This window comes from Artemia franciscana, chromosome 20 (genome assembly GCF_032884065.1).
Source record: "Artemia franciscana chromosome 20, ASM3288406v1, whole genome shotgun sequence".
Classification (NCBI taxonomy): Eukaryota; Metazoa; Arthropoda; class Branchiopoda; order Anostraca; family Artemiidae; genus Artemia; species Artemia franciscana.
In genome coordinates this window covers 7839550-8124140 of record NC_088882.1, presented here as the reverse complement: position 1 = coordinate 8124140, position 284591 = coordinate 7839550, and the positions used below count along the sequence as shown (strand labels likewise).

General features: G+C 34.4%; 6 protein-coding genes and 1 long non-coding RNA gene across 9 annotated transcripts; 5 read left to right on the top strand and 2 right to left on the bottom strand.

Annotated features, from left to right (window-relative positions):
- Positions 1 to 43491: 43491 nt before the first annotated feature.
- LOC136040337 (probable serine/threonine-protein kinase DDB_G0271538) lies at positions 43492 to 44364 on the top strand. Its single transcript, XM_065724578.1, has one exon. It carries the CDS (start codon positions 43492 to 43494, stop codon positions 44362 to 44364), a length of 873 nt encoding a protein of 290 aa, XP_065580650.1.
- Positions 44365 to 50829: 6465 nt separating this feature from the next.
- On the top strand, positions 50830 to 98772 carry LOC136040399 (cuticle protein 7-like). Of its 3 annotated transcripts, none has more exons than XM_065724673.1 (3): positions 50830 to 50882; positions 96404 to 96523; positions 98366 to 98772. In XM_065724673.1, exons 1-3 carry the CDS (start codon positions 50877 to 50879, stop codon positions 98705 to 98707), a joined length of 468 nt encoding a protein of 155 aa, XP_065580745.1. In that variant the 5' UTR covers positions 50830 to 50876; the 3' UTR covers positions 98708 to 98772. The 3 variants fall into 3 exon arrangements, with proteins under 3 accessions (XP_065580745.1, XP_065580747.1, XP_065580746.1); XM_065724675.1 differs by lacking the exons at positions 96404 to 96523; positions 98366 to 98772 and adding exons at positions 54087 to 54194; positions 56951 to 57356 and having other exon boundaries at positions 50831 to 50882; XM_065724674.1 differs by lacking the exon at positions 50830 to 50882 and adding an exon at positions 94185 to 94228.
- Positions 98773 to 123725: 24953 nt separating this feature from the next.
- On the top strand, positions 123726 to 130005 carry LOC136040403 (uncharacterized). Its single transcript, XR_010620703.1, has 2 exons — positions 123726 to 123779; positions 129806 to 130005. It is a non-coding gene; the product is annotated as an uncharacterized LOC136040403 (long non-coding RNA).
- Positions 130006 to 141888: 11883 nt separating this feature from the next.
- LOC136040400 (adhesive plaque matrix protein-like) lies at positions 141889 to 147187 on the bottom strand. The gene is made up of 3 exons (XM_065724676.1): positions 147051 to 147187; positions 144339 to 144446; positions 141889 to 142304 (listed from the first exon to the last, which is right to left on the bottom strand). The coding sequence occupies exons 1-3, from the start codon at positions 147054 to 147056 to the stop codon at positions 141960 to 141962; spliced, it is 459 nt and encodes a 152-aa protein (XP_065580748.1). The 5' UTR covers positions 147057 to 147187; the 3' UTR covers positions 141889 to 141959.
- Positions 147188 to 167732: 20545 nt separating this feature from the next.
- On the top strand, positions 167733 to 171696 carry LOC136040397 (cuticle protein 7-like). Its single transcript, XM_065724671.1, has 3 exons — positions 167733 to 167872; positions 170334 to 170444; positions 171245 to 171696. The coding sequence occupies exons 1-3, from the start codon at positions 167867 to 167869 to the stop codon at positions 171605 to 171607; spliced, it is 480 nt and encodes a 159-aa protein (XP_065580743.1). The 5' UTR covers positions 167733 to 167866; the 3' UTR covers positions 171608 to 171696.
- Positions 171697 to 176078: 4382 nt separating this feature from the next.
- On the bottom strand, positions 176079 to 179835 carry LOC136040396 (cuticle protein 7-like). Its single transcript, XM_065724669.1, has 3 exons — positions 179719 to 179835; positions 177352 to 177462; positions 176079 to 176513 (listed from the first exon to the last, which is right to left on the bottom strand). The coding sequence occupies exons 1-3, from the start codon at positions 179722 to 179724 to the stop codon at positions 176151 to 176153; spliced, it is 480 nt and encodes a 159-aa protein (XP_065580741.1). The 5' UTR covers positions 179725 to 179835; the 3' UTR covers positions 176079 to 176150.
- Positions 179836 to 214294: 34459 nt separating this feature from the next.
- LOC136040398 (cuticle protein 7-like) lies at positions 214295 to 220692 on the top strand. Its single transcript, XM_065724672.1, has 3 exons — positions 214295 to 214448; positions 219003 to 219110; positions 220269 to 220692. Exons 1-3 carry the CDS (start codon positions 214443 to 214445, stop codon positions 220629 to 220631), a joined length of 477 nt encoding a protein of 158 aa, XP_065580744.1. The 5' UTR covers positions 214295 to 214442; the 3' UTR covers positions 220632 to 220692.
- Positions 220693 to 284591: the final 63899 nt, after the last annotated feature.

The following is a 284591-nucleotide window of genomic DNA, read 5'->3' as shown; positions in this document are numbered from 1 at the left end:
TGAGCTTTGTTGATGGTGATTGCTAATCGACCATTCCCTGAGTCGCCATCGTCATTTATATATCCCCCTGTGCACCCCGGCGTCCCTTTGTAGTTATGTCCCTGTGTCCCGGTCGTCATTTATATTCCCTGTGTCCCGGTCGTCATTTGTGTCCCGGTGTCCCAGTCTCTGATTTCTCTTTGAGTGTCCCGGGCGTCATTTATATTCCTTGTGTCCCGGTGTCCCGGTCGTCATTTATATCCCCCTGTGCCCCCCGGCGTCCCCGTTGTAGTTGTGTCATTTATATTCCCTGTGTCCCGGTCGTCATCCCGGTATACACTCGTTTTTGAATTGGTATATGATGAAATAAATTTTTAATTTTTTCCCTTTTTTTCCTTTAGTTTTTTTTATTGGTTTTGACCTTTTTTTAGGTTTTTTAGTTTTTTTCTTTTTTCTTTTTAGTTTTTTTTTGAAGTTTTTATCTTTTTATTTTTATTTATATTTTTTTATTTTTCTTTTTCTCCTTTATTTTTCAGTTTTTTTCCTTTTTTTAGTTTTTTTTTCTTTTTAGTTCTTTTAGTTTTTACCTTTTTTAGTTTTTTTTAGTTTTTTAGATGAAAATTTTTTTAGTTTTATTCTATATATATATATATATATATATATATATATATATATATATATATATATATATATATATATATATATATATATATATATATATATATCTATCTATATATATAAAAATAAGTTGTCTGTCTGTCTGTGGATGTGTGGATCAGGTGACGTCACCTGAAAAAACTGGATCAGGTGACGTCAAAACTGAAAAAACTAAAAAAAGGCAAAAACTACAAAAAAAAATAAAAACTAATAAAAAAAATAAAAAAGCTAAAAAACTAAAAAAAACTAAAAAAAAGGCAAAAACTACAAAAAAAACTAAAAACTAATAAAAAAGCTAAAAAACTAAAAAAACTAAAAAAAAGGCAAAAACTACAAAAAAAACTAAAAACTAATAAAAAAATAAAAAAGCTAAAAAACTAAAAAAACTAAAAAAACTAAAAAAAGGTAAAAAACTAAAAAAACTAAAAACTAAAAAAAAACTAAAAAAAAGGAAAAAACTGAAAAATAAGCTAAAATAAAGGTAAAAACCAATAAAAAACTAAAAAAAATGAAAAAACTAAAAAAAGGCAAAAACTACAAAAAAAAACTAAAAACTAATAAAAAAAGTAAAAAAGCTAAAAAACTAAAAAAACTAAAAAAAGGTAAAAAACTAAAAAAAATAAAAAATAAAAAAAAACTAAAAAAAAAGGAAAAAACTGAAAAATAAGCTAAAATAAAGGTAAAAACCAATAAAAAACTAAAAAGAAAAAAAGGAAAAAACTAAAAAAAATTTTCATCTAAAAAACTAAAAAAAACTAAAAAAGGTAAAAGCTAAAAGAACTAAAAAAGAAAAAAATAAATGACGACACTCAAAGAGAAAGCGACCAGGACAAAAGGAATGTTCGATTAGCAATCAACAAAGCAACGGGACACAGGGAGTATAAATGACGACCAGGACATAAGTAAAAAAAAAAACTATCTATATATATAAAAATAAGTTGTCTGTGGATCTGTGGATCGTGGATCAGGTGACGTCACCTGAAAAAACTGGATCAGGTGACGTCAAAACTGAAAAAACTAAAAAAAGGCAAAAACTACAAAAAAAAACTAAAAACTAATAAAAAAAATAAAAAAGCTAAAAAAACTAAAACAACTAAAAAAAGGCAAAAACTACAAAAAAAACTAAAAACTAATAAAAAAGCTAAAAAACTAAAAAAACTAAAAAAAGGCAAAAACTACAAAAAAAACTAAAAACTAATAAAAAAAATAAAAAAGCTAAAAAACTAAAAAAACTAAAAAAACTAAAAAAAGGTTAAAAAACTAAAAAAACTAAAAACTAAAAAAAACTAAAAAAAAGGAAAAAAACTGAAAAATAAGCTAAAATAAAGGTAAAAACCAATAAAAAACTAAAAAAAAAACTGAAAAAACTAAAAAAAGGCAAAAACTACAAAAAAACTAAAAACTAATAAAAAAAAGTAAAAAAGCTAAAAAACTAAAAAAAACTAAAAAAACTAAAAAAACTAAAAAAAGGTAAAAAACTAAAAAAAATAAAAAATAAAAAAAAAATAAAAAAAAGGAAAAAACTAAAAAAAAAGGAAAAAACTGAAAAATAAGCTAACATAAAGGTAAAAACCAATAAAAAACTAAAAAGAAAAAAAGGAGAAAACTAAAAAAAATTTTCATCTAAAAAACTAAAAAAAACTAAAAAAGGTAAAAACTAAAAGAACTAAAAAAGAAAAAAATAAATGACGACACTCAAAGAGAAAGCGACCAGGACAAAAGGAATGTTCGATTAGCAATCAACAAAGCACCGGGACACAGGGAGTATAAATGACGACCAGGACATAAGTAAAAAAAAAATTAACAAAACTAAAAAGAAGGTAAAAACTACAAAAAAACTAAAAAGAAAAAAAAACTAAAAACTAATAAAAAAACTAAAAAATCTAAAAATCTAAATAAACTAAAAAGAGCTAAAAAAGAAAAAAAAGGGAAAAAAATAAAGGAGAAAAACAAAACTAAAAAACGAATGTATATACAGACCGGGACACCGGGATACAAATGACGACCGGGACACAGGGAATATAAATGACGACCGGGACGCTCAAGGGCAATCATTAGAATCATGAGGTATAGATCTGAATACAGATTGTTTTCCCATGGACCATTATATGTTGCATGTTCAAGAGTCGGTAAACCTGACAATCTATTTATATGCAAAGACAATGGGACAGCAAAGAATGTTGTATATTCGCAAGTTTTACGTAGTTAAAACCATATATATATATATATATATATATATATATATATATACTAGCTGTTGGGGTGGCGCTTCGCGCCACCCCAACACCTAGTTGGTGGGGGCGCTTCGCGCCCCCCCCCAAGCCCCCCCGCGCGCGTAAGTCGTTACGCGCCATAATAGTTACGCGCCATTGTAGTTGTGTCCCTATGTCCCACCTGTGAATATAGATAGATATATATATATATGGTTTTAACTACGTAAAACTTGCGAATATACAACATTCTTTGCTGTCCCATTGTCTTTGCATATAAATAGATTGTCAGGTTTACCGACTCTTGAACATGCAACATATAATGGTCCATGGGAAAACAATCTGTATTCAGATCTATACCTCATGATTCTAATGATTGCCCTTGAGCTTTGTTGATGGTGATTGCTAATCGACCATTCCCTATCCCGGTGTCCCGGTCGTCATTTACATCCCCCTGTTTCCTCCGGTGTCCCCGTTGTAGTTGTGTCCCTGTGTCCCAGTCGTCATTTATATTCCCTGTGTCCCGGTCGTCATTTGTATCCCGGTGTCCCGGTCTGTATATACATTCGTTTTTTAGTTTTGTTTTTCTCCTTTATTTTTTTCCTTTTTTTTTCTTTTTTAGCTTATTTAGATTTTTAGATTTTTTAGTTTTTTTATTAGTTTTTAGTTTTTTTTCTTTTTAGTTTTTTTGTCCCGGTCGTCATTTATATCCCCCTGTTTCCCCCGGTGTCCCCGTTGTAGTTGTGCCCCTGTGTCCCGGTCGTCATTTATATTCCCTGTGTCCCGGTCGTCATTTGTATCCCGGTGTACCGGTCTGTATATACATTCGTTTTTTAGTTTTGTTTTTCTCCTTTATTTTTTTCCTTTTTTTTTTTTTTTTTAGTTTATTTAGATTTTTAGATTTTTTAGTTTTTTTATTAGTTTTTAGTTTTTTTTTCTTTTTAGTTTTTTTGTAGTTTTTACCTTCTTTTTAGTTTTGTTAATTTTTTTTTTACTTATGTCCTGGTCGTCATTTATACTCCCTATGTCCCGGTGCTTTGTTGATTGCTAATCGAACATTCCTTTTGTCCTGGTCGCTTTCTCTTTGAGTGTCGTCATTTATTTTTTTCTTTTTTAGTTCTTTTAGTTTTTACCTTTTTTAATTTTTTTTAGTTTTTTAGATGAAAATTTTTTTTAGTTTTTTCCTTTTTTTCTTTTTAGTTTTTATTGGTTTTTACCTTTATGTTAGCTTATTTTTCAGTTTTTTCCTTTTTTTTTAGTTTTTTTTTATTTTTTATTTTTTTTAGTTTTTTACCTTTTTTTAGTTTTTTAGTTTTTTTAGTTTTTTTAGTTTTTTAGCTTTTTTACTTTTTTTATTAGTTTTTAGTTTTTTTGTAGTTTTTGCCTTTTTTTAGTTTTTTCAGTTTTTTTTTTAGTTTTTTATTGGTTTTTACCTTTATTTTAGCTTATTTTTCAGTTTTTTCCTTTTTTTTAGTTTTTTTTAGTTTTTAGTTTTTTTAGTTTTTTACCTTTTTTTAGTTTTTTTAGTTTTTTTAGTTTTTTAGCTTTTTTATTTTTTTATTAGTTTTTAGTTTTTTTTGTAGTTTTTGCCTTTTTGTTAGTTTTTTTAGTTTTTTAGCTTTTTTATTAGTTTTTAGTTTTTTTGTAGTTTTTGCCTTTTTTTAGTTTGACAACTTATTTTTATATATATAGATAGTTTTTTTTTTTTACTTATGTCCTGGTCGTCATTTATACTCCCTGTGTCCCGGTGCTTTGTTGATTGCTAATCGAACATTCCTTTTGTCCTGGTCGCTTTCTCTTTGAGTGTCGTCATTTATTAGTTTTTTCCTTTTTTTCTTTTTAGTTTTTTATTGGTTTTTACCTTTATTTTAGCTTATTTTTCAGTTTTTTCCTTTTTTTTAGTTTTTTTTTATTTTTTATTTTTTTTTAGTTTTTTACCTTTTTTTAGTTTTTTTAGTTTTTTTAGTTTTTTAGCTTTTTTACTTTTTTTATTAGTTTTTAGTTTTTTTTTTGTAGTTTTTGCCTTTTTTTAGTTTTTTCAGTTTTTTTTTTAGTTTTTTATTGGTTTTTACCTTTATAGTTTTTTTTAGTTTTTTAGCTTTTTTATTTTTTTTATTAGTTTTTAGTTTTTTTTGTAGTTTTTGCCTTTTTTTAGTTTTTTCAGTTTTGACGTCACCTGATCCAGTTTTTTCAGGTGACGTCACCTGACACATCCATCCATCCATCCACAGACAACTTATTTTTATATATATAGATAGATAGATATACTAGCTGTTGGGGTGGCGCTTCGCGCCACCCCAACACCTAGTTGGTGGGGGCGCTTCGCGCCCCCCCCAAGCCCCCCCGCGCGCGTAAGTCGTTACGCGCCATAATAGTTACGCGCCATTGTAGTTGTGTCCCTATGTCCCACCTGTGAATATAGATAGATATATATATATGGTTTTAACTACGTAAAACTTGCGAATATACAACATTCTTTGCTGTCCCATTGTCTTTGCATATAAATAGATTGTCAGGTTTACCGACTCTTGAACATGCAACATATAATGGTCCATGGGAAAACAATCTGTATTCAGATCTATACCTCATGATTCTAATGATTGCCCTTGAGCTTTGTTGATGGTGATTGCTAATCGACCATTCCCTGTCCCGGTGTCCCGGTCGTCATTTACATCCCCCTGTTTCCCCCGGTGTCCCCGTTGTAGTTGTGTCCCTGTGTCCCGGTCGTCATTTATATTCCCTGTGTCCCGGTCGTCATTTGTATCCCGGTGTACCGGTCTGTATATACATTCGTTTTTTAGTTTTGTTTTTCTCCTTTATTTTTTTCCTTTTTTTTTCTTTTTTAGTTTATTTAGATTTTTAGATTTTTTAGTTTTTTTATTAGTTTTTAGTTTTTTTTCTTTTTAGTTTTTTTGTAGTTTTTACCTTCTTTTTAGTTTTGTTAATTTTTTTTTTTACTTGTGTCCTGGTCGTCATTTATACTCCCTGTGTCCCGGTGCTTTGTTGATTGCTAATCGAACATTCCTTTTGTCCTGGTCGCTTTCTCTTTGAGTGTCGTCATTTATTTTTTTCTTTTTTAGTTCTTTTAGTTTTTACCTTTTTTAGTTTTTTTTAGTTTTTAGTTTTTTTAGTTTTTTACCTTTTTTTAGTTTTTTTAGTTTTTTTAGTTTTTTAGCTTTTTTATTTTTTTTATTAGTTTTTAGTTTTTTTGTAGTTTTTGCCTTTTTTTTAGTTTTTTTTTAGTTTTTTAGCTTGTTTATTAGTTTTTAGTTTTTTTTGTAGTTTTTGCCTTTTTTTAGTTTTTTTAGTTTTTTAGCTTTTTTATTTTTTTTATTAGTTTTTAGTTTTTTTTGTAGTTTTTGCCTTTTTTTAGTTTTTTCAGTTTTGACGTCACCTGATCCAGTTTTTTCAGGTGACGTCACCTGATCCACGATCCACAGATCCACAGACAACTTATTTTTATATATATAGATAGTTTTTTTTTTTTACTTATGTCCTGGTCGTCATTTATACTCCCTGTGTCCCGGTGCTTTGTTGATTGCTAATCGAACATTCCTTTTGTCCTGGTCGCTTTCTCTTTGAGTGTCGTCATTTATTAGTTTTTTCCTTTTTTTTTTAGTTTTTTATTGGTTTTTACCTTTATTTTAGCTTATTTTTCAGTTTTTTCCTTTTTTTTAGTTTTTTTTTATTTTTTATTTTTTTTAGTTTTTTACCTTTTTTTAGTTTTTTTAGTTTTTTTAGTTTTTTAGCTTTTTTACTTTTTTTATTAGTTTTTAGTTTTTTTTTTGTAGTTTTGGCCTTTTTTTAGTTTTTTCAGTTTTTTTTTTAGTTTTTTATTGGTTTTTACCTTTATAGTTTTTTTAGTTTTTTAGCTTTTTTATTTTTTTTATTAGTTTTTAGTTTTTTTTGTAGTTTTTGCCTTTTTTTAGTTTTTTCAGTTTTGACGTCACCAGATCCAGTTTTTCAGGTGACGTCACCTGACACATCCATCCATCCATCCACAGACAACTTATTTTTATATATATAGATATATATATATATATATATATATATATATATATATATATATATATCTATATATATAAATATATATATATATATATATATATATATATATATATATATATATAAATATATATATATATATATATATATATATATATATATATATATATATATATATATATATATATATATATATATATATATATATATATATATATATATATATATATATATATATATATATATATATATATATATATATATATATATATATATATATATATATATATACCAGAGCAACGCGAAAGCAGACTTGCTGCTAAAAGAGAAAGTGAAAAAAGAAGGCGTGCCAAGGAATCAAAAGAACAGCAAGGAAACAGGCTTGAGGCTGATAGAGAAAGAAAGAACAGAAAGCGTGCCGAGGAATCAAAAGAACAGCAAGGAAACAGGCTTGAGGCTGATAGAGAAAGAAAGAACAGAAAGCGTGCCGAGGAACTACCAGAGCAACGCGGAAGCAGACTTGCTGCTAAAAGAGAAAGTGAAAAAAGAAGGCGTGCCGAGGAATTACAAGAACAGCAAGAAATCAGGGTTGCTGCTGATAGAGAAAGTAAGAAAAGAAAGCGTGCCGAGTAATCACAAGAACAGCAAGAAATCAGGCTTGCTGCTGATAGAGAAAGTAAGAAAAGAAAGCGTGCCGAGGAATCAGAGCAACCTGAAAGTTATCACCTGGCATTCAGGTACAACCCAGTCGATGATTATAGCTTGAGTGGATGTGTTCAAATCGGGACAATGTCTAAAATTTGTCCCTATTGCAAGGCCTTGAAATTCAATGGTGAAACAATGGGAATGTGTTGCGCCTCAGGAAAAGCTAAACTTCCTCTATTGGCTGCACCACCAGAGCCATTGAAGACTTTCCTTACTGGAACTACGTCAGAATCTAAGCGTTTTTTGTCAAAAATCAGAAAATACAACTCATGTTTCCAAATGACGTCGTTTGGAGCCCAAATCGAAAATCCAGATCAATTTATGTCTACTTTCAAAGTAAAAGGGCAAATTTATAATAGAGCAGGGTCCCTTCTACCATTCTCAGGCGAGAATCATAAATTTTTACAATTGTACTTCATCAGTGATAGAAATTCTGAATTGAATGCACGTTTCGAAATTTCTCCCAAGGTTGAAAGGACAATCGTTTCCCAATTGCAACATCTTTTCCACGAAAATAATAATTTAGTGCGTCTGTTCAAAACAGCCATCGATTTGATGCCTACTGATACGCAAAAAATTGTTATTTCCGCTGACAAAACGCCTCCTGGCCAACAAGTGCGTAGATACAATGCTCCAACTATCGACGAAGTGGCAATCGTTATGGTCGGTGATCAGTTTTTACCTCGAGATGTTATTCTTCATAAGCTAAACACTCAGTTGTTAAGAATTGCTGAAACTCATATCTGCTACGATGCCCTACAATATCCTATCATTTTTTGGGATGGATCCGACGGCTATCACTTTAATATTAAATTGATGAATCCAGCCACTAACAAAGAAATGAATAAGAAATGCAGTGCAATGCATTATTATTCCTATAGACTAATGATTCGGCAGGATGAAGAAAATTATATTTTAAAATGCCGTGAATTGTTTCACCAATTCGTCGTTGATATGTATGCTAAAATTGAATCAGAACGTTTGCTATATATCCGCCTGAATCAGACCAAGCTCCGCTCTGAACAATACATTCATTTGCGAGATGCAGTTATAAATGACGGTAATACCACAAACGTTGGAAGATTAACAATTTTACCTTCGTCATATGGTGGCAGTCCCCGTCATATGCATGAATATGCTCAAGATGCTATTGCGTATGTTCGTCTCTATGGTCGTCCAGATTTATTTATTACATTTACATGTAATCAATCTTGGGACGAGATACTGCAGCTTTTACTTCAAGGACAATCGGCGGTTCATAGGCATGACATTACGGCCCGTGTCTTCCGGCAAAAGTTGAAATCACTGATAAACTACATTGTAAAACTTGAAGTGTTTGGGTCAGTGCGATGCTGGATGTACTCAGTGGAATGGCAAAAACGAGGTTTGCCACACGCACATATACTGATCTGGCTACATAAAAAAATTACTTCGAACGAAATTGATGATGTGATTTCCGCTGAAATACCTGATAAAAATGTCGATAAGGGGTTAAATGATATTATTGTAAAAAATATGATACATGGACCTTGCGGTGCACTGAACGAAAATTCACCATGCATGGCCGAAGGAAGGTGCACAAAGCAATATCCTCGACTTTTAGTATCAAACACAATTACTGGCAATGATGGTTACCCACAATATAGAAGAAGATCTACTGAAGATGGCGGTAAAACAGCAATAATAAAGAAGCGTAACGGTACCACCATCGAAGTAGATAACCAGTGGGTTGTTCCATATTCCCCATTATTATCAAAAACATTTAATGCACACATAAACGTTGAATACTGTAACTCCGTAAAGGCAATCAAATACATATGTAAATACGTCAACAAAGGCAGTGACATGGCAGTTTTTGGCTTGCAGCCAGAAATCAAAGATTTCGATGAAATCGTACAATATCAGGCTGGAAGATACATAAGCAGTAATGAAGCTGTTTGGCGAATTCTTTCATTTCCGATACATGAACGTAGTCCAGCTGTTGTTCACTTAGCGGTTCATTTACAGAATGGTCAACGTGTTTATTTCACGGAAACCAACGTGCAACAAAGAGTCCTGAATCCACCGGATACAACATTAACAGCTTTTTTTCGCTTTGCAAAAATGATTCTTTTGCAAAAAAACTGCTGTATACTGAAGTGCCTTCGTATTACACGTGGAATACTAAAAATAAAGTATTTGAACGTCGAAAACAGGGTAAGTCAGTCGACGGCCAACCTACCATCTTCAAAGATACCACGATAGGAAGACTCTACACCGTTCACCCCAATCAACATGAATGCTTCTTTCTACGCCTGCTTTTGGTGAATGTACCCGGTCCGACATCCTTTGAGTATTTGAGGACTGTAAATGGTACTATACATGACACTTACCGTAGTGCATGCCAAGCTCTGAATTTATTGGAGAATGACCAACACTGGGATAACTGCATCAATGACGCGTGCGAAATGTCAACCCCAAGTCAAATTCGTGCATTGTTTGGCATCATTTTAACAACTTGCTCTCCATCAGCTCCTACAGAGTTATGAGAAAAATATAACTCAAAAATGTCCGAAGATATACTCCATCAAAACAGTTAGAGACGTCAGATATGACTTTTGATTTTACATAAGAAATTTATAACTACACTTTAGTTGTTATAGAAGATTTGTGCGTACGTGTGGCAAACAAACCTCTTCAGGATTTGGGAATGCCTTCACCTAACCGTATCGCTGCTGTTTCGACATGTGTAGAATTGGATCGTGAACAAAGTTACAGTACCAGTGATCTATTGTCGTATGTACAAAATAACATTTCCAAGTTAACGTCGGAACAAAAAGACATTTATGATACGATAATGCATTTTGTCGATAACAACGTTGGAGAAATTTTCTTTTTGGATGCGCCAGGAGGTACTGGTAAAACGTTTGTGATAAAACTGATTCTGGCATCAATTCGATCAAAAAATGATATAGCGTTGGCAATTGCGTCGTCCGGAATAGCCGCAACATTGCTGCCTGGTGGAAGAACTGCTCATTCCGCTTTGAAATTGCCTCTGAACTTGTATTCTACAGAAACTCCCACGTGCAATATTTCCAAATCATCTGGGATGGATAAAGTATTGCAGCAATGCAAACTTATTATTTGGGACGAGTGCAAAATGGCACACAAAAAATCGCTCGAGGCTCTGGATCAATGCTTGAAAGATTTGCGAGGGAAGTCGAAACCCTTTGGCAGCACATTAATATTGCTTGCGGGAGATTTCAGGCAAACATTACCTATAATACCTAGATCAACTCCTGCAGACGAAATGAATGCTTGCCTGAAAAATTCTAATTTATGGGCACACGTAAAAACATTAAAATTAACTACAAATATGCGTGTCCGATTGCAAAACGATGACTCTGGTCAAACATTTTCAGATCAATTGCTGGCAATTGGAAACGGAAAGCTCCTAGTAGACTCAATTTCAGGACGTATACAACTACCTGCTGATTTCTGTAATTTAGTGACGTCCAAAAATGAATTGATTGAAAAAGTATTTCCGAATATTCTAAAAAATTATAAAAATAATAAATTTCTAAGTGAAAGAGCGATTCTCGCACCCAAAAATATAGACGTCCACGAAATCAACAATATTGTTTTGACCAAGATTCGAGACCAGGCAGTCCTTTACAAGTCAGTCGACACAGTTTTGGAACCAAATGAAGCGGTTAATTATCCATCTGAATTTTTAAATTCCATAGATCTTTCGGGGTTTCCACCACACGTGCTACAACTAAAAATAGGCGTACCAATAATACTTTTAAGAAATATAAACCCACCAAAGCTTTGCAATAGCGCTCGACTTGCCGTAAAAAAAAAACAATGGAAAACCTAATAGAGGCCACAATCTTGACAGGGCCTTTTGAGGGTGAGGCTGTTCTTATTCCTCGCATTCCCATGATTCCAACGGATCTGCCTTTTCAATTTAAAAGATTGCAATTCCCAATTCGATTAGGATTTGCAATCACCATTAACAAAGCTCAAGGTCAATCATTAGAAAAATGTGGTATAGATCTTAATACTGATTGTTTTTCCCATGGACAATTGTACGTTGCATGTTCGAGGGTGGGTAAACCTGACAATCTATTTATATGCAGCGACAATTGGACAGCGAAGAATGTTGTATATTCGCAAGTATTACGCAGTTAATTTGTATTTTGGAACCAAATGAAGCGGTTAATTATCCATCTGAATTTTTAAATTCCATAGATCCTTCAGGGTTTCCACCACACGTGCTACAACTAAAAATAGGCGTACCAATAATACTTTTAAGAAATATCAACCCACCAAAGCTTTGCAATGGCACGCGACTTGCTGTAAAAAAAAACAAAGGAAAACCTAATAGAGGCCACAATCTTGACAGGGCCTTATGAGGGTGAGGCTGTTCTTCGTTGAAAGGACAAGCGTTTCCCAATCGTAACATCTTTTCCACGAAAATAATAATTTAGTGCGTCTGTTCAAAACAGCCATCGATTTGATGCCTACTGATACGCATAAAATTGTTATTTCCGCTGACAAAACGCCTCCTGGCCAACATCTGTGTAGATACAATGCTCCAACTATCGACGAAGTGGCAATCGTTATGGTCGGTTATCAGTTTTTACCTCGAGGTACTATTCTTCATAAGCGAAACGCTCAGTTTGTAAGAATTACTGAAACTCATCGATGCTACGATGCCCTACAATGTCATATCATTTTTTGGGATGGAGTTGAAGGCTATCACTTTAATATTAAATTGATGAATTCAGCCATTAACAAAGAAATGAATATGAAATACAGTGCAATGCATTATTATTCCTATAGACTAATGATTCGGCAGGATGAAGAAAATTATATTTTAAAATGCCGTCAATTGTTTCACCAATTCGTCGTTGATATGTATGCTAAAATTGAATCAGAACGTTTGCTATATATCCGCCTGAATCAGACCAAGCTCCGCTCTGAACAATACATTCATTTGCGAGATGCAGTTATAAATGACGGTAATACCACAAACGTTGGAAGATTAACAATTTTACCTTCGTCATATGCTGGCAGTCCCCGTCATATGCATGAATATGCTCAAGATGCTATTGTGTATGTTCGTCTCTATGGTCGTCCAGATTTATTTATTACATTTCCATGTAATCAATCTTGGGAAGAGATACTGCAGCTTTTACTTCAAGGACAATTGGCGGTTCATAGACATGACATTACGGCCCGTGTCTTCCGTCAAAAGTTGAAATCACTGATAAACTTCATAGTAAATTTTTAAGTGTTTGGGTCAGCTCGATGCTGGATGTACTCAGTGGAATGGCAAAAACGAGGTTTGCCACACGCAAATATACTAATCTGGCTACATAAAAAAATTACTTCGAACGAAATTGATGATGTGATTTCCGCTGAAATACCTGATGAAAATGTCGATAAGGGGTTACATGATATTATTGTAAAAAATATGATACATGGGCCTTGCGGTGCACTGAACGAAAATTGACCATGCATGGCCAAAGGAAGGTGCACAAAGTAATATCCTCGACTTTTAGTATCCAACACAATTACTGACAATGATGGTTACCCACAATATAGAAGAAGATCTACTGAAGATGGCGGAAAAACAGCAATAATAAAGAAGCGTAACGGTACCACCATCGAAGTAGATATCCAGTGGGTTGTTCCATATTCCCCATTATTATCAAAAACATTTAATGCACACATAAACGTTGAATACTGTAACTCCGTAAAGGCAATCAAATACATATGTAAATACGTCAACAAAGGCAGTGACATGGCAGTTTTTGGCTTGCAGCCCGAAATCAAAGAAATCGACGAAATCGTACAATATTAGGCTGGAAGATACATAAGCAGTAATGAAGCTGTTTGGCGAATTCTTTCATTTCCGATACATGAACGTAGTCCAGCTGTTGTTCATTTAGCGGTATATATACATATACATATACATATACATATATATATATATATATATATATATATATATATATATATATATATATATATATATATATATATATATATATATATATATATATATATATATAAATATATATATATGTATATTCACAGGTGGGACACAGGGACACAACTACAATGGCTCGTAACTAATATGGCGCGTAACGACTTACGCGCCCCCACCAACTAGGTGTTGGGGTGGCGCGAAGCACCACCCCAACAGCTAGTATATATATATTAAGTGTCTTTTAAACTGAGTATGTTATGTGTGCTGTTATATGTGCTAAATTATGAAATATATTTGTTAAATCGTAATTGTAGTGCGTTTCACCATGTGTTACAACGAAATTCAATACAGATAATATATTAACTTTTTTGCCTACAATGGAATGCAATTTAAACTGTTAAAATAACCCTTGTTTAAATCCCTTTTAGCTTGCATTCATATATCTCTTTAGCCAAATGTCTGTTTCCTTCCTATCTCATTAAGGTTCAATGAATAGTCGCATATCTTCAATAGAAGATTTTCGATTCCATTTCCTAGGTGGAAAATATTGAAGGTTTTCTTAAATTTCAAATTTACCTTCGTTTCCTAAAGCCATTAGTTTCTAGGAGACACATATTTTTTTTGTGACAAAGATACATTAAAATGAATAAGCAAGATTCCACAATTAATTGGCTTTTTAAGCAAAGGGGATGGAAAGGATAGAAATAGGAATTTGGAAGCTATTTGGCCCCCTTCCAAATAAGAATATAATTCTAGAAAAGTATGTAAAATCGTAAATTCCAGATGTATGAGTTAATTTACGCTTCGAATCCTCTATTCGACTCAAAATCTCTCTGGAACTCTTTAGGAGACATTCAGATACATTACTTTCCAATTCTTTCGACTTAATTAGTTTTAAAAGAAAGTTTTCCAAAAAAGAATCTTTTCAACGATATGTAAGGAGCTACCAAGGACAAAGATAAGTAAATTCTGTATTATAAATTCGATATGTATTATGCCAAGGACAATCATAATTAAAGTCAATAATAATTCAAGCATAAAACCACCATAAATCGCTATCAACTAAACTCAAAGTGAACAGATATCATACAGTTCGTGGTAATTAACTGTAGTAAGGAGCGACCCGGCTCAATAGTAACCATAACTCTAAAAACGGAATTTTGATACACATAGCTACATCAAAAGAATCGCATTTTAATGCTGATTTTAAATATATAAGTTTCATCAAGTTTAGTTCAACTCATGAAAAGTTACGAGCCTGAGAAAATTCGTTTATTTTTAAAAGTAGGGGTAAACACCCCCCTAAAAGTCATAGAATCTTAACGAAAATCACCCCACACATTCAGCGTATCAGAGAACCTACCGTAGACAAAAATATGGAATTTTGTATTTTTTGCCAGAAGGCAGATCACGGATGCGTTTGTTTGTTGTTGTTTTTTTCCAGGGGTGAGCATTTCGACCCAGGGTCCTCAATGTTGCGAGAGGGCTCATTCTAACGGAAATAAAACTTCTAGTGCTCTTTTAAAGTGACCAAAGAAATTGGAGGGCACCTAGGCCCCCTCCCACGCGGGATTTAGGGGGAGGCTAGTTGCCCTGTGATCACTTTTGACTGTTAACAAGAGCAGAAGAACTTCTGATTTCCAATAGAATGATCCCCCCCAAAGATAATACGATCCCCTTCCATAAGAAAGTGCAGTGGATTAGTGCATGAAATGGCCCCCTTTCTAGAAAAATTGCCTATTTACACTCTAACGTATAAATAAAAAGAAAAACAGCAGTTACAGCACCAATGAAAAGTGTAACTATTAGAACAGTTAATAGGGGCCAAAACATCCCTGGACAGTACTTACTTGGAGTCCATTTGTAAAAGCAATTTAACCCGCTTGATAGAGAATGATCTATTATCAGTGTTTCACTGTATGGCGAAAATTTAAAATTTTCTTTAACTACCGGTGACATTAAGGAGTTTACATTACTATCATGAAGGGCACCAAGTAAGTGGGCCATCTCATGCACTAATCCAATTACTACTAAGTTGCTCAATTGTAGTGTTTTATTTGTTTGTGTAATCACGAAAATAGTAGCATTGTTGTTTCTGTTGGAGGAGCAAATACCATTTACGTGAGCGAATCCTAGTAAACTACTACCTAGTACACAGGTAAAGATTGGCTGGGTATAGGTAGTTGGGAAACTGGCGAAAGCAGTGAAAGAAATAGAGGTTGCATAGTTTGTTTCGATTTGATTAGTCTTAGAATCGAAGTTAGCGGACGGGTGTAATACTCTAATAGCCTTAATTCTAAAGTTTAACCCTTTCAGTAATACTTGTCCTTTATTTGAGGTGAAAACGGTCCTTTTGTAGATTTCGTTGGCCATCGTAAATAAAACTGTTATGTGTGGTACAACATCTTCCCTTTTAAGAACACTTTGAAACAAAGATTTGTCTGCAACAAGCTCAACATCAGCCGAGTTTCCATTTACAAATCCCAATTCAACTAAATCAATTTTGGTTGTTTTCAAATGAGAGTCAAGTTCAAAAGAAGTGTCGGAGGAAAACAGAGCGAGGGTTGAATCATCAAGATGCACAGAGAAAGACGATATGTATTGGTACCATGGATGAATTGAAAAAAATTTGTCTTTTGTTGCAAATACTCCTGTAATACTTTTCCCTATGTAAAATACAGCAAATTGTAAGTCTTTGAGTTTTCCGTCAGAGCTCATATAAAAAAGAGAATCTTTGTTAAAACCAAAATTATCTTGCGTTTCAAGATCATAAGTAATCTTAAAGTCCTTGTGGAAAATATCAGATTTTTTAAGCACAAAATTAAACTCTCCCATATTTCCCGCATTTACAGTGAGGTAAATATTGTTTTCATTTAAGCTACTATATACAATATCATCTCTCAGTATGATCGTTTTTTCCAAATATGCTTTAGCTGGCAGTATTGAAATTAATAAGAGCATTAACATATATATATTTTTTAGACTTTTCATTTGTGTTAATATTTCCTTTTATTTAAGCCAAAAACTTTTGGCTCACAACAATTTTGGGTTGATTTAATTTAGCCAGACAATCATCAAGATGGACATAAAAAAATAATGTCCACTGAAAAATTAAACTGACTTGTAATCTCTGAAGAAAGAACAAGTCCCTAAGAGTTATTAGAGCGAGATATTTTTCCAATTTTCAGTTTTTGAATCTACTAAGTGTAAGAAACAATTCTTAAAGGTGTTCAATTTTCCATTTAGCATATGTAGCAGAAATTCACAAAATTAATATTACGATCAAGAGTATTTCAATGAACTTTGATGCCTAAGTGGCAAAGCAGTTTGCCGTTTAAGAAAAACCTGATTTACCGATTAACGCCACCTGCAAAATTGGCTCACGTCTAGTTTTTACAATTATCTTTGCTTGAAAGAGTATCATTACACTTATGTAATGGAGAACCTTCTTCAAACTGAAGCTGCTCGAAACTTAATTTTTTTAAAGGGGAAAAAATTTAACCCATTTTTAAATGTTTGGTTTTGTAAACATTTAAAAGCCAAATGTCTTGTTTGTTTTGATTTGTTTCAAGGGGAAATTTTCAACTAGTCTCTTGGCTTGAACACCAATTGACTTTGAAATGAAGAAAAGTCGGTGTGACTGCAAATTTCTGCATATACGACATATTTTGTATCTATTGTATGTTTGTATCTTTTTGTATTTGTTTGTATCTATTATACATACTATTATTGCATATTTTTGTATCTATTGTATGTTTGTATCTTTTTGTATTTGTTTGTATCTATTATACAAAACAATTAACAGAGAAACTAAAAAAAAAAAAAAAATAAGGATATAAAAATAAAAACTAAAATTACATAAAAATTGCACTAAATTAAATTACATTAAAAATACAATAATTAAATTACAATAAAATTGCAATAAAATAAAATTACTTTAAAATCGTAATTAAATATTTTGCAATATAAGGAAGCTTTCATTTCAGTAGTTTTCAAAAGCGAAAATTGAGGCAGTTATTAAATTATATTAAACTGTTTAAAGAGTAAAAAACTGTAATTGTAAGAATGTTTGATGCGTAGCGCTTAAGCAACGCAGGGCAGGGGTGTTACATCCTTTTGTAAACGCCCCCAAAAAAGCAAGTGCGAGGGCCAAAATAGCTTTATTAGATTCATTATATCAGCGAGCCCTACCGTAGAGGTTTTTGTAGATCCAATCTACACTACAATAATTAAATTACAATAAAATTGCAATAAAATAAAATTTCATTAAAATTGTAATAAAAAATTTTGCAATATAAGGAAGCTTTCCTTTCAGTACTTTGCTTCATTTCTTCTTTTTTAAAAAAAGAAAAAACTAAAAAAAAAAAAAAAAAAAATAAAAAAGAAAAAACTAAAAAGAAAAAAACTTAAAAAGGAGAAAAAACTAAAAAAGAAAACTAAAAAACTAAAAAAGAAAACTAAAAAACTAAAAATAAAAAAATAAAAATAAAAATCTAAATTTTCAACTGAAAGTCCGGAATATTTAATTCCGGAATATTTTAAATACAATAACGTTATTTAGAGCAAACCACAAAAATATTTATGGTGTCAGAGTAATAATTTTAGTTTTTTAATTCAAACAAGAAACATACTTAAAAATTTAAACATTACTTTTCTTAGTTTTATAAAAAGCATGTAGATTTATTTATGTAAAACTAAATCCCAATACCTAGTTGGTGGGGGCACTTCACGCCCCCCTTAGCCCCCCTCCCCACCCGCGTAAGTCATTACGCGCCATATTAGTTACGCGCCATTGTAGTTGTGTCCCTGTGTCCCACCTGTAAATATAGATAGATATCTATATATATAAAAATAAGTTGCCTGTGGGTTGTGTCTGTTACACTATGTCTGTTACGCCAGATTATATCTTCTATATATATAAAAATAAGTTGTATGTATTTTTGTGTTGAGGGTTTAAAAGTAGAAACTGGGTATTGCGTAAATATTTCGAAAAATTTTGACAATATAATAATGTAATTTAAAAACCTTAAAAAAGATACTTAAAATTTGAGGTTTATTATAAATTGTTGAGCTTTAGCAAGCTTGGCACGTGAAGATTTTTTTAACTGTCAATGTTAGAATGAAAATTGACAATATGAAAAACATTGAAAAAGATAGAATGTTACCAAATCCTACAATGGCAGAAGAAACAGCCGAGGAAGCTGCTCAAAGAGTTAATGCCAAAAGGCTTGCGGCTAAAGAACGCAAAACAACGCAGTTAGATGAAAATCAACCTAGACAGCGAGAGTCAAAACGTATCAAAACTGAAAATGATAGCGATGATGATTGGGTTTGGGATTTTGACTTGGATAAGGTCATCAATGCCTACCAGATTTTAGTTTAAAAAACAAAGGTTCGGCGTTATGTATTTACGTCTGAAAAATAAAGAAGAAAAAGAAAACTGAAACTAAAAATGTAAAAACTGGGAATTGCATAAATATTTCAAAATATTTTGACAATGATTAAAGTAATTCGAAAACCTTAAAACAGATACTTAAAATTTTGAATTTATTATAAATTGTTGAGCTTTAGCATGCTTGGCACGTGAAGACTTTTCCAACTGTCAATGTTAGGTTAAACATTGACAAATTGAAAAACATTGAAAAAAATAGAATATTACCAACTAAAAAAATAAAACTGAAAAAAGAAAAAAAGGTAAAAAACTAAAAAAAAACTAAAAAGAAAAAAAAAATAAAAAAAAGAAAAAAAAGAAAAAACCTAAAAAGAAAAAACCTAAAAAAAAACTAAAAAAGGTAAAAAACCAAAAAGAAAAAAACTATAAAAAAGCTAAAAAACTAAAAAAAGAAAAAAACTAAAAAAACACTTCCCAATAACCATTACTGTATGTAAGCACTGGTCAAACTTGTTGCCCCTCCCACGGGGACTGTGGGGGAGTAAGTCGTTCCCAAAGACATAGTTATAAGGTTTTTTGACTACGCTGAATAAAATGGCTATCTCAGAATTTTGATCCGTTGACTTTGGTAAAATAATTAGCGTGGGAGGGGGCCTAGGTGCCCTCCAATTTTTTTGGTCACTTAAAAAGTGCACTAGAACTTTTTATTTCCGTTAGAATGAGCCCTCTTGCAACATTCTAGGACAACTGGGTCGATACGATCACCCCTGGGAAAAAACAACAACAACAAAAAAAACAAAAAAAAAAACAAATAAACACGCCTCCGTGATCTGACTTCTGGCAAAAAATACAAAATTCCACATTTTGTAGATAGGAGCTTGAAACTTCTACAGTAGGGTTCTCTGATACGCTGAATTTGATGGTGTGATTTTCGTCAAGATTCTATGACTTCTAGGGGGCGTTTCCCCCTATTTTCTAAAATAACGCACATTTTCTCAGGCTCGTAACTTTTGATGGGTAAGACTAAACTTGATGAAACTTTTATATTTAAAATCAGCATTGAAATACTATTCTTTTGATGTAAGTATTGGTATCAAAATTCCATTTTTTAGAGTTTTGGTTACTATTGAGCCGGGTCGCTCCTTACTACAGTTCGTTACCACGAACTGTTTGATAGATTGTCAGGTTTACCGACCCTCAAACATGCAACGTACAATTGTCTATGGGAAAAACAATCAGTATTAAGATCTATACCACATTTTTCTAATGATTGACCTTGAGCTTTGTTAATGGTGATTGCAAATGCTAATCGAATTGGGAATTGCAATCTTTTAAATTGAAAAGGCAGATCCGTTGGAATCATGGGAATGCGAGGAATAAGAACAGCCTCACCCTCAATAGGCCCTGTCAAGATTGTGGCCTCTATTAGGTTTTCCATTGTTTTTTTTACGGCAAGTCGCGTGCCATTGCAAAGCTTTGGTGGGTTGATATTTCTTAAAAGTATTATTGGTACGCCTATTTTTAGTTGTAGCACGTGTGGTGGAAACCCTGAAAGATCTATGGAATTTAAAAATTCAGATGGATAATTAACCGCTTCATTTGGTTCCAAAACTGTGTCGACTGACTTGTAAAGGACTGCCTGGTCTCGAATCTTGGTCAAAACAATATTGTTGATTTCGTGGACGTCTATATTTTTGGGTGCGAGAATCGCTCTTTCACTTAGAAATTTATTATTTTTATAATTTTTTAGAATATTCGGAAATACTTTTTCAATCAATTTATTTTTGGACGTCACTAAATTACAGAAATCAGCAGGTAGTTGTATACGTCCTGAAATTGAGTCTACTAGGAGCTTTCCGTTTCCAATTGCCAGCAATTGATCTGAAAATGTTTGACCAGAGTCATTGTTTTGCAATCGGACACGCATATTTGTAGTTAATTTTAATATTTTTACGTGTGCCCATAAATTAGAATTTTTCAGGCAAGCATTCATTTCGTCTGCAGAAGTTGATCTAGGTATTATAGGTAATGTTTGCCTGAAATCTCCCGCAAGCAATATTAATGTGCTGCCAAAGGGTTTCGACTTGCCTCTCAAATCTTTCAAGCATTGATACAGAGCCTCTACTCGTACTGTAACTTTGTTCACGATCCAATTCTACACATGTCGAAACAGCAGTGATACGGTTAGGTGAAGGCATTCCCAAATCCTGAAGAGGTTTGTTTGCCATACGTACGCACAAATCTTCTATAATAACTAATGTGTAGTTATAAATTTCTGATGTAAAATCAAAATTCATATCTGACGTCTCTAACTGTTTTTGATGGAGTATATCTTCGGACATTTTTGACTTATATTTTTCCCATAACTCTGTAGGAGCTGATGGAGAGCAAGTTGTTAAAATGATACCAAACAATGCACGAATTTGACTTGGGGTTGACGTTTCGCACGCGTGATTGATGCAGTTATCCCAGTGTTGGTCATTCTCCAATAAATTCAGAGCTTGGCATGCACTACGGTAAGTGTCATGTATAGTACCGTTTACAGTTCTCAAATACTCAAAGGATGTCGGACCGGGTACATTCACCAAAAGCAGGCGTAGAAAGAAGCATTCATGTTGATTGGGGTGAACGGTGTAGAGTCTTCTTATCGTGGTATTTTTGAAGATGGTAGGTTGGCCGTCGACTGACTTACCCTGTTTTCGACGTTCAAATACTTTATTTTTATTATTCCACGTGTAATACGAAGCCACTTCAGTATACAACAGTTTTTTTTTGCAAAAGAATCATTTTTGCAAAGCGAAAAAAAAGCTGTTAATGTTGTATCCGGTGGATCCAGGGCTCTTTGTTGCACGTTGGTTTCCGTGAAATAAACACGTTGACCATTCTGTAAATGTAGCGCCAAGTGAACAACAGCTGGACTACGTTCATGTATCGGAAATGAAAGAATTCGCCAAACAGCTTCATTACTGCTTATGTATCTTCCAGCCTGATATTGTACGATTTCGTCGAAATCTTTGATTTCGGGCTGCAAGCCAAAAACTGCCATGTCACTGCCTTTGTTGACGTATTTACATATGTATTTGATTGCCTTTACGGAGTTACAGTATTCAACGTTTATGTGTGCATTAAATGTTTTTGATAATAATGGGGAATATGGAACAACCCACTGGTTATCTACTTCGATGGTGGTACCGTTACGCTTCTTTATTATTGCTGTTTTACCGACATCTTCAGTAGATCTTCTTTTATATTGTGGGTAACCATCATAGCCAGTAATTGTCTTTGATACTAAAAGTCGAGGATATCATGCATATGACGGGGACTGCCAGCATATGAAGAAGGTAAAATTGTTAATCTTCCAACGTTTGTGGTATTACCGTAATTTATAACTGCATCTCGCAAATGAATGTATTGTTCAGAGCGGAGCTTGGTCTGATTCAGGCGGATATATAGCAAACGTTCTGATTCAATTTTAGCATACATATCAACGACAAATTGGTGAAACAATTCACGGCATTTTAAAATATAATTTTCTTCATCCTGCCGAATCATTAGTCTATAGGCATAATAATGCATTGCACTGATTTCTTATTCATTTCTTTGTTAGTGGCTGGATTCATCAATTTAATATTAAAGTGATAGCCGTCGGCTCCATCCCAAAAAATGACAGGATATTGTAGGGCATCGTAGCATCGATGAGTTTCAGCAATTCTTATCAACTGAGCGTTTCGCTTATGAAGAATAATGTCTTGAGGTAAAAACTGATCACGGACCATAACGACTGCCACTTCCTCGATAGTTGGAACATTCTATCTACGCATATGTTGGCCAGGAGGCGTTTTGTCAGCGGAAATAACAATTTTATGCGTATCAGTAGGCATCAAATCGATGGCTGTTTTGAACAGACGCACTAAATTATTATTTTCGTGGAAAAGATGTTGCAATTGGGAAACGATTGTCCTTTCAACGTTGGGAGAAATTTCGCAACGTGCATTCAATTCAGAATTTCTATCACTGATGAAGTACAATTGTAAAAATTTATGATTCTCGCCTGAGAATGGTAGAAGGGACCCTGCTCTATTATAAATTTGCCCTTTTACTTTGAAAGTAGACATAAATTGATCTGGATTTTCGATTTGGGCTCCAAACGACGTCATTTGGAAACATGAGTTGTATTTTCTGATTTTTGACAAAAAACGCTTAGATTCTGACGTAGTTCCAGTAAGGAAAGTCTTCAATGGCTCTGGTGGTGCAGCCAATAGAGGAAGTTTAACTTTTCCTGAGGCGCAACACATTCCCATTGTTTCACCATTGAATTTCAAGGCCTTGCAATAGGGACAAATTTTAGACATTGTCCCGATTTGAACACATCTACTCAAGCTATAAGCATCGACTGGGCTGTACCTGAATGCCAGGCGATAACTTTCAGGTTGCTCTGATTCCTCAGCACGCTTTCTTTTCTTACTTTCTCTATCAGCAGCAAGCCTGATTTCTTCCTGTTCTTGTGATTTCACGGCACGCTTTCTTTTCTTACTTTCTCTATCAGCAGCAAGCCTGATTTCTTGCTGTTCTTGTGATTCCTCGGCACGCCTTCTTTTTCCACTTTCTCTTTTAGCAGCAAGTCTGCTTTCGCGTTGCTCTGGTAGTTCCTCCGCACGCTTTCTTTTCTGACTTTCTCTATCAGCAGCAAGTTTTTTGGCATATACTCTTTGAGCATCTTCATCGGTTTTTGCCATTGTAAGTTCATCAGTCATTGTAAACTTTAACATTAATAGATTTCTACGTGAACATATAAATATCTTTAATGACGTCACCGTCATAGCAAAAATGACGACAACTAACTTCATGACGTCAGTCGACACAGAAACATGACGTCACCGGATCTACAGACAGACAACTTATTTTTATATATATAGATACATTTGTTTTCTCTTCCTTTTTAATTTTTTATTTTTTAGTTTTTTCTTTTTTTTTGTTTTTTAGCTTTTTAGTTTTTTTAGCTTTTTTTTTAGTTTTTTACCTTTTTTATTTTTTTTTATTTTTTTTAGGTTTTTTCTTTTTTTAATTTATTTTTTATTTTTTAGTTTTCTTCTTTTTTTAGTTTTTTTTTAGTTTTTTTTAGTTTTTTACCTTTTTTTCCTTTTTCTCTTTTCTTTTTCTTCTTTATTTTTCAGACGTCATATGCAAACCCTCAACACAAAAATACATACAACTTATTCTTGTATATATAGAAGATAGTGTAACAGACAAACAACTTATTTATCAAACAGTTCGTGGTAACGAACTGTAGTAAGGAGCGACCCGGCTCAATAGTCAACAAAACTCTAAAAAAGGAATTTTGATACTAAAAGATACATCAAAAGAATCGGATTTTCATGCTGATTTTCAATATATAAGTTTCATCAAATTTAGTCTGCCCTATTTTGGAAAATAGGGGAAAACACCCCCTAAAATTCATAGAATCTTAACAAAAATCACACTATCACATTCAGGGTATCAAGGAACCCTAGAGTAAAAATTTCAAGCTCCTATCTACAAAAATATGGAATTTCTTATTTCAAACAGTTCGTGATAACGAACTGTAGTAAGGAGCGACCCGGCTCAATAGTAACCAAAACTCTAAAAAATGGAATTTTGATACCAATAGCTACATCAAAAGAATCGCATTTTAATGCTGGTTTTAAATATATAAGTTTCATCAAGTTTAGTCTTACCCATCAAAAGTTACGAGCCTGAGAAAATTTGCGTTATTTTAGAAAATAGGGGGAAACGCCCCCTAAAAGTCATAGAATCTTAACGAAAATCACACCATCAGATTCAGCTTATCAGAGAACCCTAGTGTAGAAGTTTCGAGCTCCTATCTACAAAAATGTGGAGTTTTGCATTTTTTGCCAGAAGGCAGATCACGGATGCGTGTTTATTTGTTTTTTTGTTTTTTTGTTTTTTTTTGTTTTTTTTTCCCAGGGGTGATCGTATCGACCCAGTTGTCCTAGAATGTTGCAAGAGGGCTCATTCTAACGGAAATGAAAAGTTCTAGTGCCCTTTTTAAGTGACCAAAAAAATTGGAGGGCACCTAGGCCCCCTCCCACGCTAATTATTTTCCCAAAGTCAACGGATCAAAATTCAGAGATAGCCATTTTATTCAGCGTAGTCCAAAAACCTTATAACTAGGTCTTTGGGGACGACTTACTCCCCCACAGTCCCCGTGGGAGGGGCAACAAGTTACAAACTTTGACCTGTGCTTACATATAGTAATGGTTATTGGGAAGTATACAGGCGTTTTCAGGAGGATTTTTTTGGTTTGGGGAGGGGTTGAGAAGAGGGGGATATGCTGGGGGAACTTTCCTTCGAGAATTTGTAATGGGAGAAGAAAATTTCCATGAAGGGAGAGCAGGATTTACTAGCATTATTTAAAAAAAAACAATTAAAAAATAAAAGTGAAAAAGCTTTTTCAGCTGGAAGTAAGGAACAGCAATAAAACTTAAAACAAACAGAAATTATTACCCATATGAGGGGCTCACCTCCTTCTAATACCTCGCTCTTTACGCTAAAGTATTTTCGGTAATTTCAACTACTTATTCTACGGCTTTTGTGATTCAGGGGGTCATTCTTAATGAATTGGGATAAAATTTAAGCTTTAGTGTAAAGAGCGAGGTACTGACGATGGGGCGAATCCCCTCATATATGTAATAAAAACATGAGAATACAAAAGTTCTTCACGTAAGCTAATTTATAAGTTACGTAAATCTTTTACCAATAAATAAAATTAAAAGTTCTAGTTGCCTTTTTAATTAACCAAAAAATCGGGGGGCAACTAGGCTTCGTCCCCCGCTCTTTTTTTTCTCAAAATCATTCGATCAAAATTATGAGAAAGCCATTGAGCCAAAAAAAAAATATGCAAATTTCGTTTTGATTATTCCTCTGCGGAGAGCCAAAATCAAAACATGCATTGATTCAAAAACGTTCAGAAATTAAATAAAAAAAACAAGTTTTTTCAACTGAAAGTAAGGAGTGACATCAAAACTTAAAACGCACAGAAATTACTTCGTATATGAAAGAGGCTGCTTCCTCATCAACGCCCCGCTCTTTACGCTAAAGTTTTTTACTGTTTTAAAAAGGAGAATTGAGAGAAAGAGTCAAACTTTAGCGTAAAGAGCGGGGCGTTGATGAGGAAGCAGCCTCTTTCATATACGAAGTAATTTCTGTGCGTTTTAAGTTTTGATGTCACTCCTTACTTTCAGTTGAAAAAACTTGTTTTTTTTATTTAATTTTTTACCAGAAGACAGATCACGGGTGCGTGTTTATATTTGTTGTTTTTTCCCCAGGGGCTATCGTATTGACCCAGTGGTCCTAGAATATCCTGAGAGGGTTTATTTTAACGAAAATTAAAAGTTTTAGTGCCCTTTCTAAGTGACCAACAAAATTGGAGGAAACCTAGGGCTCCTCCCACACACAGTGTATCCCCAAAGTCACCGGATCAAATTTTGAGATAGCCCTTCTGTTCAACTTAGTCGAAAACCTATTAACTATGTCTTTGGGGACGACTTAGTCCCAAACAATCCCCGGGGGAGGGGATGCAAGTTACAAACTTTGACCATTGGTTACCCATAGCAATGGTTCTTCTGCAGTCTACAGACGTTTTCAGGGGAATTCTTTCGCGTTGGGTTGGGGGCGGGTCGGGGGGAGGGGGTTACTTGGGAATATATTTCCATGGAGGAATTAATGATGACGGAAGAAAATTTCCATGAAGGGGTGCAGGATTTTCTAGTATTATTTAAAAAAAAACAGTGAGAAAGTAAATAAAAAACTTTTCTACCTGGAAGTAATGAGGAGCATTAAAATTTAAAACAAAAATAAGATATCACGTATGTAAGGGGGTTAGTCTCCTTTACAACACATTGCTCTTTACACTAAAGTATTTTTAGTAATTATTAGTAATTCTTTTTTATTTTATTTTATTTTTTTATTTTTTTTAGTTTTTTTTCTTTTTAGTTTTTTTTTTGTTTTTTACCTTTTTTTCCTTTTTCAGTTTTCTTTTTCTTCTTTATTTTTCAGACGTCATATGCACACCCTCAACACAAAAATACATACAACTTATTTTTATATATATAGAAGATAGTGAAACAGACAAACAACTTATTTATCAAACAGTTCGTGGTAACGAACTGTAGTAAGGAGCGACCCGGCTCAATAGTAAACGAAACTCTAAAAAATGTAATTTTGATGCTAAAAGATACATAAGAAGAATCGAATTTTCATGCTGATTCGAAATATGTAAGTTTCATTACATTTAGTCTTTGTCATCAAAAGTTACGAGCCTGAGAAAATTTGCCTTATTTTAGAAAATAGGGAGAAACATCCCCTAAAAGTCATATAATCTTAACAAAAATCACACCATCGCATTCGACGTATTAGAGAACCCTATAGCAAAAATTTCAAGCTCCTAGCTACAAAAATGATGAATTTCATATTTTTTGCCAGAAGACAAATCACGGGTGCGTGTTTATTTGTTTGTTTTTTTGTTTCTTTTGTTGTTTTTTTTCCCCAGGGGTCATCGTATCAACCAAGTGGTCCTAAAAAGTCAAAAAAGGGCTAATTCTAACGGAAATGAAAAGTTCTAGTGCCTTTTTAAGTGACAAAAAAATTGGAGGGCACCTAGGCCCCCTCCCACGCTATTTTCCCCCTTAAATCACACAATCAAAATTCTGAGATAGGCATTTTATTCACCATAGTCGAACAACCTAATAAATATGTCTTTGGGAACGACTTACTCCCCCGCAGTCCCCGTGGGAGGAGTTGCAAGTTACAAACTTTGACCTGTTTTACATATAGTAATGGTTACTGAGAAGTGTACGGACGTTTTCAGGGGTATTTTTTTGGTCTGGAAGGGAGAGTTGGGGGTGGGGGGGGGTTACGTGGGAGGATCTTTCCATTGAAAAACTTCTCATGGGGGAAGAGACTTTCAATGAAGGGGGCGCAGGATCTTTTAGCATTATTTAAAGAAAACAATGAAAAAATAAATATGGAGTTTTTTTCTACTCCCAGTGAGGAGCAACATTAAAACTTTAAACAAGCAGAAATTATTGCGCATATGAGTGGTTTACCTCCTCGTAATACATCGCTCTTTACGCTGAAGTATTTTTAGTAATTTCAACTATTTATTCTGCGGCCTTTGTGATTCAAGGGTCATTCTTAAGGAATTGGGACAGAATTTAATCTTTAGTGTAAAGAGCGAGATATCGACGTGGGGTGAACTCCCTCATATACGCAATAGAAACATACGAATACAGAAGTTCGTTACGTAAGATAATTCGTAAATTACGTATATTTTTTACTAATAAAATGTTCGTAAACAATTAAAAGTTCTAGTTGCCTTTTTAAGTAATCACAAAATAGAAGGCAACTAGCCTTCCTCCCTCTCTCCTTTTTTCTCAAAATCTTCCGATTAAAACTATGAGAAAGCCATTTAGCCAAAAAACATTAATATGCAAATTTCGTTTTAATTATTTGTGTGCGGAGAGCCACGATGAAAACATGCATTAATTAAAAAACGTTCAGAAATTAAATAAAAAAAACAAGTTTTTTTTAAATGAAAGTAAGGAGCGACATAAAAACTTAAAACGAACAGAAATTACTCCGTATATGAAAGGAGCTTTTCCTCCTCAACGCCCCGCTCTTTACACTAAAGTTTTTTTTACTGTTTTAAAATGTAGAGTTAAGAGAAAGGGTCAAACTTTAGCGTAAAGAGTGGGGCGTTGAGGAGGAAAAGCCCCTTTAATATACGGAGTAATTTCTGTTCGTTTTAAGTTTTAATGTCGCTCCTTACTTTCATTTAAAAAAACTAGTTTTTTTAATTTAATCAAACAGTTCGTGGTAACGAACTTGGAAGCGACCCGGCTCAATAGTAACCAAAACTCTAAAAAATGAAATTTGGATACCAATAGCTACACCAAAAGAATTGCATTTTAATGCTGATTTTAAATATATAAGTTTAATCAAGTTTAATCTTACCCATTAAAATTTACGAGCCTGAGAAATTTTGTGTTATCTTAGAAAATAGGGGAAAACACCCTCTAAAATGCATAGAATCTTAACAAAAATTACACCATCAGATTCAGCGTATCAGAAAACCCTACAGTAGAAGTTTCAGGGTCCTATCTACAAAAATGTGGAATTTTGTATTTTTTGCCAGAAGGCAAATCACGGATGCGGGTTTATTTGTTTGTTTCTTTTTTTTTGTTTTTTTTCCCCCAGGGGTGATCGTATCGACCCAGTTGTCCTAGAATGTTGCATGAGGGCTCAGTCTAACGGAAATGAAAACTTCTAGTGCCCTTTTTAAGTGACCAAAAAATTGGAGGGCACCTAGGCCCCCTCCCACGCTAATTATTTTCCCAAAGTCAACGGATCAAAATTCTGAGATAGCCATTTTATTCAGTGTAGTCGAAAAACCTTATAACTATGTCTCTGGGGACGACTTACTCCACCAAAATCCCCGAGGGAGGGGCTACAAGTTAAAAACTTTGACCAGTGCTTACATATAGTAATGGTTATTGGGAAGTGTACAGGCGTTTTCAAAAGAAATTCTTGGTTGGGGAGGGAGGGAGGTTCAGAAGAGGGGGATATGCTGGGGGAACTTTCCGTCTAGGAATTTTTCATGGGGGAAGAAAATTTTCATGAAGGGAGCGCAGGATTTATTAGCATTATTGAAAAAAAAAACAATGAAAAAGTAAATATGAAAAAGTTTTTTTCAGCTGGAAGTAAGGAGCAGCATTAAAACTTAAAACGAACAGAAACTATTACCCATATTAGGGGCTCACCATCTCCTAATACCTCGCTCTTTGCACTGAAGTATATTTAGTAATGTCAACTATTTATTCTACGGCTTTTGCGATTCAGGGGTCATTCTTAATAAATTGGGACTAAATTTAAGATGTAGTGTAAAGAGAGAGGTACTGAAGAGGGGGCGAACACTCTCATATCTATCTATATATATAAAAATAAGTTGTCTGTCTGTGGATCTGTGGATCAGGTGACGTCATGTTTCTGTGTCGGCTGACGTCATGAAATTAGTTGTCGTCATTTTTGTTATGACGATGCTTAGTATATTGTAAAACACATTAATTTGGTTAATAATATACCATTTAAAACACCAAAATCAACATGCTGGAGTAGTCACTCGGTGATAGAGGGTGTCAGAACGGAGAATGAAGGTCCCAGGTTCAAATCCTGGTTAGGCTAAAAAAGGTAAAAAACTAAAAACTAAAAAAAAAAACTGAAAAAACTAAAAAAAGGCAAAAACTACAAAAAAACTAAAAACTAATAAAAAAATAAAAAGGCTAAAAAACTAAAAAAACTAAAAAAACTAAAAAAAAGGTAAAAACTAAAAAAACTAAAAACTAAAAAAAAAACTAAAAAAAGGAAAAAACTGAAAAATAGAAGAGAAAAAGAAAACTAATAAAATTAAGAATAAAAATAAAAAAAAATAAAAAAGATAAAAACTAAAAAAAAGTAAAAAGAAAAAACGAAAAAAAACTAAAAAAGCTAAAAAAAAAGGTAAAAACCAATAAAAAACTAAAAAGAAAAAAAGGAAAAAAACTAAAAAAAATATTCATCTAAAGAACTAAAAAAACTAAAAAAGGTAAGAACTAAAAAATAAAAAAATAAATGACGACACTCAAAGAGAAAGCGACCGGGACAAAAGGAATGTTCGATTAGCAATCAACAAAGCACCGGGACACAGGGAGTATAAATGACGACCAGGACATAAGTAAAAAAAAAACTGAAAAAACTAAAAAAAAGGTAAAAACTACAAAAAAACTAAAAAGAAAAAAAAACAAAAAACTAATAAAAAAAACATAAAACTAAATAAACTAAAAAAGAAAAAAAAAGAAAAAAGGAAAAAAATAAAGGAGAAAAACAAAACTAAAAAACGAATGTATATACAGACCGAGACATCGGGATACAAATGACGACCGGGACACAGGGAATATAAATGACCATACATAAGCCATAATGACCAGGACATAAGTAAAAAATATAAATGACGACCGGGACACAGGGACACAACTACAACGGGGACGCCGGGGGGCACAGGGGGATATAAATGACGACCGGGACACCGGGACAGGGAATGGTCGATTAGCAATCACCATCAACAAAGCTCAAGGGCAATCATTAGAATCATGAGGTATAGATCTGAATACGGATTGTTTTCCCATGGACCATTATATGTTGCATGTTCAAGAGTCGGTAAACCTGACAATCTATTTATATGCACAGACAATGGGACAGCAAAGAATTTTGTATATTCGCAAGTTTTACGCAGTTAAAAACATATATATAATATATCTATCTATATTCACAGGTGGGACATAGGGACACAACTACAATGGCGCGTAACTAATATGGCGCGTAACGACTTACGCGCATGGGGGGGGGGGGGGCTTGGGGGGGGGGGGGGCGCGAAGCGCCCCCACCAACTAGGTGTTGGGGTGGCGCTTCGGTGACGTCATGTTTCTGTGTCGGCTGACGTCATGAAATTAGTTGTCGTCATTTTTGTTATGACGATGCTTAGTATATTGTAAAACACATTAATTTGGTTAATAATATACCATTTAAAACACCAAAATGAACATGCTGGAGTAGTTACTCGGTGAGAGAGGGTGTCAGAACGGAGAATGAAGGTCCCAGGTTCAAATCCTGGTTAGGCTAAAAAAGGTAAAAAACTAAAAACTAAAAAAAACTGAAAAAAACTAAAAAAAGGCAAAAACTACAAAAAAAACTAAAAACTAATAAAAAGAAATAAAAAGGCTAAAAAACTAAAAAAACTAAAAAAACTAAAAAAAAGGTAAAAAACTAAAAAAACTAAAAACTAAAAAAAAACTAAAAAAAAGGAAAAAACTGAAAAATAGAAGAGAAAAAGAAAACTAATAAAATTAAGAATAAAAATAAAAAAAATAAAAAAGATAAAAACTAAAAAAAAAGTAAAAAGAAAAAACGAAAAAAAATAAAAAAGCTAAAAAAAAGGTAAAAACCAATAAAAAACTAAAAAGAAAAAAAGGAAAAAAACTAAAAAAAATTTTCATCTAAAGAACTAAAAAAACTAAAAAAGGTAAGAACTAAAAAATAAAAAAATAAATGACGACACTCAAAGAGAAAGCGACCGGGACAAAAGGAATGTTCGATTAGCAATCAACAAAGCACCGGGACACAGGGAGTATAAATGACGACCAGGACATAAGTAAAAAAAAAAACTAAAAAAACTAAAAAGAAGGTAAAAACTACAAAAAAACTAAAAAGAAAAAAAAACTAAAAACTAATAAAAAAACTAAAAAATCTAAAAATCTAAATAAACTAAAAAAGAAAAAAAAATAAAAAAGGAAAAAAATAAAGGAGAAAAACAAAACTAAAAAACGAATGTATATACAGACCGGGACACCGGGATACAAATGACGACGGGGACACAGGGAATATAAATGACCATACATAAGCCATAATGACCAGGACATAAGTAAAAAATATAAATGACGACCGGGACACAGGGACACAACTACAACGGGGACGCCGGGGGGCACAGGGGGATATAAATGACGACCGGGACACCGGGACAGGGAATGGTCGATTAGCAATCACCATCAACAAAGCTCAAGGGCAATCATTAGAATCATGAGGTATAGATCTGAATACGGATGTTTTCCCATGGACCATTATATGTTGCATGTTCAAGAGTCGGTAAACCTGACAATCTATTTATATGCACAGACAATGGGACAGCAAAGAATGTTGTATATTCGCAAGTTTTACGTAGTTAAAAACATATATATAATATATCTATCTATATTCACAGGTGGGACATAGGGACACAACTACAATGGCGCGTTTTGGGCAACTAGGCTTCCTCCCCCGCTCTTTTTTTCTCAAAATTATTTAAAAACATTTAGCCAAAAAACAATAAATATGCAAATTTCGTTTTAATTATTCCTCTGCGGAGAGCCAAAATCAAAACATGCATTCATTCAAAAACGTTCAGAAATTAAATAAAAAAACAAGTTTTTTCAACTTAAAGTAAGGAGCGACATTAAAACTTAAAACGAACATAAATTACTTTGTATATGAAAGGGGCTGCTTCCTCATCAAAGTACCGCTTTTTACGCTAAAGTTTTCACTGTTTTAAAAAGAAGAGTTGAGAGAAAGAGTCAAACTTTAGCGTAAAGAGTGGGGCGTTGATGAGGAAGCAGCCCCTTTCATATACGAAGTAATTTCTTTTCGTTTTAAGTTTTAATGTCGCTCCTTACTTTCAGTTGAAAAAACTTTTTTTTTTTTATTTAATATATGTATGGATCTATCTATATTCACAGGTGGTACACAGGGACCCAACTACAATGCCGCGTAACTAATATGGCGCGTAACGACTTGCGTATGTGGGGATTCTTTGGGGGGGGGGATGCGAAGCGCCCCCACCAGCTAGGTGTTGGTTTGGCACGAAGCGCCACACCAACATCTATTGTTATTATAAAAAGTACAACACTATAGTAGCAAATATTAATATCATCATTTTGTATATGAAAATCAAAATAGTATTTTTAACAAAATTAAAAGCATTAAATGTTGTAATTCCTTGAGAGTCTTAACAAAAAACTGATTGGTGAATTGAAGCTAGAGTAATTCCTGAACTTTTGAACTTAAATAACTTTATTTCATGGATCGCTAAAGCTATTATGTAAACTGCAAAAATATTTTGTTGTCAGGCATAATAAAGAACAAACTCTTGCCTAGACTAATTCATAGAAGCACCTTAACTATAGTCTAGGCTTGTAAAGTTGTATTTAAATTTTATAAAGGATGAGTCTAGTTTTATAATAAACTTAAGACCCCTGACAGCGCGTTGCTGTGGCAATTTTATTTAAGTTTTAAAACTAGTTTCACTTATTACTTCATATAAGACGTAATAAATGATTGCAATAGTTTGAAACGGTTATCTTTCGACAAGATAATTTTATTTTATTTTAGTTCTCAGTTCAGGATCGCTAAAGTTATCATATAAACTGAAAAAAATATTTATGATGTCTGTGTTGATTTTAATTTTTATCTAAAACCAGAAAAATGACTAAAAATTTTAAAATGAGTTTCACTTATTACGTCATATAAGACGTAATAAGTGAATGAAATATTAATATACGCTTATCTTTGGACAAGATATTTTAATTTTATTTTAGTTTTTCAGTTTAGGATCGGTAAAGCTATTATAATATAGTAAAAATAAACTCTTGTCCATAGTAAATAAAATATTATTGTGATTACTGTGGTAGTGGCAACCCAGTAAAAGACGAGAACGTAAATAGGGACTATAAAACTCTCATCTAATTTGTCTGAAACCTAGTAGAGAACAAAACACGGCACATGATAACTAAACCTTAAGACAATACAAGAATATTTTGATAAGTTACTTCTCTGGGGTGTAGTACTGTATTGATCTTTGTCTCTCACTATTCCAGCTAAGAATAAGCCATAGTCTTTTTCCTGTTTGTAATCCGGGTTGCGTCCGGGTTGCATCGGTAGCTAGCAAACTAGTAAGAGACAATCACGTCCAACACTAAAAAACACAACAACCTCAAACTCCTAAAAAAAGAGTCATATTAAAACAAGACTACGTAGACAACTCCTACGTAGAAAATTTACTGTTCCTTGGATTGAACAACAAGGGAAATATATGGGTTTGAAAATCAGGAAAAGTGGCAACAATCAGGATATTCTGCATATCCGGCGTATGTTTTCCTTAGATAGCTTGGAACTGGAACATCGCAAAGAGTTGTTTAGTTGCTCATTTTAAAGAAAATTGATGCTGTTGAAAAAAACATTTTCTAATCAAAAATAATTAAAAAAATTTTTACAAAAAACTGCATTTTTCAATAGTACTGTAGTACCTTAAGTCATTAGTACATCAGGAATTTGTGATATACTTTCTGTTGTATTTAACAAAAAAATATTTAAAATAGTCCGGGTTGCAGCTATAACTTACAACGTAGTAAGAGACGATCACGGCTGCCCCGTACAAGAAACAAACTGTCCCTTTGCTTGATTAACAAGGAATATATATTGGTTTCAAAATCTTGAAGAGACTGCAACCATGATCTGCATCGAGTTATATTGAAAGACGAACATTTGAAGAACAAACCCCTGTGTCCATTGACCTTACTTAGGTGCCTGATTCTTTGAGGTTCGTTTTTTACTGCTCCGAAGAGGAAAAAGTCACAGGCTTTTCCCTGTTTGTAATCATGGTTTACATAATTTTTTTTCCCGCAGTAGTTAGCAACCTAGTAAGAGACGATCATTCCCCAAAGTAAAAACTAAATTAACCCATAATGCCTAGAAATATTTTACAATAAAGAATCATAACGAAGAGCGATCTCTTGCCTATACTAACTTAAAACTTAAAAAACTTAAAAAAGCATAAAAAACTTAAATATAGATAAGATTACAGTATTTATATCACGAAAATGCTGAAGATATGGGAAAAACTGCAAACCCTTGTAAACTGCGAAAACATTTAGGATATTTTAGAAATAATTTCGCTTTATGAAAATAAACTAGACACATTCCTAAAATTATTTAAATGAGATTTATTTCAACTTTTTGTTTAAACAACTTGATACAAGATTATAATTATTAAACACCAAAATTATTTGTAACTAGCTGTTGGGGTGGCATTTCGCGCCACCCCAACACCTATTTGCTGGGGTGCTTCAAGCCCCCGTGCGCGTTTGTCGTTACGCGCCATATTAGTTACGCGCCATTGTAGTTGTGTCCCTGTGTCCCACCTGTGAATAGAGATATATATAAATATATATTTTTAACTACGTAAAACATGCGAATATACAACATTCTTCGCTGTCCCATTGTCTGTGCATATAAATAGATTGTCAGGTTTACCGATTCTTGAACATGCAACATATAATTGTCCATGGGAAAACAATCCGTATTCAGATCTCTACCTCATTATTCTAATGATGTGTCCCTGTGTCTCGGTCGTCATTTATATTCCCTGTGTCTCGGTCGTCATTTGTGTCCCGGTGTCCCAGTTTGTAACTTCTCTTTGAGTGTCCCGGTCGTCATTTATATTCCCTGTGTCCCGGTCGTCATTTGTGTCCCGGTGTCCCGGTCTGTAATTTCTATTCGAACAATTTCTGTGTCCCGGTCATCATTTATATATCCCGCCTGTGCCCCCGGTGTCCCCGTTGTAGTTGTGTCCCTGTGTCCCGGTCGTCATTTATATTCCCTGTGTCCCGGTCGTGATTTGTGTCCGGGTGTCCCAGTCTGTAATTTCTCTTTGAGGTTCCCGGTCGTCATTTATATTCCCTCTGTCTCGGTCGTCATTTGTGTTCCGGTCTGTAATTTCTCTTTGAGTGTTTTTATTTAGTTTTTTTTTCAGTTTTTTACTTTTTTTCTTTTTTCAGTTTTCTTTTTCATTTTTCAGCGTCACTATGAAGTACATATCGCCGAACCTTTGTTTTTTTTAACTTAAATCAGGTAGGCATTGATGACCTTATCCAAGTAAAAATTCCAAACCCAATCATCATCGCTATCATTCTCAGTTTTGATATGTTTTGACTCTCGCTGTCCAGGTGGATTTTCATCTAACTGCGCGGTTTCGCGTTCTTTAGCCGCAAGCCTGTTTTCTTGCTGATCTTGTGATTCGTCTGCACGCTTTCTTTTCCTACTTTCTCTATCAGCTGCAAGCCTGTTTTCTTGCTGTTCTTGTGATTCTTCGGCACGCTTTCTTTTCTTACTTTCTCTATCAGCAGCCAGTTTTTTGGCATAGACTCTTTGAGCAGCTTCCTCGGCTGTTGCCATTGTAGGTTCTTCAGTCATTTTACAATTAAACATTTTTCCGTCAACGAATGTCTTAAATACCTTTAATGGCGTCATCGATATATTCCCTGTGTCCCGGTGTCCCGGTCGTCATTTGTGTCCCGGTGTCCCGGTCTGTAATTTCTATTCGAACAATCCCTGTGTCCCGGTCGTCATTTATATATCCCACCTGTGCCCCCGGCGTCCCCGTTGCTGTTGTGTCCCTGTGTCCCGGTCGTCATTTATATTCCCTGTGTCCCGGTCGTGATTTGGGTCTGCGTGTCCCAGTCTGTAGTTTCTCTTTGAGGTTCCCGGTCGTTATTTATATTCCCTCTGTCTCGGTTGTCATTTGTGTCCCGGTCTGTAATTTCTCTTTGAGTGTTTTTTTTTAGTTTTTTTTTTAATTTTTTACCTTTTTCTTTTTTTAGTTTTCTTTTTTTTCTTTTTTTTCAGCGTCACTATGAAGTACATATCGCCGAACCTTTGTTTTTTTTTAACTTAAATCTGGTAGGCATTGATGACCTTATCCAAGTCAAAATCCCAAACCCAATCATCATCGCCATCATTTTCAGTTTTGATATGTTTTGACTCTCGCTGTCCAGGTGAATTTTCATCTAACTGCGCGGTTTCGCGTTCTTTAGCCGCAAGCCTGTTTTCTTGCTGTTCTTGTGATTCTTCGGCACGCTTTCTTTTCTTACTTTTTCTATCAGCAGCAAGTTTTTTGGCATAGACTCTTTGAGCAGCTTCCTCGGCTGTTGCCATTGTAGGTTCTTCAGTCATTTTACAATTAAACATTTTTCCGTGAATGAATGTCTTAAATACCTTTAATGACGTCATCGTCATAACAAACACGACGACAACTAACTTCATGGCGTCAGTCGACACACAAACATGACGTCACTCGACACACACACACACACACGCACACAGACAACTTATTTTTATATATATACTAGCTGTTGGGGTGGCGCTTCGCGCCACCCCAACACCTAGTTGGTGGGGGCGCTTCGCCCCCCCCCCAAGCCCCCCCGCGCGCGTAAGTCGTTACGCGCCATATTAGTTACGCGTCATTGTTGTTGTGTCCCTATGTCCCACCTGTGAATATAGATATATATATATATATATATATATATATATATATATATATATATATATATATATATATATATATATATATATATATATATATATATATATATATATATATATATATATATATATATATATATATATATATATATATATATATATGTTTTTAACTACGTAAAACTTGCGAATATACAACATTCTTTGCTGTCCCATTATCTGTGCATACAAATAGATTGTCAGGTTTACCGACTCTTGAACATGCAACATATAATGGTCCATGGGAAAACAATCCGTATTCAGATCTATACCTCATGATTCTAATGATTGCCCTTGAGCTTTGTTGATGGTGATTGCTAATCGACCATTCCCTGAGTCGCCATCGTCATTTATATATCCCCCTGTGCACCCCGGCGTCCTCTTTGTAGTTATGTCCCTGTGTCCCGGTCGTCATTTATATTCCCTGTGTCCCGGTCGTCATTTGTGTCCCGGTGTCCCAGTCTGTGATTTCTCTTTGAGCGTCCCGGGCGTCATTTATATTCCTTGTGTCCCGGTCGTCATTTATATCCCCCTGTGCCCCCGGCGTCCCCGTTGTAGTTGTGTCATTTATATTCCCTGTGTCCCGGTCATCAACCCTGTACACATTCGTTTTTGAATTGGTATATGATGAAATAAATTTTTAATTTTTTCCCTTTTTTTCCTTTTAGTTTTTTTTTATTGGTTTTGACCTTTTTTTAGGTTTTTTAGTTTCTTTCTTTTTCTTTTTAGTTTTTTTTGAAGTTTTTATCTTTTTAGTTTTTTTACTTTTATTTATATTTTTTTAGTTTTCTTTTTCTTCTTTATTTTTCAGTTTTTTTCCTTTTTTTAGTTTTTTTTTCTTTTTTAGTTCTTTTAGTTTTTACCTTTTTAGTTTTTTTTAGTTTTTTAGATAAATTTTTTTTTTAGTTTTTCACCTTTTTTCTTTTTAGTAAGTTTTTTATTGGTTTTTACCTTTTTTTTAGCTTTTTTATTTTTTTTTCGTTTTTTCTTTTTACTTTATTTTTAGTTTTTATCTTTTTTATTTTTTTTTATGTTTATTTTTAATTTTATTAGTTTTCTTTTTCTCTTCTATTTTTCAGTTTTTTCCTTTTTTTTAGTTTTTTTTTAGTTTTTAGTTTTTTAAGTTTTTTCCTTTTTTTAGTTTCTTTAGTTTTTTTAGTTTTTCGGCTGTTTTATTTTTTTTATTAGTTTTTATTTTTTTTGTAGTTTTTGCCTTTTTTTAGTTTTTTCAGTTTTTTTTTTAGTTTTTAGTTTTTTACCTTTTTTAGCCTAACCAGGATTTGAACCTGGGACCTTCATTCTCCGTTCTGACACCCTCTCTCACCGAGTGACTACTCCAGCATGTTCATTTTGGTGTTTTAAATGGTATATTATTAACCAAATTAATGTGTTTTACAATATACTAAGCATCGTCATAACAAAAATGACGACAACTAATTTCATGACGTCAGCCGACACAGAAACATGACGTCACCTGATCCACGATCCACAGATCCACAGACAACTTATTTTTATATATATAGATAGATCATCAGTTTGATCGTTTCAGTTGATTTATATTAAAAGACAATCAATAGAAGAACTAACCGTTAAACATATTGGACATAGTTAGCTATTATAATAGAACACTTGAATAAAGAACGAACTCTTGCCTATACTAGCTTCTGTAGGAAAATTAACTATAGTAAAGGCTTGTACAATTATATTTACAGTCAATAAATTAAAAATTCCCACCAACCAGGAATCAAAACCTGGTGACCCGCTTGACATTTGGGCATGCTTACCATTGTGCCATTGAAGAATTATGAAAAATAAGTTAAATGTAAAACATGATAATTATATTAACAGAGGAGCATTAGAAGAGCAAACCATTGCATTCATTGGACTTAGTTAGCTGCCAGATTCTTTGATGTTCGGCTCTAAAGAAGAAAAAGCCGTAGGCTTTTTCTTCTTTGTAATCAGGGCTTAAAATATGGGTTGCAGTTGTAGCTAGCAACGTAGTAAGAGACAATCAAGTCTCATAGTTTTAACTAAAATAACCCATAGCCCGTAAAAATATTTTACAGTTAAGAACAAACTCTAGCCAATAGTAAACGAAATAACATTTCTATGAAGATTTCAAAGATCAAGTTCTGGCCCATAGTACTTTATTCTTTTTGATATTAAAGAGCAACTTCGGACATTGATAATTTGTCTTGCGAATTTTTCGCAAGAAAAATTCACTTATCGGACATATTGATTCTTTTTTCCTTTTCCACAAATGGCTTGGTACCGGAACATCATAGAGAGCTATTTAATGGCTCTTTAAAAAAAAACGAAACAAGAAATACACTATTAGAACCGCCTTGTCCAAAACCCCTACATAGGAATTTTGCCGTCTCCTGGCCTGAGCAAGAAGAAAATTACATATACTTGTAAATCATGGCTTTTACGGTTATAATTCAGACAATATATTAAAAATTCCCTCCAACGGGTAGTCGAAGTATTCAGGTTTCACCAATAGTTTGCAGCCTAGTACCAGACGATCACGTCCCATAGTAAAAACTAAAATATCCTATAACTCCTAAAACTACAGTCAGATCAAAAACAGGCAAACTGTCAGAAGTGCCTTGTTCAATTCCTTAATGAGAAAACTAAGTCTCTTAGCTTGAAAAACAAGGAAAATTTATTCGTTTGAAATTCATGAAAAGTGACTGCAACGTCAATATTCTGCACAAGGACATATTGGTTCTTTTTTCCTTTTCCACAAATGGCTTGGCACCGGAACATTATAGAGAGCTGTTTAATGGCTCTTTTTAAAAAAATTGCCAAATCTAGTGCATGTTTTATAATTTAAAAGAACAATGTTTGACAAGTGGGTATGCTTAACATTGTAACTTCCAAGACTTAATGAACACTAATTTCCATATAATCATAGTAAAGACCAAACAAAAGCCCAATGGTATTGAACCTTGTATTTTTGTTTAATTTAGATTTAATTATAGAAAATATTGACCTTTAGCCTATTAACTGAAATAATTTATTGACAAGGTAACCTTAAACAAATTTTTTTAAAAGTTGCTTCTCTAAGATAACTTATATGAAGGATCACTCTAAGTAGTCATAAATGTGCATTTTGTAAGTTCATCAGTATCATGGCTATAGAAATTACTGACCTAGTAAAGACCAAACCATGGTATAAATTAAACTCAGTTAGCAAAACGATTCTCTATAGTTTGTCTTTTTGTACTTCAAATAAGAAAAAGACATAGGCTTTTTTCTGTGTGATTTTTATAGCAATTACATCGAAAAACAAACTATAGCCCTGACTGTAGCCCGTAACTGAAGTATTAAAATCTTTACAATAAAAAACCAACTCTAGACTATAGTATGGAGTGGTTATGGTATGAAGGTTGCTGCTGTAGATGTAATCCATGTTGCAGTAGTAGCTAGCAGCCTAGTAAGAGACGATCACGCCCCAAAGGAAAAATTAAATAGCTCATAACTCCTAAAAATAGAGTCAGATAAAAAAAAGTACACTATTAGAACCGCCTTGTCCGAAAACACTATGTCGAAAACTTACGATCCCTTGGCTTGAACAACAAGAAAATTGTATTGACTGAAAATCAAGAAAAGTGGCAGCAATCACGATATTCTACATATACCAAATCTTTTTTTCTTTCCGTTTTTTGTCCTCAGCTAGCTGGAAAGTGGAAAACTAAAGAGAGCTGCATAAAGGCTCATTTTAAAGGAAACTGCTTTGTATAATGCCTTTAGTAATTAACAATAAACAGTTTCTTAAATAGAATCACTGCAATCACGAAAACTGCATTTTCTTGTACAAACCTGATAGATGGCATTATAATTGTATAGTTTAAAAATATGTGACGTAATAAGCGAGTGCAAGATTTATAAAAGCTTATATTTTGAGAAGACAATATTATAAGAAACACATAATTACAAGAATCAATTTCCAAAGAAAAACTGCCTTTTTATATAATGCTGTAGTAGTAAGTGTTTTCTTAATATCATAAAAGTCATGTTAATTAAGGATCATTATGATTCATCTTAAATGGTGTCAGTCAAGAAAGTTTCCTGATGTTGTTATTAACTGAAGTGTTACTTAGGCTTTAAATTAACAAATTTGTAAAAATTGCCCATGGCAGGAATTGAACCTACTACCATCGAAGTATAATTCTGATACATTATCCACTGAGCCACGCAAGCTTTGAAGGGCAATTTTAAAATATTTGAAGTTGCCGGGTAGCAGCGGTAGCTAACAACCTAGTAAGAAATGGTCACGTTGCTGAATAAAAACTATTACGAATAGGATCAACATGTTATTAACGAGTGGCTCTTAGGAATAATATCCGAGTTGTAGTGGTAGTTGATCCGAGTTGTAGTGGTAGTTGACAACCTAGCAAGAGACGCTACCGTCCCATAGCAAAAACAAAATAGCCCGTAACTCCTAAAACTAGAGTCAGATCAAATAGATGTAAACTATTAGGACAGCCTTCTCCAATACCCCTATATAGTGAACTAACTGTCCCTTGGCTTGAACAACAAGGAAAATATATTGATTTGAAAATCTAGAAAAGTGGCTACAACTGTAATATTCTGCATCGATTACATTTTTCCCCTTTTTTTTCGCTTCAGCTGGTTCGACACCGGAAAATGACAGAGAGCTATTTTATGGCTCATTTGAAAAGAAATTGATGTAATTAAAAACCTTTTATAATTATCAAAAATAATTTCAAAAACAAAATCACTTGTTACGAAATACTGCATTTTTCTATAGATCTAGCTGAAAATGTTACTACCATCTGTTTGCCTCCTGGAACCCAACTTCTTTTGGCTCGACTCCTAAAGTACTTATCTCTATAACCTTGTGCTTTATTTCCGTAGAAAAGAAAAATTATTTTGTTCTTTTAGTTTTCAGTTCAGATACCCTAAAGTTATCCTGTAGATTAAAAAAAATATTTACGGTGCCTAAGCAATAATTTTATTAAAAACAAAAACAAAAATCAAAACTACAAAAATACCTGAAACTTTTAAAATTAATTTCACTTATTACGATATATAAGACATAATAAATTAATGCAATATTTATACACATTCATGTTTCCACAAGATTATTTTATTCTATTCTAGTTCGCATTTTAATATAATAAAAGCAGCTATTTAAAAGTTTTTACAAGGGATCTGTTTAATTCAATGTTTTTAGGGTCTTAACAACAAAATCTGATTTTTGAATAGAAACTAGAATAATTGGTGGCAATTTTTGAAAAAAATAATTTTATTTCATCTCTTAGTTTTAAGTTACTATATCTTAGCAAATATAATTCGACTGTTAGGAATAAACTTAAAAGTATCTAAAAGTCAAATTTTAAAACTAACGTTATTTAAATGTTATTTAGTTTTGTTATTAAAACGCTAAAGCTACTATGTAAACTGCAAAAATATTTATGGTGTCTGATAAATAATTTTAATTTTTTAATTTAAACTAGAAGAATACCTGAAAATTTCAAAATTAGTTTTGTTTTCTGTTAGGTTTAAACTACTTGATGCGTGATCTTATGGCTCATAAATATATATACACATATACAAATATAATGAGTTCCAATCATAGTAACGTACTTCATGAAAGTGATTTTTCCAATGTTGTGAGAATCAGTCCAGGTGTCTATGTTAGCGTATACAAGGCTTCTTATAAGGGAAAAGACGTTGCTATTAAAGCCTTCCGTGGTCATGATAGGGAAGCTTTTGAAAAGGAAGTTGAGTTGCTGCGAAGGGTTAAGGATAAATATGTAAAAAACATTGTGAAGTATTTAGGATCAACATCCTTGAGCGTAATAGGACACGATGAGCAGCATGTTTTTGAGTATTGCCCTGGAACGTTGAAAGAAAGGCTTGAAAGTAATGAGCAATTGTCCCTTTCACAACGTGTAGCGATTGCAAGAGATATAGCTTCAGGAATGTCCTGCTTACATGAAGCGAATATCATTCTCAGGAATCTTAGCAGTGCTAATGTTCTTCTAAAGGCTAATGAAGTTGCAGTGGTGTCTAATTTAAGATTAGCTTGTGTTATTCCCAATAGAGAAAAGAAAGCAAAATTTGGAGTGGTGAAAAACTTTCCTAGGACAGCACCAGAAACTATTGCTGGTGAGGAGTATGATCAGTCTAGTGATGTTTATTCCTTTGGAGCTATTCTTATTGAGTTAGTTCGTCATAACCCGTTGGAAAACCTGAAGATATACTATACCCCCAAAAAATGTATCGATACTGAAAAATTTGAGAGTAGCATCCCAGATGATGTAAATTTGAAAAATCTGTATAATGTAGCAACAAACTGTTTAAGTGTTGACCCCAAGAAAAGACCCACATTCAAGTCATTGATCGGTGATTTAGGTTTAATTTTTGACTTTGTTGGAGAAAAAGATAAAGTTACAAACATTAAATCTATGTTTGAGGCTAAGGGAAAGTAAGGCTATATTTACGAAAATTTTTCCAATATTGTCAGTTTAAATAGCATCAGTCATCTTCTGAAATATACTGAAATCATGTTGCGTCTAGCAAGGACTAACCTGGTTCAGGTCATCTTCAATAGATAAAACAAAGGAATACATAAGGATTCACCACAGTTCATGATAAATAGGGATCTGGATTGTAGCGGTAGCTAGTAACCTATTAAGAGATGATTACGTCCCAGTAAAATTATATTGAAAGACTATTATTAGAAGAACAAGCCATTGCATAAATTAGACTTATTTTTCTTAGACGTTCATCTCTTACTATTCCAAAGGAGAAAAAGCCGTTGGCTTTTTCATGTTTATAATCCCGGTTGTACCGGTTGACAGCAACCTATCACGTCTCATACTTAGACAAATAATGGGCAATAGCCCCGAAAAATAAAGTCAGATCGAAAGACAACGTATTTTACAGATATTAATTACTTAAGAGGAGACTTTCTACTGGAAACATTTCCCATTGGGAAGGAAATTTCCTGGGATGAACCTTCCAGGGGATAGCTTATACGAGGGGAATTCACTAGAACTCATATACGAAGTTCGGTTCATTGTTCCTGCTTTTCCTTTGCAACCCTTTTTTAAATATGGAGAGGCTCTGGGGGATTTTCTGGGTAAAATTTTTAGTGGAGTTAGAATTTTCTTGGAAATTAAGTGGGAAAGATATCCCACGGTAGATATTCTCAAAGGGAGAATTATTATCTGGTGACTCTCCAGGGGAAAATTTTCTGCAGCAGAATTTAAGTAAGAAGCAAGTCTTTCTTCAAACGAAAGTATGGTAATGAGTATTTTTCAGTTGGAACCGTAAGTGAAACATTTGGGAGGAATTTGCAGTAGGGGAGTTGGGCAGGAGTAATTTTCATTGGAAAATTTTACCTGGGAGGGTCTTTCTATTGAGGACTTTTTTGCATGAGGGGAGTTTTCAAGGAGGGTACTGATTTACAGGGAATCTTTGAAAGATGATCAGACATTAAATCATTTTTTTTTTAACTGAAAATAGAAAGCAAAATTAAATGTTAAAACAAACCGAAAGTTTTCCCTATATAGGGGCTCCCCTCTCCTTTATATTTCTCTTATTACGCTAAAGTTTTAATTTTTGTCCCAATTCCTTAAGAACGATTCCTGAAACGTAAGGGCTGTAATTTAATCACAACCTTTCACAGAAGTACTAAAAAACATTTAGCGTGAAGAGAGTAGGTGATATCTAAAATTAAATTTGTTGCATTTTGAAATTAGATCTGTCTTTTCTAAGAGGAGATGAGGAGCTGGTATTTTATTAAAAAAAAAGATAAAAAGAGATAGTTAATGGGGAGGGGGCAGCCCCGCGTCATATATACAATAAATTCTATTCATTTTCAGTTTTAATATTGCTCTTTAATTTCAGTAGAAAAAATCTTATTTAAAAAAATCCGATTGCTCTAAAAGCCCTAGGGGTATGAGTAATTTTTTTAAATTAGATAATCTACGTAAACAAATCCACTACAAAAATTACAAAAATCTATTTCTATGCTCCACTCCTAATCTAAGAAATCGTCCTTAGCTTGTCCTAGCCTAAGAAATGGTCCTAAGCTTTTAACACTTACGAAACACATCTAATACATTTTAATACATCCGTACATCTCAACACACTTCCTTTCGCAACGCACTTAATTCCTCATTTTTATACATCATATAACCCATCCTTAATCTATCTCCTATATATATAAAAATAAGTTGCCTATGTGTGTGTGGGTCTGTCGGGTGACAGACCCACAGCAACACATCTAATACATTTTAATACATCCGTACATCTCAACACACTTCCTTTCGCAACGCACTTAATTCCTCATTTTTATACATCATATAACCCATCCTTAATCTATCTCCTATATATATAAAAATAAGTTGCCTATGTGTGTGTGGGTCTGTCGGGTGACGTCATGTTTGTGTGTTGACTGACGTCATTTTTGTCGACTGACGTCATTATAAGGATTGAGCTGTATGCGTCATGAAGTTGTTTGTCAACTGACGTCATGTTTGTCAACTGATGAAATTACATACCGGGACACTGGGACACAAATGACGACCGGGAACCTCAAAGAGAAATTACAGACTGGGACACCCGGACACAAATCACGACCGGGACACAGGGAATATAAATGACGACCGGGACACAGGGACACAACTACAACGGGGACGCCGGGGGCAGAGGCGGGATATATAAATGACGACCGGGACACAGGGATTGTTCGAATAGAAATTACAGACCAGGACACAAATGACGATCGGGAAACCGGGACACAGGGAATATAAATGACGACCGTGACACTCAAAGAGAAATTACAAACTGGGACACCGGTACACAAATGACGACTGGGACACAGGGAATATAAATGACGACCGGGAAACAGGGACGCATCATTAGAATAATGAGGTATAGATCTGAATACGGATTGTTTTTCCCATGGACAATTATATGTTGCATGTGCAAGAGTCAGTAAACCTGACAATCTATTTATATGCACAGACAATAGGACAGCGAGGAATGTTGTATATTCGCATGTTTTACGTAGTTAAAAACATATATAGATATATCTTATATGTTGCATGTTCAAGAGTCAGTAAACCTGCCAATCTATTTATATGCACAGACAATGGGACAGCGAAGAATGTTGTATATTCGATTGTTTTAATCTATTTATATGCACAGACAATGGGACAGCGAAGAATGTTGTATATTCGCGTGTTTTACGTAGTTAAAAACAAATATCCACTCTATCCACATCTATCTCTATCCACAGGTGGGACACAGGGACACAACTACAATGGCGCGTAACTAATATGGAGCGTAACGACTTACGCGCGCGGGGGGGCTTGGGGGGGCACGAAGCGCCGCACTAACTAGGTGTTGGGGTGGCGCGAAGCGCCACCCCAACAGCTAGTATTATATACAATCTATAAATATACAAATAAGTTGTCTGTGTGTCGAGTGTCGTCATGTTTGTGTGTCGACTGACGTCATGTTTGTTGATTGAAGAAATTACACACCGGGACATCGGGACACAAATGACCACCAGGATACCGGGACATAGGAAATATAAATGACGACTGGGACGCTCAAAGAGAAAGTGACCGGGACACAAAAAATGTTCGATTAGCAATCACCATCAACAAAGCACCGGGACACAAATGACGACCGGGACACAGGGAATATAAATGACGACCAGGACACTCAAAGAGAAATTACAGACCGGGACACCGGAACACAAATGACGGCCGGGACAAAAATGACGACCGGGGCGCGAAGCGCCCCCACCAACTAGGTGTTGGGGTGGCGCGAAGCACCACCCCAACAGCTAGTATAATATACAATTATTATACAATGTATTTATTATACAATATTTATACAATATTATACTATAATATTTATACAACGAATCATATAATATATGGCACAATATACTACTGTTATATTATACCCTTGTACTATATGCAAGGCAGGGGCGGATCCAGGATTGTCTTTAGGGGGGGGGCATCATAGGTTAAACTTGCGAACCAAGACCGATAATCGATGAACTTGCGAACAAAAAAATACCCGCAATTAAAAGAGAACCTTGACCATTATGTGTCGTAGTGAAAATGGTTGTAAATTTAATCTAAAATTTGGTGAGGGTTTAAGTTCTAATAAATCTGTTGAAACTAAAAAGATATAAAAAATACTGATACAAAACATTGTAAATTATAAAAACCACCCGCTATAAAAAAAATAATATAAAGCTGTTCACCATCTATAAAAAGAGTATGATATTTAATATTTTCTGAATAATTTTTCGTTTTTCTACTTGTAACTAACTATGGCGAGTGAGTTAAGCTTTTTATTGAAGAAAAAACGGTCTTGAACCATCTTTTGGGGTCATGCACTCTTTGTGACAATTTGTTTAGATCAAACCATTCAGTATGTCGCCTTACTTTGTGGCATTGCTTAGTAACTATGATAGTAATGAAGAGTGGGAAATGAGGATAAAAAAACAACTTGTATATTTGTAAAAGATATATTAAACATTAAATACTAGTTCTTTTAGGGGTGTAACAAGAAAGACAGAACGAAGAGATAGACATGCACAGAAGAAATTTAAAACGAGGGTTTTAAGTACAGGCACTAAATCATTAACTAATCTTTGTTTCTTTTTAAAAGTAGTATTTTAACAAAGAGTGTCAACTTCGACGAAACTTCAAAAATTTAGTAATCAAAATTTTACTTTTCGTAACAACAAAAGTTGCATATATTTCGATTAAATTAAAGAATTTACATAGATAACTCCGAAGACCACACTGCCTTTTCATGACGAAAGTAAAACAGTTCAAAATAGGGATAACACCTTTTCATTGACAGTGAACAGATATAAAATTTAACTGGATATTTCGAACACGTATACAGTGTTCATTATCAGCAGTAAAACTCGAGTTTTACTGCTGATGATGAACACTGTATATGTGTTCGAAATATCCAGTTAAATTTTATTGTCACTGTCAATAAAAAGGTTTTATCCCCATTTTGAACTTTTTTACTTTCGTCAAAGAATTTACAATTTTATAAGAAAAAGTCTATTTCTTTATTTCCACTCCCGCCATATGTATTTAATACACGGTCGATGTCTACCTCAATATTTCGGTGAACGTTTATAAATGGCTGGTGCTGTCAGTCTAGAGTCCTGTCAGTTTAGAGTTCTCATTAGTATTTCCTCTTCCATGAATCCTAAAATATTCGAGTGAAGACCAAAATCGTCAGATAAATAGGAACTCTAATAAAGATGCATGTAGGTATTTACTTCAAACTAAGTAAATGAGTCAAAATACTCCTTAAATAACAAATAATTATGTGTTTGTTATCTTTGTATTTTGATAGGTATAGGTTGGTGATTCAATTTTCAGATATTCAGTTAAAACGCTTAAATTTCGATATGTCTGTTGAGCACAAAAATAAAAAATTTGAAATTTGAATCAGATTTAGCATCAAGTAGGAAAACTGTCCTGTAAAATTTTTGATCTATAAACAATTAATTGTGGAAATATGATTGGATGGTATATATAAAAATTATTATGAAATCCTCAGCGGTATATATTGCAGTTTAGACAACTTTACGGACAAATATATGCAACTCTTATATAAAATCATAACTATATTTTGTGACTGGTTGGTATTGAGAAGGTGAGAAATTCTGAAATAATATTGTACTTGCAATCCATTTCCGTGGTTAACTCAAGTTTTGTGAAATTACCCTTTTTATCGTTTTTTATTTTTAAATGTTTGAGAAAAATCAATGCCATTCCACTGATTCAAACTGAGAATTCAGAGACCCATCTATACTAGCTGGATATAAGAAAAAGAAAAAAAAATATTTACCTTCTCTTATAAACGATATTTCGAAAACCTATTTGTCTTTAATGATTAATCCAATCTTTCAAGGAGTATTTTGCCTCATATACTTAGTTTTAAGTATTTACTTATACGAACCTTAACTAAAGTTTAAAGAGTATAGCCTTTATTTTAATGTTTTAGGATGAACAGGCAGTAAAGTGATTTTTTTTTTACATAATACAGAGTTTTAATTAGATGAAAATGCGCAGTAAAGTGGCCACCATTTCCTCACCAAAATTCAAAACTTAAATTACTAATTTTTGCATATCTCATATATTTACTTTCTATTATACAAATCCCCTAAAAAACAACAATGTTGTAAAAACCACCCTGCTTCGCAAAAAAGAAAACCCTAAAAATCATAACAGACAGCCAAAAACAGTAATGATATCAATTTCTTTGCCTCAGTGCCCTAGCATGACTCAAAAACAAATTTTTAACAGTAAAAAGAATTAAATATTTTGCTTTTCAGCCCTGTTGTGACAGCACAATCCTGAAATACCATTTTGACATCCAAAAGAAGTTAGGATTTTAAATTTCCCCTACTTGGGGATCTCTTACGAAATAGATATTTTCGCCATCCAGTTGGGTTTTGTGGTAAAACAGACAGATTCTCTTGATAAAATTAAAACTAATTAAATATTTTTTGGCATTATGTGTCATCAGTAAAATCTGACACAGACCACACAAATTAACAAAAACCTTGTTCCAAGCTTGTTTTCAAAAAGAAACAGTATTAATAATTAAAACTAAACAACTAAAAACCAATTACAAAAAAAATTTACTTTTGTCCCATACCAGAGCAAGCGGAACCAACCACAAACCCACCACTACGTCAGGGGGGAGCGTGCCCCCACTGATGCAAGGTTTTGTGTTTTTTTTTTAATATTCTGAAGCAAAATTAGCTCTCATAAACTTGCCTAATACTTTTTGAAGTTTACAAAGAGCTGATGAATGGGTGTTGGCCTTTCGCACTTAAAACATATAAAGGTCACTGCCGCGCTTATTTAATATCAGTATTTTTTTGTGTTCACATAACTGTATTCACCATACTACAAAAAAAGAAGCAGGAAATATGAAGGTAGGATTAAATTATATATCAGTTTAGACTACCAAAAAAAAAAAATTAATTTACACAAATTTTTTGCATTGCAAATTCACATTACATTAAAGTTTAAAATGGCTGAATCTAAGGTAGAAATTAAGAACTAATATTACAACCAATTGTGATTTTTAAACGTAAAATTTTTCTTCCAATCTATAATTTTAAGAAGTGTCATGAAATATCAAAACTCATTCAAGTGCGTTTTACAAGCAATCTATTGCAAGATTAAATAAAAAAATAAATAACTTCGAAGACCACACTGCCTTTCCATGACGAAAGTAAAACAGTTCAAAATAGGGATGATACCTTTTTATTGACAGTGAAATATCAAATTATTTAACTGGATATTTCGAACACATATACAGTGTTCATCATCAGCAGTAAAACTTCAGCAGTTTTACTGCTGATGATGAACACTGTATATGTGTTCGTAATATCCAGTTAAATAATTTTATATTTCACTGTCAATAAAAAGGTATCATCCCTATTTTGAACTGTTTTACTTTCATAAAAAAATAAGTTTTTTCAAATAAAAATAAAGAGTGCCATTAAAAGTTATTATCATGTACATGAAGCGGCTGCACTTCCTCAATCTTTACGTTAAGTTCAAGTTCATTTATTTATTAATCGCACATACATGTATATATAAATGACATAGGCCCATGGGGAGACAAGCTCGAAAAACTAGGCTAAAGTTTCATAGCGCTTAAAAAAATCGTTTTTTTTTCAAAATAAATAGCTATTGTTTTAATCCATCGTTCTTAAAGAATTTTGACAACCAATTTGAAGAATTTACTGCAAAACCTTCAAACAAATGTCCCGATGGCGCAAATGTATCGCGTCTGGTAGTACTGGTTCAAATTTTTCCATAGGAAAAACAAACAAAAGAAAATAATTTTAAGAACATAAATTAATTTGACTATTAACTACGATCTTTGATATTCTTTTTTTGAAGTTTAGCAATATCAAGATCACAAGCCGACTGTTTGAAATTTCAATTTTTACATGTTTTCCAAACTCTTTTAGAAATCAGTCGTAAATAGATTTAGCTGCCCCTTCCCCCATTTCCTAGTACTAATGAAATCCGTAAACATACTTTTTTTTTATTTATTTCTAAGAATTTGTAAGTCCTATAAAATCTAAACCAATGTTCGAATAAATAAGAAATTCAATATCAGATTGTAAAAATGGAATAAAACCAAATGCTTTCAGGAAACCTACAAAGGAAAATAGAAAATAGATAAAAGGTTGTACTATATTGTATTCTTGTCAGTATTAAAGCTAAAGTGAACACATAATATTTTGGTATTATATTCCAAATTTTGGTATCACATTTTGGTATCAAAGAATTGGTGAACCATGTTCCAGGTTTTGTTAGAAGTTGAGCATATAGGATTCTTTTTCTTACAGAAAAGGTTATTCTGATAGGTTTTACTGGCACTCAAGGTTACCTTGGATGCACATCACCATCAATTACAAGAAAAAAAAAATCTCTGAAAAAATCTTCAATCAAGGAGGCTTAAATAAAGTCAAGAAACCAAAACCAAAGTGGTCTGGTACAGAACAGCCAAATAATTCATATACTAGTTTAATTAAAAAAAAAAAAATTCAGCGGATGTAAACTGACTCACTAAATTTTGAAAATAAATTATATTTGTTAATTTTCCTAAAATGAGCACAAACCAATGTAGTCACAAAGTATTTTTATTTTTGAAAGGATAAGTTCAATAACAGTCTTTTTAGCCATTATATAGTAAATAAAGAAGTAGAATAAACAAGCCTTTATTTTTATATGCTCATTTTATTTTCGAAGGGGCCTAAAACCAGAAATATATATTGATTTACCATTATATTTTAATTTACCCTATAGGATTTATTTCAATATTTCATTTTTTTATCCTTCTTTTCATGTTGTTGGGGGGCTAAAGGTTGAGTGATCAATGCAAGCATTGCCATATCATAGCAAGCAGTGGTCATAGCAAACGTTGCTTATTTGGTATAAGGATTTCTCTCTATTTTAAATTTGTATGGTTTTGGCTTAAAGTTTGACTTTATGTTAATAAATTAAGTTAAAACATAACTGTTAAATTAAAATACTTTGTTTGATAAAAAATTAAAATATTTACCATATGTAAAAATGTTACGGAAACTATGACTTACAGACAAGACTACATCAAGAGAAAGGGGGTAAGGGGTTTAAACTCCCCCCGAAATGTTTGTCCGACTCGTAAAAAAAAAAAAAAAAATGAATATAAATAAACTTTGGATGGGTTTTTTAAAGCTTTTTTAGGAATTTTGTTTTTAAAGTTATTAAAGTTTTTTTTTCTTTAGGGTAAATTATAGTGATTTATGAACATACGAGCATTTGAAGAGAATTCCCACCATTTTTATAGAATACGATATTATTTCCCTGATCTTTGTAAATAGTCGTTTAGTAAAAAACAAATTAGAAACAAAATAAAAAGAAAATTATAATTTCTAATTTAGCAATTAACAGGATTGCGAGGGGGGATTAGTCTATTTATTAGAGATATACAAAAGATGTATAGGGTATACTTTTTAGTTTACAAATGTGGGGGGTCAAAACCTCACCATTTGGTGCAGGTTTTTCTTGCTTTTGTTTGCTTAAGCGGCATTTTTTCTACGGTTTTCTTTCTTTTAAGAGCTTAAGGTAGAATACGCCATCCTGAACTGATGTACTAACTCACTCACGGATACGGTTTCGACTTAATACATTTCAAATGAGGCTATTTCTCAAATACCCATCCTGTAGAAAAGGGATAGAAGAAATAAAAATAAAATTATAATTACTAATTTAGCAATAAATAGGATCGCAAGGGGGGGGGGGAAGGGCGGAAGGAGACATTAGTCTGTTTGTATCCCCCTTAACTTTCATCCCTTCCCTACAGGATGGGTATTTGAGAAAAAGCCTCTTCTGAAAGGCATTAAGTCGAAACCATATCCCTAAGTGAGTTAGTACATCTCTTTATGCAGCAAATTGTGTCAATAGCATTAGATAAAAGGTACAGAAGAAAGTTAATCATTTGAATAAAAAATAAATGTCATTAAAAACGCTAAAATGAAACAAGCTTAATTAAAAACAAAAACGTAATCCATAGTTCCATGGATTGGTGCCAGTGATATGCGTAGGTTATTTTAAGTTTATTGTATTATTTTCAGGGAATTTTTGTAGCTGCCCTTGTTGCTGTTGCTTATGCTGCTCCCCAGTACTCTAAGCCGTCCTATTCTGGCTACAAACCTGATTACAAGCCATCATACAAAAATGATGTAAGTTCTATATTTATTAGTAATGTCTCGTTGCTCAGGACAAAATTAACGTAATTGCTTTTTTTAACGTAACAGTTTTTTTTTAATTGCAGCTTTAAAGCATAGCGACAGATGAATTTAACATAAAAATTAATATAAGAGCATTTTGTCCCTGAGCCTATCTCTAATCATACCAGAAAAAAGAAATGGTTTTCGATTGTTCTTATTACGATTTATGGAATTCTAAGGGCCGTATCATATTTTCGTCTTTATTATATTTTCGTTATATTGTATTATAAAGTTCCACAGACACTTTGGGTAAAAGTGTTGTCTCAAAGGCAACCACATCTATAAAGAAAAGATAAACTTTCTTAAGCTGTTCGGTGTCCTACGTTTCCAGCTTATTTTCTGCGGACTTTTCACCCTTGTTTTTTGTTTTGAAATTGGCACCTGCCACCCCTAAACCAACATAATTATAGAGGTCATTTTCATCAGAAATTTAATTCCTGTTCTTCCTTTTTAAGCATGTATCTGGTGGTGTAAGTTTCTATTTAACGAATTAAAGAAAAAAAAAAATCAAGAATATATAAAACCATGACAATTCCTGCTTTTCCTAAAATAAGGTGATACTTCCAAAATAGATGTTTAAAAAGTATTTGTTTTTATTTGACTGACTAAAATAACGTGTTTATATTACTTAGTCATATTAGTCCAGTGACAGGTAGAACAATTAACCACTATATACTATGAGACTTTGGTTTCTTACGCTTAAATTTGCTGCTGTTATTGCTTTATGTTCATCTATCCATTATCTAGACATTATTACTGGGGAGTTTATTTTTCTTGTATCTTTTTGGGAATTTAAACTAAATAACAGTTTAAAAAAAAATTGATATACATAAAAGAATGCTCGCTTATATATGTCAGTTGGATATTTGCTATTAGACATTCGTAAAACAATTCTGCTGCCGAGGATAACAGAGTGCTTTTAAATTAGATGTAATTAATTAATAATATTAATTAATTAATAATAATGTAATAAATTAGATGTAATTTAGACATTATTTGAATATTTTCATTAGAATATTATATGCGTTTCAAATTCTCAGTGCAACAGAAAATTTACATTAGTAATAGTTGTAAAAATACAAATATCTTAATATGAAAACTAGCCTGCTGACGTCAATAGGGCATGACGTCAATGACGTCAATGGATCCTTAAAAAAATGGTAGCGGTTGTATTCCCCTCTCAAAACGAGAATAACATAAGTAACAATCTCAACAGCCTAGTATAGTACCCTTGTTGCAGTAGTTTTAACACAGTACTGACCACCAATCTGAGAGCATCCGTAAAGGGTTATCCCTGTTATGGAAGACCATAGAACGAATATAACCCAGAGGGTAATACATTAGCAAAGTCAACCTTTGGCCTTATGAAAGCATCAGGGGTGGAGAAAAGACAGGAAAAGAGGAAACACCAGTCCTACCCATGCAAAAAAAGTGATATTCCTTGCCATTCAAGGAAGGGAAGCTATAAGTTTCCTGAATAGGGTTTTCAACAATGACATTTCCAGTTGTATACTTTCATTTCAGTCCGACGCCTTATTAGAGGGTTTTTCTAAATAAATATTTTTGATTGCTTGCTACGGGTTGTGGTTCGTTCTTTACTAAGTTGCAGTCATCACTGCAACCTTGATAAGAAGACTTTATTCATCATATAAGCGAATGCAAAAAAATACCACCATATAGGGTAAAATATTGCTGGTAACATGGTATCGAATCGGTATCGATTCGATACCATGGTATCGGTAACATGGTAACATGTATCGAACTACATGGTAATGCAAGCAAAGAGTCTTCAAACATCCTGTAGGCTGCCATAGAATGAAAAAACTCCCTGTAGCAATTTATGGGATGAATTTGACCCATAAGTTAAAATAATAGGTAAACTGACCCATGAAAACCTGTATGGTAACTTTTGAAGGAAATCTATAGGGAAATATATCAGTTGATAGTAACAAGAGGCAGCCTATGCAGTGGCTTCTGCGAGTGAAGCCTCTGAGAGGGTGGTAGACTTTTTCCAAAAAATAAACTATATTTCATTTACTTACATTGTGTTTGTGATGGTGGGGGTGAAAACCAGCGTTGTCCCAAATCGCTGTAAGCCTTGGGTATGCATCTGTAACGTGTGTAAAGGGTATTTATCCACTTTATTGGCATAAAAGAACACAAAATTGATATTACGCTGAGGGAAATAGCAAGAAACCGATTTAGACTGGAAATTTCTTCAAACTACATGGTGTCTGAACTGTTTTTCTCTGGCCAGTAACACATTTAATAGTCTATTGATCATATTTTATAACAAATAGCTTTCAAAACTACGCAAAATGCTCTTCAAATGAATGGGATTGATTGATTGAATGATTGATTCTTACGAAACGTTTCAAAACAAATGATTGCTTAAATTTAATTGTTTGTTTTTCTTTTTATAATTATCTGTTAAATGAGGAACGTCATTATATCTGTTCAGAGTCTTCTTATTGTGGTTTTAATTTCATCTATAGCTCAGTATTTTTTAAGTCTTTTAGAAATGGCATCAACCTCAAAAAACTATATAATTCATTATTTACATTAGACAAGTACTTCATATTCATTATTTTTTTTTCATTTATATGTTTATGATGAAGGTTATTCAATTTTATAAGCATATTATTACTTTAGCTTCAAATATATTGCCCTTAGCTCAGTTTTTTTCTAAGTCTTATTATTTGTTGTAGCATCCACCGATGCCTTACGACTTTGCCTGGGCAGTGAAAGACGACTACACCTACAACGACTACAACCACCAAGAAACCTCAGATGGCAATGGATACGTCAAAGGCAGTTACCAGACCCTTCTTCCAGACGGTCGTGTACAGACCGTGACCTACACTGCTGATGATTACACCGGGTATGTTGCTGATGTTCAATACTCTGGTGAAGCTAACTATGACTACAAGCCAGCATACAAGCCGTCTTATTCAGCCCCAGCATACAAAGCCCCAGCATACCCTGAACCAGTATACAAGTCACCAGCATACCCTAGTCCAGCTTATAAGTCGTATTCTCCCAAATATTAGTATCTCAGCTGTTAATATTCAGTTTATTTTTGTATATGAACTTTAAATAGAAATTTTTGTATATTACCTTTTATAGCTTACCTTTAATTTTATATTATTACCTTTTATTACCTTTTTTTATTACCTTTTATTACTTTTTTATTACCTTTTATGGCTTACCTTTTTATGGCTTACCTTTTTATGGCTGTACTGTAAATGATTTGTTTAGAATTAGAGATAAAATGCTGTGGAAGCATTACGTATAGTTATGTACCTAAGAATAAGGCCGCATCCAGGATTTTTATTCGGGGGTTGGGAGGTCACAAAAAACTTCGAAAAAACGTGACAAAGATTTGTTTATATGCATTTTTGTTACGTTTCTACGAACTGGACAAAATTTTGGGAGTTATAATCCCCCTACCCACCCTCCTGTGTACGACCTTGCCAAGAAATATAAAAAAACATTGCAATGCACGAACAGGTAAAAAGAGACCTAACATCTGAAAGACCAGTACTTACGTATTATCCCGACCACACTCAAGAAGTTTGATCAGACTGGTCTGTTAAAAACCGATATTTTTGTTTTCACTCTCAAAAATTATCAGCCAGGCCTGAGTGAGATAAACTACAAGGTTAATAGTTTTGGTTAGGTTAGGATAGGTATTAAATATACTGCGTTACCTGCTTTCCTTAATTCTCTGTTGTAGTTTCTATAATTTTGTTACTAAAGTATTATATTTTCATCATATTTAGGTATGTTTCATTATGATTAACCTAACTTCACTTCTTGAGTGTGGTCAGGACGATATGCAAGTACCGAAAAAAATGTATAATGGTAATACAGAAACAGAACTAAATCACCAGCTTTGCCTGATTGAAACATCTTAAGCAACTTTTGCAGGAGGCATAAAATCTTAAGCAACTTTTAACATCTTAAGCAACTTTTGCAGGAGGCATGGAAGACAACCCGTACGCATGTCACGAAAACACACGGCCGAATAACCAAACCAGCGCATTAAGATTTTTCGTTATTTTTTCAATCCCTTCAATTTGAACATCTCTCTGATCTTCCAATCTTTCCTCCCCCTAAATAGAAAATAAGGGATAGAACGTCTTGAAAAATACTGTTCATGAAGGTTTAATTTACTGAGAGTTTCAACTCTATCACTCAGTCGTAAAAAAAAACAAGGGATTCTCACCAAACTACGTCTAAAATTCATTATATTTTAGTGGAACCTACTGGCTGTACGTTATCTTTATAATAAGAAACATTCACCTGCTAGACTTCAGACGTGAAAAAAGAAATAAAACGTAAACTCTCTTAAGAGCAAATACCTATTGACTATGATTTTAATTATATCATCTAAATTGATTTGCAAATCTGTAAAGTGATTTAACTACTATTGTCCATTTTTCTTTTTAATTCTTTATATAAATTTTTGTGTGTACTATATCCTTGCTATTTTGATAATATAACAGATAATATATGAAACGCAATGTAAATGAGAAGACTTTGGTGGATAATCAAATTTTAAATTCTTGACTTGACAGTGTCCTAAGGTGTTTTTTGAATCTTTTAGACACTAGCATATCTGTTTTACAGAACTTTACGAAAGCACTAAGTTTAATGACATAAACAATCTTATAAAGCAAATACTTTTACATTGTGATACCCAAAATACAAATCTTCATGATGAGCAAGTCGGGATCAGACAACAAGCAGCATGTTCTCAAAAGATACAGGAGGAAAAGATAGATAGGAAAAGATTGTAGGAAAAGATACACTTAGGTTATATCTCAGAAAACCGGTTTAATAGCAACAAAGACAAGCGACGGGTAATAAAATACATCGGACTTGTATAATTTGAGCTACGTATTTCCGCAAAGGGGGTGATGGTGTTTAGTTTAGGTTATGTCAGATTAGTCTAGGGGCACTATTTTAATAATTTACCTCCCCCCTTAGTGTCCAAATTTTATCATTATATAAACTAAAAGTTGTATGAAGGTTATACTTCATTAGGATTAACCTATTAATTGATTGGGAATAGGCTAAAAGCTTTTCTGTCTCCTAAAGCTCAAGACTTATAGCTGAACTCTTTGAGCTAAAAAGAGCTTAATGCATAAGAAAACATTTTGGGGTATATTTTTCCCAAAAAAAGCTAAGAAAGAGCCCAAAAATTATTTTCCCAATTACTTTGAATTTGTATGCTTGATTTTTGGATCTAAAGGAATCGTAATGGAAACAGAAAAATACACAACAAGAAATTGAGAAAACCCCACCCCTCCAAAAAAGAGAAAAACAACAAAAAACACAAATGGGATCAAGCAAAGGGCAAAAAAAGGGTTCATTTCCCAGACTGCATGGAAGGGTTTTTGTAATATTTGAAAGAGGGTTGTTTGATTTGAAATAAAAAGGTGTAGTGCGGCTTAAGGAATGAAAATCATTTAAGGGCTGCAAGTCTCCCTTCCATACCTTTTCTCATTGCCATTTCCCTAACCTTAAGATTCAATCACGATCTTGAGATGGCCATATTTTGTTTAAAAATGTTAATAGGTCAATTAAGTGTTTTTTCAGGGTCAACATAACCGAGATAGCCTGTGAGTAAGAGCCAGAAGCTGTGTAAACTACTTGTTGTTTATCGATGGACCATATTAGAAAAAGGCTCTTTGTTTCGTTTTTTAATTAGCTAGGAGCTCTTAAATATCGTTTAGTAGTCCACAATCCCCGAAGTTTCCCAAAGGCGTTATAAAGGTGACAGAAGGTATCCTTTGTTTTGCAACAGATTTTGCCTGTCTACAATTTCGGTTTTCATTATATATGCGGACATGTTTTCTTAAATTAGACTGGGCGAAACTATTCATAGAGTCTTTTAATATTAAATTGTTATAAATTGGTCTTAAGGAAATATCTCCCGTTTCTCTATTTATAGCCAAATTTATATTTATATGTTTTTTTTTATCTCAATTACCTCTTTAAAAGATTGCGGTAGTATTTAAAAAAAAAATTCCATAGATCTTGTTGAGAAGCTGAAAAATCATGGTATAACAGAAAAAACTATCTTATCTAGTTTTGATGCAGTTTCCATGTACACTTCATGCGATGTCCATAAATGTGAACAGGCCTTACAAAGAAAATTAGAGGAAAATTCTGCTTGGTCAGACTATAAAACCTTGAAAATTGACACAATCATGAGGCTTGTACGTCTTTGCAACAAGTTCTCCTTATATTTTATGTTTCGAGAAAAAGTTTTCCTTTAGGTCAAGGGCCTACCCATGGGCACTGTTTTGTCTCCTTTTTTGGAAAATTTCGACATGGATTTCATAGAACAGTCTGCTTTGAACAGTTTCCCCTTAAAACACTCTCTCTGGTTTCGTTTCGTTGATGATGTTCTTGCTGTTTGGGAACATGGTCAGGACTCTCTAAAAGATTTTTTGGCACATTTGAATTCTTTTGATTTGAATTTTCAATTTACAATAGAACTGGAAGATTCAGGAAAGCTCCCTTTCTTGGATGTTTTAATTATAAAAATATTCCTAGCCTTGAATTTTCTATATATAGAAAGCCAATCCATAATGATCGGCATCTACATTTCTCGTCAAATCACTCTCCTTGTGTAAAAAGAGGGGTAGTAATTTCTTTAGTTGACAGGGTTCTAAAAATATGTTCACATAATCATGTAAAATCCGAGTTAGATTATGTTAAAGAGATTCTATTCTGCAATGGCTACCCAATCAATCTCATTGAAAATATAATAGATAGACGATTAAAAAAGGTCAAACAGGAAAACAGGGAGCCCGCCCCCCTTGATTCAGTTGCACTGGCAATTGAGAAAAAAAACTTTCACTACATTACCATACGTCCCGAAACTCAGCGACAAACTTGAAAAAACAAACAAAAACATAATCTCTCCGTTTCTTTCAAAACTGAACAAAAAGTTGAACATTTTTTCAACTCGGAAAGGATAAAACGGGCCCTATACTAGGTAGTGGTGTCTACAGAGTCCCGTGTTCATGTTAAAAATTTTACATTGGCGGGACCCATCAACAACTAGGGGAACGATTGTATGAACACAAAATTTCAATAAATAAGTCCCTGAGATTGGAAAATAAAATGACAACTTTGATTCAGCTCTGGCCCAGCATATATACAAAAGTCCTGACCATTTAGTTCTTTTTGAAGAGGCAACTTTAATATCTACAGTAAATGGCCTACCGCAATCTTTTAAAGAGACAATTTAGATAAAAAAATATATAAACAGGAATTTGGCTATAAATAGAGACACGGGAGATATTTCCTTAAGCCCAGTTTATAACAATTTAATATTAAAAGACTCTATGAATAGCTTGGCCCAGTCTAATTTAAGAAACCTGTCCGCATATATAATGAAAACCGAAATTGTAGACAGGCGAAATTTGTTGCAGAATATAAGTTGAAAATATCAGGGTAAGTTGAAGAGATGTTAAAGAGAAATTCTAGGGCAATTAGCCCCTCCCCCTAGTTGCTTTTTAGGTTCCTCCTCTACTGATCACTGATCACAATTTTGGAATTGTAATTTCCTTTCAAACTAGTCAAAAGGTCTAATGGCTATGCTTCCAGGAATGCCATACCCCTATAGCCCCTGGGTAAGGATTGTAAATTATGTAATTCACTAATTGCTTACAAAAGTATTTATCACTAGGAAAAGGAAAAAATATTTGACTGTGGATTAATCTGAAAAAAGACTAAGGTGAAACCTTGCAGGATGTTGATGCGTTTGTTATAGTAAATCAAAAGCCATTATATGCACCCACCTTATCAAAAAGGATATCTGCTATATTTTAAGAATGGCTGAGGGTATAGGTTTAAGAATGGCTGAGGGTAATGGCGAGAGAAACTTTCACAGTGTGTTCATGCTGATTGTCCTAAAAAATGGCTGCGGGTATTAAGTTGAAAATTTCAGGAGACGTTGAAGAGAAATCGCAGGGCATCCAACCCCCCTTGCCCATAAGATGTTCCCTTCTCTCATCTATGATCACAAATTTAAAAAGCCGATTCTATTCAGAACTGTCAAAAGGTCTAGTAATTATTCCTCCAGGGATGTAATGCCTTCTATAGCCCCCAGGGTAAGGATAATAAATTATACAGTTTGCTCTTTTCTACAATTGGATTCGTTATTTAAAAAAAGAGGAATTATCTATATTAAGTGTGCTCGAAAAGGCTATGGGTTTTGAAGTGAAACTTCGGAGAATGTTAAGGGGTATGTTACAATACATTTAAAGATGCTATGTGAATCCAAATTCCCTGCAATATCACAACAACAGCTGAGGGTATTAAGATTAAACTTTTAGAGTATGTTGAGAATTATATTAAACAAGAGCTAAGCGCACATATGGCACTGGTGACGAGGCGAGAAGAGCTAAGAGCCAAGAGTTCATATGGTATGAGCTCTAATAAAATTCTAAGAATCAATAGATTTATTTAAAAGGAAAATCAGAGGCTTAATGCCGGTCAGGATTTAAAATAAGAGCTCTGAGTCACGATGCCCTTCTAAATATCAATATTCGTTAAGATCCGATCACCCACTCGTAAGTTATAAATACCTAGTTTTTTCTAATTTTTCACCTCCCTTTAGCCTCCCAGATGGTCGAATCTAGGAAAACGACTTTATCAAGTCAATTTGTGCAGCTCCCGGACACGCCTACAAGTTTTCATCGTCCTAGCACGTCCAGAAGCACCAAACTCGCCAAATCACTGAACCCCACCCCCTAACTCCCCCAAAGAGCGCGGACCTAGTACGATTACGTCAATCACGTATCAAGGACATTTGCTTATTCTATCCACCAAGCTTCATCCCGATTCCTCGACTCCAAGTGTTTTCCAAGGTTTCCCCCTCCAATTCCCCCAATGTCAAAAGATCTGGTCGGGATTTGAAATAAGAGCTTTGAGACACGAATTCCTTCTAAATATCAAATTTCATTCAGATCCGATCACCTATTCGTAAGATATAAATACCCAAATTTTCACGTTTTCCAAGAATTCCAGTTCCCCCTTCCAACTCCCCCCAATCCCACAGGATCTGGTCAGAATTAAAAATTGGAGCCTTAAAGCACAAGATCCTTCTAAATATCAAATTTCACCCTTTCGTAAGTTACAAATACCTCAATTTTCAAAAACTCCACCAAAGAGAGCAGATCCGTTCCTGTTATGTCAATCACGTATCTTAGACTGGTTTTTATTATTCCCATCCAGTATCATCCTGATCTCTCCGCTTTAAGTATTTTCTAAGATTTCCGGTCCCCCCAACTGCCCCCCCCCCCAATGACGCTGGATCCAGTTGAGATTTAAAATAAGAGATCTGAGTCACGAGGTCCTTCTAAATATGAATTTCATGAAGATCTGATCACTCCTTCGTAAGTTAAAAATACGTAATTTTTTCTTACCCCCCCCCCAATAGAGCGGATCCGTTCCAAGTATGTAAGTCACGTATCTAAGACTTCTACCTATTTTTACCACCAAGTTTCTTCCTGATCCCTCCAATCTAAGCGTTTTCCATGATTTTAGTCTCCCCCACCCCAAACTCCCCCCAATGTCACCAGATCTTGTCGGGGTTTAAAATAAGAGCTTTGAGACACGATAACCTTCTAAATATCAAACTTCACTGAGATCCGATCACCCGTTCGTAAGTTAAAAATACCTCATTTTTATAATTTTTCAGAATTAATCCCTACCCCCCAAAAACCCCAAAGAGAGCGGAACAGATCCGGTTATGTCAATCATGTATCTAGGACTTGTGCTTATTTTTCCCACCAAGTTTCATCCCGATCCCTCCACTCTAAGTATTTTCCAAGATTATAGGTTTCCCCCTCCCAACTCCCCCCCCCAAATTTCACCGGATCGTTATTTACTGAGATCCAGTCGGGATTTAAAATAACAGCTCTGAGACAAGATATCCTTCCAAACATCAAATTTCATTAAAATCTGATCAACCGTTCGTAAGTTAAAAATACTTCCATTTTTCTATTTTTTTCGAATTAACGGGCCCCACTCCCCTTTCAGATGGTCAAATCGGGGAAAAGACTATTTCTAATTTAATCTGGTCTGGTCCCTGATACGCCTGCCAAATTTCACCGTCCTAGCTCACCTGGAAGTGCCTAAAGTAGCAAAACCGGGACTGACAGAATTTGCGATTGCTATTTATCATTTGGTTAATACCAAGTGCCATAAAAATGGTTGGAGTACATCCATCCCCCTCCCATTCATTTTTTAGCTATCTTCTCCAAAGATGCTTGATTAAAATTTTGAAATAGCCATTAAATGCAGAATTTAACATTTGGAAAGGACGAATGTTTGATTCTGGATGTGTCCAAAAAGGCTAAGGGTATTTAGCCAAAATTCTGGGAAATTTTGAGGGATGTGTGTTGAGCTAAATAAAAAATATTTATCCAAGATGTCAAAAAGGCCTATCTACAATTTCTTAGGAACAGGTATGGCTGTTAAGTTGAAACATTTAAGGCCACACCTACTACTGCTACTGTTGCGCCTGTAAATGAGAATGGTTGTGAACTGTGAATACTTCCAACTGCCAAAAGTTGCAACTGTGAATTTGATTGCATGCAATTGCTACCATATCTATTTGCAATTACTTTCAGGGTATGTCGAGGGGGATCTTGAACTTCGAAACTTAGTGTTGAAAAAAAAACACCACTGATGTTTTGATACTTTGATGTTGAAAATTTGATACTAAAAAATTAAATGTGATTTCGAAACGGGGAATGTTAAAAAAACTTCCAAATTTTGGAAATTAAAACGAACAAATGTAATAAAAAAACTTTCCGTAAAAGTTTTTCACAGAAAAGTAAACACTATTTTCAACTGAGGGTCATTAAAAATTAATTCCTATAGCAATTCAAACTCAAAATGACATAATTTACTTTTAAAAATAAGAGAAACTCAAAATGAACAGAAATTAAGTAAACATTCGTAGTAGTCAGAGTCCCAGATTCTGTATCTCGCTTATTTATCAATTAGTTTTTTTTTATCAATTAGTAAAGTAAAAAAATGTTAAGGGTGGATCCAAGGTTAATCGACCATGCTGAAAACGGATATCGTAGGGCAGATGTTCGTCGTATGGGTGTTTCTGAGATATAGGCCCAAAACACCAAATTTGGCCTATAATGGGGTTCAACGATTCTAAACTTTTTTTTAAAAATAAGATTGATTAAATCCATCTTTCTCTTACATCAATCAAAAGAAGAGACTTTTGAGGAGAAGATGATTTTTGCTTGTAAAAATAATAGAAAAAAGTACACTTTTTACTGCAGTTTTAAAAAAATTCATTTTGTCAACAAATTTCTAACAGAAAGGCTAAAAACACAAAATTTTTTCAAGATAAAGTAATTTCTTATATTCAAAAAGAAAGCTTGTTTAATTCCAAACACATTGAGCAAAGAAAAAAAGTTTAAATTATTGTCTCTTTGGGGTCTTCAAATTTTTTAGCGCTTGTACCCGATAAGATGAATTTTGTAGCCTGCTACCTAGCGGGAAGTTTTTTTTCATCACGTGACAGCAGGTAGAATTAATCTTTCCTGAACAGATAAAAAATCATTGACCCTGAAGTGATGATGTAATGCTGCTAAAGCATAGCCCTCTTCTGGTCTTGCTAGCCCTCTACTGGGAGTCTTTGGAAGAGTAGTACTCCGAAGCACAAGATAACTTATCCCGTTTGGACCAGCTGGGTATTGCCATTGAGTTATTCAGGACTTCATTGGCAAAGGGTGTTGACGGGTGAACTATACTTCAGGAGGCAAACAATTCCTTGATCGCTTTGGCTCCAATAACAAATGCCTTCGACACCCTGCGAAACGTGGTACCCACGTTTGCTTTTTGGCGGCAGTTCTTGGAAATACTTGAAATGGTGATGCAATTTATTCATGCTGAACGAGACTGTGACTGGGAGTCTCACTTGACAGCAAATGCTCAGATGTTGCCATACTTGGCGGTGGCTGACCATCCTCAGTATACAATATGTCTCATACAGTACCTATCAGGCATTTGAAGTTTACAACAAACCTTTCCTGATGTACACAGGAAGTTCATGAAAGGATACTTCACAGTGAAGACAACGCACACCGGGTTCATGGCCACCTGGTCTAATTACATACTGAAATATACGGTGAATAAGGATGCAAAGACGACGGTCTGAATAATAGGAGAACAAGTGGATGAGAGACAGACTGAATCTTGGACCAAATTCTACTGCTATCAGCAATGGTTTCCTGTTAGTTGTCAACATATCCACAGAGACATTGAACCATCACGAAGACAATCAGTTGACGACAACGTGATTGCAACTTTCGCGAGACAGAGTTCAAGACATATTCACTACATGTGGCAATCTGTTCGGCTGAGTGGACTTTGACCTAGTGAATATTGTGATGCCAGAAGTTTTGGACAATGACAAGATTGTTTCTGATATACTTGCGTAGCCACAAAAGGAAAAGAGGTGGTTGATGACTTTCTGTGCAACAGGAAAGAAGGTGTGCAGAAGGTTGTACTCCAGACTTTCCCTTCAGAAAGAAAAACTCACAGAAAGTGAAGGGTGTCCCTAGAATCGATCTCTTGAGTTCTGAAGTAACAGTCTTGAAGAGAATTATTACTGTTCATTTGAGCTACGGTGAAGAAAAGGAGAAAGCAGTTGCAAAGATCCTCGCAAAAGAGATTCTTCCTTTCCTTCGATCTATTTTTGAACATCTTCCACAACAATCAACCAAGACATTCTCTGGCTGGAAAACAAGGACGGGGAACAAAGCTGTTGTGTTGAACTGGCAAAGAAAAAAAAAGGAAGACATGCAGCTTGAACAGTGACTTTGAAATTCGACTTTGAAAAGAAACAGCATCAGCTACAGTGCACATCAACGACCTAATGTCCAAGATAATGTCATATCGGCCTGCCAGGCTTGAAACAGTCAAATCCTTTGCGGAAAGATTGCTTTTATCGTTGCTGAGTGTTCTTCCAGTGGGTATTCCTGAAGTCTAAAATGTCGTGGATCGGTACGAAGGGGTGTTTGGAAGGCTCATAGATACCGGAGAGTCGATCTCGTTGAAATCAGCATGCAGACTCCGATGAGGAAAAGGTAAAAACCAGTGCTTCCATTGTACCCGAATTTTCGGGGATTTCTCCGAAAATTGAGAAAAATCCCCGAAAAAAAACATCGTTCCCCGAATCCCCTAAAACTCCCCGAAAATCTTTCTTTTCCCATGATCTGTCCGAAATAGAGTTAATGGAAGGCTCACTGTTCGTTCTACAATTTTAATATTGTTGTGCAACTTTATACTATGGTACGCTGGCGAACGTATGATATTGAAAATATAAAACGGAATTGAGCCTATAGTTCGGAAATTCAAATCTTCTAAGCATTAGAAAGTTCAAAATTAACCGGTTGGATATAATATCATCTGCTTCAAGTTATAATTATCTCGTGAGTATTGGTGATTCTTCGTATTTCCTTGATTATTTTACCATACTTACACTTTAGACAATTGTGATTGCAGCTGAATGCTTCAGTTACCTAACCAGGGTCTACCTGGTCCCACCCAAAATTTCCATCCCCCCTACTCTCGACCTCTATTTGGAATCCTCCCTAAAGGACAAACTGCAACAATATACACGCAAGCACCAAATGTTTGGTGCTTTGGAAGAAAAAGGGAGGTATATTGTATATCAGTACTATTGCAGAATCCTTCAGTGTTATAAGTCCCAAGAATATGAGCACACTAAAAAAGAATGCAGAGCTAAAGAGTCAGTCAGTCTGTTTGAGGTGCTCAGAGAAACACCAATCAGACCAGTGCCCATTGAAAACAATAGAAAACCAAGTGCCTCTGCGAAATTGGACTGGTTTCTGTGCCGACACAACAAACTCAATGATGGGATGTCATAATTCGGTAGCAAAGCTGATCAGTGACAATTATCCGTGGGTGGTAGTTGTCAGGTGTGGCTGCCACTCCATTCATCTGTGTGCTTCGTATGCCTGTAAGAAGCTTACCAAAACTCTGGAAGATTTTGTAGCCACGTATATAGTCATTTCTCAATGAGCGCTAAGCGAGTTGCAGTACGTAAAGAATTTCAAGATTTCTCGGCTACACCAGATCACAAAATTCTAGCCCCTGGACAAACCCGGTGACTGTCCCTCCATGCATGTGTGCGAAGAATCATTGAACAGTGGAGCGCATTGTCCCTCTATTTCACTAGTGCCAATTTTGATGACCCCCTCATTGCAATAAACTTGCCCTTAGTGCTCTGAAAAATCATTTTATGAAGGTTCTAATGATGTTTGTTGACTACGCTCTAGGCCTTTTGAACGACTTTAATGTATTGTTTCAATCGAAGTCACCAATTTTCTATAAGCTGAAGACGGAAATACTTAAGCTTATTGCAACCTTGGCTATAAACTATATGGATGGAACCTACGTCAGAAACTGTACTGACCTTTTGGCTCTTGACGTAACAGACGAGACCCATTATGTTGACGTTCAGAAGGTCTATCTTGGGTATACTGCGTAAGAGGAGTTGGCATCCTTGGTCTCGTCTAGTCCGGATATATCACAGTTGGAGGTGAGGAAGGTCTACATAACAGCAAGAGACTTTTACAAGGAGGCCATTATCCAGATACAGAGACGCTTTACGTTTGAATGTGACGTTTATGAGTTCACAAGTCTACTTGATCCTGTAAATTCTCGAAACTTGAACCCACCTAGCTTAGCAAATTTTCTAAGAAGTCATGGGTTGCCTTCGTGGAACAAGGCTCTAATTGAAACTGCAGTTCCGGTCCGCAAAATTCGCCACGACGCGGAAGTGCGTAACTGGCGGAATAATTCTAATCTCCTGGCCGCATGTGATTCAGCAAAATTCTGGCTACATTTATGGGCAGACTGTGGGAAGCCGTGCTCTGGAGTAGTCAACGCTGTTCGTATTTACACGAAACGTAAATTTTCCAAAGCCATCGAAGAGCATAAGGCTAATGAAATTGCCCGTACCAGCAAGATTGTCGATAATTTGCCTCTTGCTTTATGGCATCTTCGATCTAAGAACAAATCTTCCAATGGCCAGCCCTGCATGCCAGAAATAGACTGGTGCGACTACTTCAGAGACCAATTTTCAGCCCCTAATTCCTACCTAGATAACACCTTTTGCCAAGCCCTCGATAAGGAGCTTCAGTTTGCAGTTAAGGATATTTGTGTCCTGGTCACTCCGTCCTTGATGCGTTCCAAAATTGATAAGGTAAAAAAACAGAAATCTTTGGCATCGATGGTATATCTGGTACCTATTTAAGCTTTGCCAGCAATCTTCTCCTAGAGCACCTTTCTCTGCTATTTCATATGATTTTCGTTACTGCCATCGTTCCAGACAGCTTTGGTGTTGGATTGGTTCATCCTATTCTCAAAAAAGGTAAACCAGCTGACCAGTGCGCTTCATGTCGTCCGATCACTGTTTCAACTACTTTTTGTAAGCTATTTGAATCCCTTATTTTTGATGAAATTGCACTCCGATGCACTACTCCGGACGACCACTTCGGTTTCAAAAAGCACTCAGGACGGGAACACGTTCACAGCGTTCTTGCAAATCTTCTTATTGATGCAGATAAAATGGTGATCTTTTCGTCTTTGGAGCACTTGATGTTAGAAGAGCCTTCGATTCTGGCATCCATGGCCATATCCTGCTCAAAGCCCTTCTGCGAGGTGTTTCCTCTTGCATCCTTTCCCCTGTTTACAGTATGTACAATAAGCTCTCGGCTGTTATCCTGATCCCCTCTCCGTCCGGCAGTTTTCATTCTAAATAAATGCTGAGTGTCAACAAAGGCGTACGTCGAGGTGGCAAAACTTCTCCATCACTGTTTAATAACGCTATAATCGAAGCACAGCAAGTAATAAGGCCGTCGTGCTTTTTCCGTGGGATTAATCTTTCGCTGCTGAGCTTTGCTGATGACATTCTTCATGTTTCTCGTTCGCTATGTTTATTTAAACAAAATTACGACTAACTTGCAGCGGCATACATGTAGATCGGACTTTCCTTCAACGAATCTAAAACAGAACTTCTGTTCTTCAATGGTTCAAAAAATGAACTTTCAATTAACCTCTCCGTTAAAATTGGTGAGACTCTGATTAAGCCTTGTGAGTCCCTTACGTATCTTGGCTTTCCTATTTCTTCTACATTGAAGGACACACGCTCAGCACTGACAAACCATCTCTGTTTTCGTCTACGAACGTCTTACGGATTACTTGTTGCCAATAAGTATCGTTTCAACCGTCCTCTCCTTACCCGGATATACAAAGCTTCTACTACCCCCCATCTGCTTGCTCTAGTTCCCTTCTGGAAAGTATTTAAAGCTACCGAAAAGAAAGCCATTTGCAGCGCATTTTACAGATATGATAAGTTTCTCCTGCGTCTCCCTTTGTGGCAAAGCAATTGCGACATCTCCAGGAAATATATGGTCACCAACCCTTCCATGGCCATAGAGAGAAGAATCTCCAAATTCAGTACCAATGTTTTAAGAGCCAAACACCCCTGGACTAGTGTTATTTTATAATATTTGTAGTGGAATTGTATTTAAATTTTTGTGCTTTTCTTTCTTTTTCTTTTATATACTCCGTCTTTTCCGTTTTTGACGGGTAATAAATTAATAATAATAATAATTACATGTGTGCACTGCCGCTTTCTAACGTTACAGTAGAACGCTTGTTCAGTGCCCTCAAAGATTTGAAAACAGATAAACGAAACTGTTTGGCGACAATATCGGCTGCTTGTAGTCTTCAGACCAAAGTGGGAATGAAGAGACTCAATCTCAGTTCCTCTTCTCTTGTTCTTGACTGTCAAATGACAAAGCTTCTGTCAAACAGTAAGGCTTTTGCAACTGCTAAAAAAGCAGCTATGCATATTTCCTGTTTTGTGGCTTCCTAGGTCCTAGGTAGTCTGCTTAGTAGAGCTGATATTGAGCCTCTTCGTGGCAATTTTCAATGACATATTTTTTTTTGTATAATTGAATATAATTGAAACTTGAAGGCTTTATTTTTTCCGGCACAGTATAGTACGAACAAGGTTTGTTGCAAATACATATTTGATCATTCAAAAAATTCTTTTGGCTCCCCCATCCCAAAATACTCCCCTTTTGGTGCAGAATAAATTGAAAAAGCTGATTTCCACTCTAGAATTTAAGCAGGCCTAAGTGTTTGAAGCTAGGTAGAACCACCGGATCGAAAAGGCTTTTGAAACACCAGTCAAGAAAATAAAACCTGTATATATTTCAACCAATCAGAGAAAAAACGGATTGGCCAGGTATCCTAAACAAAAATTCTTTTTATTTATTTTGAGTTTATCTTTTTAAACCGAATCTTACGCGTGGGGAACTTTATGGTATTTGTCCCGGATAAATTTTTAACGGTATTGAATTGTCTAGACAATTTTTCCTGGGAGAGGAATAATTTTTCTGTGGAGATGGAGCTGGATTTCCTGGTATTTTTAAAAAACAGTTTGAAATAAAATAACAGATTTTTTCCGTCTGAAAGTACGCCCAAGGAGCAACATTAAGATTAACAAAAAAATATTATATATATGAAGGGGATAGCCCCCTTTTTCTTTACGCTTAAGTTCAGATTTAGTCCCGATTCTGTAAGAACAACTTCCAAAACAATTGAAAAATGAGAAGCTTAAGTACTAAAAAACTTCAGCATGAATAGTTGGGTGTTTAGAAGGGGACAGTCCTCTCACTATGTTATTGTTTCTATTCGTTTTAATTTTTAATTATGTTCCTTGCTTTCAGGTGATTTTTTAAAATTAAATTTCTGGTGTAAGTTCATGTTTGCTTGCCGAAGAATATTCATTAATTTCGAGAAATCATTGCACATGTTATTGCTTTTATGAGATTATTGCTTTTCTATAGGCTACTTTATTTTCGTCGTCTTTCTGAAAATAAATGACATAAAAATCTCGTTTTTGGGCAATGGGAATAAAGCAGCAAAGATAATATAGAACCTAAAGCAACAAAATTGCAGTGTCATTTAGCCTATTTTTTTTTAATTTATTTAAAAACAGTTCTGAGGTTTTGTCTGCAATACCAGCAAAAATCGTTTTTGGCAATGGGTTCCAATCCTGTACCCTAGCTCTAGAACCTATTATGTTAAAAACTATTATATTAAAAGATTTAGTACGCGGATCCAAGCCCTACTTGAGGCTGAAAACGAAGCTATAACCAATTTTGGCTCCCAAATTTTGTAACAAAATTCCATTTTGAACTTGCCCCCGAAAATTCCCCGAATCTTGAAGACTTGTCCCCGAAAACTCCCCGAATTTCTTAAAATTGTCCCCGAATTTTGAGATTCGAGAGTGGAAGCCCTGGTAAAAACTTCCAGATTTCCGGTTTTAGCACAATTGAAGAACTTTCATTCAGGGTCTAAAATCAGCTTCCGAGCGCACCTTTTTTTTCTCATGTGGGTTCAAAGAGAGATTCAGAGTGTCTCTCGTCAAGCGTGGCTGCAGTTCAACTCTACCACAACACTGTGACTACGAGAAATGCTTGTCCTCCAGACACGAAGAGGCTGACCAACACCTTATGTCATATGCCAAGAATGCTAGGCGTTACACTTGTAGCATCGTTGTGCATGCCAACGAAACAGACGTAGCAGTAGCCTGAGCTCTTTTTTTGAAGAGCTTCAAGCCGAGGAACTGAGTGAACTTTTCTTGAAGTTCTTGACATTCTACAAGTACACGAGCTGGAGGATGGATTCCACTTGTCCTAAAAGGAGCAAATTATGTTACTGCTCGTGCACTGTCTTTAAGGGTGTGACACAACGAACTTTTTCTTCGGTGTCGGGAAAGCTTCTTTCTTAAACATCGCGGCGTCTCCAACTTTTGCCTCAAAATTGGTATCTGTGACTGAGTGGATCAATGATGCATAAGGGAAGCTTTCAGTCGACGTGTTTAAAGAAGTTTACGATCTATCAAAATCCCTGGTCATTGAAGTGTGCGGTAAGCAGGCCGGATTCAATTCATTAGCCAGTGTAAGGACTTATATTTGGTGCCAGAAACAAGATGTGAGAAGACTGCCACCTTCTGACGACACTTTCGAGCCATGCATACAAAGAGCTATATTCACTACATGGATAATCTTGTCGTCAGTACAGACTCGTCTGAGCATTCCAGATCCACTCCTCTATGGATGGAAGATGGATTAAGGGGGAGTAGATACGGTCGTCTCAAGCTGTAAAGAAGCATCAAGCCTGGAAGCTTACTGCAGATGCAAAAGTGGAAGATGCAGGAGAGACTGTAGCTGCTCAAAAATGAAAGGATGCTGCAGCTTGTGCTACTGCCACATAACGAGGAGGGCATGCAGGGAGTCTGACCTTGCGCCATCTGAATTTTCGGAAGAAGAAAATAAAGAATATTTTTGAAAGTTTTATTCGATACCTTTTACTTTTAATTGCAACGGGTCCCTAATCAGTTACTATTATCATAGATAAATGGTTATCCATTTATCTATGGATAACCATTATGGAGGGGATATAAATGGGTTATCCCCTCCGCAATCCCTCGCTCTTTACGCTAAAGTTGGACTCTTTGCCACAATTCTACTTTTTAAAACAATTAAAAGCTTTAGCGTAAAGAGCGAGGGAATGCGGAGGGGACAACCCATTTCATATACGGAGTAATTTCTTTTCGTTTTAAGTTTTAACGTCGCTCCTTACTTTCAGTTAGAAAAACTAGTTTTTTTATGTAATTTCTGAAAGTATTTGAATTAATGCATGTTTGATTTTGGCTCTCCACACATAAATTATTAAAATGAAATTTACATTTCAATTCCTTTTTTGGCTAAATGGCTTTCTCTTAGTTCTGATCAGACGATTTTGAGAAATAAGGAATGGGGAAGGAAGCCTAGTTGCCATGCAATTTTTCGGTTACTCAAAAAGGCAACTATAATTCTTTTATTAGTAAAAAATATGCGTAACTTAAGAATTAACTTACGTAACAAACTTTTATATTCTTAAATTTTTATTATGTATATGGGGGGGTTTGTACCCTCGTTAATACCTCGCTCTTTACACTAAATCGTAAGTTTTGTGCCGATTCTTTAAGAATGACCCCTGAATCAGAAAGGCCGTAGAATGAATAGTTGAAATTACTAAAAATACTATAGCATAAAGAGCGAGGTATTTATCTCCTCCTGAATACCTCGCTCTTTATGCTAAAGTATTTTTAGAACCCCTTATATGCGTAATAATCTCTGTTCGTTTTAAGTTTCAATGCTACTCCTTGCTTTCAAAGGAAAAAACTTTTCCGTGTTTATTTTTTCATTGTTTTTTTATAGTAATTTTAGAAAATATTGCGCCCTTTTCATTGAATTTCTGTTCCCCCATGACATATTTCTCCAGGGAAAGATCCTCCCACATAGCCCCCTCTCCTCAACCCCACCCCCAAAAGCAAAAAAAATCCCCTAAAAACGACTGTACACTTCCCAATAACCATTATCAAACAGTTCGTGGTAACGAACTGTAGTAAGGAGCGACCCGGCTCAATAGTAACCAAAACTCTAAAAAATTGAATTTTGATATCAATAGCTACATCAAAAGAATTGCATTTTAATGCTGATTTCAAATATATAAGTTTCATCAAGTTTAGTCTTACCCATCAAAAGTTACGAGCCTGATAAAATTTGCCTTATTTAGGAAAATAGGGGAACCCCCCCTAAAAGTCGTAGGATCTTAACGAAAATGACACCATCAGATTCAGCGTATCAGAGAACCCTACTGTAGAAGTTTCAAGCTCCTATCTACAAAAATATGGAATTTTGTTTTTTTTGCCAGAAGACAAATCACGGGTGCGTGTTTATTTGTTTGTTGTTTTTTTTTTCCCAGGGGTTATCGTATCGACCAAGTGGTCCTAAAATGTCGCAAGAGGGCTCATTCTAACAGAAATGAAAAGTTCTAGTGCCCTTTTTAAGTGACCAAATAAATTGGAGGGCATCTAGGCCCCCTACCACGCTCATTTTTTTCCCAAAGTCAACAGATCAAAATTTTGAGATAGCCATTTTGTTCAACATAGTCAAAAGCTATAATAATTATGTCTTTGGGGATGACTTGCTCCCCCACAATCCCTGAGGGAGGGGCTGCAAGTTACAAACTTTCACCAGTGTTTACATATAGTAATGGTTATTGGGAAGTGTACAGACGTTTTCAGGGGTATTTTATTTTGTTTGGGGGTGGGGCTGAGGAGAGGGGGCTATGTTGGAGGATCTTTCCTTGGAGGAATCTGTCATGGGGGAAGAAAAATTCAATGAAAAGGGCGCAGGATTCTCTAGCATTACTATAAGAAAACAATGAAAAATAAACATGAAAACGTTTTTTCAAATGAAAGGAAGAAGTAGTATTGAAACTTAAAACGAACAGAGATTATTACGCATATGAGGGGTTCTAAAAATACTTTAGCATAAAGAGCGAGGTATTTAGGAGGAGATAAATACCTTGCTCTTTATGTTAAAGTATTTTTAGTAATTTCAACTATTTATTCTATGGCCTTTCTGATTCAGGGGTCATTCTTAAAGAATTGGGACAAAACTTACGACTTAGTGTAAAGAGCGAGGTATTACCGAGGGTACAAACCCCCTCGTATACATAATAAAAATATAAGGTTATGAAAGATTGTTACGTAAGTTAATTCTTAAGTTACGCATATTTTTTACTAATAAAAACGTTCGTTAAAATTAAAAGTTCTAGTTGCCTTTTTAAGTAACCGAAAAATTACAGGGCAACTAGGCCTCCTTCCTCACCCCTTATTTATCAAAATCGTCTGATCAAAACTAAGAGAAAGCCATTTAGCCAAAAAAGGAATTAATATGCAAATTTCATTTTAATAATTTATGTGCGGAGAGCCAAAACCAAACATGCATTAATTCAAAAATGTTCAGAAATTAAATAAAAAAAACTAATTTTTTTAGCTGAAAGTAAGGAGCGACATTAAAACTTAAAACGAATAGAAATTACTCCGTATATGAAATGAGTTGTCCCCTCCGCAATCCCTCGCTCTTTACGCTAAAGTTTGACTTTTTGCCACAATTCTACTTTTTAAAACAATTAAAAGCTTTAGCGTAAAGAGCGAGGGATTGCAGAGGGGACAACCCATTTCATATACGGAGTAATTTCTGTTCGTTTTAAGTTTTAATGTTTTAGAAAGTTTTTAAATGCTTTAGAAAGCATTTGTAAAGTGATCAAGATTACAAAGGAATGAAGGAATGCGTTATTTTAGTGTAGCTAAAAAAAATTAAGTAAAATTGATGCTATTATTGCCAATCGCCAGACCGAAAAACATCAATCTAATAAAAGCTATGTTTCTGTGATGGATGAACAAGAAGGAGGAAGTGAATTCTCGCCAGAATTTTTTAATTCAACTGAAATTACCGATTTACCTACCGTCAAGGGTAGGTAAATCAGTACTTTCAATTACATTAAGAAATCATAATAATAACACGACAATTGTGCTTGTGCGAAATTCCAGAATCACATATATACAAGCCTGCTGCGTGCTGAGTGCCAAAGACTGAGCAAAGGCTTGGTCTTCTGGTACTATTTATGAAAAAAGCATGTCTTCAGATCCTTAATTCAGTCATTTACAAACATAATTATTCAAAAATGTTCACCAAATGGAGAACGTTGCAGAAAAACGTTTTGCTTTCCGCGTAGCCAGCCATTTTCAAACACTTCCTGGTAACGAACTGCAGTAAGAAGCGACCTGGCTCAATAGTAACCGAAACTCTGAAAAAGGTAATTTTGATACCAAAAGTTAAATCATAAGAATCGCATGCTGGTTTTAAATATATAAGTTTTATCAAGTTTAATCTCACCCATCAAAAATTATGAGTCTGAGAAAAATTGATTTATTCTAGAAACTAGAGGGAAACAGCCCCTAAAAGTCATAGAATCTTAAAGAAAATCACACCATCACATCTAACGTATCAGAGAACCATACTGTAGAAGTTTCAAGCTCCTATCTACAAAAATGTGGGAGTTTTAAGTTTTTTTCCGAATATATCATGGATGTGTGTTTATTTATTTGCTGTGTTTATTTTATTTATTCCAGGGCTCATTGTATTGCCTCAGTGGTCCTAGGTTGTCTCAAGAGGGCTCATTCTAACGTAAATTAAAACTTCTAGTGTAGTTTCTAAGTGACCTAAATATTAGGAGGGGTTATCTCCTCCTCGACACCTCACTATTTACGATAAAGTTTTTTATTGTTTTAAAAAGTAGAGTTGTGAGAAAGAGTCAAACTTTAGCATAAAGAGCGAGGCGTCGAGGAGGGGACAACCCCTTTAATATAAGAAATAATTTCTGTACGTTTTAAGTTTTAATGGCGATTTTTAATTTCAGTTGAAAAACTTGTTTTTTTTTTAATTTCTAAGACAAACCCATGCACTGAACAGTACAAGCTTTTGGAAAATGCAAGGTTTTCCACATGGAATGACTGCTCTATTAGCAATAAGTGCGGGTTTTAAAGTGAAAATTCTATTCTTTCTGGATTTTGTCCGGACCTTGAACTTAAGTTGAATATAGGTAAACTACAATCAACTTCAAGCCTTTACCTTCCGTATTTACAGCCTTTTGGACTATTTTACTCTCGGACTTAAGTTGTATTTTTCTGAACAATATCATTAATTACAAATATTTTTACATTACACTGTTAAATATCATAATATAATAATACGATGTAAATCAATAATATAATAATATAAATGAATGAATGAATGACTGGATTTAAAGCCATTTTTCAGGCCGTAAACATACATATATAACAACAAACAAACTAAATTATGTGACAATCGACTTTTGAATAACAAAACCCTTCCGGAAAAAATTTGCCACTGCTACTATATTTATTTTCGACGTCGACTTCAAAGTTCCAAGAAGGGGTTCACGACCACTCACCCCAAGAAAGCTCCCTCTTAGCTCATTTAACCCCTGACACCTGAAAAGAAAATGGTCTAGCCCATCAAGATCACCGCAAATTGGGCAAGTATACCGCATTTCCGGGTGACACCTCTTTTTCCAAATAATGTGAAAAGGGATACAGTTTGCTCGCACCTGCATCCAAGACCTCAGGGATTCGTTTGGAATCCCTAATTTAAAATATAGCTCTTCACCGTAATTTTCTTTCACCTTATAGTAAGAACTTAAGCTTTCCGACTGGCTAAGGTCATTCCACCATTTCTGAATTTCTTGGTCTTCCAGCCTTGTTTGGATCTCTGACAGAAAGGCTTTTTGATCTGAGATTGGGCCCTCTCCTCCATTCCATGCATACAATAGACCTGTGCTGTCCAGTAGTTTTTTGACATGGAAGGGCCATGACGATTTTTGTCCCAGGGTAAGTAATTCATCATACGCTGATCTGATGAGTCTTGAAGAGGGACATTGCAGTATTTTCAGCCAAAACTTAATAAATTGGATCTGTCTATGTTTTCTCATGGAGAAAAGTCCCAAATCTTCCTTGATGAAAAGTGTGTGAGTTGTAGCGCTCAGACCTAGCATTCGCTTATAATATTATAGCTGCAGAGTTTCTAATGAATTTGCCACTTCTAGGCCCCATACTTCCCCTCTATAGGGGAGGATTGGCCTTATTTATAAGTTATATCATTTAGTATTATACAATATGTAATAAAAACATATTAATATAGCAAAATTATATTGCATTATTGTAATCAATCATTAACGTATTAGCCTGTTAGCTGCCGCCTTATGAGTTATACTTAATCGCTATATAAACTATAATACAGTACTTTGACCATTAAATGAGATAGTAAAGTTTACGCCGTTTTACATATGGGTTGATAATTCGATTTTCAGACATTCAACCACCCTGAAGCAAAGAAGAATAAATAAGTAAAATTTTGTCGCTCAGAGCCATATAGATGGCTCTATATCCCTATATAGCTCTAAAACCCTATGGTTATATGGTTTATAGAACTATGGTTGACTTCCACTTGTGTTAACAGGTTTGCCAAATTTTACCAGATAGCCCAAATGATGGTAATCATTAGCCCAATACAGCCCAGTAGGATAATTCTGTTCAATCAAATTTGGGTAAGGGAACAAAGCGGGTAGATTTTCAGTTGAGTCAACTATCGTAGTTAAGAATTTGAACGCAATTCCAGTATTTTGACCATTAGTGTTAATTAAAAGAGTATTTAGATCTTCTTATTATAGAAACTTATAGTAACTAAATACTAGCTACGATTGTTAGCACCTTCTTATTTTACTACGGAATAACTGTGAGTCACAAGGTTCAAACGATGATAGTAAATATTTTTAGTAACTGTTACTTGCTCTGGAAGATGAGCAAAAAGAGCAATTACTTTGATATCACTTCTTTCATAAAATTAAGCTGAAGGACATTCTGTCATTGCAGCAATTCGGAGCTTGTTCCGCATACTTTAGTATCAATAGAGTTTTAGCTTTGCAAAAATTCTGCCATTGCAGCCATTCTGACTTTGTTCCGCATACTTTAGTATTAATTGAGTTTTAGCTTTGCAAAAATTCTGCCATTGCAACCATTCGGACTTTGTTCCGCATACTTTAGTATCAATTGAGTTTTAGCTTTGCGAAAATTCCGCCATTGCAGCCATTCGAACCTTGTTCCGCATACTTTAGAATCAATTGAGTTTTAGCTTTGCAACTTCTGAGTACCAAAAGTTTTGTCTTTGCTGACAGATGTTGGCACCAGATTCTAGAAGCCAAACCAATCAAGACTTAATTTTCTGAAATATTTTTCAAAATATAACTGGTCTTTATCGGTCAAGTCTCCGAAATTTGTAAGTGAAAATAAGACTAAAAGTAAATTGTAGTAAGAAGGCATGAACATGCTCTTATGGTGGTCACATATTTTTGACTAATTTCACAGGTTTTTCGAATCGTTTTTCACAGGTTGTGAAAATCCACGGTGATAACGCTGGAAAGCCATAATAAATAACAATCAATAATTACTTAATCGTTGAACAAAACAAAAAAATTATTGCAAACTTTGAAAAGCTGATATGCTCGGGAAGACGGTAGCTCATACTTCAAATCTCAGCTTATAGAAATTATCATGCAGGAATTATAGACAAAGGTGCCATTTAGGGGGGGCAAATGCCCACCCCAGATTTTTCAGGGGGCCTAAGCTTCCACCACAAAGGGCCCTTTGCTGGCCATAATAATTACGCTATTTTCTATTAACCATTGTAAACTTTGGAAGTAGGTTAGATGCATAATTAAATTCTCAAGTTCCGTCAAATGCCCCTTTCCTAGATGATTATATTAATATTATAAATTCTGAATATTTGCAGTAATCCCTCTAGGTTGACAGATAAAAATGGGTCAGTTCCTGGCAAATGTTTCAATGTTTATTTCCTTGTTTTAGTGAATATAAGCCACCGTTTTAGATTACTTGAGTCAGTTCTTATTCTGTTTCTGTCCTCGTCTTATGTACATTTACTGTATCATATGTGTAAATAAACATTTTTATGCTCGACACATAAACCTTATGAAAGTTAGAGACGCTTGACATCCTCTACCGGTCGAACCCCAGATTGAAGGCCAACGCTACCATAAGACTCTAAAGAACATCACAGAGAAAGTCACACTTTACAGAGAGAAGTAGAAGACTTTACACTATTAAGCCTATTAACCTAAGGTATTAAGAAGCATTAGTATAGAATCATCCTAATGATTGGGATTGGAGTAACAGAATTGTTTGTGATCTTGTTGATTCAATATCTTATTTGTTTGTTATCATGAGTTTGTCAGGAGCTCAAAAGTGGAAATTGGTAGTCTTGAAGAAGGAGAAAGAGGCAGCAAATCAGTCTTCTCTGAGTAGATGGATTAAGAAACAGAAACTGTCACCATGTGAACCGGTTTAGCGAGTAAGTGCAAGTTTGTGTTTCTGTTCTTTTGGGTTTCAATTTTCTGTACCACTCACAGTTTTGCGGACTAAAAGAACTGAATTTGGGTAGAAAAGGAGTTTTCGTATTTTTATGGCACTTGGTATCTACCAAGTGACATATAGCGATCTCAAATTCTGTCGGTCTGTCTGTCTGTCCCGGTTTTGCTACTTTAGGCACTTCCAGGTCAGCTAGGACGATGAAATTTGGCAGGCGTATTAGGAACCAGACCAAATTCAATTAGAAATTGTCGTTTCCCCCAATTCGACCATCTGGGGGGGGGGGTGGTGGGATAGTTAAATCGGAAAAATTAGAAAAAATGAGGTATTTTTAACTTACGAACAGGTGATCGGATCTAATGAAATTTGATGTTTGGAAGGATATCATGTCTCAGAGCTTACATCTTGAATTTCGAACGGATTTGGTGATATTGCAGGGAGTTGGGGGGGGGGGGGTTCTTGGAAAACGCTTAGATTGGAGGGATCGGGATGAAACTTGGTGTGAAAAATAATCACAAGTCCTAGATACGTGATTGACATAACCGGAACGGATCCGATCTCTTTGGGGGGGGGGGGAATTCTGAAAAATTAGAAAAAATTAGGTACTTTTAACTTACGAAGGAGTGATCGGATTTTAATGAAATTTGATGTTTGGAAGGAAAGCGTGTCTTAGAGCTTCATTTGAATCCCAACGGGATCTGGTGACATTGGGGGAAATCTTAGAAAACGCTTAGAGTGGAGGGATTGTAATGTCTCAGCAGCTCCAGGCTGTCGACTTGGTTATTTCCTGATCGCGCACCTCGATTCAGGCCACAAGAAGCGAACTCACCGAACTGCGTTCAGATGCTTTTCGTATCGCTTTTCGAGAAGGCTAAAGAGTTTGCAACAGAACTCGAAATGGAAGTTCCTGCTTTGAATGAACCCGCGACTAGACCCTCCTCTGTTGGTCAGAAAGGACGACCTCGAAGAACTCAAAAGATCACCAAGCATGTGAAACAATCTGTGACAACTTTGACGCTAGGAAAGAATTTCATCGAATCTGGAAATCGGACTACTGCTTTGGCGGATGAAAAGAAGCAAGAATACTTCGAAACTGTTGACCGTCTACTAGCCAAATTTGACAGAAGGTTCACAGATGACTTGCCAGTGCTGAGTACACTCGAAGCCTTGGACCCAAGCTCAACCAAGTTTATGGGCACAGAGCTGCTCAAGTGTTTCTCTGCTCTTTACAGCGAGCTGGATATCGACGAAATTCTTCTCAAATCTCAAGCTGGTATTGCCAAGAGTTTCTTGCTCGATGAGGAGAAAAAGCTGGAAAACTTCCTAAACATTGTCGATCATCTTCAGGCATTACCAGTGGCTTACTCAGAAGTAATTAAAGTAGTTCGTATTGCTGCCACACTTCCTGTGACAGCAGCAAGCAATGAGCGTTTGTTTTCTAGCCTAGAAATAGTTAAAAACTACCTGCGTTCTACAACAGGATATGATTGTCGCAGTCACCTCCTTTTGATATTTTACAGAGAAGGATTTAGTAAAAAATTTGGACTACGACCAGATTGTTGACGATTTTGCAAAGATGAAACCTCGGCGGTTCCCCTTGTTACCTTGAGTGTTGTAGTATTTTTTTTTTATCTTGTTATGTTTATCTTTTTTGTAAATATATTTGATATGGAAGATTTCTGCTGAAGAAAAACCGAGATTGTGGTTATAACCCTTAGCATAGCAATGAATATTAGTTTCACCGACGTATTGTTTACTTAAATAAGAAAGTTTTTCACTGAGGAATGCCGGCCTGTAGTCTGGTTGCATTTTCCACTTTCAGTTTAATCACTTAAACTCGTTGATTGTATTCTTCGTTGTTATAATTAATCTTAGAGGTCAGTGTGGCTGAGTTCCACATTCGGTTACAGTACATTTTCAAGCAACACACGGGTGCTGATAATGTGTTTTTACTTAGAATATTCGATCGATGTGCTGCCGAAACCTGTATTTTTCTTACGCGACACGAAGTGAATCGGGGGAGGGGGGCAGATGGAGCTCATACCCACCCCAAGATTTGGCCCAAATGGCGCCTCTGATTATATAAGTTCTATGGAATTAGGTCACTAGTCAATCTTAATATTAGTAAGTGATTAATACAGTGTTGCCACCATCAATTTCTAGAACCTGTAAAAAAGTGCCCAAAAACATGTGGTATTCATCAAAAACCTGCGACCAATTTTAGAATCTGTTCCTACCTTTTTACTTCAGTTTACTTTAAGTCCAATCTACTTTGAAAAATTGATGAATCTTGACTATTTTTTGACAAGTCCGTCTGCATATTACCGGTCTTCATTAATCTGGAATCTGGCACTAAAATCAGTCAGTGAAGGCCTAACTCTTGGTACCCTGAAGTGCCAATGTTAGGACGTTATTATTTACGTTATTATTTACTGAAGCAGGTACTACAAGGTCTGAACAGCAGTAGTGATGAAATGTTAATTTTGTTTTATTGTCTAAAAAAGATGATAAATGTGAAACTGAAGTAACAATCCTTTCTACTTATCTACCGTACAAAGAAAAAAGTCAGTTATACGTACATGCTATCATTGTTTGAACTTCGTGACTTAAAGTTAATCCTTATTATAATTAAATAAAAAAACAAGTTTTTTAACTGAAAGTTAGGAGCGACATTAAAACTGAAAACGAACAGAAATTACTCCGTATAGGAGAGGGACTTTTCCCCCCTCAATACCCCGCTCTTTACGCTAAAGTTTGGCTCTTTCTCTCAACTTTACTTTTTAAAATATTAAAAAACTTTAGCGTACAGAGCGGGGCGTTGAGGAGGGAGCATCCCCTTTCATATACGGAGTAATTTCTGTTCGTTTTAAGTTTTAATGTCGCTCCTTACTTCCAGTTAAAAAAACTTGTTTTTTTAGCTATTGTTCTTTTACTATTGAGCTGTGTCGCTCCTTACTACAGTTCGTTACCACGAACTGTTTGAAATCAACAAGGTACGAACGATCGTAATAACTAAGTAGTTACTATCACTTACTACAATAAGAAGTTATTTCTAATAACAAAACTTATATGTAACATCTCTATCTAAAAGTTTTTTTGTTGTTTTAAAAAGTAGAGTTATGACAGAGTCAAACTTTAACGTAAAGAGCGAGGAGCTGCGGAGGGGACAACCTATTTCAGATACAGAGTAATTTCTGTTTGTTTTAAGTTTTAATGTCGCTCCTTACTTGCAGTTAAAAAAAAAACTTTTTTTATTTAATAAACCCAAAGAATGAAACTACATGTAAAGATGTAGTCGTAATATTTCAAGATAATAATAATTATCTGAAAAGCAAATTACTATTTGACATAAGGGGGAGCAGATGAGACACAGCCCTTTAGAATTTTAAAACATACTCTTTGGTGTGAGATTCGTAAAAAAAAAATTATAATTGAATGAACACAAAAAAATTAGAACAAAAATGAATATATAAAAATTAAAAGAGACACAAAAAAATTGTGGGGGGGGGACAAAACAATCAAATACATACAATCTAAACCTTCTTGTAAATAGATCACATGGTGACATATTTTTTCGTTTTTTTACAACTTTTTGTTTAAAACACTTCTACAAAAAAAGTGAATAAATAAAAAAATGAGAACAAAATATGAATAAATATAAATTAAAAGATACACTAAAAAAGAGTGGGAGGTGGAATAATAATCAAATATATGCAAGTCTAGACAGCAAATATTATATATGACGAGTTAATATAAAAAGCAAATTAACAGTAACCTAACAATTAAAAAGTTACAAGAAATATGAATATATCCCTTGACTTATAACTTTAGCCAAAATGTATGAATGAGAAAGACCAAAAAATTAAAAAGTTAAAAAAATGTGTTTTAAACAGAAAGCTGTAAAAATACAAAACGAAAAAAAAGTCCCCTTGTGATGTTTTTACAAGAAAATCTAATTTCATCTTTGAAATATAGAATAGGGATGTAATCCTTCTCTTTGTGTATAGAGGGAGCTCAATTAAACAGGGTGAGGATGTTTAACTGTAATCACTGTTTCCCCCTTTAGGGGATATCCAGCAAAGAATGAACCATAGCCCATTGTAACAAAAATTAGAAACTTATTTAAATAAAAATAACCCCAGAGAAAAAATCTGATTTCTGAATGGTAACTATTATTTCGATTGATCATAATGATAAAAGTTCTCTGCAAAAAACCAATTTGTAGAATTTCCAAAAAATAGCCTTACAAAATGATGTTGGATTGAAATGAAAACTACACCATTGGAATCAACAAAGCTGAAACACCATTAAGCAGAATTAAATCCCCCCCCCCTCATGAGCAAACCAGAAAATAAATTTTTCACATGGAAAGCTGTGACATGTCTTTTTTTATTCTTTTCTTATTTCAACATCCCCAACATGATTCCTGAAATTAAATGTAATTTAAGGAACTCGTGGTCGCAAGTATATGCAGTCAAATTCACAAGTAGTCGTCGTCACAAGCAGTCGTAGTTGAAGTTGCAAGTAACCATAACTGCAAGCAGTCACCAACACCAGTAATTCCAGTCACAGGGGCAAGCAATTGCAGTCATAAGTAGTCGCAGCTGCGATCACAGTAGTATTAGCTGTAGTAGTGGCCCCTGAAAGTTTCAAGTTAATACACTTACTCGTTCCAAAGATATTGCAGTTACAATTTTTTCATAACCTGGATGCAAATTGTGGCTCTTGATTTAGTACAAAATACCCTTTAATGTTCTCCAAAATTTCATCTCAATACACACTCTCAAACATTCCCCCTTCTCCTAATGACAAACCCTGTATATAAAAAAAGCATGAAATATATATATTTTACAATCCTTACCATGGGGACTGTGGCGAGAGTGACATCCACAGAGTCATAATTATTAGATCTTTTAAATCACTTTTTGGTCATTTAAAAAAAAGCAAGAAAGGAACTGGCTGCCCTTCGATTAACCTTCAACATGCTCCTCAACTAACCTTGAAAATTTCAACTTAATACCCTCTGCCTTTCCTTAGAAATTGTTAATATACCCTTTTTACAACCAGCATGCATACAATGTGTTTTGATACGTCCCACAACGCTTCATGGAATTTTTACCTTAATATCCAAGCCTTTCCAGAGACTCAGGCTCAAATAAATCCCCTTTTCCCAATTAGAAACATATAAGCAATCAATAGACAAATTGCGTACCTTACATGACCGGACATCGTAGGTGGTTTTGACGTTGTAAGTTGACCTTATAACTTTTTTAAGCAAAATTACTGTCTCAAATTTTGATCGGATGTCTCTTGCGGTGGAATGGGTCTGGGAGGGGGGCTAGTTGCCTTCAAATCCAGTTTGAATCTTAAAAAGGTCCCTAGAATTTTGATTTCCAATCATACAAGCCCTACCGAAATTTACCTGACCACCTTTCATTTTAAGCGGCCTTGTAAAATACAAATTTAATAATAATAAATAATAAGTATGCGTTTTAGGGGACAGTGGGCTCTACTAAAGGCATCGCTAGAGTGCCCCGAAAACGCTGTATAATTGCCTTAAAAGCTTTATTTGTTTTTCGAATTAAAGAAAAATTATTCTATTGTTTTAAAATATATATATATATATATATATATATATATATATATATATATATATATGTATATATTATTTTGTCAAAGAATTAGGGGAAAACATTGATGACAGTCAACACAAGTTGTGGATGGTACGCAGTTCTTTATCTATCACCCAATTATTCGGCAATATCTCCAAATTTCCCCAAAAGAAAATTTGTCTCCCTGAAATCTCTTTGAATATTAACGTTAACAGGAATTAACGATTTGTATTTTATGTTGATATTCGTTTTTAGACAAATGATAATGTCTGCAGAGATTTCGAAAAACCCGTTTTCTTTAGGACAATTTTCGGAAAACCCTGTGGACTGGGAACAGTGCAAGCCCTTATAGTACGTGTACTTTTACATTACATTCTCTACGGCAGGATGCTAGACGGCTCTTTGTTCTAGATCTGAAACTGAAGTTCTATTTTAAGAATCTTAGTAACTATAATTTCTCTTCCTATTTTCATAAGGAAGCAAAACAACCGTATTTTTATGGTAAATTAATAACATAACCCCATTTATTTTGCTGTAAAAGTTGAAGTTATTTAGCTGGTTAAAATGGATTTCAAGTTTCACGCTTTTTTCTCCTTCTGTAAGTAATTTACAATGTTTCTTGACTAAATGGGTCCTGAGAGGAACAATATTAGATGTCGGGTATTAAACCCCAAGCGCCGTATAGGACAAAGATTGTGGGTTAGTTGCCTGGATCGCTTGGATTTGGATCAACCCAGTCTGTAATTTCTCTTTGAGTGTCCCGGCCGTCATTTATATTCCCTGTGTCCCGGTCTGTATATACATTCGTTTTTGAATTGGTATATGATGAAATAATTTTTTTGTATTTTTCCTTCTTTTCGTTTTAGTTTTTTTTTTGGTTTTTACCTTTTTTTTAGCTTTTTGTTTTTTTTTTCTTTTTCAGTTTTTAGTTTTTTTATTAGTGTTTTTTTTCTTTTTAGTTTTTTTGCTGTTTTTACCCTTTTTTAGTTTTTTTTTTAGTTTTTTTTTTTTTTGTTTTCTAGTTTATTACCTTTTTTTTAGTTTTTTTTAGTTTTTTAGTTTTTTTAGTAGTTTTTACCTGTTTTTAGTTTTTTTTTCTTTTTTAGTTTTTTTTCTTGTTTTGTATTAATGCTAAAGCCAAGGTTCGAACCTGGAACCTCTTGGACCTAGAACCTGGAACATAACGCTTTACCAACTCAGCTACTTCGGCTTGAATACATTTTTTCTTCTTTTGTATTAATGCTAAAGCCAAGGTTCGAACCTGGAAGCTCTCGGACCTAGAACCTGGAACATAACGTTTTACCAGCTCAGCTACTTCGGCTTGAATACATTTACCTTTTTTAGTTTTGTTTTTTTTTATCTTTTTTAGTTTTCTTTTTCTCCTTTACTTATCAGTTTTTTTCCTTTCTTTAGTTTTTTTTTTCTTTTTCAGGTTTTAGTTTTTTTTAGTTTTTATGGCACTTGGTATTAATCAAGTGACATATAGCAATCGCCAATTCTGTCGGTCTGTCTGTCGGTCCCGGTTTTGCTACTTTAGGCACTTCCAGGTAAGCTAGGACGATGAAATTTGGCAGGCGCATCAGGGATGGGACCAGCTTAAATTAGAAATAGTCATTTTCCCAACTTGACCATCTGGGGGGGGGGGAAGTGTGGGGCCGGTTAATTCGGAAAAAATAGAAAAAATGAAGTATTTTTAACTTATGTATGGGTGATGGGATCTTGATGAAATTTGATGTTTGGGATGATATTGTGTCTCAATTATCTTATTTTAAATTCTGACAGGATCTGATGACATTGGGGCGAGTTGGAGGGGGGGGGAAACCTAAAATCTTGGAAAATACTTGGAGTGGAGGGATCGGGATGAAAATTGATGGGAAAAATAAGCACAAGTCCCAGATACATGACTGACATAATCGGAACGGATCCGTTCTCTTTGGGGTAGTTGTGGGGGGGGGGGGGTAATTCTGAAAAATTAGAAAAAATGAGGTATTTTTAACTTACGAACGGGTGATCAGATCTCAGTGAAATTTGTTGTTTAGAAGGATATCGTGTCTTAGAGCTCTTATTTTAAATCCCGACCGGATCTGGCGACATTGTGGGGGGGAGTTGGGATGGAGTAACCTAAAACCTGGAAAACACTTAGAGTGGAGGGATCGGGATGAAACTTGGTGGGAAAAATAAACACAAGTTCTAGATACATGATTGACATAAACAGAACGGATCCGCTCTTTTTGGGATAATTGGGGGGGGGGGGGGTTATTTCTGAAAATTAGAAAAAATGAGGTATTTTTAACTTACGAACGGGTGATCGGATGTCAATGAAATTTGATATTTAGAAGGATGTCGTGGCTTAGACCTCTTATTTTAAACCCGACCAGATCTGGTGACATTGGGGGGGGGGGGGAGTTGGGAGGGGGTAACCTAAAACTTGAAAAACACTTAGAGTGGAGGGATCGGGATGAAACTTGGTGGAAAATATAATCACGAGTCCTAGATACATGATTGACATAACCGGAACGGATCCGCTCTCTTTGGGGTAGTTGGGGGAGGGGTTAATTCTGAAAAATTAGAAAAAATGAGGTATTTTTAACTTACGAACGGGTTATCGGATCTCAATGAAATATGATATTTAGAAGGATATCGTGTCTCAAAGCTCTTATTTTACATCCTGACTGGATCTGGTGACGTTGGGGGAAGTTTGGGGTAGGGGAACCTAAAATCATGGAAAACGCTTAGATTGGAGGGATCGGGATGAAACTTGTTGGGAAAAAAAAAGCAGAAGTCTTACATACGTGATTTACATAATTGGAACGGATCCGATCTATTGGAGGGGGGGGGGGTTAATTCTGAAAATAAGAAAAAATGATGTATTTTTAACTTACGAAGGAGTGATCGGATCTTCATGAAACTTCATATTTAGAAGGACCTCGTAACTCAGATCTCTTATTTTAAATCTCAACCGGATCAAGGGTAATTGGGGGGGGAGGGCAGTTGGGGGGGGGGCTGAAATCTTAGAAAATACTTAAAGCGGTGAGATCAGGATGAAACTGGATGGGAAGAATAAAAACCTGTCTACGTGACTGACATCTCTTTTCCGGATCTGCTCTCTTTGGTTGAATTGGAGGGGGGGGGGGGGGTAATTTTGAAAATTGAGGTATTTGTAACTTACGAACGGGTGACCAGATCATAATGAAATTTGATATTTAGAAGGATCTTGTGCTTTAAAGTTCTTATTTTAAATTCCGACCAGATCCTGTGACGTTGGGGGGAGTTGGAGGGGGAAACCGGAATTCTTGGAAAACGTGAAAATTGGGGTATTGTTATCTTACGAATAGATGATCGGATTTTAATGAAATTTGATTTTTAGAAAAAATTCATGTTTCAGAGCTCTTATTTCAAATCCGACCAGATCGTTTGACATTGGGGGGGGAGTTGGAGGGGGAATCTTGGAAAAACACTTGGAGTGTAGGAATCGGGATGAAGCTTTGTGGATAGAATAAACAAATGTCCTTGATACGTGATTGACTGAATCGTACTGGATTCACTCTCTTTGGGGGACTTGGGGGGAGGGGTTCAGTGATTTGGCGAGTTTGGTGCTTCTGGACGTGCTAGGACGATGAAAATTGACAGGCGTGTCAGGAAGCTGCACAATTTGACTTGATAAAGTCGTTTTCCCAGATTCGACCATCTGGGGGGCTAAAGGGAGAGAAAAAATTGGGAATTTATAATTTACGAGTGGGTGATCGGATCTTAATGAATTTTGCTATTTAGAAGGACATCGTGACTCAGAGCTCTTATTTTAAATCCTGACCGGCATTAAGCCTCTTATTTTCCTTTTTAAATCAATCTATTGATCCATAGAATTTTCTTAGAGCTCATACCATATGATCTCTTGGCTCTTAGCTCTTCTCGCCTCGTCACAAGTGCCGTATGAGCTCTTAGCTCTTGTTTTTATGGCACTCGGTATTAACCAAGTGACATATAGCAATCGCAAATTTTGGCGGTCCCGGTTTTGCTACTTTAGGCACTTCCAGGTAAGCTAGGAAGATGAAATGTGGCCGGCATATCAGGGACCGGACCAGATTAAATTAGAAATAGTCGTTTTCCCGATTTGACCATATCGGGGTGAGGGGGGGGTTGAGGGGCCCTTTAATCCGGAAAAATAGAAAAACGAAGTATTTTTAACTTACGAATGGTTGATCAGATCTTAATAAAATTTGATGTTTGGAAGGATATCGTGTCTCAGAGCTGTTATTTTAAAACTTGACCAGCTCTGGTGACACTGGGGGGGGAGTTGGGAGGGGGAAACCTAAAATCTTGGAAAACACTTAATGAAATTTGATATTCAGAAGGATATCGTGTCTCAAAGCTCTTATTTTAAATCTCGACCGGATCTGGTGACATTAGGGGGGGGGGCTAAAATCATGGAAAACGCTTAGATTGGAGGGATTGGGATGAAGCTTGGTGGGAAAAATAAGCAGAAGCCTTAGATACGTGATTTACATAACTTGATCGGATCCACTCTATTGGGGGGGGGGGATGAATTCTGAAAATTAGAAAAAATGACGTATTTTTAACTTACGAAGGAGTGATCAGATCTACATGAAACTTCATGTATAGAAGGATCTCGTAACTCATTTTAAATCTCAACAGGATTCATTGTCATTGGGGGGGGGACAGGAAATATTAGAAAATACTTAATGCGGAGGGATCAGGATGAAACTGGATGTGAAAAATAAAAACCTGTCTAAGATACGTAACTGACATAACCGGACATGATCTGCTCTCTTTTTTGGAGTTGGGGGGGGGGAATTTGGAATAATGAGGTATTTGTAACTTATGAAAGGGTGACCAGATTTTAATGAAATTTGATATTTAGAAGGAGCTTCTGCTTTAAAGCTCTAATTTTAAATTCTGACCAGATCCTCTGACATTGGGGGGGAGTTGGAGGGGGAAACCGGAATTCTTGGAAAACGCGAAAATTGGGAGGCTTATATCTTACGAATAGGTGATCGGATCTTAATGAAATTTGATATTTAGAAGGAATTCATGTCTCAAAGCTCTTATTACAAATCCCGACCAGATCTTTTGACATTAGGGAGGGGGGTTGGAGGGGGAAATCTTGGAAAACACTTGGAGTGGAGGAACCGGGATGAAGCTTGGTGGATAGAATAAGCAAATGTCCTTGATATGTGATTGACATAACCGTACTGGATTCGCTCTCTTTGGGGGGGGGGCTGGGGGGGAGGCGTTCAGTGATTTGGCGTGTTTGGTGCTTCTGGACGTGCTAGGACGATGAAAATTGGTAGGCGTGTCAGGGACCTGCACAAATTGACTTGATAAAGTCGTTTTCCCAGATTCGACCATCTGGGGGGCTAAAGGGAGCGGAAAAATTAGAAAAAATGAGGTATTCATAACTTACGAGTGGGTGATCGGGTCTTAATGAATTTTGATATTTAGAAGGACATCGTGACTCAGAGCTCTTATTTTAAATCCTGACCGGCATTAATCCTCTAATTTTCCTTTTAAATCAATCTATTGATCCTTAGAATTTTTTTAGAGCTCATGCCATATGAGCTCTTGGCTCTTAGCTCTTCTTGCCTCGTCACAAGTGCCATATGAGCTCTTGTTTTATTAGTTTTTAGTGTTTTTTTTCTTTTTAGTTTTTGACTACTAAGGTCCCTGCGTCGGCCCTGTAGTGCATTCCTGCAGCATGGTTCGATCTCTGGGTCCCGTATTACCACGCTAAGGTCAAACCCACTGCGCCAAACACAGGTAGTTATATAACTGAGCTACTTCGGCTTGATTACATTCGTTTTTGAATTGGTATGTGATGAAATAATTCAGACGTCATATGCGGACAGTGACGTCACTCGACAGACACACAGACAACTTATTTATATATATATAGATTTTATTTTTTTAGTTTTCTTTTTCTCCTTTATTTGTCAGTTTTTTTCCTTTTTTAGTTTTTTTTTCTTTTTCAGTTTTTAGTTTTTTTAGTTTTTTTATTAGTTTTAGTTTTTTTTCAGACGTCATATGCGGACAGTGACGTCACTCGACAGACACACGGACACACAGACAACTTATATATATATATATATATATATATATATATATATATATATATATATATATATATATATATATATATATATATATATATATGTATATATATATAGCCTACTCGTCCCAATAGTGATCGAAACTCTTAAATACGAAGTGTTGATAACAATAGATACATCAAAAGTGCTGGATTTTAATGCTGATCCAAAAATGTATAAGTTTTTAATTTTAATGTTACCCGTCAAAAGCTACGAGTCTGACAAAAATTGTCGGATTTTCAAAAAGTGAGAAGACACCCCTAAAAACTCGAACGACCTTAATGAAAACCACACCATCAGCTTCAACATAAAACCCTACTCAGGAAGTCTCCAGCTCCTATCTTCAAAAATTCAGAATTTTGATTTTTTTTTCTGAAGAATGATCCTGTATACGTGTTTATTTTTTTTTCTAGAGGCAATCATGTCGGAACAACTTTCCTAGAAGATCAGGGGAGAGCTCATTTGAACTAATATTTATCAGGTTAGAAATATTTCTCAAGAATTTATATGTCTTTTTCCCTAAGACGCCTGACCAAAATTTTGAGATATCTATTTGATTCAGCATAGTTGAAAGGTCCAATAAATATACTTATGGGGATAGCATGACACCCCACTGTCTCTGAGGAAAGGTCTGAATTTATGCATTTTACCAATTCTTCACATAAAGCATTAGTTATTGGGACATTAACTGGAGTATTTGCAACGAAATTTTCTGAAGGGGGGGGGGGTGTTTCCAAAGGAAGAATTTTCTTTAGGGAAGAATGCGTCTGAGAGGAATTTTTCTGGGAAAAGCTTAAACGAGGGTGGGGGAGGGGATTTCTGCCATGATTTAAAAATGGTCAGAAACTAAACTAAAAAAACAAGTTTTCTTAACAGCTCTTTCGTATTATCAGGGGGCTTTCCTCGCCTCAACCCCCATCCTTTACGCTAAAGTTTCACTTTAGTCACAATTCATCAAAAAATACTGCTAAAACACAACTTTTTTTATTTGAAGACTTTAGCGAAAATAACGAGGGTTAAAGGGGTGAGGGCAGCCCACTGATACAGGGAATACTTTCTTTTAGTTTTTAGTTTTAATGTTACTTCTTACTTTTAGTTGAAAAAACTGGTTTTTCTGATTTAATTTGGTATTTTAAAACTAAGTTAGTTGTACTAAACATGCGTAATACGTTTTAAAATTTACATAAGATAGATGGGCGTTGGCCTTTCGCGCTTAAAACATATAAAAGGTTACTGGCTACTATTTCAATATCAGTCTTATTTTGTGTTTTTAACAAAATACTTCTACAAAAAAAAGAAGGAAGAAACATGAAGGTAGGATTAAATTCCATATTTTTGTATCAGCGCAAGAACAAACTGAATCGACAAAAATTTTTGGCTCTTCAATATGTGAGTTGAACCAAAGTAAAAACGGGAGAAATTAAAAGCTATACATGAAATATTTCAAAAGAAAACAACCATCAATACAGAAAACTGAAAAGTGGCATATATTTCCAAGCAGTAATCATTGCCCGGATTCTTTGCTCAGTTGAAATTATAGAATCTTAGAAACTTGAAGAGTTAAAAAAAAGTGGGAATTATTATGCGTAAAATTAGTTACATACAATATTTATCCCAATAAATGATTTTAAGAGCTTCAATGAAATCCCAAAACGAAACTGGTTCTAATGATTTGTATCAAAAACCTGTCAAAATTAAAGACGAAAAATGGATTTTTCACGTGAAAATAAAGAGCAACATTAAAATTTTAGACAAAAAAAAAATGCTACCCCATTCTCAATCTTGCACGCTTTACGCTGAAGTTTTATAGAACTTAATTGATTTGTGACTAAAAAATATTTCTTAGTCACTATCATAAGCCCTTTTGTTTGAGCTGTCATTCTTAAAGAATTGGAGAAATCAACTTGAAGAACTGAATTCGAAATCCCCTGATAAATAAACTGATGGAATCAATTTGCTCCAAATGGTGAAACTGATTTCAACTACTTAAAGGAAGAACAAGTGAATGAAAACGCTGCCAACACTATAACCTAATTTGGCTTTTTATTAAGGGCATTGCAGTTCTTTTTGGATGTTTGTCAATATCAAGCGCACTAGATGACTGTTTGATATTGTGTTTCCACAGATTTCACGTTGTTTTAGAGATTGGTCATAAATGAAATAAACGACCCCCTCCCGCTCTATTGCTAGCGGAGTTAGCAATTTTAAATATTTTCATTCCCAAGAGTTACCAAAACCTCCTTTTAAGAGAGACCAAAATGAAGAAGGATTTATCAAAGGCGTCCAGAAATGAGACAATTTTATCATATTCTCTTGTTACCAAAAATCTGAAATGAATATTTAAGACATGAAATATTTTGGTATACTTTCTGGGAAAAATCCTATTCCAAATAATTTTTATTCATGAGTAAATCATATCCCCATTTTTGATAGAAGTTGTGCTTGAAGGTTGTTTGGACAGAAAAGCTTATTCTAAAAGTTTATACTGGCACTCAAGGACGCATCTCATCAACAATTACAAGAAAAATATATATGTGAATACAAAACGTCTATTTTGAACACAAATATATGTGTGAACACAAAACGTCTATATATGTATGAACACAACACAAAACGTCGAACACAAAAAAATATCGAGAATTCAAAACCTCTTTGTCAGCACTTTTTGAATGTAATTGATCAAAATTACCATTTTCTGCAATTTAATTCTGTTTCTCTTATCCCTACACAGACTGTCTAGTAAAGAACGTTAAAAACATAATAAATGATGTGAATTTATGACTGCAAATTTAGCTATTTACAGGATCAAGAGGGTAGGTAAAGAGCAATTATCCCTTTTATGAGAGATATATCAAACAGTTACGGGGTATATTTTTTAATTTCAAAGGGTTAAACACGTTTGGTCCAAAACTCCCATTTTTTGCAGTTTGATTCTGCTTCCCAGATCCCCACTATCATTGGTCTAGTTCAGAAAGTTAGGGATATCAAAAAAAGAAAAAAAATGTTTGAGGATTTAGCCATCGTAGACACATTTGTAGACAATTAGGGAGCAAAATGAATATGAATGTTATTCGTGTTACGAAGATGATAATTATATTGATCCATATAAAAGACAGCCAGGCACTTAGGGGACGATGGAGGTCACTATGAGGCTGAGAATAAGTATCATCCCCGTTAACTGCCTCTGTATCCCCGTTCATTTTCATCCCCTCCCTATAGGACGGGTATTTAAAAGATAGCTTCCTTTGAAAATGCCTATACAGTCGAAACTGTATCCTTAGAGGGCTATTGCATCTTTCAATGTAGCAAAGTGTGACCTTAGTATTAAATAAAGGACATAAAAAATAACAAATTGTACAAAAATATATGTTATCAAAAGCACTGCATTAAAATAAGGCTAATTAAAAAAAAACAATTCAAATAATATTTCCGAGGATTGGTGCCAGTGATCTACATACACAATTTTAAATTTGTTTATATAATTTTCAGGTATTCATTGTAGCTGCCCTTGTTGCTGTCGCTTGTGCTGCTCCCCAGTACCCTAAGCCGTCCTATTCTGGCTATAAGCCTGACTATAAGCCTGACTACAAGCCTTCATACAAAAATGATGTAAGTTATATGTTTTTTACGTAATCCGTCATTCCTACAGGGCAGCACTACAACTGCAAAAAAATCACTTTCTTGAAAAGCAACTTTAAAGTATAGCGACAGATACATATACCAAGACCATTAAAATGAAACATTTTTTTGCCCCTGGATTGATCTTTATTCATACCAGAAAACACAATTTTTCCATACTTTTATTTTGGTTGTTTAAATATTACGAAGTTTTTAGGGCAGAACCACATTTTCGCCAGTTTTGCCACGTTTAGTTTTTCCCCAGAACACACGTTCCTACACCTAAAAGGAAAGATAAACCTTTTTAAGCTGTTTGGGGCCGTTTGTCTCTATCTCATTTTCTGATGACTTTTAATCTTTGTTTCTTTTTTATCTTGACACCCAATACCCCCCCCCCCCCCCGATAACACAAAACTCCACATAAAGGATATTTTTCTTAAAATTTAGTTTCTATTTCCAAATATATACAGGGTTGTGAAGTTTCTGCTAAGTGACTAAAAAAAAAAATGTAAAGGAAAATTGACAATAATCTTCAATAATCAAAATATTCAATAATCAAATGAAAATTGCAATTACATTGAAATATGAAATAGCCTAATCACCTCAGTAAAATTTTTACCTTAATATGGAGCTTTGGCAAAATGATGTCAGCTGAATCCTTTTCCCAAAAGAAAGCTGAGAGGAGTTTTAAATATGCATCTGAAGAGTCTAGTATAACAGCTTAAATTGTAGTGTTTTTAACATAATATTTAAAAGCCAATCTGAAGACAACATCAAGTTCCTCTTAAAGATTGCCATTGGACCAATGAAACCCATATGGTAACATAGTAGCAATGACAACCTGTTTTAGTTCCATGAAAACATAATAATGAAACTTCTATTCATCGCATTAATAAAGTTAACATATACCAGTCAACGGGTACAATATTAGTTAAGGTAACAGATATCAACCTCCATGATGATATAAGTGAAGGTCTATCATCACTCCCCCTGTATGTTGCTCTATGGTGAATAAACTCATTTTGGCAATTACTAGGTGAATTTCACCACTGAGAAATTGAATTTCTTTGAAGGTACCATAATAAGCAAGTCGAACCATGACAACATATATAGTAAGTTAAGAATGAAACCTATAAGGTTAAATATTAGCGAAGATAAATATATAGTGTGGCACAGCTAACGGGACAAGGGCTGTCTCTGGGCTCAGAGATGTGGGGGGGGGGGCAGAAATAAGTTTGTGTTCACGCTTTGAATACCTTCGCTACGCCTCACAGTTTTCCATACTCTTTTTGCATAAAAGAACAAAACAATTGAGAGACCCATGTTGAGAGATTCAGCCAGAAACTCATTTAGAGTGGGGATTCCTTCGAACTCAATGGTATCTGAAACATTTTTTTTTTTTTTTTATCAGTAATGCATCCAATAGGCCATAGATAACCTTAAATAATAAACAACTACTCAAAATCAGGGAAAAACACTCTTGATAGAAATCTTCAAAGCACAAAATTACTTCACTTTGATTATTTGCTTTTTCTTTTTCCAATTAGCTGTCATGTGATGAACCTCATTCAGTTTAGTTTGCTTCGTCTTATTTTAGTTTCAAGTTCATCTACAGTTCAATATTTTTAAAGTATGATTAGTTTTTTTTCGCAATTGTGCATCAATCTCAGACAACTTTATTATTTATTATTCACGGTAGACAAGTAAATAATATATTTTTTTTCACCTACATGTTTATGATGAAGTTTATTCAATTTTATACGCATCTTATTGCAGTAGTTTCAAACCTTTTGCTCTTAACCCAGTTTTTTTAAGTCTTGTTATTTATTGTAGCATCCACCAATGCCTTACGACTTTGCCTGGGCAGTGAAAGACGACTACACCTACAACGACTACAACCACCAAGAAACCTCGGATGGCAATGGATACGTCAAAGGCAGCTACCAGACCCTTCTTCCAGACGGCCGTGTACAAACCGTGACCTACACTGCTGATGATTACACTGGGTATGTTGCTGATGTTCAGTACTCTGGTCAAGCTAACTATGACTACAAACCAGCATACAAGCCTTCTTACTCAGTCCCAGCATACAAAGCCCCAGCATACCCTGCACCGGCATACAAGGCACCAGCATACCCTAGTCCAGCTTATAAGTCGTATTCTCCCAAATATTAGTATCTCAGCTGTTAATATTCAGTTTATTTTTGTATATGAACTTTAAATAGAAATATTTGTATATACATATATACCTTTTTTAGGCTGAACTGTAAATGAGTCATTTACAATTAGAGATAAAACGCAGTGGAAGCATCATGTATATTTAAGTACCTGGAATTAAGGCCGTATCCGGGATTTTTATCCGGGGTTTGGAAGGTCACAAAAATTATTTATATTAAGCAGAATACAAAAATCGATAATGCCTACAGTACACTATCGAGTATTAGATCGTAAGTAGTAAGTTTTCTTTGCCCATTCTAGGAGTTGAAAGTGATTGAATTTTTGCCAAACCCTCTTCCGCACCCATTTTCGCTAACCACCCTCTCTGAAGATCCCAGGACATACTGTCAAAATACTCAGATAATCAATTTGTTCAAAATAGGCTAAACATCGAATAAATATGCTTCCGAATATGGTATGGCCTCCAGACCCCCCTGGACAAGTGTTGCAAGTAATGCAAATTGCTAGCCTCATGTTTTATAATGGAGGAAAATGTACTTGCTTGGCGTTGGGTATGTATTTTGCCCAGAATTTTAGTGGATTGATCTCCAAGTAAAAAAGAAAAGAATTTTGACATGAGAGAGGAAGGGAGAGGAGTTTCGAAAGGGGCTAGAAGGCCTTTTCCCATTAAATTTTGCCCTTCCACAAGCACTAATCACATTTAATCAAGCTTTTGAGTTGGTTATTTTGTTCGAAAGGTTTAAAAGGTCAATTAAGTGTGTCTCAGGGTAAACATCCTCCTATAGTCCAAGGCCAATGACCTGAAACTGTGTAAATTACCCGTTGTTTACAGGTAGGTTTTAGTAAAGAAGTCGGCACGCTTGGTTTCCCGCTCAGATATCAAACAGTTCGTGGCAACGAACTGTAGTAAAGAGCGACCCGGCTCAATAGTAACCAAAACTCTAAAAAATTGAATTTTGATATCAATAGCTACAGCAAAAGAATTGCATTTTAATGCTGATTTTAAATATATAAGATTCATCAAGTTTAGTCCTACCTACCAAAAGTTACGAGCCTGAGAAAATTTGCCTTATTTAGGAAAATAGGGGGAAACACCCCCTAAAAGGGGGTGTAGGATCTGAACGAAAATGACACCATCAGATTCAGTGTATCAGAGTACCGTACTGTAGAAGTTTCTAGCTCCTATCTACAAAAATGTGGAGTTTTGTATTTTTTGCTAGAAGACAAATCACGGGTGCGCGTTTGTTTTTTTTTGTTTTTTTTTCTTTTCCCCAGGGGTCATCGTATCGACCAAGCGGTCCTAGAATGTCACAAGAGGGCTCATTCTAACGGAAATGAAAAGTTCTAGTGCCCTTGTTAAGTGACCAAAAAAATTGGAGGGCATCTAGGCCCCCTCCCACGCTCATTTTTTTCCCGAAATCAACGGATCAAAATTTTGAGATAGCCATTTTGTTCAACATAGTCGAAAATCATAATAATTATGTCTTTGGAGATGATTTACTCCCCCAAAATCCCTGGGGGAGGGGCTGCAAGTTACAAACTTTGACCAGTGTTTACATATAGTAATGGTTATTGGGAAGTGTACAGACGTTTTCAGGTGGATTTTATTTTGTATGGGGGTGGGGCTGAGGAGAGGGGGCTATGTTGGAGGATCTTTCCTTGGAGAAATCTGTCATGGGGGAAGAAAAATTCAATGACAAGGGCGCAGGATTCTCTAGCATTACTATAAGTAAACAATGAAAAATAAACATGAAAAGTTTTTTCAAATGAAAGGAAGAAGTAGAATTGAAACTTAAAACGAACAGAGATTATTATGCATATGAGGGGTTCTAAAAATACTTTAGCATAAAGAGCGAGGTATTTAGGAGGAGATAAATACCTTGCTCTTTATGCTACGGTATTTTTAGTAATTTCAACTAATTATTCTATGGCCTTTCTGATTCAGGGGTCATTCTTAAAGAATTGGGACAAAACTTAGGTTATGAAAGTTTGTTACGAAGTTAATTCTTAAGTTAAGTATATTTTTTACTAATAAGAACGTTCGTTAAAAATTAAAAGTTCTAGTTGCCTTTTTAAGTAACCGAATAATTGGAGGGCAGCTAGGCCTCCTTCTCCACCCCTTATTTCTCAAAATCGTCTGATCAAAACTAAGAGAAAGCCATTTAGCCAAAAAAAAGAATTAATATACAAATCTCATTTTAATAATTTATGTGCGGAGAGCCAAAACCAAACATGCATTAATTCAAAAACGTTCTGAAATTAAATAAAAAAAACTAATTTTTTTAGCTGAAAGTAAGGAGCGACATTAAAACTTAAAACGAACAGAAATTACTCCGTAGATGAAATGGGTTGTCCCCTCCGCAATCCCTCGCTCTTTACGCTAAAGTTTGACTCTTTGCCACAATTCTACTTTTTAAAACAATTAAAAGCTTTAGCGTAAAGAGCGAGGGATTGCGGAGGGGACAACCATTTCATATACGGAGTAATTTCTGTTCGTTTTAAGTTTTAATGTCGCTCCTTACTTTCATCTAAAAAAATTAGTTTTTTATTTATTTAATTAGCTTTTAAGGATAATAGCTTATAATCCTTAGAGTTTCCCAAGAGTATAATCTGAAGGTAATATACCTGAGTAAATCAAAGGTTGCTATGTGAACTGAAGTTTTCAAATAATTAATCTTTAAAAATATTTTTGAGAATATTAATATTTTCTGAAGATCTTTTATTATAATCATTTAAAATAAAATTATTTTGTTAGACAGAATCTTCAATCTTGAATTGGTAAGAATTTCCAGGAATTGTTCTCTTTATGCATCCAACATTCCCTTTGTTTTCATTCGGTATTGTCATTAGGTTTTCATTATGTATGGCTGTAAGGGAGTGAGTAAATCGGGTTTTTTGAAGGGTTATATTGACCTAATACACGTTCAAAACTTTAGGTTTGTTGTTAATTTGTTTATTTAATTAGACCGTTTCAATTCTAAAAAATCTTTATTATTATTTATTTTCTTTTGTATTAATGTACAATTATCAGTTAAATACGGTAATTCCGGTAGCAATTTTTCTTAAAAATTTAGTTTCTATTTTTTGTTATTTATAAATATATATATATATTTATATAGCCTTGTGAAGTCTTCACTTAGTGACGAAAAAAAAAAAAAAAAAAAAAAAAAAAAAAAAAAAAAAAAAAAAAAAAAAAAAAAAAAAAAAATCTTATCAAAAGAAAATTACAGATGCATTGTAATATATGGACTAGCCTATTCACCTCAGTAAAAATTTTTACCTTGCTTTGGAGCTAATGGCAAAACGATGCCATTAGATTGAATTCTCTTCCCCAAAGGAAGCTGAAATGAGTTTTTAGCTACATACATCTCAAGAGTTTTGTATAGCAGCCTAAATTGCAGTGTCTTTAAAAAACAATATTTAAAAGCCAATCTGAAGACACCATCAAGTTCCTTTCAAAGATTCCCATTGGACCAATAAAACCCATATGGCAACATAATAGCAATGGGAACCTATTTTAGTTTCATTAAAACATAATAATGAAACTTTTATTCATCGCATTAATAAAGTCAACATATGCCAGTCAATGGGTACAATATTAATTAAGGTGACATGGATCAATCTACATGATTACATAAGTGAAGGTCCATCATCACACCGTCATTATACATCCAACATTATTGCATTAGTTATTGTCAGTAATTTTTATTACAATGGTGATTTTGTTTCCGGTAAAATTCTAGTTAATTGACTTCTTGCTATCAAACAGTTCGTGGTAACGAACTGTAGTAAGGAGCGACCCGGCTCAATAGTAACCAAAACTCTAAAAAATTGAATTTTGATATCAATAGCTACGTCAAAAGAATCGCATTTTAATGCTGATTTTAAATATATAAGTTTCATCAAGTTTAGTCTTAGCCATCAAAAGTTACGAGCCTGAGAAAATTTGCCTTATTTAAGAAAATAGGAGGAAACACCCGCTAAAAGTCGTAGGATCTTAACGAAAATGACACCATCAGATTCAGCGTATCAGAAAACCCTAATGTAGAAGTTTCAAGCTCCTATCTACAAAAATGTGTAATTTTGCATTTTTTGCCAGAAGACAAATCACGGGTGCGTCTTTTTTTTTTTTTTTTTTTTTTTTTTTTTTTTCCAGGGGTCATCGTATCGACCAAGTGGTCCTAGAATGTCACAAGAGGGCTCATTTTAACGGAAATGAAAAGTTCCAGTGCCCTTTTTAAGTGACCAAAAAAATTGGAGGGCATCTAGGCCCCCTCCCACGCTCATTTTTTCCCAAAGTCAACGGATCAAAATTTTGAGATAGCCATTTTGTTCATCATAGTCAAAAATCATAATAACTATGTATTTGGAGATGACTTACTCCCCCACAGTCCCTGGGGGAGGGGCTGCAAGTTACAAACTTCAACCAGTGTTTACATATAATAATGGTTATTGGGAAGTGTACAGACGTTTTCAGGGGGGTTTTTTGGTTTTGGGGGTAGGGTTGAGGGAGGGGGCTATGTGGGAGGATCTTTCCTTGGAGAAATATGCCATGGGGGAAAAAATTCAATGAAAAGGGCGCAGGACGAATCTGGTCACGTTAGAAAAAAACGTCAAATTAAGAGCTTAATATACAATGCTGGGTGTTCGGAGCCTCTCTATTATGGAGTATAATTTGAAAATAACACAACTATACGAGCGATAAAACATATATACCACAACCATAACTCAACTAACGAAAGAACTGCTAAGAGATAACACAACTATAAAGCGAAAACAGGTGAAAACTAACGGGAAAATAAACGAACAAAGAGGTGGAAGAAGCCCAGAGAAAAAATATAATCCTTTTTCAATTTTGAGCCTAACTTCTGCAAAGGAGTAATATTGTCAGAAGCCCCGAAATACCGAATTATTTTCTTTTCAAACAGTTCGTGGTAAAGAACTGTAGTAAGGGGCGACCCGGCTCAATAGTAAACGGAACTCTAAAAAACGGAATTTTGATGCTAAAAGATACATCAAAAAAATTGAATTTTTACGCTGATTCTAAATATATAAGTTTCAATTAATTTAGTCTTTGTCATCAAAAGTTACGAGCCTGAGAATATTTGCCCTATTTTGGAAAAAAGGGGGAAACATCCCCTAAAAGTCATAGAATCTTAACGAAAATCACACTATCGCATTCGGCATATCAGAGAACTCTATAGCAAAAATTTCAAGCTCCTATCTAAAAAAATGTGGAATTTCATATTTTTTGCCAGAAGACAAATCACGGGTGCGTGTTTATTTGTTTGTTTGTTGTTTTTTTTTCTTTTCCCCAGGGGTCATCGTATCGACCAGGTGGTCTTAGAGTGTCGCAAGAGGGCTCATTCTTACGGAAATGAAAAGTTCTAGTGCCCTTTTTAAGTGATAAAAAAAATTGGAGGGCAAATAGCCACCCTCCCACGCTAATTTTTTTCCAAAAGTCAACAGATTAAAATTTTAAGATAGCCATTTTGTTTCGCATAGTCGAAAACCATAATAACTATGTCTTTGGGGATGACTTACTCCCCCACAATCCCTGGGGGAGGGGCTGCAAGTTACAAACTTTGACCAATGTTTACATATAGTAATGGTTATTGGGAAGTGTACAGACGTTTTCATGGGGATTTTTTGGTTTGGGGGGTGGGGTTGATGGGAGAGGGCTTTGTGGGAGGATCTTTCCTTTGAGGAATATGTCATGGGGGAAAAAAATTCAATGAAAAGGGCGCAGGATTTTCTAGCATTACTATAAATCAAACAATGAAAAAATAAACATGAAAACGTTCTTTCAAATGAAAGTAAGGAATAGCATTGAAATTTAAAACGAACAGAGATTATTACGCATATGAGGGGTTCTAAAAATACTTTAGCATAAAGAGCGAGGTATTTAGGAGGAGATAAATACCTCGCTCTTTCTGCTAAAATATTTTTAGTAATTTCAACTATTTATTCTACGGCCTTTTTGATTCAGGGGTCATTCTTAAAGAATTGGGACAAAACTTACGATTTAGTGTAAAGAGCGAGGTATTAACGAGGGTACAAACCCCCTCGTATACATAATAAAAATATAAGAATATAAAAGTTTGTTACGTAAGTTAATTCTTAAGTTACGTATATTTTTTACTAATAAAAACGTTCGTTGAAAATTAAAAGTTCTAGTAGCCTTTTTAAGTAACCGAAAAATTGGAGGGCAGCTAGGCCTCCTTCCCCACCCCTTATTTCTCAAAATCGTCTGATCAAAACTAAGAGAAAGCCATTTAGCCAAAAAAAAAATTAATATACTAATTTCATTTCAATAATTTATGTGCGGAGAGCCAAAATCAAACATGCATTAATTCAAAAACGTTCAGAAATTAAATAAAAAAAAAACTGAAAAAAAACTTGAGCAAAGTTATGAAGCTGAAAACAATTTTATTGTACTTTAGATCCATTAGTCTGTAGATCCATCCCTGAAAGTTTCATTTTCCTAACCTGAACCCTTTCTGAGATTAAATAAAAAAAACTAATTTTTTTAACTGAAAGTAAGGAGCGACGTTAAAACTTAAAACGAACAGAAATTACTCCGTATATGAAATGGGTTGTCCCCTCCGCAGTCCCTCGCTCTTTACGCTAAAGTTTTTAATTATTTTAAAAAGTAGAATTGTAGCAAAGAGTCAAACTTTAGCCTATAAAATTGTACAATAAAATTGTTTTCAGCTTCATAACGTTGCTCAATTCTATTTTATAAGGTTTTAAAGATATACAAAAACATTTCCTAAATTTTGAATAAAAAAACATTGATGTGGCTCAAAATTGTACTCAAATAACAGGAATTGTATTTTCAGAACTAAAGGTTGAGAAAAGGCAACTAGCAACTGAAAATTAAGGTAAAATGTTGTTTTGTCAAAATTTCAATAGGTTTAATAGACCTGTCTTGTAGGCAAATTTCAGGGCTCTCTAGAGGAAGAAGGAGTGGAGGTGGGTACTTTAAAATACCTTCCCAGGACATACTTTAGCCTTAGACCCATCCCTGAAAGTTTCATTTTCCTAACCTAAACCCTTTCTGAGATAGCAAGAAGTCAATTAACTAGAATTGTACCTTATTTCTCGTCTACAGATTTAGCAAGACTCTTTAATTTTCTTTAAAAATTGAATTAGAAATTGAATTAAAAATTGAAAAATTGAATTAAAAATTTAAAGATTGAATTGTACAAAAATTGCACTAGACGGTATACAATTTCGATAATATAATCAAAACATGTTTCTCGTTTTTACGTGTATTCTGAACTACTCATTTTGATCCTAAATCCTCGATTAGATTACTACATTACTTCAATTACTTTTTTTTACAATAGATTACATTTTGATTATTATTATAGTAATTTTATTCTATCTTTTTCAAAAGGTTTGAAAATATGTGGGTTAGGTAGAGGGTAGTAGCCAAACTATATGTTAGTCCAACAGTGGATTTTTTATTATTTTTCAATGTTGTAATTAGAAAAAAATGTTTGTATTTGGTGTAAATAAAGCAAAAATGACACAATAGAATTCAAAATACTGATGAGTAGAGGGGATGGGGGGGGGGGATCAGTACCCATAATGTTTTTGTAGTCATTTATCGTTTTCAAATTGAAACGAGTATTAATTTGTATTACGACTTGTTTAGGATCTAACGATTCCTTATATTATTATCTGTTATTTTTAAGTTCAGTGTTATCATTTATTTAATTTATTTATGGATTAGGGTTTTATTTTGTTCTTTGATAGTAGTTTCTGGCTGTTTTCAGTGTAAAATACTATAGCACTACATTTTTGTTCGTCTTAATGTTTAGCATAGCTCTTTATTTTCCTGTAAAAATTCTTTTCCAGAAAGTGAATTAAAATTTATTAATAGTTTTACTTGTTTTAATATTTATTTTTGATAATATATTCGAATAAAGCCTCTAGGAAGAATAATCAACGGATTACTTTTGAATGAAAATGAAATAAAGGATTAATATCTGTAAGTGGCGTCTCTCAGCTCTCTTTATTTCTGACTATTTAAATTTTTATTTATGACTTTGACATGTTCGCTTACTTTGTGTAGATTGACAAAGATGTCATTCTTAAAACCTTGATGTATATGAAATCTTTTGATTGATGCCGACATCAGATGTGTATAAGCCATTTCGGCAGCCTGGATGCAGATAGCGTCATTGGATGTAGTTCCACGTTAACCTTAACATTCCCTGGAAGTTTCAACTGAATGTTCTTAGGCATTTCCTAGATATTTCGGATAAGGCATTTCGGCAGCCTGGGCGCAGATATTGTCATTATATATAGTTCAACAGTAACCTTAACATTCCCTGGAAGTTTCAACTGAATGCTTTTATGCGTTTCTTAGATATTGCAGATAATGCATTTTCTGGAAGTTTCAACTGAGTGCTCTTAAGTATTTCTTAGATATTGCAGATAAGGCGTTTTTATACCCTGGATGCAGATAGTGTCTTTGAATATAGTTCAACATTAACCTTAACATTCCCTGGAAGTTTCAACTGAGTGCTCTTAGGTGTTTCTTGGATATTGCAGATAAGGCGTTTTTATAGCCTGGATGCAGACAGTGTCTTTGAATGTAGTTCAATATTGACCTTAACTTTCCCTGGAAGTTTCAACTGAGTGTTCTTAGGCGTTTCTTAGATATTGCAGATAATGCGTTTTTATAGCCTCGATGCAGAGAGTGTAATTGAATGTAGTTCAACATTAGCCTCAACATTCCCTGGCAGTTTCAACTGAATGCTCTTAGGTGTTTCTTAGATATTGCAGATAAGACGTTTTTATAGCTTCGATGCAGATAGTGTCATTGAATGTAGTTCAACATTAATCTCAACTTTCCCTGGAAGGTTCAACTGAGTGCTCTTAGGCGTTTCTTAGATATTGCAGATAATGTGTTTTTATAGCCTCGACGCAGATAGTGTATTTGAATGTAGTTCAACATTAACCTCAACACTCCCTGGAAGTTTCAACTGAGTGCTCTTAGATATTTCTTAGATATTGCAGATATTGCGGTTTTATAGCCTCGATGCAGATAGTGTCATTGAATGTAGTTCAACATTAACCTCAACATTCCCTGGAAGTTTCAACTGATTGCTCTTAGGTGTTTCTTAGAAATTGCAGATAAGGCGTTTTTATAGACTCGATGCAGATAGTGTCATTGAAAGTAGTTCAACGTTAGCCTCAACATTCCCTGGCAGTTTTAACTGAATGCTCTTAGGTGTTTCTTAGATATTGCAGATAAGGCGTTTTTATAGCATCGATGCATGAGTGTCATTGAATGTAGTTCAACATTAATCTCAACATTCCCTGGAAGTTTCAACTGAGTGCTCTTAGGCGTTTCTTAGATATTGCAGATAATGCGTTTTTATAGCCTCGATGCAGATAGTGTCATTGTATGTAGTTCAACATTAACCGCAACATTCCCTGGAAGTTTCAACTGAGTGCTCTTAGGTGTTTCTTAGATATTGCAGATAAGACGTTTTTATAGCCTCGATGCAGATAGTGTCATTGAATGTAGTTCAACATTAACCTCAACATTCCCTGGAAGTTTCAACTGAGTGCTCTTAGGTGTTTCTTAGATATTGTAGATAAGGCGGTTTTATAGAATGGATGCAGATAGTGTCATTGAATGTAGTTCACTATTAACCTTAATATACCCTAGAAGTTCCAACTGAGAGCTCTTATGCGTTTCTTATATATTGCACATAAGGCGTTTTTATAGCATGGATGCAGATAGTGTCATTGGATGTAGTTCAACATTAACCTTAACAATTCATGGAAGTTTCAACTGAATGCTCTTTGGTGTTTCTTGGATATTACAGATAAGGCGTTTTTATAGCATGGATGCAGATAGTGTCATTGAATGAAGTTCAATATTAACCTTAACAATTCCTGGAAGTTTCAACTGAATGCTCTTTGGTGCATCTTGGATATTGCAGATAAGGCGTTTTATAGCATGGAGGCAGATAGTGCCATTGAATGAAGTTCAAGATTAACCTTGACACTCCCAGGAAGTTTCAACTGAGTGCTCTTATGCGTTTCTTGGACAGTGCAGATAAGGCGTTTTTATAGCCTTGACGCAGATAGTGTCATTGGATGTAGTTCAACAATCATCTTAACAATTCCTGGAAGTTTCAACTGAATGCTCTTTGGTGTTTCTCGGAGATTGCAGATAAGGCGTTTTATAGCCTGGATGCACATTATTTTTTTTTTATATCCCTCATCATTTCGATCAATATTCCTTAAAAGTTTTAACACAATACCCAAGCCTTACCTATGATATACCAGATACGCTCGTCTGACGCCCTGGGGCGAGATTGTACCACCTCACCGGCTTTACTTTTCAAGTAATGGTGCCTCTTCCCGGTGGGGCGACTGAACTGTGAAGCATAAATACACGTACAATCGTACGTAAGAAAAGTAAATTTATTATTAATTAAACAGTTCGTGGTAATGAACTTTAAATAAGGAGCGAGCTGGCTCAATAGTAACCGAAACCTAAAAGACGGATGTTTGACATCAATAGATATATCAAAACAATTGGTTTATTATGGTGATTTCAATTAAATTTAGTCTTACCTGTTAAAGGCTTCGAGCCTGAGAAAATTTGCCTTATTTTCGAATAAAGGTAGTAACACCCCCATAAAAGTATTGTAATCTTAATTAAAAACACCCCATCAGATTCAACTTATCAGAAAACACTACTCAAGTGGCTTCAAGTTCGTATCTGCAAAAATGTCGAATATTGTTTTTTATGCAATAAGAATGATCACGGATGCGTGTTTATTTATTTTTTTCTGCTATATTTTTTCCCTTATCAATAACCGAAGCACAAGAACCAAAATATGGATCAAATTTTCCCTCTTATGTTAAATATTAAGAAGCGCCTGAGTCATCAAACATCTCTTGTCCTCAGTTTTACTGGTTATGAGGAAGAGTTCGATTCAGCTGATAGAAGAGCTTTAGCGAAGGTCTTATCCTAGTTTGGTATACCCGACAAATACATTAAAATGATTTGTGCTATGGACGAAAATAATACTGCTGCGGTTAAGGTAGCTGGTTTTGTAATAAATCGGGAAAAAAGTACGGTTGTGTTCTATCCCCATTTATATGGATTTGATAAACTTTGTCTTAAGTAGCACAGAAAAAGCAATGGGAGAACACGGAATTAAATGGGGAAGATTTTTTTTTTTACAAAAAATGTAAGGAAGGATTGTCAGCTTTGTCTTTAAAATTGGCTATTGACTGAACGAGAGTCAACTGATACAAGTGGTTTATTATCGACAAGATAGTGCAAAATTTGTTTGGTTTCTCATATTATAGCAAATGATAATTAAAAAAAAAACAAGTTTTCTTAGCTCAAAGTAAGGTGCAACATTAAAACCGAAAATGGACAGAAATAATTACGTAAATGAGGGAGTTTCCCCCTCCCCGACGCCTTGCTCTTCCCGCTAAAGTTTTTCGGCACTTTTAAGTGAACCCCCTCATATACTAATAGTTTCTTTTCGTTTAAGTTTTAGTGTCGCTCCTTACTTTCAGCTGGAAAAACTTGTTTTTTTTTCATTTAATTTCTTATCGTTTATTAAATGACAGAAGAAAATCTGGCAGAAAAATCCCCATCCCCATCGAAATATCCTCTGGACAATCCAATTCTGGTGAAAAGTTACCCCGGAAATTACCCTTAACATGTCCATGCGTTAAACGGAGTCGGTAAATATAAAGTAAGACATATACAAATGTCTTTTATAAGAATTCCGGCAAATTCTTCCAGTACAAGATTTCCCCTGAAAATTCCCCTGAAGAATTCCCCCAGTATAAGATTTCCCCTGCAATGTTCGCCCCCTGAAAACTTTCGTTCTTTTTGTAAATTCTCTCCGTGCAAAATACCCCCAGCATAATATCCGTCCTCTTCCTTCCACCTGAAAAATGCATTCATACTTCCTAATAACAAATACTATTCGTATTTATATACTATACTATGCGTATAAGACATAGTTATTGGGCCTTCCAACTCTGCTGAACAAAAAAGTTGTCTCAAAATTTTGACCGGATGATTTTGGGAAAAAAGTGGAGCGGGAGGGGGCCTAGTTGCCCTCCAATTTTTTGAACACTTGAAAAGGGCGCTATAACTTCAAGTTTCCGTTGGAATTGACAATCTCCCAATGTTCTAGGCCCACTTGGTCAATATGATCGCCCATGGAAGAAAAACAAGAAGCAAATAAACACGCATCCTTGATCTTTCTTCTGGCGAAAAATACAAAATTCCACACTTTTGCAAACTGAAGCTTGAAACCTCTACAATAGGGTTGATACACTGATACAGTATATACTTTGATACGCCGAGTTTGATGGTTAATTTTCATGCAGATTCTATGACTTTTAGGGGGATGTTTACCCCTTTATTTCAATAATCAGGAGCATTCTCTCAGGCTCGGAACCTTTGATGGGTAAGACAAAATTTAATGAAGATTATATAATTAAATCCGAATAAAAAAAACAGTTCTATTGATATAATTATTGGTATGAAAATTCCGTTTTTTATAGTTTCTGTTACTACTGAGCCAGGTCGCTCCTTACTTACATTTCGTTACCACGAACTGTTTGATCTTACGAAAGAGAATATTATCCTAATTTACTATGCGAGTAGGTAAAATGGTTATTTTCTCATCCTAATTAAGCATGGGCACTGTTCTATTTTTTGAAAGAAACAGAAAAAAAATCTAACAGGGCTTTAGTGAAACAGAACAGAAATAGAGCAGGTCAATCAAAAACAGAAAACCAATTTCTGTTCCTGTTCTGTTTTTGGTAAAAACATAGATCTCTGTTTTTGTCCAAAAACAGCTGTTTAACAGTTGTTTTTTAAACACATAACCCCTGAAAAAAAGAGAAGTGTAGGTGATGAGTATTTGTTTATTATCACAAAGATAATAATAGCATCATTTGTTCAAGAGTTCAAATGTACCATCATTTAATCAATCTGGAAACGTTAGAATTAGTCATTAACTTCTCATCAGGGTTATCACTTTCCACAGGTAGTACTTTTCTCTAATAGTAATACTTTTGGGAGAGCATTGTACTTTTGCACTAATTTTTATACAAAAAAAAGAATCGTTTTCAAACAGTTCGTGGTAACAAACTGTAGTAAGGAGCGACCCGGCTCAATAGTAATCGAAACTCTAAAAAATGGTATTTGACACCAATAGTTATATCAAAAGAATCGAATTTTAATGCTGAAGTCAAAAATTTAAGTTTCATCAAAAGTTACGAGCCTGAGAAAATTTTCCTCATTTTAGAAAATAGGGGGAAACATCCCCTAAAAGTTATACAATCTTAACAAAATCACATCATCAGATTCAGTGTATCAGAGAACCCTATCGTACAAGTTTCAAGCTCCTATCTACAAAAATGTGCAATTTCGCATTTTTCACCAGAAGACAGATCACGGATGCGTGTTTATTTTTTTTTTTGTCCAGGGGTGATCGTATCAACTGAGTGGTCCTAGAATGTCTCGAGATGGCTCATTCTAACGGAATTTAAAAGTTCTAGTGCCCTTTTTAATTGACCAAAAAATTGGAGAGCACCTAGGCTCCCTCCCACGCTCATTTTTTCCCAAAGTCACCGGATCAAAATTCTAAGATAGCCATTTTATTCATCATAGTCGGAAAACCTAATAACTATGTCTTTAGGGATGACTTACTCCCCCACAGTCTCCGTGGGAGGGGCTGCAAGTTACAAACTTTGACCTGTGTTTACATATAGTAATGGTTACTAGGAAGTGTACATACATTTTCAGGGGGATTTTTTGGTTTAGGGGGGAGAGTTGAGGGGGGTTACGTTGGGGGATATTTCCATGGAGAAACTTCTCATGGGGGAAGAGAATTTCAATGAAGGGTGCGCAGGATTTTCTAGCATTATTTGAAAAAGCCATGAAAAAATAAATATGAAAAGTTTTTTCTACTGAAAGGAAGGAGCAGCATTAAAACTTAAAACGAACAAAAAATATTACGCATATGAGCTGTTTACCTCCTTGTTATACCTCACTCTTTACGCTAAAGTATTTTTAGTAATTTCAACTATTTATTCTACGGCCTTTGTGATTCAGAGTTCATTCTTAAAGAATTGGGACAACATTTAAGCTTAATGTAAAGAGTGAGGTATCGAGGAGGGTTTAACCCCCTCATATACGCAACAATAACATACGAATATAGAAGTTCGTTGCGTAAGTTAATTCGTAAGTTTCGTATATTTTTTTTTACCAATGAAAACATTCGTAAAAAATTAAAAGTTTTAGTTGCTTTTTTAAGTAATAAAAAAACTGAGGGCAACTAGGCCTTCTCCCTCGCTCCTTTTTTCTCAAAATCTTCCGATTAATTGCAAATAATTAATATGCAAATTTCGTTTTAATTATTTATGTGCGGAGAGCCAAGATCAAAACATGCATTAATTCAAAAACGTCCAGAAATTAAATAAAAAACACGTATTTTTAAATGAAAGTAAGGAGCAGTATTAAAACTTAAATCGAACAGAAATTACTCCGTATATGAAATTGGCTTTTCTTACTCAACGCCCCGCACTTTACGCTAAAGTTTCTTACTGTTTTAAAAATAGAGTTGAGAGACAGAGTCAAACTTTAGCGTAAAGAGCGGGGCGTTGAGGAGGAAAAGCCCCTTTCATATACGGAGTAATTTCTGTTCGTTTTAAATTTTAATGTTACTCCTTACTTTCATTTAAAAAACTTGTTTTTTTATTTAATTCCAATAAAGGGTCGAAAAGTTTCTTTGCACACAAACATGATGATCTTTTTTTCCCTTTTCCTGTCCCTTTTTCTAAAAATGCACTATTAAGTCAACAGCATCTTTTGGAATTTCTCGAAAATGCCATAAATTTGTGCAGTAAGCTCAAAATCATTCGAGTTTAAACGGAGCCTTAGTTGCTAAAGCAGAGGGCAATTAACAACAAAGAGAGATAAAACTCCACAAAAAAACTGAGGAAAAATTATGGAAATTGAAACTTAGTTAACTATTCTGTTGCGAAATAATCCTCTTGTAAACTAATATCGAAGCAACTCTTTTTGGTCTAGTGGGTAATCTTGTCCCCTGGTGATTGTGTAAAATTTTAATTCCCTTATTGACTATTGGTTCATTTTTCAAAAGACAAGCATAAATTGGGTCAATATTTAAATTCCCTATGTCTTTATTTATTGAAAAACTAGCAAATATATGTTTTTTAATTTCTATAGCATCCCAAGCCCACTGAGAAAAACCTCTATCATTAGAAATAGCTGCAGCCTCATCAAATTGCATAAAAGGTTCGGGATGAAAGAATGTATGTTCAGCCAGAGCCGAAACAAAAGTTTCAGGAGGTTTTCTTAATTGTGGGTTTTTTCTATTGAGTTGCGTTGCTCAGTAAATCTACCAATATAAAACTTTCCACAAGAACAAGGAATTTTATACACTCCACTAACTAAATCTCCCCGGGTTAAATCCTTCCCAGAATTAAGAAAACTACCCAATGGTCTCACTGATTGGAAACAAGTATCAATGTTATGTTTACCTAAAATTCGTTTAAGCATCTCCCTCAAAGTAGGTACATAGGGCAAAGAAATGAACCTTTTCGGTATGTTGAATTCTGTACACTGTGAAACCTCAATAACCCTACTGTTGTGTTTAATGCGTCTATTTTTTATTATTTTATCAATGGATTTAATCGGATAACTATTAAAAAATAAAATATCCCTCAAATATAACAATTCAGAATCTAAAAACCCCTGAGAACAAATTCTGAAAGCTCTATCCACTAGTGCAATCACAACCCCTCGTTTCACTGAAATAGGGTGGCACGAGTGAAAGTTCAAATACCTATCACTGTTTGTAGGCTTTCTATATACTTAAAAAAGTAAATGGAAATCTTTTTTAATCAATAGGATATCAGGAAAAGGTAGTTTGTCATTTTCTTCAAACTCCCCTGTAAGTTTTACTTTTTTGTCAAAACTATTTAAATGTTCATGGAAAAGGTCTAAGGACTCTAAACCGTGTTTCCAAATACAAACCACATCATCCATGAATCTACCCCAGAAACAAGGGGAGAGCCTAAAACTGTGCATAGCGGAGGTTTCAACTGTGTATAGCGGAGGTCGATGAAGAGATGTGCCAACAAAGGGGAGAGAGATGCCCCCATAGCCAAACCAAACACCTGTTTGTAAAATTCACCTCTAAACCCAAAAAAAGTTTGACGAAACTTTTGACAAAAAGTCAAATCTTAAACAAAACGTATAAAAGAAGAAAAATACTCGGGAATAAGACACCTCTTTCGGTTAATTCAAAAAAAATTTGTTGCCTCACGGCTTAATAGTGCCTTTTAAGATTAATTTTTCTCTAGCAAATGTGTGTGAGAGAAAATTCAAAAGAAAAGTAGCATTATTTGAGGGTATCTTCACATATTCTTCTTGTAGGTATCTTCTTGTCAGAAAATACTGTTTAGGCCATGTACTGAATTCATTTATTGTTTCAATTCATCCATTTGGCAAATCAGTATAGTTTCTCAGATTCTGAATTTCGAAGAAACATTGACCCTTTACTGCATAATATTTTTTCTTAGTATTCTCCTCTCCTGATTAGACTTTTTAAGGGATGCAATTATATAAGGACGATTGCATCTGACACTTCATTTCAAAAATGTCAATGGCTTTGCAACAAAAAATTCTTTGCCCAACCCACGCACTTGCTCCGTTATAAATAAATAAAAAGCAAAGTTTTTTCAACTGAAAGTAAGGAGCAATATTAAAACTCAAAACGAACAGAAATTATTCCATATATGAATGGTTTGTCCCCTCCTCAATACCTTGTTCTTCAAGCTAAACTTCTTAGCACTTATAAAAAAGCTTCCCATTCTAATTAAACAGCTTTAGTGTTTTAGAAGCTGTTCTTAAGAAATTGGGACAAACAGTCAAACTTTAGCGCAAACAGCAAGTTCTTGAGGAGGGGGGCAACCTCTAAATGAATTGAATTATTTTATGTTCGTTCGAGTTTTAATTTTGCTCCTTACTTTTAGTCAAAAAAACTGTTTTTTCAAATTCATTTAATTTCTGATCGTTTTTTTTTCAAATAATACCGGTAAATCTGACCCTTGCTTCAGAAGGATTTCCTCCCCTCCTTGGAAATTCCTCCGTGGAAAGACTCCCATATAATATAAGCCCATCCCTAAAATTACTTATGAATAATTCCATTCTCATTGAAATACCCCCCCCCTCCCCAAAAAAATCTTTCAGAAGATTCAGCGTGGAAAATCCACCTTAGCATACCTTATTTGAAAATGACTTAAAGTTTTAATCGTTTTTTAGATCAATCTGGAAATATCCCTTTCCGTAACAATTATTTATCGAAATCCAAGATAACTGAAAATCTCCCCCCCCACTAAGTCCCCCGTAGCGTATCCAAATGTAAAATTGATTAGGCAAAGAGAAAGTAAGAAATAAAAAGAATTTCGTATAGGAAGTCCGTCAAATCCTCCAAGTGTAAAATTTTCTCCGAAAGGTACACCCCTGGAAATTTCCCTCCACATAGAAAATTATTCCCATGGAAACTCAGTCCAAGCACAGAAGTCATCCTCCCTGAGAAATGTCTGTGTACTTAACAATATCAAATACTATATGTCAATGGGCAAATTTTATAACAAGTCTGGGGGAAAATGGGTGTAGAGTGATAGTTGCCCTCCAATTTTTTGTTCACTTCAGTCTTATTTATCACTAGAACACTTAATTTTCTTTCAAATAAGCCATCTTTCGCTGTTCCAGAACCATTGGTTCGATAAGATCACCCCTAAAAAAAAACGCATCTGTTAGCTTCCTTTTGACAAAAAATACAAAGTTAAACATTTTTGCAGAAAGGAGCTTGAAACCTCTACAATAGGGTTTCCTAATACTTTGAATCTGATGATGTGATTTTCATTAATATTATTTGAATTTTTCCAAAATCGGGTTATAATGCTTCTCCTTACTTTCTGTTGAATTTTTTTTTTAAATTTAATTTCTGATCGTTTTTAAGTAATGCCAGGAAATCTGGCCCTACCTCCACGGAGGTATCCCCCTCATTCCAGACAAATCTCTCCTAGACAATTAAATCCTGGTGAAAATTTATCCCGGACAATTACCCTTAACAACTCCACGCGTAAAATTGAGACGGAAAAGAGAAAGCAAGACACTTAAAAAGAATTGTGAATAAGGAATCTGACAAATTCAACCACTGCATAATTTCTCCTGACATGTTCACCCCCTGAAAACCTCCCTCCCTATAGAAAATTCACCCGTGGAAAAAATTCCTAGAGAAAAATCCCCCCACCCAAAAATGTATACATATTTCATAATAACGAATACAATACGTACAAAATGGACAAATTTTATGACTTCAAGACATTTCCTCTTGGACTGTGGAGGGAGGTGGTCATTTTATGTCCAAAGGCATAGTTCTTGTGCCTTTCAACTATGATGAGCAAAATGGCTATATAACAATTTTGGTTGGACAACTTCAGGAAAAAAGGAGCCGGGAAGAAGGCCAGGTTGTCCCCCAATATTTTTGGTCACTTAAAATGGGAACTAGAACTTTTAATATTCTTTCAAAATTGCCCTCTCATGGCGTTCTAGGACCGCTGGGTCGATACAGTTTTTTTTGTTATGCTCATTTTACAGCCCTCTTGTAAATATCGTGAATTGATCAAGTTTTACCTTAATACCCGTAATCAGGCTGTTTTTTTTTGCGCTCATCCGTCTACCACTTACACGATTTTTGCAGTAAGACAACTCGTAAGAAAGCACCTTGAATGTGGCAAAGACATCCTCTACCTATTTTTTTTTTTATTTCAAGTAGGCCTTCAATCTAGTATCGCGAGATGAATTGGGGCATATGCTGGCCCAATACGGTGCTCAAGAAAATATAGTGAAAATATTTCAAACATTTAAGACAACTACTGCAGCTGCGTTAAAATCCCAAAAGGCAAAAGAAAAAATATTGTAGCCACTTAGGGCATGCTGCAAGGTTGCATTCTTTCTACAAAGCTTTTAAATCTCCTGTTCTGCATCCTGCTCATGCTCCAGACCCATGTAGGAGTATTCATTAGCGGGGTCAATATCGATACACTAAATTATACCGACTACCTCGACAAGCTGACAGAAACCGATTCCAGTCTACAGATCCATGCATCTCAACTTGAATCTTCTTTAAATGGGTTCAGCATGCGAACAAACTGAAAAAAGCCAAATGGTTTGCGCATTGCAAATGAACCAAGTCCATCCCCCATTCATATCGCACTAAGTAGCGACAAATGTAAATCGGTAACCAAGTTCCTGTACCTAGGGAGCCTAACATTATCAGATACAGATACTGTCCCAATGACATACAAGGGAAAAAGTCCTGGAAAGTGCAAGCTTCAAGAGGCTGCTCTACGCTACAAAAATAGTCCTGGAAAGTGCAAGCTTTAAGAGGCTGTTCTACGCTACAAAAATAGTGCTGGAAAGTGAAAGCGTCAAGAGGCTGCTCTACGCTACAAAAATAGTCCTGGAAAGTGCAAGCTTCAAGAGGCTGTTCTACGCTACAAAAATAGTCCTGGAAAGTGCAAGCTTCAAGATTCTGCTCTACGCTACAAAAATAGTCCTGAAAAGTGCAAGCTTCAAGAGGCTGCTCTAGGCTACAAAAATAGTCCTGGAAAGTGCAAGCTTCAAGAGGCTGCTCTACGCTACAAAAATAGTCTTGGAAAGTGCAAGCTTAAAGAGGCTGCTCTACGCTACAAAAATAGTCCTGGAAAGTACAAGCTTCAAGAGGCTGCTCTACGCTACAAAAATAGTCCTGAAAAGTGCAAGCTTCAAGAGGCTGTTCTACGCTACAAAAATAGTCCTGGAAAGTGCAAGCTTCAAGAGGCTGTTCTACGCTACAAAAATAGTCCTGAAAAGTGCAAGCTTCAAGAGGCTGCTCTACGTTACAAAAATAATCCTGGAAAGTTCCAGCTTCAAGAGGCTGCTCTACGCTACAAAAATAGTCCTGGAAAGTGCAAGCTTCAAGAGGCTGCTCTACGCTACAAAAATAGTCCTGGAAAGTGCAAGCTTCAAGTGGCTGCTCTACGCTGCAAAAATAGTCCTGAAAAGTGCAAGCTTCAAGAGGCTGCTCTACGCTACAAAAATAGTCCTGGAAAGTGCAAGCTTCAAGAGGCTGCTCTACGCTACAAAAATAGTCCTGAAAAGTGCAAGCCTCAAGAGGCTGCTCTACGCTACAAAAATAGTCCTGGAAAGTGCAAGCTTCAAGCGGCTGCTCTACGCTACAAAAATAGTCCTGAAAAGTGCAAGCTTCAAAAGGCTGCTCTACGCTACAAAAATAGTCCAGGAAAGTGCAAGCTTCAAGAGGCTGCTCTACGCTACAAAAATAAACACCAGTCAATGAAATGGGAGCTCTGACTCCTCGACTTACTAAACAATCCTGTTACAATGGGTGCCCGTCAAAACGTGGACACTAGAAATTGAGGACCACCACAGAATATTGGCATTCGAGACAAAATTTCTCTGCTGTATCTAGACAAGTGTAACGTATCTAGGCAGAAGCTCCAACAAAGACCTTCAAAAGTACTTAAAGCGAGAAACTACAGTTTCCGAGTCGATGAGATTACAGCAACTCAGGTATCTTGATCAAATACACCGAGTGGAAAAATACCGCCTGCCAAAAGATGCTTTTATAAGAAGGCTCCACAGCAGCCGCAAACCTGGAAGACCGAGGAAGAGATGGCAAGACAAACTTTGAGATAACCTCCTATGCCTTCTTAAACAAGCCGACAACCAAAAATCATATATAGAACTGACCCATGAGCATGTGAAGGATATGGCCCCAATGTGACCCATAGACGACTCTTGGAACATGAGTTGAATAATGTCAAGTCACCTCTTTGCCTTTGTTGGAGACTCAGATCAAATATGCCACATTATCCCAGTATCTCACTTTAGGTGTAAGAAATGACAATTTAGACAGCTTACAACACTTAACTCAGCAGCTATAGGGGTTGTGTCCTCCCCAGCGTTTTCGCTATTTGATATTTCGACTATTTTGAACATGATGGATGTTCCGAAGTTATCATCTGGTATTTATTGGAGAGAAGGGCAGCTAAAATAAAATTTACTTTGGCATTCTCAGTTGTTCTGAAGACGTTGCAGATACACCTTTTTGATAAAGTGGATACACAATGTTTCCTTTAAATATAGTTTAGAATGCCCCGAAACATTCCCCAAATTTCACTTTATACCCTTGGATTTTTTGAACAAATCAGAATAAAAATTCACCCTTTTCCTCACGATAAATCTTTGATGCAAAAAAGGGTAAATTACGAGCGATCTCACCCAGGAGGCCGTTGGGGGGACATTGGGACCCCAGAGTATAGTTTCTATAATTTCCAATTACTTCAAACGAAATTGCTGTTTCAAACCTAGATCAGTTTTGAGTAGAGGGGGCATGAAAACCAAGGATGGGGCATGAAAACCAACATACCCTGTAAGTTTTAACTTAATGCCCTGAGCCACTCCTTAGATATTTCTGATACGCCACTTTGACAACCAGCATCCACACAGTGTGTTGTCACTGTATTTGACGGCCTTCTCAAAAGCTGTGGGGGGCATCCCCATAAACATAGTTTCTTAACCCTTAGACTATTTGGTTAAGGTGGCTATTTTAAAATTTGGATTGAATGTTTTTAGAGATAGGGCACCTCCCTCTAAAAGTGGATGCCCTACCCTTAGGGAAAATGAAAGGGAAAGCACAAGCCGTCTTTGTAATTAGACTCTTTAAAGCGATATAATTTTAAATAGTATCTGTACTATTGTGCCCCAAGGATTGGACTCTACTTTTATCAGTGTAATTTTAAGTTTATTTCAGTTGATACCATATGAATAATTATACTGTAGGTTCAACCCTTGGAGGGTATTTCAGAGGGTTGAAGGTTGGGACCCTAGATATTCATTCAAGGTCACTGTTTACCCATATAATAGAGGGTGGGCAGTCGCAGCAGTCATTACTACTTATTAGGACAATTATATTTAATATAAAAAATCAGCCTCAAAACGAAGTTTTAATTATTTGAAAGTATAGTTAAATCTGGTATCACTTATTTCTGAATTAATAATTTAATGAATTTTTTTAAGAGGAAACTTTGATTTCTGCTAATCTGGCTTTAAGAAGTACTAGAGAGTCACAAAAAAATATTTTGTTTGATCATTCCCCTGGATATAATATAATTCACTTTCTCGTGAAGTTTTTTTTTTGCAAGATCTGCAAACCTGCATATTTTAAATACGTTTCTTAATTTTATTGCAGATCTTGCATGAAAATACATTTCTCTTGCAGATAGACTTCTTTCCAATAAAAAGTGTCGCAAAAAAATCTTTCATATTTTTGCAGTATTAGCATGATTTCCAGTATTAATCAGTTCTGCCTTGTCTCTCTAATTATTGTTATTTTACAATTTGACTGACGTATTAGGCGGTAATAAATATAGTTTTGTTGCCTGTATCTTTCTATTATTTTTGAAACAAGACATGCGTATAGCTTACTCCGTTACAAACACCAAAAACAAGATGAACAAAAGGGAATTTTTTAAGACAGTGGGAAACAAATTAGAATGAATATTTCGGCCCTATGTCCAAGGGCCTTCCTCAGCAATACAAATAAGAAAAAAACAACTTACGAGAGGATAAAATCGATAAAATTAAAATGAACAGTTTTTCAAAACAGTCCTAGCATCCTTACGTCAGCGAAGTTTAACCAGGACTGAAAAATAAATGGTTATGAAACGAACCAATTCAATGAAATGAAAGAAAATGATTTAAAAACAGGTTTTTAATGCCAGCCTAGCTTTTTTCGCTGCTGATCTTATAGGTCTATTTGTGACAGGTTCTGTTTTGAACCTGAGTTTCTCTTTTGAACCTATGTTCGCTGAAGTAAGGATGCTAGGACTGTTTTGAAAAACTGTTCATTTTAGTTTTATTGATTTTATCCTCTCGTAAGTTATTTTTTCTTATGTGTATTGCTGAGGACGGCCCTTGGACATAGGGCCGAAATGAAAAGTTCTAGTGCCCTTTTTAAGTGACCAAATAATTGGAGGGCACCTAGGCCCCCTCCCACGCTAATTATTTTCCCAAAGTCAACGGATAAAAATTCTGAGATAACAATTTTATTCAGCGTAGTCGAAAAACCTTATAACTATGTCTTTGGGGACGAATTACTCCCCCACAGTCCCCGTGGGAGGGGCTACGAGTTACAAACTTTGACCAATGCTTACATACAGTAATGGTTATTGGGTTCAAGTGTACAGGCGTTTTCAGGAGGATTTTTTGGTTGGGGGAGGGTTTGAGAAGAGGGGGATATGCTGGGGGAACTTTCCATCGAGGAATTTGTCATGGGGGAAGAAAATCTCCATGAAGGGAGCGCAGGATTTACTAGTATTATTTAAAAAACACAATGAAAAAATAAATATGAAAAAGTTTTTTTCAGCTGGAAGGAAGGAGAAGCATTAAAACTTAAAACGAACCGAAATTATTACGCATATGAGGGACTCACCTCCTCCTAGTACCTCGCTCTTTACGCTAAAGTATTTTTAGTAATGTCAACTATTTATTCTACGGCTTTTGTGATTCAGGAGTCATTCTTAATGAATTGGGACAAAATTTAAGATTTAGTGTAAAGAGAGAGGTACTGACGAGGGGGCGAACCCTCTCAAATATGTAATAAAAACATGATATTAAAACGTTTTTTACGTAAGCTAATTTATAAGTTGTAAAATTTATAATTATAAATTATCTAATTTATAAAAAGATTCGTAAAAAATTAAAAGTTCTAGTTGCCTTTTTAATTAACCAAAAACTTGAAGGGCAACTAGGCTTCCTCCCCCACTCTTTTTTTTTCTCAAAATCATTCGATCAAAATTATGACAAAGCCGTTTAGCCAAAAAAAAAAAAATGCAAATTTCATTTTAATTATTCCTCTGCGGAGAGCCAAAATCAAAACATGCATTGATTCAAAAATGTTCATAAATTAAATAAAAAAAAACAAGTTTTGGCAGCTGAAAGTATGGAGCAACATTAAAACTTAAAACGCACAGAAATTATCTCATGAAAGGGGCTGCTTCCTCATCAACACCCTGCTCTTTACGCTAAAGTTTTTTACTGTTTTAAAAAGAAGAGTTAAGAGAAAGAGTCAAACTATAGCGTAAAGAGCGAGGCGTTGAGGAGGGAAAGCCCCTTTCATAACGAAGTAATTACTGTGCGTTTTAAGTTTCAATTTCGCTCCTTACTTTTAGTTGAAAAAAATTGTTTTTTTTTATTTAATATTAACACAGAACTTGTCACAAATAGACCTATAAGATCACAAGCGAAAAAAGCTAGGCTGGCATTAAAAACCTGTTTTTAAAACATTTTCTTTCTTTTCATTGAATTGGCTCGCTTCATAACAATCTATTTTTCAGTCCTGGTTGAACTTCGCTGAGGTAAGGATGCTGGGACTGTTTTGAAAAACGTTTCATTTTAGTTTTATTGATTTTATCCTCTCGTAAGTTGTTTTTTCTTATTTGTGTTGCTGAGGACGGCCCTTGGACATAGGGCCGATTTATTCATTCTAATTTGTTTCCCACTATTTAAAAAATTCCCTATTGTTCTTCTTGTTTTTGGTGTTTGTGATGGAAAGGGAGTTTGGTCTTCGTCGTTATTTGCTTACTCCGTTTTCTAAAAAAAGCGTTTCAAGTATTGACTAGAGAAATATGTATTGTTTTACTATGCTCTTTCCACCTTTTTGAGTAAGAAAAGAGGAAGCATTGCTTGAATGATCTGTCCAAGCTTACAAGATATCCAAATTTAAAAATCAAATTGTACTCTTTTTTGTCCTTATACCTCTAATTGTTGGGCGTTGGTCTCTGGTCGACAAAGCGTATAAAAAGCTCCTCTATCGCTGATGATTGTATTAGTTCTAAACTTCAAGTCTAATCAGTAACACTTTTAAAAGAAGAAAAATTAGGAAACATGAAGGTAAGATAGTCAAGTATCAGCTAATAGCTACAGTTATACTAAAATAGGATGAAGGTAGGCAAAACAGACTAAATTGGCTCTTAGTTACATTATCAAATTTTAAAACATGAATTTGGCCACTTATTTTGATTCTAGCCTTTGTTTTTTTTTGTGGAGTGCATAAACGCTTGTCTGAATTATGATTCATCTTCGTATTAGTGCAATGTCTTGAACAAAAACATTTTATAAAGAAAAGAAAATCAAAAGTAAGAAAATATCAAGGTGAAAGGTGATTTTGGGTGTCTTTTTTAAGGTGGTTGCACATTCATTTCATCAAGTTAGTTTCCTTTCCACAGGAATTTATTTTTTCGAAAATTATATCTTTCGAGTATTTTTGCTATAAAAAAGGTGCTTTTTGTACATTTGCACTTAAATGGTGACCGAACATCTGATATGACTGGTTTCATTTTAGAAAAATATTATTTAAATTGTGCTCAAAAAGGATAGAGGCAAAAGCTCCTAGTTATAATAATTTTTTGCCAGCCTATCAATAAATTATAATGATTTTTTTTTCACTCTAACAAACGCACTTGAATAATAATTAATTTAAAAAGTTTTATATAGTTTTTTTTACAGATTAACCTAGTTTGTTTTAAAATGAAAGCCTTTGTGGTAGTAGAAATACAGCTCATTTGTGTAGTTCTCCTATAAGCTAAGTTTGCCCTGCCCCTTTTTACTAAAACTTTTGAGCCTGTACTTTTTAAAGGCTAGTAAATTTTAGCTTATTTTTCTTTTGTAGTATAACTATAGAACTTTTTGCTTTTTAATATGAAAGCAATAGCCACCTCTGTAAATACTACCCGGATATCTTTAGTATTTTTGTAATTTTAAACTTAACCATAAATGGGGTGTGTGCAAATGGAGCCATCCCAGATGAATCCTAGTTACAATAGTTCTGTTCAAGCACTACTAATAAAGCCACAAAGGCATTTGTACGCGCCATATCTTAGAGTTGAATAGTAATTCATTGAAAAAGAAGGCTTTGTGGCCACAGATGTGTAACTAATTTGGGGAAAATCTCTCGCAAGTCCAATTTCGCTTATTTTTGCTTCGCACAACTTTTACCTTTGACAAGGGAATACTGATACCCTTTGTACGTACTTAGTTGTTGTCGTTTGTACTTTAATATCAATTGTGTTTTCAATATAGTAAAACTTCTTACCAAAGCTGTTAATTTTTTTTCGGTGATATACCCGTAGATTAAGAAAGGAACTACATCCTTAGCTGTTTAAGCCACATAGTACAAATGATGAGCTGTACAGCTGAGGCAAAGGCAACGGTCATGTATATAGCAGCCGCCCCTACCTTTCCCTAAAAATACTAAATGTTTTTAACGTTTAGTGGCTAATAGGAAATAAACATAATAGCTGACTTAAAAAGAGCTAAGCAACTTATAAATTGTAATTTGAAATTGCAGAAGAAACAGCTCCTTCCTATATTGATATTAAATAAAAAAAACACAAGTGTTTTCCCCTGAAAGAAAGGAGCAACATTAAAACTTCAAACCAACAGCAATTATTAAGTATATGAGGTTGGTCGCTCCATCGTCAATACCTCACTCTTGCGCTAGAATTTCAAACTTTTCCCCAATTTTTAAGAATAACTATTGAATCAAAAAGGATACTCAATTAGAATAAATAGCTATTTTAAAAAATACCAAAAAAACTTTAGCATAAAGAGCGAGGTATTGACGAGGGGACAATCCTCCTCACTCTCTGTCGTTTTCAGAGACTATCCTGCCACCCGGTGGGGTGATTGCCACTAAAAAATATTTGAGTCGATTCAAATCAAATGACTATCATAGACATTAGTGTGATAGTAACAATGTTTATAGAGTATTGTATAGTTTTTGAGTGTTTTAGTCCAAACACAAAACTTCCTACAGGTTCGTTTTAGGTTAACATATGGTTAAAAATGTAACATCTTTATTAATAGGAGTATGGTGGGACTAAGTGTCCAATGGTTATGTTGGGGGAGGCGGGGATGCTAGCTTCCCACTTATTTTGAGACGGTATATTAACCAGGTAAAAGTAGTTATAAAGCAGAAAACATTGTGATAAAAGACTTGAGTTCAAGCTTAAACAGCAGGTACTGGGGGCTAGAGATAGGACATCAGCTAAATAAGCCTATTTTCTTGTATATATAAAAATTATTAAATAATCCCTTTCACCTTTATAGCATTGTTGATGAGATATTAAATGCAAGTTTAGAGAACAGGGTCCTAAGAAATAAACCTGAATGTAATATTAAAAACCAAAGAAGATTTAATATTAATAAAGATTTTTTTTAGAAATTGAAGCGAAGAATAATATTATGCAAACAAGCAAGAAGTTTTCTGTATGAGAAGGAGGTTGTGAACCCCTAAACCATTCAGTCTGTAAGCTAAAGTTTGTCAATGTTTAATTAGTTTCAGTATTGAAGGCCAAATGTAAGAGTAATCTCATAAAAATAACTTAAATTTTTTTAATCACAATGCTGAAAGAATAAAAGGCCTTGTTTAGTTTATTATCTTAAACTTTAAAATTTTCAAATCAAATATTTACAATGAAAAAAAAATTAAAGAAAAAAAGGGAATAAAAACGGAGAGAAATTTAAAACACAACATGGAAAAATACACAATCAAGAACTGTAGAAGTGTTTCAGCCAGGGTGGTTCCATTTTGCCTGAAAATTAGAAATCAACCGGTTTACCGCGATACTGGGGGCCTAGCAGTTATATTTGCAGATGATACAATGGAATCTGTTGAAGTTAAAACCCCTCCATTATTGGTCGAGAATATGGCGTCTGAAATGAATTCAGTTATCCGGTGGTTTCTTGTAATCGTTTAGTCCCGAATTTTTCTAAGACAGAATTCATAGTTTTTTGGGATCTAAAAACTATTTAGCAAGATCTAAGCAAGGAGCTGCTAAAGTTAAAGCGAGGTGAATTACATCGCTTTAAACCTATTAATTTTTTTTTTTTAGTTCATCAGAACTAAGTAGGGCCAAAGACATATTTATATCCTCTGATTTTGGAAATTACTCTTCATATGAATGAGCTGAAGCTGAGCCAAAACCACGAGTAACATCAGAACCAATACTAGCAAAATGAACACTGAAATATTCTGCAATAGCTTCATGTCAAGACCAGTTTCATCTATTAATAATTCTGGGTGAAAATTATGAAAATTGCTTCCAATCTTCTGCTTAATTAAATAAAAACAAGTTTTTTTTAACTGCAAGTAAGGAGCGAAATTAAAACTTAAAACGAACAGAGATTATTCCGTATATGAAAGGGGTTTTCCCCTCCGAAATGTTCCACTCTTTACGCTAAAGTTTGACTCTTTGTCACAACTCTATTTTTCAAACAATAAAAAAACTTTAGCGTAAAGAGCAAGACGTGCCAGAGGGGAGAACCCCTTTCATGTACGGAATAATTTCTGTTCGTTTTAAGTTTTAATGTCGCTCCTTGCTTGCAGTTAAATTTTTTTTTTTATTTAATTTCTGAACGTTTTTGAATTAATGAATATTTTGATTTTGGCTCACCGAACATGAATAATTAAAACGAAATTTGTATTTTTTTTTGTTGCTAAATGGCTTTCTCATAGTTTTGATTGAACAATTTTGATAAAAAAGGGGTGTGGGGGGGGCCTAGTTGCACACCTGTTTTCGGTTGATTTAAAATGCAACTTGATTTTTTTTATTTTTTGTACGAACGTTTTTGTTAGCAATAAACATGCGTACATTCCGAATTAACTTACGTAACAAACTTCTATATTTGTGCATTTTTATTACGTATATGAGGGGTTTGCCCCCTCGTCAATACCTCGCTCTTTACAATAAAGCTAGAATTTTATCCCAAATCTTTAAGAATGGCCGCTGAATCACAAAGGCCGCTGAATAAATGGTTGAAATTACTAAAAATACTTTAGTGTAAAGAGCATGGTATTGTAAAGGAGACTAACCCGCTTATATACGTGATATCTTATTTTCGTTTTAAATTTTAATGCTACTCATTACTTCCAGGTGAAAAAGTTTTTTATTTATTTCCTCACTGTTTTTTTTTAATAATACTAGAAAATCCTGCACCCCTTCATGGAAATTTTCTTCCCTCATCATTAATTCCTCCATGGAAAGATACTCCCACGTAACCCTCTCCCCCCGACTCACCCCCAACCCAACGCGAAAGAATTCCCCTGAAAACGTCTGTACACTTCAGAAGAACCATTACTATAGGTAAACAATGGTCAAAGTTTGTAACTTGCATCCCCTCCCCCGGGGATTGTGTAGGACTAAGTCTTCCCCAAAGACATAGTTAATAGGTTTTCGACTAAGTTGAACAGAAGGGCTATCTCAAAATTTGATCCGGTGACTTTGGGGATAAATTGTGTGTGGGAGGGGCCCTAGGTGCCCTCCAATTTTTTTTGGTCACTTAAAAAGGGCACTAAAACTTTTAATTTCTGTTAGAATGAGCCCTCTCATGATATTTTAGGACCACTGGGTCGATACGATCGCCCCTGGGAAAAAAAAACAACAAACAAATGAACACGCACCCATGATCTGTCTTCTGGTAAAAAAAATACGAAATTCCATATTTTTGTAGATAGGAGCTTGAAATTATTACACTAGGGTTCTCTGATACGCTGAATGTGATGGTGTGATTTTTGTTAAGATTCTATGAATTTTAGGGGGTGTTTCTCTCTATTTTCCAAAATAAGGCAATTTTCTCAGGCTCGTAACTTCTGATGACAAAGACTAAATTTGATGAAAGTTATATATTTCAAATCAGCATAAAAATCTGATTCTTGTGATGTATCTTTTAGTATCAAAATTCCGTTTTTTATAGTTTCGTTTACTATTGAGCCGGGTCGCTCCTTGCTACAGTTCGTTATCACGAACTGTTTGATTATTATTTGAATAAGCTGGGTGAGTCCTGTTTTTTTCATTCGAAAAAAGTGTATTAAATCAAAAAGTGTAAAAAATGGTAACTTCTTTTATATATTTTCTAGTAACTAAATATTGTGTCAATGTGAGTCCTATTTTAGTTATGAATTGATGTGATGTCCAATCATGCCTTATAAGAAAAAAACAGTCGGAGAGTTTATGTCTATATTAGTCCACTTTGGTTTTCAAAAGCTGTCGCATGAAAACAGTCAATAGGAAAAAAGGTTGTAATTTCTCTTTTTTGTGTCTTTACTAAAAATATTATATGAAAAAGGAACATTATTAATTTTTCAGGTGCAAATATTTTGAGCCATATGCTGGTGCTCTGTATGTTTTAGCCTTGCCTGCTGGAGCGGGGTAAGATGGAGGTTTATATGATGGTCCTGTGTAAGTGGGTTTATATGCCGGCCTGTAATCATATTTTGGTTCTCCCAAATACCTTGCTTCCCGATTCCAAATTGATTCATTGTGGAAAATAATTTCGCCGGTTTACTATACCCAAGCGCGTAATAAGCCTTGTTTCATTCAATCCCAAATAAAGTATTTATTCATATAATTAATTCGTCAAAACACATATTTTAACTTTCTTTGTTAATTATGTCCAGACAGGTATATTAATATAAGATGCTGGATAGATTATGCTAATGAATTATCTCTTGTAGATAGATATTCATAGATAGATAGATTTTTGTTTCATACAAATATAAACAAGCAAAAACAATTAAATAAAGCCAACAGGAATCTAAGCTCGAAAGAAGGCTATTAGTTGTTACATTAGATTCAAATACACATAAAAAATATACATAAAAAAGATAAACAAAAACAACATATCGAAGAAGAAAAACAAAGGAAACTACCCCAACATGGCAAATTCCAAAAAATATTCCTAAAACATCAAATTATCAAGTTGAATCACCCTGTCATCAAAGGTTAATTTACTAGTATTCTCTACTAATTTAGTCTTTAAAAGTGATTGGTTATTAAGATTTTTTAAATTTAACATTTAATTTAAGCCTATTTACTAAAGAAGAGATTTAGTATTTATTGAAAATTTATCTGTTCCAGAGTTAACCGACGGGATTCTATACGCTCCAAAATGAGCCAACTAAGAAGCGAGTGAGCATAAGGGGGTAACAAGAATATGTGAATCATAAAAATAACTTGGCGGAGACTGAATATCATAATGCCAGAAAGATAATTGCAAATCCTTTTATTGACTAAGGTTTAGTGTTTGAAGAAACAAAAATAAAGTTTCTGTTTCAGAACGACTTTAAAGTCTTCTAGGACGATAAAAGAAAGTACCTAGGATTCTTACGGCCTGATTTTTCAATGTCTGGAGGGGTTTGAAGTGACTAGAAAATATACTTAGGTAGATAATGTGACAATGAATGAATGAACTTTATTACCCGTAAAAGTATGAAAAACACAAAGTACGGAGTATTATAAATAAACAAAAACAAAAACGATAAACAGTGAAGAAAAACAAGAGCTAAGAGCTCAAAAGGCACTTGTGACGAGGCAAGAAGAGCTAAGAGCCAAGAGATCATATGGTATGAGCTCTAACAAAATTCTATGAATCAGTAGATTGATTTAAAGAGGAAAATAAGAGGCTTAATGCCGGGCAGGATTTAAAATAAGAGCTCTGAGTCACGATGTCCTTCTAAATATCAAAATTCATTAAGATCCAATCACCCACTCGTAAGTTAAAAATACCTAATTTTTTCTGATTTTTCTTCTCCCTTTAGCCCCCCAGATGGCAGAATCTAAGAGAACGACTTTATCAGGTCAAATTGTGCAGCTCCCTGACACGCCTACCAATTTTCATCGTCCTAGCACGTCCAGAAGCACCAAACTCGCCAAATCACTGAACTCCTCCCCCCGGAGGAGGGGAGGGGAAAAGATCTGGTCGGGATTTGAAATAAGAGCTCCGAGACATGAATTCCTTCTAAAAATCGAATTTCATTAAGATCCGATCGTCTATTCGTAAGATAAAAATACCCCAATTTTCACGTTTTCCAAGAATTCCGGTTTCCCCCTCCAACTCCCCCCAATGTCACAGGATCTGGTCGGAACTTAAAATTAGAACTTTAAAGCACAAGATCCTTCTAAATATCAAATTTCATTAAGATCTGGTCACCCTTTCGTAAGTTACAAATACCTCAATTTCCAAAATTACCCCTCCCCCCAATTCCACCAAAGAGAACAGATCCAGTCCCGTTATGTCAGTCACGTATCTTAGATAGGTTTCTATTCTTCCCATCCAGTTTCATCCTGATCTCACCGCTTTAAGTGTTTTCTAAGATTTCCGGTCCCCCCAACTGCCCCCCCAATTACGCTTGATCCGGTTGAGATTTAAAATAAGAGATCTGAATTACGAGGTCTTCTAAATATGAAGTTTCATGAAGATCCGATCACTCTTTCATAAGTTAAAAATACGTCAATTTTTCTTATTTTTCAGGATTTATCCCCCCCCCCAATAGAGCGGATCCGTTCCAATTATGTAAATCACGTATGTAAGACTTCTGCTTATTTTTCCCACCAAGTTTCATCCCGATTCCTCCAATCTAAGCGTTTTCCATGATTTTAGGTCCCCCCACCCCAAACTTCCCCCAATGTCACCAGATCTGGTCAGGATTTAAAATAAGAGCCTTGAGACACGATATCCTTCTAAATATCAAATTTCATTCAGATCCGATCACCCTTCGAAAGTTAAAAATACCTCATTTTTTCTAATTTTTCAGAATTAACCCCTCCCCCAACTACCCCAAAGAGAGCGGATCCGTTCCAATTATGTAAATCACGTATGTAAGACTTCTGCTTATTTTTCCCACCAAGTTTCATCCCGATCCCTCCAATCTAAGCGTTTTCCATGATTTTAGGTCCCCCACTCCAAACTTCCCCCAATGTCACCAGATCCGGTCAGGATTTAAAATAAAAGCCTTGAGACACTATATCCTTCTAAATATCAAATTTCATTGAGATCCAATCACCCGTTCGTAAGTTAAAAATACCTCATTTTTTCTAATTTTTCAGAAATAACCCCCCCCCCCCCCAACTACCCCAAAGAGAGCGGATCCGTTCCGGTTATGTCAATCATGTATCTATGACTTGTGTTTATTTTTCCCGCCAATTTTCATCCCGATCCCTCCACTCTAAGTGTTTTCCAAGTTTTATGTTTCCCCCTCCTAACTCCACCCCCCCCCCAATGTCACCAGATCCGGTCGGGATTTAAAAAAAGAGCTCTAAGACACAATATCTTTCTAAACATCAAATTTCATTGAGATCTGATCACCCATTCGTAAGTTAAAAATACCTCATTTTTTCTAATTTTTCAGAATTACCCCCCCCCCCCAACTACCCCAAAGAGATCGGATCCGTCCCGATTATGTCAATCATGTATCTGGGACTTGTGCTTAGTTTTCCCATCAAGTTTCATCCCGATCCCTCCACTCAAAGTGTTTTCCAAGATTTTAGGTTTCCCCCCTCCAACTCCCCCAATGTAATCAAATCTGGTCGGGATTTAAAATAAGAGTTCTGAGACACAATACCATTCCAAAAATCAAATTTCATTAAGATCCCATCACCCGCTCATAAGTTAAAAATACTTCATTTTTTTCTATTTTTTCCGAATTAACCGGCCCCCCACACCTCCCCCTCTCCCAGATGGTCAAATCGGGAAAACTACTATTTCTAATTTAATCTTGTCCGGTCCCTGATACGCTTGCCAAATTTCATCGTCCTAGCTTACCTGGAAGTGCCTAAAGTAGCAAAACCAGGACCGACAGACAGACCGACAGACAGACCGAGAGAATTTGTGATTGCTATATGTTACTTGGTCAATACTAAGTGCCATAAAAATTCAAACTAACAAAAGACAACATGGACTAATTAACCAGTATCAATATGGAAAAAAAGGCTGCAGAGGGTCATAAACGTGAATAAATTTGATAGTCTTTTTACATAAATCATCACTGGAAGACCGAATCCGAGAAGGCACATCTATAAACCAAATCGAGCAATTATTTTTTTTCGGTGCCATCTAGGAAGCCGGAGGAGGAATTTGCAATATCTGAAATAAGCCGTACCTAGAGTATGTCGATCTTTCTTACGAAACAGATGAGCCAAGCCTGATAAAAAAAAAGCACAAGGGCACAATAAGCGATATAAATCATGCACAAACCGTTGCGGTTGTAACGGCTTTTGTTTGGGGATATTTTTCCGTAAGCGACGCGTAGGTTTTTCACGGCTTGATTCACTAGGGATGAACAGGTAGTGGAAAGTGTTGGGTCGAAACACAGACCAAGCCAACTAACTAAACAAGAACATGGTAAAACTGCAGTCCCAGCAACGAATGGAGCGACCGCATAAGGGCTATTAAAACAAATAAACTTGCATTTAGACGTATTAACTGACAGTCCAATTTTAGATAATTCATTGGTTAATATAGTAAAATTAGAAAGCAATCCACGGCGAGTCCGGGTAATAAGAAGAACGTCATCTGCATATGCAATAGAAAACAAACCAATATTACCGTAAAAAACAGAACTTCTAAGGGGACGCAGGCATGATGCAAGCACGCATTTAAATATACTAGGAGACAATATGGCACCTTGTCGAACTCCCTTATTAATTTTTACCGGGTCTGATATTTGGCCATTCTAGGTAACTTGAATTTTAGACTTTGAATACCAAGAAGACAATAAACTTAGTACGGAAGGATTAACACCTGAAGACGCAAGGGAAAATAGAGCCTGAGAGTGCACAATATTGTCGAAAGCTCCAGAAATATCAACAGTAAGATAGTTTTACAGTATATGACTCTATTAGAGAATGATAAAGGATTTTAAAAATTGAAAAAGGAAAAACATACCTTAATTATTGTAAAGATACTAAATTGTGGGCTAATTGTATACGGAGATGGTCAGAATGACTATGGAAACATAAAATCTCGTCAAGAATAATCCCCAAATATCTAAAGGTTTTATGTTTCCATAGTCATTCTGACCATCTCCGTATACAATTAGCCCACAATTTAGTATCTTTACAATAATTAAGGTATGTTTTTCCTTTTTCAATTTTTAAAATCCTTTATCATTCTCTAATAGAGTCATATACTGTAAAACTATCTTACTGTTGATATTTCTGGAGCTTTCGACAATATTGTGCACTCTCAGGCTCTATTTTCCCTTGCGTCTTCAGGTGTTAATCCTTCCGTACTAAGTTTATTGTCTTCTTGGTATTCAAAGTCTAAAATTCAAGTTACCTAGAATGGCCAAATATCAGACCCGGTAAAAATTAATAAGGGAGTTCGACAAGGTGCCATATTGTCTCCTAGTATATTTAAATGCGTGCTTGCATCATGCCTGCGTCCCCTTAGAAGTTCTGTTTTTTACGGTAATATTGGTTTGTTTTCTATTGCATATGCAGATGACGTTCTTCTTATTACCCGGACTCGCCGTGGATTGCTTTCTAATTTTACTATATTAACCAATGAATTATCTAAAATTGGACTGTCAGTTAATACGTCTAAATGCAAGTTTATTTGTTTTAATAGCCCTTATGCGGTCGCTCCATTCGTTGCTGGGACTGCAGTTTTACCATGTTCTTGTTTAGTTAGTTGGCTTGGTCTGTGTTTCGGCCCAACACTTTCCACTACCTGTTCATCCCTAGTGAATCAAGCCGTGAAAAACCTACGCGTCGCTTACGGAAAAATATCCCCAAACAAAAGCCGTTACAACCGCAACGGTTTGTGCATGATTTATATCGCTTATTGTGCCCTTGTGCTTTTTTTTTATCAGGCTTGGCTCATCTGTTTCGTAAGAAAGATCGACATACTCTAGGTACGGCTTATTTCAGATATTGCAAATTCCTCCTCCGGCTTCCTAGATGGCACCGAAAAAAAATAATTGCTCGATTTGGTTTATAGATGTGCCTTCTCGGATTCGGTCTTCCAGTGATGATTTATGTAAAAAGACTATCAAGTTTATTCACGTTTATGACCCTCTGCAGCCTTTTTTTCCATATTGATACTGGTTAATTAGTCCATGTTGTCTTTTGTTAGTTTGAATTTTTATGGCACTTAGTATTGACCAAGTAACATATAGCAATCACAAATTCTCTCGGTCTGTCTGTCGGTCTGTCTGTCGGTCCTGGTTTTGCTACTTTAGGCACTTCCAGGTAAGCTAGGACGATGAAATTTGGCAAGCGTATCAGGGACCGGACAAGATTAAATTAGAAATAGTAGTTTTCCCGATTTGACCATCTGGGAGAGGGGGAGGTGTGGGGGGCCGGTTAATTCGGAAAAAATAGAAAAAAATGAAGTATTTTTAACTTATGAGCGGGTGATGGGATCTTAATGAAATTTGATTTTTGGAATGGTATTGTGTCTCAGAACTCTTATTTTAAATCCCGACCAGATTTGATTACATTGGGGGAGTTGGAGGGGGGAAACCTAAAATCTTGGAAAACACTTTGAGTGGAGGGATCGGGATGAAACTTGATGGGAAAACTAAGCACAAGTCCCAGATACATGATTGACATAATCGGGACGGATCCGATCTCTTTGGGGTAGTTGGGGGGGGGGGGGTAATTCTGAAAAATTAGAAAAAATGAGGTATTTTTAACTTACGAATGGGTGATCAGATCTCAATGAAATTTGATGTTTAGAAAGATATTGTGTCTTAGAGCTCTTTTTTTAAATCCCGACCGGATCTGGTGACATTGGGGGGGGGGGTGGAGTTAGGAGGGGGAAACATAAAACTTGGAAAACACTTAGAGTGGAGGGATCGGGATGAAAATTGGCGGGAAAAATAAACACAAGTCATAGATACATGATTGACATAACCGGAACGGATCCGCTCTCTTTGGGGTAGTTGGGGGGGGGGGGGTTATTTCTGAAAAATTAGAAAAAATGAGGTATTTTTAACTTACGAACGGGTGATTGGATCTCAATGAAATTTGATATTTAGAAGGATATAGTGTCTCAAGGCTTTTATTTTAAATCCTGACCGGATCTGGTGACATTGGGGGAAGTTTGGAGTGGGGGACCTAAAATCATGGAAAACGCTTAGATTGGAGGGATCGGGATGAAACTTGGTGGGAAAAATAAGCAGAAGTCTTACATACGTGATTTACATAATTGGAACGGATCCGCTCTCTTTGGGGTAGTTGGGGGAGGGGTTAATTCTGAAAAATTAGAAAAAATGAGGTATTTTTAACTTTCGAAGGGTGATCGGATCTGAATGAAATTTGATATTTAGAAGGATATCGTGTCTCAAGGCTCTTATTTTAAATCCTGACCAGATCTGGTGACATTGGGGGAAGTTTGGGGTGGGGGGACCTAAAATCATGGAAAACGCTTAGATTGGAGGAATCGGGATGAAACTTGGTGGGAAAAATAAGCAGAAGTCTTACATACGTGATTTACATAATTGGAACGGATCCGCTCTATTGGGGGGGGGGGATAAATCCTGAAAAATAAGAAAAATTGACGTATTTTTAACTTATGAAAGAGTGATCGGATCTTCATGAAACTTCATATTTAGAAGACCTCGTAATTCAGATCTCTTATTTTAAATCTCAACCGGATCAAGCGTAATTGGGGGGGCAGTTGGGGGGACCGGAAATCTTAGAAAACACTTAAAGCGGTGAGATCAGGATGAAACTGGATGGGAAGAATAGAAACCTATCTAAGATACGTGACTGACATAACGGGACTGGATCTGTTCTCTTTGGTGGAATTGGGGGGAGGGGTAATTTTGGAAATTGAGGTATTTGTAACTTACGAAAGGGTGACCAGATCTTAATGAAATTTGATATTTAGAAGGATCTTGTGCTTTAAAGTTCTAATTTTAAGTTCCGACCAGATCCTGTGACATTGGGGGGAGTTGGAGGGGGAAACCGGAATTCTTGGAAAACGTGAAAATTGGGGTATTTTTATCTTACGAATAGACGATCGGATCTTAATGAAATTCGATTTTTAGAAGGAATTCATGTCTCGGAGCTCTTATTTCAAATCCCGACCAGATCTTTTCCCCTCCCCTCCTCCGGGGGGAGGAGTTCAGTGATTTGGCGAGTTTGGTGCTTCTGGACGTGCTAGGACGATGAAAATTGGTAGGCGTGTCAGGGAGCTGCACAATTTGACCTGATAAAGTCGTTCTCTTAGATTCTGCCATCTGGGGGGCTAAAGGGAGAAGAAAAATCAGAAAAAATTAGGTATTTTTAACTTACGAGTGGGTGATTGGATCTTAATGAATTTTGATATTTAGAAGGACATCGTGACTCAGAGCTCTTATTTTAAATCCTGCCCGGCATTAAGCCTCTTATTTTCCTCTTTAAATCAATCTACTGATTCATAGAATTTTGTTAGAGCTCATACCATATGATCTCTTGGCTCTTAGCTCTTCTTGCCTCGTCACAAGTGCCTTTTGAGCTCTTAGCTCTTGTTTTTCTTCACTGTTTATCGTTTTTGTTTTTGTTTATTTATAATACTCCGTACTTTGTGTTTTTCATACTTTTACGGGTAATAAAGTTCATTCATTCATTGTCACATTATCTACCTAAGTATATTTTCTAGTCACTTCAAACCCCTCCAGACATTGAAAAATCAGGCCGTAAGAATCCTAGGTACTTTCTTTTATCGTCCTAGAAGACTTTAAAGTCGTTCTGAAACAGAAACTTTATTTTTGTTTCTTCAAACACTAAACCTTAGTCAATAAAAGGATTTGCAATTATCTTTCTGGCATTATGATATTCAGTCTCCGCCAAGTTATTTTTATGATTCACATATTCTTGTTACCCCCTTATGCTCACTCGCTTCTTAGTTGGCTCATTTTGGAGCGTATAGAATCCCGTCGGTTAACTCTGGAACAGATAAATTTTCAATAAATACTAAATCTCTTCTTTAGTAAATAGGCTTAAATTAAATGTTAAATTTAAAAAATCTTAATAACCAATCACTTTTAAAGACTAAATTAGTAGAGAATACTAGTAAATTAACCTTTGATGACAGGGTGATTCAACTTGATAATTTGATGTTTTAGGAATATTTTTTGGAATTTGCCATGTTGGGGTAGTTTCCTTTGTTTTTCTTCTTCGATATGTTGTTTTTGTTTATCTTTTTTATGTATATTTTTTATGTGTATTTGAATCTAATGTAACAACTAATAGCCTTCTTTCGAGCTTAGATTCCTGTTGGCTTTATTTAATTGTTTTTGCTTGTTTATATTTGTATGAAACAAAAATCTATCTATCTATGAATATCTATCTACAAGAGATAATTCATTAGCATAATCTATCCAGCATCTTATATTAATATACCTGTCTGGACATAATTAACAAAGAAAGTTAAAATATGTGTTTTGACGAATTAATTATATGAATAAATACTTTATTTGGGATTGAATGAAACAAGGCTTATTACGCGCTTGGGTATAGTAAACCGGCGAAATTATTTTCCACAATGAATCAATTTGGAATCGGGAAGCAAGGTATTTGGGAGAACCAAAATATGATTACAGGCCGGCATATAAACCCACTTACACAGGACCATCATATAAACCTCCATCTTACCCCGCTCCAGCAGGCAAGGCTAAAACATACAGAGCACCAGCATATGGCTCAAAATATTTGCACCTGAAAAATTAATAATGTTCCTTTTTCATATAATATTTTTAGTAAAGACACAAAAAAGAGAAATTACAACCTTTTTTCCTATTGACTGTTTTCATGCGACAGCTTTTGAAAACCAAAGTGGACTAATATAGACATAAACTCTCCGACTGTTTTTTTCTTATAAGGCATGATTGGACATCACATCAATTCATAACTAAAATAGGACTCACATTGACACAATATTTAGTTACTAGAAAATATATAAAAGAAGTTACCATTTTTTACACTTTTTGATTTAATACACTTTTTTCGAATGAAAAAAACAGGACTCACCCAGCTTATTCAAATAATAATCAAACAGTTCGTGATAACGAACTGTAGCAAGGAGCGACCCGGCTCAATAGTAAACGAAACTATAAAAAACGGAATTTTGATACTAAAAGATACATCACAAGAATCAGATTTTTATGCTGATTTGAAATATATAACTTTCATCAAATTTAGTCTTTGTCATCAGAAGTTACGAGCCTGAGAAAATTGCCTTATTTTGGAAAATAGAGAGAAACACCCCCTAAAATTCATAGAATCTTAACAAAAATCACACCATCACATTCAGCGTATCAGAGAACCCTAGTGTAATAATTTCAAGCTCCTATCTACAAAAATATGGAATTTCGTATTTTTTTTACCAGAAGACAGATCATGGGTGCGTGTTCATTTGTTTGTTGTTTTTTTTTCCCAGGGGCGATCGTATCGACCCAGTGGTCCTAAAATATCATGAGAGGGCTCATTCTAACAGAAATTAAAAGTTTTAGTGCCCTTTTTAAGTGACCAAAAAAAATTGGAGGGCACCTAGGGCCCCTCCCACACACAATTTATCCCCAAAGTCACCGGATCAAATTTTGAGATAGCCCTTCTGTTCAACTTAGTCGAAAACCTATTAACTATGTCTTTGGGGAAGACTTAGTCCTACACAATCCCCGGGGGAGGGGATGCAAGTTACAAACTTTGACCATTGTTTACCTATAGTAATGGTTCTTCTGAAGTGTACAGACGTTTTCAGGGGAATTCTTTCGCGTTGGGTTGGGGGTGAGTCGGGGGGAGAGGGTTACGTGGGAGTATCTTTCCATGGAGGAATTAATGATGAGGGAAGAAAATTTCCATGAAGGGGTGCAGGATTTTCTAGTATTATTAAAAAAAAACAGTGAGGAAATAAATAAAAAACTTTTTCACCTGGAAGTAATGAGTAGCATTAAAATTTAAAACGAAAATAAGATATCACGTATATAAGCGGGTTAGTCTCCTTTACAATACCATGCTCTTTACACTAAAGTATTTTTAGTAATTTCAACCATTTATTCAGCGGCCTTTGTGATTCAGCGGCCATTCTTAAAGATTTGGGATAAAATTCTAGCTTTATTGTAAAGAGCGAGGTATTGACGAGGGGGCAAACCCCTCATATACGTAATAAAAATGCACAAATATAGAAGTTTGTTACGTAAGTTAATTCGGAATGTACGCATGTTTATTGCTAACAAAAACGTTCGTACAAAAAATAAAAAAAATCAAGTTGCATTTTAAATCAACCGAAAACAGGTGTGCAACTAGGCCCCCCCCACACCCCTTTTTTATCAAAATTGTTCAATCAAAACTATGAGAAAGCCATTTAGCAACAAAAAAAAATACAAATTTCGTTTTAATTATTCATGTTCGGTGAGCCAAAATCAAAATATTCATTAATTCAAAAACGTTCAGAAATTAAATAAAAAAAAAAATTTAACTGCAAGCAAGGAGCGACATTAAAACTTAAAACGAACAGAAATTATTCCGTACATGAAAGGGGTTCTCCCCTCTGGCACGTCTTGCTCTTTACGCTAAAGTTTTTTTATTGTTTGAAAAATAGAGTTGTGACAAAGAGTCAAACTTTAGCGTAAAGAGTGGAACATTTCGGAGGGGAAAACCCCTTTCATATACGGAATAATCTCTGTTCGTTTTAAGTTTTAATTTCGCTCCTTACTTGCAGTTAAAAAAAACTTGTTTTTATTTAATTAAGCAGAAGATTGGAAGCAATTTTCATAATTTTCACCCAGAATTATTAATAGATGAAACTGGTCTTGACATGAAGCTATTGCAGAATATTTCAGTGTTCATTTTGCTAGTATTGGTTCTGATGTTACTCGTGGTTTTGGCTCAGCTTCAGCTCATTCATATGAAGAGTAATTTCCAAAATCAGAGGATATAAATATGTCTTTGGCCCTACTTAGTTCTGATGAACTAAAAAAAAAAAATTAATAGGTTTAAAGCGATGTAATTCACCTCGCTTTAACTTTAGCAGCTCCTTGCTTAGATCTTGCTAAATAGTTTTTAGATCCCAAAAAACTATGAATTCTGTCTTAGAAAAATTCGGGACTAAACGATTACAAGAAACCACCGGATAACTGAATTCATTTCAGACGCCATATTCTCGACCAATAATGGAGGGGTTTTAACTTCAACAGATTCCATTGTATCATCTGCAAATATAACTGCTAGGCCCCCAGTATCGCGGTAAACCGGTTGATTTCTAATTTTCAGGCAAAATGGAACCACCCTGGCTGAAACACTTCTACAGTTCTTGATTGTGTATTTTTCCATGTTGTGTTTTAAATTTCTCTCCGTTTTTATTCCCTTTTTTTCTTTTATTTTTTTTTCATTGTACTCCGTTTTGTTCCATGTGAAAAATACGGGTAATAAATATTTTACTCACTCACTTACTTATAGGATAGACACTTAGGAAAACTATTTTTATATATCAAAAGTAGCAACGGTCCAGGGGAGAGCCCTCTTTTAGTTATTAATTTTTGTGATTCGGAGGTCTGGGATGTACCAAGTTCCTTTGGTAAGTTCTGAACGGTCAAGGTTTTCGATTAGGTACCAAACATCCTTCATTGCAAACAACTATAATCTGAATGACAAAATTCTGTTTGACCCTTCCCAAAAATCCTAGCTAAAATTAAAAAAAACAGTTATTAAAGATTGTTTGCTAATGTTTGATTATTCAACATTGACAATGGAAAATTAAATTATTTCTTTGTGTGTTTTGTAACACACAAATATAATAACTCTTCTTTGTGTGTTTCGTTTTTGTGTCCCTGTGTTCCGATGCCCTCCCAAGGCCCTCCTGCCCGATTTAGTTATTTACTAATCCTTGTTGCTTCTCTTTTCCGTTTTTTTCTATTTTGTTTTTTTTTGCCTTGTTAAATTTTGGAATTATTAGCATAATGAGATGTTGCTTTTTTTTATGTTTTTGCACTGTCACAGCCTTATGAGCTCTGCTCTCTATTGGAACAAAATATTGTCTTTGTACTTTTTAAGTTGAATAAAGAAAAAGTTTAAGTTTAAGTTGAAGAAGTTGATGTGCTATTATGCCTTATCAAACAAACCAATTCTAGAGTTTATGTTTATATTAGCATCCTATGTGTTTCAAAAGCTGTCGCATGAAAGCTCTCAATAGGAAAAGAGGTTATATTTCTTGTTGTCTAGACCTAAAAATGCTCTGACAGTTAGATTATTCTTTATTTACTAGAAATATCATATAAAAATAGGTTCATTGTTAATTTTTCAGGTACTAGTATTTTGGGCCATATGTTGGTGCTCGGTATGCTGGAGCGGGGTAAGATGGAGCTTTGTATGCTGGTGCTGGGTAAGATGGTTTGTATGCTGGTGCTGGGTAAGATGGTTTGTATGCTGGCTTGTAATCATATTTTGTTTCGCCAGAATACTGAACATCAGCAACATACCCCGTATAATCATCAGCAGTGTAGGTTACAGTCTGGACACGTCCATCTGGAAGAAGAGTCTGGTAACTACCCTTGACGTATCCATTACCATCAGAGGTTTCCTGGTGGTTGTAGTCATTGTAGGTGTAGTCGTCTTTTACTGCCCAAGCAAAATCGTAGGGCATTGGGGCGTGCTGAAAGAATATAATCGTTAGACAGGAAGCCTTTTTAGAAGAAAAAATACGAAAGAAGCCCCTCTTGTGGGGCTTTTTTAAGGAAAAAAGGAAAATTTCAGGACAATCAGCGAAAATGTTAAAAATAGAATGAAAAAGGGGGAAATATGAAAACTTTAATAAAACTTTGAAAACTGTAATATCACCATTAAATTAGAAAAGTGTTTTCTTTCTTGTTTTTCTTTTTATTATTATTAATTAAATCTTAGCTCATTGATACGCCTATGATTCTTTCTTAAATCTGATCTTTAAAAAGCTTCTAATCTGTATTGCGCACTTTATATTTCTGTCTAATATTTTGAATTACTTAGGAAGTTTTCAAAATTCCATAGAAAAAAGGCAATTTTACCAAATATAAAAGTTTGGGACATTTTTAAAATACTAAATACTTTGGGGAGGAAAAGCCAGACTCCATCCCTCCCCACTCCCTCTTTTATCCTATTGTGTGCTCGTTGTTACATTATTCTACCTGATACGATAAATATTTCAGATGTATATTGAATTCTTTCCTCATAAAAAGTAAGCTTGAGAGAAAAATTTCATAATAACAGTGTAATAATTAGCTCAATATAAGAATAAGGTGGGAAAAGCCTTAAAAAATGACATGATTTAAATTTTCAATCCAGGCACTTTGGGCGTTAAAAGCCAAGATCATCCCCCCTTTTTATGTCATACTTTTGCGTCCGTTCCTTTTATAATTCTTGGTTAAATAAAGAATTTTTGTGAGGGAGTGGGGGGTTTTGACCTTCCCCTTATCCAAGAATAAGTGCAAAAGGAAAACCCCCTAGAATAACACGTTATATATAATATTATAACAATAAGTTGAATACAATAATGAGCTCAAGAATAAATGTCGCAGAATAAACTCATTAAAGAATAAGCTATAACTTGAACTTTCTAATTTGGTCAGAGTGGTATCAGACAGCCAGGTTAAATACCCCTCCCCATCCTTTATTAAGAGTTATTTCTCAATATGACTCCGCCTGATTAGCGTTTCTTCTCATCAAAAAATAATCTCAAATAAACTGATTATTGTACTGGTATTGGTATATATTGTACTTTTATTACAAGAAATCTATCATACTTGAGCTTGAAATTGTATTTTCCAATATTTTTTTTTCCTTTTCAAAGCTTCTGAAACAAACGGAATGAGTCTGAGATAAATCTTTACGGTTGTAAACTAAAGTTCATGCTTCGGAATCCAGGTCCAGGTCTTTTGGGCGTGGTTTCGAGAGTTTTTCCAGTAGTTACCTGATTTTAATACCCAACAGATTAAAAGATATTCAAAACCAAGGATCCTGATTGCTAGCCTTGGTTCTCAGAAAAATCGATAAAATAATCTACATCACATCATAGTGCCTCCATTGTATAGAGAGCGCCATCACTTCATAAAGTCCGTTATGCTTGGGAAACAGAAGTCAATAATATATATAGAGTAAAAAAGATAAATGACAACAGGTTTAGTAAGCTATCAACCTGACTTTAGACACCTTTGGGTCTGAGAATTAGCAGACTCCCTAATTTTCGATCCAAGGGAGCACCGTACTGGGTATTGTTTGGTACAATGAATTTGAAATCTTATGTTTTTGAAGGCTGGGGTTCACGTCCTTGTGTAGCCGATCGTTAGGATTGGAACAGGGGTTAATAATGCTCTGTAGTCTCAGTTATAGTCAATCCAGCTTGAATTGGCTACTTGGAGAAAAATAGGGAGGGTAAATAGGAAGAAGTTGTAAAAAGACGGGTTGACTAGATCCCCAGCCCTTCATTTTAATTCCTTACTCAAGGGTTATTAAATGGAACTCAGCACTGTGGGTTTGAACTATGAAGTATCGTGCAGTTCCTTTACCTTTACCATCTAAATGCCCATCTAGACGGGCAATATACCATCTAGATGCTAAATGTCCGAATTTAGCGATAGTCGTGCCCATGCTCTTGATGAGAATGTTAACGATTGATCAAGAACCTTGATTGTAAAATCTAGAAAACAATACTTACATCACTTTTATATGATGGCTTATAGTCGGGTTTGTAGCCAGAATAGGATGGTTTGGGATACTGAGGGGCAGCACAAGCAGCAGAAATAAAAGCAACCAGAATAAATCTCTGAAATGAAATTACCCATATAAAAATTAATAATATAACAACCGTATAATAGAGAAAATTAACGAGAAGTTTTACCAAGAATAATAGCATTGGTTGGAATTATGTTGTAAAAGGAATATTTCAATAGGATCTTGTTGAAAAAGTTATTGTTATTATTACAATAAAAATATTGTTATTATTACAATAACAATATTGTTATTAAATAGTATTATAATAATGTTGCAATGGTATTTATGTATCTTATACTGATGTTACTCTCATCAACATAATGTTTATCAATTATATAGTTACTTACAAATGTATATATAGCATATAATTTCATTCAGCACATTTACCTGACCGATAGAAAGATCCAATTATACAATTAATAGTGTTTTACAATAAAAATAATAAAATATTTAAGTAGAAATGGAGAGAGATATTAAAGCCTGAAAATATACCCTGTTTGTGTAGGGGATACCACTCCCTTACCCCATTTATCAAAAAAGAATTTGGTTCTTGATATCCTCAAAAGCTTTCCAGAATGCAATAGAAATTGTCATTGGTTATTGCAAGTGTTTTGTTTGTCAATTGCGTTTCAAATGTTTACAAATTAAAAGTTTAAGATAATAAATTAAATAAGGCCTTTTAATCTTTCATCATTGTGGTTAAAAATAAACTTATTTCTTATGATATTACTCTTGCGTTTGGCCTTACATTCTAAAACTAACAAAGAAAATGACAAATTTTAGCTTACAGACTGAGCGGTTTACGGGTTTGCAATATCCTTCTCATACAGGGAAGCTTCTGCTGGCTTATTTGTGAAATGTTGTTCTTTACTTTAATTCGAAAAAAATTCTTACTAAAATTAAATTCCTTTGGATTTTAAATGTTACATTCAGGTTTATTGCACAGGCCCCTGTTCTTTAAACTTGCGTTTAATATCTCAGCAAAAATGCTATAAAGGTGAAAGGGATTATTTAATAACTTTTTTTTATTGATAATAATTTTAATAATTAATAATTTTCATATTTAATAATTTATATTCTATATGATTTTATATACAAGAAAATAGGTTTATCTAGCTTATGTCCTACCTCTAGCCCCCAGCACCTGCTCTTTAAGCTTGAACTCGAGTCTTTTATCACAATATTTTCTGCTTTTTAACCACTTTTATCTGGTGACAACCGTCTAAAAAAAAAATGCGAAGCTAGCATCCCAACCTACCCCAGCATACACATTTGACACCTAGTCTCACCATATTCTGTTTAATAAAGACGTTAAATTTTTAATTATATGTTAACCTAAAAACCCTCTGTAGAAAGTTTTGTGTTTGGACTAAAACACTTAAAACTTTTCCTTAGAGTTCAATCACCCTCCTTTCCCAAACAACAGGTTCAGCTAAAGAGAGTTTTAACTATGCAATGCTCTATAAGCATTGTTGTTATCACAAAAATGTCTAGGATAACCATTTGATTTGAATCAACTTCATATATTTTTAGTGACGATCGCCCCACCGGGTGGCAGGATAGTCTCTGAAAACGACAGAGAGTAAGGGGGATTGTCCCGTCGTCAATACCTCGCTCTTTACGCTAATTTTTTTTTGTATTTTTAAAAGAGCTATTTATTCTTATTAAATGTCCTTTGTGATTCAGTAGTCATTCTTAAAGAATTGAGGAAAAGTTTGAAATTTTAGCGTAAGAGTGAGGTATTGACGATGGAGCGACGAACATTATATACGTAATAATTTCTGTTGGTTTAAGTTTTAATGTTTTTCCTTACTTTCAGGTGAAAACACTTGTTTTTTATATTTGATATCAATAAAGGAAGGAGCTGTTTCTTCTGCAATTTCAAATTACAATTTATAAATTATTTAGCTCTTTTTAAGTCAGTTAATATGTTTATTTCCTATTAGCCACAAAAGTTAAACACATTTAATATTTTAAGAGAAAGGTAGGGGCGGCTGTTATAACGTCATTTTGACTTGGTTTTTTCTATAATTAGCCATGAATTGATGCCCACAACTATTCCATTTTAAATCAAAAATCAACGGATCATTATAATTTGTTAATAGGCTGGAGAAAAATTATTATAACTAGGACCTTTTGCCTTTATCTTTTTTTGGCGCAATTTAAGTAATATTTTTCCTAACTCAGCCAGCCTTAGTTTGGTAACCATTAAAGTGTAAATGTGCCAAAAGTTCCTTTTTCTTTTTAGCAAAAAAATATTCGAAAGATGTAATTTTTCTAAGAAAACAAATTCCCGTGAAAATAGAACTAACTTGGCGAAGTCAATGTGGAACCATCTAAAAAAGACACCCATGAAGTACAATTGTAATCACACACAAAGAGCTAACTCACCTTGATATTTTCTGACTTTAGATTTCCTTTTTCTTATAAAATGTTATGGTTCAAGACATAAGGTATGAACTTATACAAAAACGATTCATAGTGCTGACAAGCATTTATACCCTCTACAAAAAAAACAACCCCTAGACTCAAAATAAGTGGCCAAATTCATGTTTTAAATTTGATAATGTAACTAAGAGCCAATTTAGTCTGTTTTGCCTACCTTCAACTTATTTTGGCTTAAATCTAACTAATAGCTGATATTTGACTATCTTACCTTCATATTTCTTAATTTTTCTTCTTTTAAAAGTGTTACTGCTTAGAACTGAAGTTGAGAACTAATACAATCATCAGCGATAGAGGAGCCTTTTATACGCTTTGTCGACCAGAGACCAACGCCCAACAATTAGAGGTCTAATAAAGAGTAAAATATGAATTTTAAATTTGGATTTCTTGTAAGCTTGGAAAAATCATTCTGGCAATGCTTCCTCTTTTCTTGCTCAAAAAGTTGGAAAGAGCACAATAAAATATTTCTTTTCAAAATCAATATTTGAAATGTTTTTTCTTAGAAAACAGAGTAAGCTATACGCTTGTCTTGTTTCAAAAATAATAGAAAAATGCAGGCAACTAAGCCATATGTATTACCGTCCCATAGGTCTGTCAAATTACAAAATAACAATAAGTAGAGAGACAAGGCAAAATTAATTAATACTGAAAATCATGCTAAAACGAATGCGAAAGATTTTTTTCTCCGATAGGTTTTATTGGAAAGAAGTAGATCTGCACGAGAAATGTATTTCCATGCAAGATCTGCAACAGAAGCAACAACGATATGCAGATTTGCAGAATTTGCAAAAAACAACTTCAAGAAAAATCTTATTGCATTATATCCAGGGGAATGATTAAACAAAATATTTTATAAATGTTTTCTTGGCTGTCTGGTATTTCTTAGGGCCAGATAAGCAGATATCCAGATATCCTGTTAAAAAAAATGCATTGAATTATCAATTCAGAAATACGTGATTCTAGATTCAGCCGTACTTTCCAATGCTTAAAACTTATTGTTGAGACTGATTTTTATTATAAACATAATTGTCTTAATAAACAGTAATGACTGATGTGACTTCCACCCTCTTAGGGTTTCAACTTTTAACCCCCAAAAATACCCTCTGAAATCCAAATCCCCAAAGGGTTGGATCTACAGTATAACTATTCGTATGATATCAAATGAAATAAAATTAAAAATTACTCTAATAAAAGTAGAGTCCATCTCTTGGGGGATACGAAAATTACAGATAATTTTTAAAATTATATCAGTTTACTGAGTCTAATTGTAAAGATGGCCTGTGTTTTGCCTTTCATTGTCCCTAACGGAAGGGCACCCGCTTTAAGAGGGAGGTGCCCTATTTCCAAAATATTCAATCCAAATTTTGAAATAGCCATCTTAACCAAAATAATCTAAAGGTTAAAAAACTATGCTTACTTGGATGTCTCAGCCCCCACCCCACAGCTTTCGAGAAGGTAGCCGAATATAGTGAAAACACAATGTGCGGATGCTGGTTGTCAAAGTGGTGTATCACAAATATCTGTGGAGTGGTTCAGCGTATAAAGGTAAAACTTATGGTGTATGTTGAAAGGGATTCTGAAGGATGAACGTTTGCATCGAGACTCCGCCCTCTATCCCACCCTCATACCGTTTTTAATGCCTCTTCTCCTCAAAATTGATCGAACTTTGAAAAAAATTTCTTTCCAAATAATTCGTAGATATAGTAACTATACCTCTGGGGATGTAATGCCCCCCGATAGCCTCCAGGGTGAGATCGCATGCAAGTCGCCCATTTTTACATCAAGGATTTATCATAATGAAAAGGGTGAATGTTTGATTCAGGATTTGTTCAAGAAAGCCAAGGTAAATCTGGTAAAAATTATAAAACAAAATAAGATTTTCAAAGGAAGGTAAAGAGCAACACTAAGCGAAAACAAGCGAAAAACTACCTAAATAACCATCAATAAATAATTGAGACCCAGAGTGAGCAGAAATTACAATAAATAACTGACTCAAACCCAAAACAAAGACAAATTAAGATGAGTGGGGTTAGCATCCACCTTGAAGACCAGAACATAAATTGAACTATAATATTATCCATAGCCCATTTGATAACCTGTAAATCCATCGTGTGTTTTAGTTTGTTTGACCCCCCCCCCCAACACTCACTGAAATCTTAATCTTAACTCACTCAGCATTAGTAGTAGTTACAATAGAAGGAGTAGTGGGAGTACATGTGTTAGTAATGGTAGCAGTGGAAACAGTAATAACAGTGGAAGTAGCGTTAGTATTAATGTGCACATATTGCCTTTTGGTAAGTTGATATTTCCCTTTCACCCTTCCACTAAAGATAAAACTCAATTTTCTAACCATTTCTTATATACACCCATTTGACAATCTGCATGCATATAGTGTATTATGATTTAGGACAAATTTACTCTTTGTATTCTTTCAAATTTTTAACTTCATGCCCTTAGTCTCAACAGCATTAGCATCATAGTATTAGTGGTAGTAGTAGGTGCAGTAGTAGCAGTAGTAGCGTTGTATCAGTAGCAGTAGTGACAGTAGTAGAAACAATATTAATAGCAGTAGTAGTATAAACCTGTTGCTTTTTGGCCCACTGAGAATCTCTTTTATGGTACCCTGCAAACTTCAGCTTGATACAACGAGCCGTTCCAAATACTTATTGATGCGCCCTTTTGACAATTTGTTTGCAAATACTAAATTTCCTTAAATTTTCACTTCAAAATTTTCGCCTTGGAAATACTCCATACAAAAGCAGTGTTTTCAGTGGTAGTAGCAGTATTAGTTGTTGTTGTGGCACTATTAGTATTAGCAGTAGCAATAGTACCCTGCAAATTTCAGCTTGATACAGCGAGCCGTTCCAAATACTTATTGATGCGCCCTTTTGACAATTTGTTTGCAAATACTAAATTTCCTTAAATTCTCACTTCAAATTTTCGCCTTGGAAATACTCCATACAAAAGCAGTATTTTCAGTGGTAGTAGTAGTAGTTGTTGTTGTGGCACTATTAGTATTAGCAGTAGCAATAGTAGCGTGCAAATATTTCAATTCGTTAAATTGATCTTCTCCTTTAAGTATTCCTTGAAAGTTCCAACTTAATACCCTAAATCCTTCCTAAGATACACTTTTCACAACCTGCATGCACATAGCGTGTTTCGGTTTTGTTTACGCACACATTACGTACAACCTTCTCTTTAATACCTTCTTTCATGCCCTTAGCCTTGAATGTACTAGTATCATAGTAGTATTAGTCGTAGGGGTAGTAGCAGTAGAATTAGTAGTAGCAGTATTAGTGTCGTATTGGTAGTAATAGTAACAACAGTAGCAGCAGCGTTAATAACTCTAGTAGGAGATTCATGTTGCCTTTTGGTTAGTTGACAATCCCCCATGATGCCTTGGAAGCTTTTCCTCAACATATCTTTGAATTTTTACCTTAATACCTTCAGCCTTGGTAGAATTTGCTACAGACTATGTAGTTGTAGTAATAGTAGTGGTGATAGAAGTAGTACAAGTAGCAGTATTAGTAGCAGTAGCATGCGAAGTTTCTTCGCATGTCAAATTTTCCGCTTTAGTCAATCGCTCAACTCCCTAATCATTTCCTTTAAGTTTGAAATTAATATACTTAATATACAAATTAATATGCAAATTAATATGTTAATACTCTTAGTGATAGTAGTAGTTCTAATAAAAGTAGTAGTTGGAGTAGTTATAGCAGCAGTAGTCACAGCAGTACTAGCAGTATAGTATACACATTACCTTTTGGTCAATTAAACTTCCCCTTGAAACATTCTCAAAAATTTCTTACTCAATTTTTAAATCCATTCCTGAGATACACTCTTTCGACAATCTGGTTGCATATAGTGTGTTTTGATTTAGTTCAAATTTCCCCTCTGTGTTCTCTCAAATTTTCACCTGCCTATCTATAGTCTTAATAGTACTATTACCCTTTTAGTAGTGGTAGTGTCAGGAGCAATAGTAGCTGGGGACAATGGGCAAATTGCTAGACCGCTAGACTTTTTCATTTGCTCGAGTTGCCAAATGCGCTGAACAGAATCTCTATCTCAAAATTTTGATTGGATATGTTTGGGAAATCGATTGGCATGAAGAGGGGGCTGGCTGCCCTTCAATCTCCTTTGACTCTTAAAGGGGCACTAAAGCTTTCAATTTCCAATTGAATTAGCTGCTTAAGTTTCTACTAAAACTCCTACCGTGCGAAATCCTAAGATATGGGACCTTTCATAACCTAATGGATCACCTGGAAGAAATTTTGCGAAACACAAAAAAGTATGCTAAAGGTTACATGAAAATGTGAGAAGTGGAGGATTATATAAACCAACATGTTGCTTCACTAGGACAACAGCCTTGGTTAGAAGACAAGGTCCATTGAGGAATCAGTATATAAAAGCCTACCGCATACGCTTGCTTGGGACCGGTGTATTTTCAATTACACTTTAATCCTCCTAATCTATGTGGTCACATGACAGATGTTATCTTCACCAACGACATAAATATGTTGTGCCCTTCCGACAGAAGTGGCTCTTGTATCTTAAAAGCAAAAGTAAGAAAAAAAACAAAAAAAACTAATACAGCTAATGTTTCTATTTGGTTTTCTATGATCAAGTTTTAGGATTTTGATGAGTAATATGATCTGGTGTTGTTTTTTTGTTTTTTTTCATTTCTTAAAGACAAATGTTCTTCCTTCAGCAATTTTGCAGGTTTTTTTTTACCTGCATTAAAGAATAATAAATAGAAAAGAACAAGAAATAATATTACCAATAACAAAGCAATATATTTCATTCTCATTTCTTAATTAAGACTGGCGTACTAAACTTAAGAAGACAAATATATATATTGATACGAAGGACAGATAACCAGGATGTAAAATCAAAATGTATTCAGTAAGGAGAGGATTATCGCTTTCAACAATTTAATTTGATTGTTAATTCATATTTATAGTAATTAAACACGTGAATATTCCAAGCGATTTACAGATTCATCATAATAGGGAAGTCCACTTTATTTCACTAGGCTCGAAAGGGTAATGATATGGAAATTATTTTCAAATGTTGTTTCACTTGTTTTGGTAGATATGGAAATCAACAATTCAATTTAAGAAAGTTTGAACTTATTTCAGGAGAGAGGAAGTGCAACAAATTGTCAAAAGAGCGTATCAGCAAACATTTGTAACAGCTTGCTGTATCAAGCTGAAATTTTCAGGGCATCATGAAAGATATTATTACCTGGCCAAAACGATACATATTTAAATGGCTACTGCTATTAATATTGCTTCTACTACTGTCACTACTGATTTTGATACAACGCTACTACTGCAACTAGCATTACCACTACTCCTATGATGTTAATTCTGTTAAGACAAAGGGTATGGATGTAAAATTCGAAAGTATATAGAGGGTAATTTGCTTTAGATCATACTACACTATATGCAACATATACACTATATTACAACTTTAGTGGAAGGGTTAAAGGGAATATCAATTGACCAAAAGGCAATATGTGCACGTTGATACTAACACTGCTTCCACTTTTACTTTTGTTTCCACAGCTACCATAACTAGTACATTGACTACTACTGCTACTTCTAATGCAACTACTTCTAAGGCTAAGTGAATTGAGATTAAAATTTCAGAAAGTGTTGAGGGGGAGTTAAGCTAATCCAAACACTATGGTTTAAAGGTTATCAACGTGTTATCAGTTATATTATAGTTCAAATTATGTTCTGGTCTTCATGTGGGACGTTAACCCTACTCGTCTTAATTTCTGTCTGTTCTTGTTTTCAGTCGTATATTTATTGTAATTTCTGTCCAACGTGGGCTTCGTTTATTTATTTATCGTTATTTTGGTAATTTTTCACTTCCAAAATTATTTGAATTTATTTATGAAAACTTTTGGTTTAACTTTGCTCTTTACCTTTCTTTGAAAAACCTATTTAGTTTTATAATTTTTGAAAATTAATTATAGAAGGAAGGCCAAAGCGAAACATAGACTCTTAAAAAGGTTAAATCAATGCTGCTAATTGTAGGAGCAGAGATAGGGGAGTATTGAAAGAATACCGTCACAAAAAAAGGATACAAGGCCTCATTTGCCAAGGCCGAATCTTTGTTTATATATATATATATATATATATATATATATATATATATATATATATATATATATATATATATATATATATATATATATATATATATATATATATATATATATATAAATGTATATATATACATATATATATATATATATATATATATATATATATATATATATATATATATATATATATATATATATATATATATATATATATATATATATATATATATACATATATATATATATATATATATATATATATATATATATATATATATATAAATGTATATATATATATATATATATATATATATATATATATATATATATATATATATATATATATGTATATATATATATATATATATATATATATATATATATATATATATATATATATATATATATATATATATATATATATATATATATATATATATATATATATATATATATATATATATGTATATATATATATATATATATATATATATATATATATATATATACATATATATATATATATATATATATATATATATATATATATATATATATATATATATATATATATATATATATATATATATGATATACAATATATTTTGTCCACTTTGCTTTTTATTTAAGCAGCACCATAGCACTGCCTATGGTTTGCAATGTCAACTATATTTTTTCAGTTGTTACAAATTAGAAGAAAATCACGTTGATTGCAAAAGATTTATTTTCTCTCGACGTATAAGGGGCTACTAACTAGATAGTCCGCCTCATGTAAAACATTAATTTATAGATGAACTCTGTATGAATTCTGTTTGCTATTATAATAAAAAACATTCATATTTGTAAAGAATCATATATTGTATATCAAATATATATATATATATATATATATATATATATATATATATATATATATATATATATATATATATATATATATATATATATATATATGAATATATATTTATGAATATATATATATATATATATATATATATATATATATATATATATGAATATATATTTATGAATATATATATATATATATAATATATATATATATATATGTATATATGTATATATATATGTATATATATATATATATATATATATATATATATATATATATATATATATATATATATATATATATATATATATATATACATATATATATATATATATATATATATATATATATATATATATATATATATATATATATATATATATATATATATATATATATATATATATATATATAGTGTTAATTCCTTACCTTTTTAATAAGAATCTTGAAGATTAAGGTCCACTCCCAGTTACTTAGCACTCACAGTAATAGTCTCCTTCCTGTAGAATTTTAGAGCAGGTACAGGTCAAAAGACACTCGTTAATTCAAATAGCAACCCGTTGACCCTAACCTAAGGTGGGTGGGCTGATAAACTAGGTTAAGTATCCATAGATTTTGGGTTGAGGGTGCAATCTTTCAATTCAGTTCAGATGTTTGTATAAATTGGGCCTGGAACCAACTGTGAAAACCATAGGAGCAGAAAACAAGTACCAATTACAGGAGTGCCATTTGTGTTAATGTAGCTCTTGAGTTAATAACTGACGTACTAAGAATGAAAATAAGACCAAACACCTAAGAATGGGACAAAATATTTTCTTCAAGCTATCCCTTACCATCAGTTCTACAAAGACAAACTGAAGACAAAGTCTAATTTTTTTCATATCTCTCTCAATTTGTGGTAACTTTGGACCCCTCTGAACCTACTGAATCAGGATTACCCACTTAGTACTTGTTTGATTCTGTTTCCATCTTTTTGTGCACGCCAACACCTGTAGTCAGCTTGTAAAATGAAATAATTAGTGAATTAAAACCTGGAAGGTGTTTAGACGAGGAGAAACAGAAAATCAATACAATCACTGTTGAATGGATTAGTTGGCAATTTTTACTTATGTGCCAAAAATTTAATTCGTGATACCTCAACCGCATATGACTTGGCTTTGTTCTTTTGACCCAGAAAAAAAAATCCCTAAAAGACTACAGACAACAGTCATGTAAAAATCTAAGAATAACCACAAAGTAACATTTTGTTGATTAAGTTTTCTGTAGATTTTTGGTATCTCCTTTTTTTGTCGATAAATGTATCAGAAATTCGGGAGATCACCCCATAATTCGGTAGAAGTGGAAACTTCATCTAAATATTAATTAATATAGTCAAAGGGTGGGTGAATTCAACTTAAGCAGAGCTCCAATAGTAAAGAGGTCAGGCTAACCACCTCACCTCAATTTAGATTTCTTCAAAAATTATTAGGCTGAAACCTAAAACCTGAAAGGTGTTTAATTTTCTTCGATTCGCTTTAAGAAATTCTCATTGGTTATTTGTTTTTTTTGTAAATTTTTGAGCTAAAGAAAATAAGCCTAAATAAATCATCGTTTTTAATGAAAATCATTAAATTACCCTTATATATAATCTAGTTGAATCCTGAAATCTTTATTATAAGTCATAACATACTTAACAAATATTAATACTTTTTATTTTAATAGTAAACAGAATCTGTCAAAAGTTAAACTATAAATTAACATTTTTACAGGAGGCGAGCTACCTAGTTAGTAGCCCATGGTACGTCAAGAGGAAATAAATCTTTTGCAATGAATGTGATTTTCTTTCAATTTGAAACAACTGTTAAAATATGACTCACGTTGCAAGTTTGGTTTATGCTAATGAAATAAAACAAAATATAATGGAAATAAAATACTTCATCAATAAAATTATGAAAACTACAACACAGAATTATGGAAGAAGGCCGCCCAGACCGCATCATATTAGATACGTAACCTAAACTGACCTAAGAAAAATACCAACTAAGTATTTAATTCAAATATAGCTACAATATAGTTTGCAACCGAGCCGAAGCTAATATTGTCTAGTATAAAGACTATGAAAAACGGCTATTGTTTCATGTTTGCGATACAAAATCTTGAATATGATGGCTATATTACAAAAATACCATATAATATATATATATATATATATATATATATATATATATATATACATATATATGAATGAATGTTTTTAATACCTGTCAATGGAAAAACAGATGGAGCACAAAAAAAAGCCCAAGACACTAAATCATCTGACACAAACAAAACAAAACAATCAAAAACAGATGCTGACTACTGCTATAAAACATTAGCCCACAGATGGGTCTTTACTGATGAATTATATCGGTAATTTTTGAAAAAATTGCTCCTTCATGGTTGATACCACTGTATTGACGCGTAACATACCTATTGCTTGTCCACGGTGGTAAATGCAGCAAAAACTTTGCACACTTGTAGTATGTTCAGCGTAATTTCAGTTTATCTGTAGCCTTAAAAATGTGCCATAATGGGCTAAGGTACTAATAATGAGGCAAAATCATAGCATTGTAGACCTGGATCAACAGATGACGATCAAACTTCCACATATTTGCCACTATAAGGCTATATTTATACAATATCATCATATACAATATCATATTCAGTATCATATGTAGATATATAATTAACTAAAAATATTTTTGGTTGATAAATATAATGGGGAATAAATTTGAGAAAAAAAATAATTTTTGAACTGTTTTGAATTAATTTTGTTATATGTTAAATAGTATGATGAATAATAAGGGTAGGGCGACATCCCTAGATGCTAGGCTTGAGCACGTTTATTTATTTAATTTTAATTATTGTGATTTTGTGATGGTGGGAGATGGTGTGGACTTGGATTTGAATTTCGAGGACGAAGTGGTAAGTAAAAATAACACAAAATTATTTAATTGGATTTCTTGTTTTTTTAAGAAGAGACTCTTTATTTGGTATTTATTTTTGTTTTAACCCCTATGTAACGGGTCATGGAGCCTTGTAGGGGTAGAAAGTTATTGTTGTCCATTTATTTTGATGTCAATAAACTGAACTGAACTGAACTGAACAAGCTAACTAATAGAATCACCAAGTGTGACGCTCCGACCAGCATCTGACTTTGAGTTAAAAAGCAACACTTTAGACTTTTCAGCATTAAACTGTAGTCCAATATGGGCATACTGTTGTTGCAACTTATTAAAATTAGCTTCTAGGCCATGCAGAGACCAGCTCAGGTTCAGCATATCGTCTTTATAACCAATCAAAGACTAATCAATGCCACGCAGGACATAAGTCATAAGCGACTTTGATTGTGGCCTTGCAATACTGTATTAAATACTGTCGGTGACGAAATAGCACCTTGTCTTACCCCCTTCTTTACTGAGAGAAGGAGGTATCCACGTGGAGAAACAGCATAATCCTGTAAGAGACTAGTATATTCTTTAGATAGTTGTGGAAGCCTAAGTGCCACTTTCAGATTTTCATATAAGTCAACTGGCAGGACTAGGATGCAGGGATCAACACTGGCAAAACCCGAATCAAATATAATCTCCTCTGAAAATGCTAGTCCAATGTGCGTCAAACATCATGGGCAGCTAAAGTAATACTTTTATCGGGTTTTTCTGTATCAACTAAAGTAGATATCGAAGCAGAAAGATATACAATATCATCCACAAGCTGAACAATAGAATCACCAAGTGTGACGCTCCAACCAGCATCTAATTTTGAGTAAATTATAATTTTGACTAAAGTAGTACTTTAGACTTTTCGGCATTAAACTGGAGTCCGATATGGGCTTACTCTTGTTGCAATTTAATAAAATTAGCTTCTAACCCATGCAGAAAATAGCGCAGGGTCAGCATATAATCTGCATAACCAATCAAAGACGAATCAATGCTATGCAGAATATAAGTCATAAGTGACTTTGACTTTAGCCTTACAATACTGTAATTAAATACTGTTGGTTTCGAAATAGTATCTTGTCTTATCCTCTTCTTAACTGGGAGAATGGGGTTTCCACGCGGAGAAAAGCAGAATCCTATAAGAGACTTGTACACTCTTTAGATAGAAGAGGAAGCCTAAGCTCCACTTTCAGATTTCCATACAAGTCAGCCAGCAGGGCTAGGATGCAGGGTTCAACACCAGCCAAACCTAAATCAAATACAATATCCTCACGGAGAAGATAATCAAATAGGGTGAAAAGATGATTATTCAGAAGGAGGCTTATTCTTCTCAGGGATAGGAGTCAAAAATCCAATTGAAAAAGAATCAGGGACAAATGCCAGATTAAATACCATTTGATATAGGAGTGTCAAGTGTTCCATTAGCAGTTCACCACACAACGACAAATATAAGCTGTGAATATAAGCTTCCATAAGCTGCGCAGATATCCCATCAAATCCTCTAGACTTTTTTCTTCAGTTTACCAATTGTAGAAATGATCAGGCTCTTTTTAATAATCAGTCCTGGACTTGAAGCATGCTCAAGAGCTCGGAGCTTCAATTACTAAATATTTTGCAGACGTGGATCTGAAGCAAAAAATTCTTTTTTGTAATGCTCAACCCATAAGCAAAATGGTATACGAGACGATATTTGACCTGGAATATCTTTTACAAGACTGGACCACAACTTATTTGGCTGGGACCAAACTTCTTCCGAACAAGATGAAAGAACTGAACTCTGACGCAGAGAAAGCTGCTTTGCAAACTGGCATTTAATTGATTATATACAGTTCTCACAGCCACCCATTGCTTGGTTTAGCCGCTTCAATCCAAACTGAAAGCCAAAGCTTAGCTGAAAAGCAAGCATTTCGCAAATTATAATTAGTTTACCCGCCAGGCTCTTCAGTTCCAACTTTTACTTGCCTAATAGGCACTGTCGATTTTTCTCCGAGAGCTAGGACATGAGTAATTTCACCAATAAATGTTCAGCCAACTCGAGAAGCACACATATTCTTTCTTGACCTCTGCATCAACAAATCAAATGGTATAGAAATTTTCGCGAGGACATCGATGCACGCATTCTGGAAAAGATCTAGAGACGCTCAGTCCCAATCATTAGCATAAAATACAGATTGCTGTTTCAGAAGCCGGTTAGAAAAAGGGCCACAATCACCGATCAGAGTACTAAAAGACCTAGGAAAGCAATTTGACATAAAATTGAAATCACTAACAACAACTTCTACGATAGTTAAGGATGGCGTGTCACAAACATGGTCTAAGTTAGATGTACTACCCGAATTATGGACGCAATTAAAACTTTCATTCTTTGGGTGCAACTACATAATCATCATTGAACAGGCCGAAAACAATACTTGGGCGATTATAATCACCAGAAGAATTATGTGGGTCCGTAAGTCCACATTTAAAGTCACCAGTCGCGATACAGCATAAACCATGCTCTTTTATTTTTCGCAAGCATTTAGATAAACAAACGATACTAAAGGCAAAAAGTCTTTCAGATCGGTCATCTCGGTAGTTCGTGGGCAGACAAATGTTTGGCAAAACAAAATTTCTTGAACTCTGCATTGGCAAATCAAATGGTATACAAATCTTGAAAAAGGCTCATTTGACTGGAAATTGAAAGGGCTAGAGGTCGTTTTAGTAGTCGAAAGTAATTGGAGGGCACCTAACCCCCTCCCACGCCCGCCATTTCCTCAAACACGTCAGATGAAAATTTTGAGATAGCCATTTTGTTCAACATAATTGAAAGGTCCGTAAATTATGTCTTTGAGGATGACAATCCCCCAAATCCCTTAGGTAAGGGTTGTAAGTTATGCTCTGGGGCATATAAGGTATATTTAGAAAGGGTGATCGTACAAGCTTTGGAGGGCGCTCGTTGGATTGGTGATCAGAATTTATGTTGCCCTTTTTAAGATCGAGAGTAATAGGAGGGTCGATACCACACCTCACATTTTCCTGACATGCATCTGATAGAAATTTTGAGATAGGCATTTATTGTCGTATAAACTTCGAAAAGAGCTAATTCGATTGGAAATCAAAATGGCTGGCGTCATCACACCATTTAATGAGAATAAAATACATTTTAAATATTAATATTATTAAGATCAAATGTCAAATATTAAAATATATTTTTAAATGTTAAAATACATTTTAAATAATATATTTCAATTAAACTGACAATCCACGGTCATTCATTTTTTTTTTCTTTCAATAAAGTGCAAATTATGTTCTGACCTTGAGAAGGCATGGGGTTATTAGTCGTACTAATGCTAATTTTAGCTCGTTTTGAGTTTGACTCGGCTATTTATTGCAATTTCTGGTCGTTTTGAGTTTCATTTATTAATTGATAGCGATTTTTGGTAGTTCTACACTTGGAAGATTATTTGACTTTATTTCCGCTCAGTTTTGGCTAAATGGAGCTCTTTACTTTCTTTGAAAAACTTGTTTTGTGGCAAAAGTTTTTTAAATTAATCTCATTATAAAGGAATTATGTATTTCCTTATGGGACCAAATTATTATATTGTTTTAAATTATCGACCTAGTTGTCTTGCAAAAACTGAATTCTTGCTTCTTTTAATAAATTAAGTCATTGATACAAACTTAGATTTTTTTTTTACAAGAAAAAAAGAGATTGATTACTTCACATGATTTGACAACAGAATATAATCGAAATTAGTAAGAATGGATAATAACGGTATCTTGCAGTGGTTTGGGGTTTGCTTGGAAGCATAAAAGTGGATCAAAGTTGTGGTTTATTTTTAAGGTAATTTTATCTTTTGTTAAACATAATTTGTACTAAATTTTTATTTCATCCACCAAATTTAGTAAAAATATTTACAATCCAAAATAGTTTCAATTTTCTTATTAATATAGTTTAATTTTGTTTGTTGTTCATAAAGTCTAAAGCATATTCATTTTTTTTAATTTCTGGTAAAATATGTCATCAACATGCAATATCTAAAGGTGACACCATATTTCAGAAACTCATTTACCACACTATCAGCATCTAGAGCATTATTATTTTTAATCCTTTTAGTATTGTCATTAATTCTTCCTCACAAAAAAATCTTACTTCACATCCAAGGTATCACAAACATTTTAATTTTCATCTATTTCTTTTCCTGCAACTGTATCATAATATTTATGTTAGTTTTTAGAATGAAAGTATGAATAAATCCATTGTTTAAAAAGAATATTTGTTTTAATGAGTAGAGAGAGCGAATGCCTGAGTTCAGAGTTAAAGATTATAAATGTTAAAAATCCTAAATAAGGATTAACCCTGTGAGTGCATCAGATGTTCTTGTCCTTACCCCCCTTAAACATAAAAATAATCAATTTTTGCAGGCTATTATTATAAGTTACTTGTGACAAAAAACCCTTTTGCAAAAGCTAATTGTTTAATGGTCTTTACACAATCATGACATGGGTATACCGTAAGCGTTTTGTGGTTTTTACATTTAACTGAAATTAAGACTTTGGTTTTTTCCTTTCCAAACTTCTTATTTAAATACAGTCTTAGCTGAAAAAAAAAGAAAAATGATTTTAGATTATAACTCTTTCTATTGATTAAACAATTGAATAATTGATTAAATCATCAAAATCGTGGAACTGCATTGAAATTAAGAGCGATGCGGTGTAATAGTAAGCGAAAGTAAAAGAAAAAAAACAAATTTGATATCAATAGGCATATAAAAAAATGGGCTTATTATGCTAGTTCCAAATATTTAAGTTTCATTAAGTTTAGTTTTACCCATCAAAGGCTACGAGCCTGAAAAAATTTGGCTGATTTCCAAAAAGGGAGGAAACACTCGCTGAAAGTTAAAGGACACTAACAAAAATCGCACCTTCAGATTCAGTGTATCAGAAAACATTTCAAGCTCCGATCTACAAAAATTTAGAATTTTGTATATTTTGGTCAGAAGAGAGATCCCAGATGCGTGTTTATTTGTGTTGTGGTTGGCAACTAGTTAGCCCTCCTCCCGTGTCTGTTTTCCGCACAAGTCACCTGATTGAAGTCCACTGGAGTAAGGGCCACACATTATAAAATTTATCCGTTGTTTACACTTAGTATTTGGTATAAAAAAAAGTGTGCCAACATTTTTCAGGGGAGGGGAGATTTTCTGGGGATGGATTTTCTACGGGAGAAATTTCCCACTGGAATGGAAGTTTTTGGGGGTTAACTTTCCAAGAGGAATTTTAAACTGGGGGAGTTTTCCAGAATTTGTGTCTGAAATCCGTTTTGTTTGTCTTACTTTCTCGTTGGCAACCCCACTTTGCATGCAGATATGCTTTAGGAAAATTATCCAGGAGAATTTTTCCAGCAGAGTCAGAATTCTCTGGGGGATTTTTATGTGGGAGAGGGGATCTCTTACGGGACATATTCTCAATGGCTGATTTATCACCAAGAGAAATTCTACATGGGTAATTTTCTACGGGAGCAACATTCCATTGGAGGGAGGGGGAGGTTGATTTTCGGGAAATATTTAAAAGTTGGGCGTATTCCCCCATTAACTCAAGAAGGATCGGTAATTAAAGGAAGACAAGTCATTCTTCGAATGAAAGTATGCTAAGAAATATTTTTCCGGTGGAATTGTATTTTTTTTGGGGGGGGGGGATGCACAGCAAGAATGAAATTATCTATGGGTAATTTTGCAAGGGAAGAATTATACTTTGGAAGAACATGTTACGGCAGAATTTTTCGTGGGGAAATTTTTCTCGAAGAGGGGTGGATTTCCGGTGATTACTTGAAAAACGACCAGATATTAAATGGAAAAGAAAAAGTTTTGGTACTAAAAAGTAAGGATCAATATTAAAACCTAAAACGAGCAGAAACTACTCTGTGTATGAGAGGGATGCTGTCCCTCCTCAATACTCTACTCTTGACGCTAAACTATGATCTTTTGTCTCGATCTTTCTAAAAGAAGAATTCCTGAAACACAAGGGCAATGTAATTAGAGTCAGAACCTTTTTTGAAAGCTCTTAAAACACTTTGTGAAGAGAATGGGTTTCGAGACAAAAGCCCCCCTTATGTTACGGAATAATTTTCGTTCATTTCAAGTTTTAATATTGCTCTTTACTTTTGGTAGAATTGTTTTTTATTTAAATAGTTCATGTTAATGAACTGTAAGTAAGGAGTGACGCGGCAAACTACTGACAAAAACCCTAAAAAAGCTGAATTTTGATATCAGTAGATCAAACAGTCCGTGGTAATGAAATATAGTAAGGAGCGACCCGGCTCAATACCAACCAAAACTATAAAAAACGGAACTTTGATAACAATATTTACATCAAAGAAACGCATTTTAATGCTGATTTTAAATATATAAGTTTCATTAAGTCTTACCCATCAAAAGTTACGAGCCTGAGAAAAATTGTCTTATTTTAGAAAATAAGGGGAAACACCTCCTAAATGTCATACAATCTTAACGAAAATCACACCATCAAATTCAGTCTATCAGAAAACCCTACTGTAAAAGTTTCAAGCTCCTATCTACAAAAATGTGGAATTTTGTATTTTTTGCCAGAAGATAGAACACGGATGTGTGTTTATTTGTTTGTTTGTTTTTTTAAGAGGTGATTGTATCGACCCAGTGGTCCGAGAATGTCGTGAGAAGGCTCATTTTAACATAAACTAAAAGTTATAGTGCCCTTTTTAGTTGACCTAAAAATTTGCGGGCAACTAGTCCTCCTCCCACGCTCATTTTTTCCCAAAGTCACCGGATCAAAATTATGAGATAGCCATTTTGTTCAGCATAGTAAGAAAATCCAATAACTGTGTCTTTGAGGATGACTTAATCCCCACAGTCCCCCTGGGAGGGGATGCGAGTTTCAAACTTTGACCATTGTTTACATATAGTAAAAGTTATTGGGAAGCGTACAGATATTTTCAGGGGAACTTTTTTGTGTTGCGATACTAGTGGGTCGGGGGAGGAGGCTATGTGGGAGGATTTTTCCATAGAGGAATTTATCATGAGAGAAAAGAATTTCCATGAAGGGGGTGCAGGATTTTCGTGCATTATTTAAAAAAAAACAATGAAAAAATAATTAAAAAAGTTTTTTCAACTGGATGTAAGGAGGACCATTAAAATTTGTAACAAACATAAAATATTACGTATATAAGGGTGTTCGTCTTCTCCCCAATATATTGCTCTTTAAGCTAAAGTATTTTTAGTAATTTCAACTGTTTATTCTACGGCCTTTGTGATCCAGGGTCATTCTTAAAGAATTGGGACGAAATTCGAGCTTTAGTGTAAAAAGTGAGCTATTGACGAGGGGGCAAACCCCCTCATATACGTAGCAAAAATATACAAATATAGAATTTCTTTACGTAAGTTAATTCGTAAGTTAGGTATATTTATTACTAATAAAAACGTTCGTAAAAACTATAAACCGTTCTAGTTGCATTTTTAAGTAACCAAAATTGTGAGGGCGACTCAGCCTCCTCCCCCACCTTTTTTTTATCAAAATTGTCCGATCAAAACTATAAGAAAGCCATTTATCCAAAAAAATTAATATAAAGTTTTTTATTGTTGTAAAAAGTAGAACTTTGACAAAGAGTCAAACTTTATCGTAAAAAGGCGTGTGGGACAACGCCTTTTTTTATTATTTAATTTTTGAACGTTTTTTAATTAATGTGTGTTTTATTTTGGCTCACAGGCCATGAGCCTGAAAAAATCTGTCTGATTTTTATAAAAAAAGAGAAACACCCCTATAAATCAGAAAATCTTAATAAAAAAAAATCATACTATCAGATTCAGCCTATTAGAGAACCGTACTGTAGAGGTTTTAGGTTCCTATCTGCAAAATAATGTTTTTTTTTTTTTTTTTTTTTTTTTTTTTTTTTTTTTTTTTTTTTTTTTTTTTTTTTTTTTTTTACCAGAAGAAAGATCAAGCATGCGTGGTTATTTGTATGTATTTTTAGGTTGGTGTTACCCGTCAAAGACTATGAGACTGAAAAAAAAAATGCCTGATTTTCAAAAAAAAAAATGAGAAACACCCCTATAAGTATAAAAAGCTTAACAAAAATTATACTATCAGATTCAGCCTATTAGAGAACCCTACTGTAGAGGGTTTAGGCTCCTATCTGCAAAACTGTGGAATTTTATATTTATTTATTTTTATTTTTTTGCCAGAAGAAAGATCACGCATTCGTCTTTATTTGTGTGTGTATTTTGTTTAATTTTTTTCCAAGGGGTTATTGCATAGAACCAATGCTCTTTGAGAAAATTCTATTGTGAGAACGCTCATTCGAACAGAAATTAAAAGCTTTGGTGCTCATTTCAAAACTCCTGACCAAAAAATTGTAGGGTAATTAGCCCCCTCTAGCACCCTTATATCCCCAAAAGTCATCTGATATCCTTTTGGTTCAATATAGCTAAAAGGTACAATCATCTTGTCTTTGGAGTGACTCTCCCTCCCCACCCCAAAAAAAAACTGGAGAAAGGGCCAGAAGTTATGAAAATTGCCCATTGTTTGCATATAGTATTTGTTTTGGAGTAGCATACCAACAATTTTCAGGAGAGGTGGGAGATTTTATGGGGATGGTTTTTATACGGAAAAATTTCTGATTGGGATGGAATTTTTTGGCAGAGAGCTTTCCAGGAAAAATTTTACCCTGGGAGATTTTTACAAGGTTGGCTTTGCATGAAATTTTACACGGTCAAAAATTGTATAAGAAATTCATTTTACTTGTCTTACTTTGCTGTTGGCGACCCCACTTTGCATTTGGAGATGATTTGGGGGTATCATCCAAGGAAAAAATTCAGCAGAGCAGGACTTATCAAGGTATTTTCACGTCGGGAGGGGTTTCCCACGGGATAAATTCTCCATGGGGCAAATATAACCAGGAAATATTCTCCATGAGAAATTCGCTGTGGCAAAAATAGGGCGGTCCCTGGGTGGTATTTCCCCCATAGGGAAATTCCCCCTTGCCTTAAAAAGGATCAGAAGTTAAACAAGAACAAATCTTTCTTCAAATGAAAGTAAGTTAAAGAGTATTTTTCAGGCGGAATTGTATGCAGGGATTTTTCTGGGGCTAAATTGCAGCGAGGATGGAATTGTCCGAGGTAATTTCCCAGTGGAAGAATTTTTAGCTGGAGGAACATTCTTTGGAGGTTTTCCTTTTGTGAGGAGATTTTCACGGAGATGTTTGATCGCGGATGCGTGTTTATTTTTTTTTATCCCGGGGAAGATCATTTCTAACCAGTAGTCGTAAAATATCGGGAGAGGGCTCGTTTGATCGAATATCAAAAGTGGTAGTGCCCTTTTTAAGTAACGAAAAATATTTGAAGGCAGGTAGCCCACACACATTTTTTCTCATAAGTCACTGAATCAAAACCTTAAGATATCTTTTTCAGAAAAGTCAATAAATCTAATAACTATATCTTTGGGGATGACTTAACATCTCAAAGTCTCCGGGTGAAGCTTTTCAAGTAATGAACTTTGTCCACTGCTTACATATAGTATTGGTTAATAAAAAATATAGATTTTTAAGGGGGTATTTTCTGGTGGAAGGGAGGGGGTACCTGGGAAGATCTTATCACGGGGAAATTCTTCTAGGGGGAAGGAGGTTTGCATAGAGTGGGAGCTCAATTTCTCAGCATTATTTTTAAAACAATATCAGAAATTACGTAAGAAAAACACAAGCTTTTTCAACTGAAAGTAAGAAGTAACATTAAAACTTATAACAAACAGAAATTATTACGAATATGAGGATGGTTACATCGTCGATACATCGCTGTTTACATTGAAGTTCTTTTTAGTAGCCTTTGAAGAGCTTTTAATTATAATTGAACAGCCTTTGTGATTCAGGATTCATTTTTTAAAAAGTGGGACAACATTCGAAGTTTAGCGTAAAGGACGAGGTTTTGAAGTGGGGGAGACACTTCTCGTATACGTAGTAATTGCTGTTCGTTTTACGTTTTAATCCTTAATTACTGCTTACTTTTGGTTTAAAAAAATACTTGATTTTTCATTTCATTTTCAGTATAAGAAGCCAATTCTATGGCTGTATTGATTGTTATAAGGTTTTTTTTAACTTTCGGTTAGTATTCGCCCGAGTCACTCCTTACAAAATGTTCATTACCACAAACTGTTTGATTAATGTAAGAGAATAAATCGTAATAAAAAGCAGTTTAAATAATTGTTTAAAATTATTTCAAACTGCAATTTAAAGCACAATTTATTAAATTGAAACCTGTTTATTTTATATTTTCATTTATTATGCTTCAAACTGAATTTATTTGAAGTTTGGTCAGAACAAAATTAAAAGACCCGTTTTCTCTCAATTCATTTGAAGCTACGATTTTTATAATTATACATTTTTTCATCATTTTCATCATTTTTACATTTTTTCATCATTTTCAAAATTCTCCAAGTTTCTTACTATTATCACTCGTAACTACGAACCAGAATTCTGAAATATAATATATTTATTTTAGGCATTTAAAAGTATTGTTATCGACTTCCGTAGACGACCCTAGTTTTGTTTCGCATTAGCAAAAAAAATTGAGGTATTTAGTATGGCGAGCGGGGCGCAATTTCAACAGTTGGAGCTAATTTTCCAAATTCAAATAAAAATAAATATTCTGTGGATGCTTTAATTATGTAGGCCTATTTTAGTTTCGACAAGATTTTTGAAAACACTAAATTTCAGGAGGCAAACTGGGGTCTGAGGGGCAGTTCCCATCTCTGCCCAATAGCAAAATAGGCCCCTGGTGGTAAATTGCCTATAAACAGATCTACAATCCATCACACAGTCTGGTAGGTTCAAGTTCATTTGTTTTGTGCACAAATTGATTTTTGATTTTGGGTCTCGATATAACACGTTCCACCAGCAATGCCCTTTGATTTTTACGGTGGGTAATATAGTTCCTAATATTTTGGTCAAATGTTATGACAAAATGTACAGTGCTTGAATGTGCTTGAAAAGGGCGTTGGTCTTAAACATCCAAAATATATAAATATTCTAACACAGTGAATTCTTGTATCAGTTTTCAACTTGCAATTTGAAACACTAGTGGTCAAGATAAAACCTGAATATAAATATGAAGGTAAGAGAATGTGTACATACTAATATTCAGCAGTTTGGGCATCCATAAGGGGAAGGCAAGACCAGGCACTAATCCCCCTTCTCCTCTAAGTTGAGTAAAAATATAAAAAAGTAGAAATTTAAACATATTTCTACACATGTATTGCTTTTTATGTCAATGAAAAAAATTGTGAAAGATTTGTCAACAAATAACACAAAATAATTAATTTTCAAAAATATCTCTTAAAATGCTTAACTTCTGTGTTATAGATTAAAATAAATCTACATTATTTGTTTACTAATATAAATCTAGTTTAATATTAATCAATTAATTGAGTTGGCATAAAGAAAAACAAAAAGCAGAGTTATAAATACAGCATTGAAGCAATTTCGTTTCCAGATCTATCGGATTTTTCCACTTTTATTTTTATCGTTTACTGAGAATAACTTTTATTACTGTAAAATTTTAAGATTTATTGTGCTTCATTGTAAACCTGTCTTTTGTAGTCCATTGTTTCTGCAGAAGGAGTAGTAATGGTATTATATTACTAAGAGTGCTTGCTCAATGGACAAAACCAAGCTTGAAAATTATGGGGTATGCCATTCAAACCTCCTTGTCACGAGGCTATTCATGAGCTAAGGCACTGGAGGTAAATATACCCAAGTAGCAGAAACGGTTGCGTTGTGTTGGCCTTAGATGGCTTTGTGGTGCAACGAGGAATAGTAGCAGCAGTACCATTGATTTCTTGTAAGGAAGATAAAAAGACTTGTTACTAATTAAATATATTCGATTCATTTTTCAAACTTGTACCTGCTATAAAAGCAAATTTAATTTGTACTAACCCTAAATATATCCTTACAAAATTTTTGTGACATTTCTATGCTTCCTCCAGTGGCCTTCTTGAAAAATATTTTTTTTTTCCTCAGTGTTCATGAAAGTGATAAAACTTATCCTGGATTTTTTAGGGTTTCCTATCACCTTCAATTCCAACATCTTGTTGGATCTAGGTTAACAGAGGATTTAATGTTAGGTCATTTATTCTAAAGGCTATGAAAAGCTTAAAGCGTTAAAGGAAAGTTTAAGGGTTATTGATAGCCTTTCTAAGGAAACACCAGTTGGAGTCACGAATCTTTTTTTGCAATTTAGGATTATTTCAAAGATCTAAATTTGACTTTACAATGCTTAGTTTTCAGAAAACACACATTTTGCAATCACTAAGCGATTTTCGTACTGAACTACAAAAATGCTATAATCCACACTGAAGGCACTGTGAGGATCCTTTTTTTCATTTTTTTTTTGGATTTGGCTATTTGGCTATTTTTAGGTAATATTTTGGCTATTTGGCTATTTGGCTAATTGGCTATTTTTTACATTTTTTAGCTATTTTTCACCCGGATGGCTTGCATAATATATAATTCTTTTATATGTTATATTCTTGCTTCTTTTAATAACAAATTATATTCTATTATATTTATATTATATATTTAATAAGTATATAGTAAGTAACTATTATATTTATATTATAACAAATTATATATATTATAATTATATTTTTTCTTCTTTTATATTCTTGTTTCTTTTAATAACAAGCTTTGGTGATGCAGAATTGGAATTTTTTGGGAAGAAATGAGATTGAAAGCTTCGCAGGATATAACAGCAGAGCCTTACCACAATTAGTGAGAATCAGTTATAAGGTAGCTTGAGGGTGCTCGAGGGTAGCTTAAAAGGATAGAAGTATCTTGAATTTGGAATATATTTTTACAATTAAATTTATCTAACCACTTTTGAATTAACTTTATACTTTTCCCATCAAATCTACCAAAATATTTGTAATATTAATAAATTGACGTTGTAGAAATAATGTTAATTTTTTTCTATTATAATATTGTAATTATTATTTGGTTTTTACCGTATATTATGGTATTTTATCACAAGCTAAAATTCTAAGGGAAATCTATTTATCTTTGATTTCTGATTAGGCATGGTACGGCAAATTATGAAAAGAAATTCATATCCGAGACTTTGCATAGTTAAATTCAAATTTAAATTAAGTAATTTTCTATCTTAATGATAATAGTAAAATCATTTTATTTTCTGCAACAAAAAAGCAACAAAGTAAAAAAGCAAATAAAAAATCGACTATTTTAAGTTTTTGGCCTTTAAATTTTGAAATTTCTATTGGCTATTGTTTGCTTTCTTCTATATGTAAATTTGTTAGTTTTCACTTGTGACAAGTTGTGACTTTTGACAAGAGCTTTGTAAAACATTAAAAATACAGATTCCTGGAAGTATGAAAAAAATTAAATTGTTAAAATAAGTATTTAAAATGTTTAAATTCCACAAAGCACCCAAAAATATATTCCCACTTCAATACGTAACATCCTTTTCTTTTTGACTTTTGTCCTAAATAGGAATTGTTGTTGTTGTTTTTTATCTAGATTGAGGATGAATTTTGTCTTTTTAAAGCATTTTTAATTTTCAGGCTCTTATCATAGCTACTTTTGTTGCCTTGTCTGTTGCTGCCCCTCAGTACCCTAAACCAGCAGGCTACTCTGGTTATAAGCCCGATTACAAGCCATCATACAAAACTGATGTGAGTTTTCAATTATATTTGCTAATGATTTCCTTTTTTGTTTAAGTTTATAGCCTTCATGACAGTAAAAATAAAGACGAGAGGCAGGAAAGAAATTAAAATGTAAAGCAAAAAGTCGTAGAAAGTGGGCAACCACTCCGGATGGAATCCTCAACTGATAATAAAAGTGATTAAAGAACACCTGAAGAAGATTTAAAACCCAAAGATATGAAGAGATGAGATACAAAAATGGCGGTTTAACGTTCTTTATGTTTGCAGTTCCTTTTTTCTTCAAAGGAAACGGACAAAAACAAGCAAAGCTAAAATAGGAAAATAAAACAGAAAAACAAAACACAGTCATCATAAAACATTCAAGGCAACGGTACGAACTTCATCTGTTTTTGCTTTATTTTATGTTGTTGATTCTTAATAAAATCGTAGATTATGGATTTCTAGCAAAAGGAAACTATCATTTAATCATAATTCTCTAAAACTATCTGTTGGGTGTTGTTTAATGTTTCAGCTCTAAAGCAATCTTCATATTTGTCTTTAGCTTGAAAGTAAGAGTAAAATCTTATATCTACGAAGAACATTCGTTTGAAGGGGCAAAGAGGGGGAATGCCTAAGTATAGAACTTTAAGATTATAATGCTAAATATCCAAAACAGGGAGTGATATTGAAAGTGCCTAGAATATTTTTGGCCTTTGCCTTCCCCCTATGGAGACAATTTATAACTTAGGATTTCCCCTCCCCTGCGCCAAAAATTAATTGGAATAGTGGTTCCTCAGCTAATTAACTTATTAGATTTTCTTATATTTTAGTACGCCCCAGCCCCCTATGACTTCGCTTGGGCAGTGAAAGATGACTACACATACAATGACTACAGCCACCAAGAAAGCTCAGATGGTAATGGCTACGTAAAAGGCAGCTACCAGACTCTACTTCCAGATGGCCGTGTTCAGACTGTTACCTACACTGCTGATGATTATGCCGGATATGTTGCTGATGTTCAATATTCCGGTGAAGCTAAATATGACTACAAGCCAGCATACAAACCCTCTTACCCAGCACCAGCATACAAGACACCAGCATACCCAGCCCCTGCTTACAAAGTGCCAGCATACCATGCACCTGCATATCCCTCTCCCGCATACAAGGCCCCAGCCTACGGGCCAAAATATTAAGAGATCTCCCTTTTATAGATTGTGATGAATATATTTTTACACTATTATTGACAATAAAAATTATAAGAATAAATACGATGTCTTATTGACTATGTTGTTTTTTTTGTGGAGCAATGCTTCTTGTTTTCGGTTATTGTGGTTCAGATCAAACAAGTTCAGAAACACTAAGCTCTGGGAACTAAGATATTTTTTTTTGATATTGCAATAATAGCCTTTAAAATTTGATGTTGCTCCTTTAAAATCTGAGAAGTTTTAAAGTTTCGTTTCCAGAAAATATTGTTTTTTTTCTGGTCTACTATAGAGAACAAACAAGAATATTCGTTTTAACTGCCCTCTCTTGATCTTTTAGGACCACTGGTTTAATTTGATCACCAATGAGAAATAAAAGACACACAACAACAAATAAACACACACCTGTGAGCTTTCTTCTGACAGAAAAAAGGAAAAATTTCACATTATAGTCGATGGGAGCTAAATACTGCATTATTGCAGGGTTCTTTCATATGCTGAATCTGATAGTAAGATATAATGATATAATATATAGTAAAGATATAGTAAATATAATAATAAGAAAGCACAAATAAACACACATCCGTTCCGAGGAAAAACTGTACTATAAAATGTTTCTTTATATACTGGCTTCATCGGTCCACGGATACTTAGGCATATAAATTTTACGGCGTATTTTATCGGGAAGCCTCCTTTTTAAGTTTTTTACTTCCTTTCTCTATAATTATCCTTACCTTAGATCTTGGTTCCTCTTGTGCCACCAGAGGCACAACTGAGTTGTCCCCTCCGCAATCCCTCGCTCTTTACGCTAAAGTTTGAGTCTTTCCCACAATTCCACTTTTTAAAACAACTACAAACTTTAGCGTAAAGAGCGAAGTGTTGAGGAGGGGACAACCCATTTCAAATACGGAGTAATTTCTGTTCGTTTTTAGTTTTAATTTTGCCCCTTACTTTCAGGTAAAAAAAATAGTTTTTTTATTTAATTAATGCTAAAAGACTATTACAAACGTAAAAAGTTATTCGGCCCAAGAAGCTTTGCTTGTTATGGGCTGTACAACGTAGTAATAGAGCACTAAAAGAACCACAAACAATACCGAAAATTAAACAATACATATGAAATGAAGATATGGAAGAATAAACACCAGCATACAGTGAAAAAAACTGATAGTACTTATAATGATAGAAATAAGTAGAAACAAAGATAGTAGAGAAACATGAAAGACAAAGCTGAAATTACAACATAAAAAAAGACAAATAAACAAGGACATTAAAATCTAAGAAGATTCTTGAAAACAATTTTAAAAAGAATAAGAGAGATATATTTGATCAGTTTGTAACTTGCTACCCCTCCCCCGGGGACTGTGGAGGAGTAGGTCAGCCCCAAAAACATAGTTATTATGTTTTCGACTATGTTGAACAAAATGGCTATCTCAAAATTTTGGGAGGGGTCCCAGATGCCCTCCAATTTTTCGGGTTACTTAAAAAGGGCACTAGAATGTTTAATTTCCGATAGAATGAACCCTCCTGTGATATTCTAAGACCACTTGGTCGACACGATCATCCCTGAGGAAAAAAAAACAGAGAAACAATCAAACAAATAAACACGCACCCGTGATCGGTCTTCCGGCAAATAATATTAAGTTCCACATTATTGTAGATAGGAGCTTGAAACTTGGACAGTAGGTTTATCTGATACGCCGAATAAGATGGTGTGGTTTTTGTTAAGATCCTATAATTTTTAGGGGGTGTTTCTCTTTATTTGTAAAAACAAGGCAAATTTTCTCAGGCTCGTAACTTTTGATGAGTAAGTCTAAATTTAATGAAACTTATATATTTAAAATCAGCATAAAAATTTGATTTTTTGATGTACCTATTAGTATCAAAATTCTGTTTTTAGAGTTTTTTTTACTATTGAGCCGGGTCGCTTCTTATATACGTAGTTCGTTACCACGAACTGTTTGAAAATGTATTTGGTTTGAGTTTAAAGATAAACATCCTGTGTTTTTAGTACAAAAAGAAGTTTGTATAAATATAGAGAGAAATTATTCTCGATGTCATACGAGAGAAAGCAAGTCTTTTGGGACTGAAGATTAGTTCGGACAAGACAAAAGGCATGGCAACAAGCGACTCATCATTTGGCATAAAGTAAGGGGACAATTCAGTAGAGCAGGTAGTGGAACTCAGATACCTCGGAAGTACAGTCGAATGAACTGGATCAAGCGGATAGGAAGCACAGTCTACGATTGGACAAGCCAGTGGAGCTTTCAATCGACTAAAGCAAGTTTGGCGATCAAAAATAAACTCCCTGAAACTGGAATTGAGGCTGTTCAACAGTAACTTCCTCTCTGCCCTCCTCTATAGCTGTAAATGCTGGAAACGGAGTCAACAGCAAGAAAAGAGAATTCTCGCTTTCGAAAACAACTGTCTTCGCAGGATACTGAGTATTAACTGGAAGGACCACATAACCAGCCAGACAGTTCGCTCTATAAAGCATCAGCCCCTGGTAACAGATATCATACGCCAACGAAGATGGCGCTACTTGGGACACGTTATCCGTTTGGTGGAAGACAGACTGCCCAGAACGGTACTCAAGTGGCAAGGAGAGGGAACCCGAAGATGAAGAAAGCCAAAAACACTCTTTGTTGTACATACCAGCGGGACCTGAAGTTTATCAATTCGACAATTCAACCCTAATTGGAAGACATCTGGGTAGCAGCACATATGAGGGATGATTGGTGGCTCTTGCAGCACAGGAGGAACCAGGATCTAAGGTAAGGATAATTATAGAGACAGAATGAAAACGACTTAAAAAGGAGGCAGACCCGATAAATACGCTACAAATTTATCATGCCTAAGTATCCATAGGCCGACAACTGAAGCCAGTATATAAAGAAATATTTTATAATATAGTTTCCCTCGGAAAGGATGCGTGCTTATTTTTACGTGCTTATTTGTTTTTACCAGGAGTAATTGTATTGATATAGTTTTTCACTTTAATTTTTTTTATTTTCTTATAGTTATGATGTATAAAGCCGTCAAATATATCGGTTGTATGTATTCAAAATTAAATTAAATATATAAATTTTACTCAGTAACGCTCAACACTTACGCTATTGCTAGTACTATTAACAACTTGCCGCAGCACCAAACCTCCCGACGCCAACATAGCTATGGACGTTCAGCCTCCATTCCAATCTATTCAAAACCTCAATCTTTACACCTTACCAGGAAGTTCTGATTTCCCTTAAATCTTCCTTTATAACATCTTCCCACCACGACCGTGGATGACTTGCTTTCTGTTTAGCCCAAGACAGTTGGCTGAAAAGAACGGTCTTAAGCAATCTGTCAGGCTTCATCTGCAGAACATACCCTATCTATCTAAACCTTTCTGTCATTATAACCTAAGAGAGGAGGGTTGAACTACACAATTCTTTGATTTTCTGGGGGGTGTTTGCCCCTTTTTCTAGAACCAGGGGGCTTTTATCAGGTTTTCTGCTTTTTATGGTTAACACTAGACTAATGAATCCCATTTATTTGGAAAAAATATGTAAAATTTCTTTAATTTTAACGTTACCCATCAAAAGTTATAAGCCTTGGAAATTTGCATGACTTTCAAAAAAGAAGTGAAACACCCTCAAAATGGCAAGGAATCCTAATGAAATTCTTACCATAAGATTCAGCATATACAAGAGCCCTACAATAATGTAGTATTCAGCTCCCATCTACTAGAATGTAAAATTTTGTCTTTTTTCGGCAGAAGAAAGCTCACAGATGTGTGTTTATTTATTGGTGTGTGTCTTTTATCTATCATTGGTGATCCAATGAAACCGGTGATCCTAAAAGATCAAGAAAGGGCCGTTAAACCGGAGATTCTTGTTTGTTCTGTATAGTAGACCAGAAAAAACTCCAACATTTTCTGGAAAAAAAACCACAGAACTTCTCAGATTTTAAAGGAACAATATCAAATTTTAAAGGTTATAATTGCAATATCAAAATACTCAGTTCCCAGCTCGGAGCGAAAGAAGCGAAAAACCCTCAAAACGTTAAGGAATCTAACACTACCAGATTCAGCATATCAAACAATTTTGCAATTATGTATCATTCAGCTCCCATCTACTAGAATGTAAAATTTTGTCTTTTTTCGGCAGAAGAAAGCTCAAAGATGTGTGCTTATTTATTGGTGTGTGTCTTTTATTTCTCATTGGTGATCAAATTAAGCAAGCGGTCTTAAAAGATCAAGAGAAGTCCGTTAAAACGGAGACCAGAAAAAAACTCCAATATTTTCTGGAAAAGAAACTTCTCAGATTTTACAGGAGCAATATACAATTTTAAAGGTTGTAATTGCAAGAAAAAAAAACTCAGTTCCCAGCTCTTACTGTTTCTGAACTCCTTTCATCTGAACCAAAAAACCTAAAACAAAAAGTATTACTCCACAAAAAAAGAGGTCAATAAAACATTATACTTATTCTTATAAATTTTATTTTCAATATTAATGTAAAAATATATTCATCACATTCTATAAAAGGGAGATCTCTTAATATTTTGGCCTGTAGGCTGGGGCCTTGTATGCGGGAGAGGAATATGCAGGTGCAGGGTATGCTGGCACTTTGTAAGCAGGGGCTGGGTATGCTGGTGTCTTGTATGCTGGTGCTGGGTAAGAGGGTTTGTATGCTGGCTTGTAGTCATATTTAGCTTCACCAGAATACTGAACATCAGCAACGTATCCGGTATAATCATCAGCAGTGTAGGTAACAGTCTGAACACGGCCATCTGGAAGTAGAGTCTGGTAGCTGCCTTTTACGTAGCCATTACCATCTGAGCTTTCTTGGTGGTTGTAGTCATTGTATGTGTAGTCATCCTTCACTGCCCAAGCAAAGTCATAGGGGGCTGGTGCATACTAAAATAAAAAAAAAGGTCAGAAGAACTATGATCAAACAGGAAAATGAACAAGAATTTAATTAACTGAAGAACCGCTATTCCAAATAGTTGTTTGGCGTAGGGGAGGGGAAATCCTAAGTTATAAATTGTCTCAGTGGGGGGAAGGCAAAGGCCAAAAATATTCTAGGCACTTCCAAGATCACTCCTTATTTTGGATGTTTAGTATTATAATCTTAAATCTCTATGCTTAGGCATTCCCTCTCTTAACCCCTTCAAACGAACGCTCTTCGTAGATAATAGATTTTAATTCTACTTTCAAACTAAAGATAAATATGAATATTACCTATAGCGCTGAAACATTAAATAACACCCAATAGATAATTTTAAAGATTTAGGATTAAATGATGGATTTTGTTTTGTTAGAAATCCATAATCGACGATTTTATTAAGAATCAACAAAAGAAAACAAAGCAAAAACGGATGAAGATCGTACTCTTGCCTTGAATATTTTATGATGACTGTGTTTTGTTTTTCTGTTTTCTTTTCCTATTTTATTTTTACTCGTTTTTTTCCGTTTTCTTTGAAGAAAATAAGGAACTGCAAGCATAAAGAACATTAAAGCGCCATTCTTTTTTGTATCTCATCTCTTCCTATCCTTGGGTTTTAAATCTTCTTCAGGTGTTCTTTAATTTCCGCTTATCAATTGAGGGTTCCATTCGGAGTGGCTGCCCGCTTTCTACAACTTTTTGCTTTACATTTTAATTTCTTTCCTGCCTCTCCTCTTTATTATTACTGTCATGTAGGCTATAAACTTAAGCAAAAAACAAAATCATTGGTAAATATAATTGAAAACTCACATCAGTTTTGTATGATGGCTTGTAATCGGGCTTATAACCAGAGTAGCCTGCTGGTTTGGGGTACTGAGGGGCAGCAACAGACAAGGCAACAAAAGTAGCTATGATAAGAACCTGAAAATTAAAAATGCTTTAAAAAGATAAAATTCATCGTCAATTTAGCTAAAAAAAAAAAAAAAAACTCCTATTTAGGACCAAAGTCAGAAAGAAAAGGATGTTACGCATTGAAGCGGAAATATATTTTTGGGTGCTTTGTGGAATTTAAACATTTTAAGTACTTAGTTTAAAAATTAGAATTTTTCATATGGCCAGGAATCCATATTTTTAATGTTTGACCAAGCTCTTGTCTCAAGTCACAACTTGTCACAAGTAAAAAACCAACAAATTTACATATAGAAGAAAGCAAACAATAGCCAGTAGAAATTTCAAAATTGAAATACAAAAACTTAAAATAGTCTATTTTTATTTGTTTTTTCCTTCTGTTGTTTTTTTGTTACAGAAAATAAAATGATTTTATTATTATTTTTAAGCTAGAAAATTACTTGATTTATACATGAATTTAACTCTGAAAAGTCTCGGATATGAATTTTTTTTCGTAACTTGCTACCTGTAAGTATTGCACCTAATCATATCTAATCAGACCTAATACCATACCTAATCAGAAATCAAAGACAAATAGATTTCCCTAAGAATATTAGCTTGTGATAAAATACCTTAGTATAGGCCTATGGTAAAAGCCAAATAGAAATTACAATATTATAATAGAAGAAATTTAACATTATCTCTGCAACGTCAATTTATTAATACTACAAATATTTTGGTATATTTGATGGGAGAAATGTAAAGTTAATTCAAAAGTTGTTAAAAAAAAATTTAACTGTAAAAATATATTCCAAATTCAAGGTACTTCTATCCTTTTAAGCTACCCTCAAACACCCTTGAGCTACCTTATAACTGATTCTCACTAATTGCGGTTATGCTTTGTTGTCCAACCCTGCGAAGCTTTCAGTCTTATTTCTTCCCCAAAAACTCCAATTCTTCAGCACCAAAGCTCATTTTCAAAAGAAGCAAGAATGTGTGTTTTCCGAAAACTAAGCATTGTAAAGTCAAATTTAGATCTTTGAAATAATCCTAAATAGCAAAAAGGGATTCGTGACTCCAACTAGTGTTCCCTTAGGAATGGCTTTCAATAACCCTTAAGCTTTCCCTCAACCCTTTAAGCTTTTCATAACCCTATAACATCCAGGATAAGTTTTATCACTTTGGTGAACACTGAAGGAAAAAAACATGTTTCAAGAAGGTCACTGGAGGGAGCATAGAAATGTCACAAAAATTTTTATAAGAATATATTTAGGGTTAGTACAAATTAAGTCTGTTTTTATAGCAGATATAAGTTTGAGAATTGAATTGAATATATTTAATTAGTACCAAGTCTTTCTATCTTCCTTACAAGAAATCAATGGTACTGCTGCTACTATTCCTCGTTGTACCACAAAGCCATCTAAGGTCAACACAACGCAACCGTTTCTGCTACTTGGGTATATTTACCTCCAGTGCAATAGCTCATAAAGAGCCTTGTGACAGGGTGGTTTGAATGGCATACCCCATAATTTTCAAGCTTGGTTTCGTCCATTGAGCTAGAACTCTTACTGATATAATATTATTACTACTCCTACTCCAGAAACAATGGACTCCAAAAGACAGGTTTACAATGAAGAACAATAAATCGTAAAATCTTACAGAAAGTTAAATAAATTAAAACAAACTTATTCTCAGTAAACGATTAAAATAAAAATGGAAAATTCCGATAGATCTGGAAACAAAATTGCTTCAACCTTGCATTTATAGCTCTGCCATTTGTTTTTCTTTATGCCAACTCAGTTAATTGAATAATAATAACGTAGATTTATGTTAGTAAATAAATAATGTAGATTTAATTTAATCTATAACATAGACTGTTAAGCATTTTAAGAGATATTTTCGAAAATCAATTATTTTGTATTATTTAAAACTGCTGAGAAAATAGTCTTTGACTATTCTTGACATTGTCTTACTTTTTTCTATTGTTTGGTTATTTACCGTTTTCTTTATTTTTATTTTACTTTTGTTCTTTACTCAGTTATACTTAAGCTTTATAATTATTCCCAAAACTTTTCATAGATAATCGGCAAAAATAGTCTTAGGTTGACAAAACTTTCGGAATTTTTTTTTCATTGACATAAAAAATATTATGTGTCTAGAAATATTTTGAAATATCTACTATTTTATATTTTTGCTCAACTTAGAGGAGAAGGGGGACTAGTACCTGGTCTTGCCTTCTCCTTATGGATGCCCAAACTACTGAATACTAGTATGTACACATTCTCTTACCTTCATATTTATATTTAGGTGTTAGCTTGATCACTAGTTTTTCAACTTGCAAGTTATAAACTGATATAAAATTCAGTGTGTTAGGATATTTATATATTATGGATGTTTAAAGCCAACGCCCTTTCCAAGCACATTCAAGCTCTGTGCAATTTGTCATAACATTCGACCAAAATATTAGGAACTATATTACTATACCCACTGTACCCACTATATTACTATACCCACTGTAAAAAATCAAAGGGCATTGCTGGTGGAAAGTCTTATATCGAAACCCAAATCAAGAAGCACTTTGTGCACAAAACAAATGAACTTGAAACTACCAGACTGCGCGGAATAGATTGTAGATCTGTTTATAGGCAATTTGCCACCAGGGGCCTAATTTCCTATTTGGCAGAGATGGGCAACTGTCCCTCAGACCCTAGTATGCTTCCTGAAATTTAGCGTTTTCAAAAATCTTGTCGAAACTAAAATAGGCCTACATAATTCCAGCATCCTCAGAATGTTTTATTTTTATTTGAATTGGTAAAATTAGCCCCAACTGACGAAATTGCACCCCGTTGCCATACTAAATACCTCATTTTTGGCTTATGCGAAGCAAAACTAGGGTCGACCAAGGAAGTCGATAACAATACATTTTACTACCTAAAATAAACATATCATTATTCAGAATTCCGGTTTGTAGTTACGAGTGATAGTAGTAAGAAACTTGGAGAATTTTGAAAATGATGAAAACATGTAACCTTTATAATTATAAAAATTGTAGCTTAAAGTGAATTTAGAAAAAAACGGGTCTTTTAATTTAGTTCTAACCAAACCAAATGAAAACAGTTTTATTTGTTTGGTTAAATAATTTTAAAGAATTATTTAAACAGCTTTTTATTACAATTTGATTTTGATTGAACAGTTTGTAAGCATTGACTCGGGCAAATAGTAACCGAAAGTAAAAAAAAAAAATTTATAACAATTAATACAGCCATAGAATTGGCTTCTTGTACTGAAAATGAAAGGAAAAATCAGGTTTTTTCAACCGAAAGTAAGGAGCAACATTAAAACGTAAAACGAACAGCAATTGCTGCGTATACGAGAAGTGTCTCCCCCACCTCAATATCTCGTTCTTGACGCTAAAGTTCGAAAGTTGTCCCACTTATTTAAAAATGAATCCTGAATCACAAAGGCTTTTTAATTAGAATAAAAAGCTCTTTAAATGGTACTGAAAAGAACTTCAATGTAAACAGCGATGAATTGACGATGTAGCCACCCTCATATCGTAATAATTTCTGTTTGTTATAAGTTTTAATGTTATTCCTTACTTTCAGTTGAAAAATCTTTTGTTTTTTCACGTAATTTCTGATATTTTTTTAAAAATAATGCTGAGAAATTGGGCTACCCCTCTACGCAAAACTTCTGTCCCATGTGAAAAATTTTTCCATGAAAAGATCTTCCCACGTACAGCCTCCCCTCCACCATAAAATACCCCTTAAAAATCTCTATACTTTCAAATAACCAATACTATATGTAAGCAGTGGGCAAAGTTCATTATTTGCAAACCTTTCCCTGGAAACTGTGGGATGTTAAGTCATCCCCAAAGAAATAGTTATTAGATTTTTCGACTTATCTGAAAAAAGATATCTCAAGAATTTGATTGAGTGACTTATGAGAAAAGATGTATGTGGAAGGGGGCTACCTGCCTTCAAATATTGTTGGTCACTTACAAAGTGCACTAGCACTTTTGATTTTTGATCAAACGAGCCCTCTTCTGATATTTTACGACTATTGGTTCGAAATGATCTTTACTATAATAAAAAAAATGAACACGCATCTGCGATCTTTCTTGTGACAAAAAATGCCAAATTCCCCATTTATGTGCATAGGAGCTCTATATTACGATTCTCTGGTATGCTGAAACTGATTTTGTGATTTTCTTAAAGATCACTTGATATTTTTGGGGGGTGTTTCCCCCTATTTTCAAAAATTTAGCACATTTTCTCAGGTTTGGAACTTTTTATGGGTACCATTAAATTTAATGAAATTTATACATTTTGAATAAGCATCAAAATTCCATTCTCTATGTTTATCTGTTATTTTAAAGACTCTATTTCTTAGACTTTTGGTTACTATTGAGCTGTATTGCTCCTTACTTAGAGTTTTTTACCGCGAACAGTTCGATTAAATAAACAATTTTTTCTATTGAAAGTAAGGAGCAATACTAAAACTCATAACGAAAAGAAACTATCACGTAGTTCGTGGTAACGAACAGTAGTAAGGAGCGGCCCGGCTCAATAGTAACCAAAATTCTAAAAAATGGAATTTTGATACCAATAGCTACAGCAAAAGAATTGCATTTTAATGCTGATTTTAAATATATAAGTTTAATCAAGTTTAGTCTTACCCATCAAAAGTTACGAGCCTGAGAAAATTCGCTTTATTTTAGAAAATAGGTGGAATCATCCGCTAAAAGTCATAGAATCTTAACGAAAATTACACCATCAGATTCAGCGTATCAGAGAACCCTACTGTAGAAGTTTCAAGCTCCTATCTACAAAAATGTGGAATTTTGTATTTTTTGCCAGAAGGCAGATCACGGATGCGTGTTTATTTGTTTTTTTGTTTTTTTTCCCCATGGGTGATCGTATCGACCCAGTTGTCCTAGAATGTTGCGAGAGGGCTCATTCTAACGGAAAAGAAAAGTTCTAGTACCCTTTTTAAGTGACAAGATAGCCATTTTATTCAGCGTAGTCGAAAAACCTTATAACCATGTCTTTGGGGACGACTTACTCCCCCACAGTCCCCGTGGGAGGGGCTACAAGGTACAAACTTTGACCAGTGCTTACATATAGTAATGGTTATTGGGAAGTGTACAGGCGTTTTCAGGAGGATTTTTTGGTTGGGGGAGGGATTGTGAAGAGGGGGATATGCTGGGGGGAACTTTCCATCGAGGAATTTGTCATGGGAGAAGAAAAATTCCATGAAGGGAGCGCAGGATTTACTAGCATTATTTAAAAAAAAAAACAATGGAAAAATAAATATGAAGAAGTTTTTTTCAGCTGGAAGTAAGGAGCAGCATTAAAACTTAAAAAGAACAGAAATTATTACCCATATAAGGGGCTCACCTCCTCCTAATTCCTCGCTCTTTACGCTAGAGTATTATTAGTAATGTCAACTATTTATTCTACGGCTTTTCTGATTCAGGGGTCATTCTTAATGAATTGGGACAAAATTTTAGATTTAGTGTAAAGAGAGAGGTACTGACGAGGGGGCGAATCTCTCATATATGTAATGAAAACATGAGAATAAAAAGATCTTTACGTAAGCTAATTTCTAAGTTACGTATATCTTTTACTAATAAAAGATTAGTAAAAAATTAAAATTTCTAGTTGCCTTTTTAACTAACCAAAAAATTGGAGATCAACTAGGCTTCCTCCCCCACTCTTTTTTTCTCAAAATCATTCGATCAAAATTATGAGAAAGTCATTTAGCCAAAACAAAAAAAAATAAATATGTAAATTCCGTTTTAATTATTCCTCTGCGGAGAGCCAAAATCAAAACATGCATTGATTCAAAAACGTTCAGAAATTAAATAAAAAAAACAAGTTTTTTCAACTGAAAGTAAGGAGCGACATTAAAACTTAAAACGAACAGAAATTACTTCGTATATGAAAGGGGCTGCTTCCTCATCAACGCCCCGCTCTTTACGCTAAAGGTTTTTACTGTTTAAAAAAAAAGATTTGAGAGAAAGAGTCAAAGTTTAGCGTAAAGAGCGGGGCGTTGATGAGGAAGCAGCCCCTTTCATATACGAAGTAATTTCTGTTCGTTTTAAGTTTTAATGTCGCTCCTTACTTTCAGTTAAAAAAAACTTGTTTTTTTATTTAATTTCGTATAAAAGAAGGACTGCCTTCTCCTAGATATTCTTGTCTTCACGATAAAGTTTTTAAGAACTTTTAATAAAAAGTTCCTGATTCTGATTACACGACCGTTGTGTCCCAGAAACTGTTGTTAGAGAATTGAGACAAAAGGTTGAACTCTAGCTTGAAGAATGAGATATTGGGGAGGGGGCTCTCCCACTAATATACAGAATAATTTCTGTTTATTTTAATTTCTAATGATTGAACAGTTTTGTATACTTCCAGTATAAAAACTCGTTTCCTAATTTAATTGTGGAATTCTCCTCACAGAAAAAAACCTCCAAAGAATGTTCCTCTAGCTAAAAATTCTTCCACTGAGAAATTACCCCCGGACATGTCCGTCCTCACTGCAAATTGGCCCCAGAAAAATCCCTGCCTACAATTCCGCCTGAAAAATACTCCTTAACCTACTTTCATTTGAAGAAAGATTTTTCTTATTATCTTCCTGATCCTTTTTAAGGCAAGGGGGAATCCCCCTATGTGGTAAATACCACCCAGGGACCGCCCTATTTTTGCCACAAGCGGGGGCTCCACATGGCAGTGTCTTGGGATCTCCTCATGGAGAATATTTCCTGGTTAGATTTGCCCCATGGAAAATTTCTCCCCTGGGAAACCACTCCCGACGTGAAAATCCCTTGAGAATTCCTGCTCCGCTGAATATTTTTCTTGGATAGTGATTCCCCCAAAGCATCTCCAAATGTAAAATGGGGTCGCCAACAACAAATTAAGACAAAAAAAAACGAATTTCTTATACAATTTTTAACCGAGTAAAATTTCGTGTGAAGGCAAGCTTGTAAAAATCTCCAAGAGTATAATTTTCTCTGGAAAGATCTCTCCCAAAAACTTCATCCCAATCAAAAATTCTTCCGTATAGAAACCATCCCCGTAAAATATCCCACCCTCTCTTGAAAATTGTTGGTATACTTCTCCAAAATAAATGCTATATGCAAACAATGGGTAATTTTCATAACTTCTGGCCCTTTCTCCAGTTTTTTTTTTGGGTTGGGAGTCACTCCAAAGACATGATAATTGTACATTTCAACTATACCGAACGAAAAGGCTATCAAAAAAAATTGATCAGATGACTTTTGGGGATATAAGGGCGGTAGAAGGGGCTAATTACCCTAAAGTTGTTTTGGTTCAGAGCTTTTAAATGAGCACCGAAACTTATAATTTCTGTCCGAATGAGCCTTCTCACAATATTGAATGAGCATTGGTTCTATGCAATAGCTCCTGGGAAAAAAATAAAACAAAATACACACACAAATAAACAACCATACCAAATCTTTCTTCTGGCAAAAAATAAAAATAAATAAATACAAAATTCCACAATATTGCAGATAGGAGCATGAAACCTATACAGTAGGGTTCTCCAATAGGCTAAATCTGATAGTGTCATTTCTTATTAAAATTCTATGATTTATCAGGGGGTTCCTCATTTTTTTTGCCAAAAAACAAATAACACAATAACAAATAAGGCAAATAATCAAACCCACAAAAACAATAAACAAATAAACACAAATAAACACGCATGCGTGGTCTTTTTTCTGGCAAAAAATAAATAAGAAAACAATACAAAAATTCCATAATTATGCAGATAGGAGCCTGAAACTTCTGCAGTTGGTTCTCTAATAGGCTAAATTTGATAGTATCATTTCTTGTTAAGATTATCTGATCTATAGGTGTGTTTTTCATTTTTTTTTTTTTTTTTTTTTTAATAAGACGGATTTTTTCAGGCTCATAACCTTTGACGGGTAACACCAACCTAATGAATCTTCTACATTTTGTATCAGCATAATAAGCCGATTCTTAGATATGTTAAGTAAAAAAACAAGTTTTTTAACTTCAAGTAAGGAGCGACATTAAAACTTAAAACGAATAGGAATTATTCCTTATATGAAAGGCGCTGTCCCCTCCTAAACGCCTCGCTCTTTACGATAAAGTTTGACTCTTTGTCACAGTTCTACTTTTTAAAACAATAAAAAACTTTAGCGTAAAGAGTGAGGTGTTGAGGTGGGGAAAACCCCTTTCATGTACGAAATGATTTCTGTTCGTTTTAAGTTCTGATGTCGCTCCTTACTTGCAGTTAAAAAAAACGTGTTCTTTTTTATTTAATTTCTGAACGTTTTTTAATTAATGCGTGTTTTTATTTTGGCTCACCGCAAATGAATATTTAAACAAAATTTGCATATTATTTTTTTTTTTGGCTAAATGGTTTCTCATAGTTTTGATCGCTCAATTTTGATAAAAAAAAAGGCGGGGGAGGAAGCTGAGTCGCCCTCCCATTTTCGGTTACTTAAAAATGCAATTCGAACGATTTATATTTTTTACTGACGTTCTTATTAGTAATGAATATATCTAACTTACGAAATAACTTAAGTAAAGAAATTCTATATTCGCATATTTTTACTACGCATATGAGGGGGTTTGCCCCCTCGTCAATAGCTCGCTCTTTACACTAAATCTTGAATTTCGGCCAAATTCTTTAAGAATGACTCTGAATCACAAAGGCCGTAAAATAAACAGTTGAAATTACTAAAAATATTTTACCGTAAGGAGCAAGGTATTGAGGAGACGAACCCCCTTATATACAGAATATTTTATGTTTTGTTTTAAGTTTTAATGGTCCTCCTTGCTTGAAGTTATGAACTTTTTTTATTTATTTTTCATTGTTTTTTTCTTAAATAATGCTAGAAAATCCTACACCCTCTTCATGGAAATTTTTTTCCCTCATGATAAATTCCTCGATGAAAAGATCCTCCCACGGAACCCTCTCCCCAACCCACTCCCATCCCAACACGAAAAAGCCCCCTGAAAATGTATGTACACTTCCCAATAACCATTACTATATGTAAACAGAGGTCAAAGTTTGAAACTTGCAGCCCCTCCCTCGGGGACTGTGGGGATTAAGTCGTTCCCAAAGACACAGTTATTGGATTTTTTTACTATGCTAAACAAAATGGCTATCTCATTATTTTAATCCAGTGACTTTGGGAAAAGATGAGCGCGGGAGGGGGCAGAGGCGCCATTTGGGCCAAATCTTGGGATGGGGCTGAACTCCATCTTGCCCCCCCCCGACTCACCTCGTGTCGCGTAAGAGAAAATGTGGGTTTTGGCAGCACATCGATCGAATATTCTAAGTAAAAACGCATTTTCAGCACCCGTGTGTTGCTTGGAAATGTACTGTAACCGAATGTGGAACTCAGCCACAATGACCTCTAAGAATAGTTATAACATCAAAGATCACAATAAACGAGGTTAAGTGATTAAATTGAAAGTGAAAAATTCAACCAGACTACAGGCTGGCCTTACTCAGCGAGAAACTTTCTTATTTAAGTAAACAATACGTCGGTGAAAGTAATCTTCATTAACATGCTAAGGGTTGTAACCAAAATCTCGGTTTTCCTTCAGCAGAAATCTTTCAGATCAAATATATTTACAAAATGGAAAAACATAACAAGGGAAAAAAATATTACAACACTCAAGGTAACAAGGGGAACCGCCGCGGTTTCATCTTTGCAAAATCATCAACAAGCTGGTCGTAGTACAATGTTTTACTAAACCCTCCTCTGCAAACATCAAATGAGACGATCGTCTCCTATTGTAGACCGCAGGTAGTTTTTCACTATTTCTAGGCTAGAAAACAAACGCTCATTGCTCGCTGTTGTCGCAGGAGGTGTGGCAGCAATACTAAGTACTTTAATTACTTCTGAGTAAGCCACTGGTAATGCCTGAAGATGGTCGACAATGTCTAGGAAGTTTTCCAGATTTTTCTCCTCATCTAGCAAGAAACGCTTGACAATACCAGCTTGAGATTCGAGAAGAATGTCGTCGATATCCAGCTCCCCGTAAAGAGCAGAGAAACGCTTGCAATCCTCTGTGTCCATAAACTTGGTCGAGCTTGGATCCAAGGCTTTGAGTGTGCACGGCAGTGGCAAGTTATCTGTGAACCTTCTGTCAAATTCGGCTAGTAGACGGTCGAAAGTCTCGAAGTACTCTCGCTTCATTTCATCCGCCAAAGTAGTAGTCCAATTTCCAGATTGAATAAAGTTTTTTCCTAGCGTCGAAGCTGTCACAAATTGTTTCAGATGCTTGGTGATCTTTTGATTTCTAGTGCTAATGGCTATTAATACGTTTATATTTACCTAACTAAAAAGTTAAAAGGCTTAATGATGTAAAGTCTTCTACTTCTCTCTGTGCTCTCGTCTTTAGAGTCTTATGGTAGCGTTGGCCTACAATCTGGGATTCGACCGGTAGAGGATGTCAAGCGTCTCTAACTTTCATAAGGTTTATGTGTCGAGCATAAAAATGTTTATTTACACATATGATACTGTAAATGTACATAAGACGAGGACAGAAACAGAATAAAAACTGACTCGAGTAATCTAAAACGGTGGCTTATATTCACTAAAACAAGGAAATAAACATTGAAACATTTAACAGGAACTGACCTATTTTAATCTGTCAACTTAGAGTAATTACTGCAAATATTCATAATTTTACTACTAATATAATCATCTAGGATATGGGCATTTGACAGAACTTGAGACTTTTATTATGTATCTAACATACTTTCAAAGTTTACAATGGTTAATAGCAAATAGCGTAATTACCCCAAGGGTCGTCAGGTAATTACGCTCTTTGGTTAATAGGCGTGCAGTAATTTCAAATCAATTAAACAGAATGGATTATGTTGCATATAATGGATTATTATGGCCGGCAAAGGGCCCTTTGCGGTGGAAGCTTGGGCCCCCTGGCAAATCTGAGGTGGGTATTTTCCCACCCCTGACCCCCCAAATGGCACCTCTGGGAAGGGGGCTAGTTGCACTCCAGTTTTTAGGTCAACTAAAAAGCACACTATAACTTTTAATTTACGTTAAAATGAGCCTTCTCCCGACATTCTCGGACCACTGGGTCGATACAATCACCTCTAAAAAACATAAAAAAACAAATAAACACACATCCGTGATCTATCTTCTGGCAAAAAATACAAAATTCCACATTTTTTTAGATAGGAACTTGAAACTACTACAATAGGGTTTTCTGATACATTGAATTTGATGGTGTGATTTTCGTTAAGATTGTATGACATTTAGGGGGTGTTTCCCCTTTTTCTAAAATAAGAAAAATTTTCTCAGGCTTGTAACTTTTGATGAATAAGACTTGATGAAACTTATATATTTAAAATCAGCGTTAAAATGCGTTTCTTTTGATGTAACTATTGGTATCAAAATTCCGTTTTTTTATAGTTTTGGTTGGTATTGAGCCGGGTCGCTCCTTACTACATTTTGCCATCACTAACTGTTTGATCAACTCATATCAAAATTCTGCTTTTTAAGGGTTTTGGTCAGTATTTTGCCGCGTCATTCCTTACTTGCAGTTCATTAACACGAACCATTTAAATAAAAAAATCTACAGAAAGTAAGGAGTAATATTAAAACTTGAGATGAACGAAAATTATTCCGTTATATAAGGGGGGCTTTTGTCTCGAAACCCATTCTCTTCACTAAGTGTTTAAGAACTTTCAAAGAAGTTTCTGACTCTAATTATATGGCCCTTGTGTTTCAGGAATTCTTCTTACAGAAAGATCGAGACAAAAGATTTTAGCTTAGCGTCAAGAGTGGAGCATTGAGGAGGAACAGCCCCCTCTCATATGCGAAGTAATTTCTACTCGTTTTGGGTTTTAACTTTGATCCTTACTTTTTAGTACTAAAACTTGTTCTTTTCTATATAATATCTGGTCTTTTTTCAAGTAATCACCGGAAATCCACCTCTCTTCGTGGGAAAAAAAATTTTCTGTCATAATAAGTTCTTCCCAAGTATAATTCTTCCCTGGCAAAATTACCCACGTATAATTCCATCCTTGCTGTGCACTTCCCCCTCCTCCCCGAAAGAAAATATTATAATTCTGCCTGAAAAATATTTCTTAGCATACTTTCATTCGAAGAAAGACTTGTTTTCCTTTAATTACCGATCCTTTTTTACTTAATGGGGGAATACGCCCAACTTTTAAAATACTTCCCGAAAATCAACCTCCCCCTTCCTCCAATGGAATGTTGCTCCCGCAGAAAATTTCTCCATGGAGAATAATTTAAATAGGAAGTTTGGAAAGGAACAAAACAAAGTCTTAATTTCAGTTAAATGTAAAAACCACAAAACATTTACGGTATACCCATGTCATGATTGTGTTGTGTTTTTAAAGACCATTAAAACAATTATCTTTTGCACGAGGGTTTTTTGTCACAAGCAATTATACTTTAGCAGAAAAAAACATGCAAAAATCGATTATTTTTATGTGTTTGTTTGAAGATAATTACCTGTGACACTGATGTCTAAACCCATTGACAACGTCAGCCTGTCTGAAATACAAAAAAGATAAACTATTTTAAAAATTGTCAAATTTTCAATGGAAAAAAGAAACAACAACAACAAAAATGATCAAGAACATACATGAAAGAAATACGTCGAAAGAAAGAAGGGGAGACTCCTCCTATTTTGCCAGAAAGCACTTAAGTAAAAATAGCCAAAAAGAAAAAGCTACGGAAGTTATAGAGAATAAAAAAAAATGTAAAGTGGTATTATTTGTAAGCCCAGAGGACCCGTTCTGCAAGGGTTTATTACGTGTCAACGCTCCTTAGATATGTAGGAGTGGGCTTTCATTTTTTGAAAGCCAGTGGAAAGTGGACTTTCCTTAATCCATTAATGAGGAAAACTCTCCTCCGTATTTATTTTAAAAATAAATACGGGTTGACTCCTCCGGGTCAACCCGACATATTACAACCGGTCTATATTTATTTATGCTGAATTAGTACGCAAATATAATTTTATCCAAGTCTGACTATAATATCTATGTTTTATGTATTATATATGTATTATATATTTTATTTTCATCTAAATTTTTAGTTTTAATATACACCTTTTTATTGTTTTTATATATGATTACATTATATTATTTTATGATATTACTTCTTAACATAGACATTTCTGTATTTTAACTTTTATTTGTATTTTAAATTTTGCATTATGTATGTATCCTCTCCTTACTATATCCATTCCTAAATTTATTTAGTCTTTTCTTTTTTTCATTGCCATATTATTTTTAATACACATAAAGTTTCATTGACAATATATGAAGACATTTTTGTCATCTTCATCCAACTTAGGCCTATTTATACTTAAACACTTTTATTTTCTACGCCTATCTTTTGTTTTGTTTCAAGTATTCCCGTCAGAGTTGCTAAATTAAACCCCAAGAATAAATGAGCAAAACTAATTGCTTAATTTTGATTAATTTTGATAAAATTAATTGCTTAATTTTCATTAGTGAGGATTTAAGTATTAACAACATTCTGATTCCTAGTCATAATTTTACTTTAAAAGGAAAAAATACTATCATTATTCTAAGCTGTTAAGTCCCGTGTATTTTCGCTTCCTGTTGATTTTTCATCCATGTTTTTTTTTTTTTTTTTTTTTTTTTTTTACTAAATTTGGCAACCCCACATAAAAGAAAAACTGCATAAATGCTTTTGTGTTTTTTTTTTTTTTTTGTTTCATAAGAAAATGTATTAACGGTTTTTCCTATTTTTTGTGATATATATGATCGTAAAAATTTCAAGTTAACAATCACATTAACAATTAAGTTATTGAAAAAGTATTTTTAGTAATTTTTATTATATATATATTAAATTCACTTGAATTTTATTATATTAAATTAAATATTTATTACTATTTTAATTGTTATTTTAGTAGTATTATACAATTTGGTACAAATTATTTTATTTTATATCTTATTTTTCTTTAAAAAGAAAATTAAAAAAGTTCTAGTCCCTCTTTTTATTTTCTTGATTTGGCAACCCAGCTAGTAAAGAAAACTTAAACGTAAGGATTTTTTTATTTGCAATATTTATTGCAGTTGCTACTACTACTTTTTCATAATTCAATATATCTTATTTTGCAAATAGAATTTTATTAATATGCCGTATTTCATTTAATTTTTCTTTTTCGGATTTAGTTTCTTTATTTATTTATTTTCAGAAACAGAATTATTCTTAAACCAACATTTCCTGAAAACCCCATATTAGAATATGCCTCTGTTTTTGGATGTTTGAACTTCAGCGACTTGATTTTTTTTATTTTTTTTTTAACTCATGGGAAACAAAACATAAATAAGAGTAATTGCCTATAACTATATTTTTCTTCAGGTTCAGGTTCATTAATTACAAACAATACATAATAATTAATAAATAGGTACACAAATTTAGCTAAGAGGCAAACTCGTTGTACGCACGTAGTCTTTTTTTGAATAAAATGTACGTAAATAACAAAATATGCCTTCAGACCTGTCTGCTGATATTACAATCCCAAGCTAAAAAATGATAATAATTCATTACCATTAAAAGCCACAACAAGACAAAGAAGATTTGAATAGTAAAAAACATAATAATACACAACAGTCTAATAAATTTAATTAGTAAAAATAAACGTCATGAGTGTTTCCCAAGAAATATAAGAACGTACTTTTTGCAACAGTTTTGTAAGAACTATGAAACAAAGCAAAATGATAAGAACTGAATCCTGAGACGAATAGAAAATAAAACGCATACTCCAGTCAAACTTACAAAAAAAAACAACAAAATGACTACACAAGGGAATTTGTTACTGTCCCCTCTCCTAACCGTAAACCTTCTAACGGTTATTGTATTATTAGCATTTATTGGAAAGTATATCTATTCCGCATATCTTACGACGTATATCTTACGGATAAAGTATATATATATATATATATATATATATATATATATATATATATATATATATATATATATATATATAGTATATCTTACGACGACACTACGACCGAGAGCTGAGTAATGCGGAGATGTCTCTTCAACCACAGTGGGAGGACGTCACGGCTGCAGCTCAGATCCGAGATCTCTGGCGAGGTTTTGTAGACACCTTATGTGCCACCCCTGGCTCTGTAATATCTATTCCGAGCAGTGGGTTTAAATTTTTTTAAACATCAACGAAAATTAAAGACCACTAAAAAAAGTGGTAAAGATGATTTGAAAGAAAGATTAAACATAATAATAAATATAGTATTATATGTAGTATTACATAATATTATAATAGTATGTATTTACTTTTTATTATTATTTATCTATTTATTTATTATTACATTTATATTTATATTATATTTATTATAATTATCTATTTATTTATTTATATTTATCACATATATATTTATTATATAGCATTATATAGTATAATAAATAAAAAAAAATATAATAAAAATAAATTCAATATTCAATATATAACGATTGCAGTTTCTGGCAATCTCAACAATTAATGATTCTCGTTTAATTTACGGTATTTTTTCTTATTTTCAATGTTACAGTATTTATATATAATATTAAAAATCTATTTATAATTACAAAAAGTAGGTTTAGAATAAGTTTGGTTTTCAGTAAGGCACCGTGCACGTAATGGGCCTTAGAAGGATTACGGTTAGGAGAAAAGACAGTTGCCATACTTCTGTTTGTACCAATTTCTTTTCATTTACTTTAGTATTCTATGTATTTTCGTTTCTACTCGTTTTTTATGTTTGATGTGATTATTTATTTGGATTTCTGTTCGTTCAGGGTTTCATTAATTCTTTTCCCTTTGTCTTATTATTATTTTTTTTCTCTTTTTTTTCTATTTCTATATTTATTTACTTTTTCTAATAACAAACTGAGCTGCGTTGCCCAGTGTCAAAATCTTCAAGTGAGATCGTTCTCAGGACCTTATTTTGAACTACAATCCGAAAAGTTTATATATTTTGGGCTCTTTCCTCCTCCTCTCTTGAAATTTTTCTGTTTTTGTTGTATTTGGTGTTTCAGAGGCCTTCGATTAAAATTGGGTTTAATCGGAACCAAATATTGGAAATTGTTTAGCTCAAAAATGTGTGAAACTATCCCAAAATTATACTCAAGAGTATCGAAAATTACCTACCCCAAAAATATAGAGGTGGCATAGAAGTACGAACTTTACACTAATAAATGAAGAAAAAAGTTACAATAATTTTTTCACATATTAACCCTCGCACCGAATAGAATTTTATTGGGACGAAACTGACATGGAGGCAGATTTTCAATTATGTTATCAGGTAGTTTCCTTTGTTGTAAAAACAATTTTGTAAACATACCTGTACATAGGCGAAAGAAGAGAGGGGCTCTTTCGTCCTCCTAACATTATTTTCTGTGTATATAAACCCCAGCCCAAAACAAAAGAAAGGATAATACAGAAGTTTAGGAAACAAAGGAAAACTAACAATTAAATCATCATATATCGAAGGGCAAGGGAAGCTTTCTAAACTTGTGCATACAAAAATATTAGAATTATGACGGAACTCTAGACGTGAATTCTGAAACGCCGAATTCCCCTCTCCAGATGGCGCTTGGTTACACAAAGATATTCTTTCGAAATTAAACACAGACATTTACCTTAGAAAGACTTAATAGCAAGTTGAGCAAAATATAGTACAAGTTTTGGAACCCCTCATGCTATTATTTATATAGATCGCTCGGGGATACAATTTTTTCTCCTAGACTCAAGCCAGAGGACTTCCAGAATTCCGGACAATAAAAAAAAATGAGCAAACCAATATTTGAGGAACCAGATGCAGTATAAAAGGATTTGGACCCCTAACCTCACTCCCAATAATCACACCTGCGTACACCAGTTTTGTAGCTTGTAACTATAATGAAACATTATATTTCGTATTAAATTTTTGAAATATTTTATTTGAAAGTTTTATATTTGAAAGCAGAACTGACGTTAACTGTCTTAAAGAATGTCCTTGGGGTTTGAAAAAAGCACGGACACAAGGCTGTATTCAGGGGAGAGGATAGGTGGATTTTTATCCCCTCCCCCATAATGTTTGTCTGCTTCGTAAATACGTAATAAAATGTAATAATTTTTTCTCTAAGTGTTTAATTCTTTTAGCCCCCCCCCCCCCACTGAACAAAAATTATGGATACGCCTCTATATGTCGGCATTATTTTTTAGAGAGAGAGGAGGAATAATTAAAAAAAATTGAATTAGAATTGTACAAGAATTCAGGTAAGACAATAACTTTTAAGGAGGGGGGGTTCCCTACGTAGGCCACTCTTATGAACATTTCCTTCTTTCGTTGAACCCGTTTCACAAAGCTGAATCAATTCTGTGCATGTACAATCTTGCACAGACAATCCTGTGCATGTACAATCCTGTGAAATTCTGTGCATGTACAATCTTTTTACATTTTTTCCTTCACTGACTAATAAGTTATACCCACTTTCAATAAAAAAAATCTGAAAGTTTTTGATGATTAAAGACAAGCAATTCTAATCAAGTCATGTTTTAAATTTGTTCAGCTACTAAGACACTAAGGATCAAGGGAAAAAGTTCATTTTTCTAATTTTGTTCTATCCTTGTGTATCTTATGCAACTCAACCACTTTTGGCTATTTAAAAACCTTAGCCCTACTTCAAATTCTTGCTCTTGTCTCCTCCTATCTGCAAATCCTTCGACAATATAGTCTTGCTGCTTCTGTGCTTGCGTCAGGGAGGAGAAATTGAATATTTATGCTTCTTTTGGACTTGGCCAGTATAATCAGAATCATGTCACGATTTATTATTATAAACTAACCCAAAAAACTAAGGGATTGTCCATTCTCCAGTATCTGGTGACTCTTAAATCAACTAGACCACCACGCCTGATAAACTCTCTATACATCACTTTACTTTAGGTCACGTATTGCAGTTCAAAGCATGGGTGATATATTTAAGCCGTGCATGACGCACTGTCAGGAGTACACGATTTTGAAAGTGGTCAATCCCTCGGAAAAAAATTACTTACAAATGTCAGATTTTATCGATCAAGTCACTTAAATAAGAGATAGAAGCTCTGATTAACGACCTTTATGTAAATTTGCTCTTTTAAATGTTTGCTGGGAAAAGTAAAAAAAAAAATCAAAAAAGAAGGTAAGCGGAGAACAACCTCATACAAAATTATTATAAAATCCATAAATAAATACGGTCAAGGTTGAAAGCAATATGCGTATCAGTTAGTTTAGGGTTCTACAACCTTTCCACAGGTGCATACCTGAAAATAGCATGGAGACTTGTTTACGGACTGTTTAATGGCATATATATATATATATATATATATATATATATATATATATATATATATATATATATATATATATATATATATATATATATATATATATATATATATATATATATATATATATATATATATATATATATATATATATATATATATATATATATATATATATATATATATATATATATATATATATATATATATATATATATATATATAGAAAGATCTCCTCTTATTCCTGGAGTCAACCCGTTTTGGTTATCCCATGATTACAACGAATATATGTTTGGAACAAAACTCATAATTTTTATGAAAATCGAAATGTAAGTATACTTTAAAATAATGTAAAAGAAACTTACATTGGAGAGACAATGTTTACAATCAACTACCCTTCTTTCATCATCGAGGAAAGTTTTTTTTGTGTGTATGTTTTTTTTTTTCTTTCGCTACTTGGTATTACCTAGATTTGTGTTTTCTTTTATTATTATTATTGAATTGTTTTGTTCTATATGCAAGTGAATAAAAAAAACAAGTTTGTTCAACTGAAAATAAAGAACAACGTTAAAAATTAAAACGAACAGAAATTATTGCGTATTTAAGAGGGTTTCCCCCTCCACAACACCTCGTTCTTCACGCTGAAGTTTTTCAGTGCTTTTAAAATAGCTTCTTGTTTTTCTATTTAAACGAACCTTGTGTTTCAGTACTCGTTCTTAAAGAATTGTGAGAAAAATTAAACTTTAGCATAAAGGCCAAGATGTTGAGGAGGGGAAACTCCCCTAATATACGTATAATTTCTGTCCGAAAATAATTTCTTAAACCGCTTTGACCTGCCATAATGTAAAAAATAGTTTTTCAACCTTTGAAAAACCTTCTTCAAAAAGTTGAAAACTTATTTTTTTATTTTACTTTTGATCATTTTTTGAATAATCGCTAGAAATCTGGTTCTATCTCCACGGAAAAATCCCTCCTTCCGACAGTTATGCTTTATAGACAATTCAATCTCGGTAAAAATTTACCCCGTACAAATTATTCTTAACATCTCTACGCGTAAAATGAGTCAGCAAAGAGAAAGCAAGACATAAGAAGAATTCAGTATAGGAATTCTGACAAAGTCCCCCAGTATAAAATTTGCTCTCAAAAGTTCACTCCCTGAAAAATTCCCTCCCAAAGGAAAATTCACCCTATAGAGAATCCCCCAAGCAGAATATTCAGAAAACCCCCACCTGAAAAATGTATGCATTCTTCCTAATAACAAATACTTTACGCAAACATTGGGCAAATTTTATAGCTGAAAGACATTTCCCCATGGGCTGTGGGAGGGTAATGTTATCTCCAAAGGCATAGTTAATCGGTCTTCCAACTATGCTGAACAAATAGTTATCTTAAAATTTTGATCGGCTAATTTTCAGAAAAAGGGACATGTAAGGGGGCCTAGTTACTAGAGCTTTTAATCTCCATTGATTGAGTTCTTTTCTGATATTCTATGACCACTTAGTTGATACAAATAACTGGGGAAAAAACGCATCCATGACGTTCCTTCTGACAAAAAATACAAAATTCTACATTTTTGCAATTAAGAGATTGAAGCCTCTGCGATAGGGTTCTTTAATACGCTGAATATGATGGTGCGGATTTCATTAGGATTATATTACTTTTAAGGGTGTTTCCCCTTTCTTCAAAAATCGGGCAAATTTTTGCAGGCTCGTTGTCGTTGATGGGTAAAATTAAACTTAATAAAGCTTTAGAATAGTATAGAGTTTAGGCTAATATTTAACTGGGTTGCTCCTTACTTAAAGTTCGTTACCACGAACTGTTTAATTTTTCATTCGTATTTTGTGTAAGGAAAATCTTCTTTTACAGCCTTCTGCCGTCTATTGCATGTTCTGTTTATGTTGTCTTCGCTTTATGGAAAAATCACTTTCATTACCAATATTTCACAGTTGTGAAAAACCATAATTAATTATACTTTTTATTAAAACCATGGGAAAGCACCCTAAAGATTTATCAGTAAGATTTTGGTAGATTTATTTTACAGGGTAGAACAGGGTTTTACTAAATGGTCTTTGATGACGGAAAAGAAACCCCACTCAAGAAGTTTTATGTAATCTGTCTGCGTAAAACTCGTTTATGTATCTGCATTCGGAGACAATTAGCTTAGGCACAGTGAGATGAACTACTACATAGGTATATTTTAATTAAATATTTCAAACAGTTCGTGGTAACGAACTGTAGTAAGGAGCGACCCGGCTCAATAGTAACCAAAACTCTAAAAAATGGAATTTTGATACCAATAGCTACATCAAAAGAATCGCATTTTAATGCTAATTTTAAATATATAAGTTTCATCAAGTTTAGTCTTACCCATCAAAAGTTACGAGCCTGAGAAAATTTGCGTTATTTTAGAAAATAGGGGGGAACACCCCCTAAAAGTCATGGAATCTTAACGAAAATCACACCATCAGATTCAGCGTATCAGAGAACCCTACTGTAGAAGTTTCGAGCTCCTATCTACAAAAATGTGGAATTTTGCATTTTTTGCCACAAGGCAGATCACGTATGCGTGTTTATTTGTTTTTTTTTTTTTGTTTTTTTTCCCAGGGGTGATCGTATCGACCCAGTTGTCCTAGAGTGTTGCAAGAGGGCTCATTCTAACGGGAATGAAAAGTTCCAGTGCCCTTTTTAAGTGACCAAAAAAAATTGGAGGGCACCTAGGCCCCCTCCCACGCTAATTATTTTCCCAAAGTCAACGGATCAAAATTCTGAGATAGCCATTTTATTCAGTGTAGTCGAAAAACCTTATAACTATGTCTTTGGGGACGAATTACTCCCCCACAGTCCCCGTGGGAGGGCCAACAAGTTACAAACTTTGACCTGTGCTTACATATAGTAATGGTTATTGGGAAGTATACAGGCGTTTTCAGGAGGATTTTTTTGGTTGGGGGGAGGGGTTGAGAAGAGAGGGATATGCTGGGGGAACTTTCCATCGAGAATTTGTCATGGGAGAAGAAAATTTCCATGAAGGGAGAGCAGGATTTACTAGCATTATTTAAAAAAAAACAATTAAAAAATAAATGTGAAAAAGCTTTTTCAGCTGGAAGTAAGGAACAGCAATAAAACTTAAAACAAACAGAATTTATTACCCATATGAGGGCCTCACCTCCTTCTAATACCTCGCTCTTTACGCTAAAGTATTTTTAGTAATTTCAACTATTTATTCTACGGCTTTTGTGATTCAGGGGTCATTCTTAATGAATTGGGATAAAATTTAAGCTTTAGTGTAAAGAGCGAGGTACTGACGATGGGGCGAATCCCCTCATATATGTAATAAAAACATGAGAATACAAAAGTTCTTTGCGTAAGCTAATTTATAAGTTACGTAAATCTTTTACCAATAAAAATTTTCGTAAAAAATTAAAAGTTCTAGTTGCTTTTTTAATTAACCATCAAATCGTAGGGCAACTAGGCTTCGTCCCCCGCTCTTTTTTTCTCAAAATCATTCGATCAAAATTACGAGAAAGCTATTTAGCAAAAAAAAAAAAAAAATATGCAAATTTCGTTTTGATTATTCCTCTGCGGAGAGCCAAAATCAAAACATGCATTGATTCAAAAACGTTCAGAAATTAAATAAAAAAAAAACAAGTTTTTTTAACTGGAAGTAAGGAGCGACATTAAAACTTAAAACGCACAGAAATTACTTCGTATATGAAAGAGGCTGCTACCTCATTAACGCCCCGCTCTTTACGCTAAAATTTTTTACTGTTTTAAAAAGAAGAATTGAGAGAAAGAGTCAAACTTTAGCGTAAAGAACGGGGCGTTGATGAGGTAGCAGCCTCTTTCATATACGAAGTAATTTCTGTGCGTTTTAAGTTTTAATGTCGCTGCTTACTTCCAGTTAAAAAAACTTGTTTTTTTTATTTAATTATATATAGAGTTGGTTGGTTAGGCTTGGTATTTCATATAACGCATTCTTGTTGGTATGGTTTTCATAATGTTGTAATTTTTTGTAGTGTCCATTATTGTGTTACTAATTTCGCCAGTGGCTTAATGCTACAGCGACCTTGAAGTGGAAGTAAGGTAGTACGGAGAAGAGCATCAACTAACTAGAAAGATTGCCAGCATAAAACAAAATACCTAAAAACAAGATAGTATCATTTGTATTAAAGTAAAAGTAAAAAAAGTAAGTAAGACGGCACTAGACCCTTAAGGTCCAAACCGGCGGTGCTGATCTCTGTTTCATGGCCCTTCAGCCAGGAAGTACAATGGGGGGCTGGGGGCCAACCATCCTGTGTTTTCGCACAACCTTCCTGCTTACCTTCCCCAGATTTCTCAAGGTACCCATTTAGAGCTGGGTCGACTCTGGCTGAGCTTGCAGAGTCACGTCACTGACCCCCGTCCCAAACTAAATAACTGGTCACAACTGGGATTGAACCCGTGCCCCTTGGACACAGGATTCCCAAGTAAGTGCGCCAACCACTCAGCCAGGACGGCAGTATCATTTTTATTATTAAATGATGCACGCGTTTATTCTTTACACTACGAGTTATAGCTATAGAGTTTTGATTTCTGGGAGTAAGGAGTTTAACCGTGATGTTCAGAAAATTAAGATATTCAAAACCTTAAGAGCAGAGCTCACACTTTCTTGGGGGATAAGCCTCCCCCAACTTTAACCTAGAATTGCCCTTAACCCTCCTCCTCTTTAATGTGCGCCTATTCGTTTGATATTACAAAATTCTGACTATATTATATAAATAATATTCCTTAGGATAAATACTAAAATGTAGCTTTAGCTATGATGACAATATTCAAACATATTAAGTAGACGTTTCAAAACTTACTTAAATATGTCTGCTAATGCAATGATGTTACAAACCAAAAAAAGTGAAAAAAACATAGTATAAGTTGAATGACACATTTTGAGTAAAATGCAGGGCATCCCACAAATGGTTGGTACTTACGTATTATAGCGACCACACTTCGTTCTTAACCTGTAATTCCATTTTTTAGAGTTTTGGTTACTATTGAGCCGGGTCGCTCCTTACTACAGTTCGTTACCACGAACTGTTTGATGAAACCGGTTTTCTGTGTCCACTCACAGATAATCAGCTTAGCCTGAGCAAGATTGAGCACTATGCAGGTATTTTTTTGTATTAGATATTTAATATTTAAATTTAAATTTTGTATTAAATATTTAATATATATAGGTGGTTAGTTTAGGTATTTAATATAGTGCGTTCTGGACGGCCTACATTCCATAATTCTCTGTTGTAGTTTCCATAATTTTGTTACTAAAGTATTATATTTTAATCATATTTTGGTAAATTTCATTACGATTAACCTAACTTCATTTCTTAATTGTGGTCACTATAACACGTAAGTACAAAACACAAAATCGCAGTCTTGATCGAAATATATGCATAATTTTCAATTTTTTCACTGGCTGTTTATTGTCCTCGTTCTTTTTTCTTTGCGATTTTGTGTTTTGTCATGATTAGCCAGTGTAGTCTCATAAATTATTAACACGTAAGTACCCTTATTTATGCAATTTTAACCAGTCTACCTATCTATTCGGCTATGACAATAGCTCACACGCAATACTTAGATTCTCAACTATAGATCAATCAACTGACAGTTTAAACTAAAATATGTAGCGATACGACGAACATAAAAAAAATGGACTTTGGACATCACATTCACTATTATCAAACAGTTCGTGGTAACGAACTGTAGTAAGGAGCGACCCGGCTCAATAGTAAACGAAACTCTAAAAAACGGAATTTTTATGCTAAAAGATACATCAAAAGAATCGGATTTTTAAGCTGATTTTAAATATATAATTTTCTTCAAATTAAGTCTTTGTCATCAAAAGTTACGAGCTTGAGAAAATTTGCCTTATTTTGGAAAAAAGGGGAAAAACCCCCTAAAAGTCATAGAATCTTAACGAAAATCACACCATCGCATTCAGCGAATCAGAGAGCCCTATTACAAAAATTTCAAGCTCCTACCTACAAAAATGTAGAATCTCATATTTTTTGCTAGAAGACAGATCACGGGTGCGTGTTTATTTGCTTTTTTTTCTGTTTTTTTTCCCCTCATCGTATCGACGAAGTGGTCCTAGAATGTCGCAAAAGGGCTCATTCTAACGGAAATGAAAAGTTCTAGTGCCCTTTTTAAGTGACCAAAAAATTGGAGGGCACCTAGGCCCCCTCCCGCGCTCATTTTTCCCCAAAGTCAACGGATCAAAATTTTGAGATAATCATTTTGTTCCGCATAGTCAAAAACCGTAATAACTATGTCTTCGGGGATGACTTACTCCCCCACAGTCCCTGGGGGAGGGGCTGCAAGTTCCAAACTTTGACCAGTGTTTACAGACAGTAATGGTTATTGGAAAGTGTACAGACATTTTTAGGGGGATTTTTTTGGTTTGGGGGAGGATGGGCTATGTGGGAGGATCTTTTCTTGGAGAAATATGTCATGGGAGAAGAGAAATTCAATGTAAAGGGCGCAGGATTTGCTAGCATTACTATAAAAAAAAATAATGAAAAAATAAACATGAAAAAGTTTTTTCAATTGAAGTAAGGAGTAGCATTAAAAATTAAAACGAACAGAGATTATTACGCATATGAGGGGTTCTAAAAATACTTTAGCATAAAAAGCGAGGTATTTAGGAGGAGATAAATACCTCGCTCTTTGTGCTAAAGTATTTTTAGTCATTTCAACTATTTATTCTACGGTCTTTGTGATTCAGAGGTCATTCTTAAAGAATTGGGACAAAACTTAAGATTTAGCTTAAAGAGCGAGGTACTGACGAGGGGACAAACCCCCTCATATACATAATAAAAATATAAGAATATAAAAGTTTGTTAAGTAAGTTAATTTTTAAGTTACGTATATTTTTTACTAACAAAATCGTTCGTTAAAAATTAAAAGCTCTAGTTGCCTTTTTAAGTAAACGAAAAATTGGAGGGCAAATAGGCCTCCTTCCCCACCCCTTATTCCTCGAAATCGTCTGATCACAACTAAGAGAAAGCCATTTAGCCAAAAAAAGAATTAATATGCAAATTTCATTTTAATAATTTATGTGCGGAGAGCCAAAATCAAACATGCATTAATTCAAAAACGTTCACAAATTAAATAAAAAAACTAGCTTTTTTAACTGAAAGTAAGGAGCGACATTGAAATTTAAAACGAACAGAAATTGCTCCGTATATGAAATGGGTTGTACCCTTTTCAATTCCTCGCTCTTTACGCTAAGGTTTGACTCTTCGCCACAATTCTATTCTTTAAAACAATTAAAAATTTTAGCTTAAAGAGCGAGTAATTGCAGAAGGGGAAACCCATTTCATATACGGAGTAATTTCTGTTCGTTTTAAGTTTCAATGTCGCTCCTTACTTTCAGTTAAAAAAAACTAAATTTTTTTATTTAGTTCTCAATTAGCCGTCAAACGGGACAAGCTTCAAGTAACCATTTTTTTCAGCTGCCATGAGGTCATAATTTTTAACTTAAGTGAATACTTAAGAGAATAACGTAAGCGTATAGACAATACTGATATCAATCAAGAACTTACAACAAGCTTTATCTATATTTCAAATAACGTTATTGAAGTTTATTCTAGACTTTTTTTTAGAAAAAAAACGGTATGTTAAAAATGATTGTCAAAATATGGAGTTTTGTGACAAGCCTACAGCTCTAATTGCGTCGAAATGATATGGTACCTGTATCATTGTAATTGTTAGTTTTAGATATATCAAATAGTTTCTTACTAATAGATTATGAGTAAGGAGTGATTAAAGTCAATAACAGCTGAAACTTAATAAAAGGAGCTTCTGATAAAAATAAATACCTCAAAAATTTTTCTTTTTATGCTGACTTCAAATATGTAAAATTTATATAGTTCAAAATTACTCATTAAAAGCTACAAGCTTTTAATGATAATTAAAATATAGAATAGAAGGTTTTCACCATCTATAAAAAATATTATATTCAATATTTTCTGCATAAGCTTTTGCTTTTGTACTTCTGACCGCTATAGCAAGTGAGTTAAGCTTTTCATTGTAAAAAAAAAAAAAAAAAAAAACAGTAATGAAGAGTAGGAAAATTGGATAAAGATATAACTTGTATATTCGTAAAATATACATTAAATATTAAATGCTAGATCATTTGGGGGTGTAACAAGCAAAACAGAACAAAGAGATAGAAATGCATGAAGGAAATTTAAAACAAGGGTTTTAAGTATAGGCAATAAAACATTAGCTAATCACTGTTTCTTTTAAAAATAGTGTTTAAATAAACAGTGTCAACTTTGACGAAATCTCAGAAATTTACTAATAATAATTTTAGTTTTCATGACAACGTAGCGTTTCTTTCCACTTTTTAAAGTTCTGTATATTTCGCCTAAGCCACGGAATACACAATTCAATAAGAAAAGTCTATTTCTGTATTTCCACTACCGCCATATCTATTTATTACACGGTCAATGTCTACCTTAAGGCCGTGATTAAGTGAACTGATGGAACTCGAAAATCCCATGTTAAATTGAAAGATTATATTTAAAAAGTACTCAAGTATTCATTGGCGGAAGATGCCGCTTTTAATATCAGGCCATAGCTTCTTGAAGATCCTACAAAATGTTTGAAAGGATTTTGCTCTATTTCCTCTAATTGCTTAGAAATCTTAGAAAATGTCTAGGTCGTTTTCACAACTGTACTCTATGAAGGATATTGTTTTTGGAACAAACCCGGTACTATCATGAGTAGAAGACAATAACCTATAAGGTGATTGGAACCATTTTCCGATGTATTTTCTTGTTTTCTAACAGTCCCCTTGAATATTTTCAGCTACCTGAAGTTTTTACAAGTCGGTTGCCACAAAGAATCGTTTCAGATCGCCGATAATAGCCCCTAGAGACCAAAATGACAAGCTGGTTTTATCAGCTGCTTTTTTAGTGTGAAATTTTCATAAATTATTTCAATGCAATGAAGAAACCTAGAAATGAGAAATAGTCAAGAGTCTTCAGTAAAGTTGTGCACACAAAGCCGAAATCATGGGTAAATTGAATCAAAGCGAGGTATGCAACTGCGAAAAATTTGGGGATAGGCGAGTGGATAAAGAACCGAAAAGAGGCTAAGGCGGACTATTGCATGGAAGTTGGGAAGACTGGACTAGTCAACCTCAAACGAGGCCACGACTTACTTTTACCAAGTACAATGTCAGCTTGAATGTTCTCAGCTAGATACTTGCTTTTTCATGACTTTTACCCAGAAAGACTTCTACATTGAAAAGATAGAACGCGATCCAAGCTTTTGGACCGAAAAGATTTTTCCCAAGCTGAAAGGATTCTTCATGGATGCTTTGATCCCAGAGCTTGTTGATCCCAGATTTCCACGGGGGCTTCCAATACGAGAGCAGGAAATTCCAATACAGGAAAATTTATTTTCCTTACATTCTATCCTTCTTTGTATTTACATACTTAATTGTATTGTCATTTGAAATAAAATACCTTTGTTTATCCTCCAACTTGCTTGTCCTCCAACTTTATCAAACAGTTCGTGGTAACGAACTGTAATAAAGAGCAACCCGGCTCAATAGTAACCAAAACTCTAAAAAATGGAATTTTGATACCAATAGCTACATCAAAATAGTCGCATTTTAATGCTGATTTTAAATATATAAGTTTCATCAAGTTTAGTCTTACCCATCAAAAGTTACGAGCCTGAGAAAATTTGCTTTATTTTAGAAAATAGTTGGAAACAACCCCTAAAAGTCATAGAACTCTACTGTAGAAGTTTCAAGCTCCTATCTACAAAAATGTGGAATTTTGTATTTTTTGTCAGAAGGCAGATCACAAATGCGTGTTTATTTTTTTTTCAGGGGTGATCGTATCGACCCAGTGGTCCTAGAATGTTGCAAAAGGGCTCAGTCTAACGGAAATGAAAAGTTCTTGTGCCCTTTTTAAGTGACCAAAAAAATCGGAGGGCACCTTGGCCCCCATCCCACGCTAATTATTTCCCCAAAGTAACCGGATCAAAATTCTGAGATAGCCATTTTATTCAGCGTAGCTGAAAATCCTTATAACTATGTCTTTTGGGACGACTTACTCCCCCCACAGTCCCCGTGGGAGGGGCTACAAGTTACAAACACTGACCAGTGCTTACATATAGTAGTGATTATTGGGAAGTGTACAGACGTTTTCAGGGGCGTTTTCATTTGGTTGGGGGCAGGGGTTGAGAAGAGAGGGATATGCTGGGGGAACTTTTCATGGAGGAACTTGTCATGGGGGAAGAAAATTTCCATGAAGGGAGCGCAGGATTTTCTAGCATTATTTAAAAAAAACAATGAAAAAATAAATATGACGAAGTTTTTTCAACTGAAAGTAAGGAGCAGCATTAAAACTTAGAAGGAACAGAAATTATTACACATATGAGGGGCCTCCTCCTAATACCTCGCTCTTTACGCTAAAGTATTTTTAGAAATGTCAACTGTTTATTCTACGGCTTTTGTGATTCAGGGGGTCATTCTTAAGAAATCGGGACAAAATTTAAGCTTTAGCGTGAAGAGCGAGGTACTGACGAGGGGGTGAACCCTCTCATATATGTAATAAAAATATGAGAATACAGAAGTTCCTTACTTAAGCTAATTTGTAAGTTACGTATATCTTTAACTAATAAAACTTATTTTTACTAATAATTTTACTAATAAAAAAATTCGTAAAAAATTAAAAGTTCTAGTTGCCTTTTTAGGTAACCAAATAACCGGAGGGCAGCTAGACCTCCTTCCCCGCTCGTTTTCTCTCAAAATCGTTCGATCAAAACTATGAGAAAGCCATTTAGCCAAAAAAAAAATGCAAATTTAGTTTTAATTATTCATCTGCGGAGAGCATAAATCAAAACATGCATTGATCAAAAAACGTTCAGAAATTATATTAAATAAAAACAAGTGTTTTTGAACTTAAAGTAAGGTGTGACATTAAAACATAAAACGAACAGAAATTACTTCATATATGAAAGGGGCTGCTTCCTCATCAACGCTCCGCTCTTCACGCTAAAGTCTGACTCTTTCTCTTAACTCTAATTTTTAAAACAGTAAAAAACTTCAGCGTAAAGAGCGGGACGTTCACGCGAAAGCAGTCCCTTTCATATACGAAGTAATTTCTGTTCGTTTTAAGTTTTAATGTCACTCCTTACTTTCAGTTAATTTTTTTTAATTTAATTTGTAAGAAAACTTTGGTTTTCTAAGAATCTTCGAAGAAAGCTTTCAACAAAGTTCGGTGTTTAGTTTCGAATTAATCAACTGAGGTATTTTAAATAGCCTATCCCTAGGAAAAAAACAATAAATTTTAAAATGCACTCTATGCATGCCGTCACAGTTGCATATACATGGGCATTTGGTACTTGAGAATGATAGTGCTCTTTTGCTCATTTTCTCTTCTCCCTTGGTCGGTAACCAAGCTTTGCAAGACGCAGCCAAATATTTCTCGGCTGAAGCCTCTCACCAAAGGAAGCTGTCTATCAAAACCTGTCACAAGACTTGGTAATTGGTGCTATTTGAAGTTTTGACAATCGACGATCTCTAGAGAATTAAAAGACAGAAGGCTAACCTTACTTTAATTTTGAAGCTCGATGTTTTCAAGTTCACTTAATCACGGCCTTAATATTTTGGTGAATAGATAATGGATAGTCCTGTCAGTTTAGAATCCTGTCAGTTTAAAGCTCTTCGTTAGTATTTCCTCTTCTATTAATCCTAAAATGTTCGAATAAAGACCAAAATCGTCAGAAAATGTTAACTCTAATAGAGATGCATGTAGGTATGTGCTTCAAATTAAGTGTATGGATCGAAATATTCATTGAAAAACAAATAATTATGTGTTAGTTATTTTTTTATTTGATAGGTAAAGATTGGAGATTTAAATTTTCAGTGTTTCAAGATGTGGTATATTTCTAATTAGTTTTTTTTTCTAATCTTGAGATTTTCACAAATTCAATTAAATTTTAAACCTCAGTATGTCTGTTGAGTACAAAACAACAATTGGAAATTTGACTCAGATTTAGCATTAAGTAAGAGAATCGTCCTGTACAAATTTTGATTTATAAACAATTAATCATGGAAATATGATTCGATGGCATGTATCAAAATAAGCATAACAATTCTCAGCGGTATGCATAGCAGTTTAGACAATTCTATTGACAAATATATGCAACCCCTCCTTATTATTATAAAATGAAGATTTCCACCTCCCAGTTGGCTCTTGTGGTGGTAATACGGATATTTTTCCTTGATTAACCTAAATCTAATTAAGTACTTTTTGGTGGTATGCGTCATAAGTAAAATTTAACAGAGACCGCACAAAGTAACTGGAACCTTGTTTCAAACTTGTTTGCAAAACGCAACAGTCTTAATAATTAATAATAGTAAAACATAACTATATTTTGTGGCAGGTTGGTATTGAGAAGGTGAGAAATTCTGATGCAATATTGTAGTTGTATTTGGTTTCCGCGGTTAACTCAAGTTGCGTGAATTTCCATTTTTTATCAACATTTTATTAGTAAATGTTTGAAAAAATCGGTACCATTCCACTTATTCAAATTGAGAATTCAGAGACTCATCTATACCAGCTAGATTAAAAAAAAAAACAGAATTATTTACCTTCTTTTATAAACAATTTTTCGAAAATCAATTCTTCATACTTTGAAGGAGCATTTCGACTCATATACTAAACATTAAGTATATACTTATACGAACCTTTTATAAAGTTCTAAAGAGTCTGGCCTTTATTTTAATGTTTTAGGATGAACAGAGGAGGTGATATGTCATATAATGCAGAGCTTTAATTAGATGGAAATAGGTAGTAAAGTGGTTACCATTTGCCAACCAAAATCCAAAACTTAAATTCATAATTTTTGCATTTGTCATACATTTACTTTCTATTATACAAATCCCCTAATAACAATAAGGTTGTAAAAACTACCCTGCTTTCCAAAAAAGCAAAACCAAAAAAAAAAAAAATAGACGACCAAAAAAAGTAATTATATCAAATTATTTGCCTCAGTAACATAAAAGGTAAAGGATAAAAGGTAAAGGATACGGCATTAGACTTTACAGTCCGTACCGGCGGTGCTGATCTCCGTTTCTTGGCCCTTCAGTCAGGAAGTGCAATGGGGGGTTGGGGGCCAGCCATCCTGTGCTTTCGCACAGCATTCCTGTTTACCTTCCCCAGATTTCTCCAGGTATCCATTTAGAGCTGGGTCGACTCTGGCTAAGCTTACAGAGTCACGCCACTGACTCCCGTCCCAAACTGAAGAATTGGGTACACCGGGATTCGAACCCGCGTCCTCTCAGACGAAGGATCCCGAATCCAGCGCACCAGCCCACTCGGCCACTCTTGCTCAGTAACATAGCAAGACTCGAAAACAAATTTTTGATAGTAAAAAGAAGTGAATATTTGCTTTTCAACCCCGTTGTGAAAGCACAATACTAAAATATCATTTTGACAGCCAAAAGAAGTTAGAACTTAATATTTCCCCTCCTTGTTATTATGAAATGAAGATTTTTGCCTCCCAGTTGGCTCTTCTGGTAATACGGACAAATTCCCTTGATTAACCCAAATTTAATTAGCAAATTCATTAGCCAAATTCATTAGCAAAATCCAGAAGACTTTTTTGCAAAACGCAACAGTCTTAATAATTAAAACTTTTTAAGAGCTCAACTACTAAAACCAATTAGAAAAAAATAACTTTTGTTTTAGCCCAAACCAGAGCAAGAAATCCCAACCACAAATCCACCACTACGTCAGGGTGGTGGCGCCCCCTGGATCCACCAATGATACTGAGCTTCTAAGTTTTAGAGGAAATAATGCCTTACGACGGGGTATTCCTTCCTGATTAGTCAAGATTAGCGATTAATTTTAATTTTAACTAGTAATTAACTTGAAATTTTCATTTAACTAAACTGATTCACTCGATTTCTCCATACAGCTCTTTACAGCGAATCGGCTATTATGAAAGATAGAAGGTGGAAGTGCGAAAGATGCCTTAAAAAGTGCAACTTATAATGCCCAAATTGTCTAAATCCCTATGAATCGATAATGATCGGTAAGAAAAAGGGCTTGGGGGGAGGCATGAAGGTTGGAATTAGTCTCTATACTAAATCCATTTCAGCTAAGCCTGAATTAAGGTACTGTGGGGTGATTGGTTCTTTCTGATCACAAAAACAAATTAGGCGGATAAATGGCAGAAAAACCATCAATTGATACAATTTAGCATTAAGAATTTTGAGGATTTATGGGGATGATAGCCCATATTTTATCATTTCTTGGGCATGATTTTAAAATGATCAGAAGTCAAATATTCAAAAAAAGCTTTCAAATAAAAGCCAGGAGAATCATTGAAACTTAAAACGAGCAGAAATTAATGCGTATATGAAGGAAGTCCCCCTTTCTCAAGCCTTTTGATCTTGCTGAATAAAATTGGATTCAGAATAAATAAAATAATATGAGACCCTTTGGAATCGGAGTTATGGACACATAAGGTATGGTGTGAAACTACTACTACTACTACTATTACAAGCAACTCACTGCAGCACCAAACCGCCTGAGGCTAACACAGCTACGCACGCCCCCTCCAACCTAATCTATTCGAGGCCTCCCTCTTTACACCATCCTAGGAAGTTTTCATTTCCTTTAAATCTTTATTTAGGACATCTTCCCAACCCAGTCGAGGACGACCTGCTTTTCGTGTAGCCCCAGAAGGTTGGCCAGAAAGGACAACCTTCGGCAATCTGTCATCCTTCATCCGCAGAACGTGGCCTAGCCATCTCAACCTTTCTTTCATTATAGCCCTAGAATGCGGGATTGAACTACATTTTTTTTTGTAAAAACTACGGTTTGAAATGCGGTCAGTCAGCCGGGTACCCAGAACAATCTGTAGGCAATTTTCCAACAATCCTGAGTCAAACCAAGTACTATTAAATACTACTAAAAAGTGGCAATAATAAACAAAATCAATATTATAGGCTAATTACAGTAAACAGTATTTTTTGGCACAATAATACTACGGCACTGCTACAGAAACAATTTATTCGAGTATTTGTATAACTGTCGTAAAATATACATATAATATCTCTAACCACATTAAATATAGATTGCAAAAAGTTACAAAAATGCTTAATATATTGACAAAGACACCTCTTTTGCACTCCACAGCAATACTCGCAGTGCAAAATACAAATATATAAAATAAATATTAGCTATTAACAGGGTTGTTAAAGTTATATTTAGAAAAGTATTTAACAGAACTATGTACTTCCTACGAAAATGGAAAAAAGGGGCCTTTACGGAAAGGCAAGTATTAAGGGCCGGAGTCGGAGCAATTGTGTTTAAAGTTGAAGGATTCAGAGTCAGAGTTGAAGTCGGTATATTGAATAAGTTTGGATTCAGAGTCAGAGTTGAAGTCGCTATATTAAATGAGTCTGGATTCAGAGTCAGAGTTGAAATCGGTATATTGAATAAGTCTGGATTCAGAGTCAGAGTTGCAGTCGGTATATTGAATAAGTCTGGATTCAGAGTCAGAGTTGAAGTCGATATATTGAATAAGTCTGGATTCAGAGTCAGAGTTGAAGTCGGTATATTGGATAAGTCTGGATTCAGAATCAGAGTTTAAATCGGTATATTGAATAAGTCTGGATTCAGAGTCAGAGTTGAAGTCGGTATATTGAATAAGTCTGGATTCAGAGTAAGAGTTGAAGTCGGTATATTGAAAATGTCTGGATTCAGAGTTGGAGTTTGAATTGGTGTAACTTATAACTGACCCCAAACCCCTGCCCTTTACGCTGAAGTTTGACCTTTCGTTCTGATCCTTTAAGAACTACTACTCAAACACAATGGCCTACAATCAGAAAACCAAGGTTTTAGGCACTTTAAAACTTTAATGTAATGAGCGGGGGGCTCAGGAAGGGCAGCTTCCCTAACATATAGAATAATTCTGTATGTATTAAGTTGTAATGTAACCCCTTATTTTTAGATTAAAAAATGTTTTTCATATTCAATTCAATGATGAAGCCAGTTATTGGCCACATAGATTTGACAAAAATGAAATTTTGCAGGAATTGAAGAATTTTACGAAAGAATAAAGGTATATTTTTATGGGGGTTCAATGTTGAATACCCTTCTTCATTTCTTAATAAGGCGTGCGCTGGGACGTTGGACCCGCATTTGACGTGCCTTAGATGCGTTTTTAATAAAGCGTGCGTTAGACGTTTAACTAACCATAGTTGAAATCCAGTCAACTTCAAACGTTGTACCTTGCGTAGTCACAGCTACTTCTGATCGTTGTATCCTTGAACACTAGTCGACTTTTTGAACCTCCTGAACCTCGCTGAGTAGAGTCGACTTGTAGTCATAAGATATTGAGAACCTCACTTAGATGGTTTCAGGGTATTCATTGAAACTTCATTTAATTTCCTGTTATAAGGTTCCACGTAAATTTTGTATGACTACCTTTAGGAATGGAAGTCTATTTTACTTGTTTGGTATTTTCAGGTCTAATGTTTAAAACAACGCAACCATAATTACGCCATTACATCGAGAGCCTCATTTTTCTGCAAAGATTGGCTTAAGAAATCTGCTTTGAGAAAAGTTTTCCTTTTACGAATGAGCGGGTGCCAATTAATGAAATTCCTGGGGGGAGTATTTCCTTTTTCTAGTCTTCTTATGAAAAATACAAAACGCATAATTTATAAATTTAAGGAGGTATTTACAATTTTTGGTTTTAACGAAAATTCTCAAAAAGAAGCATTTTTCAAACCTAACTTGAGTGATTGCTCCCTCCCCTATCCCAGCTGTTAATTGTGCCTGTGTTAGAATGTATTTTGCAGCCAGATAAAAAAAAATTGCCCAAATGTACGTTTATGGGAGCAGTGCTATAACTGATTGCAAGAGTGGCATTAAACTATAATGCACGTACAACAAAACTCAAGTATCTTTTATGTATGCATGTTTATCATCATAACAGTGTGAAAAGACTGATTCAATTACTAGCATCATAATATAATACCAGATATATTTTCTAGACTAAAATATGAAAAAACCTTCTCTTTTGGAGAAAATTGCAATCTTAGACTTTATTTTAGAAGGACGATGCAGTCTTAAAAACTACTTGTTCTTAAGACTAAATGAAATTTCAGATTTTAATATTCTTGTGTTCGAAACAATCGTGTACTTCATTATTTTTGAATTTTCTCTCATGGTAAAAAACCAGGGTACAAAGTTAAACCTTCAACCCCTCCCTGAAGACGAGTTACAGTTGAATTTACGTTTTAACAGAAAAAATCTCGAAAATAAAAATTCTAGAGAGGAGAAATCGACTAAAAGTTTGAGGGGTTAAAATCATACTCCTGAGGAAGATTTGACAGACACAGGTTCCACCAATATTCTAAAATATTCTCCAAGCTCCCCATCGTTATATTTCTAACCAGGAATTAGTCTTTCTGGAAATTTATGAAAAATCACAAAATAGAAGAAACAATCATCTGCGGAAAACGAATTTGAAACAATATTAAAACGAGTAAAAGTAAAAACAGAAATAGCAAAGAAAAAATGTAATGTATTATCAGAGTTTTCAGGTTTATCTTAATTCCGTTTGTATTGTGTTTGATATTAGCAAGTTTTTTTTTGGGGGGGGAGAGGGTCCTCTAAAATATTCCTTTATATTAAAGTATCATATGTTTTTAATTTGTCAAGTCTAAGTTATTTGCTCATCACAGCGCATCATTTTGTCTTAAAAAGTAATAACTTTGAAGAAAGGCTATTAAATTGTTACATCGATAAGGTTTTAAAAAAAGGTAAGATTTGTCGCATTTTTACGTTTTACGCAATGAAAATAGCAAAGAAAAAATGTAATGTATTATCAGAGTTTTCAGGTTTATCTTAATTCCGTTTGTATTGTGTTTGATATTAGCAAGTTTTTTTTTTGGGGGGGGGGAGAGGGTCCTCTAAAATATTCCTTTATATTAAAGTATCATATGTTTTTAATTTGTCAAGTCTAAGTTATTTGCTCATCACAGCACATCATTTCGTCTTAAAAAGTAATAACTTTGAAGAAAAAGGCTATTAAATTGTTACATCGATAAGGTTTTTAAAAAAGGTATGATTTGTCGCTTTTTTACGTTTTACGCAAAGTAAATAATCAGAAAAAAAAAATAACATTATTCAGAAAAAAAATATATAACAGTTGGAAGAAACGATAATAAAAATGGCTAAGAAAAGAAAAAAAAGAATAGTTGAATACCGAAGTGTCAAAATAGAGCAAATACAAATTTTTTCAATTTTAAATTATACATAAATGAACGCGAAACTATGCATCTCCCAAAACAAATTACGGGGCACCGCCCAATAAAAAATCCAGATCACCCATGACCTACCTAGGAATTAAATGACTAACCAGAAAACTAGGAAGGGAGTAGAAGAAAATCTGGCTTCATTAACTAGAACAGCAGAGTAATCATGAAATGGGCATGACTTGCCAAGTCAATAACCAGCATTGACAATAACCTTGAACCTGGCAGTGGGCCACGCCCTCATTCTTCATCGAGATAACTATTAAAACTCTTTTTCAAATAACAGAAGTAATCAGTTTCGAACTTGATACTTATTTTCTAAGTGATAAACTTCAACCAACAAAATGAAGGTAAATAAGCTAGATATTCATATCTTAACCTAATACCTTTAGTGAAATAACTAAAGAAAACGGTGGGACTTCAACTGAGGGGCCCCGCGCCCCTCTGGAATAGTTTAAAAAGTATTATAAATATTGAAAACTCAATCGTCTATAGATTGTTTTGGGTACCCGACTGACTGATCGTATTTCAAACTGTGAGCCGTACTAAAAGTGTGGTTAAATCCCGCCTTCTAGGGATATAATCAGAAAAAGGTTGAAATGGTTAGGGCAGGCTCTGTGCATGAAGTATGACAGATTGCCTAAAATTGTCCTTTCTGGCCAACTGTCTGGGGCTAAACAGAAAGCAGGTCGTCCACGGTTGGGGTGGGAGGAGCAGGTCGTCCACGGTTGGGGTGGGAGGAAGTCGTAAAGAAAGATTTAAGAGAAATGGGAACTTCCTGGGAGGGTATAAAGAGGGAGGCCTTTAATAGATTGGGATAGAGGTGGGGCACGCGTAGCAGAGTTTGCCTCACGTGGCTGTATGCTGTGGTAAGGTGCTGTTAGTAGTATTAGCCGTAGTATAAATATATCAGATACTCGGAGCAGAATTTTCTCTCCCCCCCCCTCTCCCTGCAATACTGCTCAGTCTCTACAACTGATTATTACTCTATACTATTTATTTGAACTTGAAACTTCATTAGAATCGTTAAGAAATTCCAAGATCATCCAATAAATTATACACCCCTCCCCCTATACTTAAAAATCAATTTTGTTCTAAGAACTTCAAAAGTTTTCAAACCATGGAAAGGCGAAGTCCCCCCCTTCCTGAAAACTATTTGGCTTTATTACAAAGAATTTGTGAAAATTACATCTAGTAGTCACCTCAAGACAGTGCTCAAATGGAACGAGCGCACTTTTCTGGCTATAGTTTTGTAGCTGACTGCACAAGTGGCGTAACTAAAGTCTTCATTTCCAAGAAGTGCAGTCACTATGCTTCAGTCACTCACAGAACTCACATAATAATTCGGTAACTTAATTTTTCAAAAAAAAAACGGACTATTTGAACATCCTCCGAAAACAAGATTTTCTTGTTTAGCAAACGGTTCTTCGATTCAAATTATGAAACTAAATCTCAAATATTTAAGAATATTTTTGGCATCATATGAATTTTTATGCAATAGATTTTTGATGCTTTATCTCCGAATAGCGAAATTCAGCAAAAAGACTTAAGAAACCAATTACGTGAAAGGGGTAGCACTATAATAAAACTAAACTACATTTTTGAATCAAGTATGAGCTGTCACGCTAGTAAAACTTTCTCAAACAATCATTTTTTGCCTTTTGAATAAGTCAAAAAGCCAATTATTTTAATCATTAAGTAAAACTTTGCTGATGAAAAATAAATTTAAATGTATTTCAGCGGCAGCATTGTTAAATACTAAAAATCACAGGTAAATCTATCACAGTAATGGTTAGGGGAGCACGCAGGGGAGTAAGAGCTCTAGCCCTGGTTCTCTCTAAAATTAAAATTTTTTATGAGGAGCCTCTTAATCAAAATATGAAAAAGAAATTGTTTTTTTATTGTTGCCCCCATCCCCAAAAAATTCTTTATACGTGCCTGGTAATGGTTATATTAATAAATTCACAAAATTTAGATCCCTCCAAAATCAGTTGTACATTTAAGCACTAATAAAAGCCTTTATTTTTGGTTCCTTTTCATGGCTTACAGGGCCCTTATTTTTAGAATCGTAGAAAATTTTCATCTTTTTACTTAAATGCAATGCATGAAAATATATTATGTATTTAGGCATCCTCCTCAATAGTTTTGAAAGTTACAAGAAAATGAGTTCGAATAAACTGCGGCAGAGAGCACCGCAATCTTGTCTCGATTTAACCTGTTCTTATGGAATATTATCCACTTTACTGTAATTTTCCAATAGATCAACTGATTTTATGAAATATTAATCTTCGCCAATTCAATATTTGTCAAAATGAACTGCAAGTAGGTGAAATCGATTGCCAAATCCTCCCCCCTCCTCCAAATATGTTGACAAGTTGAACTAATGACAGCCTCGAAATATCTAAAAGCTTAAATAGCGACGTAAATAGCGTAAATTGTTTCCAACTGTCTTGCGAAAAGAATTCCCTATTGTTCTTCTTGTCTTTGGTGTTTATCTAAAAGCTTTTTTTTCAACTATGCATTTACTGTCTAAACACAATCATTACCCACTTGTTAGTTCCAGCCATAGCAAAATCCTTTGCGTATTGGCACTGACTCTTCATTTGTTCTAACCTGGATCCCCCCAAAAGATAATGTCGTCTAACACTATGCCAGGCACGTAAGTAGCAATTTGTCGTGATGATAGAATATAGCCATTATTTAATAATTCCAATAGGAAGTGCTGTAAAATTAAGGAAATTTTGGGATTTCATAAGACTCCGGCCGGTACCCCCTCCCCCAGGGTTGGTTCTTTAATTGTGTCAAATTACACTTGGGTGCATATTTAGCAAGGTTATAAGTGAAAGGTCTATAGTGAAAGAATGCTTAAAATCACTCAGCAACTTTTTACGGAATATAGGTTACCAATAGGTCAATTTTTAAGAATGACAGACTGCTACAAATCGGGCTCTTTCGCCACCTAGCTGGGGCTAAAGGAGAAGTGGGCTGTCCTTAAAGGATGTGGGAACAGGTCTCAACAGAAGATTTAAATGAAGTAGAAATTTTAGTGAAAGGAGCAAAGATTGAATCTGTGAACAGGATGGGGGAGAGGAGAGTGTATGACAATGTTGGCAAAAGGTGTCTTAATGCTACAATGTGTTTCTAGTAGTGTCCAGCCACTAGATAAAAGAGTAAGAGTAACCTGTAAGAGCGGAAACTACTACTAGCATCAACAAATTAATTGCTTTCGTCATCTAGCATTTGGCGTTTCTTGACTTTTTTTCAGACTTCGTAGTTGTGTTTTTTCTCAGAAGTAGAAGACTCTTAAGCCAAGAACAGACTCTTACTACTCATGATTGCCACCCGGTGACAAAATCACTAGATTTTTGTGATTTGCTGGTTGATTTAGTGATTTTCTTCAATAATCTAGTGATTTATATGCAAATTTAGTGATTTTTTAGTTTTGGCAATAAAAATAGTTATAAATCAGAGGGGGTGGCAACACTGTTACTACTAAGCTACTTTTGCTAGTTAAACTAGTTTTTTTTTTTTACTATCAAAACGAAAAATGCAAAAAAAACTTCAAACGCTATGTCCCTCTTCGTTAGTCATTTTGTTCGGTGCCACCTGCCTCTCTTGTAAGTTATCCATACTATTTGCAGTAGACCATAGGCTAGAGGGATTAAAGTGGCTGGGTTCATTTTACGAATGAAGAATAACAGGCTACCAAAATGTGTGGTTTTTGGACAACCATCTGGGGTCAAACGTAAAACTAAATATTTATGGGATGAAGTAAAGAATTAATAGCTGAATAGAGCAGGGTGGAAAAAATGCAAATAACTGTTAATAGTATTAATACCGTCTCATAAGCTATGACAATTTCAGGATCTTGCGTTATTTATCCACCTTTGAGGGTAGACTTGACCCTTAAAGGATTATATTTCATAAATTGTATTATGCAGTATATGGCGGGCTTATCACCATAGAACACAAATCAACGCATTCATTAAGCCAACAGAAGAACAACATGTTTCAGAAGTAATTCTCGATTGTAGTATATGGCCTGAATCTAGTCGAGTTCGAAGAAATTTATGGTATCAAAATTATTTTATATCACGGTACCAAAATGTTGCTAATGGGTAGCTTTAGAGAGTAAAAATAATCATGCATTAAAGGGGACGTATGGGTCAACAGCTTCTACAAAAATATTTAAATTTTACTATTTTCTCAATAGTTTCCGATTACTTTCTATATTTTTTGCCTACCCTTGGCACTTTTAAAAATCCTGGCTACTTTGTGCAGAAGGTTATATAATTTATATTCTTTTTATTTTACTAAGTAACCAAAGAAAAAGAAAAATCACATGATGGGCTATGTATTAAATTTTCCTGTCACACTAGATTAAGTTGATTTATTTCTGAAAATAATTTGTATTAATCTTTTTCGAATTACAGAGTTCTCATAGGACATTTCCAAATCGCTATAAATTGAAAATAAAATCCTCGTGAAGGAATTAGACGCTGAAATTTTCAACTAGAAAATTCACTGTAATAATGAAACCCAAGGAATGTCATATTGAATATGAAACTGTCAAGGATACCAAAATGTCAACAATATACTAAGCAAAAGCTTATCTAAGGATTTGTTTTCAGAGGACCTTGGGAAATAGCTTTAAAAAGAAACATCTCTATAAAATAAAATACTCCTGATTTTTTTTATAAGGAATGGAGGGGGAGAGGGTAGAAACCAAAATTCATTTCCCGAAATCAGAACTTTATTTCCCAGAATGACTTGTATGTTTACACATTTTATTTATTATTTCATGAATGTGTTTTTCGAGGAAAATAATTAAAAGCCTAAATAATTAAAAGTCATGGTGAACCATATTTTTCATGTATTTTAATTCTCAGTTCACTCTTTTTCAGGCTTTCATTCTTGCTGCTGTTATTGCTGTCGTCGCTGCTGTCCCACAATATCCAAAGCCTGCATATTCAGGGTATAAGCCAGAGTACAAGCCATCATACAAAGCAGAAGTAAGTATTGTGAAATGAATTATATTTTCAAGATTAATTCCATTCTAGTTTTCCGAAATACTGTTGTAATTGCAATTTTTGCTACAACTTAAAAATTTTGAAGTGGAAAAACTTTGAAATATGATGAAAATGATTTTTTATTATTTGGAACTTCAAATCAAATTCAAAATCTGAATGAAAAAATATAAGTTCCAAATTGAATTGAAAATTCTTACAAAAAACTGAGAATTGGTGTTTCGTAAAATTTAAAAAAAATATTTGTAAAAATGTGAAAGTTTATGGAAATCTGATTGTGAGGTGGATTTAACTTTATGCATCGCTCACTCATTCTGTTATTTCAACATCCTAACCACCAGGGATATGACTGTTGGGGAAACTGCCAAGGGGATGGATAGAGAATATCACCCTCAATTTTTTCAAAATCAGAAATGTACCTCAAATTTGCAAAAAGTTATTTAAATCTAATTTTTTATACTGTTTGGATAGAAAATTTTCTGTTTGGTTGAATTCAAAATTTGGAAAACTTTAATTAAAAATTTTATTTAAAAATATGTGACATCTCATTTTATTTATTTTTTATTTTTATTTTAGCCAAACAAAGCACTATGTACTTAACCGTATCTAGCGAGGGGGATGCCTGGCTTGGACCATCAATCCTCCCTAAATTTTTGTCTAATTCTAAAAAAACATAAAAAAAACTTTTGACTAAAGAAACCTCAATAATCACCTGGTTGTTTTGCATCCCCGCCCCTAAAAAAATCCCGGATACGGCCCTGTGAAGAGCATAGCTTTTCCATTGGTGGCTTTCGTATACATGGGCAAGCTTATGAAAAGTACCAAGTCAAATAAAATAATGGGATCAAATAAGTAGCAGGTCTTTTAAGGTCTATTAAGTCTCCCTTAAAAAAAGGGTATAAATCAATTAGTACGTACCAAGTTTGTTAGATGGACACCATACGTAGTGGGATGAGACATAGCGTGGCAGAAGCTTAATCGTGCTTGGTTGAAAGGACTTTTTGGGCGTGAAAGAACCCACTTAACAAAATGTAACCACTTGGCATAGAACATTATGTGCGAGGTTTAATAATGCTTAGACCTCGAGATCGAGGTCTCATACTCACGTTCTTCCTCTCAGACTAACATTCCTTGTTTTTACAGTATGCTCCAGCTCCTTACAACTTTGCATGGGCAGTAAAGGATGACTACACTTACAATGACTACAAACACGAAGAAAGCTCCGACGGAAACGGATACGTCAAGGGCAGCTACCAGACTCTTCTTCCAGATGGCCGTGTCCAGACTGTGAGCTACACCGCTGATGATTACACAGGGTATGTTGCTGATGTTCAGTATTCTGGAGAAGCTAAATATGACTACAAGCCAGCATACAAACCCTCTTATCCAGAACCAGCATACAAGCCATCCTACGCAGCACCAACGTACAAAGCCCCAGCATACCCAGCACCTTCATACCCAAAGCCTTCTTACAAAGTACCAGCCTACCCAGCCTCTAGATACTAAATAAATAAAAAATCTTTATTAAAATATTTTTATATTTGGAAATAAAATCTACAAGTGATAACCAGTCATTATTTACTTTATTTTGAAGTTTGAAACACAGAAGTATGACAAAAGTTCAGCATTTGCTTTGAGCTGTAAGATAATTTTGAAAAGCCTATCCCCAAATTATGTTATTAAGGAGAAAATCAGCCCTGTTGAAAAAGGAACAACAACTTGTCGATAGAAGGGGTAAATAAATGTCGTAGGGGTAAATAAATAAGTAGTTTTACTTTAAAAAATGATAAGAGTTGTGGTGATAAGCTAAACAATTGGCTTGACTCCTACAGATCCATGAAAGTCTAAAATTGATTGTTAATTACTTTGTTAATAGTTAAATTATAATCCTGAATTATATACTCTAAATATTTAGAAAATTAACAATTCAAAGAAATTATAAAAACATCACAAGTGTTTACAATTTTACAGTTAAAATACTTTTACAATATAGTTATATAATTGCGTTATTAATAATTTACGCCTTCATTACCCTGGCAGATTAAATTATTTAGAATTAGGAAAATACTGTTACAACTTTCTAAAGGAAAAATCTCCGAGTCCTTTAGAGCCTCTCACCCCGGGAATCAATAAATGACGAAGAGGTATATAAGTTGATTCTAGTTATTTGCCAGGTGATTGAGCATAAGACTAGATATAACAAGTGCATTTTTAGCCTTTTGTTTTTCCACAAGTCTGACAGGGCAACCTAATTACTCATAATTTTACTTCCTTTATATAACCTAAAAGTCATTCAATTTAATAGTTACACTGGTATGTTTCTATTATTTTAATTACTTTTTTTACAATTCATTGTATCTTCAACTAAAATTCAAAAGGTGAAGCACAAATGTTGAAACTATCTAGAAACTATACATAAAGTCGAAACCCTTTTTTAGGTTGCCTAAAACCGAATCCTGTAGCTTGGTTGTGGGAGTTCAAATGACATTGTATACGGCTGTTTTTCAAATTGAAATTTACATATTACTCCATTAAAGTATACACTAAACCGGTTCGTTCAATTACTTTCCTTATTCAATTCAATTTATTTACAACCCATCTTCTACAAAAAGAAGGCAAAACGCCCTTAAGATGGAGTAATAAAGAAAAAAACTATAAATAAATACAAATCAACACCAACAGACAATCAAATAAATAATGTAGACCAAGGGTGAGATACTATCGACACAGTAGAACGAAAATCATCTATATCTGCTCAGGTTTTAAGATCAGTAGATATTAGATTTCTCAACGTCTTATGTCTCCTGTTTTCCAATGTGGGCATTGTTAGCAATGTGGGCAATGTGGGCATTGTTAGGATGCTTTAGATTTTATGTTAAAATTATGTTAATCTTAATTTGAAGACTGGTTAAATCAGTTAAATACCAAAAATTGTTTGTTAAGAACAATTAACAAACAAATTCCATTTTTTGACAATTAGCGTTGAAAAAATTTAGCAATCAGGATCTTTTAAAATTGTACTCTACCACTTTTTGAACTTCCACTCCGAAGCCGGAAAAAAATTATTTCATGAAATTCAGTAAACAACCTCTAGTTTGACTTCTGGTAAGTAAGATATTTACCGGGAACAATTTATTTTGAAGACTAGATAAACACTTTCAATGTACTTGAATCACTTCGCCAAACACCATAAAACTTTTTTAAGACAGCTATGCTATAATATGGGCGAAAAAATTCAGGAAATTGCCTTTAGCTCCAATTTGGTGAAATAGAAAATAATGGGTTTAGCAAAGTTAAAGAGTAATTGTTAAGCAGCATTTTGACTTTTGACTTTTATTTACATAATAAACTAAAATATAACACATTCAATGAGCTTCATTTTTTTTTCAATGATGCACGTGGGTTGTGGTGTGGTTATTCTGGACATGGTGGTTATATTTTATATTGGGTAGAGGTAATGATGGGGATTCCATTATCAAGGTTAAAAGAATTTGAGCGATATTCCGTTTTGTTTCATTCAGTTTCCCAAAATATTGTAGCTAGTGATAATGAAGATAATAACAGCATATTAGATATACCTATAAATCAATATATATTTTTGAATGGATTGGTAAAAAAAAAACTCTAGAACAAGGAGAATATCGTTTTGGAATTACCTTTGCTGGAGGACTGCATGGGATACAATTGACACTTTTCTATGGACATCCGATACAGACATATTAGGTTTATGCGAAACTTTTTTAGACGAGTTTCCTATTGAAAGTATTCATGTTGGTGGTTATCAATTGCTCCATGTTGGGAGGAGTATGCAAAAGAAAGGTGGTCTTTGTGTTTTAATTAAAAGTTGCATACCAGCCCTTGCAGGGCTAAGTTTTTTGCCAATGAATATTGAAATGCTATTTGAATTCTATGTTGTTGAATGTTTTATTCCAAATAATGTGAAAATTCTTTGATTAGCTAGTCTTAATGCTTTTTATCTAGTTATGTGAGATTTTAATATTGACTTAATGAACCTTGTTTCTGCTAATCAGAATAGACTGGATAGTAACACTTCGAAGTTTTTAGAATGCCCGCTATCTCATGGATTATATCCTGTATGGTTTTTACCATCCATGATAACGGATACTTCAATTTCCTTAATTGACGATATTTTCTTATACTTGACGATATTTATTGACGATATTCTTTGACGATTATTATTAATTGACGATATTTTCTTTGACTTAATTGACGATATTTTTTCCCCTGACAGTGCTGTTAGTACATATGTCATTCCTGATGATTCATCTGATCACTGAATACTTATGCCTGATTTTTCGCTATATTTCCCGTATAATACAAAAAGCCAACAGAGCGAGGAGACTTTGGGGAAAAATTAACAGAAATTAATAAAACTAATTAATTAATAAAATTAATTGAAATTAATAGAAAAACTTGGTGACGTTGGGTAGAGTTCGGTAATTGATGAAATTGATAAAATAGGATCCCAGTCAATCTTTAGATTACCGTTATAATATGTTGACTGAAAGCTTGATCAATTTTGCCGTATAGAAATCCAAAAGGAAAAAGGCATACACTAAGAAAACCATAGGTAAATGCATCCAGGTGTATTAATGAAAAAATACTTTATACGAAGTCAAAATGAAGAATCCCGCTGAAATAAATATAATACGTTTTAAAAACTATAAGAATTTGCTAGTAAGGATTCTTAGGGAAAATGAAAGAGTTTATTATGAAAACGAATTTAAAATTCTGATTCTCCTTGAAAACTTGGAATTTAATTAAGGATAAAATTAGAAAAAATAAAAGTTATCACATCCTGAGGTATTATCTAATACAAATGGTGTAGAAGTTGGAGGACCGCAAGATATTGCTAATATGTTTAGCGATTATTTTGCTGGTGTATTCCTGGCCCCTGTTAGTTTTTCAGAATTCTAAAAGATTATCAAAAATATAAAAAACGGTAATCCAATGGAACACGATGAATTATCAACAAACTTGTTCAAGAGCATTGTTGGAGCTACTTTTAAAACCACTACTTTAAAAACAACTTTAAAACTACTTTAAAACCACTTATCCATCTTTTCAATTTGAGTATCGATTCAAGCACATTTCCTAGTAGATGGAAAATTGCCCGAGTAATTCCTTGGCATAAACAAGACGATCATTCAGATGTAAGTAATTATCGTCCAATTGCAATTTTATCGCCAATATCTAAAGTGTTTCAAAAGATTTTTAAAGAAAAGATTTCCATCTATTTGGATAAAATAAATATCTTTAACAAACATCAATTTGTATTTAGGGTAAATCGTTCGACAGAACACGCAGTTAAAGCTCTTTTATTAGAAATAAATTATTCTTTAGATGATGATTTCCATGTTGCTACTGTTTTCTATGGTGTAAAAAAAGCATTTGACAAAATGACAAAATGATAAATTCCGGAATAAGAGGGAAAGGATTACAAACTATTAAATCATACGTAAAATCAGGGACGTAAAACGTCCGCACGGACGTTTACGTGCGGACGTAAAATCCTAGTGGATGTCGCTGGAAAAATGACTAACTTGAAAAGTTTTTATAATATTCGTGTCTCCCTAGGCTTAGTATTAAGTCCACTTTTATTTTTTATTCATATTAATGATCTTCCACGAGGTTTGCATGGGAATATTAGCCATGAAATTCTATTTGCAGATGACACAGCTAAATTTATTGTTTTTGGTCGTTCGAAACGCCACACTTGAGAGATATCTTGTTTCGGAGCTTCACTTTGGTGATCAAAAATTTGTAGGGTCATTTCATAATGTGAAATGACCCCTTTTGTCATTTCATAATCATATTGATTATTTAAGATAAAAACTTGCTCAAAATATTGGGTCGATGTATCGTGTGAAGAATATTTCTCTATTTTCCACATTAAAAATAATTTAACACTCTCTAATTGCTTCTTACTTGAATTACTGTTCAATTGTTTATCTTGATGCCATTTGGAAGCACATTAAACCCTTGCAGGTACTACAAAATAGGGCAATCAGAATATTTGGAATTTTTTTACATCGATCTTCAAAACTTGAGAATATATCAGAAACTAGTGCGTTATTGTTGTTCTTAAATTTGCTAGATTTAAAACATATACGAGTGTTAAATATTTTCATATGGCGTTTTAAATTCAAAATTCAAATAATTATTTCTATGATAAATCTTTGTTAATTTTACTTCCTCATTCGGATTGCCGGGGGTCTGGGATGTACCGAATTCCTTTTGTAAGCTCTGAAAGGTCAAGGTTTTCGATTAAGTACGAAATACCCTTCATTGAAAACAATTATAAGCTGAAAGATAGAATTATCCATCCCAAAATTCTCAGCTAAATTTAAAAAAGCAAATATTAAAGATTGTTTGCTAATGTTTGATTATTTACCATTGATTATTGAATATTAAATTATTTGATCTTCTTCTTTGTGTGTTTTGTTTTTGTGTACCCGTGTTTGGGATGCCTTCCGCGCCGCTCCTGCCCGATACTTACTTTAGTTTTTTATACTTAGATATTGTATCAATACAATAAATACGCCGAATACTAATCAATATTTTTCAATAGGCTTTATTATATCATTTCCCTCTTAGGGCTATCATATGACCACTTAAAATATATATTACTTTATTCATTTCGATTATATACATACCCTAATATAAGTAATACTTTTCAAAAGGCTTTGTTATATCATTTCCCTCATAGGGCTGTCGTATCATCACTTAAAATATATATGACTTTATTAATCTCTATTTTACGTATACCTCAATACTAAGCAATATTTTTCAAAAGGCTTTATTTTATCATTTCCCTCATAGATCTGTGGTGTCATCGCTTAAAATATATACGAATTCATTAGTTTTGATTTAATACTTACCACAACACTAATTTATACTTTCCATTTTTTTCATTTATCTTTTTCTTATTGCTTGTTATTTTTTTCATTTTTATGTTTTTTTTTATTTTTCGTTTTTTTTCATTTTTAATTTTGTTTTTTTTTCGTTATTTTTTTATTCTCAAATTTATTCTTATTTTTTGTTTATTTTTCAATTTTTTCGTTTTTTCTGGGGAAATGGGACAAAAAGTCGGGGGAAAGGTATTGAGGGCCCCCTTGGAGGTTGGGACATGGATAATCAAGGGCTGACGTGTCATTACTTAAAATATATACGACTTTATTAATTTCAGCCTTATGCATACCCCAATATTATGCAATGTTTTCAAAACGCTTATTCATATAATTGTCATGACTTGAATATTAAGTATTATAAGAACTGGGCACTGGTTTTATTCAGTGAAGACAGAATATTTGCTAATCATATCCTGAAAGGAATATGTAGGCCATACACTCGAAAAGGTCGGATACCTATCTGGGCAATGGTGATGTATGTAGGTCATTACTTCAGTCTAGTATATGCAATCTTTATTGCACAAATAAGGGTGTAGCGCCAGAACCTCTTTACTAACACTTCTCCCGTGTACGCATAAACCTGAGATAGGTTTAAGGGGCAAAAAATAATTTTTACTTTGATATTCTTGGTGCTTTCGTAATTTGAAATTCTTATTGCTCAAAACCTGTTTTTGAAAAAAATGTATTTTGATTTTAGGTATAATAGACAAATAATAGACAAATAGACAAATTTGGTATAATAGACAAATTCGTATAAAGAAACGAGCAAAGAAAAGCAAATGGTCCTCCAGTGATAACGTATTATTACGTTATCACTAAATTATTACGTTATTACGTTATAGAATATTATTATTACGTTATTACGTTATTATTACGTTGTGGAACTAAATCTTAGATTGCATCTCTTTCTCGTCTATCCTCGCTTTGGGATTAGAAGCAACCAATAAAACAATCAAGCTTCTCTTCTTCGGCAAAATGTTTCTCTAATTTCCCTTTAGTTAACGTAATTTTGGTGAGGTATTTTCCAATCTAATGGTCTTATATTGTGTCTGTTGACTGCCAGAGAAAAACACCCTAATCACGTAACTTAGGGATGATGGGTTGAGTTTATTTCCAGTTCCTACGTTAATAGTAGGACTTTGGCCTGCTAGCTTTCCTTTTTTTGTCGATATGTAAGCTTAACAGTTTTTCGTCTCATTGATGAGATTCTGAAACTTCTATAAAACTAGCCATTTGATATAGTATAAACCAATTAAAAAACTATTTTAGATATATTCATCTACCTAAAGTTTGAACATCGGTTTAACTGACTGTATATCAAACAGCAAGCTGTGCAAAGAATTTGGTTCTGTCCCACTTTCTAGGGCTGTAATGATTGAAAATGTTGATGGCTAAGAAACATTTTACGGATGAAGTATTCCATTTTAGCTGAAAATTTCCCCAGCAAATTTTTTACGGACAATTCTGGGTGAAAACTTTTTGTTAGCACACTATCATCTGAAAAAGACTTAAGTTTTTTTAAACATGCCGGAAATTCCCATCTCTGTGGGAAAACTTTTCCACGAATACCCCTTCCCCGGCCACTAACTAATAGAAAGTTGCTCCCGCGGAAAATTCTCTCTGGAAAATTTACCCATGGAAAACTCCCCCATGGAGGTTTTCCCGTGGGAATATTCCCTCTCCCAAAAAATCGAAGAGAAAACTCTTGCAAATTCCAACCCGGTAAAATTTTCCCAACAGTCAATTCCAAATAACATCTCCTTGTCTAAAATTGAGTTGGAAAGAGAAGGTAAGACAAATAAATAGAATTTCGGTTAGAAATTCTGAAAACCTCCCCCGTGTAAAAGTTTCCTCTGGAAAGTTCAACCCCGGAAACTTCCCTCCCAAAGAAAAATTCTACCTGTAGAAATTCCCCATAAGAGAGAATTCCTCCCTTCCTCTAAAAATACCTGTTTACCTCCCAATAAAATATACTATACGTAACCCATGGAAACATTTCATGACTTACAGGCCGTGCCCCAGGGGTTGTAGGGGTTTATATTATCGCCAAATGCATGGACCTTTGTTGCTGGCAGGTCTAAATTGCTGGACCTTTCAACTATGTTGAACGAAACAATTACCTGAAAATTTTGATCGATGACTTTGTTGGAAAAAAGAGGGGTGCAAGGGGAACTACTTGCCCTCCAATCTTTTGGTCACTTAAAAAGGCACTACAACTTCTCATTTACGTTCAAATGAGCCCTTTCTCGATATTCTAAGACTATGTTCGATACGATCACCCCGGGGAAAAATAAACAAATAAATAAACATGCATCCGTGATGTTTCATCTAGCAACAAAAATACAAAATTCACCATTTCTGTAGATGGAACCTTGAAACTTCTATAACAGGATTCATAACTTCTATATTTCAGCATGATTCACCATCTTGCTGAATATGATGGTGTGATTTTCACAAATATTCCTTGAATTTTTAGCGGTTGTTTCCCCCTGTTTGAAAATCAGACAAATTTACTGAGGCTCGTAGTTATTGTTGGGTATCAGTCAGCTATATTTGGAATCAGCATAATAAGCTGATTCTTTTGATATACCAATTGATTTCAAAATGCGGTTGTTAAGAGTTCCAGTTATTATTGAACCACGTCGCTCCTTACATACAGTTCGCCACTGCTTCGTGTTTGATAGTTACCAAGATTTGCCAAATCACAGAGTTGGCGTTTTTCCGGAGTCGGATTCTTAGCTAAACTTCTGATCAAAAATTTTTTTAATGGCAGATTTAAATTAATTACTTAGATTTAATTTGATCAATAATTTAGTTTAATTTATTTAATTATTTGATTTAATATAATTTAAAAATTAAAAAAAAATATTCTAAGATTAATCCTGCATATTTTACAAAAATACTTCTATCTAAAAAGCAGCCCCTTTCCCTCAAAAAATTACAGCTGTGTGCATTAATTTATAAGGAAAACAGACTTCAAAAGTATGATAGAGTGAAGTGTTGAGTAGACACTAAAACTCAGCATGTCCAACCAAAAAATGATAGATAATCTGACACGAAAGTGGATCCAAGTAAATCGAACGTCTTCAGAAAACTAATGATTCACTGTAACCTTCCCCCGCACCAAAAATCATTTTCCCCACAAGATAACATTGACATATGTGAGTCCACAATCAGAAAGATCAACTTGTTTTGACATCAATGTCATATCCATCTTTTAGGATGAAGATAGACATCCTGGGGGGTAAAATTAAAAATAATCCTATTAAATCATAAGCAAAGATAGGAGTGACTAATGCCCGAGTAGCACAATAGCGTCGCACGTTTAACCTTGTCGCACTTATATAATGCAAAAGCTGAAAATCAAATGGCAAAAATAGGTTTCAAGAGCTACGTCAAAACAAATTTGTTCCAAACATTTGCTTCATTGTAATAATAGGTCTCGGTTTTTTCGTCAGATTCGTTGTTCCAAGCTCTTCAGATGATTCTTTTTATGGGGGAAGGGGAAGAAGAGATAGTTGAAAATTAATAATTTGAGTAAGAAATGCTCATAAATTCAAGACAATTCGTTTTTTTTCTGAAGGGGGAGGGCTCTCTCTTTGAATAACGTGAACCGTTATTCCAATGTTTATTTAAAAAAATAAACCTTTAATCTTTTCTCTGATCAATCAACTATCATAAATGTTACAGATTACAGAAAAAAAGCTAAGAAAACATTATGATCACATTAAAATTAGCGTGAATACCATTAATTTGCTCCCAATTATTGCTTAAGAATACTATTTCTTTCTAATTTTACCGCGATTCATCATACAGATCCAAAAAATATGATGTTCCAAGCTTGAATCTTATCTCACATTCAAAAATCATACCTTACATCTTAACCCTGATTGGTCAATCACGAATAGTAGGCTTGGGAGTCGAAAATTGCTGAACACGAGAAAATTAACGTAACACATAATTGACATTGTAGTCTAGCGTAACTCTGAATTTTATTGGAAAGTGTTACTACTACATGTCCTGGATATAAGCTTTATCTAAGAAGCAAAGATAGAGTCAAGGACATAGCCCTTTGTTGTAGCCCATTTTACGACACTAAGTGAAGCAAAAGTGATTAAAGTGTCACTAGCTCCTTAGTATGCTTAATCACCATTTTTTTTGCATTATTGAAATATTTGCTTTAATTTAACATAGCCGTTGAATAGAGCTTCAGTTTTGTTGCCCCTCTAGGTAGACACTTCCACATGCATAGCATTGAATAGTGGTACCAAATACCTGGTATGAAATGGCTCAGCTATAAAAGTGGAAATGTTTGAAGGACTCATTTTACCTGTCTTCCATTGTTAATGGCAATGTAGTTTCGACTAAGCTGTAAATAGGGATGGTATCAAATAGCGATAAACTTTAGATCCCTTTCCATTTAATAATTGTTTTTTTTTTCTTCAGAAAACAAGTGGATTCTTCAAGAAAAAATGTCGAGCAAGATAAGCGACGCTGCAGTCTGAGTTACAAAAATTTTATAATCAGTGGATCATGTTTTTGGAAGTGGATCAGACATTTTCTAAGAAAAAGCGTGACAGAAACACACCTCCGACGCGCCATGATATTCCAGATGAACCAAATACCATACATTGTTTCTCGTTAATTAGTTGAATGCGTATACAGTAGGAAATTTTCTTTCAAAAATGCCTCGTGACTGCTAGCGACTGTTTTCAAACAGTTTGTGGTAACGAACTGTAGTAAGGAGCGACCCGGCTCAATAGTAACCAAAACTCAAAAACATGGAATTTTGATACCAATAGCTACATAAAAAAAATCGCATTTTAATGCTGTTTTTAAATATATTAAATTAAAAAAAAGTTTTTTTTTAACTGAAAGTAAGGAGGGACATTAGAATGTATGAAAGGGGCTGTTCCCCTCTCAACGCCCCGCTCTTTACGCTAAAGTTTTTACTGTTTAATAAAGTAGAATTGAGAGAAAGAGTCAAACTTTAGCGTATAGACCGGGGCGTTGAGAAGGGAACAGCCCCTTTCATACACGTAGTAATTTCTGTTCATTTTAAGTTTTGATGTCGCTCCTTACTTTCAGTTAAAAAAACTAGTTTTTTTTCTTGATTATCCAAGATAACTAAAGGTACTTCCGTATTAAATTTTACAAACTCGAGAAATGGACCTGTTACAAAATTAAATAGAATTACTCCGTATATAAAATGGGTTGTCCCCTCCGCAATCCCTCGCTCTTTACGCTAAAGCTTTTAATTGTTTTAAAAAGTAGAATTGTGGCAAAGAGTCAAACTTTAGCGTAAAGAGCGAGGGATTGTGGAGGGGACAACCCATTTTATATACGGAGTAATTTCTGTTCGTTTTAAGTTTTAATGTCGCTCCTTACTTTCAGCTAAAAAAATTAGTTTTTTTCTATTTAAGGGTTTGTATCCTCGTTAATACCTCGCTCTTTACACTAAATCTTAACCTTTTTCCCAATTCTTTAAGAATGACCCCTGAATCAGAAAGGCCGTAGAATAAACAGTTGAAATTACTAAAAATACTTTAGCATAAAGAGCGAGGTATTTATCTCCTCCTAAATACCTCGTTCTTTATGCTAAAGTATTTTTAGAACCCCTCATATGCGGAATAATCTCTGTTCGTTTTAAGTTTCAATGCTACTCCTTCCTTTCATTTGAAAAAACGTTTTCATGTTTATTTTTCATTGTTTTCTTATAGTAATGCTAGAAAATCATGCGCCCTTTTCCTTGAATTTTTCTTCCTCCATGACACATTCCTCCAAGGAAAGATCCTCCAACATAGCCCCCTCCCCTCAGCCCCACCCCCCCAAACAAAATAAATCCCCCTGAAAACGTCTGTACTCTTCCCAAAAACCATTACTATATGTAAACACTGGTCAAAGTTTGTAACTTGCAGCCCCTCCCCCAGGGATTGTGGGGGAGTAAATCATCCCCAAATACATAGTTATTATGGTTTTCGACTATGGTGAACAAAATTGCTATCTCAAAATTTTGATCCGTTGACTTTGGAAAAAAAAATGAGCGTGGGAGGGGGCCTAGATGCCCTCCAATTTTTTGGTCACTCAAAAAGGGCACTAGAACTTTTCATTTCCGTTAGAATGAGCCCTCCTGTGATATTCTAGGACCACTTGGTCGATACGATGACCCCTGGGGAAAAGAAAAAAAAAGAAAAATACATACAAACAAACAAATAAACACGCACCCGTCATTTGTCTTCTGGCAAAAAATACAAAATTCCACATTTTTGTAGATAGGAGCTTGAAACCTCTACAGTAGGGCTCTCTGATACGCTGAATATGAGGGTGTGATTTTTGTTAAGATTCTATGACTTTTAGGGGGTGTTTCCCCCTATTTTCTTAAATAAGGCAAATTTTCTCAGGCTCGTAACTTTTGATGGGTAAGACTAAACTTGATGAAACTTATATATTTAAATCAGCATTAAAATGCGATTCTCTTGATGTAGCTAATGATATCAAAATTTAATTTTTTAGAGTTTTGGTTACTATTGAGCCGGGTCGCTCCTTACTACAGTTCGTTACCACGAACTGTTTGATACAATACCGAAGTAGCAAAATTATTAAAACCACAAAAAAGAATTAGAGTGAGGGGGGAAGGTAACTAGAATTTATTATATTAACTACCAAACCTAACTCAACCCAATCAAAATACCATCTCTATATTTTAAATATTTAATAAAAATTATGCCTACACCGTAGATTTCAACTGAGCCTAAACTATACTGCAGGTCAAAAACCGGTTATTGCTGTATGTGTAGATTCACAACATCGAGTGCGTACCATATAATACTGATCTAAATTTTAAATTGTATCTTTTTTTCTTCTATCTCTCTTTTGGGATTAGAGCAACCTATACAACAATCATGTTCCTCTTCTTCGGCAAAATATCCCTCTAATTTTCTTTCACCAAATCTAATTTGGTAAGGTACTTACATTGTGTCTGTTCACTGCCATGAGAATTATCAGAATCACGAAACTTAGTGATTAATTCCTTCCTGTCTTTCTAATGATGCATGGAGTAGATATCCAGTTTTCGCGTTAATAGTATGACTTTCGCTTGCCAGTTTTCTTTTTTAAATGTCGATTTCTAAGCTTAACATTTTTTGTTTTATTGATGAGATTCGGAAACTTCTACAAAGGAAGCCATTTGATATAATATAAACTGATTAAAAAGACTAATTTAGATATATTCATTTACCTAGTTTGGATATCCGTTTGACTTAGCGTATATCAAACAGCATGCTATACGAAGAATAGGGTTCTATCCCACCCTCTAAGGCTGTAATGAGGGAAAATTCTGATGGCTAGGACACGTTTTGTGGGTGAAAGATGACAGAGTTCCTAAGGCTGTCCTTTTAGACCCCCCATCAAGATACATGAAATATCAGGTTATCACCGATATTATGGGTAGAGGCCGTAAAAAAGGATTTAAAGACATTTGGTACTTACTGGCAGAGAGTAAAGCAGGAAGCTATGAATAAATGGGATGGAGGAGGAGCATAGGGTGTCGTGTTAATGTCAAGCGGTTGTATGTTCCTGTGAGTTTTAAATACTAGTACTAGTAGTTGTGAGTACTAAAATTTGTGGTCCATTACAAGCAAAGCTTCTTGGGCCTAGTAACCGCTTTACTTTGTAATAGTTATTCTTTTAGTATTAATAAATTGATTGATTGTTGTTGAAGCTTCACATGCTTCAACAGCCTTGTTGTTGAAGCATGAACAAAAGCTAAAATTAATCAGATTATTTTTTTAAAGTTATAAGGATAAACTATTATGAAACTGTAAAAATTGAATTGCATTAACTACGTTACTTGCACGAATACTGATTTACCTGTGTCTGGCATAGTGCCAAGTAAAAAAAAATGTGAAATTATGTGAAAGAGACTGGCTTTGTTTGTTTTGTTAATTACTGGATGCTATACTGTTTTGGATGTAAGAAAACGGTGGAAAAATTTTTTGCAGCCCTCAATGGTCCATCCGATTGCCAGCGTCATCCGTGGGCTTGCCCACTTTAAATAAGTCTCATTTTTTGTTTTTTCTCCTGTTGACGTTGATCTTGCTGTCACATGAGCAATTTGATTTAGCAGTGGCAAAATTTGCAAGATGTCCACTGTGGTCTGTACCACCTCTAAAAATTTTAAAAAATGATAGAAACTGAGTAAACTGTTTGATCTTCTGCTACGGGGATCATAACAAGAAAATTGTTTCAGAGAGTAATCTTGTAGCGTTTGAAAACGATATTTCTAAAACTGCGACAATTTGTTAAACTCCCGTTTGATGAACTTGAGCGTTTTCCCGAAATTTACATTTCGATTTCAAAAGCATTTTCTTCACTTAAAGTAACCGACGTAGCTGTTGCATTACCCGATTCAGAGTCTGCCTTATTTGCACAAATTTCAGCTGCAGAACAGGAGTTAGAGGAAACTAAAGAATCTATAGTTCTAGAGGGATCTCGTCAGGTTTGTGCAAAGTGCGGCGCAAGAACGCAATCTGGTCTTAAAGACTCTGCTGAGACTATAATTAATGAGTTGTACAATTCTGTGTCAGTGGAGTTCAAACACTTAATCTGGCGAATCGAATGGAAAAAATCAAAGTCAAGTATGACGATATTAATCAGGAAAACATCTCGGACAGCTTTGCTTTCAACGGTCTGAAACAAAAGCCAGGAAATAACCTTAAAACGACTTTGCTCGATGTCCTATCGACATAGATTGATGTTAATGGTATTTCATCTGGTGAATTATCCAGTTTTTTCCAGTTTGTAATGAGTGGGTCTCATACTACTAGTGACAAAGTTGCCCTAGTACTAGTGCAGTTTGCTAGCAAAGAGGTTGCTCGATAAGTTTTATCACACAAGTTTAAACTAGCTGTTTTGGGCATCTTAGTATCAGGAGCCCTTACAAAGAGACGTCGTGATTTGCTAAATGTCACAAGGGATCAGTTCAGTGTCAAACACGTTAGGACTGACAGTGACACTGTACTAGTGAAGTTGCCAAGTGAACCGTCTACGCAGAAAAAAAGAACCCTTGGTGAATACATTTGACATAGTATTTGTGTTGTTTCTGTCGTTTTTTTTCTTTTTCTTGTATTGCTTTTTATTTCTATTTATTACCCTTTTTCTATCTACTTTTTCGTTATTTTTGTTATTTTCAATATTATTCTCAAAAACTATCGATTCTCCGTCCTGCATTTTCTTTTCTTACTTTTTTTCTTTTCATTTAGAGAGATTTGCTTGGTTCGTGTATTCATTTACTCTTACTATCATTTAATATATTTGATTATTTAATGAGCCGACCTTTTCGTCTGGAAGAGGTTTTGTTGGCACCAGTAGCAACAGAACTTAACCAGTGTATGAACCAAGTTAGACTTCAACATTTAAGAAATAGTGCTAACGTTCAAAGTCCGCAGTTAAACCCGGGGAAGCTGATTCTTTGCATTTATGTGCCTGGAATTGTCACCTTACTATTGGCTATGAGGATGTGCTGCAACCTCTTTCTGATTCTCAAGGAAAAATTACTTTTATTGCTATATGTGAAAGTTTTTTGAGTCAGGAGCACTCTCTGCGTGGTTGATTGAGCTAAAACTATAATTCATTGCGCAATTCTAAACCGTTGCTCGTTTTAGGTTTCAAATTTGCTCTTTACTTCGAACAGATAATTTCTTTAGTTAATCCCAGCTCGTTTTCAATATATAAAAACGAAAAAACAGTGGTCCATTGCGCTTCCTCGTTAATATTTATGCAAATATACCCTCTTTGAAGTCTTAGTATCAAGTAAATAGGTCATCTACTTCTTATACAAGCTCTGCATAACATCAACCAGGGAGAATTTTGCTCTTGTTGGCAGGTCTAGTGCTTGAAATACATTATAGTGAGAAAGCATTTCGATTGTTTTCAATATCTGAATTAGATTATGGTATGTCAATTTTGCATTTTAAGCTAGATTAAGAAATAATATTGATGTTTGGATAGAGGGTAAGTTTGAAAGTTTTAGTCTGGAATTAAATTTGGGAAGTAGGAAACTTTTGAACAGTGTTACGTAAAACGACCGAGTGCTAGTCGGGAAGAATTTGAACGTGGGTTTAATGAACCTGCACGTGCGGTTTCTCGGACATGTTTAGATTTTATTTATATCGGTGATTTCAACTTTTATCTGCTTTCAATGAATGAAGTGAATCTTGATTATTTTAGTTCGATGGATGCTCATACTATTCCCCCTTGTGAATATTCCAACACGAGTTAAAAGTCATTCAGCCACTTTCATAGTGGCTTAATGATATCGTCTGCATAATTCAAAACCGATAGGTCCAAGCCAGTAAAAATAAAGATCATTTCAACTTTCTTTTGGGAATAGATACCACTGTTGTTAAATACTGGGGGTGAGGCTATAAAACCTTGTCGAATACCTTTATGTACAGGAATGAACCTGTCAATTAAATAAGAGTTTTTACCTGAAAGTGACTTAACCTTTACATTTAATCTCCGATACATGTTTCGAAGGGTAGCTATTACACAACTGTTCATAAGAGAACAAGAGTTTGTTCCCCTCTACTGGAAGGGGTTTCAGGTCTAATCCATTCATCCGACAATTTAGAGATTTTTAGAATTATACTAAAAAGTTTGGTAATTTTATAATTTTTGCATTATCTTGTTGGGTAAAAAAATCAATCTATCCGTCTTTTTATCCTCGTTCAATGTATATTCTTCAAGTGCTTCCTTTGAAAATTCCATGGTAAACTCTTAAAGGGCTGAAAGTGACATTTTATAACTTATTACTTATCCTAAAATCATTTTTTGCAAATTCACCCAAACCGGCACGTTTTAATCTGGCTCCAGCCCCGATGGCACTAAAAATAGAGGGGTATTTGCTCCTCCTAAACTTCAAAAATCTTACTTTCTTATTCTGTTTTCTATATTTTCGTAGGATAAAAATATTGCCTTGTAAATTTGTATTGGTTAACCCCATCTAAAACGTGCTAAGAATAATAGTCCAATTAGATTCCTCAGTTATACTGTTTCCAAGGGTTATGATCAGTTCCCTCGCAATGCACCCCTTCCCTTACCGTCTAGATGTAGCCCTAGGACATAGGCCTATAAAAGATTATATTTGGAAAGAACATAAAATAAGCGATCTAAGGGTAGTATTTATATTATGTTAAACTCGCATTTGATGAACTTGAGCGTTCTCCCAAGATTTACAAGTCGATTTCAAAAACATTTTCTGCACTTAAAGTATCCGATGTAGCTGTTGCATTAGCCGATTCACAGTTTGCCTTATTTGCACAAAATTTGAACAGAACAGGAGTTAGAGAAAACAGGAGAATCTACAGTTTCAGATGGATCTTATCAGGTTTCTGCAAAGTGTGACACGAGAGCGCAATCTGGTCTTAAAGACTCTGCTGAGACCTTAATTAATGACTTGCACAATTCTGTCAGTGGAGTTTAATCCAATATTTGACCAATTGAACGAGAGCTGAAAGAGTGTAGAATGCAAACACTTAATCTGAAGAATCGAACGAAAAAATGGAAGTCAAGCTTGACGATATGAATCAAAAAATATCTTGGGCAGTCTTGCTTTCAACAGTCTGAAACAGAATTATCAAGTTTTTTCCAGTTTATAATTAGTGGGTCCCATGCTGCTGGTGACAAAGTGACAAAGTGGCGATTTGCTAGCAAAGAAGTTGCTCGAAGAGTTTTCTCATAGAAGTCTAAGACCGTTTTTAAAACAAAACCGATTTTCTGGCTAATATACAGCCCCTTGCTTAAATCTACTCTTTGCGCTGCTTTTGAAACTTCCCTTCTCCCAAATTTTTTCAAACAGCTTAGTCGCTAATTAATTCCCTCTTCGTACTTCTGTTTACTTAAATATAAAAAAAAGGTATTTTTTTTGTTAAAAAGACACCTGCTAGTATTAGTTGTATAAAATTTAACTAAAATAATAACATTTATACTTTACATCATGCAGTATGATTTTATTAAACATATTTTAATGCTTCCTTCCATTGGACTGATAATTATTTAAAAAATTATGTGTTTAAATAAATTTTAAATTTCTTAAATCTCTTTGCAGTCGGATGGGCAAATTCTTTCGGAGGATCAAAGAAGGAAGAGGGGGGCTCATTGTCAGAGCAGCAAATAATATTTTGGAACGAGCATAAATTGAGAAATTAAATTGTGCTACTTTTTCTATTGAAGCTTTTCATTCAAGAGAACCGCTCTCCATTACTTGTCCCAATTTTTGTTTTTACATCTTTGTATAATTTAATTTCATTTTTGTTCTAACAATTGCTCATTATAGTCAAGTCTTTAAACCCTGTTCATATTTGGCTGACTTTCTCCTCAGTTCACAAACTCCTAAGACTTTGAAAACCACTTTTTTCGAAGCTACAGTTTTAAAATCGAAAATAATCCTTGTCTTTTCCCTTTATTTTCAAGAGTTTATTCCCCTGCACTGGAAGGGGCTTCAGGTCTAATCCATTCATTCGACAGTTTAGAGATTTTTAGAATTATACTAAGAAGTTTGGCAATTTTATAATTTTTGCCTTATATTGTTGGGTAAAAAAAAACCAATCTATGCGTCTTTTTATCCTCGTTCAATGTATATTGTTCAAGTGCTTCCTTTGAAAATTCCATTGTAAACTCTTAGAGGCCTTAAAGTGACATTTTACAACTTATTACTTACCCTAAAATCCTTTTTTTACAAATTAACCCAAACTGGCACGTTCTAATCTGGCTCCAGCCCCGGTGGCACCAAAAATAGAGGGACACTTGCTCCTCCTAAACTTCAAAAATCTCATTTTCTTATTCTGTTTTCTATATTTTCGTAGAAGAAAAATATTGCCTTTTAAATTTGTATTGGTTAACCCCATCTAAAACGTGCTAAAGAACATGCTAAGAATACTAGTACAATTAGATTCCTCAGTTATACTGTTTCCAAGGGTTATGATCAGTTCCCTTGTAATGCACCCCTTCCCTTACCGTCTAGATTTAGCCCTAGGACAAAGGCCTATAAAAAGATTATAGTTGGAAAGAACATAAACTAAGCGATAAGGGTAGTATTTATATTGTATTAGCATGTTTTCCATTAAATGTGGTCTACGACAACACTTTTCCAGTTGTCTCCAGACCCCAAAAAAGGACTACAGTATCTCACTTCATATATTTCTGTTAATTGGTGGCACTGTCTAAGCTGTTTTCACTCCAAAATATCAAGGTAACCTCACAATTCATCTATTTCTTGAACTTTTTCCTAAATAACCGCTTAAAATAATGTCATTGTACATATATACTGTACAGGCATATGAAAATTGTTGCTAAATTCTCACCTTAACTTAACATTCGACATACTTTAGTATAATGCATATTCAATTTCTTACGCTGAATAAAAAAATGAGTAATATATACCTCTCCCTATATTTCCATTTATTGGCGTCCCTAACTAACCTGTTTTTCCTCCGAAATATCAAGCTATTCTCATAATTTATCCGTTTTTTTAACATTTTTAAAAATTGCCTTTTAAACTAAAGTTATTGTAAATATATACAGTACAGGCATATCAAAATTGTTATTAAATTCTCACCTGAATGTAGCAATCGACCAATTTTAGCATAAAACAAGTTCAATTTTGATTTTTCTTGAACTGAGTTAAAGTGAGTGATTTTCCGTATAACTTTCAAAGAGGAATATCTAGAAGGCTTGTTCGACAGATTTTGGATTTTTGAAGGTCTAATTAACAACATTTTTCTGAAAATAATAAAGGAAAACATATTCGGTTTTGTTTTATTAGCAAGAGAGATTTTAGATGTGTCACCTCCCACCTACCCAAAAAAACTCACCAAGAGCGAACTCACAAAGAGCGAACCAAAAAAACTCACCAAGAGCGAAAAAAACTCACAAGAGCGAATGCAATTGGATGGGCAATGCTGCAAGTCATTTTAGAGAGGTCTGATTTAAGGGGAACAGCCAATTCTATTTAAGGAAAAACATATTTAAGCATAGTTTTCTCCATTTTCTCAATTTATTAACAGGTGTTACACATCTAACATCATCAACAGATTTGGCGAAAGCAAGGACCTCGCTCTTCGAAGCATTAAAGTTGAGACCAATTACGGCATATTCCCTACTAAGCACAGAAAAATTTTCCTCTTCAGACCATACAGTTCTACTTAAATTTAGGATGTCGTCAGCGTAATTGAGTGTGGAAAGGTCCAAACCTTTAAAAACAAAACGAATTATAGCCTTTTTCAAGAAAAATTCAAGGTGATTCTTTACATCCGACGATCCAAGTCCAATCTAAAACGAATGAAAATGTTATCCAATACAGATTGGAGCGAACGAATGTCCATAAAAGTGGCGTAATTTAGCCAAACCCTGGGGGGGGCAAATTTGGCGCCAATTTTCCTAACTTAAGGGAAAATGACAATGAGAACTGAGGAATGAGAAATATAATGTCATAAAGGCAAAGAAAACTGACCCATTTCTGTTGATGCTTGAACTATGCAGGCTTAGTGAAATTAGTTTGAAGAAACTAATTTTAGCTTGAGGGAAACGTAAGTTCAGGTCAGAGAGGGGAGGTCTTCCCCTTGCCCCATAGAAAAATGCACCACTTTTCATGCTGACATTTTTCTAGACTGAATATAGTGGATTTTTCCATGGCGAAAAATAAATTGTTCATGCAATTTTTCAAAGTCATGATGTTTACAGATGCGCAAATCAAACATTACCTTTAGTAAAACTAAAATTACGAACGTAATGCCTGTGGACATCCTATCTAGGGTTAAAATTCCGGCAATTTTGTTTGTCTAGGTTGAAAATCCAAGGAATTTCCTGGAATCCCAGCACGAAAACTAATTTGATCAGAAAATTCTATCATAGTGGAAACATTTACTTAACAGAATAACCTTATCATAACCCTAACGTTAAAATAACTTCAAGAATTGTCTATAACCCGACTTATTTCTGTATTAGTACGGCAGAAAGCCTGATGTCAGAGTCACCATCTTTCAATGTACGTCAGCTTTTCAAAAATTAATACTTTTATAAGTCATCTGCATAATAATGTAAAACAAGAATAATATATACATTTTGAAATAAAAATAATTTTCTATTAACATCGTTTTTTTTGGATTATTGATGATAACAATGAATGTTGAATATATATTTCACAATAAAAAAATTTGTATAAAATATTTTTCATCTAACCATATTAACACTTACGGTACTTAAAAAACGTCTAACATACAAAACGAATATTATCAAACTATAAGAGCAGAAAATGTAAGAGCTATGGCCATTAAGGCCCGGAAATGACTATTTCTGGATAAAAAATAGTAGAACCTATTATAAATTAGAGCTCTAGGAAGATAGGGTTGACTCCTCCAGGTATGTCTTACGAACACGAGTAAGAAGTTAACCTTGAAACTAGCAAAACTTGCCATGAATATATAATGTGGGAGCCAAACAATAGTCATGCCATTCAATAAAATATCTCAGAAGTAAGGATTGTAAAGTTTGCATATTTGATTTACATGCTGGATATATTATTAGGAAAAAGGTTACTTATGGGTATATCGAAAAAGGATACGGGTATTAAGGTAACGCCTTGGAGAATGTTGAGGGTATTTTAGATTAAATCCAAAGGCACTATCCAGCTTATGAAAAGATGGGTCTGCAATATTTTAAGAGCAGCTGGGTGTAATGAGCTGAAACTTTTAGGACATATTGAGAGGCTTTAAAAAGTGATTGGGGGCCACTTGCCCTCCCCTGTGCCTTTTTAATTACAATCCCTCCAAAAATATTTGATCAAAGATGTTGAAAACAACATCTTACTCAAAATACTCAAAATATCAGATAATTATGCCTATTGGAATCACATAAGTCCCTGTAGCTTTGGAGAGTGATGTCGAACACAATAAAACACACTGTTTTCAAGCCGATTGTCAGAAGGGCGTGTTATAAATATCAAAGGAACGGCTGAGGGTATTGAGTTGAAAATTTCAGAAGATTTTGGAGATCTATCGAAGGTGACCAGCCCATCTTGTTCTTTTTAGATATTCCCTCTTCTCATCAATGATAAAGATAAAAATTTTGAAAAAGCGATTATGTTCAAAACAATCAAAAGGTCTATGCCTTCATGCCTTCTAACTACGCCTTCAGAGATTCAATACCCCCACAGTCCCCAGGGTAAGGATTCTAAATTATAGAATTTGCCGTTTTTTTTACATGCAGGATTCATCATTACAAAACAGGGAAAATTTTTTATTCTAGCTATGTTCGAAAAGGCTACGGATATTGTTGAAGGATATCTGTTTATCAAGAATGTAATGATGCTGGCTCTGACAGCGACTTTGACTACTTCTGATTGCGACAACTTGCAATTGTGATTGCGACTGCTTGGAACTGCTAATATTATAAATTGACTACTTTTGATGAATGTTGAGGGGTATGTCAAACTTAAAAACTTTAATGTTGAAAAATCCCCACCATTTTTGCGTTTTTTATGCTTCGATGTTGAAATTCGAATTGTGGAAAGACTTAAAGCCTTAGTAATAAGAAACGAACATAAATTCACCAAAAAGAAAACTTTCTGAAATCTGAAATAGATGTTTCCAAAAAAAGTTAGGGGCCATATTAAACTTAAGATAAGCAGAAATAACTATGAAATTTAAAACTCAAAACGACCAAAAATTACTACTAAAGGATAAATGAAACCCAAAACGAACAGAAATTATGTAAATAATCATAGCAAACAAACATATACCAGGTAATACATTTAATACATTTTTGAGTACTCGGCAGAGGTCCTTGTCGAAATATTTGCTTGATTTTCATCTTCATATTTTGCTACTAGCTGATAAAATCCTCATTTTTTCACCCATTTGATTTTTTTCTCTTCATTTATTATTTCCTTTCTTGTTTTCATACGTCATACATAGCCAGTATGGTCTCGGAACGTAAAATATATATATAACGTAGATTTCAACTGAGCCTAAGGTAATTTTCTGTATATACTAGGCTTCCGGTCAAAATCGGTTATTGTTGTATGTTCTGATTCACATTCTTGAGAGCGTACCATGTAATAGGGAAGTACCGAACTACATTTTAAATTACATCTTTTCTCTTTTATCTCTCCTTTGGGTTTAGAGTAACCTATAAAAAAATCATGTTCCTCTTCTTCGGCAAAATATCCCTCTAATTTTCTTTCACTAAATCTTATTTGGTAAGTTGTTTCCAAAATAATGTTCTTACATTGTATCTTTCATTGTATCTGTGAATTATCAGAATCACGAAACTTAGTGATTAATTCCCTCGTGTCTTTGTAATGATGTATGGAGTAGATTTCCAGTTTCTATGTTAATGGTAGGACTTTGGCTTGCCAGTTTTCTTTTTTAAATGTCGATTCGTAAGCTTAACAGTTTTTCGTTTTATTGATGAGATTCGGAAACTTCTACAAAACATGGCATTTGATCAAACGGTTCGTGGTAACGAACTGTAGTAAGGACCGACCCGGCTCAATAGTAACCAAAACTCTAAAAAACAGAATTTTGACACCAATAATTACATCAAAAGAATCGAATTTTAATGCTAATTTTAAATATGTAAGTGTCATCAAGTTTAGTCTTACCCATAAAAAGTTACGAGCCTGAGAAAATTAGCCCTATTTTAGAAAATAGGGGCAAACACCCCCTAAAAGTCATAGAATCTTAACGAAAATCACATCATCAGATCCAGCGTATTAGAGAACCCTCCTGTACAAGTTCCAAGCTCCTATTTACAAAAATGTGGAATTTTTTATTTTTTGCCAGAAGACAAATCACGGATGTGTGTTTATTTGTTTGTTTGTTTTTTGTTTTTTTTTTCTTATTCCCAGGGGTGATTGTATCGACCCAGTGGTCCTAGAATTTTGCAAGAGGGCTCATTGGAACGGAAAAGAAAAGTTCTAGTGCCCTTTTTAAGTGATCAAAGCAATTGGAGGGCACCTAGGCCCCCTCCCACGCTCATTTTTTCCCCAAAGTCGTCCGATGAAAATTAGCTAGCCATTTAGATAGCCATTTTAGATAGATTGCCATTTTATTCAGCATACTTAGCATCAGATCAGCATTATATAACCATTTTATTCAGCTTAGTCGAAAAACCTTATAACTATGTCTTTGGTGACGACTTACTCCCCCACAGTCCCTGTGGGAGGGGCTGCAAGTTGCAAATTTTGACCAGTGTTTGCATATAGTAATGGTTATTGGGAAGTGTAGAGACGTTTTCGGGGGGATTTTTTGGTTGGGAGGGCGGGGGGTTGAGAAAAGGGGGTTATGTGGGGGAAATTTTCCATGGAGGAATTTGTCATGGGGGGAAGATTTCCATAAAGGGGTCGCAGCATTTTCTAGGATTATTTAAAAAAAACAATGAGAAAATAAATAAAAAAAAGATTTTTTCAACTGGAAGTAAGGAGTAGCATTAAAACTTAAAACGAACAGAAAATATTACGCATATAAGGGGTTCACCTCATCCTAATACCTCACTCTTTACGCTAAAGGATTTTCAGTAATTTCAACTATTTATTCTACAGCCTTTGTGATTCAGAGGACAAAATTTAAGCTTTAATGTAAAGTTTAAGCCAAACCAGAAGCCCAGTAAGGGCAACTGGGCCTCCTTCCCCCCTTTTTTTCTCAAAATCATTCGATCAAAACTAAGGGAAAGCCATTTAGCCAAATAAATAAATATGCAATCTTGGCTTTAATTATTCATCTGCGGAGAGCCGAAATCAATACATGGATTATCTAAAAAAGCGTTCAGAAATTATATATAAACTAAACAAGTTTTTTTTAACTGAAAGTAAAGAGCGACATTAAAACTTAAAACGAACAGAAATTACCCCGTATATGAAAGGGGCTGCTCCTATTCAACGCCCTGCTCTTTACGCTAAAGTTTTTACTGTTTTAAAAAGTAGAGTTGAGAGAAAGAGTCAAAGTTTAGGGCAAAGAGCAAGGCGTTGAATAGGGAGCAGCCCCTTTCATATACGGGGTAATTTCTGTTCGTTTTAAGTTTTAATGTCGCTCCTTACTTTCAGTTAAAGAAAACTTGTTTTTTATCTAATATAATATAAACCGATTAAAAAAGACTAATGTCGATATAATTATTTACCTAATTTGGATATCCGTTTGACTAACCGTATATCAAACAGCATGCTCTACGAAGAATTTAGTTCGGTCCCACCCTCTAGGGCTGTAATGAGGGAAAATTCTGATGGCTAGAACACATTCTGTGGGTAAAAGATGACAGAGTGCCTAAGGTTCTCCTTTCAGACCATCCAACCAGGGACAAGAAAATCAGGCTATCCCCGGCGGTATGGGTAGAGGTCGAAAAAAAGGATTTAAAGGCATTTACTACTTACTGGCAGAGGGTAAAGAGGAAAACAATGAATAGGTGGGATGGACGAGGATTTGTAAAAATTTGTAAGGTATCAACTGTGGCCTCTGCGAATTCTAAAAATTCTGAAATATGATTGAAAGTGAGAAAACTATTTGATCTGCTGCTACGTGGATAATAACGAGCAAATTGTTTCTGAGAGTAATCTAGTATCGTTTAAAAACAATGTTCAAGAAGCTGCTACCAAAACAGTAAAGAATGTTAAACTCGCATTCTATGAACTTGAGCGTTCTTTCGAGATTTACAGGTCGATTTCAAAAGCATTTTCTCAATTAAAGTATCCGATGAAGCTGTTGCATTAGCCGATTTACAGTTTGCCTTATTTGCGCAAAATTTGCACAGAACAGGAGTTAGAGAAAACAGGAGAATTTATAGTTTCAGAGGGATCTCGTCAGGTTTCTGCAAAGTGTGGCGCGAGAGCGCAATCTGGTCTTAAAGACTCTCCTGAGACTATGATTAATAGGTGTACAATTCTGTGTCACTGGAGTTCAATCCAATATTTGACCAATTGAACGACAGCTGAAAGAGTGTAGAATGCAAACACTTAATTGGAAGAATCGAACGAAAAAATGGAAGTCAAGCTTGACGATATGAATCAAGAAAATATCTCGGGCAGTCTTGCTTTCAACAGTCTGAAACAACAGCCAGTCTATGTCTTCTGGTGAATTATCAAGTTTTTTCCAGTTTATAATTAGTGGGTCTCATGCTGCGGGTGACAAAGTGACAAAGTGGCGATTTGCTAGCAAAGAATTTGCTCGAAAAGTTTTCTCACAGAAGTCTAAGCTAGCTGGTTCAAGCATCTTTGTATCGGAAGTCCTTGCAAAGCGAATTGGTGATTTACTAAATGCCGCAAGGGATCACTTCGGTGTCAAACACTTATTGACTGACTGCGACAACATACTAATGAGTCGCCAAGTAAACCGTCTATGCGGCAGACAAGATCCCTTGGTGGATGCATTTGAAACAGTTGCTTTTGCAGTTTTTTCTTTGTCTTATATTGCTTTTTTCTTTTTTTGCTCTTTTTATTACGACTTTTTCCTTATTTTTGTTATTTTTATTATTATTTTCAAAAATTGTCGATTCTCAGTCCTGTATTTTCTTTTCTTATTTTTTTCTTTTCATTTAGAGAGATTTGTTTGGTTCGTGTATTTTTCGCTATTTTTGGTATTTTCATTATTGTTCTCAAAAATTATTGATTCTCAGTATTCCATTTTTTTTTTTTTTACTTTTTTCTTTTCATTTATAGAGATTTGTTTGGTTCGTGTATTCATTTACTGTTTCTGCATCTATATTTGATTATTTAATGAGCCAACCTTTTCGTCTAGAAGAGGTTTTGTTGGCTCCAGTAGCAACAGAACTTAACCAGTGTATTAACTAAGTTAGACTTCAACAGTTAAGAAATAGTGCTTATGTTCAATACCCGCAGTTAAACCAGGGGAAGCTGATTCTTTGCATTTATGTGCCCGGAATTGCCACCTTACTACTGGTTATAAGGATGTGCTTCAATTTCTCTCTGATTCACGAGTAAAAAGTAGTTTCATTAGTATATGCGAAAGTGTTTTTGAGTCAGGAACGCTCTCTCCCCTTGTATTCTTTTCCAGATTATAATTTGGAAACTCAAAACCGGACATCAAACAGTTCGTGGTAACGAACTGTAGTAAGGAGCGACCCGGCTCAATAGTAACCAAAACTCTAAAAAATGGAATTTTGATACCAATAGCTATATCAAAAGAATCGCATTTTAATGCTGGTTTTAAATATATAAGTTTCATCAAGTTTAGTCTTACCCATCAAAAGTTACGAGCCTGAGAAAATTTGCGTTATTTTAGAAAATAGGGGGAAACACCCCCTAAAAGTCATAGAATCTTAACGAAAATCACACCATCAGATTCAGCGTATCAGAGAACCCTATTGTAGAAGTTTCGAGCTCCTATCTACAAAAATGTGGAATTTTGCATTTTTTGCCAGAAGGCAGATCACGGATGCGTGTTTATTTGTTTTTTTGTTTTTTTGTTTTGTTTTTTTCCCCAGGGGTGATCGTATCGACCCAGTTGTCCTAGAATGTTGCAAGAGGGCTCATTCTAACGGAAATGAAAAGTTCTAGTGCCCTTTTTAAGTGACCAAAAAAACTGGAGGGCACCTAGGCCCCCTCCCACGCTAATTATTTTCCCAAAGTCAACGGATCAAAATTCTGAGATAGCCATTTTATTCAGCGTAGTCGAAAAACCTTATAACTATGTCTTTGGGGACGACTTACTCCCCCACAGTCCCCGTGGGAGGGGCAACAAGTTACAAACTTTGACCTGTGCTTACATATAGTAATGGTTATTGGGAAGTATACAGGCGTTTTCAGGAGGATTTTTTTGGTTGGGGGGAGGGGTTGAGAAGAGGGGGATATGCTGGGGGAACTTTCCATCGAGAATTTGTCATGGGAGAAGAAAAACTTCCATGAAGGGAGAGCAGGATTTACTAGCATTATTTAAAAAAAAAATTAAAAAATAAATGTGAAAAAGCTTTTTCAGCTGGAAGTAAGGAACAGCAATAAAACTTAAAACAAACAGAAATTATTACCCATATAAGGGGCTCACCTCCTTATGATACCTAGCTCTTTACGCTAAAGTATTTTTAGTAATTTCAACTATTTATTCTACGGCTTTTGTGATTCAGGGGTCATTCTTAATGAATTGGGATAAAATTTAAGCTTTAGTGTAAAGAGCGAGGTACTGACGATGGGGCGAATCCCCTCATATATGTAATAAAAACATGAGAATACAAAAGTTCTTTACGTAAGCTAATTTATAAGTTACGTAAATCTTTTACCAATAAAAAGATTCGTAAAAAATTAAAAGTTCTAGTTGCCTTTTTAATTAACCAAACAATCGGAGGGCAACTAGGCTTCGCCCCCGCTCTTTTTTTCTCAAAATCATTCGATCAAAATTATGAGAAAGCCATTTAGCCCAAAAAAAAAAAAATATGCAAATTTCGTTTTGATTACTCCTCTGCGGAGAGCCAAAATCAAAACATGCATTGATTCAAAAACGTTCAGAAATTAAATAAAAAAACGAGTTTTTTTGACTGAAAGTAAGCAGCGACATTAAAACTTAAAACACACAGAAATTACTTCGTATATGAAAGAGGCTGCTTCCTCATCAACGCCCCGCTCTTTACGCTAAAGTTTTTTACTGTTTTAAAAAGAAGAATTGAGAGAAAGAGTCAAACTTTAGCGTAAAGAGCGGGGCGTTGATGAGGAAGCAGCCTCTTTCATATACGAAGTAATTTCTGTGCGTTTTAAGTTTTAATGTCGCTCCTTACTTAATTAGTAACTAATTATTTAGATTTTCTTAATCGAATAATCTTAACTTCACTTTAATTTTAAAACAACCGAGTTGACACCCAAATGAGTACTGCAATAAGATTGCGAGCTGGAGCCTGATGTCAGAGTTACCATCTTTCAAGGCACAGCAGCTTTTCAAAAATTAATTTTCAACTGCAATTTACAAGTCTACTGGTGGAAATCACCAAAAACATATATAAATTTTGGATTAAAAATAATTTCCAATTAAACATCGTGTTTTTGATTAAAGATTATAACGAAGAATTTAAGATATATATTTCACAATAAAATAACTTCGCATGAAATATTTTTCGTTTAACCATATTTACGCTTCTTGTACTTAAAAAATCTCTAACATACAGAATGAATAATATCAAACTATAAGAGCAGAAAATATAAAACCTATGGCCATCAAGGCCCGGAAATGACGATTTCCGGATATAAAATAGTAGAACTCATTATAAATTATAGCTCTAGGAAGATAGGGTGGACCCCTCCAAATATGCATAACAGACACGTGTAAGAAGTTAACCTTGAAACGAGCAAAAATTGCTAGGAATTAATAATGTGCGAGCCGAACTATAATCACACCCTTCAATAAAATATCTCAGAGGTAAGGAATGTAAATTATGCAATTTGCATATTGGATTTATATTCTGGATTTTTTTTATAGGAAAAGAAAAAATATTTGCTTATGGGTGCATCTAAAAAATCTACGGGCATTAAGATAAAACCATGGTGAATGTTGATGGTATTTTATATTTAATCAAATGATGTGGGTGTAATGAGCTGAAACTTTTAGAACATATTGGGAGACGTTGAAAAGTGATTGAGGGCCACCTGCCCCCCTCCCATGCCTTGGGATGGGAGGGGGGCAGGTGGCCCCCCTCCCATGCCTTTTCAATTGCAAACCCTCCAAAAATATTTGATCAAAGATTTTATAAGACGGCATCTCATTCAAAATAATCGAAATCTCAAAAAACTATGCCTCTGGGGTTCACATCAGCCCGTATAGCTTTGGAGAGTGATGTCAAAACAATAAAATACTCTTTTTTCATGCCGGTTGTCAGAAGGGCGTATTATAAATATCAAAGGAACAGCTGAGGCTATTGAGTTGAAAATTTCAGGGAATTACGAAAAGCCATCGAAGGTGACCAGCCCATCTTGTTCTTTTTAGATATTCCCTCCTCTCATCAATGATCAAAATTTTGAAAAAGCGATTATGTTCAAAACAATCAAAAGGTCTATGCGTTCATGCCTTCTAACTATGCCTTCAGGGATTCAATGCCCAAACAGTCCCCAGGTAAAGATCCTAAATTATGGAATTTCCCGTTTTTTTACATGCAGGATTTATCATTACGAATTAAGGGAAATTTTTATTCTTGCAATGTTCGAAAAGGCTAAGGATATTAAGGTGAAAATTGAATGATGAATTGAATGAAGGGTATGTTAAACTATATTTAAAGTTACTATCCACGTCTTGTTTATCCAGAAAGGTGTATCTGCAATATCCCTAGAAAAGACGAGGGTACTAAGTTTAAACTTTTGCAGCATGTTGAGTAAGATGTTAAAAAGGGGTCGGAGAGCAACCAGACCCGTTCCAATTTCCTTTTTAGCCACTCTACCTCCAAAGATATCTGACCCAAAGTTTCGACCAGTCATCTTGTTCAAACTAGTCTATAAAGTCAAATAACTGGACGTTCTGGAATAACTTACCCCCAGAGCTTCTGGGGGAAGTGCTGTAAGTTATATAAGTTGCCCATTATTCATATAAAAGGTTGGCTATTAGGGAGAGTTGGATTGTTGGATCCTGAGTGTACCAATAGGCTAAGAATACTGAGGTAAAACTTAGAACATGTCAAGGGCGATGTTCAAAAAGTAAAAGTTGTGGGTGGATTCCAGAGTCAAAAGTTCTGCTAATATCATGGCCGGCAAGAAAAAGTTGATCCTCAGATGAGGCGGTTTTGAGTATAATATTTGCAAAGATACTAGGACGTGCTCACGGCTAAGACTGTTTTTAAGGCCAAACTAATTTTCTGGCTAATATACAGCCTCTCGCTTGAATCTACTCCTTGTGCTTCTTTTAAAACTTCCCTTCTCCCAAAATTTTTCAAACAGCTTAGTCACTATTTAATTCCCTCGTCGTACTTCTGTTTACTTAAATATAAAAAAGGTAATTTTTTTGTTAAAAAGACACCTGCTAGTATTAGTTGTATAAAATTTAACTAAAATAATAACATTTATACTTTACATCACGCAGTATGATTTTATTAAACAGATTATCATGCTTCCTTCCATTGGACTGATAATTATTTCAACACTCATGTGTTTAAATAATTTTTAAATATTTTAAATCCCTTTGCAATCGGATGGGCAAATTCTTTCGAATGATCAAAGAAGGAAGAGGGGGGTTTATTGTCAGAGCAGCAAATAATATTTTTGGAACTAGCGTAAATTGGGAAATTAAATTGTGCTACTTTTTCTATTGAAGCTTTTCATTCAAGAGAGCCGCTCTCCATTACTTGTCCCAATTTTTCATTTTACATCATTGTATAATTTAATTTCACCTTTGTTCTAACAATTGCTCATTATAGTCAAGTCTTTAAATCCTGTTCATATTTGGCTGACTTTCTCCTTAGTTCAAAAACTCCCAAGACTTTGAAAGCCACTTTTTTCGAAGCTTCAGTTTTAAAATCGAAAATAATCCTTGTCTTTTCCCATTATTTTCAAGAGTTTGTTCCCCTGCAATGGAAGAGGCTTCAGGTCTAATCCATTCATCCGGTAATTTAGAGATTTTTAGAATTATACTAACAAGTTTGGTAATTTTAAAATTTTTGCATTATCTTATTGGGTAAAAAAACCAATCTATGCGTCTTTTTATCCTCGTTCAATGTATATTCCTCAAGTGCTTCCTTTGAAAATTCCATTGTAAACTCTTAGAGGGCTTAGCGTGACATTTTATAACTTATTACTTACCCTAAGAAAATAGGCGCCCAAAATACCGAAAAAAAATCTTTTTTACAAATTAACCGAAACTGGCACGTTCTAATCTTGCTCCAGCCCCGGTGGCACCAAAAATAATGGGGAATTTGCTCCTCCTAAACTTAAAAAATCTTACTTTCTTATTCTGTTTTCTATATTTTCGTAGGAGAAAGATATTGCCTTGTAAATTTGTATTGGTTAACCCCATCTAAAACGTGCTAAAGATCATGCTAAGAATAATAGTACAATTAGATTCCTCAGTTATACTGTTTCCAAGGGTTATGATCAGTTCCCTTGCAATGCACCCCTTCCCTTACCGTCTAGATGTAGCCCTAGGACATAGGCCTATAAAAAGACTATATTTGGAAAGAACATAAAATAAGCGATTTAAGGGTAGTAATTATATTTTATTATCATATTCCCATTAAATGTGGTCTACGACAACACTTTTCCAGTTGTCTCCAGACCCCAAAAAAGGACTACAGTATCTCACTTCATATATTTCTGTTAATTGGTGTCACTGTCTAAGCTGTTTTCACTCCAAAATATCAAGGTAACCTCACAATTCCTCTATTTCTTGAATTTTTTCCTAAATGACTTCTTAAAATAAAGTCATTGTACATATATACAATACAGGCATACAAAAATTGTTGTTAAACTCTCACCTTAATTTAGCAATCAACAAACTTTAGCATAATGCATATTCAATTTCTTACGCTGTATAAAAAAAATTATTAATATATACCTCTCCCTATATTTCCCTATATTGGCGTCCCTATCTAACCTATTTTTCCACCGAAATATCAAGATATTCTCATGGTTTATCTATTTCTTGATCATTTCCCTATATTAAACTGAAACTGAAGTCATTGAGCATATATACAGTACACGCATATCATAATGGTTATTAATTTCTCACCTGAACGTAGCAATCGACCAATTTTAGTATGAACACGTTCAATTTCTCACACTTGATTCTCTACATCCAACGATCCAAGTCAAATATAAAACGAATAAGAACGTTATAAAATAACAGATTGGAGTGAACGAATGTCCATACTCAGTGGCGTAATTTCGCCAAACCCTGCAGGGTCAAAGTTGGAGCCAATTTTTCCAAATTAAGGGAAAATGACAATGAAAAATGAGCCATACAATGTCATAAAGGCAAAGAAAACTGACCCAATTTTGTGGATGCTTGAACTATGCAGGCTTAGGAAAATTAGTTTATATGGGTTAACATTCTGACAATTTTGCTTGTCTAGATCTTAAAATCCAGCGCCAAACTGAGTTGGTCCGAAAAGTTTTACCTAGTGGAAGCATTTTCTTGATCGAATAATCTTAACTTCACTATAATTTTGAAGTAACCAAGTTGACACCCATATGCTTAATGCATTTAGATTGCAAGCTGGAGCCTGATATCAGTTACCATCTTTCAAGGCACAACAGCTTTTCAAAAATTAATTTTCAATTGCAATTTATAGTTCTGCTGTTGGAAATCACCAAAAACATATATAAATTTTGGATTAAAAATAATTTCCAATTAAACATCGTGTTTTTGATTAAAGATTATAACAAAGAATTTTAGATATATATTTCACAATAAAATAATTTTGCATGAAATATTTTTCATTTAACCATATTTACGCTTCTTGTACTTAAAAAATCTCTAACATACAAAATGAATAATATCAAACTATAAGAGCAGAAAAAATAAAACCTATGGCCATCAAGGCCCGGAAATGACGATTTCCGGATATAAAATAGTAGAACTCATTATAAATTATAGCTCTAGGAAGATAGGGTGGACACCTCCAAATATGCATAACAGACACGTGTAAGAAGTTAACCTTGAAGCGAGCAAAAATTGCTAGGAATTAATAATGTGCGAGCCGGACTATAATCACACCCTTCAATAAAATATCTCAGAGGTAAGGAATGTAAATTATGCAATTTGCATATTGGATTTATATTCTGGATTTTTTTTTATAGGAAAAGAAAAAATATTTCCTTATGGGTGCATCTAAAAAATCTACGGGCATTAAGATAAAACCATGGTGAATGTTGATGGTATTTTATATTTAATCAAAAGGCACTATGTTAATCCTGTTTATGAAAAAGAAGGATGTGCAATATTTTAAGAGCGGCTGGGTGTAATGAGCTGAAACTTTTAGAACATATTGGAAGACGTTGAAAAGTACTTGGGGGCCACCTGCCCCCCTCCCATGCCTTGGGATGGGAGGGGGGCAGGTGGCCCCCCTCCCATGCCTTTTCAATTGCAACCCCTCCAAAAATATTTGATCAAAGATTTTATAAGACGGCATCTCATTCAAAATAATCGAAATCTCAAAAAACTATGCCTCTGGGGTTCACATCAGCCCGTATAGCTTTGGAGAGTGATGTCAAAACAATAAAATACTCTTTTTTCATGCCGGTTGTCAGAAGGGCGTATTATAAATATCAAAGGAACAGCTGAGGCTATTGAGTTGAAAATTTCAGGGAATTACGAAAAGCCATCGAAGGTGACCAGTTTATCTTGTTCTTTTTGGATATTCCCTCCTCTCATCAATGATCAAAATTCTGAAAAAGCGATTATGTTCAAAACAATCAAAAGGTCTTTGCGTTCATGCCTTCTAACTATGCCTTCAGGGATTCAATGCCCAAACAGTCCCCAGGTAATGATCCTAAATTATGGAATTTCCCGTTTTTTTACATGCAGGATTTATCATTACGAATTAAGGGAAATTTTTTATTCTTGCAATGTTCGAAAAGGCTAAGGATATTAAGGTGAAAATTGAATGATGAATTGAATGAAGGGTATGTTAAACTATATTTAAAGTTACTATCCACGTCTTGTTTATCCAGAAAGGTGTATCTGCAATATCCCTAGAAAAGACGAGGGTACTAAGTTTAAACTTTTACAGCATGTTGAGTAAGATGTTAAAAAGGGGTCGGAGAGCAACCAGACCCGTTCCAATTTCCTTTTTAGCCACTCTACCTCCAAAGATATCTGACCCAAAGTTTCGACCAGTCATCTTGTTCAAAGTAGTCTATAAAGTCAAATAACTGGACGTTCTGGAATAACTTACCCCCAGAGCTTCTGGGGGAAGTGCTGTAAGTTATATAAGTTGCCCATTATTCATATAAAAGGTTGGCTATTAGGGAGAGTTGGATTGTTGGATCCTGAGTGTACCAATAGGCTAAGAATACTGAGGTAAAACTTAGAACATGTCAAGGGGGATGTTCAAAAAGTTAGAAGAAAAAGTATACGCAGGAGGAGTTACAATAGGATAATATAGTAATGTCTAAGAAACGGCTAAGGGAGTTAAGTTGAAACTTTGAAGGCATGTTAAAAAAGGAACGAAGGGCAGTCATCCATCCCCCTCTCACCATTTTAAATTCTTTCCTTAACGCTGATAGAGATCTTAAAAAGCCATTTTATTCGAAATAGTCACAACATCTAATAGCTAAGGCTCCGGGGATGCCATGCCCCAACAGACCCTGGGTTGACGAATGTAAATTACGTAATTTGTCCATTTTTACATGCAGAATTTATCATTAGGAAAGGGGGAATGTTTGATCCTGGATGTGTCTAAAAAGTCTAAGGAGATTAGGGTAAAATATAAAGAATGTTGATCTAAATCAAACGAAACTGCTTTTATCTAAGTTATCAAAGAGGCTTATCTAAAATATCTTAGAAAGAGGTAAGGGTATTAACTCGAAGTTTTCAGGGCAACTGTAGCTGTAATGATACTGGCTCTGACAGCGAATGTGACTACTTCTGATTGCAACAACCTGCAATTGTGATTGTGACTTCTTGCAACTAATACTTCAAATTGACTATTTTTGAAGAATGTTGAGGGGTATGTCAAACTTAAAAACTTTAAGTTTATGCTGAAAAAAACAGCATTAACTTTATGTTAAATGCTGAAAAAAACACAATTATTACGTTTTTGATATTTTGATGTTAAAATTAGGATTCTTGAAAAACATAATACTCAAGTAATAAAAAACGAACAAATATTCGTTAAATAGAAAAATTTCTGAAATAGAAGTTTTCCGAAGAAAATTAGGGGCCATATTAAACTTAAGATAAGCGGAAATTACTAGGATAATTCAAATTCAAACGACCAGAAATTACTACTAAAGAATAAATGAAACCCAAAACGAAAAGAAATTATGTAAATAAACATAGCAAACAAGCATATACAACAGGTAGGCTACTAAAATAAATAAATAAAAAAAATCATAAAATGAGTATAGCCTAAATTCGATATCCAAACCAATCTTATTACGAACAAAAAGCATTACAAACGGGAGTTCGGCTACGGCTTCTTAAACTAACCTTAAAAGTCTAAAGCCTACTAGGTCATTTACGCTTTATTGAAGTTATATGTGTCTTGAGCAGTCCTTGGAAAGAACTAATATATTAAACTGAATACTTGATACATAATGATAATAATTGCTGAGAGCAAAGTAGTTCTAGATCTTATTTCACTGTAATTTTTATTTTCAATGTTGCAATAAGTACAAAAGAAAATAAGTGGAATTTCAAGATTTGCATCAATTGGGGGATACAACACCCCTGAATTTTCTCTATGCAACTGAATGTACCAAGTTCAATGAAGATGATGTCTGATTTTCTGAACTGGTAAAGAGAAAGCTTGCAAAACCATGTATACACTTAAAATACTATTATACACCGAGTTACTATTATATACATTTAAAATATTATTATAAACCGAGTTACTATTATATACATTTAAAATATTATTATAAACCGAGTTACTATTATATACATTTAAAATATTATTATACACCGAGTTACTATTATATACATTTAAAATATTATTATAAACCGAGTTACTATTATATACGTTTAAAATATTATCATTAACCGACTTACTATTATATACATTTGAAATTTTATTAAAGCTCAAAAATTCAATATTTCGCGATCAAGACCTTCATATACAGTTTTGCAATTTTTTTAATGGTAGGGGCAAAAAAAAACGCTGGTTAATATCAGCGAAAAGGTGGCTCCGAGACTTATAATATCAAACAGCTTAAGAGGGGACAGCTTTCTTATGAAGATCAGTTGTCCTTGGGTAACAGACTGTTAATCCTTGAATTTTGGCAGATGAAAAATGTTGATTCTTTAGCAAATTAGTTTTGCTCATTTATTTATAGTTTAGCGTGGCAACACTGACAAAAGTGTATTACTACCCCAAAACTCAACACTTCAAAAAGAATAGAAAACAAACCCATTAAAATCGTGGTTTTCATGCACGCATAGACCAAATATGGGTTTAAGGGGCAATTTTTTTTTACTTTGATATTCTTCGTGTTCTAATATTTTGGAATTCTTATAGCTCAAAACCTGTTTCTTGCAAGTAATGTATTTTGATTTTAGATAGCCAATAGACAAAATCGTCCATGAAGAACAGGAAAATGTCCAAAGAAACGGAAATAGTCCTCTAGCGGTAATATATTACCCAAGAGAACTAAAGGTACTTCCGTATTAAATGATACACACTCGAGAAATGAACTTGTTACTAAATATAATACTTAAGTAGCAAAACTATTAAAACCGCAACAAAGAATTAAAGTGGGGGAGGGGGTTTAACCAGAAATTTTTATATTAATTACGGACCTAACCCATTCCAAACTAACTCAACCCAATCCAAATACCATCTCTATAATTCTTATATTTAATAAAAAATATACCTTCACCGTAGATTTCAACTGAGCCTAAGCTAAACTGCCGGTCAAAACTAGTTATTGTTGTATGTGTAGATCTACAACATCGAGTGCGTACCATATAATACGGGAGTGCTGAACTGAATTTTAGATTGTATCTTTTTTTTCTATCTCTTCTTTGGGATTAGAGCAACCTATAGAACAATCATGTTCCTTTTCTTCGGCAAAATATATCTTTTTTCTTTCTAATTTTCTAATTTTCATTTAATATCTTTCTAATTTTCTTTCTCCAATTCTAATTTGGTTAGGTATTTGTCTTACATCATGTCTGTTCTCTGCCATAAGACTTATCAGAATCACGATACTTAGTGATTAATTCCCTCGTGTCTTTCGAATGATGCATGGAGAAGATTTCCAGTTTCTGCGTTAATGGTAGGACTTTGGCTTGCCAGTTTTCTTTTTTAAATGTCGATGTGTAAGCTTAACAGCTTTTGTTTTCTTGATGAGATTCGAAAACTTCTACAAAGCAAGCCATTTGACATAATATAAACTGATTAAAAAGACTAATTTAGATATATTCATTTACCTAGTTTGGATATCCGTTTGACTAACCGTATATTAAACACATGCTATACGAAGAATGGAGTTCTGTCCCACCCTCTAAGGCTGTAATGAGGGAAAATTCTAATGGCTAAGACATGTTTTGTGGGTGAAAGATGACAGATTGCCTAAGGTCGTCCTTTTAGACCACCCATCAAGGTACAAGAAATATCAGGTTATCACCGACATTATGGGTAGAGGCCGTAAAAAAGGATTTAAAGACATTTAGTACTTACTGACAGAGAGTAAAGCAGGAAGCTATGAATAGATGGGGTGGAGGAGGAGCAAGGGGTGTCGTGTTAATGTCAAGCGGTTGGATGCTCCTGTGAGTTGTAAATACTAGTAATAGTAGTTGTGAGCGTAAAATTCTAGTTAATTGACTTCTTGCTATCTTGGAAAGGGTTTAGGTTAGTAAAATGAAATTTTCATGGACGGGTCTACAGGCTAAAGTATGTCCTGGGAAGGTATTTTGAAGTACCCACCTCCACTCCTTCTCCCTCTAGAGGGCCCTGAAATTTGTCTAAATTACAGATCTATACCTATTGAAATTTTGACAAAACAAAATTTTACCTTAATTTTCAGTTACTAGTTGCTTTTTCTCTGCCTTTAGTTCTGAAAATGCAATTCCTGTTTTTTGAGTAGAAAGTTGAGCCATATATATGTTTTTTTTTTCAAAATTTAGGAAGTGTATTTGCATATCTTTAAAACCTTATAAAATGGAGTTGAGCAAAGTTATGAAGCTGAAAACAATTTTGTTGTACTTCATTTAAGCAGAACATTTATTATGCAAGGTTTCACTTTCATAACACGCATATTTTTAAAGGTCATCAAAGGCCAGGGCCCTATAGAGGGAGAAGGAGTGGATGAAGTTGCTTCAAAATACCTTCCCAGGACATACTTTAGTCTGTAGATTCATCCCTGAAAGTTTCATTTTCCTAACCTAAACCCTTTCTGAGATAGCAAGAAGTCAATTAACTAGAATTTTACCGTTGTGAGTACTAAAATTTGTGGTCCATTACAAGCAAAGCTTCTTGGTCCTAGTAACCGATTTACTTTGTAATAGTTTTTCTTTTAGTATTAATAAATTAATTGATTGATTGATGATTGAAAAGGTTAAAAAACTAATCGCCTAGAAACTTGTTTCCTCATAGAAAATTCTCCTTGTGGAAAATCCCCCCGCAGAAAATTCGTCCCGCCATCACACGAAACATATATGAATAATTTTCAATAAAAAATACTATAAGTAAATAATGGGTAAGTTCTATAGCTTAAAGAACTTTCCCCAGGGGCTGTTGGGGGGTGTTACCTCCAAAGGCATAGTTACTGAGTTTTTGCCTTGTTCTTGAAGCATGAACAAAAGCTAAAATTAATCAGATTATTTCTTAAAGTTATAAGGATAAACTATTATGAAACTGTAAAAATTGAATTGAATTAACTACGTTACTCGCACGAATACTGATTTACCTGTGTCTGGCATAGCGCGAAGTAAAAAACAAATTGCTGTGAAATTATATGAAAGAGACTGGCTTTGTTTGTTTTGTTAATTACTGGATGCTATACTGTTTTGGATGTAAGAAAACGGTGGAGAAAATCATTGCAGCCCTCCATAGTCCATCCTCCAAGAGCGGTGATTGCCAACGTCATCCGTGGGCTTGCCCACTTTAAATAAGTCTTTTTTTTTTGTTTTTTTCTCCTGCTCACGTTGATCATGCTGTCACATAAGCAATTCGATTTAGCACTGGCAAAATTTGCAAGATGTCCACTGTGGTCTGTACGAATTCTAAAATTATAAAAAAAATGATGGAAACTGATTAAACTATTTGATCTTCTGCTACGGGGATCATGACGAGCAAATTTTTTCTTAGAGTAATCTTGTAGTGTTTGAAAACAATATTCAAGAAGCATCGCTAAAACTGCAAAAATTTGTTAAACTCACATTTGATGAACTTGAGTGTTTTCCCGAGATTTACATTCGATTTCAAAAGCATTTTCTGCAGTTAAAGTAACCGATGTAGCTGTTGCATTACCCAATTCAGAGTCTGCTTTATTTGCACAAATTTCAGCTGCAGAACAGGAGTTAGAGAAAACTAGTGAATCTATAGTTTCAGAGAGATCTCGTCAGGTTTCTGCAAGTGTGGCACAAGAACTCAATCTGGTCTTAAAGACTCTGCTGAGACTATAATTAATGAGTTGTACAATTCTGTGTCAGTGGAGTTCAATCCAACCTTAGACCAATAGAACGCGATCTGAAAGATTGTAGAATGCAAACTCTTAATCTGGAGAGTCGAATGGAAAAAATAAAAAGTGAAGCATGACGATATTAATCAGGAAAACATCTCGGACAGCTTTGCTTTCAACGGTCTAAAACAAAAGCCAGGAGTTGACCTTAAAGCGACTTTGCTAAATGTCCCATCGACATAGATAGATGTTAATGGTATGTCACCTGGTGAATTATCCAGTTGTGTAAATTATCCAGTGAAAAAGTTGCCCTAGTACTAGTGCAGTTTGCTAGCAAAGAAGTTGCTCGATAAGTTTTATCACACAAGTCTAAACTAGCTGTTTTGAGCATCTTAGTATCAGTATCCCTTACACAGAGACGTCGTCATTTGTTGAATGTCACAATGGATGAGTTCAGTGTCAATAACGTATGGACTGACAGCGAGACTATACTAGTGAGGTTGCCAAGCGAACCGTCAACGCAGAAAAAAAGAACCCTTGGTGAATACATTTGACATAGTATTTGTGTTGTTTCTATCGTTTTTTTATTTTTCTTGTATTGCTTTTTATCTCTATTTATTGCCCTTTTTCTAACCGTGTATGAACCAAGTTATGCTTCAACAGTTAAGAAATAGTGCTAACGTTCAAAGTCCGCAGTTAAACCCGGGGAAGCTGATTCTTTGCATTTATGTGCCTGGAATTGCAACCTTACTATTGGCTATGAGGATGTGCTGCAACCTCTCTCTGACCTCTCTCTGATTCTCAAGAAAGAATTAGTTTTATACAATTCATTCAGCCACTCTAATAGTGGCTGAATGTTATCGTCAGCATAACTCAAAAGCGATAGGTCCAAGCCACTAAAAATAAAGCTCATTTCAACTTTCTTCTGGGTATCGATACCACTGTTGTTAAATAGTGGTGTTGAGGCTATAACACCTAGTCGAATACCTTTATGTACAGGAATGAACCTGTCAATTAAATCAAAGTTTTTACCTGAAAGTGACTTAGCCTTTACATTTAATCTCCGATACATATTTCGAAGGGTAGCTATTACACAACTGTTCATACCAAAAAACAGAGCTGCTAGTAAAAGTTGTGGGTGGATTCCAGAGTCAAAAGTTCTGCTAATATCATGGCCAGCAAGAAAAAGTTGATCCTCAGATGAGGCGGTTTTGAGTATAATATTTGCAAAGATACTAGGACGTGCTCACGGCTAAGACTGTTTTTAAGACCAAACTGATTTTCTGGCTAATATACAGCCTCTCGCTTGAATATACTCCTTGTGCTGCTTTTAAAACTTCCCTTCTCCCAAAATTTTTCAAACAGCTTAGTCACTATTTAATTCCCTCGTCGTAATTCTGTTTACTTAAATATAAAAAAGGTAATTTTCTTGTTAAAAAGACACCTGCTAGTATTAGTTGTATAAAATTTAACTAAAATAATAACATTTATACTTTACATCACGCAGTATGATTTTATTAAACAGATTATCATGCTTCCTTCCATTGGACTGATAATTATTTCAACACTCATGTGTTTAAATAATTTTTAAATATTTTAAATCCCTTTGCAATCGGATGGGCAAATTCTTTCAAATGATCAAAGAAGGAAGAGGGGGGTTTATTGTCAGAGCAGCAAATAATATTTTTGGAACTAGTGTAAATTGGGAAATTAAATTGTGCTACTTTTTCTATTGAAGCGTTTCATTCAAGAGAGCCGCTCTCCATTACTTGTCCCAATTTTTCATTTTACATCATTGTATAATTTAATTTCACCTTTGTTCTAACAATTGCTCATTATAGTCAAGTCTTTAAACCCTGTTCATATTTTGCTGACTTTCTCCTTAGTTCAAAAACTCCCAAGACTTTGAAAGCCACTTTTTTCGAAGCTTCAGTTTTAAAATCGAAAATAATCCTTGTCTTTTCCCATTATTTTCAAGAGTTTGTTCCCCTGCAATGGAAGAGGCTTCAGGTCCAATCCATTCATCCGGTAATTTTGAGATTTTTAGAATTATACTAACAAGTTTGGTAATTTTAAAATTTTTGCATTATCTTATTGGGTGAAAAAAACCAATCTATGCGTCTTTTTATCCTCGTTCAATGTATATTCCTCAAGTACTTCCTTTGAAAATTCCATTGTAAACTCTTAGAGGGCTTAGCGTCACATTTTATAACTTATTACTTACCCTAAGAAAATAGGCGCCCAAAATACCGAAAAAAAATCTTTTTTACAAATTAACTGAAACTGGCACGTTCTAATCTGGCTCCAGCCCCGGTGGCACCAAAAATAGAGGGGAATTTGCTCCTCCTAAACTTCAAAAATCTTACTTTCTTATTCTGTTTTCTATATTTTCGTAGGAGAAAGATATTGCCTTGTAAATTTGTATTGGTTAACCCCATCTAAAACGTGCTAAAGATCATGCTAAGAATAGTAGTACAATTAGATTCCTCAGTTATACTGTTTCCAAGGGTTATTATCAGTTCCCTTGCAATGCACCCCTTCCCTTACCGTCTAGATGTAGCCTTAGGACATAGGCCTATAAAAAGACTATTTTTGGAAAGAACATAAAATAAGCGATCTAAGGGTAGTATTTGTATTTTATTATCATATTCCCATTAAATGTGGTCTACGATTACACTTTTCCAGTTGTTTCCAGACCCCAAAAAAGAACTACAGAGTCTCACTTCATATATTTATGTGAATTGGCGTCAATGTTTAAGCTGTTTTTCCTCCAAAATCAAACAGTTCGTGGTAACGAACTGTAGTAAGGAGCGACCCGGCTCAATAGAAACCAAAACTCTAAAAAATGGAATTTTGAGAACAATAGCTATATCAAAAGAATCGCATTTTATTGCTGATTTTAAATATACAAGTTTCATCAAGTTTAGTCTTACGCTCCAAAAGTTACGAGCCTGAGAAAATTTGTGTTATTTTAGAAAATAGGGGTAAACACCCCTTAAAGTCATTGAATCTTAAAAAAAAATTACACCATCAGATTCAGCGTTTCAGAGAACCCTACTGTAGAAGTTCGGCCCCTTGTCTTGTAAAAGTCCATTTATGCTGCAATAAAATATTCCATACTTGTGTTTTAATATTGATCAAATATTCTGTTTATAAAATCTTTGATCAAATATTTTTGGAGGGTTTGCAATTGAAAAGGCATGGGAGGGGGGCAGGTGGCCCCCAATCACTTTTCAACGTCTTCCAATATGTTCTAAAAGTTTCAGCTCATTACACCCAGCCGCTCTTAAAATATTGCAGATCTTTCTTTTTCATAAACAGGATTAGCATAGTGCCTTTTGATTAAATATAAAATACCATCAGCATTCACCATGGCGTTACCTTAATGCCCGTAGACTTTTTAGATGCACCCATAAGCAAATATTTCTTCTTTTCCTATTAATAAATCCAGAATATAAATCCAATATGTAAATTGCATAATTTACAATCCTTACCTCTGAGATATTTTATTGAAGGGTGTGATTATAGTTCGGCTCGCACATTATACATTCATAGCAATTTTTGCTTTTATCAAGGTTAACTTCTTACACGTGTTTGTAAGGCATATCTGAAGGGTTCAACCCTATCTTCCTAGAACATTAATTGATAATGGGTTCTACTATTTTATACCCAGAAATCGTAATTTCCGGGCCTTAATGGCCATAGGTTCTACATTTTCTGCTCTTATAGTTTGATAATATTCCTTTGTGTGTTAAAGGTTTTTTAAAGTACCGTAAGTGTTAATATGGTTAAATGAAAATATTTTATACAAAATTTTTATATTGTGAAATATATATTCAAAATTCTTTGCTATCATTAATAATCCAAAAACACGATGTTTGATGGGGAATTATTTTAATTTCAAAATGTATATAGTATTCTTGTGTTTTGTACTTAATACTAACTTGAAACCTGCTCATTTACAAGATAAATTTTTGAAAAGCTGACCTGCCTTTAAAGATGGTAACTCTGATATCAGTGTTCAGCCTGCCATAGTATTAAAGAAAAATCTTTTGGACGACAATTCAAGCAGTTATTTTAGATTTATAGTTATGCTAAGGTTATTTGGTTAGGTTAGTGTTTCCACTATGATAGAATTTTCTGACCAAATTAGTTTTAGTGCTGGGCTGGGATTCCAGGAAATTGCTTAGATTTTTAAACCAAGACACACAAAATTGCCAGAATTTTAAGCCTAAATGGGAACTACGTTCGTAATATTAGTTCTACTAAAGGTTCATGTTTGGTGTGCGCTTCTATAGACAAGGTGCCCATTTCATGAGCAATTCATTTTTTGCCATAGAAAAATCCGCGATATTCAGTCTAGAAAAATGTCAGTATGAAAAGTTGCGCAATTTGCTATGCGACAAGGGGAAGACTTTCTCTCCCTGACCCAAGTTTACGTCTCCCCCAAGCTAAAATTAGTTTATTCATCCACAGAAATGTGTTAGTTTTCTTTGCCTTTATGACATTGTATGGCTAATTTCTCAGTTTTCATTGTCATTTTCCCTTAATTTGGGAAAATTGGCTCCAACTTTGCCCCCCCCAGGGTTTGGTGAAACTTAGCCACTGAGTATGGACATTCGTTCACTCCAATCTGTATTGGATAACAATCTTATTCATTTAATATTGGGCTTGGATCGTCAGATGTAGAGAATTAAGCGTGAGAAATCGAAGGTGTTTTATACTAAAATGGTCGATTGCTATGTTCAGGTGAGAATTTAATAACAATTTTTATATGCCTGTATTTTATATATGTACAATGACTTTAGTTGAAGAGGCCATTTAGGTAAATGCTCAAGAAACACGTAAATTATGAAAATATCTTGATGTTTCAGAGAAAAAACAGGTTAGACAGGGACGCCAATAAAGGGAAATATAGGAAGAGGTAAATATTAGTCATTTTTTTATTCAGCGTGAGAAATTGAATAAGTATTATACTAAAGTTTGTCGATTGCTAAGTTAAGGTGAGAATTTAACAACAATTTTCATATGCGTGTACTTTATACATGTACAATGACTATTTTAAGAGGTTATTTAGGAAAAAGTTCAACAAACAGATGATTGATGAGGTTACCTTGATATTTTGGAGGAAAAACAGCTTAAACAGTGACGCCAATTAACAGAAATATATGAAGTGAGATACTCTAGTCCTTTTTTGGGGTCTGGAGACAACTGGAAAAGTGTAGTCGTAGACCATATTTAATGGGAATATGATAATACGATATAAATACTACCCTTAGATCGCTTATTTTATGTTCTTTACAAATATAATCTTTTTATAGGCCTATGTCCTAGGGCTACATCTTGACAGGTCCATTCCTGTATATAAAGGTATTCGACAAGGTGCTATAACCTCACCACCACTATTTAGCAACAGTGGTATCGATACCCAGAAGAAAATTGAAATGAGCTTTATTTTCATTGGCTTGGACCTATCGCTTTTGAGTCATGCTGACAATATCACTCACCACTATGAGAGTGACTGAATGACTTGTAACTCGTGTTGGAATATTCACAAGGGAGAAAAGTATGAACATCCATCGAATTAAAATAATCAATATTCACTTTATTCATTAAAAGTAGATAAAAGTTGAAATCACACATGTAAATAAAATCTAAACCTGTCAGAGACGCCACACATGCAAGTTGATCAAACCCACACTCAAATTCTTCCCGACCAGCACTCGGCGACTTTTACATAACACTATTCAAAAGTTTCCTACTTCCCAAATCAATATCATTTCTTAATTGGTATGACAACGACTTCGAAATCAAACACGCAGTTCCCGCTCTATGAAGTGATGTGCGGTTTTTAGTCTCCAAATTATAGTCTGAAAAAGAATACAACGAGAGAGAGTGTTCCTGACTCAAAAAACTTCTCACATATACCAATAAAACTAATTTTTCCTTGAGAATAAGTGAGAACTATGCTAGTTGGTGTACCCATTTATTTGTTTCCGGTGAACTTGATGCCTATCACGGAAGAGGGACTTATAAGTATACTCCCCGGGGTTTTACTGCGGACTTTGAACGTTAGCACCATTTCTTAACTGCTGAAGTCTAACTTGGTTCATAAACGGTTCAAGACCTGCTGCTATTGGTGCCAACAAATCCTCTTCTAGACGAAAAGGTCGCCTCATTAAATAATCGAATATAGTAAATGATAGTAACAGTAAATGAATACACGAACAGAGCAAATCTCTCTGAATGAAAAGAAAAAAAGTTAGAAAAGGAAACACAGGACGGAGGATCGATATTTTGAGAATAATAATGAAAATAACCAAAATAACGAAAAAGTAGTAAGAAAAAGGGCAAAAAATAGAGAAAAAAATACAAAAAAATAAAAAAAAACAACAGACACAGCCCAAATACTATGTAAAATGTATTCACCAAGGGTTCTTTTTTTCTGCGTAGGCGGTTTACTTGGCAACCTCACTAGTACAGTGTCGCTGTCAGTCCTAACGTGTTTAACTCTGAACTGATCCCTTGTGACAGTTAGCAAATCACAATATCTCTTTGTAAGGGATACTGATACTAATATGCCCAAAACAGCTAGTTTAAACTTGTGTGATAAAACTTATCGAACAAATTCTTTGCTAGCAAACCGCACTAGTACTAGGGCAACTTTGTCACTAGCAGTATGAGACCCACTCATTATAAACTGGAAAAAACTGGATAATTCACCAGATGACTTACCATTAACATCTATCTATGACGATAGGACATTGAGTATAGTCGTTTTAAGGTCATTTCCTGGCTTTTGTTTCAGAAGGCTTTTGATTTTGTTTACAATATTACTCTCAGAAACAATTTGCTTGTTATGATCCCCGTAGCAGAAGATCAAACAGTTTACTCAGTTTCCATCATTTTTTAAGATTTTTAGAGTTCGTACTTTACAAGAAGACATCTTGCAAATTTTGCCAGTGCTAAATCAAATTGCTTATGTGACAGCATGATCAACGTGAAAAAGAGAAAAACCAACGAATGAGACTTATTTAAAGTGGGCAAGCCCAAGGAAGACGTTGGCAATCACCGCTCTTGGAGGATGGACTATGGAGGGCTGCAACGATTTTTTCCACCGTTTTCTTACATCTGAAAGAGTATAGCATCCAGTAATTAACAAAACAAACAAAGCCAGTCATTTTCACATAATTTCACAGCAGTTTTTTCTTACTTGGCACTATGCCAGACACAGATAAATCAGTATTCGTGCACGTAACGTAGTTAATGCAATTCAATATTTACAGTTTCATAATAGTTTGTCCTTATAACTTTAAAAAATAATCCAATAAATTTTAGCCTTTGTTCATGCTTCAAGAACAAGGCAAAAAATCAGTAACTATGCCTTTTGAGGTAACACCCCCCCCCACATCCTCTAGGGAAAGTTCTTTAAGCTATAGAACTTACCCATTATTTACTTATAGTATTTGTCATTGATAATTATTCATATATTTTTCGTGTGGAGGCGGGACAAATTTTCTGTGGAGGATTTTCCACAAGAAGAATTTTTTATGAGGAGACAAGATTCTAGTCGATTAATTGTTTAACCTTTTCAATCAATCAATCAATTTATTAATACTAAAAAAACTATTACAAAGTAAAGCGGTTACTAGACCCAAGAAGTTTTACTTGTAACGGACCACAAATTTTAGTACTCACAACTACTAGCACTAATATTTACAACTCATAGGAGCATCCAACCTCTTGACATCAACACGACACCCCACGCTCCTGCTCCATCCCATCTATTCATAGCTTCCAGATTTACTCTCTGCCAATAAGTACTAAATGTCTTTAAATCCTTTTTTACGACCTCTACCCATACCGTTAGGGATAACCTGATATTTCTTGTTCCTCGATGGATGATCCAAAAGGACAACCTTAGGGAATCTATCATCTTTCACTCACAAAACGTGTCTTATCCATCAAAATTTTTCCTCATTACAGCCTTAGAGGGTGGGACAGAATCATTTCGTGATTCTGATAATTCTCATGGCAGTGAACAGACACGATGTAAGACAAATACCTTACCAAATTAGAATTGGTGAGAGAAAATTAGAGAGTTATTAAATGAAATTTAGAAAATTAGAAAGAAAAAGTGACAATTTGTTGAAGAAAAGGAACATGATTGTTCTATAGGTTGCTCTAATCCCAAAGGAGAAACAGAAGAAAAAAGATGCAATTTAAAATTTAGTTCAGTACTCCCGTATTATATGGTACACACTCGATGTTGTGAATCTAAAACACACAACAATAACCATTGTTTTACCAGCAGTATACAAAGAACTTTAGCTTAGGCTCAGTTGAAATCTAAGGTGTAAAAAAACCCACCATTTTTGTGTTTTTGATACTTTGATTTTGAAATTAGAATTGTTGAAAGACTTAAAACCATAGGAATAAAAAAAGAAACTTTCTTAAAAAATGTTTCTAAAGAAAGTTAGGGGCCATATTAAACTTAAAATAAGCAGAAATAACTATGATAATTAAAACTCAAAACGACCAGATTTTACTACTAAAAAATAAATGAAACCCAAAACGAACAGAAATTATGCAAATAATCATAGCAAACAAACATATAACAGGTACTAATACAGGTAATCATAAAACGAGTATAGATTAAATTCGATATCGAAACCAATCTTAAAGCAAACAAAAATCACTACAAACGGGAGTTTGGCAACGGCTTCTTAAACTAACTGTAAAAGTCTAAAGCCTACTGTGTCATTTACGCTTTACTGAAACTATATGTGTCTAGAGCAGTCCTAGGAAAGAACTAATATATTAAACTGAATACTTTATATATAGTGATAATAATTACTAAAAGCTAAGTAGTTCAAGATCTTATTTCAGTATATTTTTATTTTCAATGTTGTAATAAGAACAAAAAAATATAAGTGGAATTTCACAATGTGCATCAATTGGGGGGCATCAATTAGGGGATACAACTGAATGTACCAAGGTCAATGAAGATGATATCTGATTTTCTGAACTGGTAAAGTGAATGCTTGCAAAACCATCATTAAACTATTAAACCCTATTAAACCGCTATTGCAAACATATTATTAAAGCTTGGGAATTCAATATTTGACGATCAAGACCTCCATATACAGTTCTGCAATTTTGTTATTGTTTGGGGGGCAAAATCTGCATTTTGTTTGGGGGCAAACAAAACCTGCTAGTTAATATCAGCGGTAAGTTAGCTTCGAGACGTATAATATCAAACAGCTTAAGAGCGCACAGCTTTCTTATGAAGGTTAGTCGTCCTTGGGTGTAACAGACTGTTAATCCTTAAATTTTGAAAGACAAAAAGCGTTGCTTCTTAAACAAATTAGTTTTGCTCAGTTACTTAGATTTGGCGTGGCAACACTGCTGAAAGCATATTGCTACCCTTAAGAATATACACTTCTAGAAGAATAAAAGACAAATCTTACAAAATCACGCTTTTCATGTACGCATAGACCTAATATGGGTTAAAGGGGCAAATTTTTTTCTTACTTTGATATTCTTGGGCCTCTAATAATTTGAAATTCTTATAGCTCAAAACCTGTTTCTTACAAGTAATATATTTTTATTTTAGATCGCCAATAGACAAAATTATCTATTAAGGATAAGAAAATGTCCAAAGAAACGTAAATTGTTTTCCAGCGATAACATATTATCCAAGCGAACTAAAGGTACTTCCGTATTATATGATACACACTCGAGACATGAAGTTGTTACTATAATATTTTAGTAACAAAATTATTAAAACTACAGCAAAGAAGTAGTGTGGGGGTGTTACCCAGAACTTATATTAATTACCTAACCTAATATAGCCTAACCTAACTCAACCAAAATAGTTAAGAAACAATTTACCTAGCGCATGAAAACAAGAAAGGAAATAATAAATGAAGGGAGAAAAAACAAATAGGTGAAAAAACAAAGATTCCGTCAGCCAGTAGCAAAATATAAAGATGATAATCAATTAAATATTTTGACAAGGACCTCCACCTAGTCGTCCTCAGTGCTAAAAAAATATAAGAAAGAGGAAAAAAACAACAAAAAACAACAACAAAATCCAACCTTCTTAAGTGAACTCTACGAGAGAAGAAAAGACCAATCTTTGAGCACTGAGGATGACTTGGCGGAGTTCCTTGTCGAATTTTGCTTGATTTTCATTTTTATATTTTTCTACTTGCTGACAAATTACTCGTTTTTTCACCTATTTGATTTTTCTCTCCTCATTTATTATTTCCTTTCTTGTTTTCATACGTCATAAATAGCCAGTATGTTCTCAGAACGTAAAATATACCTACAACACAGATTTCAACTGAGCCTAAGCTAATATTCTGTATATACTACCGGTCAAAAATGGTTATTGTTGTATGTGTACATTCACATTCTCGAGTGTGTACCATATAATACGGAAGTACCGAACTAAATTTTAAATTGTATCTTTTTTTTCTATCCCTCCTTTGGGATTAGAAGGAACATATAGAACAGTCATGTTCCTCTTCTTCGGCAAAATGTCCTTCTAATTTTCTTTCGCTAAATCTAATTTTGTAAGGTATTTCCAATATAATGTTCTTATATTGTATATGTTCACTGCCTTGAGAATTATCAGAATCACAAAATTTAGTGATTTATTCCCTCGTGTCTTTCTAATGATCTATGGAGTATATATCTGGTTTCTATGTTAGTGGTAGGACTTTGACTTGCCAGTTTTTTTTTTTTTTTTTTTTTTTAATGTCGATTTGTAAGCTTAACAGTTTTTTTTGTTTTGTTGATGAGATTCAAAAACTTTTACAAAACAAGTCATTTGATTATAATATAAACCGATAAAAAGACTAATTTAGATATAATCATTTACCTAATTTGGATATCCGTTTGATTAATAGTATATTAAATAGCAAGCTTTACGAAGAGTGTGGTTCTGTCCCACCCTCTAGGTCTGTAATGAGGGACAATTTGATGGCTAGGACACGTTTTGTGGGTGAAAGATGACAGATTGTCCTTTTAGACTAAGTTAGTATTAACTAAGTGTATTAACTAAGTTAGACTTCAACAGTTAAGAAATAGTGCTTATGTTCAATACCCGCAGTTAAACCAGGGGAAGCTGATTCTATGCATTTATGTGCCCGGAATTGCCACCTTACTACTGGTTATACTGGATGTGCTGCAATTTCTCTCTGATTCACGAGTAAAAAGTAGTTTTATTGGTATATGCGAAAGTGTTTTTGAGTCAGGAACACTCTCTCTCCTTGTATTCTTTTCCAGATTATAATTTTGAAACTCAAAACCGGACATCACACCATAGAGTGGGAATTGCGCATTAGATTTCGAAGTCGTTGTCATACCAATTAAGAAATGATATTGATGTTTGGATAGAGGGTAAGTTTTAAAATTTTAGTCTGGAATTAGATTTGGGAAGTAGGAAACTTTTGAACAGCGTTATGTACAACCCAGAGTGCTAGCCGGGAAGAATTTGAACGTAGGTTTAATCAACTTGCACGTGCGGCTTCTCGGACAGGTTTAGATTTTATTTATATTGGTGATTTCAACTTTTATCTGTTTTCAATGAATGAAAGGAATCATGATTGTTTTTATTCGATGGATGTTCATACTTTTCTCCCTTGTGAATATTCTAACACGAGTTACAAGCCATTCAGCTACTCTCATAGTGGCTGAATGATATCGTCAGCATAACTCAAAAGCGATAGGTCCAAGCCACTAAAAATAAATATCATTTCAACTTTCTTCTGGGTATTGATACCACTCTTGTTAATTAGTGGCGGGGAGGTTATAGCACCTTGTCGAATACCATTATGTACAAAAATGAACCTGTCAATTAAATAAGAGTTTTTACCAGAAGTCGGAGATTACATTTAATCTCCGATACATGTTTCGAGGGGTAGCTATTACAGAACTGTTCATACCACAAAGGAGAGCTGCTAGTAAAAGTGGGTTTCAGAGTCAAAAGCTCTGCTAACAACATGGCCGGCAAGAAACAGTTGATCTTCAGACAAGGCGGTGTTGAGTATAATATTTGCAGAGATGGGGTGGACGTGCTCACGGCTAAGACTATTTTTAAAACCAAACTGATTTTCTGGCTAATATACAGCCCCTCGCTTAAATCTACTCTTTTTGCTGCTTTTGAAACTTCCCTTCTCAAAAAATTTATCAAACAGTTTGGTCACTATTTAATTCCCTCTTCTTTCTTCTGTGTACTTAAATGTAAAAAAAAAGGCAATTTCTTTTGTTAAAAAGACAATTGCTAGTGTGTGTTGTATAAAAGGTAACTTAAATGATAACATTTATACTTTACATCATGTAGTATGATTTTATTAAACAGATTATCATGCTTTCTTCCATTGGACCGTTAATTATTTAAACACTTATGTTTTAAAAAAAATTTTAAATATCTTAAATCCCTTTGAAATCGGATGGGCAAATTCTTTCGAAGGATCAAAGAAGGAAGAGGGGGGTTCATTGTCAGAGCAGCAAATAATATTTTTGGAACGAGCATAAATTGGGAAATTAAATTGTGCTACTTTTTCTATTGAAAAGTCTCATTCGAGAGATTCGCTCTCCATTACTTGTCCCAATTTTTCTTTTTACATCATTGTATAATTTAATTTCACCTTTGTTCAAACAATTTCTCATTATAGTCAGGTCTTTAAGCCCTGTTCATATTGGGCTGACCTTCTAATAAGTTCAAAAACTAAGTTGTCTTTTCCCTTTATTTTCAAGAGTTTGTTCCCCTGCACTGGCAGGGGCTTCAGGTCTAATCCATTCCCCCGACAATTTAGAGATTTTAAGAATTATACTAACAAGTTTGGTAATTTATAATTTTTGCATTATCTTGTTGGGTAAAAAAACCAATATATGCGTCTTTTTATCCTCTTTCATTGTACATTCCACAAGTGCTTCCTTTGAAAATCCCATTGTAAGCTCTTAGAGGGCTTAAAATGACATTTTATACCTTATTAATTACCCTAAGAGAATGGGCACCAAAAATGCCAAAAGTGAATCTTTATTACAAATTTACCCAAACTGGCACGTTCTGATCCGGCTCCAGCCCCGTTGGTACCAAAAATATAGGGGTATTTGCTCCTCCTAAACTTCAAAATCTTACTTTCTAATTGTGTTTTCTATATTTACACAGAAAAACAAGAGCTAAGAGCTCATATGACACTTGTGACGAGGCGAGAAGAGCTAAAGCCAAGAGATCATATGGTATGAGCTCTAACAAAATTCTATGAATCAATAGATTGATTTAAAAAGGAAAATTAGAGGCTTAATGCCGGTCAAGATTTAAAATAAGAGCTCTGAGTCACAAAGTCCTTCTAAATATCAAAATTTATTAAGATCCGATCACCCATTCGTAAGTTATTAATACCTAATTTTTTCTAATTTTTCCTCTCCCTTTTGCGCCCCAGATGGTCGAAACTGTGAAAACGACTTTATCAAGTCAAATTGTGCAGCTCCCTGACATGCCTACCTATTTTCATCGCCCTAGCACGTCCAGAAGCACCGAACTCGCCAAATCACTGAACCCTCCCCCCAACTCCCCCAAAGAGAGCGAATCCAGTACGATTCTGTCAATCACGTATCAAGGATATTTGTTTATTCTATCCACCAAGCTTCATCCCGATTCCTCCACTCCAAGTGTTTTTCCAAGATTTCCCTCTCCAACTCCCCCCAATGTCAAAAGATCTGGTCGGGATTTGAAATAAGTGCTCTGAGATATGAATTCCTTCTAAAAATCGAATTTCATTACGATCCGATCATCTATTCGTAAGATAAAAATACCCCAATTTTCATGTTTTCCAAGAATTCCGGTTTCCTCCTCCAACTCCCCCAAATGTCACAGGATCTGGTCGGAATTTGAAATTAGAGCTTTAAAGCACAAGATCCTTCTAAATATCAAATTTAATTAAGATCTGGTCACCCTTTCGTAAGTTACAAATACCTCAATTTTCAAAATACCCCCCCCCCCCAATTCCACCAAAGAGAGCAGATCCGGTCCAGTTATGTCAGTCACGTATCTTAGACAGGTTTTTATTCTTCCCGTCCAGTTTCATCCTGATCTCACCGCTTTAAGTATTTTCTAAGATTTCCGGTCCCCTCAACTGTCCCCCCCCCCAATTACGCTTGATCCGGTTGAGATTTAAAATAAGATATCTGAGTTATGAGGTCATTCTAAATATGAAGTTTCATGAAGATCCGATCACTCCTTCGTAAGTTAAAAATACGTCATTTTTTCTTATTTTTCAGAATTACCCCCACCCCCCCCAAAATTGAGCGGATCCGTTCCAATTATGTAAATCACGTATGCAAGACTTCTGCTTATTTTTCCAACCAAGTTTCATCCCAATCCCTCCAATCTAAGCGTTTTCCATCATTTTAGGTTTCCCCACCCCAAACTTCCCCAAATGTCACTAGGTCCGGTCAGGATTTAAAATAAGAGCTTTGAGACACGATATCCTTCTAATATCAAATTTCATGGAGATCCAATCACCCGTTCGTAAGTTAAAAATACCTCATTTTTTTTTAATTTTTTGGAATTAACCCCCCCCCAACTACCCCAAAGAGAGCGGATCCATTCTGGTTATAAAATAAGAGCTCTAAGACACGATATCCTTCTAAACATCAAATTTCACTGAGATCCGATCACCCGTTCGTAAGTTAAAAATACCTCATTTTTTCTAATTTTTAAGAATTACTCCCCCCCCCCAACTACCCCAAAGAGAGCAAATCAGTTCCGATTATGTCAATCATGTATCTGGGACTTGCCCTTATTTTTCCCATCAAGTTTCATCCCGATCCCTCCACTCTAAGTGTTTTCCAAGATTTTAGGTTTCCCCCCTCCAACTCCCCCAATGTCATCCAATCCGGTCGAGATTTAAAATCAGAGCTCTGAGACACAATATCATTCCAAACATCAAATTTCATTAAGATCCAATCACCCGCTCATAAGTTAAAAATACTTCATTTTTTCTAGTTTTTCCGAATTAACCGGCCCCCCACTCCCCCCCCCAGATGTATAAATCGGGAAACGACTATTTTTAATTTAATATGGTCCGGTCCCTGATACGCTTGCCAAATTTCATCGTCCTAGCTTACCTGGAAGTACCTAAAGTAGCAAAACCGGGACTTTAGGTTTCCCCCCTCCAATTCCCCCCAATGTCATCAGATCCGGTCGGGATTTAAAATAAGAGTTATGAGACACAATATTATTCCAAACATCAAATTTCATTAAGATCCAATCATCCACTCATAAGTTAAAAATACTTCATTTTTTCTATTTTTTTGCGAATTAACCGGCCCCCTACTCCCCCCTCCCCAGATGGTCAAATCGGGAAAAAGACTATTTTTAATTTAATCTGGTCTGGTCCCTGATACGCTTGCCAAATTTTATCGTCCTAGCTTACCTGGAAGTGCCTAAAGTAGCAAAACCGGGACCGACAGACAGACCGATAGACCGACAGACAGACAGACAGACAGAATTGGCGATTGCTATATGTCACTTGGTTAATACCAAGTGCCATAAAAATATTGCCTTGTAAATTTATATTGGTTAACTCCATCTGAAACGTGTTAAGGAACATGCTAAGAATAATTTGATTCCTCAGTTATATTCTTTCCATAGGTTATGATCAGTTCCTATTCCTATTCCATCCTATTCTTTATTATTTATCCTAAGAAAAAGGCCACCCAAAATGCCAAAAAAGATTTTTTTTTTTTAATTTACCGAAATTGGCACGTTCCAGTCTGGCCCCGGCCCCGGTGGCACCAAAACCAGAGGGGTATTTACCCCTCCTATTTTTCAAAAATCATAATTTCTTATTTATATTGAAAAATCTGTTTTTAGTATTTTCGTAGAAAATAAAAAAAAATATTGCCTTATAAATTTCTATTGGTTAATCTCATGTAAAGGGAACACACTAAGAAAAAAGTACAATTAGATTTCTCAGTTTATACTCTTTCCAAATGTTATGATCAGATTCCTTGCAATGCATCCCTTACCTTACCGTCTAGGTGTAGCCCTAGGATATAGGTCTATGAAAAGTTTACATTTGGAAATAAAATAAAATAAGTGATGTAAGGGTAGTATTTATATTGTATTAGCATGTTTCCCATTAAATGTGGTCTACGGCTACACTTTCCCAGTTGCCTCCAGACCCCAAAAAAGGACTAAAGTATCTCATTTCATATACTTCTGTTAACTGGTGTCACTATCTAAGCTGTTTTCCCTTCAAAATATCAAGGTAACCTCACAATTCATCTATTTCTTGAACTTTTTCCTAAATGACTTCTTAAAAAAAAGTCATTCTACATATATACAATACAGGCATATGAAAATTGTTGTTAAACTCTCACCTTAACTTAGCAATCGACAAACTTTAGTATAATGCATAGTCAATTTCTCACGCTGAATAAAAAATGACTAATATGTACCCATCCCTAAATATTTCCCTTTATTGAGGTCCCTGTCTAACCTGTTTTTTCTCCGAAATATCAAGATTTTCTCATGATTTATCTATTTCTTGATCATTTCCCTATATGGCCTCATAAACTGAAGTCATTGAGCATATATACAGTACATGCATATCAAAATGGTTATTAATTTCTCACCTGAACGTGGAAATCGACCAATTTTAGTATATACCCGTTCAATTTCTCACGTTGATTCTCTACATCCAACAATCCAAGTCCTATCTAAAACGAATAAGAATGTTATCCAATACAGATTGGAGTGAACGAATGTCCATACTCAGTGGCGTAATTTCGCCAAAACCCTGGAGGGGCAAAGTTGGAGCCAATTTTCCCAAATTAAGGGGAAATGACAATGAAAAATGAGCCATACAATGTCATAACGGCAAAGAAAATTGACCCAATTCTGTGGATGCTTGAACTATGCAGGCTTAGTAAGATTAGTTTGAAGAAACTAATTTAGCTTTAGAAGACGTAAACTTAGGTCAAGGAGAGGAAGTCTTCCCCTTGCCCTACAGGAAATTGCGCCACTTTTCATACTGACATTTTTCTAGACTGAAGATCGCTGTTTTTTCCATGGCGAAAAAAAAAGTTTGAACTCTTTCTTTCAACTCTTCTTTTTAAAATAGTAAAAAACTTTAGCGTAAAGAGCGGGATGTTGGTGAGGAAGCAGCCCCTTTCATATACGAAGTAATTTCTGTTCGTTTTAAGTTTTAATTTTGCTCCTTACTTTCAGTTAAAAAAAATATTGTTTTTTTTTATTTAATTTCTGAACGTTTTTCAATCAATGCATGTTTTGATTTTGGCTCTCCGCAGAGGAATAATTAAAACGAAATTTGCATATTTATTATTTTTTTTTGCTAAATGACTTTCTCATAATTTTGATTGAATGATTTTGAGAAAAAAGAGCGGGGGAGGAAGCCTAGTTGCCCTCCAATTTTTAGGTTAATTAAGATAAAGGCAACTAGAACTTTTAATTTTTTACGAATCTTTTTTTTTAGTAAAAGATATACGTAACTTATAAATTAGCTTACGTAAAGAAGTTTTGTATTCTCATGTTTTTATTACATATATGAGGGGGTTCGCCCCCTCGTCAGTACCTCGCTCTTTACACTAAAGATTAGATTTTGTCCCAATTCATTAAGAATGACCCCTGAATCACCAAAGCCGTAAAATAAATAGTTGAAATTACTAAAAATACTTTAGCGTAAAGATCGAGGTATTAGGAGGAGGTGAGCTCCTCATATGGGTAATAATTTCCGTTCGTTTTAAGTTTTAATGCTGCTCTTTACTTCCAGCTGAATTTTTTTTTTCATATTTCTTTTTTTCATTGTTTTTTTTTAATAATGCTAGTAAATCCTGCGCTCCCTTCATGGGAATTTTCTTCCACCATGACAAATTCCTCGATGGAAAGCTCCCCCAGCCTATCCCCCTATTCTCAACCCTTCCCCCTAACCAAAAAGTCCTACTGAAAACGCATACACACTTCCCAATAACCATTACTATATGTAAGCACTGGTCAAATTTTGTAACTTGTAGCCCCTCCCCCAGGGATTGTGGGAGAGTAAGTCATCCCAAAGACATAGTTTTTATGGTTTTTGACTATGTTGAACAAAATGGCTATCTCAAAATTTTGATCCGTTGACTTTAGGAAAAAAATGAGCGTGGGAGGGGGCCTAGATGCCCTCCAATGTTTTTGGTCACTTAAAAAGGGCACTAGAACTTTCCATTTCCGTTAGAATGAGCCCTCTTGCGACATTCTAGGACCACTTGGTCGATACGATGACCCCTGGGGGAGAAAAAAAAACCAAAAAAACAAACAAATAAACACGCACCCGTGATTTTCCTTCTGGCAAAAAATACAAAATTCCACATTTTTGTAGATAGGAGCTTAAAACTACTACAGAAGGGTTCTCTGAGACGCTGAATCTGATGGTGTCATTTTTGTTAAGATCCTACGACTTTTAGGGGGTGTTTCCCCCTATTTTCCTAAATAAAGCAAATTTTCTCAGGCTCCTAACTTTTGATGGGTAAGACTAAACTTGATGAAACTTATATATTTAAAATCAGCATTGAAATTCGATTCTTTTGATGTAGCTATTGATATCAAAATTCAATTTTTTAGAGTTTTGGTTACTATTGAGCCGGATCGCTCCTTACTACAGTTCGTTACCACGAACTGTTTGACACCTTCGATTTCTCATGCTTGATTCTCTGCATCTGACGATCCAAGTCCAATCTAAAACGAATAAGATTGTTATCCAATACAGAGTGGAGTGAACGAATGTCCGTACTCAGTGGCTAAGTTTCACCAAACCCTGGGGGGGGGGGCAAAGTTGGAGCCAATTTTCCCAAATTAAGGGAAAATGACAATGAAAACTGAGAAATTAGCCATACAATGTCATAAAGGCAAAGAAAACTGACGCATTTCTGTGGATGAATAATCTAATTTTAGCTTGGGGGAGACATAAACTTGGGTCAGGGAGGGAAATTCTTCCCCTTGCCGCATAGCAAATTGCGCAACGTTTCATACTGACATTTTTCTAGACTGAATATCACGGATTTTTCTATGGCAAAAAATGAATTGCTCATGAAATGGGCCATTCATTGTCATCCAAATGATTTCTGTAATAGTACGGCAAGCTGAAGCCTAATGTCAGAGTTACCATCTTTCAAGGCAGGTCAGCTTTTCAAAAATTTATAAATTTTAAGAATGAACAGGTTTCAACTTAAGATTAGGTACAAACCACAAGAATACTATATACATTTTTAAATTAAAATAATTTCCCATCAAACATCGTGTTTTTGGATTATTAATGATAACAAAGAATTTTAAATATACTTCACAATATGATAATTTTGTATAAAATATTTTTCATTTAACCATATTAACACTTACGATACTTAAAAAACCTCTAACACACAAAGGAATATTATCAAACTATAAGAGCAGAAATGTAAAACCTATGGCCATCAAGGACCGGAAATGAAGATTTCTGGGTATAAAATAGTAGAACCCATTATCAATTAGAGCTCTAGGAAGATAGGGTTGAACCCTGCAGATATGCCTTACAAACACGTATAAGAAGTTAACCTTGAAACGAGCAAAATTGCTATGAATATATAATGTGCGAGCCGAACTATAATCACACCTTTCAATAAAATATCTCAGAGGTAAGGAATGTAAATTATGCAATTTGCATATTGGATTTATATTCTGGATTTATTATTGGAAAAGAAGAAATATTTGCTTATGGGTGCATCTAAAAAGTCTACGGGCTTTAAGATAACGCCATGGTGAATGCTGATGGTATTTTATGTTTAATCAAAAGGCACTATGCTAATCCTGTTTATGAAAAAGAAGGATGTACAATATTTCAAGAGCGGCTGGGTGTAATGAGCTGAAACTTTTAGAACATATTGGAAGACGTTGAAAAGTGATTGGGGGCCACCTGCCCCCCTCCCATACCTTTTCAATTGCAAACCCTCTAAAAATATTTGATCAAAGATTTTATAAAACGGCATGTTATTCAAAATAATCGAAATCTCAAATAACTATGCCTATGGGGTTCACATCAGCCCGTGTAGCTTTGGAGAGTGATGTCAAAACAATAAAATACTCTTTTTTCATGCCGGTTGTCAGAAGGGCGTATTATAAATATCAAAGGAACAGCCGAGGTTATTGAGTCGAAAATTTCAGGGAATTGTGAAAAGCTATCGAAGGTGACCAGCCCATCTTGTTCTTTTTAGATATTCCCCCCTCTCATCAATGATCAAAATTTTGAAAAAGCGATTATGTTCAAAACAATCAAAAGGTCTATGCCTTCATGCCTTCTAACTATGCAGTCAGGGATTCAATGCCCAAACAGTCTCCAGGTAAAGATCCTAAATTATAGAATTTTCCCTTTTTTACACGAAGGATTTATAATTACGAAACAAGGGACATTTTTTATTCTTGCAATGTTCAAAAAGGCTAAGGATATTAAGGTGAAACTTCACGGAATATTGAAGGATATGTTAAACTATATTTAAAGTTACTATGTAAGATGTTAAAAAGGGGTCGGAGAGCAACCGGACTCGTTCCAATTTCCTTTTTAGCCACTCTACCTAGTTATTTGAGATTTCGATTATTTTGAATAACATGCCGTTTTATAAAATCTTTGATTAAATATTTTTGGAGGGTTTGAAATTGAAAAGGCATGGGAGAGGGGCAGGAGGCCCCCAATCACTTTTCAACGTCTTCCAATATGTTCTAAAAATTTCAGCTCATTACACCCAGCCGCTCTTAAAATATTAAAGATCCTTCTTTTTCATAAACAGGATTAGCATAGTGCCTTTTGATTAAATATAAATTACCATCAGCATTCACCATGGCGTTATCTTAATGCCCGTAGACTTTTTAGATGCACCCATAAGCAAATATTTCTTCTTTTCCTATTAATAAATCCAGAATATAAATCCAATATGCAAATTGCATAATTTACATTCCTTACCTCTGAGATATTTTATTGAAGGGTGTGATTATAGTTCGGCTCGCACATTATATATTCATAGCAATTTTTGCTTTTTTCAAGGTTAACTTCTTACACGTGTTTGTAAGGCATATCTGAAGGGTTCAACCCTATCTTCCTAGAGCTCTAATTGATAATGGGTTCTACTATTTTATACCTGGAAATCGTCATTTCTGGGCCTTCATGGCCATAGGTTTTACATTTTCTGCTCTTATAGTTTGATAATATTGCTTTGTGTGTTAGAGGTTTTTTTTATATGCCGGAAGTGTTAATATGGTTAAATGAAAAATATTTTCTACAAAATTATTATATTGTGAAATATATATTCAAAATTCTTTGTTATCATTAATAATCCAAAAACACGATGTTTGATGGGGAATTATTTTAATTTCAAAATGTATTTATTATTCTTGTGGTTTAAACATAATATTAAGTTGCTAAAGGATCATAAGTCTTATTAATTTTTGAAAAGCTGACCTGCCTTGAAAGATGGTAACTCTGACATCAGGCTTCAGCTTGCCATACTATTACAGAAATTATTTGGGTGAGAATTCATGTAGTAATTTAAACGTTATAGTTATGCTAAGATTATTATAAAGTTATTCGGTTAGGTTAATGTTTCCTCTATGATAGAATTTTCTGATCAAATTAGTTTAGGTGCTGGACTGGGATTCAAGGAAATTGCTTGGATTTTCAAACCAAGACACACAAAAGTGCCGGAATTCTAACCCTAAATGGGTAGTACGTTCGTAATATTAGTTCTACTAAAGGTTCATGTTTGGTGTGCGCTTCTTTAAGCATCGTGACTTAAAAAAACAACAAGGTGCCCATTTCACGAGCAATTTATTTTTTGTCTAGGAAAAATCCATGATATTCAGTCTAGAAAAATGTCAGTATGAAAAGTTGCGCAATTTGCTATGGGACAAGGGGAAGACTTTCTCTCCCTGACCCAAGTTTACGTCTCCCCCAAGCTAAAATTAGATTATTCATCCACAGATATGCATCAGTTTTCTTTGCCTTTATGACATTGTATGGCTCATTTCTCAGTTTTCATTGACATTTTCTCTTAATTGGGGAAATTGGCTCCAACTTAGCCCCCAAGGGTTTGTTGAAACTTCGCTATTGAGTATGGACATTCGTTCACTCCAATCTGTATTGGATAACATTCTTATTCGTTTTAGATTGGACTTTGATCGTCAGATGTAGAGAATCAAGCGTGAGAAATCGAGGTTGTTTTATACTAAAATTGGTCGATTGCTACGTTCAGTTGAGAATTTAATAACAATTTTTATAAGCCTGTACTTTATATATGTACACTGACTTTAGTTTAAGAGGCCATTTCGGTGAATGCTCAAGAAACACATAAATTATGGAAATATCTTGATGTTTCAGAGAAAAAACAGGTTAGACAGGGACGCCAATAAAGGGAAATATAGGGAGAGGTATATATTAGTAATTTTTGTATTCAGCGTGAGAATTGAATATGCATTATACTAAAGTTTTGTCGATTGCTAAGTTAAGGTGAGAATTTAAAAACAATTTTCATATGCGTGTACTTTATACATGTACAATGACTATTTTAAGAGGTTATTTAAGAAAGAAACAGATGATTGATGAGGTTACCTTGATATTTTGGAGGAAAAACACTTTAGGCAGTGACACCAATTAACAGAAATATATGAAGTGAGATACTCTAGTCCTTTTTTGGGGTCTGGAGACAACTGGAAAAGTGTAGTCGTAGACCATATTTAATGGGAATATGATAATACGATATAAATACTACCCTTAGATCGCTTATTTTATGTTCTTTCCAAATATAATCTTTTTATAGGCCTATGTCCTAGGGCTACATCTAGACGGTAAGGGAAGGGGTGCATTACAAGGGAACTGATCATAACCCTTGGGAACAGTATAACTGAGGAATCTAATTATACTATTATTCTTAGCATGTTCCTTAGCACGTTTTAAATGGGGTTAACCAACAAATTTACAAGGCAATATTTTTCTCCTACGAAAATATAGAAAACAGAATAAGAAAGTAAGATTTTTGAAGTTTAGGAGGAGCAAATTTCCCTCTATTTTTGGTGCCACGGGGGCTGGAGCCAGATTAGAACGTGCCAGTTTCGTTTAATTTGTAAAACAGATTTTTTTTTTTTTTTTTTTTTTTTAGTATTTTTGGTGCCTCTTTTCTTAGGGTAAGTAATAAGTTATAAAATGTCACTTTAAGCCCTCTAAGAGTTTACGATGGAATTTTCAAAGGAAGCACTTGAGGAATATACATTGAACGAGGATAAAAAGACGCATAGATTGGTTTTTTTTACCCAACAAGATAATGCAAAAAATATAAAATTACCAAACTTGTTAGTATAATTCTAAAAATCTCTAAATTGTCGGATGAATGGATTAGACTTGAAGCCCCTTCCAGTGCAGGGGAACAAACTCTTGAAAATAAAGGGAAAAGACAAGGATTATTTTCGATTTTAAAACTTAAGCTTCGAAAAAAGTGGTTTTCAAAGTCTTGGGAGTTTTTGAACTAAGGAGAAAGTCAGCCAAATATGAACAGGGTTTAAAGACTTGACAATAATGAGCAATTGTTAGAACAAAGGTGAAATTAAATTATACAATGAAGTAAAAAGAAAATTGGGACAAGTAATGGAGAGCGGCTCTTGAATGAAACGCTTCAATAGAAAAAGTAGCATAATTTAATTTCCCAATTTATGCTCGTTCTAAAAATATTATTTGCTGCTCTGACAATAAACCCCCCTCTTCCTTCTTTGATCATTCCAAAGAATTTGCCCATCCGATTGCAAAGGGATTTAAAATATTTAAAAATTATTTAAACACATGAGTGTTGAAATAATTATCTGTCCAATGGAAGGAAGCATGATAATCTGTTTAATAAAATCATACTGCAGAATGTAAAGTGTAAATATTATTATTTTAGTTAAATTTTATACAACTAATACTAGCAGGTGTCTTTAACAAAAAAATTACCTTTTTTATATTTAAGTAAACAGAAGTACGACGAGGGAATTAAATAGCGACTAAGCTGTACGAAAAATTTTGGGAGAAGGGAAGTTTTAAAAGCAGCACAAGGAGTAGATTCAAGCGAGAGGCTGTATATTAGCCAGAAAATCAGTTTGGTCTTAAAAACAGTCTTAGCCGTGAGCACGTCCTAGTATCTTTGCAAATATTATACTCAAAACCGCCTCATCTGTTTCTTGCCGAGGACCAACTGTTTCTTGCCGGCCATGATATT

Excerpts from the sequence above, each read along its gene's own strand:
- LOC136040337 (XM_065724578.1), top strand. The coding sequence starts at position 43,492 with ATGAGTTCCAATCATAGTAACGTACTTCATGAAAGTGATTTTTCCAAT.
- LOC136040400 (XM_065724676.1), bottom strand. Across the intron at positions 142,305-144,338 it reads AGCCATCATATAAAAGTGAT|CACGCCCCAATGCCCTACGA; the intron begins GTAAGTATTGTT and ends ATATTCTTTCAG.
- LOC136040399 (XM_065724673.1), top strand. Across the intron at positions 96,524-98,365 it reads AGCCTTCATACAAAAATGAT|CATCCACCAATGCCTTACGA; the intron begins GTAAGTTATATG and ends TATTTATTGTAG.
- LOC136040398 (XM_065724672.1), top strand. Across the intron at positions 219,111-220,268 it reads AGCCATCATACAAAGCAGAA|TATGCTCCAGCTCCTTACAA; the intron begins GTAAGTATTGTG and ends TTGTTTTTACAG.
- LOC136040397 (XM_065724671.1), top strand. Across the intron at positions 170,445-171,244 it reads AGCCATCATACAAAACTGAT|TACGCCCCAGCCCCCTATGA; the intron begins GTGAGTTTTCAA and ends CTTATATTTTAG.
- LOC136040396 (XM_065724669.1), bottom strand. Across the intron at positions 176,514-177,351 it reads AGCCATCATACAAAACTGAT|TATGCACCAGCCCCCTATGA; the intron begins GTGAGTTTTCAA and ends TTTTTATTTTAG.